Source organism: Parasteatoda tepidariorum, chromosome 9 (genome assembly GCF_982258835.1).
Source record: "Parasteatoda tepidariorum strain Cologne lab strain chromosome 9, Ptep-v5.0, whole genome shotgun sequence".
Classification (NCBI taxonomy): domain Eukaryota; kingdom Metazoa; phylum Arthropoda; class Arachnida; order Araneae; family Theridiidae; genus Parasteatoda; species Parasteatoda tepidariorum.
In genome coordinates, this window is record NC_141763.1 from 29,154,899 (window position 1) to 29,443,256 (window position 288,358).

The 288,358-nt window shown below is 31.0% G+C and overlaps 2 protein-coding genes, 1 non-coding gene and 1 pseudogene across 3 annotated transcripts; 2 read left to right on the top strand and 2 right to left on the bottom strand.

The window, feature by feature from the left end:
- Window positions 1-11,721: 11,721 nt before the first annotated feature.
- On the bottom strand, window positions 11,722-160,902 carry LOC107451475 (uncharacterized). The gene is made up of 3 exons (XM_043052396.3): window positions 160,427-160,902; window positions 22,544-22,639; window positions 11,722-20,099 (listed from the first exon to the last, which is right to left on the bottom strand). The coding sequence occupies exons 1-3, from the start codon at window positions 160,548-160,550 to the stop codon at window positions 12,778-12,780; spliced, it is 7,542 nt and encodes a 2,513-aa protein (XP_042908330.2). The 5' UTR covers window positions 160,551-160,902; the 3' UTR covers window positions 11,722-12,777.
- A 49,257-nt stretch (window positions 160,903-210,159) lies between these two features.
- LOC122271379 (U6 spliceosomal RNA) lies at window positions 210,160-210,266 on the bottom strand. The gene has a single exon (XR_006226343.1). It is a non-coding gene; the product is annotated as a U6 spliceosomal RNA (small nuclear RNA).
- Window positions 210,267-219,855: 9,589 nt separating this feature from the next.
- Window positions 219,856-219,944, top strand: LOC122271378 (small nucleolar RNA U3; annotated as a pseudogene).
- Window positions 219,945-221,839: 1,895 nt separating this feature from the next.
- On the top strand, window positions 221,840-223,168 carry LOC147803464 (uncharacterized). Its single transcript, XM_087151329.1, has one exon. The coding sequence runs from the start codon at window positions 221,840-221,842 to the stop codon at window positions 223,166-223,168; it is 1,329 nt and encodes a 442-aa protein (XP_087007455.1).
- The last annotated feature ends 65,190 nt before the right edge of the window (window positions 223,169-288,358 follow it).

The window sequence follows — 288,358 nt, forward strand, 5'->3', positions numbered from 1 at the left end:
TAAGACTGCAAACCATGTTTTATATAAAATATAGTGTTTAACCAACATTTTTGCTATTTGTGCTATTTTTTAAATATAGCCCTTAATCAACACAGTATTGAATAAATACACAAGTGGGCGACCTTTGTGCTAAAATACAAACTAAGGTAAACAACGATTAAGAGCACAAAAAATATTTATAAATGCAGACAGCTGTTTCGGATGCTCAAAGGGCAACCTTCATCAGTGCAACAGAAAGAAATGAGAGTAAACAGGGTAAATATGGAGAAAGGTGACGTCACAAGGGGGGTTAGAGCAATGGCCAATAGGAGGGAAGGGTGAATGGATGACAACGAATGGTAAGCAAGGAACAAAAGAAAAAAAAATTACCCTGTTTAATCTCATTTCTTTCTGTTGCACTGATGAAGGTTGCCCTTTGAGCATCCGAAACAGCTGTCTGAATTTATAAATATTTTTTGCGCTCTTAAACGTTGTTTACCTTAGTACAGTTTTGAATGTCATGAAACATACTTTGGTAACACAGTTCACATTTGAGAAAAACAAACCGTTTTTAAATTGATGAGGATAAGAAAAATTATTTAGAACATGTTGCAACAAGAGTGAAAATGACGAAACCTCGAAAAGAAAATTTTTGTTTTAAACCTAAACAAATTCTTCTCTCTCTCTCTCTCTCTCTCTCTTTTTTTTTTTTTTTTAATTTGCACTTAATCCACACGGGATTTTATGTGTAGCCTGACTGAGCAGATTATTTAAAAAATGAACCGGTGGTGCGCATGAACCCAATTTCTTTTTAAAAGTAATTGTCAAAAATGTATCATATATATATATATATATTTGAGAATTGAATCTATAGTGGTTGACAAGTAAATAAAACAAACCTCATAAGTTAAACAAATTTTTAGACATATATTTTTTACCACTTTCTAATTTTTTAAGGATTTTGTGTTAAATGGCTCTTTCGCGAACTGATTTACTTTCATGGTGGTTGAAAATAAACGTTAAATAAGAAGTTACACGAATTATTTCATTCAATTATTTTATTAATTCTTATTTTATTCAATATGTGATCTTCTAGCTGTCAATTTAATAATATTTATTTTAGGAGGCAGTAGTGATTTTAAAATTTTTTGAGTAGCTTTTTCCTGATGAATCGTAAAAATCTGTAAGTGAAGGATAAGGAATCTTGCAAACTATTCCTTACTTTATTCTATATGTGGTCTTCTAATAGTCAATTCAATAATATTTTATTCCATATGTAATTTTCTAGTAGATAATTTAGTAATATTTATTTTAAGAGGTAGTAGCGACATTACAATTTTTTGAACAGCTTTTTCTTGATGAATCGGAAAAAATCTGTAAGTGAACGATAAGGAGTCGTGCGATCAATTCTCTCTTTTTTTATTCTATATGTAGTCTTATTGTAGTCAATTTAATAATTTTTATTGTAAGGGTCAGTAGTGGCATTAAAAATTTCAGAACAGCTCTTTCCTGATGAATCGAAAAAATCTGTAAGTGAAGGTGTGTAGTAAATCTAGGAACAGCTTTTTTTCCTGATGAATCGAAAAAATGTGTAAGTGAAGGTGTGTAGTAAATCTAGGAACAGCTTTTTTTCCTGGTGATTCGAAAAAAGCTGCAAGAGAAGGATGAAGAGTCGTAAGAATCATTAATTCTTATTTTATTCTATATGTGGAATTCTGGTAATCAATTTAATAATAGTAAGGGGCAGTTGCGACATATATATTTAAGAACAGATTTTTATTATAAATAGAGAAAATATAAAAAGGCTGAGGGAAAATATAATATATGTTTATAAAAACAGTAACGTTTCGCAGTAACAAAATATGCCCACTGCATACTCAGCATACTTTATAATTAAATTAAAAAGTTACTTTAACCAGGACAAAAGTGACAGAGGACAAAAATGACATCAGTTATATTAAGTGGGAAGTCACAGTATTTAAGATATAATAAATTTAAAGCTTTTTAAAAATTATAATTGAAAAGCTACAATATATTTGTTTTAAAAAGTGAAAATAAAAAGGCATAAGGCACAATATAAGACTTCGTTACTGCAATGTTACTATTTTAACAACGTTAAATAGTAACAGCGACTTCATACATGCCAATTAGTTCTATTTCATCTATCATTGATAGCGCTATGATTTGTGACCATCAATATGAAGGGAGGGGGACTGGCCCCAGTCTGGGAAACAGTTGAGTCAAGAGAGAAGTGTAAAATTAAGGCTTCTTAATGTTAAATTCACTACTTGCATATTTAGCTTTTTCCCGGGAAAATTTAAGACGAAGTGAACTTTTTTTTGCAAAAAATTTCGTAATTCAAATATAATCCCATGAAAAAAATTTTTTTTAATATTTTTTTATTATATAATAAAACTAGGAACAGAAGAAAAAGACTTGTGAATAAAAATTTTTTTTTTCCGATTCACTTAAAAAATTTTCGAGACTGAAAAATACGCAAATTATCAATCTAACATTAAGAGGCTCAAAATTTTGACTAAATTCTTGTCCAAATTGAGGTCATATTTCTATATTGCAGCTGCCTCCCACCATTTGATTGTCGAATAAATCATCGAAAGGATGTATGATAATTCAGAAAAAGGTTATTGTGAACGTTCTGTAACATGATAGTAATCTTTAATATTTGACCTCGCTCTTTAGACCCATTATGATAGATTTTAAATCGTGCTGAAAGTGCTTTAACTTAAATTGTCTGGATATTAAGGTCAATTATCTGAGTATAAAATGCTTTTATTCTCTTCGGGAGCTCTTTATCTTAATTTTCAATAAATTTTATTCTAACATTAAATATGAAAAATCTTCACATACTTGAATTAGTTAGGAGTAGGCGTTACTTTTCAGCGTGAACCGGGTATTACGCAGTAGAAAGTAACGCCTACTTTTTATTAAAAGTTTTATTTGAAAGTGTGTACAACTTTAGTTAGCATTCAAATTTCACAATTGGACATAACTAAGTCAATAAAATTTACATTTTACTAAAATTAACGAAATCAATAATGCATGATTTTAAAATTTAAAAGTAGGATAATTTGAGAATCATGTGGAGCTGTGTGCCGTAAACTTTGGAAATTGTTAAAAGTGTGACGTGATAAAAAAAGGTTAAGAATCAATGTCTTTTTTTAAAAAAAAAAACATAAATTTTGTTAAAATTTTAAACAAATTCGTTTAAGTCGAAATTCTCACATCAACTGGATTAGTTAAAGCATTTAGTTAATAGATCAGGCAAAGTAATATAAATTGGTGACATCTATATGAGTTTCTTATAGCTTGCTTTTAGAAGATAAGAAGAGAATGGTCCACCTATATATGTGAACCAAGGCTATGAAGAGCTTACTTTATTGAATTATTTTTAATTTTTAGCATGCCCTACTTTTGCAGTGCTCTGGTTTCTATTTTGCGCAGCATAGTTAAGAAGCCTGTTTCAAACGTTGCTAAAGTAGCAATAACGTTAAATGAAACTTAATTAATTCAATATATAATTTTTTAAGCACTAATTAATTTCAATTAAATTTTAAATACTCGGAAAAAATAGAGAAAAATATTTTAAATAAGAAAATGAATTTATTTATGACCATTTTACATATAAAAATGATTGAAAAAGTTGAATTTTGTCTCATAGAAACCCTCAGCTCAGACTCTCTAACTAGATTTTCTTTTTTCCTTTACCAGCACATTTAAATGCTAGCAATTATTCGAGAATATGTTGTACCAAACAATGAACCAATATTAACTAATAAAATAAAAATATACAAAACGTTTTTCTTGTTTTATAAAGTGGTAGCTATTTGAATTTCAATTTCATCTAAACTGTTGATTAACATTGCACAAAGCTGTATGCATTTTTATAGTAACTACATGAATGCGTTTTCCTCAATTATTACGAAATAGATTTTACTTTCGGATACATTTTATTTCCCTTCATTCAAGAGAATCTATTCTTGAGCATATTTTCCAAATTTTAACTCATTTCAACCGATCATATTTTCAAAAGAGTGATTCTTTCTTTTTAAAGAAGAAAAAATATTGTTAACACAATTGTTTCATCACCAAAATTTATTTTGCTTTATAAAAGGAACATGAATAAAATAATTCACAAATTCAAATCTAGATGTATTTCATCGTATTCAATGAGGTGGTATACCATAAAAAGTAACGCCTACTTTCAACCAAGTGCATGCTAATCTAAAATCAATGAATGTTTGACGCCCTGTGTGAAACTCGAATGCAAAGTAAATAAAATTGCATTGTAAAAATAAGCACGAATTGATAAGGATATTAGATTAATTTTGAGTTTTTGGCTATAAAGATTTTAAATATTTGGTCAACCGAAAAGTTGTCTGCGAAAGCACTCGCTTCGCTCCTCTTATAGTAATAGAAAAGAAAGTGGTTGAGTGTTTGTCCTTAAATTCAACGGTTATGTTTTAGCTTAAAGAAACATAGCATATGAGACGAAAAAGAGTATGTGCATGTATATTAAAACTTGTAACAAAATTAACCGATCAAACTGACAGACATTAGATGCATGCATTTAAGGGTAATTGCCGGACTACTTTTTATTTTATATTTTATAAAGGCACCTTTTGTATCCTTGTATAATGAGGAGTGTTCTTCCTTGGACAGAATTTTCCGGTAACTTTATAGAAATATCTGCAATCATGACGAAGTAATACCACCAAATGGCAAAAACAGCAAGTTTTTTTCTTGAATGTAAAGTTAAGCCTATTTTTTAAAACACTAGTTCTTAATTGAATTCTGAAAATGGCGTAAAATGCCAATTTGAAGAAAAGCTACGTTTTTGTCTTTGCGTAAAAGAAAGAGTTTGTGGTCTATTTTTTAAATGATGAAAGAATTACTTTGATGCTGTATTATCTTAGCTCATAAAAATGTTGCAATAATTGCGAATTATTACAAATTTTTATACGCCCATATATACAAAATTTCGAAAATTTTCATATAGGTGTAAAAGTCTTGCTAAATTAATGATGTTTTTTTTAAAGTTACAATTTTTTAATAATTAAGCGATTTGTCCATTCTAAAGCCCAGCTAATTCTTTACTGCAAGAATTTATTAACTATGTATAGTTTTAAATTGTAGTTTTGCCTCAAAAGTTTACTTCAACAGTTTTTCTATTTTTCTTGGTGAAAGAGTTTCGAAAAATACCATGAATCTTCATTAAAGTAGAGCCTAAGTGAGATAAGACAGGCTCAACCTGAGACCGGAAAAAGCTGAAAGATTTTGAGATAAGTGTTCATGATAAAATTTTCCCATAACTTCTGAACAAACAAAACAAACCTTTTTAAACAAACAAAAAAAAGGTACATATGGTTTGATTAAGTAGGAATAATTGCACTGAGCAGTTAATATTTAGAAGCAGTCTTAATATTATATCTCAGTGGACCTATCTCTTTACAAAACTTGGCTTTGTATCTTCACGAGTTTTGGCATATAAAATCTTGGACTACGGCGGACAAAAGTATATCGTATTATTGGAATGGCTGTTCAACGAAGGTTTTAAAATAAAATGTATATCGTACAGATCTTTTGCCTTCTAATGGGGCGAACCGGGCTAGAATCCTAGAGATGGCTGTTCGATACAAATTCCACACCAGGCTCGCACCGACCACAGCGCTGAAGTAGAATATCCTCAGTGGTAGACGGATCATGGATTCAAGTTCCCTAGCTGTCAGGATAACCGTGGAAAATTTTCCAATCCGTGCAACGCAAATGCGGGTTAGTTCCATCAAAAAGTCTTACACGAAGTCGAATTTCTCCCAGTACGTGATCGAATTCCCTTGCCTTTTGGATTGGGTTCAAACTTACAAGGAGGAGTTGAACATTAGTAGTTGCAAAACCTAAATTGGGACGGTGGTTCAACGACGGTTATGTCCCGCAGTGATCGTTAAGACATGGTTCCCGGCAGATCACCGAAGTCAAGCATCACTGCCTGCGGTCAGTGTGCGGGTGGGTGACCACTTGGATCAGTCTGCGTAGGGACCGACGGTGTGCGGTATTGGTCCTCGTTAAACTCTTCTACCGTAAAGTGCTCCACTTCGCGTGCAGGTCGTTGGGCTACCGAAGCAGGGGTGCCATCCCCTCTACAGAGGATCAAAATTGTGATGGCTTGTCTTCGGATCATCCTCAGGGATGTTTCCCAGACCGTCGCCAATAGCCCATTGTGCAGCTCTAGTGCGACGTAAATTAACTACTACTACTCAACGACGGTTATAAAATAAGTATATCGTAACTGAGTCTCAGAGGATAGAACATTCGCCTCCTAATCAGGTTCGAATCTCAGCTATTGGGTTTAAAACTACAAGGCTACCTTAATTACGTGTTGAACATTGGTAGCCGTAATAAAATTGGGTCGACTGTTCAATGACTGTTATAAAATAAAAATTATAACCTATCGATCTAGAGTGGGCCCGAAATTAAGCTTTTGGGTTCAAGTCTTTATAAGTGATTCCGAGTTCATCTCTAATTTACAATTCCATGGTGTATGGAAAGTTATCAGTTACATCAAAGGTAACTATAGTATTCACTATGGGGGATCAATGTTGGAAAATTTTCAAATATAATAGTTTCACTTAAAAAAAAATACAATTCCGATGATTTCGCATCCAATTTACATTTACCCACTCTTAGAATTTTTACCTTTTAAGTAATTTTTCTAACTAACTCTATTTAACTAACAAGTGACTATGAAAAATGGAAATTTATAAGCGTTGTCCTAATAAAAAATGGACACTTATGATAGCGTAAGAAATACAGCAGCGATAGCATCGGCACCAGGAAGAGTTATGAAGGATAGGAGTGCACAGCAAACTGTGTAATTGATTAATCAATTCCCATGCATGCATTTGAAGTGAATGTAAAATCTAGCTTAGAAAGAATGCATCCAGAGCAGAACACCGCGAAGTAGTATGATTTTCAGAGGCAGATGATTGCACCATTGCTTTACTCATGCCAGACTAATCCATGCACAAATATTAAGAGTGGAAACACTTCGATTATCTCTTATCATAGCAATAATTAAATGGAAGATCATGGCGTTTGATCACCATGGGATAATTCGATGTTTATGCATAATTTTGTTGTTTAAATTTGATGTTTATCATGAAAAACGATACACTATTTTTTCAGATACAGTAGTGCTAAATAATGCCTGTAATAAAACAGCAAACATTTGACAATAAAAGCTCGAATTACGCTCACCGTATGCCACTAAAAATCACACTACTGCGTGCTCTGTTCTGGATGCTGGTTTTTAGAACTTTGCATTCACTTTAAATGCTCCGTGCGAACTGGTTGGTATGGTCACGAAAAGTTTCACATTCTATGATATTCGACGTAAAGATACAATTCTGAAATTGTTAAAAAAGAACCAGTTTTTAAAATGAAATGGTAATGAACAGAGCCACCAAGAGAAATTTTTAAGCTCTTAGTCAACGGTAAACATCTTTCAATACGGAACGTGCGCTATTATCTTAATATATAACCCTGAAGACTGGTACTGCTATTACTACTCGAGTATTTCAGACGCTAAAATAGAGGCATGTATTTTGATGTTTGCCGACAGATCATTCTAGTAGACAGTGCTTTACCCCTAGTTAAATGAAAAAAACTACTATAACTGAGTTTTGTCAATTCAATAAGAATAAAAAAAACTGGCACAATGAGATACACGAAATTTTTATTCAACAATTCACAGTTTACATCCTGGGCAACGTCCATCTGCATTGAAACGCGCCAACATGAAATCACAGTGCCCACAGAGCGTTGAAATACAAAAAGCAAAAATGGAAAGATAATATTGCTAAAAAAATGTGCATTCAAATAAAAAGTAAAAACTTACAGTCAGCATCACATACGCTTCTTTTTCGAGGAACTATATATAATTCATGTTCAAATCCTATTGTAAAAACTTCATTATGTACGTATTGTATGTACGTATTGTGTACGTACTGTGCAGAAAGTAATGAGCGAGAAAAGTACCAAAATTTGAAAGTAAACTAAAATTTCGAAAACTTTTAATGCTTTCACAGTTAAAAAAGTTTAAAATGAATTTCTTTAAATGTGTTGTAAGTCTGTATTTTTGGTATTTAAAACTAACTATTTTAAATACTGCGTAACTCTAGAATGTAGTAATTTTTACTACAAAGTACAGTTTAAAATTTAATTCTACAGTGTATGGCATTACTGTTAAAAACATTGAGAAACTTATGAATCTCAATTTGAAATTGATTCGTTTTTCAAGTTAAAAGTTAACACTGAGATAAGACAGCTAAAGTTAACAGTAGTTCAACAGTCCTAAAGTACGGAGGATGAGTTTTATGATAAGACTGTATGGAATGTCTTCTTGTGTCGATCCGAGTTAAAAGAGTGAAGCTAGAATTGCATTAAAAATCACTATATTTGAGAAATAAATTTTACTGTTGTACTTGAGGAGTCACTGACGAACCTGCAATTTAGTCAAGGATTCGTAATGCTTTGCACACTCGCAGTAGGGTTTATTACCAGTCTTTCGAAATATTCAAGGATCTGTACTAGAATTTATCTGCTTATTTTTTTTTAAACAAACTAATAAAGAATCTATGCATAAATTTCAATTTTAGTTGCACATGATCAAATGTTGGTACAACTCGCTCGTTTCTCAAAAGTGAAGCAGACAGCACATTAGTAGACTTTATAAAGCTAAACATATCTGCAAATGATGAAACATATTATAGCTCTGGGCAACATACAAACAACGAGATACCTTGCATCCAATTGCATATCTAGATATGGGCTACAGCACTTTGTATATATATATTTCGCATTTTAATAAATTGCTCAGAGGCAGCAAATTTCAAGCAGTCGTTATCTGACACACTATGCAGGACACTGCGGAAAAACATACTAACATTACTCACTACAAGGTTGTTTTTTATTATTTTTTTTTAAGTAAGAATTTTTCAATCTCGTCTTCAGTTCTAAAGCTCGAACATTCATTCTTTTAAAAGCATTTCTTTGTTAGCTTTACAAAACTTTCTAAATTAAATGGTAATTCTAAAGGTTTGACAGTGAATAGGGGTATTCCTTTACTTCAAACGGAGTTAAAGAATTTGAATAATTGTTCCTATCGTGGTATGTAATAAAGTAGTAGTAATATACTAGCTGTTGTTTTTTGTAAAAAGGTGTTTAAAATGTTGCACGTTATTTAAAAAAAGGCTAGCGAAATTGCATAAGTTTAATAGGGTGTATTACAAAATATTCGAAATTCAAAACTTCAAGCCGATTGAAAGTTGTCACATTATTTTCCAAAAATTGTTTTCTTCAAAAGATCTCCCGACGTCAAATTAAACTTTTTTAGAGGCATAAAATATAAAATCAAATTTTAGTAAACTCAAAAATGTTGAAATTTATGATGTAAATTTGAAATTTATAAGTAAGAGTAAAACAATTATATTCGGAAGGTAAATTTAGATCTCCCTAATTAAACTTCAAAACCTTAACTTTCAACACAATCTTTAAATTAGAATTTGTATTTCCTGTACATTCCGGGAGACTTAAATGTTACAGTTGATATATCATGTTGTAGGCAAATTAGAAAATTCGACTTTTTACAAACCGTTGACGTCATTTGTTAGCCTTATTGCAGTGAATCTCTTAGGCACATTGCAGTTTTCATCAAACAACTGAATTTCTCAATTTGCCATTAACATACATAGTTTACAGTTACGCTAGATTCAAAATTATATATTTTTTAATTTAAAAGCTAAACTTATTTTAAATGTATGCCTTTCCAAAAATTTACATTTTTATTTTTTAGTCAAAGAAAAAAAAATTAGGCGGTTCCGGGGGAACTGAATAATTTTCTAGTTGACAAAAAAAAGTTTTGGTAAACTAGTGTAACAACTTTTTAAAGACTTAAAATTCTGAAGAAAAAAATCGTGATACACTCTAGTAGTAAGGCATAGTGCCGTTATGGATGATTTTCAATATAACTAAGGGTTGTTTTATGTTAGCGCATATGATATATGAGAAGAGGGGGATACCGCTGAAGCTGTATTAAGTTCTAAAAAGGCGTAAATCGTAAAAACACATGCATGTATAGAAATCTAAACATTTTAAAACGATTTAGTGAAAAACACTAAATATACATCATACGGCGCTTCACTTAACAAAAGGGCCTTGAAGCGATTAACTAAATAGTTAACACGACCTGAACTAATTGCAATCGTACATTTAAAATGCAACAAAAAATTAAAAATATTTTTTTTGTTGTTGATAAATCAATATAAATATCATGAACATACGGCGCTTGGTTTATAAATTGCCCACAAAGCTATTTTGGTATTAAAAAAATTGGCATTTTCTGTTTAATTGTGGACATATTCTTGAACAGTTAATGTTTATCACCTTAAAATTAAATCCCTAAATATTTAGGTTATTAGTTATCACAGAAAAGTGGTGTAAAATAAAGTGGGTCGTTTGAAAGTGTTTATTATATATTGAAAAAGACGAATAAATAAAAGGAAATAATTACGAAACCAGATTTAGCATCAAAACATAAAATAATGAAGAAAGTTATATAAAAATGTGAATTAATTTCTCAAATAAAATGATTCTGTGAAATTTCGAAAATAAAATAAGCGAAAGTTCAATTCTAAGCTCTTAATGCTATTACTTCTATCCAGCCAATCACATTGCAGCGAAGCGTCAAATGGAGAGATGGGATTGGTTAACGCTAGTTTCCTCATCGCTCAAGAGCTTCAAGTTGGAATCTAACACCAATTAGTATTTACCCGAAAGTAAACGTTCTCATTGGCTGAAAAGACAATCTCACATGAAACGGAGAGCTGCCATTGGCTAGTACTTAAATTTAAACTTAACGGCAACCTTAAATTAAGATACCTTAAAGGAGTGACGGGTAAGGTATTGAATTTATTTAAGCCACTGCGGTCGTTGGATTCTTATGTTGGTGATAAAAAATATTTAATAACAAGCTCTAATTTCTTAGAAGTTGTTTTTGCAATTGCTGGGGATTTTTATTTAATCATTAATATGCATATTAAATTGATACAAGCCAACTAATATTAATGCTTGCATTTGTGCCACAAAGTCTAAAATAAATGCAAAATCTGAAAATACTTCAATTTTATATATATCTGTAAGTAAAAGAGAATTTTTTTTTGCTATGAAACTCGTATAACTATAATTCGTGAACATTGGTAGGATGAAGAAATTATTGAGTTTTGAAAATACTATTTAGATCGAAGAGTTTAATTACAACAGTATTACAACAGTATTCTAAACTACTTCAGTGATAAAAATTTACTGTAATCCTTTATAAAGTTATTCAACTAATTGATATTAAATTTGACTATTTTTAGAAACTAATGCTTCTTATAATAAAAAGGTCAAGAGACATGTACCACAAATATGCATATAATAAAATTCTTTAAATATAAAAACTTTTCAATGCTTTGGAAACTTAAAAAGGAAACAAAACCATGTGTAATCCAATTAAAAAAAATCTTTTTAAAAATATAATAAATGTGACTAGGTATACATATACAGTTACATAATACGTATAAAAATTATAAGTTTCTAGTGGTATAAGTTATTTCACATTTGTCCCAATGTTTCTGTTATTAAACATAAATGAGATGTTTTATCTGTAGCTTTAAAAAAAATACAATATTGGAAGTATAAAATTATTTAATTATAAAAAGTATGCAATAATAAAATTATTAAAATAAAAAGCATAAAAATTTTATATTTGCAAAACACCACAGTGAAAAAATTTGTGTAAAATCATCTCGTGGTAAAACATAGGCTGTTTGCTTATGATAATGATAAATACTTATGAATTTAATAAATGCCATTTTAGCCATAAATTACCACTTTAGATATTTTTAAAAATAAATTTTCATATATACATTCCTCATAAAAATTTCATACTAATTTATAAATAAATACTAATTATAAGAATTTTTGAAAGGAAAAAAAAAAGAGATTTGAAAATTTCAAACATATAATCACACATAAATTGCATCCATCAACTCGAGCTGAACACTAAAATTTATTAATTATTTACAATCACAAAACTTCTATGTTCGTATAAAAAAGATTTCTAATAAGAATTCAACACATATTTAATTATTTTATCAGTGTATATATGTCAAACAGCTTATGGATAAAATATTTTAGTACTAAATAAACTTCAACGCTGCCTAAAATAATGCAAGTCTTTTTTATAAAAAAAGATTAAGTTTTTTTTTAAAATAACATTTGATAATTTTTCCTAAATTCTTTTACATAGTGTTTTCTCACTTTGTTTTAATTAGGCACTGTTTGGAATTTTTCAAAGTGGAGTAGCCTGGAAGTATACAGCAATGCATTTAGGATGTGCATTGCTGCACGTAAGCATGCTACAACATGCAAGGACTGCTACATAAAATTCAATTAAAAACCGACGTTACTCCACTTTGAAGAAAACCGAAATGATACAAGCAAATTCATTTTTTGAGGAAAAAAAAAAGTCCAATTAGAACATATTAAATAAAGTGGAATTCCTTTTGGATGTTGATGAGTCGACCTATAAGATTAGGTTTGCTATCTTTTTTTTTTTCAATCTCCTCCCCAATTGATTAAAAACATTCATTCCTGAAATTGGAGTCTAACGAAGAAGCACCCATTCAAAAAACAGAAGCGATATTTTTTAAAACTTTTTTCAAATTCGAGTTTCTAAGTCTTTCAGAATTCCAGACGATAAGCTGCGCAACTTGTTTCGTGATCTTGTAGATTCACTGTACACCTGCTGGCTGAAGGGGCAACTTCAATAGAATAAGTAGCAAGATCGTCCTGGTTCTGGGCCATCCAATAACCCAGGGTATCTGTCTCGTAAGTAGGTATGATGGTCACCTCCATGTCTTCTTTCCAGGTTTTCTTTGCTTCCAGAAGAGCGTTAAGAACTTCTTTACTAGGATTGATGCCGCTGAAGACGTAGTAGCGAGCACGTATTTTCTTGAAGAATTCCACGTCACAGTAGTGAGGATCACCATGATGTGGAACATAGGCTAGATCGACGTAAACTGGATTGCCGCCGGATTCTTTGGTGGATTTTGGTTTGGGCTTTTTCAGTGGGGAAGACATTTTAGACGCCGCTGTTGGAAAGTAAGCTTTGCCGTTGCTATCAGCACTTTTTCCCAAAGGTTTAGTGGGAGGTTTTTTCGTCACAGCTTTAGTTGCATCTGGAGGAGTGGGAAGACCCATTGGTTTTTCCCACTCTTCTAATTTAAAATCATAATTAGTGCTTCCAGTGTATTCTCTTTCTTCGTAATCTTGAGAATAACCAACCTGTTGAGTTGTAAGGGTCTGTGGATTATTTGGATCCAATTCCATTTGTTTTAATATTTCAGATCTCTTTTCAAATGCCGATTCTTTGTAAATATGATTTCCATCAATATCTTCTTCCTCTTTGGCGTAAGCCTTATTGGTATAAGCATAAGGTGATACTGTGCCAGGAACGGATGAGCTGTCATCCTCTTCCGATGATTCATCGTAAGGATCATCACGATTGGCATTATGTGATTTGTTATTTGGGGAAACGGGTATATCACCTGACTGAGGAAAATTCATGTTGTTGTAGCCTTCTTTAGTTTGCATGAATTCTTGAGAATCGACAACCATGGAGGTTTTGGCGCCTATTGAGCTAGGTGGATAAGGAACGTCTGGGGAGGAGTCGCTCCTCATGACGTTATCTTCAGGAGAATCTGAATGGAATCTCGAACTGATAATGTAATTAGATTCTTGCTGCGAATATGCAGTATCTTGCAAATGCGATGCAGTTTGGGAAGTATATTGCTCGGAATGACTGTAGGAAGTTTGTTCTTTTCCATTCCCGTTGACTGAAGATCCTATGCCTGTACTAGAAAATTGTGAACTAGTAATTTCATTACTGCCATAAGCAACTTCTGAGGTGAAGTCATTTTTAGACTCATGCAGTTCTTGTTGCATATTTTCATAGTCAACTTTACCACCGTCAAACTCCGAGTTCAATGTATGATGTTCTCCTAAGTCTGAAAAAGCACGGAGTTTCACTTCATCTGATTCAGTTATCTCTTTTTCGTAATCAGTTCGTGTCATACTATGTGGTAGATTAGAATTTTCTGAAAATTCTTGATCAACATTGCTTTCATAAGTACTCTCCACTTTAGATACTGTTTCATAATTTTGAGACATTGTAAAGGAAGGTTCTTGTGACATATAGTTATAATTTGTGTCATCAAAGTGAGATGTTTCAGGCACCTGGGAATGGGTTTCGAACTCTTCTGAGACAGCTGAAGTTTGCGTCAGTTGTTTTGAGTGGAAATCGTAAGCATCTTCTTGAATATTTGAAGTTTCATAGTGATGAACTTCAGCAGTTTCTTGATAACTTATTCCTGAAGAAGGCGTATCTGTTAAGGGCTGGGGAATTTCACTTTCTTTGAGTAAACCAAACTGGTGCTCGTCCACCATCCTTTCCAAGTTTCCTTCATTGTATTCATAGTCATCTACGACATTTGATGATATCTCATGTTTATCAATACCATAGTCTTGAGAGGCAGATGTAAAATCTTTGATATCAGCATTATTTGAGGTTTCTGCATATCCGTAACTACTGAGTGGTACAGATGATTCAGTTTCCCTTTGTTCGTATAACGCATGTTTAGTTTCATAATGTTCAGATGATTCGTATGCATTTGAGCTTTCATCGGCGTGAAGTTCTTGAGAATAAGTATTTAGATCACGAATAGGAGGTTGAATTTCATCCTGAAAATCCAATGGAATATTGCATTTATTGTCTTCTTGTGCACCAAAAGATTCTTCTTGCTTTTGGTAGACTAAATCTTTTTCTCCAACAACATCAAAGTTGCCGTGATCATGGAAGCTCAACTCATCAGTTGTTTGAGAGCGCAGAACTTCATCTTGAATACCACCAGAAGCAAATTGGTCGGGTACAATGTGTGATTTGTTTTCAGCTTCAGTATTTTGATATCCACTATGGAATTCAGATTCTTCATACGAAATAGCTGATTTTTGAATTTCACTTCCGTGTGAGGCTTCATATGAATAACTATCGTGTTTATCAGATACTAGCATTTCATGATGACTTCCCGATTTGTTTTCATCATAATAGTCATCATGATGATAGTCATATCTATCATCTTCATGAATATCAGATTTTCTTTCGTCATCCATTACGTCAGATTTTGCATCGTACTGATTATCTGATCTATCGTCGTGCACATCAGATCTGTTATCATATTGGTTATCAGACCTGTCATCATGCACATCTGATTTTCCATCATATTGGTTATCAGATCTGTCATCATGCATATCCGATTTATCATCATGACGCTGACTCGATTTTTCATCGTCATCATCCGATTTTTCACTACGAGTTTCAGACTTTTCATTTTGGCTGTAAGATTCGTCATCAGATGGAGCATCACAAATTTTCCTAGCAGTAAGGGGACTAAGTTGTTTTTCTAAAGTTGGCGCTTCAACTTTTTTCATTTCATCTTGGTCAACAACATTACGCTCTTCATGCGTGTTGTCATCAACCACATGCGTGTTGTCATCAACCATATGCGTGTTGTCATCAACCATATGCGTGTTGTCATCAACCATATGCGTGTTGTCATCAACCATATGCGTGTTGTCATCAACCATATGCGTGTTGTCATCAACCATATGCGTGTTGTCTTCAACCATATGCGTGTTGTCTTCAACCATATGCGTGTTGTCTTCAACCATATGCGTGTTGTCATCAACCATATGCGTGTTGTCATCAACCATATGCGTGTTGTCATCAACCATATGTGAGTCTTCATATTTATCTGTTGCCACAGGTAAATCGAATGCTGTGTTATCTTGGAAATGAGGGCTATGTGTTGAGCTTTCAGACAAATCGTGCTCGCTCAGAGCCTCCATGAGTCCAGCATCCGAGCCGAATTTCTTTCCATCCAAGCCAGCTTTGGGAGACTGTGGCTCTGACGGAGTTGTGCCTCCAGACACGGTAACTAATTCTGGAAAATCGGCTCCGCCCACATTTCCAAAGACAGGTTGTTCAACCACAGGACTTGCAGACCTGTCTGATCCTTCATCTTCTGCTTCTTCATAAAGAGGTTGCTCAGTAATGTCAGTTCCTGCTTTCATACCAGGAGTAGTAATAAAGTGTGGACCAATCGGATCACGCATGTCATCTTCTGAGTATTTCATTTCAGGTGGCGTAGGATGGCGGATCATTTCTCCATCATCGATATCCTGGTCTTCAGTGGAATCGTGATCTTTTTCATCAAAATCATCTTTTTCGGATGGATAGAGTTCTTTTTCCACAATTTTGTCATGGGTTTCTTTTTCTTTTTGACCAGTTATTAAATTTTCCATGCTTTCTTCGTAATCGATTACGGCATGAGGAGTTGGGCTCTTGACCACATCTTCATTGTCAGAAGTTTGTTCATGTCGTGGATTTAGCTTGTCCTGCTCAAAATTATCTTTTTCTTTGTTCATCATGTATTGCTGAAGATCAACATCATCTTCAGATTCGGTGCCACTTTTTCTTCTCAATTCGTTTGCGTAGTTATCGTCTAATTCTTCATCGTTTAGCGTAATGGATACAGCGGATTCTTTTCGGTGAATTTCTTCGGGTTCGTCAACGGACGTTTCTTGCATTTCAGCATCGTTAATAATGTCGCGTGATAGCTCGTAATCTTCATTCGCAGATCGGCTGATTGATTCCTTTAGCGCTTCGAGTTCGGGTTGTTGATCGTACTGTTCATCCAAGGAATGTTCATCAACATCTTTATGTGGGGCACTACTACCATATTCCAAACCACTAGCTGGTTCAATATCTTTTTCCTGTTCCTCAATTAAATGTTTGGTTTCATGATCGTCAATGTAATGCTGATCTTCCTGCAAATCATCTTTGGCTAAAGTGCTTGAATATCCAGATACTATTGTTTTATTTTCTAGACATAAATCTGATTTACTCATTGCTTCAGAGGCATTTTCTGTAACATGCACTTCTGTGTTTTCAAACTTGCTATCTTCCTGTTCATAGCTTTGTCCATATTTCATGTCTTCGTCGCCTTGAATAGAATGCATTGTGTCTTTGTCGGATTCAAATTTCTCTTCAGAATCTCTTTCAATCTTTCCAGATTCATGGGTTTGTTCAAGTTTCTCATCGTCAGCAGTATAATCTCCGGCACAGTAACTGCCTTCCATTGACATCTGAGCTAGTTTATCGTCAGAGACTTCTTTTACTTCAGCGCAGTAACTTCCCTCCATTGACATTTGAGCTAGTTGATCGTCAACAGAAGCTTCTTTAGCATCTGCACAATAACTGCCTTCCATTGACATTTGAGCCAACTGATCATCAACAGAGGATTCTTTTACTTGTGTACAAAAACTTCCATCCATTGACATTTGAGCCAGCTGATCATCAACAGAGGATTCATGTGCCTCAATTATATAACCCTCCTCTTTTTGTAAAGGTTTTTCCTCGATGCCAAAAGCATCAGTAGGGGGTTCCTCTGATTTTAACTCTTGAGTCTCAAATGGTGCAGACTGCGTTGTGACTGTTTCCATTTTCTCGATTTCAGGAATTTCATCATTGCTTGCTGCCACAAATGAAGTAGACATAGCGTCACTCTTCTGTTGCAACTGAGTAAGTTGATCAGCAACGTCAAGAACTTCATCAGGTTCTTTCTCGAGTTCGAAGTCACTCGTTTCCTCTCTCACTGGTTCATCTTCAGCTATTTCATCAGTTATTTCAGTTTCGTACGGCATATCTTGCTCTATATCTTTAATTTCATTTACCTCTTTTTCTTCCGTAGAAATTGGCTCATTAGCTAGAGGTGGAGTAGGGGATACGGTTTCTAAAGGTGCAGATGAAAGAGTATCAGATGGTGTTAATGACACTGATTCGGATGGCGTTGGCGAAACAGCCTCAGGTGGCAAAGGAGATACCACAACGTCCTCTTCCGGTTTTTCAACTGTTTCAAACTCTTTGGGTTGGGTAGCAATTTCAGGCTCTTTTACTTCAGATGCCACAGGTTCAGTTTCATCAATGACTATCTCCTCTTTTTTCTCATTAAGCTCAAATGCTGCAGCAGTGACAGCAACAGCAGAAGCAATGACAGAAGAGGCTGCGACAGCTTTCGTCATTTTACCACCTGGTTTAGGAACAGCGACTGGTTTAGTTTTGGGCGTTGTTTTTGACGTCGGTGTTGCAGGTTTAGGTTTTGTCTTTGCCACGGACTTTGTTTCAGACACCTTCTTAGAAACTACGTCTTTAGCTGCCTTTGAATCAGCTGTTTTAGACGCGGAAGGTTTTTTAGTTTCAGCAGTTTTAGTTACCGCTGGTTTAACATCCTTTTTAGCCACTGGACTCTTCTTAACAGTTGTCGCAGTCATCTTCTTCACCTCTGCCACTGGTTTTGAAGCAGCTACAGTTTCTTTCTTAGTCACAGTTTTGGTTTCAGATTTCTTTTCCGTTGCTGATTTCAAATCTTTAACTTCCTTTTTAACAATTTTCTTGACTTCTTTTTTAACTTCTGCTTCTTTCTTGATTTCTTTTTTAACACCATCGCTTTTGATTTCCCTTTTCTCTTTAGAAATAACTTCCTTTTTGATTTCTTTCTTTACTTCTTTTTTAACAACATTATTAGCGATTTTCTTAATATCTTTAGAATCAGTTTTATGTACATCACCATTTCTTGAGGCAACGCTATTGACAGATAAAGCAGGTGAAGCCGTACTTTTACGATTTGGTATTGTCGTTTTACTTATCGATTTTTCAACCTTATTGCTTACAGTCTTGGTTACTGATAGCGAAGCTTTGGTAACTACAGGATGGCTCAAAACGTCGAGAGTTTTCAACTTCTCTAAACTTTCAAATATTTTGTTTTGAGGGGCACTTCCAGGAAATAGTATTCTTGTGATGGTATCTTTAGGGTCAGTGGGTCTCCATATTAAAACAGCGCAAATGGAGGTAGCGTGCGACAATGGAACAGCTGATTTCAATCCAGATTTAGTTGATGAAAAGGTTTCTTTAAATGATCTCCATTCAGATATGAATTCCTTCATTTCCTTACTGTCTTTAGGTGGGCTGAGCACATGCATTTCTAACGTACCATGACCAACTTTATGGTAAAGCACAAATGGATCAGCAGCGGAATCTCTCCAACACTGATGTGGTTCGAGTTTCAGTTCATTTAGAGTCCGAATGAAGTTGTTACCCTCGTTTACAACACTTACGATGAGGTTATCTTGGGGAGTTTCCTCTTTGGGAGATGGTGTTTTGTTTTCAGGAATATTGCAGAACACATAACCTATTTGGGGATAGGTGTTGTTCAAAGATTTGCGCTTCATTAAAGTCGACATTCCACATACATTATTTTCGCAAAGTCTGGTGACGAGCACGGCGTCGAGTCTGTCTAAATGTCGGATGAATTCCCACGAGCACGGCTTCCTGTTGAAGCCACCATCGATGAGCATGTTGAAACCGTTTATGCCGAATAATGCACAATCTCCCTGACCAGCGGGGAACATGTATAATGTTGGGCGGTTGAATCGGATGTTCCCAACCAATGAGGAAGATTCCATCATCTCTTCTAAATCTTGGGAAGTCAGCACTTTTCTAAGGCAGTTAATTAGGTGCTCCGAACCGGGTACCTGTTGCACTTTTTCTGGTGGATTGAAGGCAACGTTGGCAACACTTGTGAATATGTCTTTGGAAAAGCTTGTGCTATTCCATCTACCTACTTCTAAACAGTGAATGTTGATATTGCAGCGCTTCTGGCTCTGCACATCAGCTTGTTGGAATATTTCGAGAAAATCATCGAAGGCAAAAGTGCCATTCTGTAAAATCCAAGATCCAGAGCCAGCAAATGTGTAGCCAGCATGGATGAGGTGTTTGTGGCCAGTTGATGTGGACAGGAAATTCCTCACGCATTGTTTTAATGTGCTTACAGTTGGGTTGACGAGAACTTCAACTCCTAAACTTTCAGTTGAATGCTGAATTAAGACATCTGAAAAAAAAAGGATTAAATGAGATACTTAAATAAAAAGCTTATGTTATATAAAACTTCTCAGAATTGAAAAATTATTATATCACATCACTACAGAATTTTTGTATTTTTATTTCGTACAATTTACTGTTTCTTACAATTTATTTTGACTTTTACAAATATACAAATTTTCCAATTTATTTTTGCAACAAAGACACATATTACGAATTCGGTAAAACAGAAATTACGTTTTCTTCTGTGTTTTAGTTTTTTTTTTTAATTTTTGTTACAAATTTTTTCAAACAATCACAGCAAATTACTTTGCAAAAATTTACAGCACACGAAAAAAAAAAAAAAAACCTCGATATTTATTAGAGTTGGAAATCATTGATAAAAGTTAATTTTCTTATTGATGATTTCAGAGGGGTTTTTTTCGTGTAATACTTGCCTACATTTGAGACAGCCGCGAATTATATTTTTTAATGGTAGTGATTTTAAAGCACAAATTTCTAAACAAATAGTTTATCTATAGTACTTCTATCAGATTATGTAGACATAACCAATTGCTCGACCCATCTTACATACATCTGTATAAATTATTTATTTGTTGTTTTGGACAAAATTATTTTAATTCTAATTTATAAAAATATCAATCCATTATCTTCGCTATCACCAAGAAAAAATTATTCTAAAACTACAAAAATTCCGTAGTAGGAGGGATGTAGCAGTCATTTGTCATTTTGGTTATTCTAGAACAGGGACTCCTGTTGGTTACTCTAGTACGAAATAAATATACTTTAATCTTTAGTTTAATAGATAAATGATCTTCTCTTGAAAGAAGATAATTTATATGATAAATTAACATAATTTATTATAATTTTAGTAATTATATAATTTGAGGAAATTAACAATATATAGCTATATACATATAAATACAATATAGAGCTAATATAATTTTAGCAAATCAAAAAGAATTTTGTTTATAGGCTTGTATAACTCCAAATTAAAACTAATCTGGAAAGTAATTATCTTTTTTAGAGTTTAAAGTTAATAATTAATTTATTAACATTAAAATCTTCTTTCGACTTTAAGACACTTAAAATACAAGCTACATTTTACTTTCCTTGGAGCAAGGAGCTTGATCTTTTTGTTGTTGTCAGATTTTAAAAACTTCAGCGCATGATTATTAGATTTTATATATCCTTCTGAGACTAGAGCCAAATAATGGTAGGAAATGAGGTTTTTAGTTAGAAATACGTAACTTAGGATAAAGTTAACTTGTAAATGCAATAAAATATTTTTAGAAAAAATTATTAATTTTAATTATCTTTTTTAGTTTTATATAAAAATGATAAAATTCAATTTTCAGCTTTTTTTGGCATACAGTGGGAAATTTTTGTTTTGTATTTGTTAACATTACAATCATGCAACAAAATCCGCTAGACTAAAATAATAAGATATTTGTATGTCATGTTACAGTCAGAAAGGTAATAAGGATCGAATTCCTTACCTTTATTACGATTTTGTAATACTAATTAAAATTTCCTACCAACTACGGATTACATAAACTACCGTTTTGTAACGACTTACAAATATAAAAAAAAAAAATTTAAAATTTTAATTGATAAATTTGTGCCAAATGTTTTACCAAATTAAAAATATCCCCAGCGCCCAATAACCCCATTTTGGACGCTAGGGATGTCCTTTCAAACTGCTTGTATACAATAACTGTCAAAATCATTAGGGACCAAATGTAATATATCTAAAAACAAAAAGAAAAAAAAATTTTATTTTTTAAAAAATAAAGAAATAAAGAAAAAAAGAAATTACTTTCTCGTTTTATCAATGCCGCTAAAACTAAATTTTTTTTTTTTTTTTTTTTGGGAATGATATGTTTTTATGCACTGTAAACTAGAAATCGCATTCCTTACACAAAAAAAGTAAAGGATTTTTTTTTATGAGATCGCGTTACACAATCCCGTTCTTTACAAAGTAGCTGAAGATTTTTATGAGACTATAGATAACAGTGCTCTCTACAATGACGTAACATAGGATTTTTTATATCATTAAATTTAACTTTGCATGAGCTTTTTTTCCTCAAAAATTTTTAAGCTTATTAAAATTCAAACATTGAGTTGTAGCGAATGTAATTATTTATCTCATGTAAATGGCATTAGTACAGCGAGGTCGGTGGGGGGAAGAGGTTGAATGAAGTCGCGGGAAAAATTAATTGATGTTTTAAGATTCTTCTTTAATGTCTGTTAGTAGTTTTATATTTGTTGCAACTTACGGAAAGTTTAAGTTTTAAAAAATTTCTTCAACAATTTTTCATTATATGCAAGAGAAGTAAATTTTTTGAAAAACTCAGACAGCATTATTCTTAAAAATGAGACGTCCTAGGTTAAAGTTAAAAGTACGGTTAACAATTCAGCAGTATAATACACAGGAATAAGTGAGAAACTTACCTGTATCCTCAAGATGCTTAGGACTAATACCAGCGCACACAGATTCCAATCCATTTAAATCGCAACCAGTCAATTCGACATCCCAAGACAAAAGACCTATGGGTGAGAAAAGAACACAAGAAATTAGTGACACATAAAATACAGAAGTAATACTTTTAAACCTATGACTTAAAACTATGTAAAAGGTCTGCTTATAAATGATAGGTAACAGCTAGATAACTCTTAAATCACTAGTTTTAAAAATATATATTTTTGTTGTTCCTTTTTTGCAAAATGAATATTTTGTCTTAGTTCAAGAGTTGTCTAGTTTAAACAATACCGCTTGGTGTCACACAGGTTAGTTGTAGATTATTTTTAACATCTGCATAAAGTGCCTCGATCATTAGATTTCTGCAGGGCACATTTTGGATTGCTCAGGTCTTACACCAGAAGACATCTGCTCCAAGAGGTTTCTGTAGGGCATATTTCGAATCGCTTGGGCCTTACTCCAGTCTGCTCCGAGAGCTACGATCATTAGGTTTCTGAAGGGCACATTTTGAATTACTAGGGTCTTATTCCAGAAGACATCTGCTCCAAGAGCTACGATCATTTGGTTTCTGCAGGGCATATTTTGAATTGCTTGGGTCTTATTCCAGAAGACATCTGCTCCAAGAGCTACGACCATTAGGTTTCTGAAGGGCACATTTTGAATTACTAGGGTCTTATTCCAGAAGACATCTGCTGCAAGAGCTACGACCATTAGGTTACTGCAGGGCATATTTTGAATTACTAGTGTCTTATTCCAGAAGACATCTGCACTGATCCACTTATTGTTTCGACTTAAAGAGTTTCTTGAGAGTTAACAATCTTGTCAACTTCGACAGACTGCGGAGGAATAATTACAATATCAAGAAGAGCTGTAGATTATAGCATTTCAAAGCTCTTTGCCGATTTAAACATTTTTACATAACTTTAAAAATGGAAAAATATTGAGTTATTTAGTTTAAGTATTATACCCCCGAATTGTTTAAATGATTGCAGAGAGATTTATATCGCATTATATTGTGTAGACATTTATATTGTATAATATTGCTTGAATGTGGAGGAGCTTTAGCAAATTTATAGACGACTGGAGTTAAAGGTTTCGAGGTGTTGGCAATAATTTAAGGAAAATAGTTAAATTCTGAGTGAAAGCAATTATTTGTATTTTTGAATTAGCATATTTGCAGTCAAAATTAAAGTAATTCAGAATACTACTAACAATCTTTAAGAAAATAACACTGGGAAATGTTTTCCTTCTTTGCTTTCTTAGATTTTTTTAGGACTTTAGATACTTTTGTATCACTGATTTAGAGTCTGCAATCGATCTTTCTCTCCAAGCTTTTTTTGAATTTTTTTTTAAAAACAAAACTGACATTTTTAATATATTTTTTGTCGAAATGTACATGTTTAAAAACATATATAACAGGGGTCGCGTCAATGTTGCGACAAACTTCTAGGGGAGTTTGGGCACATCATCAGGATTAAAACTGCATAGGGACCATCCCCGGCCTATGTCGCGAGGGGTAAGCCTTATTATAAACAGTTTCATTGCGTGTTTCTGAACATGCCGTAATAAGGAAACTCCTTTAGCAACGTAAGACGAAATTTCCGGGCATGGGTTCCTACATTTTAATCCTGATGATTTGCCTTAATTCCCCCAGAAGTTTGTCGAAATATCCTAGCTCGATCTCCTGTTATATATATTTTTTCCGCTTGTACATTTAGACAAAAAAATAGACTAAATATGCCATTTAAAATATCAATTTGTAGTTTTAGAAGTAAAACTAATTTCATATTTTAAATCCCCACATCCGATACGGGCAAGATCAATTATTTGTATTAATGCAACAACAAAAATTTATCCCCAGTGTATAATAAACAGGAATATTAATTAATAAATTTCCCAACAAAATATACTATTTCAGTTGAATAAATAGTTTTACCCTAAAAAAAAAGAATATCTGATTTAATTTGCTCAATAGTCTTGTTCTTCCCTCCCAAAAAGGTCTTGTAGGTAAAGCAGGGATACCATTTCTATAAAATCAGATATGAAGCAGAGACCAGACCAACTGATCTTGTTAGTTTTGCATTCATGAATTTTTTATTTGGATTCGCAGAAGTATCGAACAGGCGGTACACTTTTGTTATTAAAGAAAGCAACATTGGTTGTTGCATCTTCCACCCACACTCAGGAGACAATAGAACTAGGTAAGGAGGCCGGGAAGATTTTATGCAGCGATAACGGAGAAACGGGAAGTGTTGTTAGGGGGGAGAAACTACCCCACTGGAAATGTATTGCAGCAATAAAGGGAGACACAAATGAGGGCAAAGGGGTCTTCCAAGTCAACAGATAAAACTTCGTTTGCATCTATCAACGTTCCTGTACTCCTTTTTTGGCATTGTAGCACGTTTGGCATAGTGGCAGCTGAATCTGTTACTTTTAAAGAATACCTCAAAATATGAAGATTCAATCTGCTTTAAAGTTGTAAAAATAGCTACAATTAATAAACAATAGAGAAAATTATTATTGAATTTTCTATTGAATAATTATTTGGTTTGAGTACAATCTATCGAATATCCAGTCTTGAATATTCTATGGAATAAGTATTTTGTTTAAAGATAAGATTTCACTCGAAAAAAAAAATCAGCTAAAAATACGGAGTAATATTTTGAATTCGAATTTGTAGCCAATAATATTTAGTTAGAGAAAAAAACTATTGAATGGTATGGATAAAATTCGAAAATTGGCGGAAGTGAAATTACTTGCTGTTTTGTTAAACAAAAATTTTGAAATATATAGTTTGAGTACGAAAAAATTTTTAAAATAATATTTTTCAAAAATTTAAAAGTAAGTAACATAAACCAGTAAAATTTAATGTATTTTTATACATCAACTTCTTTAATTAATAAAATTTAAAAAACTGATAGTTTATAATATTTATCTTGTCCCAAATTCAATTAAGCCTTTAAGTATTTTAATAAACAAATTAAATATTTGAAAAGTGCTGTACTTTAGTACAATACAATGAATAAAAAAGTTGAAGACTCACAGCACTAAGATAACTGCATAAACATGAAAAAAATATATTAACAGCACAACAGTTTTAATAGTATAGTTGTAAAAAATTAATTCTGTTTTGGAATTTGCTTTTTGTTAACAAATTTTTTAAAACAAAATAACAAAAATGACTTCATTCAATCAAACCATAAAATATTAAAAAATATTAAATTAGTTTTTAATAAAAGTCTCTTATTTGAAAAATATAAATTGAATCTGATTTGTCATGATATAATTAATAATTAAATTATACCAATTTATGTTTTAAAAGTTCTTTTTCTGATTATTTAATTATTTTTTAATTTTTTTTAAATTTCCAATGAGCTGCACAATCGGTCTCGCCGATGAGCAGACCTAGTACGTTCTCCAGAGGTGGTATCCACTCTTTCAGGACCAACACAATGGGTGAGATACCGTTGGTCATGTTAATTTGGACGTCTAGTTTCTGACACACTAGATGGCAGCACCGAGACTATTTGGATGCTAAAGTGCACTAGGAATTTAATTTTAACGGAAATGCCAAGAGCCAATAAGATACTCCAGGGATCTTTTACATGCCGCATAATCATACGACATGGCCGCTGAGGATTTTCTGCATCCCGAAAATCCGGTGTCTGGGCCGGGGATCGAACCCGCAGACTTGGGCTCAGAAGGCCGACGCCTAATTATAATTAACTTAATTATAATTTCAACAATAGTATTAACTGTAGGGGAACTTTAATGGCCAACACCTGCTGTCCAAATAAAACCAATGGCTATTAAAAATTTATCTTCCCGATCGTCACTTGTTTCGTTGAAAATTCTCACCGTGTGCATTTTATTATTTTCCCCCCACTCAAATATGGCAATATGAATATTTAAAAGTATGCAAAAAATAACTTTAAAAAAATGTTTAAATTATCTTTCCCCTGTTAAAAATACTACAATTTGCCCCCCTACGGCATGTAGCAAGTTTTCTTAATTTTGCCCTATAGTAGATTATACTATTAGCTTTTAAGACAAACATAGAACAGAAAGAAAAGACAGAATATGTTGAAAAGAAAGTACAAACAACCATTATTATATAACTGGATTGAGACTAGAGTTATTTTACGAATGTTAGTTCATTTCTAAAATCAAGAATAAGAATTTTGGAAAAGAAACAGAAGGAATGAGGCGACAAAAATTTCTCGCCAAAAATGTGGCAGTCCCTTTCCTCCCACCCGAATGCATTTAGAAGAGAGCATCACGTCTGCCTTCCGGAAACTCATCCTCACCCGAAATTACTTGACGTCCAGACAAGTCTCAGGCTTTGCTCTTGCTCTTCCTTTCACCGTAACCATGGCAACCAGCATCGGCCATCCCTTGGGAGAGGGGTTGCGGCTACGAATTCGTAGAAAAAGGGGGGTTTCCAATGGGCTAAAGATAGACTTTCGACTGTACGAATGGAATTTTCTTAGAGCTCGGTAAAGCCATAACTGTCAGAGTGCCATACAAATAGGCTGACAGAAACGTTACGGTCATAGTGAAGGCGTCAAAATGGAATTAGTTTTGCTATTTATTTTTTCAAAATTCTGCACTATAATGTAAGAATAGCGCTGTAGCAACCAGGTTAAACCATTAATTCAATTAAGAAAAACAAAAATATGCATTTCAGCATGCTTGCAAAGTGAGATAAGCACACAAAACATAATATATTGTTAAAAAAGCAATAGAAAATCGATATCATAATAAACGAAACTTTAATATGAAGAATCAAAATACAAGTACAGCTATTATATACAAAACTAATACACTTCAATCATCATACAATCTTACATTAGTTTAGAAAAATAAAAGATTAGAAAGATTTCGCAATTGCACAATGAGCAAAATATAAACGTACTACCCTGCATTAACTTCTGATCTTATGATTGGATAACTTTCTAGGACTCAATCTTAAAGTTTCAAAAGGGTGACTTTTAAATGCGCTAATTAATTAGAACAGAAGATATTTTAAGTTACGAAGCCAAACACTAAAACGTACCTTCTCTGAATAAACACTTTTTTCCCCGATGATTTCCGATTTTTAATCCAAAATATCGAAATCTGGGAAATATGTTCGCAATAGTTTGGCCCGGAGAATGGTTCAAAGGTTGGACCCCTTTATGTTAATTATAATTTTTGTATATTTCGAGAAAATTTTAAGCGAATTTAAAAAATTTGGCCCACATTTACGAAATTCGTTTACCCAAAGATAATTAATTCCTTACAAAATATAACTAAATAAATATTATTTTTCGTTATTTTATTTAATAAGTCAAAAAAATTTTGAATAGTACGGTCTTTTGTTGTTGATGTTTTGTCGTTACTTGTCTCTCATTTTTTTTCAATCAAAATGAAGTAAATAGTTTAATAATAAAGTCTTGTTTATCATTTAAGGCACTCAAATTTTGGCCTATTTTTTTTCTCTGAGCGAATGAGCTTAAATATTCTTGAAAAAGGATTAATAAGTAAGAATTAGATAAGTAATATTGCCTACAGATTTGTTTAAGTTATCAATCAGTAAGCATCTTATTCACATAGAAAAAAAAAAGGAACTTAGTGATATAATTTGCCGATGCGGCAGTCAGTGAGGCATATTATCTCACCAATCTATAATGGGAGCATCTTTTCCAACTATTTTAAGTGAAATAATATTTAAATTAAACCATTTTTTTTTTTTTGTTGCCGTTTTTCGCAGAATGGCTACCTGAAAGGGTAAAATCACTATTAGAGCTCAACAAAATGGTAAAAGAAGATGTCAAGCGGAAAGGGGAGTTGCGCGAGAAGGAAAGAAACAGGGGAACCCATAATGCGCAAACAATCTCCCCTTACTGAAAGGTAATGGTGCTAATGGACCAGATGCTGCGGGGGCCCTTAAATAGGAACAACTTATGCATCTGTTGTCTCACACAACTCAGACCTACTGATTTCATTTTAAGCCGCTTTCTACTTTCTCTTCCTTTATTGAATCATCTATTCGAGAGCTGCTTTTAGTTTCTGGAAGTTTCTATTGATTTTGAGCGACTTCTATTGTTTGTTATTTAACTGAAGTCTTAATTTCCGTTGTTTTAAAGCATTTTTGGAAATTGTTTCTTAACCATCTTGATTTTTAATTTCCGAAAGTTGAAATTCTATTCTAATTTACCACAATTGCTTATTTACCTAGATTAGAATTTCGGCAGGAAAATTTAAAAATATTGTTTGGAAGCATTTTCGAAAGTTTCAATGCTCTTCTATATGACTAAGTATGCTCATGGGCTGCAATAGCGGCACAACTCAAAAAATCTAGTGTGGTAGATGGATCATGGGTTCCCTTTATCATCAGACTAACCGTGAGAGGTTTTCGTGGTTTCTTCGCCAGGCAACGTAAATGAGGGTTAGTTCCATGAAAATCTCAACGAAGGCAAATTTTTCCCAATATTTGATCTAGAAGTTCCTTTGTCCTCTGGATTGGGTTCAAAATTACATGGCTACGGAGTTTATCATTAGTAGTCGTAAACTCAAAATTGAAACGTCTGTTTAGTCGTTAAACAGACGTTTCAATTTTGAGTTTACGACTACTAATGATAAACGGTTATAAAATATAAAATCCATTGCATTTTATTTTCGACAAATTAAAATTTTGTCAGGAAAATTTAAAATGAATGTTTGAAAGTTATTTCAAAAATAAAAATCTGAATAGATGAGAACGAGGTCAGCAAACTATTAATATTTTTAAAAAATTTCTATTGATATTATTCTATTTTTTATTTATACCACTAAAAAGCTTTTAGTAATCTGTAGTTCTGTTATTTTCAATTATCAAATTTTTAAACTATATTTCGCGGTAAAAATCATAAAATTTAAAGGTTATGATTTTTAAAATTCATTTAGTTATTCGTAAGTGTATTCAATGATTTAAAAGGTAGTAAAGATAGAAATTGTTTGAAAAATGCTAGTTGCATTAATATCAAATTATTTTTCAGGAAGCAAATATGCGAAGAAAGCAAAGCACCGATTTATTAACTATTAGTGTCTTGATAGTACGCTAAATAAATATTCCTGGTATATTTTGAACCAGCGCACTTTTCCCCGTAAAATAGTTATTTAAAATAAATTTTATGCCACGTAAATATGCTGATAGATATTAAATAATCTTAATATTGTACGGTAATTACAACAAAGGTATCAGGTTGTAAAACACATTAAATTCACATACTAGAAGGGACTTTAACAAGTCTACAATTGTTTTAAATAAAATCTGAAGTACTTAATCAGAATAATTACACTCATTTTATTTCAAATACAATCAAAATAACACACACATAGTGCAACACTATATCAATACGATGCAGCATTTGTTAAGTAAAACCACAACGTTTCCGAAAGGAATCAAAGATTTCGAAAACTGTTCAATTGCTACAACACCAATCAGATTGAAATAGTTGACCATTTATTAAAGATTTGGACTGAAAATAAAAAATATAAAAAAAGTTTACATATAGAACTTAAAACAATTTTTATTTGATGAAACAAATAAGTGTTAAATTATAATGAATAGAAGAAAAATATTTGTGAAAAATTACATGAACAAGTTTTACAATTTCCTGATTAACTATTTTATTTTTTGAGAATGCACTATTTAATTTCTTGAAATACTAGTTGTTTCAGAGCTTGGCGAAACGAATGACTCACTTGTGTGACGTCACACGATGACGTAATACTGATGACTTAAGCTTTGATTTTCGATTGTCACAATGGTTAAAAATGGTTACATATTGAACATTTTTTCTTTGGTATTTTCGTTTTCAGTCTGATTGAAAATCATTATAAATAATAAAGAGGCTATGATTTTTATTTTAGATTAAATAATTTGTTTGTATACATAATAAAGCGTTTAAAAACTTTATTTTATTCCATACTGTTTATATCTATATTTTTATCATCAACAAATAGTTAAATAGGGTAAAACAAATTTACGTCATAATCGCCTAAATGATAAATAAAGAAAAATCGCACAGAAACTTAGATCTACTTTGAACTATTTAAATTTATGATGGAACAAAATCTATTTTTAAATTCTTCTAATCGTTAAATAAGGTTAATCTCACTTTAAATAAATAAATAAATACAATGAAAATATATAATATATACACTGTTTATCATCTTAAATTGAAGTAGCACGGAAAACCTATTGCACGGAATGCTAAAAATAATTCAGGTAAAGCATACTTTTATCATTTATTAATTGTTTAATAAGAATATATCGCAAATAAAATTTATATGTAACTGGAAATAAATAAATTATTACAATAAGAGTATTGTATACATCTTTATCAGCTTATTGTTAAATAAAGTGAAACTGCACAGAAAACCTATATCTGACGATACGGAGTAAATAAATTAAAAATACGGTAAAGCATATTTTTTCATTCACTAATAATTTAATTAGGATATGTTGTATGTAAAATAAAGTTAACTCAGAAAATTTATATCCAACTTTAAGTAAATAGATACAATAAAAATGTAAAACTTTAATTAATTCAGTTAATGAAAAATAAAAATCAGTATTGAAAAAAAAAAAAAAAAAAACTCAATCACAAACAAGGGAAAAAAGTCAATCAATTGAGCTCGATATTTCACAAGTTAGCATTTAACATTTCGGAATAAATGATACCAAATATGAGATGACTCATAACAGAAACATGCGAGTTCAACTGAAAAAGTCGATACTTATTCATGCTTAGTCACTCACACGAAACAAAACGCTTTTTGACGCAGAAAAAGATTTTCAACTGAGAAGGTTTAAATAAAGTAATTTTTTTTATATTATTCTTTGCTAGTAGATTGTTAAAATAACTTTTGTTTTCAAAACTTTTGAAATGTTTCGTCAATAAAAATCGAAATTACAGAAAAAAAGTAATCTGAGCTGTTTATTTTTACTGGATGATTAGTAAATTTTTTTTTAAAACTATTTAAACATTGTACCAAAACAGAATGTGACTCATTAGAACGTACTTAAAATAATAGTTTCTAGTCGCAAAAAAAAATTAAATAAAATAAAAAACTCTGTACTCATTTTATTTTTTGAATCCAAGTTATGCAAAATGAAAACTTAATAAAGTACAAAACTAAACTTTTTTTCGCTGACTTTCTAATTTTACAAGTAAATATGCAAACAACTTTCAACATTAATGAGTTCATGCAGCGTCAGTGGAAATATTCAGTAAGACAAAAGTTTAATCAATTACAAGTAAAGAATACAAGTAATAATTTGCTTGTAATCTTTATTACAATTTACGAAAATTTTGATTACTACCGTAATCTTAATAAGTAATCACGATTGCTTGCAATCACAAGGACAGTTATAGGCAATCAAGATTACATGCAATCATAATATATGGTTACATGGATCATGATTACTTGAAATCAACTCTTATCGCAATTACAAGTAATCATGATAACATGCAATCGGTGATCAGGATTACAAGTATTTGATTACATATAGAATAAATAATCCCAAGAAACTGAAGAAATAAGATATAACCAGATTAAAAAGCTTCATTCGCTTCAAAAATACACAAATAGGAAATATTAGACACATTTTCAGCGCTCAAAAACAGGCGCCTATTTTCAAGGCTTGCCAGACGTGAAGGAGAAGAAACGAAAGTGATTTGAAGTATCAAATGAAGTTACCAACGAAAAGTGGAAAAAATAAAGCTGAGAAACAAAATTATATAAACCACACAAGAACTGTGAGAAATAAAAGATTAAAAACTGAACAAGAAAAACCACAGTAGCCAAGAAGTGCAAATCAGGGAAATATACATTTCAATGAGAGTCTGGTTTTGAGCGCCTGAAACAAGTCTACTTTTAATTTTCTGTTTATATGTATTTTTGAAGCGAATAAAGGTTTTTAATCAGGTAATTAATTACAGTCATGTGTCATCAACTGCAGCTGTAATCGATTATCAGTGTTTCCCAAAGTGTGGTACGCGTACCCCCAGGGGTACGGGAACAGTTTAGCGAATTTTTCTTAAATTAATAACAAAGCTAGCCAGGAAAATTTACAATAACGTATTTTTCTATTGGTTATTTTTTGCAGAGTTAACAGTTAATAATTAGTGTTGTCAACAGCCAGTTGTGAATTTTAAGTTTTGTGCAATTTTTTTATAGAAAAAAAATACATAAATTTTTTTATTAGTGGTACACAGCGTTGCGAAAAATTTAGAAATGGTACACAAAAGTCATAGGTTTGGGAAACACTGGATTATAGTAATCTATGCCCAATTTAAGATATTCAGACATAACACAGTGATCATAAAATAAACTTGCAGTTTTAACTGGCTTATAAAACAAATATTTATACATTATATAACCATAAATAAAGGACAATCTATAAAAAAAAAAATTTATTAAAAGAATAAAATAAAACCAAAAGGTAAATCGTAACATACACATTTGTTGAAATGACTCAACGAAATGTAATTCTGTAGCTGTAGCTTGTTTCTTATAAGGCTTCTTAACAAAATAGACAATACGAACAGAGGATTATCCTTACTGTTAACATTCTGTAAATGTGCTTTTACGGCAGTTAAAGCCCGATGGCAGAGAAGTTCACATTTTTATTTATATTTAACTGCGCTGGAGGAAAAAAATTACAAAACAAATTCATCGACAATGGATTCAATTTACTTTCAATTTATGACATGGTTTCTAAACCAATCTCTCTTTGAAAACTTTGGTAACGCGATTTGAGGATTAGAGGGACGACCCGATCTTGATCTAAAAATGTTACTAGCAAAATACTTTATTTTAAATTTAAAATTTTCTGTGTGTTACACGCGTAGTAAAATTGGGTTTAAATTTTTTTAATCTTATTATTATTTCATTTATTAATTCTTTTATCACTTAGTTTATCAATCACATTTGTATAGATAACCTATTATAATTCATTTTTTTTTAAATAAAGAACCCCTTTTTATTGCCTTTGCGCAATAAAATAAATAGAAAATGCTTATCAGGGGTCTGTCCAGACATTTTGTGAAAGGTCCTGTTTTTGTAAAATTGCGAAAAAATTACTCGTAATTTGCGAATATAAAATAAACGTTAAGTCACATTCTTTCAACCAGGGTCCTGCTTTTGTGAACTTCTGCAAATAGGGTCCTGTTATTGCAAAAAACTTATTCAAGGAGTTTTTTAAATTGTAAATAGATACAAGATTATGCTCAACACTGTAAAATTATAATTTAAAAAAAATTAACTTTTCAAAAATAAACAGCAATTGCTGCTGCTAAATTAGAGATGCAACATACAAATATACTGCTGAATGCAGAATATTCATTTCGGACGAATAAAGGAAGAAGCGTCTGCCGAAGACAAAACTTATAGTTCGTTTACATCTGTCTTTCTCCTCTCCTCCCCGGGAAGGGTTTATTAGATTAACAAAACAGTAATGAAGATAAACAAATTTGTGAAGGGTCCGATTAAAAGATAAAAACAGACCCTTCACAAAATAATTTAAGTTAAAGTATTTTGTGAAGGATCCGTTTTTATGAGAAGATATCTTGTGAAGGGTCCGTTAACGAAATCAAATTTCTTCTAAACAGGCCCCTGCTTATTTTAAAGTATATTTAGCTTTTCACCATCTGAAGGTGAAAGACTGGGGAGCAATTGTTCCACAAAGTATTAATTGTAAAAGGTTCATTATAAAAGATTTAAAGCCCTTATTTTACAACCTTATTTTCAAAAATGGTTCACTACAAAAACTGGGATATACTGTTTTATAATTAACTTACTGATCAGAAATGGTTCACTAAAAAGTTGGGAAATCCCAGTCTTAAGTCATAAAGGCTATTATAACAACTTATTAGTTAGAAATGGTTCGCTTAAAAAGATCGAGAAAGTTCGTTCCCTAGAATTTAGAACAAAGATGATTCTCTGAAAAAGATTGGGAAACATTGCTGGGTAACTTATAGGGTAAAAATTGCTCAATTTTATTAATTAATGCAAATTAGGAAGAATATCGAAATAACTAGTATTTTTTCGTACAGTCAAATTTAGTTTTTTCCTTAAATTGCTATTTTGCTTTACATTTTACTGGAAAATACCAAACTTACAATTGTAAAATTATTGAAATTGCGAATTTAGATTAAGGTGGGGAGCAAAAATATCAGTTTGTGAGAGTATTCTTATGATATTATTTAATAATTTTACTTATTAAAATCATGCAATTTAAAAGTTTCAAAAAAAAACAAAACATTTACATTATCGTATGAAGTGAGCAAATCAAATATTTCAAAATTCTAGCCAACAATTAAATATCTTCTAAACGTTCGATTATTATCGGATACAAATTGAAATGTGTGGTGCTGAGTTTTTTAATTCATATATGTATTATAGATTTAAGCATGATATCAATACAGGGCTGCCAACTGCTACGCTTTTAGCAACAAAAAAAATTGTAGAATGGTAGCCAATGAAAAAAACTAAAGTTTTCAGAATTGTGGTTGATTTTGTTAACATTTTATATGAATTTTTGAATCATGCAGATGGAAAATAACTTTACGTGCATGTGGAAAATAACTTTAAATCAAATTCACTCAGTTAAGAATCACGCATAAAAAAATAAAATTTGCTACCATTAGTAAAAATTTGCCCACAAAGCCTAGAAAGCTGGCAGTCCTGTTAATACATTGAAACTCAATTTTTATTTTCTGATAGCGAGGTGTGGTCAAAACTCGATAAAAATTACTTACTTTAAAAAAAAAATAATCTGACTTAGTTACAAATTATATTTTTTAAAATTATTTGCTTTAGAGTGTTAATAATGAACTTATGCATTTGACACATCAAATTTCAAATAATTTACAGTTAATATCGCAATGCAATTAGCAAAAACGGTAAACACATTTAAAAAAAAAACTGACTGTAAAGTACAAAATAACGGTTTGATCATTAAGGGCATAATTTATTCCTTATACAGATAAATACAGAGAACATTTATGCAAAGTCAAATAAATGGGCACCCACAAATTCAAGATATTACTTTTAAAAATAGGGAAGGTAAAGAGTATACATATTTTGCGTTATAAAATAAAATTGTCAGAGCGGTAAGGTTTGTCATACTAAGTTTTTTTTCTTTTTAATTATCACAACTTGTCTTAATGAGATTTTAATACATTCGAAGAAATAAAAATTTACCCTTTGGCGTAGAATTTTTATTAAACACATCTTTCACACTTTTTCCTTATTTTGTATTAATTCAGGTTGAAATAAGTGAAAAATATTATGCTTAGCGTCTTAATAATTTATGGTTGTGAAATACAGTATTTAACACACGTGACTTTTTCTGAGAAAAAAAGGTAAATTTAAAAACAAATAATCTACGGTAAAAAAAACAGGCTCACTTCTAAATTTTTTTTTTTAAATTTGCACTAATTTTCAGTTTTGATCAGTTTGAAATTTTTTTCAATTTACAAAATGAATCTGAATTTAATTTTTTTTCAAACTACTTTTTGGGGTTTTATAGTTCAGTACTAATATAATTCCGATAATCATTTGGCCTAAAAAGAGGAACTCGAAAGTATAGATGGTCATTTCGCGAAAATTCTTGATCCGAATTTTTAAGATTTACACTAATTATAGCGCAAATAATCTCTTCCTAACATGGCGCAGACTTCAAATTCATTTACGAGGAAGGAAGAAAGCTAATAAAAATGATGTTTGTAGCACGTGTGCGGGAAACATACAGACATAATTTTCTTCCGAATAACTTTGAATCACGACACGTATGCGCTTTACCACAATAGGTGCTTGCAAAGGTCTAATGGTCCACTAGAGTTTGAGCCATTCCAAACGTTATTTAGGCAGCGGACCGTGGCTAAAAATCGGCTAATGAGAAATACTTTTTCCCCCTTCACCTACTAAATTACTAGGTGCAGAAGTCGTTGAAACGAATCAAATCGCACCATCGTTTTTATTTCGCGGAAAATTATGCTTTTTGGTATACTAACACACGAAATCTTATTTATGAATTTCGGGTTCAGTACATTTTGCGAAAACAGTCGCAGTTATCATAAAATCGGAGCTTGAAATCAGATCATATCAAAGCTATAAGCAAAAACGAAAATTTGATATTACTGTGAACCTAATAGTTTTAAATATCATAGTGCGGAAAAATATGTGAATTATCAGAGCAGTACGCAAAATCTTACAACTTTAAATCTTCTGTCAGAATTGAATATTTTGGATGATTCATAATATTTTTAGGCATTCCTCAGAGTTAGATTAGTCAAGGGCAGTGGTTCGCAATTTTTCTCACTTATGGAACCTTAATCATATCATATCAAAAGCTTGAAAAAAGATCATATCAAAGTTCTAAAACAAAAACTAAAATTTGGTATTAAGGGGAATCGAAAAGTTTTGAATTTCCTAGTGAGAAAAGATTTCTCAATTATCAGTTAGAGATGTATGCGAAGTTTTACAACTCTGAAACTTCTGTCGGCATTGAATTTTGGATGATTCATAATATTTTTAGGAATTCTTCAGAGTTAGATCAGACGAAAGCAGTGGTTCCCAATTTTTTTCCATGGAATCCTAAATAATCAACCTTCTTTCAACGAAATTCCAACTTTATAAATTAAGTTGAAGGTAATACCTATAAACCTGTAAAACGTTATAACCTATAAAAGATTAAGTTTAAAATATTTACTTAGACTAAAGAATATTTTTTATCATTTTATCATTAATAATCTCAAATTAGGTTTTATGCCCGACCATTAAATTTGCAGTCCTTGGGCTATATCTGGTCTTGTTATTAACCTTTTTTTGGTATGTATACATAAGCTGAAAAATATATTAAAATAAACCGAATTAAGGTTTACTTCGAAATGAAAACTTAAAAGAACTGCTGTAAGTGTTCGAAATGGTTGCTATGGAAACATATTTCTTTATAAAAGAATTGAATTATTTTGATTTGAAACGCAAGATAGGACACACTAATGATATATTTTATAAATGCTAGTTTTTTTTAATAATTTGTTCAATATATTGTTATGAATATCCAGGGGTCTGTTTAGAAAAAATTTGGGTCCGTCAACGGACCCTTCACAAAATATCTTTTCATAAAAACGGACCCTTCACAAAATATTTTAACTTAAAAACGGACCCTTCACAAAATATTTTAACTTAAAAACGGACCCTTCACAAATTTGTTTATCTTCATTATTATTTTGTTAATCGAATAAACCCTTTTCAGGGCAGAAAACAAGAAATATGGATGTAAACGAATTAAGTTTTGTCTTCGGCAGACGATTCTTCCATTATTCGTCCGAAATGAATATTCTGCATTCAGCAGTATAGGCTAAATACCAAATATTTGTATGTTGCATCTCTAATTTAGAAACAGCAATTGTTGTTTATTTCTTAAAATTTAATTTTTTTAATTATAATTTTACAGTGTTGAGCATAATCTTGTATGTCTTTACAACTTAAAAACTCCTTGAAAAAGTTTTTTTTTTGCAATAACGGACCCTATTTGCACAAATTCATAAAAGCGGACCCTGGTTGAAAGAATGTGAGTAATATTGTCACAATTTCACGAAAAACGGACCTTTCACAAAATGTCTGGACAGACCCCTGATATCACATTTTCCTTCAAGAAATGCCATTTCTATTTCATTGAGATTTTACTTGAAATAATTTCATAAAGGCAACCGTAAGATAAAATAAATTATAGGTCGGATCTAAATTTAGTCAGAGGTTTCAACACTCATCATTGGTTATAAAAAGTGCTAACTCATGGAACCCCTTTAACTCTTCCACGGAACCTTAGGGTTCAATGGAACACCATTTGGGAAGCGCAGGTCTAGAAAATAGACACACCTTATATAAAACTCTTTGCATTTTAACTCTCCCATTAAAATTTGGCTTTTAATCTTAGGCTCTAGAATAGAGGTTTATTGTTACACTACTTTAAATTTTTTCGAGGCTTCATGTTCTTATGCAGGTATTATGAGGGGAAAAAAAACTTGAGCTCAAAGGGTTAACATTTATCTAGACTCAGAATAAAATAGTTTAAGTTTACAGACAAAAGTTCTTGTGACCATAAAATATTTAACTATACCCATGTATGGAGTTTGAGCGAAGTCTTAAGAGACATTACTTGGACGTGATCTATAGAAGAGTTGGAAACGTAAGAAAGGAGCAATAAATGTTCAATTCCCAACCCATAACCAGGAGTACAAGAAAATAATGCCCTTTAAATCGCTATTTTTGAGCGGTTACGATTTCCCTGCGGTTTTCAAAAGCTGGGTCGCTATAGCAACGCAGACTTTAATGCTGCCACCGTTAAAATGATAAATAACGCCGGTGTCGTCGGTTCAATTCATCATTATCGTACTTTGTGATACATGAAAAATGTTCCGAAGAGAAGTTAGGCGACAACTTCAAGAATTTCATTTCTAACGCATTTGGCTGCAATGCGGGAAAGCAAATTTTACAAGAATTCTAAATGAAAGAAAAAGTTTGAAGGAAACGTTTTGCTATTTGCCAGTTTTTTAGGAATTTCTTCCAACAATTTTAAAAGAGCATCTTTCAAAAAATTCTATTTCAGGCAGAAAAAAATAATTTTATTGGAGTTCCTGCAATAGCAATAAATAACAGCAAAGTTTAGAGAAAGCACGAATTTTCGCTCAAACATTTTATATATTGTTATAATATTACTATTAGAAACTATTTAGAGGATTTAATACTTAATATGTATCTACAAAAAATAATACAGTATTATAGATAAAAGTTAAGCTGATAAAATATTATTGTCCTATAAGCCATAAAGCGTAAGAATTGATATTATTAAGTTTAAAAATCTCTTTTTGAAACTTTTTGTTGTATTATTTTTAGTATTATAAGCAAGCAATGTTATTTTTTCTTTGCAAATGCGTAACGCTTATTTTATTTTATGACCGGCGCTGGACAACCGATCCAATCCAGAATTAAAGATTATCAATGCTCAACTCAGCAGCCAACTTGTCATAATAATATAGATTTTTTTGCGTTGTCTGCTATCAATGTTAAACTCCGCAAACTTTTAATTTTGAACCGAACTTTGAGAATAAGGGAACTCCTGGATCAAGTATTGGGACAAACTATCCTTCATGGAGGACTTCTTGACGGAACTAATCCGCATTTAAGTTACATGTACAGGAAAGTCACAAAAACCTCCCACGGTTAACCTGGTGACAAGGGGACACTAACCCATGATCCGATTACCACTGACAATATTTTACGTCGGCACTCTGGTTGGTGCAAGTCGGAAGTAGAATTCGAATCGACCAGCCTACGCTGGGATCGAACATGGGTCAATCAATAGGGAGGTGAGCGCTCTAAACCTTGAGCCACCACGACTCAAAATATGGAACACTTGAAAAAAATCGCCAGCATTTACCTCATTTGAGAACAGCGTTCATGTGTGTAAGATCGGTTTCTTTTATCCACCAATAAAAAAAAGTGGTATCACAAGAGTTTCATGATTAAAATTTGTTTTGCAGATACATGTTAGGTACAAGTTACTTCTGTTTACCACAATATTAGATAATATTAATCTTTATATTTCAATCTAAAGTCAAGGTACAGTGCTTCAGTTTATCCATTTCGCTGCGCTAGAGCAGGTGAAAAAGTCACCAATGAAAAAACAGTAAACTGTCCTCTTTTTCTCTGAATAAATAAAAGAGTTAAATTTACTAGCGCCGGTGAAAGTACCAGTGCTTCTGTAAAACCTAAGTGGTAGTTAACAGGAAAAACTATCCACTTGATATAAAAAAATATGTAATATAAATTATTCAACTAGCTGTTACCATATTGCTGAGGAATAGAACTAATACTGTTTACAGTATAAGCACAAATAATTGCTGCATCTTTTCATAGGTTAGAGAAGAATAAATCCAAGCGATATTTTTTCATTACATGAGAAGGGGGGGATAGATAAAATTAGCTTCCCTAATTTATAGCAGCTGTCATCGGGGCTAAACACGACACCACCCCTCACCCATTTGCCAAGCGTGCAGGACACGCAGAGGCGGTCAACCGCGGTCGGCTTACTGTCCATTGAAAAAGTGGCTATCGATCGTACATGAATAGCAAACATTCCCTAGAGAGAAAGAGGGATATGAGAAAGGATTGCAATTGGATATGCGATAGGAAAAAAGAAAAATTGAATGTCTGATATGTTTTCTTTCCCTTACCCACGCTTTTCTTTTTCCCTTACTCTTTATATTTCACAAAATGATCTTATGTATTGTTTTCATTTTATTTTCCAAGTGCAAATTTTTTTTTTTTGCAAGTCTTGTCGATATTTTGAACTCTTTTAAAAATCTCCATAGTTTTGAACTCTTTTAAGAATCTCCATAGTTTTGAAATCTTTTAAAAATCTCCATAGTTTTGAAATCTTTTAAAAATCTCCATAGTTTTGAAATCTTTTAAAAATCTCCATAGTTTTGAAATCTTTTAAAAATCTCCATAGTTTTGAAATCTTTTAAAAATCTCCATAGTTTTGAAATCTTTTAAAAATCTCCATAGTTTTGAAATCTTTTAAAAATCTCCATAGTTTTGAAATCTTTTAAAAATCTCCATAGTTTTGAAATCTTTTAAAAATCTCCATAGTTTTGAAATCTTTTAAAAATCTCCATAGTTTTGAAATCTTTTAAAAATCTCCATAGTTTTGAACTCTTTTAAAAATCTCCATAGTTTTGAACTCTTTTAAAAATCTCCATAGTTTTGAACTCTTTTAAAAATCTCCATAGTTTTGAACTCTTTTAAAAATCTCCATAGTTTTGAACTCTTTTAAAAATCTCCATAGTTTTGAACTCTTTTAAAAATCTCCATAGTTTTGAACTCTTTTAAAAATCTCCATAGTTTTGAACTCTTTTAAAAATCTCCATAGTTTTGAACTCTTTTAAAAATCTCCATAGTTTTGAACTCTTTTAAAAATCTCCATAGTTTTGAACTCTTTTAAAAATCTCCATAGTTTTGAACTCTTTTAAAAATCTCCATAGTTTTGAACTCTTTTAAAAATCTCCATAGTTTTGAACTCTTTTAAAAATCTCCATAGTTTTGAACTCTTTTAAAAATCTCCATAGTTTTGAACTCTTTTAAAAATCTCCATAGTTTTGAACTCTTTTAAAAATCTCCATAGTTTTGAAATCTTTTAAAAATCTCCATAGTTTTGAAATCTTTTAAAAATCTCCATAGTTTTGAAATCTTTTAAAAATCTCCATAGTTTTGAAATCTTTTAAAAATCTCCATAGTTTTGAAATCTTTTAAAAATCTCCATAGTTTTGAAATCTTTTAAAAATCTCCATAGTTTTGAAATCTTTTAAAAATCTCCATAGTTTTGAAATCTTTTAAAAATCTCCATAGTTTTGAACTCTTTTAAAAATCTCCATAGTTTTGAACTCTTTTAAAAATCTCCATAGTTTTGAACTCTTTTAAAAATCTCCATAGTTTTGAATCATTTTAAAAATCTCAATAATATGAACCATTTTAAACGTCTCAGGTTTTGTATCAGCGTCGGCGAGGAAATTCTCCATTGAATCATAAATTGTCTTCTAAACAATGCATTTCACATTAAAATTTGTCTTCAGTTAATTATACATACTTGCAAAATATGCAAAACTATTTACTTCTTCTAGTTATTTTCTAAGAATGTCATTTAATTGTTTTGGTTTAATTATTTAGCCTACAAATAACTATGAGTCGTTATTTTTGAAAAATGAATAAGTAATTTTTTCACACATTGAGGTGTTTAAAGGAACTTTAGGCAAAGGTTAATTGATTTGGGTGATGCTTTGAGAACTACAAGTTGATGAAACATCAAAATGCCATAATAATTACTAAATTCGAAAAAAATATATATATACTATTTTTTCCAGCTCCAAATAGACTTATTCAACTTTCAAAAATAAAGTGTTGTGATAATACTGTCGTTGAGATTAGTAATCTAAGGGGGGGGGAGGATTTCGTGAAATGCTGATTTTTACTTGTGTTCAATCTGCTTTTTTTATATATATCTATTGATGAGTAATAATTTTTGAAATCTATAGTTCAGAAATTTTAATATTGCTCCTCAAATATAGATTTAATAAGTCGCATAAAATTCGAAACAACTCATGGATTGATTTCAATGCATTTACTTTAGTCAAATATATTACTGTATATTGCAGAAAAGCTCCACATAATATGAAAGTTAACATTCATAATATTAAGATATATTAAGAAATATTCTAGATTTTTTTGCACATCTTTTTGTATTACGAAATTTCGTAACTTAAATCAAAATTGCTAGGAATTTTTGAGATGGTAATGATTAATATTACCCGTAAAATGTGGTGAATTCTGACAGATTACTCACATTAACCGACTTGGACTAATTAATAAAAATCGGTGATTTATAATACTAACCAATTAATTACATCGACAGTAACACGCATAGTTCTATAGAAAAACGCCTAGAATTACATTAAATTTCTAAGAAGAAATTAAGGAACTTTTGTATTTAGATTAAATATTTTTCTAACTTCGACATCCAAGTTCATGAGAAAGGCGACGGGTTTACCTTGGCTTCTTTCCAAAGAAAAGTCTGTTTCATTCGGCGGTCGAAAGAGCAACTGTTACTACTACGACATGAATAATATAGGATTAAAAAAAAAAAACATTTGATGAATGAAATTTATTCATTCATGCCGCATAAAGCCTCTTTCTCCAAAAATTTCAGACTGATTCATGGGTTGAAATGGAAGAAATAAAAAACGTGCAAGAAATATTTTATTAAAGGGCATCTATGCGTAAGTAAAAAAAAAGTCCATAAGTTCCTGTCAGCCACTCCTGATTAAAAAAAAGGTCAGAATCAAAAATTTTCCTCTTCAGATTTTAGCATACGGATTTTATACACGAAAAGGTAATAAATTCTATATTCTTGATTGAATGTATAGTTGGTATATATTTCCTCAACGTCTGGGTCACTTCTCAAATTTTGGTATGGTTGCCTAATCTTTTCCACGAATTAAAATGCATTTTTTAAAAAAAAAATAAAATATGGCAGAACTTTTTTTACAGATTTTTCTAAAAAGCGTGGTAAACAAATAGTAAAAACAAATTTAAATCGATAAAAAATATGCGAATTCCTATAATTATTTTAATTTATCTATTTTATTAATACAAATATGTATATCTATTTATAAGGATACAGTTCTGTATTGTACTCTCGATACAACGATGTACTATTATATAGGTACCTTGAATCAGCATAATGTACAAACTTGCACTTTAAATAAAGTATTAAATTTAGCAACGTCCCAATTAAAAATGAAGCACAGCATCGAGTAATCAAAAAATAAGATAACACAGATGCTCTTTACGCATTGTTGCAGTGAAATTGAACGATATTGTGGTGTAAAACTTTTAACAGAAAGGATAAATCTTTTACACAGCAATTCATTTACAGTTTCTCATTTCTAAAAACCTAACAGAGATTGCATTTTACTTAAAACAACTTCTTTTAAATAAAAAATGCTAAATTTAAAACAGATACTTGAACTTAGTCAATTCGGTTGCTAGTTTGTTGTCAGATAAAATTAGAAAAACTTTTTGAGGGCAAATTAGTTGGCAGCAACCAAACTGCGAGATTGTGTTCTAAAAAGTTGGAAAATTAAATAGTGTTATAAACTGAGATGAGGTGCAGAGTCGGAGTCTAAAGATTTTTTTAAAGAATCTGAAAAACTGAAAGTATGGTTTTGTAGATAAAATGATTTTATGAAAACTTAAATATTTACAATTGCGCAATTAAAAACTTCATTCAAATCAATATAACGAAAATTGTATAGATTATTATTAATCACAAATTTTATTGATCACATTTAAATGTTTCTGAGTCCATGTTTAACTGAACTATTGAAAAAAAATGAATAGAATTATTGCAAAATTTATATTAATAAATGATTTATTAATATGCTTTTTTTTTAATTTATAAAATTCCAAAACAAAGCTCATTGAGCAAAACAGCTAAGTATAAATTTTCGAATGAATTCGATAAATTTTCGACTTATAATCATTTGCTAGTTCACGAGTATTAACTACACAATTTCTTTGTCATAAAAGGTTTATAAATTATGCCTGGGGGTATACAGGAGATAAGTCTTTTTTCTTTTAAAGGTTTTGTACATTTTCAATAATTTGTACAAATATCTTTTTTAGAATTTATTTCTTCAACTGTTATGTTACAACATAAAACGCAATTTTCATTAAAGTATATTTTATTATAATTGTGCATGAAAAGTAGAGTTATTTCGTGTGAAATTAACATTTACTTAATATTAATACTTTCCTGGACTCAGTGGAAATTTTAATTGGGTATAGGTGGGAGTTAAGACTCAATTCTCAACTCCCGACTTCACAGTTCTGGTTATAACTTCTTTGGATAGCAGAAAAGATAACTTGATAGTTCTGGTTATGACTATATTGGATCGCAGAAAGGGGAAGAAAAACTGTCAACTCTACAGTTCTGGTTGTAACTACTTCGAATCGCAGAAAAGATAACTTGATAGTTCTGGTTATGACTATATTGGATCGCAGAAAGGGGAAGAAAAACTGCCAACTCTACAGTTCTGGTTGTAACTACTTTGAATCGCAGAAAAGGAGAAGAAAAAAAAAACTACTCCCGACTCTACAGTTCTGGTTATAACTACTTTCGATTGCAGTATAAAGAAAAACTCCAGACTCTACAGTTCTGAATGGCTGAAAATGAAAGAAACAAAAGTCATAGTTTAATGGCACAAGAGTTAGAAACAGCTTTAATGGCCCAAAAGAGGACGTTTAAAAAAAGCTAGAAAAATAAAATTTTATAATTCAAGTCTGCTTCTTGTTCTTAGTTTCCACTTCTGCATTAGAAAACTTTCCTTTGTAGCGTAACACTAGGGGTAATCGTTTCTCCAAAAATAACTACCATACAACTGGTAGAAATGAAACCCATATTAAAAAATATCCCCCTCATACAAAAAAAAAACGGGTTTATGAAACAAATACAAATTTCAATCCATCATAACAAGTCCTAGGATCAAAACCTTTAATCAAATGCTGGGACATCGGTTTTCATTTTAGTGCATAAAACAGTTTTTAATTTAAGAAAAATAGTAGCTGGTATAAGAGTACAATTCTACCGCTAATAAATCATATTTTATTTAACGCATAACAAGCTAATAACAGACAAGCGCTGATATTCTCATCTATCATCATTTCTGTGGAGCTATCCTCCCAGCGCCCTTCCATTAACTGTTATGACGCATTTTTTTGACACGGTTGGCGTCCCACACGCGCGGAACGTTTTAATGAGAAACATTCTTAATATTTATTCTGGCTTCTATCACCGAGCAAGGAGGGAAAAAAAATCACTGATACCATAACATTTTCGCAATTATGAAATAAAGTGGCAACGGATTAAAAAACTCGCGTTAATTGCTTGAGGTAATTAAAAATTTCTCACAAAATATGGACATGATTATCTTAAAGGTGTTAATTTTATTTATTTTTTATTTTAAAATAAATAAAGATTTAGAAAACGGGCAGATTTAATAGGAAGTTAATGCAGATTCTGTTGCGCATGCGCACTTCAATTACGCATGTTTCAGTTCGGGTGAAATGCGCAAGCACCCGTGATAAAATATCAAACTTAAGTGAATAAAAATAAAATAAAAACCAGCACGTCAAAAACGCTTACGTAGAACATTATTTTAACTTCAACCACAAAATTAAAACAAACATTTACAATGGACGTGGACATTATGGAAATTAAACTTCTTCCAACATAAATTGTATATTTTAAATATATTCTAAATTGTATATTTAAATATATATAATTTCAAAATAACGAAAAAATATCTAGTTCCATGTGGACAATTTGGCAATCAACGTGTAATTTATTAAATTAATCGTAAAATTACACGATTTATTTTAATATTTAATAATAACGAATCCTCCATCTTTTATTTTGTGTTGGAATTCTCGATCTGTAATATGTCTGTTGTTAATTTGAAGGTAGGGTTAAACAGAAAACAACATTCACCAGCTATGGACAGTGTGCTTGTAGCTCAGTAAAGCCACTCCCATAAAACGTAAAAATATGTAGAATAGAAAAAAAAGAAAAGAAACGAGAGCATGTTTTGAACGGGTTTTAAATTTCATGCACAGGTGCATATGAAATGTAAGGTAAATTCGCGAAAACTCCCTTGCCAAAAAGGAAGTAAAAGAAATATGTATGAGGGCAATCAAGTTAATATTTAACACGTTGAATGCCATGGGGGTCACCGGTGACTGGCACTGAGTTTGCTCGTAGCGTCATGGGGGTCACCGGTGACCGACGAAGCCAAGATTATTAGAAACACATAATTTGACTAAATTTTTAATGCTTTTAATTTTTTTATATTATCGTTACTAAAATGGTTTGAAGAAATTAATGCAATACATACTGAGAAAATCATTTTGGGCAGACGGGCAAGCCATGTAAAATAAGCGTGGCATACAACGTGTTAAATGGAGATGCATAATTCGAAGAACCACTATTACGGAAGTAGAGATGGACCTGTTAGATTAACGACTAGGTGATCAGAGACACATTATCATATTTACCCAGCAGTTAAACTGTTATAAACTATTACAGAACTTGGTGTTCTTATACCTGCCTTACTCAGTAATGATTTGTTAGATTTCAAGATTCATGTTTTTTTTTCTCCTTCTCTTAAATATTAATTCGACAAAAATCGAAATGTAAATTTTTTGACGTTATTTTTGACAAAGATTCCGAAAATATTCAAAAAGAACTTTAATTATAGAATATCCTACATAATAACTCAACAGTTTCAATCTTAGACATTGGTTGATCTAGCATTTCGCTACGAAATATGAGATAAAGAAGAGTACAAAGGCTTGGTCTTTAAAATATTTTTGAAGTTGAGTTATCGGTTAAATCATGATGAGAACATTTTTAGGGGGGGGGGTGTTACCGCTCAACTATAAAAACTAGTCTACATAAATAGTAATGCAAAAAATAAATTATACTAAGCTATAAGTTTAACGTTAATAATTTTTTTTATTTGTATGAAATGAATAGTTTAAATTTTTATTATAGTTATATGCAACCTTTTAACCCAAACACACAAAATCCAAAATTTGAAAGGAAAAAAAAAATAGTATAAGTAGTTCAAAAATACAATATTTATTGAAAAATAGTAAATTTCTCAAATAGTTTTAAAAAATATTTTTTTCCATTAAAGAATGCTTTAGTTCATTCAGTTTATATTTATTGATAAATTAACATCCTTTTTACAAAAATAATTCAATACCCAACTGATCGTTAAAAAAATTACTATATTTACAGTAATATAATTTCCTACAATCTACAAGTATTTTCTTCATTTCTTTAGCATAATATATTACTTTAATAGAGTTTCTTAATACAAATGTTAAACTTATTTATCCAAAGTGCACAAAAACCATTTTGTACAAAAAAAAAAAAAAAAAAAAAAAAAAAAAACAGAAATTACGAATTTGAGACATTAGTAATAAACCTTGATGGGTTATAAAAACATAACATTTTTAAGTTCTTAGCATTTCCATAAAAACAATTATAAATTAGAAACATTTAATATGATCAAATAAAATATTTGAACATTAAACTCACATGAAGAGAAACATCAAAAAAAAAAAAAAAAAAAACCTAAGCACGCGTAATTACTGGCAGTATCGTGACTAGTTCCATCTTTCTGTTAGAAACAACGAAGAAAATCTCATTATAAGAGAACGAAAAATGAATAAACGAAGGAAACTCGTTTTTATTGCCTCGTGGTTATAATTCACGATTAAATAAAAGATCTAATAAAACTTCTGAACTTCTACGGCCTGCGTACAAAAATCGTGAGAAATAAAACGACAATTTTATTAATGCTTACGACAACAAACTTACGGAAACAAAGGGTTAGCGAAAAATAAGATTTTTATTCCCAGACGAAATTCGGGCATTCGTGGTCAAGCAGTAGCCGGATAATTGCTGTTGGGGGGGGGGGGGGGGGCGAGGAACACATTTTATAAATTACTTTTCTGCTCTTTGAACTAAAATTGAAGATCCTAATATTCAAGCTAATTAATCTATTTAATTGATATAATAATGTTGCACTTTAATACGACAGCAAAAAAATCGTATTAAGTAAATACATAGTTGTCATACTGGTTGAAATTAATTTTTGTTGCTGGGTCAGGATGTTAATTTTATTCAAGATAATGAAGGGATGCTTATTTTTAAGGAAGAGAACAGACATTACACTGAAAAACAATTTGTAAAACATTTTGAATTTTATACATCCCAAAACCTAATGACTTAAGATAACAGTATTATTTAATACTATAAGATGAGTATGGTCCTTTGTGATGGGGACTGACATCAGCCACACTACTAGAATGATAAAAAAGGTTCGATGACTGGCATTAGGTATACGTCTGGAATGGTAAAAAGCTGTGGTGGCTGACAGTGTATACATATAACTCGAAGGGTTAGTAACAAAAAAATAAAACATTGTAAACGATTTTTTTTTTAAAAAAGTGTAAATAGGTTATGGCATTTTATATATATACGTATATATAAACTTTGTATGAGAATGCTGGAACAAAAAACTAGTTTTAAAGAAATTAAATAAATGGTTTTCCTAATTAAATTTTCGATTTTTCAGTCTTTCAATTTTAATAAAGTGATTTACAGCAGCTAGACCAGTTTTAAAGAAAAATATTTATACTTCATTAGAAGCGATTATCTCGATAGTAGTTCGCAAACTTCATAGAAAATTTATTTATTTTAGAAAAAGTATGTAAGAAATAAAAAGAGTATGACAAGCTGTATAGTTTGCTGAGAAAAACTGTTTGAAACACAGATATTACAATATATAAATGACAAATAAAACCAGGAAAATAAAGAAACGAAACGAAAATAACGAAAAAGAGCAAAACTGGTAACGAAAAAGAGCAAAACTGGTAACGAAAAAGAGCAAAACTGGTAACGAAAAAGAGCAAAACTGGTAACGAAAAAGAGCAAAACTGGTGACAATGGAGGAAAAAAAGCGTAGAAAAGACTGAATTAACAAATAAAGAAACAGACAAAATAAAAATATTAAGATGCCCAATAAGTTAAATAGGATAACAAATGTAAATAATAGAACATCTAAGAATAACAAGAGATAGGAAGAGTTAAGGAAGATAAAGAGAAAAAGAGGGGAATAAGAATATTATGAAAATAGAGATGAAAGCTCAGGAAAATAAGTAAAGAGAACAGTAATACCAATAGAAGAAATATGAGCATATGATGAAAGAGAAATACGAATAAGAATTGAAATAGACTTTAGAATTGAAAACAAAAATAAAGATCAGAAAAACAGACTCAAGAACAAAAGAAATGACTAGTACAATACAAAGAAATTAAGAAAAGTCCAACTAGAGAAACGAAGAAAATAAAAATTTGCAATTATACTTCGATTTCAGAACATTCCAAGTTAAATAAATTCGGAATTTTAGATGAAATTGATAAAATGAAAAATTGACGAACAACCATTAAATAATAGTTTCTTTATGGAAGTATTTACAACAGAAAATATACATAAAATGATTAAATATAAACATTAATGAAAAAGAGTGTCGATCAATCGGTCAACGCTGCTTAATAACCCAATAAAAATAAAACAGGAAGTTTATTATTAAAAAAAATAATAATAATAAAAGGAGTAACCTAGTTGCCATAACGACGTGAACACAATTTTATTAACACGCAAAACTAAAGAAAGTGCTTTCTCACAAAAGTTATAAAAAAAAGTAGCCAAAGAAAAATGAAAAAATTAGTAGTTCAATAATAAAAATAATCCTAAAGCTTGTATTTTCTCAATCCAGCTTGCACGAAATCATAAAAATATTGATGACAATGTGTGAAGATATAAATATATATATATATAAAAAAGAACAATTGTTCTCTCAAAAATAACAGTTATGTCCTGTAGATACTAGCTACTTTCCACTATCATCTTTGACGAAAGAAGTTCTTTGACTCTTCGGAATAAGTTTTTCATCGCGTGTTTTAACAAAGGATTACTCGCAGACTATCACAAAAAAATTGTTTGGATTGATGGGTAAGGCCTGCAAATAAAGGAACATTAAAGAAGAAAAAAACATAGAAAGTGAAAAGATAAGATAGAACAACAACATCCGGAAGCGGGAGCTATTTAAGTGACTGATGACGGGGTTATCTAGTGATCGACGCGCCCCCTCACAGATTGGGAGGACACTTACGTGAAGCACCCGAAAGTTGATGTTTTTATCGATTCCTGTGATAAATAGAATGGAAATGGCGGGGGGGGGGGGGTATTCCAGAACTAAGTTATCGGAGAACTGTCAAGAGACCCTCAAAGTGATGAAATAATAAGAATTTATTTTCATGAATTTGTGTAGGAGTGAATTAAGATTATTGTCATATGCAAAGTAAGATTGATCAAATTGTACAGTTGTCATCTTTATTAAAGCGCTATGGATCAAATTGTACAGTTGTCATCTTTATTAAAGCGCTATGAATAATATATCTGATAATATATTCGTGGATGATAAAAACTAAATGATTTAGCTTTTTCTGAATTTAAATGATAGTTTTTTCCGATGATTTGTTTTGCAAACTATACATTACTTTTTGAGCAGTTTCCTTAAATTAGACATAAATAGGCCATTGTTTTAACGTAAAGTTGATATAAAAAACTTCAGCGCTTGCAATAACATTTTATTGCTTTTATGTAAGGGTTAATCCATATTTAATGCGTTTTATGTAAAACTTTATTGTTTCTTATAATTTCTACGTACGTTCTAGTTCTTATTGTACGTATTGTTTGTAAAATTCTCAAAATCAAACTTTATAAATAGCATGAAAAAATATTACTAAAAGTAAAGCGGTCCCGTTACTGGTCATTTAGGATCAATGTGGTAGTGGAGGTTAGGGTTACACAAGTTCGTGAGGGTACAATGCAATAAGTATTGCGCACGGACCGGCTCTATATCTCAACTAAGGCTGTGTGAGCTTCATTTCGACACCGAGGATAAAACTCATCCAATCTTATAGTCTCTATGATACAAGGTCTTAAGCAATGTGCTATGGATGCTCGACCAATAGAACAGTGATACTTAGGAAATATTCATTGTTTTAAATTTTAAACACACTTATATTTTTAAAAGAAAAAAAATTAGCTAAGCGTTTTTTTTTTTTGAGATATGCTTTGAAAATAGTAAAGATTAGTTAGTATTTAAAACTTACTTGATAGCTAAAATATTATCTCCATATTTGAAGTGATTATGCCTAACCATATGATTTAATTCAGATTCAGTTGAATACCAGTAAGAAAAGTCACGTGTGTGTGTTGAACCTGATTGGTTTTTGAATCAGCAAATGATACGATGTTACCTGTGATGTCACTAGAGGTATCCAATAATAAAATTTCAAACTTTAATTTTTTTCCAACACGTGAAATTGTGAGTTACTTTGTTATTAAAACTCGTTACTCAAAACGATTGCTTTCTCTGCAAACTAAGCGAAACAGTCAAAGCGAAAACTATTTTATTTTGCAGAAAAAAAAATTTATGCAGCATCATTAATATAAAAATTTGAGCCCATTTATTTGATTTAAAATTAAACTGCTGTTAAGTTAATCAGAGAATATTTGTACTTTCTATTTAAATATTAAAATATATGGCTGCTTAGAGTGGTTTGTATGCATAATTCTACTAAATTTTAAAAAATATGAAAAAGAAATGCAAAATGCATCCACCATGTCTTATACGTGAAGAGAATGCATTCAAAATGTATCTACAGACTTCTAAAAAGAATGCAAATGAGAGCATCAGTTTTTGTTAAACTATAGCGTAGTTTTTTTTTTATTTAAAGAAAATTAACTTTTGATGCATGCTTTCCATTATAATTATACATTACGATCAAATTAAAACCACAACTAAAGGTTTTGTAATACTTATTTCAACTAAACAATAGTTTATTACCATTAAATAAAATTATATCGAACCTTATGAAAATTAAATTAAGATTGAAACGCTAAGAGATAAATGAAGGGGAAACAATTTGAAGATACTCTATGAGGGGAAAATTATACTTAGGTGCAAATTAAAGCAGAATAATTCATATGATCGGTAATTGTCGCATAAAAAATTATTGTACTGATAAAAATTATAAAATTTCATGCTGAAAAAACCATTTTTTGCTTTTAAGGTTTTGCGTTTTATCAAGATCAATTTTATCAAGATTATGAAACATCAATTTTTTTAAAATTTTCTTTTCAAATTAAGGTCAAAAATACTTCGGGAATTCATTAGTATCAATTATAAAACACACATCTGTTAAAATAACATTATGTATTTAACTTTAAGCAGTAACAAGCAGCAATTTTAAGAATATTAATCCCTTAGCATTCAAACTGGTGAAAAAAAGAACCATTAAAACAACACATTATCTGTCACAAATTTCTACATTCTGCAAATTAATGATTCAATGAGGACACAATCCCCTATACTTCACTTTCTATCTCTATGGGGACAACAACTGTTTCCAATTCGGAACAAGCCGGAAACTCGTAGTGAAGGTTGAGTGGGGCGCAAGTGGGGGCCGCCCCAGCAATCCATTTTCCAGATGAAAGATGGGAGGGAACATCATATCCTGGGACGCAGATTGAATGGAAGAAAAGTAGCTGTCTCCGCTATCTTTTGCCTTTTCTTAAAGCAAATCTTGAGTGTCGCAATTTTCAATTTAATGGAGGAGTCTCCCACAAGAATCAAGTCTCACTCGCTTTGTAAGCACAAAACGATGTTTTGCTGAATAAGTACTTACTTAAACAAAAGTAATACATTTTGTCTAAATTTAGTTTTAAAGAATTCTTATGGTATTTGTTAATTAATACTTAAACAGCCGTGCCATTGAGGGGAAAAAACCCAACAAACAACGTAAGTGCTTTTCGATTGATTTCTAAAAAAGAAGCTGGGCTACTATTTTCTTTCCCTTACGAATATTAAAAACACTTAACTAAAATTACAGTACACAGATAAAATAAATTTATTTTCGATTTTTTTCTCTCTCCAGTGTGGTAGCTTATTATACAAAGATTCCAAACAAATAAAAAATTTGACAAATAAAAAATTAGCAGAATTCATGCATGTAAGCTATTTGTGTAATGTGTTGGTAAAAGCTATCCATGTAATGTGCTTGAAAAGGCTATGTGTTTTATGTCATTGTAAAAGCTATCTTTGGAATGCCTTTGTAAAAGCTATCTTTGGAATGCCTTTGTAAAAGCTATCTTTGGAATGCCTTTGTAAAAGCTATCTTTGGAATGCCTTTGTAAAAGCTATCTTTGGAATGCCTTTGTAAAAGCTATCTTTGGAATGCCTTTGTAAAAGCTATCTTTGGAATGCCTTTGTAAAAGCTATCTTTGGAATGCCTTTGTAAAAGCTATCTTTGGAATGCCTTTGTAAAAGTTATCTTTGGAATGCCTTTGTAAAAGTTATCTTTGGAATGCCTTTGTAAAAGTTATCTTTGGAATGCCTTTGTAAAAGCTATCTTTGGAATGCCTTTGTCAAAGAAATCCCTGGAATGCCTTTGTCAAAGAAATCCCTGGAATGCCTTTGTCAAAGAAATCCCTGGAATGCCTTTGTCATAGAAATCCCTGGAATGCCTTTGTCATAGAAATCCCTGGAATGCCTTTGTCATAGAAATCCCTGGAATGCCTTTGTCATAGAAATCCCTGGAATGCCTTTGTCATAGAAATCCCTGGAATGCCTTTGTAAGAGAAATCCCTGGAATGCCTTTGTAAGAGAAATCCCTGGAATGCCTTTGTAAGAGAAATCCCTGGAATGCCTTTGTAAGAGAAATCCCTGGAATGCCTTTGTAAGAGAAATCCCTGGAATGCCTTTGTAAGAGAAATCCCTGGAATGCCTCTGTAAGAGAAATCCCTGGAATGCCTCTGTAAGAGAAATCCCTGGAATGCCTTTGTAAGAGAAATCCCTGGAATGCCTTTGTAAGAGAAATCCCTGGAATGCCTTTGTAAGAGAAATCCCTGGAATGCCTTTGTAAGAGAAATCCCTGGAATGCCTTTGTAAGAGAAATCCCTGGAATGCCTTTGTAAGAGAAATCCCTGGAATGCCTTTGTAAGAGAAATCCCTGGAATGCCTTTGTAAGAGAAATCCCTGGAATGCCTTTGTCAAAGAAATCCTTGGAATGCATTTGTCGTCAAGCCTTTGTCAAAGTCATTCTTGGAATGCCTTTGTCAAAGTCATCCTTGGAATGCCTTTGTCAAAGCCATCCTTGAAATGCCTGTGTAAAAACTATGCATGCAACGTGATTCGGAATAATAATTTTTTAATATAAGGTCTGTTCAACTATTTATTAAGCATATTTTTGCATATGTTAGACTCCACGTCTTGTCAGCAAAATTAAGCAAATTATAAACTTTCTCAATGCTCGCATAAGAAATGCTTATCCCTATTTTTTTCCGCCTTAACTATTACTTCTATAGCAGAGCTCTAATTTTAGGATTAAATTCAATAAAAGACCGATTTTGTTAAAACAAAATTTTTTTGATACTTTTAAATAAAATTTTGAGTAAAATAGTCTTTAGAAATCTTATGTGTTTTTCTTCCGAGGTTAAAACTCTTAGCCTCTGAAACTATTTCGTTTTTTTTTTCATTTCTTTCTTTCCGCAAATTCCAAATTTAAAGTTTCTAGTAGTTTTCTTGTTATTTATTATTTTGCAAAAAAAAAAAAAAAAAAGAGAAAATAAGGGGATTTCATTCTCTTATGTAAGCATTGTTCATACCCCTCCTCGCTGTTCATTAGCAAAAATAAGCAAATCACAAACCCTTCCCCTCGTTAGGTGCTTACGTAATATTTCAACAGTCCAATATTGTATAAAAAAAACTAAACAAATTAAAAATAGAAACATATGTAAACACTGCAAGTGCACTATCAAAAGTTAGAAACCATATACGGAAGAAAATAAAACATAAAAATAAATTTTAAAAAAATCATGCTTCATATAAACGCAATAATTGTAATATAAGCTTAAATGAAAATGCAAAATAATTTCCAATCGCTATAACAAGCAAAAAAATTCAAGGGGTTTAAAAAAAACTGTCACAGAAAGATCCCAACACGATCGACAAGACTAGAAAGAAAGGGGTGTGTGCCTCGTTCGGAAGTGAAAGTTAACAGTTTTTCCGAAATTTGAAGCCCGCAGGTGAATGCCCGAGCTGTGTCTATCGATCCCAGAAATCCCGTGACGTCACAGACATTCTTCCAGGCAGATCGATAGACAACACAGAAGCCTGCCGATCGAGTCTGGAAATCCTGGAAAGTGGGGCACAACAGGGAATGGGTCACGCGAAACCAGAGGGCTGAAGGCATGGGGCGGCGTGACCTGTGTATGGGGCGTAGCATATATGAGAACAGGTGTGTTGAAATTTGAGGCTTGTGCAATATGCGTGGGTGGAGGGGCTGTCATGAATGACCTCAAAACTTTTTAATTTGACGTTGAGTTGTACATAGTTTCAAGACATTTCGTCACATGCTTTTGCATGATAAAAAGGCTATTTACCTCGCTTTAACCTCAACTCTTTCAATTTAATAAAATTAAGCATAATTGAAGTAGTCAGTAAATGTAGGACAGGGCATGAAATTTTAGTTCTAAAGACACTAGCCGAAATAAAATATTTTCTAGCCAATATTTTGTAAATTCATAAAACGTATATGAACTTTTTTTTAATTTAACAGATGTAGTATAAAAACTTTTTAAGAACCAAAACCATGAGAGAATGATTAAACTTAAAAATCAAAACATATTTATTGCAATTACATTAAGCTAGTGACCCAATCAAGTGACTAAACTAGTGACTTAGTTTTGAACTTTTTAAATTGGATGAAATTAAACTCTTAAACGATTTGTTTTGCATTGAATCTGCAGAATTATTCATTAACTTATGAAGCTTTTGAGTTAATTTCATAAGAACTAAAAAAAAAGGTTTAAGATATTTTAAAAAAGACAGATGCTCATTAGATAAAGAGGAAGGACTAACGAACTCCTTTAATAAGATACAAAATTAAGAGATCAAAAGATTTCTCAAATTATCAAATTTTTTTTCTTCAAGTAAAAACGTATTTCTCAAGATAAAAATAATAATTTCAAATAAAATAATTTTTTTTAATTAAAAAAACTTAGCAATTAAAAAAAAAAGTAAACTGTATCAACTTAAATTCTTTTGAATGGCACTAACAGCCATAGTAGTGAAAAAACAAGTTTTTCCCTAAACATGCTCAACAACATTGAATGCATATCCCTCAGACCAAACAGCTTTAAATTCGTGGACAACGACACCTTAAGAAAACAATCAAAGAATCTTAGAATTTGCTTTTTTCTTCTTTTTTGGAGCAATTTGTCGAAGCAAAACTGATAGTAATGGGAAAATGAAAACGACAGAGTGGTTCGCAAGTACAGGATACACGCGCCATTTAGTAGAGACTGGATCACTGACATCCTTGGGCGAATTTCAGAGGGCAGTTTGGTGCATAAGGCAATCAACGTGTCTGATATGCTATATGTCTGACAGAGGTACGACTACGAATTTATTCCTAATGTAATAAGTTACACTAAAAAGTAAATTTTGCATTGTTCGATTCGATTGAGGTAAATTTTTCCACGCGTTAGTTCAAATTTTCTTTTATTAATTAATGTCTAACAGTAAGGTAACAGTTTTGTCTTAGCTAAAAATCTAAAGCAAGAAACTAGCTTCTTAATGTATTTTCTAGACGTATTATGAAATTGCAAACATCAAATTTGTTACAAATGTTATCGATTACAAATAAACAAAAATGTGTGAATTAATTAAAAAAATAAACCAACTCTGCTACATTTTAATCCATCATAAAAATGTCAGAAATTCTGTTCCTCCGTAACTATGATTAACCCTTTAATACAGAAGGAAAATCTGTTACTTTTATACATATTTTTTTCTGACGTTTTAAACAAAGCAAAAATATTTTTTTTAATTATAAGAAACAGTCTAATAGTTATTTAAAAAAATCTATTAGATTTTGGGAATTATACTTGTACTAAAATATAAAATTAAAAAAAAATTAGTTTGAATTTTTTTCATTTATATTAAAAAATGTATAATTGATTTTGTAAATTAAAGAAATTTCAATGATGAGTAACCGTTTTTCTTAGATCCAACTGCAACTTTTTGATCCAACTTTTAGAACCACAAATAAGCGCAAAGTTGAAATATTGTTTGGAAGTGTGCCATGCTTGAAACATTTTAACTTTAAAGCAAAAAAAAAAAAAAAAAGCAAAAAAAAGAAACCTGTGTTTCATGCTGTTTTTCATAACTATAAATTATTAAGATGTTAAATAAAATATTTTTCTAATAACCGAAATTAAGACAAAATAATGAAAAATATATTTAATAAAAATTCTATGTCAAAAGGTTAATGCAAAGTAGAACTAGTTTTCTGTAACATTTAGTGATTTAGATAATTAAAATTTATATGCTGAAATATAGGTATTTGCCTTGCATTTATTTCTTACCTGCTAACTTCCAGTTGCCGAACAATAAACAATCATGAGATACAAAAAGAAAATGAATACCTTTCTTGTAGCATTACAATACAAAATTTCAGCTTACCTAAAATAGATAAAAGAATTTTTATTAGTAACAGTTTTTATCCAATTTAGTAAAGATTGAAAAAGCGATAATAAAAATTATTTTAGTAATTAACAGTTAAAAACTTTTTGCATATCCATGAAAAATATTAAATATATAGATTAATCGATTTAAAAATAGAAGCCGCTAAATTTATAATTATAAAAATTTTTACTTTTTCCCTCCTCAATCCAAATAAATGTTTTTAAACTATAAACGTCCCCTTTTTTTTTCTTTTGTGTTGATAAAAAACATGAACATTTATAAAATTTTAAAAAAAATTCACGATAATGACAAAAAAATATTGAACTTTTTCAAAAAGCCGTGATGGCTCAGAGCACTCGCCTCCCAATGAGGTGGCCCAGGTTCAAATCCCAGCGATGGCTGGTCGATACGAATTTCGCATTGACCACAGTGCCGTTGTAAAAAATCCTGAGTGGTAGACAGATAATGGGTTAGAGTGCCCTTGCTATCAAGATAACCAAAAGTTTGATCCAGGAGTTCCCCTGTCTCCTTGGTTGGATTCAAAATTTCAAGGCTGCGGAGTTGAACATTGGCACAAAAATTAGGTCGGCTGTTCAACGACGGTTATATTTATATATAAAACTATTTTAAGAAATATTTATTATTGTAGTAGTAGAGCCATATTGGATAAAGATTCTAACTAGTATTAATGATTCTGAGTAAATATGCTTTAAAATGCGTGGACAAAAAGAAAAAAAATTATGCTTTGAATTCATTTCATAAAAGCAAGCCTACAATTAGTAAAACTTTAAGTCCTAATATTATTTTAAACTGCACGTTTCTTGATGTTTTAATTTTCAGCCAAAAGACAGGTTTTTCGTTGACTGTTCGTTACCAGATGCGCTTGGAACCTTTGTTCACTCTAAATACATTAAAAAAATCTCAACAATTAATTCCGATATTTAATAAATCAGCTAAATAAATCAATGCTGTACAGTTAAATAAAACTAAAATAAGATCTTCCAAAAACTTTTATTTTGTTACGAATTGTAGCTCAAAACTCTTATCTACTAAGCTCATCAATTATTCGTTAGTTCAATTAATTGAGAGTTTTAACTAACCTGAAATATACTTTTATCTAAATAAATAATCTTATCTTCATGTTTAACCACTCTTCACAACCAGGGCTAAAGAGAATAGAAGGGCTAGTTCACTCCGCTCTTAGAGCTGAAGCTACGATTTCCCTCCTCATGACGTCACTGTGTCCACAGATCTCGGAGATCGCAAGCAAAGATATAACTTTGCATCTTTCTCTTTGTAAAAATAAATTATACTTTTTCTGGTTATTAGCCTTCAAACTTTACGTAATTAACACATTATTTCCGTTCATAAACATAGTTAAAAAAAACTTTCTTGGTTATTATATTAAAAAAAATACCATTTTAAACTTATAAAAATGTTTTGCTAGTTGGTGAAAATGACACGATAAATACTTTATTTTAAAAAGTTCAGTTTTAACTTTAACTATTAAGAAAAATGAAGGCATATATCGACACTTTTTTTATCTACATATTCTTTTATAACGATAAGTTAAGTTAAATTTAGAATCCCTGATTTTAAAATATGTCGTTAATGGCAATTTGTTCTTACTTAATCATTAGGAAACATCGACCTTAAACGCTAATTACTGAAACAAAATAATAATTTAGGTTCATAATGACATTAGAAATTTTACAATTGTTTACAGACATTTAAATTTACGAATTTATAGATATTTAAATTGAAGAGAATATAATTTTTTTTAAAAAATCATAAATATTTAGAATAACTACATTAAAAAATATGTTATGAAATTAGGAGAATTTCAACTATATACTATATATTTTATTTATACTTTTTATTTCCATTTTAATTTTCTTCGACTTTATCCATTTTTTAATTCTTTTCACCCGCCTTTCTTTATGAAGTAACGAGGCGGTTTCTATTTAGATAATAAATTTTCATAAAAGTTCTTTACGACAGAATAAACGTATTGCTGTTTTATATTAACTGTGTCATTTCGGAATCCATTCTTTACATAGTTGTACATTTACTTTAGGGAACACGCGAAAAATTATACTTTTTCCTTTTGTTTTTGTATCAGAATTTTTGCAAGTTGCAATCGCGCAAACTGGCATTTCGATAATAGTTTTAAATTCTTGTAAATTCAATGCAAAAACTGAGGAAAGTCATTATAGAAAATAACAAATGTCTTAGAATATCTCGCAAAAAGAAATGATCCAATATTAGTTAGAGCTAGTAAGGCCAAACGCTCCGTTCTTGAAGTAAAAGTGCGAGCTTTGCGCCAAAGTGACGTCACTAGAGTGACGTCGGAGGATAGGCGCGGCGAGAGATACTTCAAAGGAGTGAACCAGCCCTTCTATACTCTTTAGCCCTGCTTCACAACTGTATTTATGCTTTATAAATTGAAATATTTTATTATTGCTTTATAAAATCCGAATTTTAATTGAGCTAAAATATTATTTTATCTAAAAAACCAAACCAATCTTGATATTCAATCACTATATACAATTGTATTTGTGGTGGCAATTTGATTTATTATTTATGATTTGGCACATATATTTTAGACATATAAGAGTTAGTTTTCGATACTTAAATTTTTTTTATTTAAAATGGTTCAGTTACTTTTCGTAGTTTAGGTGCATTTAATTTTATGGTTAACGTTTCGTACATTTTTGATTTGTTCAAAAATTTTACAAACATTAGACAAAAATTCAACTGAAATGCTATTTTGCTACCGACAACAAAATTCTCACTTGTTATTAACGGTTGTAAGTTTTTATATATCACACACAAACATCACGCGCTGATAAGATCATTGTAATACAAAAGTTCTTTCAAAATAAAGTCTGAGAAGTTTTTAAAGTTATTCTCATAAAAATATCGTAAATTTTTGAAGAACTTCCTGCGTCTATTGTGGGAGACAAGGAAATCACGTGAGACAATATGCGATGTCCATTTTCATGAAGATTTCAAGAGGGTGGAGAAGAAAAAAAAAGTTGCCATACATGATATGCTTAGTCCCTTTTGTTTCATAACAATGGGTCACTAGTATAGAAGTCAATAAAATATTTTTATTATTCGACCAACAAACACGAATGTCTCTTTCAAGCAGGAAAATAAAAACAATTAACTTTTTATATTTAAAATACTTTTCCATGTGTTGTATTCAATTTAAAGGCTGTTCTCAAATTAATAAAACGGTGGACAACCAACGGATACAACTAACCGGACAATGGCAGCTGTACATATACACCCAAGTAGAAAGTAGGTGGATTAAGGGGGAGCCACCCCTAATAAAGTTTCAACAATGATAGAGTAAGCGCTATATCAAATTAACAGGGTCACGGTGGCTCTGATAAAGAGCTGCTCGTCTCTCAATGAGGTGACCCAGGCTTAAATTACAGCTACGGCTGAACGATTTTAATTGCTCCCAGATCGCACTGACCACAGTGATAGACGATTCATAACGGAAAATTCCTTTGCCATCGAGCTACACGTAAAAGGTTTTAGTACATTTTCCCTCCATGTAACGTAATTAGGCTTCATCAAAATATGGTTTAACTTCATTGAATGAGAGATAGTCCAAACAAAATGCGATTTAGTTCCGACAAAGTGAGATTTAGTTCCGACAAAGTGAGATTTAGTTCCGACAAAGTGAGACTTAGTTCCGACAAAGTGAGACTTAGTTCCGACAAAGTGAGACTTAGTTCCGACAAAGTGAGACTTAGTTCCGACAAAGTGAGACTTAGTTCCGACAAAGTGAGACTTAGTTCCGACAAAGTGAGATTCAGTTCCGACAAAGTGAGATTCAGTTCCGACAAAGTGAGATTTAGTTCCGACAAAGTGAGATTTAGTTCCGACAAAATGAGATTTAGTTCCGACAAAGTGAGATTTAGTTCCGACAAAGTGAGATTTAGTTCCGACAAAGTGAGATTTAGTTCCGACAAAGTGAGATTTAGTTCCGAGAAAGCGAGATTTAGTTCCGACAAAGCGAGATTTAGTTCCGACAAAGTGAGATTTAGTTCCGACAAAGTGAGATTTAGTTCCGACAAAGTGAGATTTAGTTCCGACAAAGTGAGATTTAGTTCCGACAAAATGCGATTTAGTTCCGACAAAATGCGATTTAGTTCCGACAAATGTGGGTCAGTTCCATCAAAAAGTCTTTGACAAAGGCTAGTAGTTTGTGCCAATGCCTGATCCAGGATTTCCCTTGTTTTCTGAGTTGGTTTCAAAATACGAACCGAACATTATTAGCCGAGGCTGAACATAGGTAGTCGTAGACACAAAAGTGAGTCGATGGTTATAGCAAAAAAAGAAAATACATATCAAATTGACAAGGTGTCCCTAGAGTCCTTTAGAGAGTTACGAAGCAAGAGTAACAATATGGTTGGCTGAGTGCCAAAATTTATTGAAAAGTGAAATAAAATTTTCTTGTAAACACAACATGAAGTGACCAACAAGATATTTTTACCTGCGAAAATTGTCATCGCGTTATCAGTACCATCAACTTTCTAGATTTTAAAATTAATCTAAACTATTCAAAGTATCTGTAATAACGAAAATTTTGTTAAACAACCACATAATTGGAGAAATAAGTCAATTAAACCTATAACAGCTATATTTGGCAATTTTAACATAATATTTATGAATTATATTCTAAATAATTTGGTTATTTTTTGATGAAATGCTCGCAAATACAGACTTTTAAACTGTACGCTATGTTGTCCGAATCCATAATTCTTTAATTATACCCCAAATTCTTTAACTATATGTACAAAATTCTTAGACTTTATATGATGTTACCTAAACATATAATTCAGAAATTACAAGTATATTTAAAACAACTCATAAGAATTTTTTTTTTACCGAAAACACGCCATTTGGTGCTCTTGATATTAAAAAGAAAATGTTTAAAAAATGTTAGAGATAAATGACGACTTGGAAGTTATCCAAATAGGCTGTTGCTTTAATGATACATTGAAGACCTCTCATTTGCGGTTGGTTTATTTGCTATTTTACTTTTTTTATTTAATATAATGGGAAAATATGCCCATTAGAACTCAAAGTAAAAATACGCTATAATTATAGGTGGTTTTTAAAAGTCTCCTATAGAATTATAGGTAAAATTTAGACACAAGACAGTAAATAAATTAGGTATAAAACAACAGGCTGTAAAAAAAAAAAAAAAAAAAAAAAAAAAAAAAAAAAAAAAAAGCGAATTATTTAAAATTTAAATTGAACTTTTAAAATGTATTTTTCGAAGCTGAGTCGTTATTAAGTACTTGAAGTTTTTCTTTTTTTAAGTCACTAAATCTTTAACAAGAAAATTAAAAAAAAGTAAATACAAGCTTATTACCCATTAACAATTATATAATCTTTTTGCGGACATTTAGGAACTGGAACAGTTTATGTCTATTAAAATTTATTTAGAAAAAAAAGCTAATATACTAAATTATAGGGTTATTCACATAATTTAAACATAAATTGTCTGACACACTTTTTTTTATAGAAATTGTTTTCACCGCTACTAGATATAAAAGCAGGTATAGAAAAGTAGGGCCTGATCTAGGAATGCGAGGGTCCCTAGGCACAAAATTGTCAGGAACGTTACTTTAAACTAAATTTACATGAAGTGTTTTTGCATATTTGTAACACAAATAAATTATAATGTATTACTACAATTAAGCTTATATGTATTTCAATTTTTGTTAACTCCTAACTCTAATAGATAATTTAAGAAAAAACACAAAAAAGAATAATTTGAAACATTTAGAGGGCCCCCAGAAACCTAGGGACCCGAGGCCTGGGTCTCTCAAGCGTTAGGATAAATCAGGCGCTGTAAATAGGTTAATATCGAAGAACACTTAAGAATTAAGAGAGGTTTGATTTCTTTAACTTATTAATGTCTGGTGAAAAAAGTCGTGCAAAAAAAGTGATGCAAAAGCATAATGCAAAAAAGTGATTATATCCATATATAAACACCTGAATTAAAAAAAAAACAGTAGTACATATTTGCTTAGACAAATTGGATGCTTTTCAGTTACCTACCGCCTTTTTTAAAGGCACCATGCAATAGAATTCAGATCCAAATAAAAACATGTATATAATTAATATATTATAAGAGACAGAAATAACTTATTCCTTCAAAATGAATCCTAATAATGAAATATTGTGTATACACTTTATACCAAATATTTAAAAAAAAAAAATTATTTGCCCCATACTTCTATTTGTAATGATAGTTATTAAACAATCATCAAATCGAACTGCATCCTTTAGTTATTGTTTGTAACGACAGGGAAACTATCTTTGAAAAAAAAAAAAAAAAAGCGTATTACTTTAGCTTATTTAAGACTGTTTCTCGAAGACTCCGTCGTAAAATAAAGTGATGCTTCTTGTGAATATGCTATTTTTATAACTGCTGTGAGTTGGCAACTTTTACTCAAGATTGTTAGGTCAAGTTTAGCCTATCTAAAGCCAGCGCTGTCTACGTTTATTTTAAAAATGGCGCAAAACGTCAATATAAAGAAAAGCCACAGTTTTGTGAAAATGAAAAGCGTTTGTGGTCTCATTTTTTAATATTTAAGAACTTACTCCAATGCTGGCATTACTTGGGCTCATAAAAATTTGCAAAAACTGAGAATAAGGCAGAGATTTTGATAATTTTCATCTAGGTGGAAAATGTCACTGAACTGGCGGTTTATAAAAAAGTTTAATAACTTTTAAAATATTTAAGTTATTTATCTGTTTTAAAGTCCAAATAATTCTCCCCGGCTTGTATATACAGTAAGGAACCGATTATCCGGAACGATCGGGACCATCGCTATTCCGGATAACTGATTTTTCCGGTTTTCTGAATCGCTACAAAGAGCCGTTTTTTTATTGTTAAACCCAACTAAAAAAAAAAAAAAATATTTGGAAATAATCTTAAAAAGAAAAAACGATGAAGTAATACACTAATAATTATTTCCAAAATGATGGTAAGGTAAACATCTTTAAAAAAAGAAAGAAAAATCATAAAATCTTATGAGGAAAAAAACATTTTTTTAAAAAATGGCGGGAAAATTTATCGAATTTCGTTCCGGTTTTTTGGTTTTCCGGTTTTCTGATTTCCGGATAACGGGTTCTGTACTGTAGTTTAAAATCATCGCACTGCTTCAAGTGTAGTTAAGACACTTAAAACTATGACTTTTTTTTATTTTCCACGGCGAAAGAGCTTCGAAAAACAGCGGTAACACGTTGAATTCCATGCTAATTTAGCATGGCTTGCAAGTCTGGCCAAACGGTAAATAACTATAAACTAAATTCGCTAATATTATACAGATTTTGCTGGTTTTCTTAAAGGGTTTAGCATGACATATCTAAAAAAAAGTGGTGAATCATATAAGCATATGAATTGTTTAGAAATAGTGGTGGGTAAAAAGTCTACTAAATTGAATTTATTAAACCAAGAATCACAATAAACTACAAGTAAATAGAACTCATGAAATAAGTTTAAATTTTTTTTTTTTTTTACATGTTTACCTACAATTTGAAATTTACATTACATTACATTACATATTATATTATTTTATAATTTTGAAAATCTTTGCGCGTCAACTATATTTTACTGCATTTTCAAATAAAATGCGATGTGAGCAATATTTAAAATAAATAAAATTAAATAAATGTTTTGTTTATTATAAATCCAAAAATTAAAAACTGAATTGACGGGTCATGACACAAAACAGTCAGCCCTTCAATCGAGTTAGGAAACAAAAACTTCTGTTGCATACCATTCATAGAAATTTACAATAATAAGCGTTTTGCGCTATTTAGGTTCATTCACACTACAAGAGGAAGAAATAATAGTGTGGAAAAAAAAAAATAGCTCAGAGGGTTATGTTCAACTTCACCCCATTACGCCTGAGCGTTGAAAGAGTGATACAGGCATACAAAGGGGGGGGGGGTGGAGTTTCCGGAGACACAGTGGAGCCAGGTGGCAGACGGTGCTATTATCTCTTATGACTCACCTTACTCACCGAACTCAAAACATTTCTACGATTTCTCACTCGTGTGCTATCCCGAGAACTGCTCCTCCTTCGCCGCCACAAATCGCGGATATAGCCGCGGACAGCTGCTGGCTGTGGTGTGTTTCCAACAAATCTAAATTGCTGCCATAAGTAGTTTCAATTATAATGACATTCTTTAAAATAAAAATTTAAAAAGATGCGAAGGTAATACTGTAAAATCTCGATAATCCGTTACTTAAATATCCGATGCATTTAAGAATTCGGGAACTTCTCTGCATTCTAGGCAAATTTCGCCTGACTTTAATTTTATAAAAGCGTTGGTACCGACTTAATTTTGAGTCTACGTACACTTAAGTTCAACACTTGTAATTATGAACCCAATCCAGAAGACCTGGAAACTCTTGGATCCAGTATTGGAAGAAATTTGCCTTCGTGGAGAACCTTTTAATGAGTTACATGGAGAGGAAAACTGCGATACATCCAATGGTTTGCCTGACGGTAAAGGGACTAACCTATGACATGTCTACCACTGAGGATATTTTACGTCAGCACTGTGGTCGGTTCGAGCCGTGAGCAGAATTCGTACCGACCAGCCACAGCTGGTATTCGAACCTGGATCACCTCATTGAGTTGCGAACGCTTTCTCCCCAGAGCCCGCTCTATCTACAAATGCCACGCGGTTCTACAGTGAATTTAAAAAATTTAAACCTATTTTTTTTTTTTTTTAAAAAAGGAAAAAAAGACTGCCGAAATAGAGAAAAAAAATTGTCTTTTAGGGCCGCAATTAAAAATTTTTTTTTTTTAGCAATAAAAATTTGCTAATTTCAAAGTTATTTGCCTTGAAAATAAAGATTATATTTATGACATTTATTCTTTGAATTAAAGACTCTTGGTGTTAAGCACACATCTGTGGATTTTTTTTTTTTTTACTCTTTATGGATTTCTGACATTTATAAGTTTGCTATAAATTTCATGAGCTACAACATTTGCTTGGCAACTAAATCATTACAATAAAAAAATTTTGAAAGATTTAAATAGTTCGAATTAGGGCTCCTACATTTTTTTTATTTTAAAGTAACAATTCCGGTGTTTGTTCAATTTTATTAACATCAGTTTATGAAAAACATCGAAAAAATTTCTTTTGATGATGTCTTACAATTAAATTTCAGTTCTAAGACACGAGGCAGTATATTGACCATTCAAATTCGACATGGGTATTCATTCATGGCTTAACAATTTTACCCATGTGCCATAAAATGTGTTCCAAATCTATATCGTGATTCTTGATCCACAACTTCCCTTGTCTTCCGGGTTGCATTCAAAATGACTAGGCCAAATAGTTTAACATGGTTACAGCCGCGAATCTGTTATTCAATGCCGGAGATAAAATATGAAGTGCTGCAGAAGTCAACGGCAATAAAAATTATAGCCTTACAATATCAAAATTACAAACATGACTTCTTTAACCATAAGAAAAAGCGACAATTTTAAAACTTTTCTGGAAAACTCCTGTTCTTAGTAAGATAGTTATCGAATAAAACAATAGAACGAGTCTCCAAAGAAATTAATAACATCTCTATCAACGGATACAACTGCGATTTCATGACGTCATTCTTGGCTCTCAATTAATTGCTATCATCCGTAGTCTGCAACTGTATTGAGAACACGCAAATGCTCAATGAATGCGAATGACTCATACAACACATAAAATAGGTTCGAGCGCTTGTTTTGTTCATTTATTGCGGCTCCACAACTAATTTATTTACTTCTTGTGTTGTTGAACTCACAATAATTGCTGGAAAAAACTGGTTCTATAAATTATAAAATAGACACCAATTATATTAATCCTTATTCAAAGTTAAGAATGACTGTGTTAAAGTAGGAACAATATAAATGTGTGCAGGAAAGATAAATTATTTCCATATTTTAATCAAAACCGAATTTTAATTTCATATACAAGGAAACAATTTATTTAAATTAAAATTTCTTATAAAAGACATTAGACACTCGATTAACCGACCATTACAAATATGTGGCGGTATCTCAGCAAAACTAATATGGGAGTGGAAAAACCATATGCAGCAATTATATACGGCTCTAAAACCTGTATGTATCTACTAACTATATATGTGTTAAAATAGGAACAATATATTTATGTTTGCAGAAAAGATAAATTATTTCCATATTTTAATCAAAACCGAATTTTAATTTCGTATACAAGGAAACAATTTATTTAAATTAAAATTTCTTATAAACGACATTAGACTCTCGATTAACCGACCATTACAAATATGCGGCGGTATCTCAGCAAAACTAATATGCGAGTGGAAAAACCATATGCAGCAATTTTATACGGCTCTAAAACCTGTATGGATCTACTAATTGTATATGGCGCCAGAAGTTTATAATTCGATAAGACGTTCAAAATTCTAAAAATGTGGCAGTTGCTTAAGCTGGGGAGTAAATTATAAATAGCAACTATGTACGGCTCTGAAACCCTGCGCATAGCTCAATTAACTATATGTATATAGCATCAGAACCCTATAGTGAATACCATGTCCAACATTCCATTCAAAAAATGATTCCTTGCAAAACTAACGAGAAGGAAAAAAACTATACGTAGCTACTGTGAATGATTTCACTAACTACATAGGGCTTCATAGTTTCCATATATGACCTCAGAGCTCTAATAAACAAAGATAATATTCCATTAAGAAAATTTGACGTTCCTGCAAAATCAATAAAAGAGAGGAGAGAAAGTTATTTTTAGAATTCTACGGCTCCAGAGCTCTATATTTGGTTCTCCAAATGAAATATAACTCTATTAATGTATGGCTAAAATTGGACAATATATCCAATCATTCTAAAAATGTAGTGTTTTCTTTGCAAAACAAGTGGGAGTAAAAAAAAAAACTACTCAGCAAGTATCTATTGTTTTACTAACTATACATGGCTCCAGAGTATCCTTATATGACCCCAGAACTAATACATGGACTACAGAGACACGATATCCACCGATCCATTTTACAAATTATGGTAGTTTACTCTCAAAACTAGCGAGATATATTTAACTGTCAATAAGCAGATCCATATAATAAACACGATAGCGTTAACGCCATTGGCGGTAAATTTTTCAACTTCGCTTTATTTTCTCTATTCTAACTAAGAAAAAAAAAAAAAAAATAGAACTTCCTCCACCTCTTTAAGGAAAATTAGTCTTTATTGAATTCTTTATGGAAAAAAAAAACATTAATTTTAACGTTTTTTTCCAACCAACGCAAACGCGATTTAAAATCACATTCACATGATTTAAAATTACTTCGCGATTCCTATTTACGCGATTTAAGATCGTGCTTCGTATTCACGCGATTTAAATGCTACTGTTAATTGCTCATGTTCCAGGACTTTTATGGACTGGAAATTCGTATTCAGCGGTTTTAAAATCAAATATCGAGATTCGTATTCACGCGATTTTAAAATGAAACATCGAAATTAGTATTCGCGTGATTCAAAAATCACACCGAATTAAATAAATAAAATCTCTCATAGTTATTTTTATTAAAACGCACATAACATTCTGCAGGCAATTGCGACCGATATGCACTTTATTCTTGCTCAAATTTCAAGTATTTTTTAATTATTTAAAAAGTGTTTTTGCACATGAAATTTTTGGATATCTATTTTCCGGTTTTTTTACCTAAATCGTACCTGTAGAATGAATCAATATAGAGTTCTACAAAAATGAAAAATTTAAAAAAAAAATTTTTTTTTTAAACAAATTTCGCCGAGAGGTGGCGATGAAAAAGTTGAAATATATCCAATAGTCCTTTACAAATGTTTAACGCAAGACTAAACTTATGACAAACAAGGGAATTTAATAACAATTTCGAGATTACAATAGTGTGAAATATGTCAACTAACAAACATATTTATTCCGTTTTCCAGGAAAAAAAATGAATTACAAACAAGCATCAAGAACATTACATAAAAAGGTCATCTCTCTTATAAGAATATAGGAAAAAAATGATTATTTCACTTCGCTTCACTCGAACATCCCGCATAAGTAAACCAAAAACGGTTCAAAAAAATCACAACTTGCAAGTTGCTCCAGTTATTAAGATCTTGTATATGACCTTCAGCTAACCCTGACGAACAAAAGCCAATTCTAAAATTTGGTCAGCGAACTCTTTATCTAACTGCGATGTGCAAAATGGCTTGCAAGACCCCCTCCCACAATATTGTGGTTTTTATTTTTATACCGTTCCCTCACGCTATGGAATAAAAGAAAATTTGTTACGCTTCAGAATGCAAACATAATGCTTTATTTTCATTTTGCTAAATTGCCTGACACATTTATTTATCGTCAGCAATTTCTCGGGAAGAAATAAGTTATTCTTTCTCCTACATTGTTATTTAGACTTAAATTTTCAAAATTAATTACCAGGAAAAATAAATAGTTTTGAATAAAAAAAAAAATCATTTTGGTCAGTTGGTGATATATGACAGTGCATCTCGATGCCAATAAGCTTGATAACACATTCGAGTGCCAAAAAGATAAGATAATTGCATTGATTTTCATAACGGATATTTTCAATTTTCAACCCAAAATTTGGTTAGGTTACATACATAAATAAAAACACAAAGCATTCATTCAGAGGGTTCATGGTTAAGGCTCCACAATTTCGTGACCAACGGCTTGATTGTGACAATGTGATCAGATTGCCAACAGGCTTTCTTTACTTCCTAGACAAGCTGGTATCCATCTATCTGAAGCTGGGTGGGCTTCAAGACGCCACTTGGGTTCGAACCCCAGTTCTTCACAATGGCAGTTCAGTGCCTTAGCCACTGAGCCATCGCCGATGTATCATATATACATATACTCCTTTTTACCCTGAATAGGAATATAGGGCGTCAATCATAGCTCTCCCATCTCACTCTATTTGTAGCCAGATTTTTTGCCTTTTTCCTATTGTTTCCAATTAATTCATAATGGTCCTCCGCCAGGTATTTTTAAGCTCTCCCTCTTTTTCCATTAGACTGATGGTTCCAATCAAAAACTTCTTTTACCTTAAATTTCTCAGGTTTACGTAGAATATGACTAATCCATTTCTATTTACGTATTTTAATTTCTGCTTCAATTCGTATAGGTATTTATGACCACCCTCAGTGTCAACTGTGTGGTTCTGGAGCACCAATGAATAGAGAGCACCTCCATTGCTGTAGGAGGCTCCACGGACTTGACTCGGAGATTGCAAGATATTGGCGTGCGAGAGAGCTTTTGGGAAGATGACTTCGGTCTTTTGTTATGTTGTCTACTTTTGTTGTTCCTCTCTGTTATTGTTTGTATTCCCTGCCATTGGAAATAAAAAATAAAAAAAATATAAAAAAATTTCTACTTCAATTGGTTTCTATCAATTGGTATATACTCCACGTTAAATGAAGATTTTCATGTAGATTTCTGGAACCCTTAATTTCCCAATTCACACATAATTCTTTTTTTCACATTCTAAATTGTCTTTTTTGAACTTTAAATCTAAAATTTGTTTTATATTGCTTACAGGGGTCTGTCCAGACATTTTGTGAAAGGTCCGTTTTTGTAAAATTGTGAAAAAATTACTCGTAATTTGTGAATATGAAATAAAAGTTAAATCACATTCTTTCAACCAGGGTCCGCTTTTGTGAATTTGTGCAAATAGGGTCCGTTATTGCAAAAAACTTTTTCAATGAGTTTTTAAATTGTAAAGACATACAAGATTATGCTCAACACTGTAAAATTACGATTAAAAAAATTAAATTTTAAAAAATAAACAGCAATTGCAGCTACTAAATTAGCGATGCAACAGATAAATATTTGGTATTTAGCCTATACTGCTGAGAGCAGAATATTCATTTCGGACGAATAAAGGAAGAAGTGTCTACCGAAGACAAAATTTAGTTCGTTTACATCTGTCTTTCTTCCACCTCCCCTTCCTGAGAAGGGTTTATTCGATTAACAAAACAATAATGAAGATAAACAAATTTGTGAAGGGTCCGTTTTTATGAAAAGATATTTTGTGAAGGGTCCGTTAATGGACCCAAATTTCTTCTAAACAGACATTACATTATTGATAATAAAGAAAATTAAAACTTTAAGCATATTCCGGGAAACCTAAATATTTTTCAATATAACTGAAAGAAAAAAAAATGGTAAAGGTGACCAGTTTTTTTTTATTAGACTAGAAATTTTAAACTGAAAAAAAAAATTTTTTTTCTCCGTGATACACCCAAATATCCATTTCCTTAAATCCTTGTTTCAGTGTTCTTTCCCATTAAGATACGACCTTAACTGAAAAGTATCTTGAAATCCAGTGTCACTTAATCCATTTAAAAGGATGTTGGCGGGGAACATCGATCTTGAAACCAGTGACGGGATAAGAAAAGTTGAGACCTTTTCTCTTTTTACTCTGCCGCCGGATTTCCTTTTATGTGGAGGTGATGAAGTGGCTCAGAGAACTGAAGTATAAAGTTCAGGAAAGGCTGTGGCTGTTTCTTAAAAAAGTATACTTGCCATATGAAAAAAAAAAACTTTTTCAAAGTCTGGGAAGGGTGGGGACAAAGAATTTTGGTGTGAATTATGCTTGAAGATAAAATCTTTAAACTGGGAGTTCCTAACTAATGGCTCAAACTCAATCAGATTACCAAGAATCAATTTTCAAATTATAACTGTAAATTAACCAACTATTCGTTAATTTTAATGATATCTTCTTTGGCGTAAGATGCAATAAAAGTGCAATTTTTTTTTCTCCACAGAACAGGTGTTACGGAATACGTAATCGGCTAACCCTTTAAAGGGTAATTATTGCTGATATGTAAGGACTATAGACTTATATGGAAGGGACCATTAATGACGTGTTAAAATATTTTTGGAATTGAGATTGATTTAATCAATTAAATATAAATCAATTAAGCTTAAAACTAAATCGATTTATTATTAGACTTGTTTTTGATAGTAAGGTGGGTTTGATGTCGAAAATTTTACCTTCTGTAAAAAACTGGCAGTAAACTAGAATGTCTGTGTTTTTAAAAAAATCGAATCTTAAAATAAAGAATGCATAACACACAGGAGTAAGTAGCGTCCTGGTCTCTATTATGAAACCCCAAGCTAACCTTTACTTTTGCACATTTATATAAAGCTTTTTTTGTTGTTGTTGTATTTTTGGAAGTTATCAGCTGATAACCGCACAAATCATAGGTGGGAATATAAATTCCCATTAACATTTAAAAAAGTAGGAACTTGGTGGTAATTATAATTCCAACGGCTTTTTAAGCGTTAAAGTAAGAATGTTATCTATCTAATAGAACTGTGCGAACAATATAAAGAGTAATCAGTTAAAGAAATGATAAATTGAATAAATATAAGAACAATGAGAGACTTGCCTGTAGGCTTTAAACAACTCTTGCCTTAGGTAATCATTTGAATCACTTGACAATGAGGACTACTCCGTGCGTTCGACAAATAAATCACATGTTATGATCCATTTCTCACATGAAGATCAAGATTTCTTTGGTCATGAGTATAAATTTAATAAAAGTTAAAAAGGTATTGCTTAAATATAAAATATTTCTTTATATTTCACTTAAAGGTATTTACTTACAATTATGAACATTCCTTATTCTGTTATTATTGCACTTTTTATTTCGATTATAATACCAAACTATACGCTTAAAACTAAAAGAGATGTTTTAATTATGAAGTAATTCTACTAAACTGCCTTATTACGTAACATTTTATGATAAATATATTTAAATCGATATTTAAACTTAACCTTTTTGCAATAATAAACAGTAAAAAAAAAAACTTTAAAAAGAATAGGGTATACTTTGTTCTACGTAGATTAAAGCAAATACTCAATATGAAGAAAGCAGAAATGTAAGTACAAAAATGGATCTACTATAGTTTCAGTTCTGTAAACAAGAACCTTCCTTGGTGTCCAAATTCCCAAGTATAAAGAAGAAGCAAACAGGTGCTAAGTGATTTGAACAATATGGGCAGAGGAACAAGTTTAAGCTAGATTTAAAAATAAAAATTTAAAAAAAATACGGAGGGAGATAAGAAACAAATATGAGGCGGGAATCCGTGGCGCAAAAGATTAAATCCTGATTTATATCATTATATAAATCAGGATTTTTACAAATATAGAATGATTCCCTGAAATCAAGTTCGGTAGATGAAGAACAGTGTTGAATGATTTTAACAGGAGAAAATTCAAACCTGTGATTAGAATTCCAACTATGTAGGACCAAGGAAAGTCATGATTTTTTACATATCTTCCGTGTTCCTTAAATCTAGGTTTAAGGGTACGTTTAGTTTGTATGTTTACATAAGTACATATTAGGTTACGTTTTTCAAAATCCTTTTATTAGAAAAAAAAATGATTTAAATCAGACAAACATGATTTGCACTCAAGTACTATGCTCAACAAGAAAAAAAAATTGCTTTGATTTAAATAAATTTTAAAATTTGGAAAAATTAAGAGTGTAGGGGAAAAAGAGTAACATATGTAAAGCTTAGTCAAATGAAAATACTCTTATATGGCGAACTGAAGATAATATAATTTTAAGCTTTGTAATTTTAGTATTTGTACTAAGTTATGTCCATTTCATACGCTTTCCGTGAAAAAATTTGGAGTGTGATAAAGTTTCGTAAAATGTTTTAAACTTTTAATTTGAGAAAAAAATTTCAAGTTTTTCCTGATTAATCAGAGGAACAGTTTAAAAATAATATATATGCACATAACCATGCATTGCATCAGTTTAAAATGCATTAGAATAATACTTGTGGACCAAATATACTAATAAAATAGAGGAGGGAGCATAAAACATTTAGTAATAAGTTTCAAGAAATTACCATCATTTCTACATACTATATTACCGCATTACATAATATTATGGTATACTTCGTTCAGCTACAAATCCAACTCTTGGGTTTCAAAAATTCTTCATACGTTAAAAAATATCAAATAAAAGATTTCATTAATCACCTAAAAACCTTGAACAAATTAAAAACTTTAAACTGAAGTTCAAAATCCTCATCAAATTAACAATTGCATTAAAAAAAGTTATTAAAACTTCACAGTAAATAAATCTAGATAAAATTTTAATATTGCGATGGGAAATTAGCAATTTTGTAAGGAATAAAATTCATAAAAATTAAACCAGTAAAAAAGGTTAAAAAAATTTCATTTTCTCACTTTCCTAAATTCTTTTTTCTAGTTTTTAACAAAAAATCTATTTAAGAATTTACTAATTTTAATAATTATAATTAATTAACGACCTAATCTTTTAAGCTAATTTGAAATCCCCTGAGTGTCTGAGGTTTCTCTGAGGAACCCTGAATAAAAGGTATCACGTATACTCCTTTGAGGATTGGTGAAGAGAATTCTATAATTAACTCTTCCCGAGATCTTCTCAATAACAAAAGATTCTTTCAAAAATAAGAATATTTTTAAAGTGCAAGAGTTAAAATTATTAAACCTATCAAATGTCCAAGTTTTAATAACAATTATCTAATTAAAGTTCTCTTCAGCGATGTTAATTAGGTGTCAAGCGCCAAAACTAAATTCCGTTTTTTAGACAAAACAAGTCAATTTCTGAAAGAGGAGATAATTAAAATTTTAATAAATTGCCTAGGGAGCTTGTGATTTTAACTATAAACGATTTTGCTAAACATTGAGAGAAGAATTTAATCTATACACAAAGCAGAAATATGCCCCACCACTTTTTTCGAAAAGGTGAATTTTATTCTAAATATCATTGTAGCTGATCATTACTGCGTAAAAGGGAGGAAGTAAAGTATAGCATACATAGAAAGTATTTAAAATGATTTTAGAGTTGAAATTAAAGTTTTTTTTTGCCTCCCGTTACTATATTTTATTGATTCTAAGGAAGAAAGAGTTACGTTTGAGGCTTGCAAATAAATATTTAATCTAGGACCCAGGATTTTTTTACTTCATCGACCTCATTATTGAAAAGGATACTAAAACATACACCGAAGAGCCATTACACTATGACCACCCTCCATCTATAACAATGGGCTCGCCCAGGTTTTCATGGTTTTTCGCCCAGGAACAATGTTTTCATGGGGCACATTAGGACCCATAATCCTCATAGAACAATCCCTGACGTAAGTACTTGAACATAGTTGCAGACCAGGTTCACCCATTCATGGCAACAGTTTTTCCTGTGGGGTGTTTACCAACAGGATAATGCACCATGTCATAAGGGTCGAATCGTCATGGATTGGTTCGAGGAACATACCAGTGACTTTCAAGTCATGTCTTGGCCCCCAATTTCACCTGACCTAAATCCAACAGAACATTTGTGGTCCTACTTAGAAAACCAAATTCGTGCTGCCACGCTACCCCCTCGCAATGTGAGGGAATTGCAGGACCAGTTGGTGAGCGCTTGGTACCAGATACCTCAGACTACCTATCAGCACCTTGTGGAATCAATGCCACGGCGGGTGCTAGCAGTTTTGAGGGCTAAAGGGGGTCCTACATGTTATTAGCAGGGTGGTCATAATGTAATGGCTCTTCGGTGTATAAAGGTAGTAATTCAGTAGCTCCATGTATAAATGCTACAACTGTTTTTTTTTAAAAAGAGAATTACGTACTTAAATAATTGTAATTGATGTTAAGAGGAATGTATGTTTAAATAAACTTAATAATACGTACTTAAATAATTATAATTGATGTTTCTTATAATTGATTGAAAAAAAGATTACGTACTCAAATAACTCTATTATGTTAACATCATAGTCCTAATTTCAATTTGAATACATTCAATGCCTTTAATGAAAGCATTAAGGAATTGCACACGCAAATGATAAGCATCAACTCCGCTGGGAAATCAATCAGAATAAATAATTGCGAACAGTCTGCACGCAATCGGTATATATCTTAGATTATCTCAACGCTTGACACGATCCAATAACAATGTATCTCTAACTCTTTCTATAAAAATTGCTTTAACTAGAGAGAGTTATAGCGTAACCTTATCTACGAAACAGACAGAAATGAAACATTTCTGGTCGCTGACATAAAATAGTTAGAGGAGCGGAAAGATGGTTAACATTATTCCAGATGTTGCAATTTGTTTCTTTTTGTCTTTCATCTTGTTTCAGGTTGATTTCTTGGAACGTTTTCGTAGGTCATAAAATATTTTTTTATTGCTGACAAGGACAGATTAAAGCATTACATATGTTCCTGATATCTTCATTTATTTTATACAGATTAATCTGAATTTATTTAATTTAGAAAAGAAAAATTAAAAATTCAATTACTTTTAGAATGTTCCATTAGTTTAGTTTTAGCTTCATTTATTTGAACATTTCGTGAATCGGATAAAAAAAAAAGAGACAAATATTTGGAATTTATACCAATATATTAAGTTATCGAGCGGAAAATATCTTTAATACAAATTTCTTATTGGGCTTTACTCGCCGCTCCTTAAAGTTTGTACAAATATTCACGGGTGTCCCCCGTATACTACTTAGGCTCAGAAACGGACGTAAAGTTTGTACGTTTTGATTTCATATTTTGTAATCTTTCAACTGAGCTACGAAAATATTTTGACATTATTTTTGCAAAATATTAGCAGTGCATGAACGTTTGTTTTCACTTTGTATGTTTCTATTTGTATTTTTCTTTAGTTTTTTTTTTTTTTTTTTTTGCTTGATATGTTTTACTCTAGAGTCTGTTTTTCTTTTCTTTTTTTGATGCTCCTCACACTACTAATTTTTTAGTATTGCATTGATTGGCTATACTATAAATAATAGAAAGCACTATTTTGGCGGATATAATCGTGCGAGCTGACAAGATTACATCTTTTTTTTTTAAAAAAAAAAACTCTTATATTTTAATAAACTTTTCTAAATAATTTTTCTATAATTAAATCATAATTTGTATATATGTATACAAAAAATGCAGAACATGAAATATTAGAACACGGACAAAGGATTCTCAGATTTTCGAAAAGCTGTGTCTTTTATTCATATAGAATTTTCGCGACATATAGAATTTATTCATATAGAATTTTTTCATAATTAGCTTATATGGCGTTAGCTAAATATGAATATAACCTAACCTAACAGTCAAGATTAGTTATTACAAACACACGAGAATTACAAAAAAGCATTGCTAAATTTTTTTTTTTTATTTTGTTTGACAAAAGACCAAACCTAACAGTCATTAGTTGTTACAAACACACGACAATTACAAAAAAAAAAAAAAACAAAAAAAAACTCATACTTGCTAAATGTTTTTTTTTATATATTTAGTATGACAAAACTGCCTTTTAAAGTGCGTTATTGCTGGAACACGTCGATAATTTAAACGCCTAACACAGACCAATTAAATCGAAATGAAATCGTCAAATAAAAACTCAATCGGGGATATTAAACTAGGTGAAACTGATCACGCTCAACATGCAAGCGATTCGAACAGGAAGCGGAAAATCATCTGCTGAGATAAAATTGCGCATCACGCCTTGATGCTGAAGAGCATTTGTTGCGGGGGTGGCCGGAACACCCTTATCCAGAGGAGTGAAATGATGATTCAATGATAACGGATCTTTTTTTTTCCTTTGGGAATCATAATTTATCTCTCCTTAGTCATAGGGTGGATTACTTTTAGACGGCCAGGCACCCGCCAAGGAGACGCCATTCGTCAATTCATTCGAGAATTCAATCGCCAAACTTAGTTCAACTTAGATGACAACATGAAAGAGGAAAAAATCCAGTGGGTTTTACGAAATATAAATTTCAAATCAATAGTACACAATGTCTAAAATATTTCAGACGAAAGGGATTTTTACAGTTAACAAAATAAATGGAAAAAAAATTTCACTTATTTATGAATGACAATAAATGAACTTAAAACAAATTGTTTTCATAACGTTTGGTTTTGAGTTCATAAGAACTCATTTTAGAAATTTCAGAATGAAAATAAATTAAAATTTTAATGTCCATTTTTGTAATTAAAAAAAGCTTACTGATTAAGTCTTAATCTTAATCAGTCAATCATCATTAGTCAATCAGTAAATCATTACTGAGCAATAATAATTATTGAAATACTCGGGTAAACAATAAAGTGAGGGGAAAAAATATCGATAGCATTTTTTTCAGAGCCCTCTGACCAATGTCAAGAATTTTCTAAAATACACAAAAATTACGAGAAATTTTGCTTAAATCAGGAAAACTAGAAAAAAAAAACAGGCAAAATTTAGTAGTTAACTAATAATAGATTCAGTAAAGCTGGCAGCTATGTATAATTACTGATCTGAATTGACAACCTTTTATTCATGTGACAATTGAACTTTAATAATTCAATCTAACGAGTCAACAACTTATTCAGAAAGTTTGAAATCTAAGTGAACAGAGTTAAACTAATCCAAAAGTAGTTATGCTTGTAACATCAGAATATTTAAATATTATACAGTTTTAGGCATAATTTTGGAAACTAAGATAAAATAGTTCACAAGAAATTGAAATTAAGTACAAAACAAAGCATTTTTTCTTTTGAAACGATTTTTTTACCGTAAAAATTTTTCTACGCGTAAAAAGTCGAATTTTAAAATGCAGTCTTTTCTTCACAGCGAAACCGGTTTTTCCATGCTATTAAATAGGGAAATAGTGTATGGGGAGAAACACTCAATTTTACCCATTTGCTAAACCGCCAGTTAATTTCAGTTTTAAGTTATAAGAATCATTCCTATTTTGCTAATTACGCAAAAGTTATAAGTAAAATTTAGTAAAGCAGTTACAAATTGATGATAATGAAACAAATTTCGTTGGAATTCAGGAAGCTTATTTGGATGTAATTAATTTATTCCCAGCAGATGCGAAAAGGGCTTACCTTAAACTCCCACCCCCCTTACTAATCATAATTTTCTTAAAAACTTTCCTCGATTTTTGGCTTTTTAAAAGAAAAAAAAAATATATTGCACGTATATAAAGTTTGGAATGGGAGTTCTTTTTCTCAATTTTATTTTTGTTCTAAGTAACATAAATTTTATTGAATGAAACTCAATTTTTATAAAATATTTATATTTTACTATTTAATAAATTATTTATATTTCAATATTTAATAAATTATTTATATTTCAATATTTAATAAATTATTTATATTTCAATATTTAATAAATTATTTATATTTCAATATTTAATAAATTATTTATATTTCAATATTTAATAAATTATTTATATTTCAATATTTAATAAATTATTTATATTTCAATATTTAATAAATTATTTATATTTCAATATTTAATAAATTATTTATATTTCAATATTTAATAAATTATTTATATTTTAATATTCAATAAAATATTTATATTTTATGGAATGAGATAATCAAGAATTCCAAGGCGCATTGCTCGTTTTATATTTAATGACTGTTTTTTAAGCAATCAAAATTTAAAATATGACTTAACAGTTCGATGCGAAGTTTGTTCAAAACAAAAATAACAGTTTAAAACAAAAACAATCTCAAAGTAAAAAAATGGAAAGGAAAAAGTTTTATCTAGCATGTTTAATAGAAAAAGTACCCTTTTCTAAATTCGTTACGATAATTATCAATAAGTTGCCCTCTGATATTAAGCTTTCAAAGATATTCAAGATAAAAATTGTTGCACAGATAAATGCATAAAGATAATAAATATGTCTAAAATCTTTCATTTCACATATTTTTTGAGTATCGAATCAATGATCCATGAGATAGTCATTTTGTAAAGCAACTATCATACTTGCAATTTGTAATTCCTGCTCTAACATTTTTTGTACATGAAATCACGACTCCAGCCTCTCCTTTTTATTATGAACTTTATTTATCCTTATTTATTTTTTACGAAAACTCAGGAATGGTATGAATAGTATGGAAAACAGTAAGAAGAACAAATGATAATAATAAATTATCTAAATCAGCGGTTTCCATTTTTTTATTTTATTTATTTATTTGACTGCGGAGCCCTAAATAATCTTCTTTCGACGGAATCCCGACTTAATAAAGTTTATTAAAGTAATAGTAAATGTTATAACCAACAAAAAACAAGTTTAAAATTATTTAATTAGAGGAATAAAGATTTTTCATCGTTTTATCATTAGTAATCCCAAATCCTTTATATTACTAATTGCTATTGTTCTGAAAATATTGATTTTTGAGCCATTTTATCCTGAGTTACATTTGATGTGAGTGACACGACAACACATTAAAATTTTAGCACATGATTCGATAACTTTTATATATATTTTGTGCTTTAAAATATTGTGCATACATTGCATAAATACTTCATTTCAAAATTCAGATTCTAAAAACGTAAAACTTGGAAGGGTAGTTTTAACAACTAATATTAATGCATTATAAGTAAACTACCCAAACTTTAAAAATTAGCATAAACCTTGATCTATGGCCTTTTTATTTCACTGTATAGAAGGCCAAGTCTTCATCCTAATTTTGATAAAAGTTGTACTCAAAATATTTAACGCTTGCTTACCGCTCAGTATTTTGAGTTGCAACTAATTTAATGTCACTAACAGTACAAAGCAATAATTTTACCTTCCACAAACCTTTTAAAAGGCATAATTCAATGCCTTTATTAATAATCTAAAAAATTCAATAACAAAGAGCGGAATGAAAGTATTCAAATAAATATTTGCTTAATAGTCATAAATACCCATTCAAAAGCTGTTTATATAACCAATTTTATATAAATATTTATGTAGTATTTATATTCATATCAACATAAAAAATTTCTGAATGAATATCAGCAAAATCTCTGATCAATTATTTTGATTTTGAAGAACCTCTCTCTATTCATTCTAAACAATTTAAATAAAAATATAAAATTTAAAAAAAATCTAGCTTACGTCAATAACCATCAAGGTGAAATAAAAAGTTCAAGATAAATATAATTTTTTCATTATATTAGAGGATTTCTAATGAGGTGTTTCTTAAAGATTGTTAGATAGGAAAAAACGCATTAGAAAACGTTGCATCAGTTCAGTTCGTAAAGTTAAGGATCAGTTTTTATTTCACCAACAATAAAAACTGTCATTATAAGCTATTTTCACACCATAAAAACGTTTGTAATAGCCTTATAATGATAACAAATACGTTATAGAATGGGAAGATAATTCTCGATATATTATTTTATCTAGTCATGAACCATTTCATCCCAGCTACAGAAAAAACTCAATAATTTTTTATTTTACTATTATTTCTTTAACGAATTATAGTTTAATAGTTTTTACTTCTTTGCACTCATGTTATTATTCAAATTACCAATTAAATGATAGCAACATTTTTAAAAAAATCTTATTTATGTTTTTATTTTAATATTTACGACAGAGCAGTTATTCATCCTTCTGTAACAAGGTAATTTTCATTCATAGCTGTAGCTATTTATTTTTACTGAAAATTAGACATATTGCAGATTCTGCACATTAGTGCAGCGTAAATTTAAATCAGTTCTATGAAAGTTATTCCGTCAGATTTAAAGCGCTTTAATCAAATAATATCAATATGTCTTTTTATAAATTAATAATGCTCTAAAATATAAAGTTTATATTGTAGAGTAACTGTAAAAATAACTATATATAGACTCCCGAAATCCATAAAAAATACTTATTATTAAAAAATCGCGCTAACTTTCAATTTAGTTTTCAGGTTATGTAGACCATCCTCCTTTGAAAGAAGAACCTTAAGGACCATTCAGGGAAGCTTAAATATTTTTCAATTTGACTAAATTTTTGCATAATTGCGATGCACAATGGCAACTTTAAAAACTTACGATACACCCTATTAGATAGACTTGGATGGTATGCGATAAAAAATCGGAATTAAGTGTTACTTTAAAAAAACTTATTTTGCTACTTTATTCTGTTCTATAAAATAGAACTAACTACTCTGCCATCACTAACATGCACACAAATCATAAATAAATGTACGTATTTTTAGTCAAGAATAAAAACAATAGATTTTTATATTTTTATAAAAATAATTCAATTTAATACCTATATTTGAAGTAAACTAATACAAAAGGTTACAAATTGAAAGAAACATTTGAAAATAAATACCTTTCTTGTAGAATCGGAAAATAAAATTTCAGCTTACCTGAAATATAAAAAAAAAAAAATTATTAATAACAGTTTCATTCAGTTTAGTAAAGATTCAAAAATCAATGATAAAATTTATTTCAGTTTATTTATGAGATAGATCAATAATTTTTTAAAAAATATTAAAAATAAACATTAAATCTTAAGAGAAAAATTTCCCATTCCTCCCACCCCAAACCAAATGAACGTTATTTTGTTATAAATGTTTTTTTTTTTTTTTTTTTTTATTATTATAAAAAAAACTAATGTCACAAATTTTTACAATTGAATAGCTTAATGCAAAAACATCAATGTCTAAAATTATATGGCATTCTAAGAATTTATAATTACGTGTCATTTTAGAAAATTAGTTTTATGTTCTGACAATAGGAAATAAAATTAGTTTTGAAGGTGTCCGAAAGAGTTTTGAAGGTGTCCGAAAGAGTTTTGAAGGTGTCCGAAAGAGTTTTGAAGGTGTCCGAAAGAGTTTTGAAGGTGTCCGAAAGAGTTTTGAAGGTGTCCGAAAGAGTTTTGAAGGTGTCCGAAAGAGTTTTGAAGGTGTCCGAAAGAGTTTTGAAGGTGTCCGAAAGAGTTTTGAAGGTGTCCGAAAGAGTTTTGAAGGTGTCCGAAAGAGTTTTGAAGGTGTCCGAAAGAGTTTTGAAGGCGTCCGAAAGAGTTTTGAAGACGTCCGAAAGAGTTTTTGAATGACATTAACAAAAGGATTCAGGAGGTGTGTGCGTGAGAAGTTGAAGAGATGAAAAATAATTACGTTGAGGAAATATAAAATCTTGAAAATGGGGAGTGTAATTAACAGCAATCAAGAAAGAGATTTGAGTGTAAATGAAAGTAAAGTTAAATAAATATTAACGTATATAAAGAGGATTCTATAGGATGATCTTCAAAGATATTGTAATTAAACACTTTCCTAATAAATTTTGTTATATTTAAAAATTATAATTAATTTTGTGTATATGTAACTTCATGTTAATGCCTTCAGTTTCCTTTTAATTATTATAACATTTCAAAGCTGTTATTTTATAAATTTGTGAAGTTGAATTTTGAGCGTAGTTTTATTTTAACCACTATTTACGGCAGATAGGCAACATTCCACATAAAAATTGGCATAAATTATTATTTTGCATTCCCTTAAAAATAATTTTTAGTAATGTCAGGAAGTAGGTAAATCTAAATATTAATTTAGTTAATAACGTATAATTAAACAATTATATTTATTAGCAAAGCCTACACAATGTTATCAATTAGATTTTTAAAAAATTTTATCTAAAAAAAATTTGTTCTATCTTCTATGAAATGTAATTTTAATGACTTTCAAAATAGTTGTATGATTATAAAAAAAGAAATTCGAAACTTAATGCGTTTTTTTTAAACGAAATAATCAACATTTCGTGAGAAATAATTAAAACAAGCAAAATATGGAAAATTCTAAAAAAAAAATTTTTTTTTGAAAAAATTAAGTTTTGTGAACAATAGAAAGGTTATCTTTTTATTATTTATTCCAATAGTATTGGGCATAGTGTCAAAATTATCAGTTTGTGTTGAAAATTAATTTTTATTCGAATACAGCAAAGGAAGAAAAACAATTGTTCTCTCATCCATGAAATTTAATTTAGTTCAGTTTAAAAACATCTAATGACCTTCAAAATAACAAACTAATTTTAAAACACGAGTTTTTTTGCGAAACTAAACAATCAACAATCCAAGTGGAATAATTAAAGAGTGGCATAACGCGGAAAGTTGTTAAAAAATAGGCTTTTTTTTCTTTAACAAACGCGTTTAGTTAAACGTTCTAAGTGTCATTCAATTCAGTCTGGACATGGTGTAGCGAATCCGCGAAACAATAGGAGTGTTTGACACTTGAAAAATAATATCAGCGGAAGAAAGATAAGAAAAGAAAAAACGAAAAAGAGGGTTAAAGAAACTAAACAGTAGGATGATTCAGTGTTGTCTACGAAAAGCGGGAAAAAGTCACGCGATTAACCCAGACGGCATCCCAACACAAGTGAGAAAAAAAAGAAGCAAGAGTTGAAAGAAGATCAAGGTTTCAAAGCCTTGGTACAAAAAACGCAGACGATTTTTTATTTATTTTATACTTTATGTTGTTTATCTAGTTTCAAAAATTTTTTATGTATGATTCAATATTGTATGTTTGTTTGAAATTAATTAAAATTATTTGTTTTTCCTCTGATTTTGTTAGCGTATTGGAAATTGTAAAAAGTTTTTGGGAGTATTATAATCAATTATTTCCAGACGGATATAATGAGCATTTACAAGTGGAAGAAAAAAAAAAAGAATTGAAAGATTTAAGTTTCCTTGATTGCAAAAAAATCAAACGATTTTTCATTTATTTGATGTAGTTTATCCAGTTAAATTTTTATGTATGATTCAATGCTGTTTGCGTTTTGAGATTAATAAAAATTATGAGTTTTCCTTCTGATACTCTTCGAGTATCAAATGTAGAAAAGTTTTTGGGGTACTTAAATAAATTATTCCCAGACGTACACAGCGCGCATTGCAACAAAGGTGAGGGGGAAAAAAAGCAAAAGCTGAAAGAATATCAAGGTTTCAAAGCCTTGTTTACCAAAAGATGCAGATGATTTTATTTGATGTCAGATGTTATTTAATATCTGGGTTCGAAAATTTATGAATGATTTAACGCTGATTTCTTAAAGTAATAATGAGAAAAATAAATATTTATTGTATAATTGAATAATACAATAAAAATATCTATTGTAATAACTCAAAACTAATTGAAATTGTTTTTCCTCTGATATTGTTTAAGTAGCGGAAACTAATTTATTATGTATATGTTTTTGAAGCATTAAAATAGATCAACCCCAGGCTGATGCGGTACGTATTCCAAACGTGGGGGTGGGGAGCAAGAGTTAAAGGAAAATAAAAGTTCTAAAATTTTAGTTAGACAAAAACTCCGACGAATTTTATTCATTTATTTTGTGTCTGATATTGTTTTCTTGGTTCAAAAGTTCTAATGTATGATTAACAGCTGATTATTTCTTAAAATAATAGTAGGAAGAAAAAAAAACATTTATTGCATAAACTGAAAATTATAAATTCCTCTTTTTTTCCCTCTTTTAATATTTCAGTATCGGAAAGTAATTGTCGAGTGTTTTCAATGCCTAGCAAATCAATCATTTCAACACAAGTGGGGAGGCAAAAAAAAACTAATTGAAAGAAGATCGACGTTTACTTGGTTATCTGAAAAGAACGATTTTTATTTATTTCATGTTTAATATTGTTTATCTTTTGTTTCAAAATTTATTTAAGCATGATGAATTGCTGTTTATTATAAATAGCAAGAATAAAAACTATTGTATTATCAGAAGAAGAAATTTTTTTTCCTTTTATCGTTTTAATATTGGAAATTCATTGTGAACTATCGTGAAGTCTTAAAAAAAAAAGGCTTATTTAAAAAAACTCAAACGGAAAAAAAAATTCACAAAATAAAACCCATTTATTTCTCGATTATTCTTAATTCATTGGACTCTATAACCAAAGTGCATTACTCAATTTCGAAATTGTATTAATTCCCCAAGAAGTCTATATTAAGACAAAATTTAATTTTAAATTCGATTTCCCCCCCCCCCCTCGATTTTAGTAAATTCCGAGTCTTATTTAGTAGAAATGTGAAGTTTTTATTACTTTCTAAACTTGAAAAAACTTTTTTTCGTAAAATTTAAAATCGAAGACAAACTAAGCACATTTAAAAAGTTAATAAAGTTAAGCACATTTAAGTGGTTCCAAATAGCGTGTGTGCAAATAAAGTGCACAGATGAAAGACTGACGGCAATAATTGTGAAACGTTATACTTTATTATATTTAACTGTTCTTTAATATTGTTACCAGAATTTTCCCTTTATAGCAGTGAAAAACTTACTTTTCCTTACATGAAACCCTTAGGGTATTTCGGAAAAATGAAGTTTTGTAATATTAAAATTTGTGTCTAATCTTGAAATTTAAAAAATCAGGGGTGATTGTAAGCCCAAGTCAAAATTCCGGAAAATTTCTTGAGTTCAAAAAAAGGTTAAATTGAAAAAAAATTTCAAAAAGTTTTTTTTCTCCTTTTTCTCAATATTTATTAATTTACTTAAAATATATTTAAAATTTTACGCATACCGAAACCATTTACACATGCCTATGATGACCTGGAGAAGTAATTAAAATTTACAAATATGGCTTTCTTTTTTGAGTTTATGATTATAACAACTATTTACTGATAAAAAATGAATATTAATCATGAATATAAGCTTATAAAATATCTCTCTGGCTTTCCCTTACAAACAAATAAAATAAACAGTGTTTTTAAGTTCCACCTTTGAAAATTTGATTTCCGGAAACTTCTGTGATCAATGATTTTTTTAAACGTCTGGATCTTCGATCTCCGGAAACTTCCGGATCACTGTTAGCGAAAATTCCGGAAATCCGGATGTTTCCGGAACACAATCAGCCCTGGTAAATTCCTTTCTTTGTATAGTTTACGCTAGTTTTTACGTAGCAGGTACTAAGAAAGGCCGGCAGGTACTAAGAAAGGCCGGCAGGTACTAAGAAAGGCCAGCAGGTAGTAAGAAAGGCCAGCAGGTAGTAAGAAAGGCCAGCAGGTAGTAAGAAAGGCCAGCAGGTAGTAAGAAAGGCCAGCAGGTTGTAAGAAAGGCCAGCAAGAGGGAAAAAGGGCTATCTAGTAGTAAGAATTGGTACGTAGTAAAAAAAGCTAGCAGCAAGAAAGGCAGTATAAAGAAAGAACTTCTGAAAAATTAATTGCGTAAAATACGTAACTGATATGAAGAATTTAAATTACATCTAAGTGTTTTTTTTTCTAGTTAAATGCTGCTTTAAAAAATAAAAGCCGAACAGTCGCTCGAAATACAGTAGAAGTAAAGCGTGCAATGTATTCATGAATGAGCATTAGATGCGGTTGGCCAGTAACCAGAAAGAAAAGGCAAATTAAACGCTTCAATGTATGTCGGGTATTGTTCCAGTGATCACGTTCCAACAAATATGACTCATCTCTCTCTCTCTTTAGAAAATGTGTGGGATAGAGAGAAAGAGTTAATTTTCTACGACAATTAATTTTAATAAAGTCTTGTAACAAAGAAGCATTTTAATTACAAATTTTTTATTGTTATTTTTTTAGCCTTATCAATCCGGTAATATAATTGATATTCATTCAAATTTGTAACACATTTAAAAACTAAGGATCCGACGCCACAAAAATAAACAATAGAGTAAAAAAAAAAAAATACAAGGTTAGGTAAAGAAATGGTTTAATTCTAGCTTTAATTTCAATTTAAATAAATTAATTTCAGTTATAGAAGAAAGACTGCAAAGAATCGTTATCGAATTATAACTAATTAACATTAAACTATTAATCACACAACCAGGCAGGTAGATACCTCATTTACGTCGCACTAGTGCTGCACAATTGGCTATTTTATTTTTTATATTATAACAGTCTTAGACCAGCTGACCCAAATTTTTGGGTTTAGGACTACTACTGTTCAACTCCGTAGCTCTGTAATTTTGAACCAACCCAGAATGTAAGGAAACTCCTGGATAAATACCCCCAGAGGTGTGATTTGTTATGCCAACATGGAGGACTTTGTGTCTTGACAGATTTAACGTGCATCAGACACCATTTACTACACGGAGAGTCTTCGGCCGGCGGTGTTCGAAACTATGACCACAATAGGGTATTGGCCACGATCTGGGAAGTAGTCCTGAGGATGATCTTAAGACATGCCATCCCGATTTTGATCTTCTGCGGAGGGGATGGCTCCCCCGCTTAGGTAGTCCAACGACTTAAGTACGAAAAGTAGCACTTTACGATAGAACAGCTTAACGAGGACCGATACCGCGGACCCACGGCCCCTACGCAGGCTGACCAAAGCGGTCACCCACCCGCTTACTGACCGCAGTTAGTGATGCCAGACTTCGATGTTCTACTGGGAACCTTTGCTTTGCGATCAGTTTACTGCGGGACAAATCACACAAACAAAAATTATTATAAAATGTTTTAAATCTATTTTGTAACAAAATATAAATTTTATCAAATTATAAATGATTAGTAATATAATTTTAAAACATCTTCATACTTTTTTTTTTGCCATCGCGATGGAGGTCAACTTGTAAAATTGGAAATAAACAGATGTCAAACAATAATTTTGCGTTCATAAGCATACGATTTTAATAAATAAACGAAATTTCAAATAGAGGCTCCAGATGTTGAGTATTTTACTTTCGATAATAAACATGCACAAGAAATCTTTTAAAAGTAGCTGTACTAGTTTATTATACTAGTTAAACTTATTCTTGTAGTTATATACTAACCAAAGGTTTTGAAGTATTAAAAGGAAATGCAGGCTAAGGATTTAGTTTATTGTAAATAAAAATGCTTCCTCGTCAAATAAATTTGATCAGAAGAAAAGATGAAATGAAATAAAATTGTTGGCGAATCTGGCAACCATCCATTTTTCTCGTTAGGCTTCCCGACCATAAATAAATAACTTTGTTGACAACCGCAGGGTGGGAACAGAATTCCTTTTGGCTATAATTCCTTACTATGTCATTGTATAATGAGTTGTCTTACTAAGAGTCCAGACTTTCCCGTATATAAATCGAAAATTTATTTTATTTTTGCAGCTTTTAAGTCGCATTAAATAACCAGCTTTTCTATAGAATCTAAGATTTTATTTTTTATTTTTTTAGAGTTCACGAAGACAGTTGAGTGAAATATTTATTTTGGAGTCTGTTTAAAATGGACTACTGTTTTAAATTAATCATAAAAATTGAAATCTAAAGATATCTAATTGAGGGGAATAAGGATGGATGATTGGAGAGTTTGAACGGTAAGTCCGCAAAAAAGTTTAATAGAAAATATTGACCAGCTTCTTTTAAGAAAGTTCTAAGCGACATTTTTAAGAGAATTTTAAAATCTAAAGATATCTAATTTAAGAAAATACGGGTTTTTAAAGGAAAACCGATTTGAAATACAGATTATACGGATTATTAAAAATACGGAATTTCATTTCTATTAGTCTAGCAATAGAAATGGAAATAGTCTAATAGAAAGGATAGAAGAATTCAGTCAAAAAAGTTCGGTAATCATACATATTTTGGCGCAGAGGTAATTAAATCGAGAAGAGAAAAAGGAAATTAAACTGTTTTTTTTCTTGTAATTTATTTATTTGAATAAATTAAATAAAAAAGAATTCAAAAATACATAAGTAAAAAAGCTGAATATACTTGTGCAAACGAAATGGATAAATACCGAAAGTTCTAAATGACATTTAAAAAAAAATTTCTACAGAAAAGTTCTAAATGACATTTAAAAAAAATTTTCGACAGAAAAGATCTTATTATAGTTATATTTACCTGTACAACATATATATTTAATAAGTAAAGCAGGGTTTGCCCTTGAATCTTTCAATGTTTATACCTATTCTTCACGTTTTCTAGTTTCATTAGAGTTTTTGAAATCAATTACACCAACGACAACATCAAATAATATTTAAAATTTTCATCACCAAACGCCGTCTAGATTGTTTCCAAATATAGTCGTCAATTCAACCGAATTCCACAGACTGAGTTCTTATTCTTGCAAACAAATAGTTAACTGTGAAAAAAATCTTTAATAACAGCCAATACAAATTCTTGCAAGACAGAAAGGCACGGTCCTCTCTTGAACTTTTAACTGTTTTCGTATTATTGACGACCAATTTTACCACCAATAAAATGAGAAACCTAATTATTACTTTCAAAATATCAAATAAAATCGCAACATTTTAAACTGAAAACAACTTTTAGTACAATTTAGAAACTGTACGAAGTATACCAACCCCAAATCACTTCTGGATTTTGTTAAGGTATCAATCGTAGAACAGTTTTTAGCGCCACTGCAGTAGAGGACACGCCAAAACGCAATGAAATAATAGCTATTCTATACATATCATTGTACTTTCTTGCTGAAAACATTTATAATATCTATCCAGCTTTTTCACAAATAAACAAATAGAAAATTGAAAATCAAAGCAATCGGTAAATAACCTAAAATTATCACCAGACGCAGTCTAGATTGTTTCCAAAGATAATCTGCAGTTCAATCGAATTCAATCGACTGAACTCTTAATGTTGCCATTTAATAGTACACAAAAAAAATCTTTAATTACAGTCTTCGAAAATTCTTGCAAAATAGAAGGGAAAGCAATAATTTCTAATTTTTTTTAAAAAAAATGTTTTATTATCTTCCATTAACAACCGATTTTACCACCAATAAAAAATTGCCAAATAAATTAATTTCAAAACATCAAATGAAATCGGTACATCTTATAAAAAGAACAACTTTTGGTAAAATTCAGCACCCGTTCAAAGTACTCTAACCCCAATTAACTTGTGGATTTGTTACCGCACATGTTCATGTTACTGCTCCAGACGATGTTCCAAAGTGCAACGAAGCAATAGCCATACTATAAATCATTTAACTAAGATTTCTTGTTGAAAACAATTATAAAATATATCTAATTCCACAACAATTACTCAACAATTAGAAGATCTGAAACCAATTAACATCAAACAAATAAGTTTTAAAATTTCCATCACGGAACGCCGTCTAGATAACTTCCGAAGATAGTCGGCAATTCAATCGAATTCGATCGACTAAACCCCTATTGTTGCAAATAAATAGTTTACCGAAAAAAAAACATCTTTAATTACAGCCAATGCATTTTCTTGCTAGACAAAAAGAAAGGCAGGGTTTGCCACTGAATCTTATATACAAGGCTTTCGTATCATCCATTCCATCACCGAAATCCTCTTCATAAAGATTCCGCGAGCAAAAAGAAAAAGAAAAGTTGATGAATGGAAGATGTCTGGGGTAGAATGTGTTCGAACAATAGAATAAAGGTTACTTTCTCTATGTTAATCGATCAACCAGAAAGCGTCCCGAAGAGTATTAGTATTCCAGGACATTGAATGCGGCAGAGTGAAAATCCCGATGCAATTTTTCAAGATTTTTTTTCGCAGAGAGTTTTATATGATGATCTGAGAAAACCCTTGATGAAATTGAAAAAAGTTTTTTTAAATAAGATAATTTTTCACTATTCGCTTGCAAGATTTATTGGAGTGAATCTGACTCAAATGATTTGAATCGATGAGAGCCCCGGTAGCAGAATTTACGGAGGAAATCTGCAGTACTTTCTTCAAAAATTCAATTTCGTCTGAGACTTCAACAATGTCAGGCAGAGCTTAATCGATGGGGTTAAAATATATATTTAGAACAATTTGCAAAAATTGAATATAATTGAGTTTCACACAAAAACTTACTGTTCTTTAAATTTAATTTGAATTTCATGCAATCATACTTTGAATTTGAGAAATAAAAAAACAGATGACTACACTAAGCCTAATAAAGAAATCAGAAAGAAAAATTTAACTTTTAGATTATAAAAATTTATTTTAAAGGAAGAAATTACCAGAATTGTTAATTGTGATGTTCTGATTTGAGCCTGTTCAAAGCGTCTTCAAAAGAAATTCATTATCATACCATCACGGATACTTTGCAAACAAATAAAACCAGAAAAATGAACACGAAGTTCTTTTTTTCGATATTAAAATTAGAAAGGAAAAAAAAGGTAACTATTTTTTATTTTTCATAACTGAAGAAAAAATCTTTCCATTCCCATTTTATCTCAAATTTTTACTTGTTCTCTTTTTTTTTCTGATAGCAATGCTTCCTCCATTTGTTATTACTAAAAAAGAAAAAAATTGAGGTGGAAATTAATCTGCAGAGATGCTATGGTAATCTGCAGGCGACCGCTGCCGTGCTGCACTGTTTCTGCTACCTGGTGTGCAGCTAGGAAATATTCAAGCTTTCTTAAAACTTGTATAATTGAAATTCAAAATCTACTTATAAATATTGTACTCAAATGTTAAAATCTTTTCGCACATTCAAATTATGAAAGGGTTAATTTTGTGTTGTGTATGGGTTAAACTGAAAGTGAAAATAGCTCAGATAATATCACGTTAACAGCATATAATCATCTCGATTTTTTACTGACTTCTACTTTAATTACATACAAGTTACAACAAAGGGATTGAACGATAGGGTAGAACATGAACGGATACGATTATCATCCTTTCTACATTTGATTATTTCGTTCGATCTTATCCTATCCTATTGTTAAATTCTTCTGTTACATTTTGTTTTAATTTATTCAGTTCCCTATTACATTGTGTGTTTTGACACAGAAGACTTGTGCATTATAGAATCCAAACGATCGTCAATTATAGGCACAGGTGTAATTTGATAATAGATTTAATAAATAGATTTAAAATTAAAAAGTAATCTCTTTACGTATAAATGTTTCACTAAATTTTTTGTAAATAGTCATTGTTTCCAAATAAATTCTACAATTGCATCAATGATATCATATTCAAGCTCAATAATTTAAAAAAAAAAATAAAACTCAATAGTTTAAAAGAAATCAAATATTAAAAAAAATTCATTCAATCATTTTTAAAAAAATTAAATTCAATCATTTTTAAAAAAATTAAATTCAATCATTTTTAAAAAAATTAAATTCAATCATTTAAAAAAAATTAAATTCAATCATTTAAAAAAAATTAAATTCAATCATTTAAAAAAAATTAAATTCAATCATTTTTAAAAAAATTAAATTCAATCATTTTTAAAAAATTAAATTCAATCATTTTACAAAAATTAAATTCAATCATTTTTAAAAAAATTAAATTCAATCATTTTTAAAAAATTAAATTCAATCATTTTAAAAAAATTAAATTCAATCATTTTAAAAAAATTAAATTCAATCATTTTACAAAAATTAAATTCAATCATTTTACAAAAATTAAATTCAATCATTTAAAAAAAAATTAAAATTTAATAATTTAAAAAAATATTTATTTAAAAAAAAATTAAGAAAAAATTAAAATTCAATAATTTAAAAAAAATTATATTCAATTATTTAAAAAAATTCAATTTAATAATTTAAAAACTAAAGTTAATAATTTTAAAAGTCAAATTTAATAATTTAAAAAATCTAATTCAATAATTTAAAAAATCAAATTTAGTATTTATAAAAATTAAATTCAGTAATTAAAGAAAGTTCAATAATTCAAACATTTAAAATTAAGAAACGAAAAAAAATCTAACTCACAATTTTTCTTACCTAAGTTCAAAGTTCATTTACCGGTTGGTAATAGTCTACAATAAATAAAATCAATACACTTAAAAAACTAAGGACTGCTACTATGTTTGATTCAGATACTGAGTCACAGGTATCAGAAACTAGTCATGCACGTGGAAAACCGTGATCGATAACAGTTCCATCTGATGAGTCATACGAAAAGAATGCATAGTCATAATGGCAAAATAAAAGTTAGCGTGATAAACGGAATCTATTTTAAACACGCAACAAGTTTCACAACTTTCATTTTCTTACTTAACAAAACGGTTTAAGCAAGTAGTAAGATTCTTCCTTGTATTGAAATTAAATTATGATTTCTGATCACAATCTTTTATTAATTTTCTTTTACGTTCGCTAAAGAAAACTATATACTCAAATGGAATTTTTTAAATAGAATTTTGGATATAATTTATATAGATAAAAAGCCTTCCTCAAGGGCTCATCAGTAATTCTCTCAGTTTCCAGGAAGTTAGAAAGCTAAAATTTGAAGCCTGCGTTCTTTAATATAAATAGAAAAATAAGTTTCTTTTTAATATTTAATAATTATCAAAGATAGAAGTTTCGAATTTCAACCAAGTACTTATTAGATACAACTTCAATCCTAAAATTTTTCTTTCATTTTGATATTTTTAATTATCAGGGTACTATGGAACCGATTATCCGGAACAGTCGGGACCATCGCTATTCCGGATAACTGATTTTTCCGGTTTTCTGAATTGCTACAAAAAGCCGTTTTTTTTATTGTTAAACCCAACAAAAAAAAAAAAAAAAATTGGAAATTATCTTAAAAATAAGAAAAAACGATGAAGTAATACACTAATGATTATTTCCAAAATAATGGTAAGGTAAACATCTTTAAAAAAAGAAAGAAAAATCGTAAAATCTTATGAGGAAAAAAATTTTTTTTTATAAAAATGGCGAGAAAATTTATCGAATTTCGCTCCGGTTTTTTGGTTTTCCGGTTTTCTGATTTCCGGATAACGGGTTCTGTACTGTAATTAGGGTTAATCCAATTGAATCACTAATTGAACGAGACAGTAATGAACTTTCAATTACAGCCAAGTGTTTGGAGCAGCAAAACTGATTCCGGCTACTTATTGAGCCTGAGTTATTGTTGGTGAAAGACTGACTACGTGCAACCGCGAAGCAGTAAGTTTGTGTAGGCGAACTAGCCGGTAGCCGTGGCTAGTTAATACATGAATTTAAAGTACCTGCTTGAAGTACAGCAAATTAATTCTTCGAAACATAGTTGTAGTTTAACAATAGATTACCTAAGGAAGTCATTTTGACTGCTTTTTAATTTCAATTAGAAAAGCAATGATAACACAATTTCTTAGAATTTTGTGACTTTTGTACAATATATAATTTTTTTTATTGTTAATATTCACTAATAGCTTTTTATATAACATTAAAAAAAATTAAAGATTAATTTTAAACAAAGTTCTTCACACATTAGTTTCTCTTTCACAATGCAGTCATTTTGACTGCTTTTCGGGAATATAGATATTTGTCTTTCTAGTGTTAAATAAGGAGAAAATACTTAATCTTACATTTAATAATTCGTATTAACATAAGCAAAAGCACCTTTAATAAAACTAGTGGTAATATATATAATTCAAATAACTACAAAATTAACAGCATTATTTACGTACACTTGATCATTAAAATATATTATTCTAAATACTACTTATTTTACTAAAAAAATGTAAGACTAAGTAGAATGAGATGGGCCGGGCATGTAGTGAGAATGAGCCCAGAACGAACAGCATTAAGAGTCTTTAATGCAACCCCCTCCAAAAAAAAAAGGCCAAGAGGAAGGCCCAAAAAGAGATGGAAAGACTGTGTGGATGAGGATTTTTCCATTCTAAAGGTAAAAAACTGGAAAACAATTGCTGGGAGAAGAGCAGAATGGGAAAAGCTTCTGAGGAAGACCCAGGCTCACGAAGGGCTGTCGTGCCAATGCTGTTAATGATGATATTAAAAAATGTAAAGTCGGTAGAAACAAATCAAATCAAACTGAGACATTCAATGGAACTTTAAGTACTACTAAATTGTTATAGGCGTTTTCTTACTCCATAACATTACAAAGAGAAAACATTTATGGTAGCAAATTTAACTACCTAATATGAATATTCATAGCAGAAAATTTAATAATTCTACATAAACATTCATAGCTTCAAATTTTATATAAACACTTAAAGAAGCAAATTTAACTATTTTATATATAAACATTCATAATAAAAAATTTAACTAATCTATGATGATATTTACAAATTTGACTCCATACGAACATTCATAACAGAAATCTTAACAACTCTTTATGAAAATTCATCAAATTTAACTACTTTTGATAAATAATGATATCAGAAAATTTAACTACGCTATATGACCATTGATGGATGTAAATCCAAAGAGGATAGGCTGTTCAACGTCAATGAAGAAAAAAAAGCACCTCTCGGGCGATATGAAACGCATTAACGGTAATATAAATTGGCACCCATGCAAATTATCTCGATGGATTACGATAAAGCGTCGCATTCCCAATCGATGATTAAAATCAGAGATTGTATTCCATTTATTCATATTTTATGTAACTGGGATGTGACTTTAAAGTCCCACGCATCGCGGCAGAAAGATTTGTGACGCTCGACTGAAGGATTATTTTTGAAACTAAAAGAATGGAATTGGTACCAGTTCGCAAGAGATTAGGTTATCTGCAAGCAAAATTTGAATAATATTTCGTTAACTGTTCAAATCAAAACGTTCAGCTACGATAGAACTCCATAGTCTGATTCCTGGAAGAACTGGCACGCGCAAACTGAAATGTTTTTCAAAAAATAATAAATTATAATATGAAGTCCAAATAATTTTATATGGTTCCCCTGCAATTGTAGAAATAAATTGCTTATCTTCAGGTTTTCCAGCAAAATTCAAAAGAACTTTTTATTATACACTAAAAAATCGAAACCAAAAGTAGTTTGTTGGCACTTAGGTGAATTTTATAACGCAATTAACGCCAACAGTCTAAAAATCATATGTGGAAGTTGCGTGAAGACGACAGTAAGAAAACAGAAGCCTTCCATTAGACGACAGTGAGAAAACAGAAGCCTTCCATTAGACGACAGTGAGAAAACAGAAGCCTTCCATTAGACGACAGTGAGAAAACAGAAGCCTTCCATTAGACGACAGTGAGAAAACAGAAGCCTTCCGTTAGACGACAGTGAGAAAACAGAAGCCTTCCATTAGACGACAGTGAGAAAACAGACTTTAGACAAAAGCCAGACGCTAGGAATACTTTGATATAATTCATAAACACACTTTTGTCAATAAATAGCCAAGAACACGAGAGAACTATAGCTTTCGTATTTAATATGTTTTTGTACTATCATATATTAGGACACATTTTTCTAGATTTTTCAAATTTGTTAACGTTTTTATTTTTTAAGAACACTACGGTGCTTTTGAGTTATGTACGATATCTAATGACTTATACGGATTACCTAAACAGCTTACAAAATGAAAAAAAAGGAAAAAAAAACAGAGCACTCTGAATAACTTTTAGGTTTTAGGACTATCTTAAAGATTCCAGAGGGTGACATCAAATATTCTAATTAATTAGTGCAGATGATATTCTAGGTTACAAAATCATACACAAGATTTCTCAACCCTAAAATATGGGGGATAGCAGCAATCTGGGAAATATAGTCCCAATAGTTAAGAATTTTTTTAAAAAAAGGTCGTATTTTTAAAAATTTGGTTTCGCTCAAATTTTGTATTTTGCTACGTAAAATTAAAATTTTCAAAAGAGTGTAAAAAATTGTACACTTTACAAATCAAACATTTTCCGACCAGTTTTAAATGAAATAATAAATAATATTTACTGAAAGTTATTTTGTGCATGGAAATATCTTTGAATACACAAATCTTATAATTGTGAGCAAAAATTTTTCCAATTCGTTTAAAAATCTATTCAGAGTAGTTCATTTATTTTTCTGCACACTGTAAATTGAATATGAATAATGAAGTTCATAGTAATTTTTTTCTTGTATTTTTAACTTTTTAAAAGTTTCATTTATCTTTCCCAAAGTGGTAGCAAAACTAATCATAAAATCTAGAATTTATAAGTTGAATTTAAAATAATTTTGGCCTCTATATAATACATGCAACTCTGCAAGAGATCCATACGATGGAGTGCAAACTGACTTTTAGATGGTAATTGTTAAATCAAAACATTATACTAAATTGATATAAAATTTATTTAGGATCAATAAATAAATAAAAATCGAAAAAAAAGCATCATTAATGATATAATTTAAAAGTGGGGGAGAGGCAATAATTTATCTTTCAAAGTTACCAAATGATCTCTCGTTTCCCCTTGCAATAAACATAAACCTTAATTTATATTCCACGATTTCCTTTTCACATTTTTCAAAAGCAGCTCCCCCTATCGCTTTACTTGAAAAGGGAAATGTAAGTATGGGGGGAATATTAACTGTATCCGTTTTCAACAGCTGCGTTAAATGGTAGGAAAGGGAATCGCATAACAACAAGGAATTAATGGATTAAAAGATTTTTATAGAAATATTAGAGCATGCATTTCAGATGTGGAATGGATAAGTTTGAAATTTTAAAGTCGAAACTATTTCGTATATTCTAAACTCTGTTCAAAGTTATTTAAAGCTGGATTTAGTAACGGTAGACAAAGCAATTTAATACAAACTTAGTATAATATTTAAGAAAATTTTTATTTAAAAACAACAATTATTTCTTTGAAGTACTAATAAATATTACCAAAGCAATAGCATGCTTTTTTCTGGCTTCATGCCATTTAAAGAATTGTTAATGCAGCATTCCATTTTTGCTTAGAGACAAGGAGATAATACGTAAAAAAAAGAGATAATACGTAAATAAGGAGATGATAGTAAGCGGTAATTTGGCTTTAAAATTTTGCTAAAAGAATTTATTTTAAAATGTAGAGTTTAATTTTTAAAATTAAAAGTTTTGGAAAATGCTAGTTTCATGAAGCGCATCATTATGTCAACGTGTTAGAAATTAGAATTAAATTCAGAGTTGCCACTGAATAAGAACTTTTAATGGATAAACGTAGCCACTGATTATATGATATCTCGACATACTCCGTAACGTTTTCGGTCAATTTATGGGCACAGAAATCTGCTTTAAAATTATGTGACTGGAATACAATTTTTAACACTGTACAGATTAATTTATATAAAAATTATTTCATTAATTAATTATACTAAGAATCAAACAAATTTTAATATTATTTAAAATATTAACGACAGATTTTTAAATTATTTATCTGCTATTTTTTAACAAACTTTAAAAGGAATAAGTACAATTTTTAATTAAAAAAATACTAATATTTTATTTTTAATTTGAAGTTAAATTTCTGGAATGAGTATTATTTTTTTAATCTTCGTTTAAATTTGACTACATAGTTTAAATGTTATGACTTTTTCAACATATTTGGCTATAGATAGCCAAGCATGTTGTGAAATCAGGCGGACAATGAAATTCATGATTTTCGAAGTATTTAAAAATATAGTTTGTTTTAAAAAAATTAAACAGCTATTCTTTTTCTAAAAAAAAAGGGTTTTCGTAAAAATATTCTATACCTTTTTTTTTTCTTTTTTTTTAGAATACAGTCGCATACGGAATTATTTTTTTTTACAATCTAGTAAATGGATTTTCTTAGCGAAAGCACAGAATTGCTATATGTAAAGGGTGGGCCTTCGTTTAAAGAGTAAGTATGTCAACAACAAGTCTTCGTTTAAAAAAACAATATCTAACATCTATCAATAAAAGAACAAATAATGGTTTTATCTTTTCGGTCATTTTCATCGGGAAACAAAATAGCATCAAATCGTAATTAATGGCCTTATTTAACGGCATTTACAAGCTATATTTTTTCCATCTTAATGTTATTTTCTATTATTTCATTTTTGATTTTGATTAGTTATTTGTTTCACAGTATTAAACGTTACATTTAAGTTACATTTACCTTTGCAATAAATCCATGCAAAACTGAGTTAAGTCAACGTATATAGCTATATGGATAATACAAAATAACTATGATTTCCTAAAGCGATACTTTAAGAATAAATATTTTTTGCACCATTGAAAAAAATTCTAAAACTATTTGAAAATAAAAATAATTAATCTTTATAATAACCAAAATCAAATAAGAATTTTTAAAAAAAATCGTTTAAAGTTGGTAGGTAAAGTTGCCATGTTGCCGAAACTAAATGCGTAAAATGAAATCAGCGTTAATGCACATCACCCAACCATTGCCTAACTCCTTGCTCCGTTTTTCAATGCTCTATATTTTGAAAACCATGATATTGCTACATTATTTTGACCCCAATCAAATGATTCTAAACCTTCACACAACAACAAACGAAGGGTCTTTCAGCCACGACAAATTTAAATTGTACCTTTCTGCGCATACAAACAGTCGGGTTCCAGAATGGAACTCATGACCCACATAAAAATTCTTGGGATCTTAATTAAATAGTTCTAAGCTTCGATGTAACAATCTATTTCTGTCTTTGCAGTTGGTGAGCAAATCGAGCAGGCAGGCCCAATTAAACATAATTCTCTTGAAGAAATAATATCCTTCTGCTGGCATGGTGCAGATAATGACGAACCTCAAAAGATCTTGGATATTAAATTATTAAACTATGAAATTGATCTTTCGGCAGTAAAAAAAAAAAGCATATTACATTTAGTAGCTCCAAAGGCATTAAGCATTAGCGAAAATTGCTCTCCCCTCATCTTTCAAACTCTCTTGGACCTAATGAGGCACTTTATCAACCGCAAAAGATCTATATTTTACCCGATCCCTCCCTTAATAATACTCCCTGATCGACAGCACCAAAAATGAATTTTAATGTCTTTATTATTCTACGAATGAACAGAACAAACTACGGAGAACATTTATCATCTCACCACAGCCGCCCTTTTTTATAAATTGGAAATTTTGAAATCTCCCCCCACACCGTATTTAGTTGAAATACAAAATTTTTGGCCCAGCAACAAAATTTTGAGAATTAGTTTAATTGCTGAAGTTTAATTTATTGCTGAAGTTTCATTTAGTAATTTACAAGAAATTATGTGTTAAGATATAAGGGCTTTTCTCAAAAAGGTAGGGAAAATGTTAACAGCCAATTTTGAGCTCGACTAATACCTATGCACTAAATATAATTATGTAAGATCATTCTATTAAAAATAATAATTTTTGAGATATTTATGAAAAAAACTTTTGCAAATACATAAGTTACTAGAGAGAATAATAAATTTACTATAAAAATTTAACTGGGATTTACATTTAAACTAAATTATTGTCAAAACTTTAAGGTTCATATCAATGCAATGCCTTCAATCTTTTTGAAACTGTCCATAAAGTAGTGTAAAACAAGTGTATTATTGTACATTATTATGCTTTTTCTTTCATTGTAATTAAGTACACTGTAGAAAACAAATACTCGAATATCACGAAACATTCTTCGTTTTCGACGGAATAGTTTCCGGGTATAAGCTTAGTCAAAGTGACGAAATAACTATCGTTACCTTTTCAAGGAAAAGAATTACGTCAGAAATAAAAATATATATATAAATTTTTTCTTTCAAAATAATAATAAACTTGAATCGGCAAATGTACTAACTTCTCTCACTATTGTGGATTCTATATAGCTGGATCAATATCGCCCCAAGAACACAAGGACAAATAGAACAAAGGGATAAATTACACCCATACCCGAAGCGGGATTTGTACCCGGAATCTTTCTGGTACGAGGTCAACTACTTGACCTCCATACAGCCCGATCGGGTTTTTTAGTCACTATTTTTAATCACCTAGTCATCATTCTAATTAACTATCTCCCACAATGCACTGCGATCAGGTTTCGAGCAGACGAAAAAATTTTGACACATATTCGATCACAAATCACGTGATTCTGTGACGAAATAGAGCTCAAGGAGTGGTGTATCATCAAAACAGTTTTACTTCTGAGTGCATATATTCATTATCATACTCTCAAATGTCTTTAAAATACATAGTTGAAGTATGATCTTATAGCGTATCGCTTTATTTCTGAAAGTCAAGTATATGTTCATGTAACATAACGTGACCTGTGACATAGTCAATGGTTGGAAGTATGAAGTGTGACATCTTGCAATGGCGTACAGACGCGTATAGAGCAAACTCCTCAATTAGATCCCCATGAAAAAAGACGCGTAATTACTGGTGGGGGAAAACAATACATAAACCAGGATCACCGGATTAAGCCAGGTCAAAAACAAAGTGTTTATGTCAGCGTAGCATAAATTTTATTTTGAAAAAAGTTTCCAAGAATATATTTATAGACTTTAAAAAAATTATCCAATTCGACCGGTAAAAAGAGAAAATAGCGCTTATACAGGCCTGCACGCTCTGAGAGTATGTACTAAAGAGTACTTACACGAGTTTTATTACAAGAGTAACGAATCGAGATCACATCTGTGTGATCTTGGGCCACTGGAGTCAGAAAGGCTCGTTTTAGTTAGATAATAGCCTTGAAGAGCGAATCGCGTGATCACGTTCCTGAAGAGGTCAAATTTTAATGACCTAAACTACACTATCAAATTCGTTTAAAATAATTTTATTCTTTATGGAATATTTTTCTCTGCCAATTACTTATCCACCCAAAAGTTTAATTTCAATATCGAAATAGTAATACAGTTTTAATGACCTCAATTGGATTCTCCTTTCAGAGACAGCTACCCTTCTTTGCACGTTTGGCAAACATTTATAAACAACCCCAAACACAGATTTGAATTTCCGATTTCTGCAAGGAAGGAGTATCTATTAAATTAGACACCGAGCCCCCCCTAGCAGTATCGACCTCCAACATCGATATTTCCAATAGTGCCATCACGTTTGGAGAAACTTCAGACTCGAAATAATTGCGACTGCGCAAAAATTCGCAAAAAAAAAAAAAAAAAAAAAAAAAAAAAAAAAAAAAAAAAACAAGCTCCGACTAATGAGCCCTGGCCATCTTGAAGGAGAAAGTCTCCGGAGACATGACAGTAACCTCCAGATTTAATATCGCTATCATGGCATAACATCGAACACACCAAGTTACTATGGTAACGGGAGGATTATGTCACCTACCATGGCTGGAACCCCAGCGAACTAAATATTAAGACCTCTTAGTTGGCAGCGACGAAATGGCTTATGAACGGGAAATAAAAATAATAGCTATTTGCTCGGGAGAATTAAAACAGCCCGGACAGTCACTCAATTTAATGCCTGCTTAACTATTTTTAGGAGAGTAATTAAGTTTCCGTGAAGCACAATAAATGAAATTGAACAACAAAAAAGGAAGGGAAAATCATATATTGAATGCATTCACTTACGTAATGGTATGACATAAAACATGTATAATTAGCAATGGTAGGTTGAGTTTCCTGACTAAATTAATACGGGAATGCAGATTAATTAACTATATTGAATAGAATTCAATTCAAAATTTTAAATTCGTTTAAGAATTTTTGACAGGTATTACTAAAAACGAATTAATAAAATCTTACTGAATTAGAATTTTAACTGTTAAGTGTTTTTTAATATAGACATAATTGCTGATTCCAACGATTTTCCTAATCAAAGTTTAATACGTATAGTGAGCAAAAACGAAAAAAAGAGATTACCCTAAATAACTTTTATTCTGATCAGATTTTCACAAACTAGATCTCAATCATAAGGGTTCAAAAGGTTGATCGCACATATACTAATTAGAGCTAACTATTACATGTTACGAAATTAAGACATAAAAACGTACTTTCTTTAAATAAACATGCCATTTTTTTGCAGATTTGGATTTTTGACTAGCAAAATAAGGAGAGGAACAGCCGCAATCTGAAAAATATGGTTCCAATAATTTAGCCAATGGAGTCGGTCTAAGTTAGAGCACTTTAATATTTGCAACATCTCACGAATTTTTGATGAAAATTGAAAACTTTACACATAACTATAATAAAACTCATCTATCCAAAGATAATTCAAAGCAAACGATAATTTAAAATTTTTTTAATGTATTTATCTATTTAATAATTGTAAAAAACTTCGAAATTTAAATGATAAAAACGATATCGAAAGTTAACGGTATTTGCATGCAATATTTATGATCCATTCTTATTATTCTCTTCTATTACATTTTTGATTTTGATTATTCAAATGAAAAGACTCAAAATTAAGTGTACGAAGTTTCGATAAATAAAGTAATTATATATTACTTCATTATGCCATATTTTATGATAAAGATTAAAATATCACTTTACAATTATTAAACTATAAATAATTTATGTTTACTTTTAAAATAAATTTCTTGTCGAACTGTGCGCAATTCATGTAGGTAGTTAAACTAATAATTTAAAATTATAAAGCAATACTAAGAATTAGATTTTTGCACTGTTGCTAATTATTCCCATCTGACGAAAAAATATTTTACGAGTTTTTATAGCAACCATTAATAGTAAAGATAATAGTATTAATATAATAAATAATTGAGATTTTTTTAAATTGAATTCATAACTTTAACAAAACATTGTAAACATGGCCAAATAAAAGACGATTGCGAAAAAATCGCGGGGGTCTGTGAGCTTATCGTACAAGGGCCTTTATGTATAACATATACCTCCCTAAATTTTATTCTATTTAATAGAAGATATTTAGCATTTTAATATAGCATCAGTTTGACCTTGGTAATTTCGGGGAATTTCAATATGAGACGACGCCCAAAAGAGCAACTGGCCGAAGATGGTAGAGTCTATTCAAAAAAGCTGTTTCGGACATTCAACTTGATGTGTTGCCAAGCGTCAAGAACAAATTCCTATACAGAATCTCACTTTTGAAATCGTCCTCGTGTGACGTCACGCTCCGCTTCCCAAAAATCTAGTCATGTAACTTGAAAAGCAGACGCCATGTTCCGATTAGCAATGGTGTAATGAAGATATGAAATACGTAATTGACTGAAAGTTTGCATAATTAGTTTTAATTTTTTCTTTCAAAATAATGAATTGCTGATGTGAAGCAGTCCCAAAATTATTGAAAACAGACATGATAACCTGAAGCTTGATGTATGTTTACTTTTTTTTCCATATTATAATGAAAGTTTTACGCTAAATTGTTGCTTAAAATACATTGATATTCTTAAGAACTAATTTGTTATTGAGACTATGTATGGAGAATAATAAATAGTTAACGGACCACTTAGCCCCAAAATAGTCTTTTAAAAAATTAGAAAACACTACAAAAAGAGGTAAATTCGAAGGATGCACAGAACGAAAAAAATACACTGATTATCCAGGATAACTTTTGATCTAATGATCGGATCTTCACGTTCTTGGACTTATTTTTAATGGTTCGAGAAGGTGACCTCAAATATGGTAATTTGTGAATACGATATTTTAAGTTACAAAACCAGACCCAAAAACGTACTTTCTCTGAATAAACATATCCTTTTTGACGGATCCGGATTTCTGACCCCCTAAATATGGGAAGCAGTCGCAATCTGTAAAAAATGGTCACCATAGTTCGGTCAGGAGAGCTGTCCAAAGCTTGTACCCCTTAATGTTAATTTTACTTTTTGAGTATTTCACCATGTCTCGAGAAACTTTGAAGCGAATTGAAGAATTTTTGCACGCAATTATAAAATTAGTTTATCTAAAAATAATTTTCACGCAGAAAATTTTAGAAAATGTTTATTTTCTTAATTTTATTTAATAATAGTCTGGAAAAAATTGAATTGTAAAGTATGCAATTTTTTACATCATTTTAAAGAATGTAATTTTTCATGACAAAATATAAAATTCAAACAAAATCGATCGAATAATTTCTGAGAAATCGAATTTTAAGTATGACTTTTTTAAAAAATAAGTTTCAAATTCTAAATAGCTTACAATTTCAGCACTGTTTCGTTTCTATATTTTTCACAGAACTAATTTCATGTACAACCTCGCATTAACCTCACTTTGTAGCTCTTTTCTAAATTTGAAAATATTTCAGCACAGAGTGCTTCCATTGAAAAAGCAAAAAGTGATTCATCAACTACTTAAATATAGATCTCATGAATCAGTTATAAACTATTACTTTGCTGAGACACGCATGATGATATTTTCTATACATACCAAAACGTGCATAAATGGGTGTCTTCAAGTGACGTCACGTGTAAGTGTCAAACTTGATTAGCTGATCCGAATTTCATCCGAAAATTGATTAATCGTGATAGAAAACCGAGCCTAATAGTAAGGTTAGCACATCTTGCACACAACTAGATATTTTCAGCTCTATTCTCCAGTTTGTAGGTACCCAATTGCTTACTAAGTTTTTTTTAAAATTGCTTAATTATGTTGGTTGTTTAATTATGTTATTATTATTAAAAATTAGTGATTTCAAAGTCAATAGATTTTATAAACAATTAATAAAGTTGCATGTTAAATTTAATAGGATAGAAATGAATCCTATCAACAGCGAAAAATATTAAAGGAAGACGATGAAAGCATTTAATTTTTTGTATTTTCTGAAACACAAAATATAAACATAAAATTTTATATCAAATTAATGTATAATAATGAACTATTATTGAGACATTCAATATAAATTAAAACAAACTCACCCTTAACGGTGTAAAATACAAAGTTCCTTACCTAAAAAATAAAATTTTATCGTAAAATACAAATGGAATTTCTATAAATAAACAATCAAAGGAAGTTTAATAAAAAAAAATTTAGTTAACTTTGTAGCTGAAAAAGTAACTAATACATTCTATTACGAAAAAATTAAAACAAATTGAAATAAAAACCCATCAAATAATTGATTTAAAATTGTGAATAAGTCTTGAGTTTTCCGTATTCTTTCTTTCTTTTTCTCTACAAAAAATTATCTACGTTTTTAAATAAAAATTTTTTTGAAAAATTAAGAATTACTTAAAAATTGGGGGGGGGGATTTAAATTCACCTAATGTAAGAGGAGGTCCTTCGTCACTAATATATGTTATTCTGCTTTACCTAGACAGGCACTTGAATGAATTTATGTCTTTCCATTTTCAAAAAACGGAAAGCATGGCTTTACGCCTTTTCATTCTCCTTCCCTTAAACAGAACATGTGAATTTAAGTCTTCCCATTCTCCTTTCCTAAAACAGAACGCATGAATTTACGTCTTCCCATTCTGCTTTTTAAAAACAGAACACATGAATTTACGTCTTTCCATTCTGATTTCCTAAAACGGAACACATGAATTTACGTCTTCCCATTCTGCTTTTCTAAAACGGAACACGTGAATTTACGCCTTCCCCTTTTGCTTTCCAAAGGAAGGATCCATGAATTATGTCTTTTTCAACTGCTTTGCAAAGACGATCGGCACTAATTTATGTCTTCACATTCTGCGCTCCCAAAACAGGACATGAATTTTACCTTTTTCCATTCTGACTTCCTAAAATGGAAAGAACAATTTTCAGTCTCTCCCTTCAGCAGATTTCATATGGATCACTTGAAATAGCGTCTTGTTGTCCTTTGTTGAATAAAATTCGAACAACAGCTTAGCAGTCAACCTCAAGAATTCAACGTCCCCGAGTCGCACCGACGGTCCTTTTCTTCACTCTGATCAGACTTAGTTTATATCAATGTTCGTTTACCGATGTAACATACCCCGTATTAGTTGATCCAGACACTAGAACAATTACTATCAACTACAAGCTCTACTATCAACTACAAGTTTTGAAGAAAAAACATAAATTTTTCATAAATGGGAAGAAAATTCTACCTTTAGAAATCAGAATTGAAAGACGTTAAATTAGCGTAAAAGATGAAAAACACTGTTTTCACTAAACACTAATGTTGTCTAGGGAACACAGAATGAAAAGGCATGAATTCAGGCTTTTCTTTCCTAGTGTTCACACGTTTAACGCTAATTTCATGTTATCTTTTCAATTTAGAAGCCAGTCAGAGAACAAGAAATGTACACGAATATTAAGATGCATTATTTTCATGAAAAAACGAGATTCTTTGGATGAAAGATGCTATTCATATCATTCATTCGTAACAAAGGAACAGCCTCATGTAGATTTACATATTTCAAGTCTTGTTCTGTAATCACATTACCAGAAGGTCAACGCCGAGTCATGCAAGCTTTTATTAAATTTCAATAACAATTTTTTTTAAAAAATAATTTGCTTTTAAAATGAAGTAAACGCATTAATAAAAATAAAGAAATCATAAAAATTGAGGTGGAATTCAGAAGTCTAAAACAGAGAAGAAAATATTTAAACTTGTTTTATGATATTTTTTGAATTAATAGAATGTAGATTAAAACATCAATAAAAAAATAAAGTAACATAAAAGCATCATTTCAAGTATTATAAAAGAATTATGTTACTTATATTACAATAAATTACATTTTTCTTAGAGTATTACAAGCCCTAGTAAAGAACTAACTGCCTTTGGTGACCAGCCTGTTCGCCTTTTAAAATTATCCTGTACAACATAAATTTTAGAGGTAATCCAACTAAATGCACAGCACAACTGCATTTAAATATACTGCTTGTGACGCGAAGACTCAGGGTATAGAGCGTTCGCCTTCCAATAAGGGGAACCGGGTTCGAATCCCGGCGATGGCTGGTCGATACGAATTCGCATCCAGCTTGCACCGACCACAGTGTTGACGTGAAATATCCTCAGTGGTAGATAGATCACTGGTTAGAGTCCCCTTGCCGTCAAGCTAACCGTGGGAGGTCATCGTGGTCTTCTCCATGTAACGCAAATGCTGGTTAGATCTATAAAAATCTCCTCCACGAAGACAAATTTCTCCCAATACTCTCGATCTAGGACAGAGGTGGCGAACCTTTATACACCAACGTGCCCTTTTTTCTAAAGAATTGTTTGATGAGGTCATAAGACGTGCCGTCAAATAATTTTGACTTCGTGATTATTGGGAAAATAATAATACTAAATACTATCAACTCAAAACTCTTTATTTACATTGAAAAAAAAAAGAAAAACTTTTGCAATGTCTCAGTTATACGCGTAATTCAACTTAAAGTAACATCAGTGCGACTTCTGTTGTTGCAGATTAAATGACAAATAACATATATTAGGTTGTAAGACGTTAGTTTAAGCAGGACTTAATTTTTTTGCTAGTTATTTATTGTTAGTTTGTTTTTTATGGTTATTGTTTGTTTAGCATTAATTGTTAATTTTTTTATCAATAATTGTTTATTATTTTGTGTATTTTTTGTGAATTTTAATTTGTTACACATGCTTCATAGTGTAATACCATTTGTGTGATAACAAATGTGATCGGTGGCGTGCCCGAAATATTGTGTCGGGGCCATAAATGGCAAGCGTGCCATTGGTTCGCCATCCCTGATCTAGGAGTTCCCTTGTCTTCTGGATTGGGTTCAAACTTACAAGGCTACGGAGTTGAACATTAGTAGTCATAAACCCAAAAATTGGGTCGGTTGTTCATCGACGGTTAAAAAAAAATACTTCTTCAATCCCTCCCACAATCCTAACAACTTTTTTTTTTAATAATTTTAAACAATATATTGACAAAATTTTTCCACCATCTAGCTGTTGCTGGCGGCTTTTAATTTCAATTTTAAATATTTTCATGAGATGTCTGCTATATTGTCCAGATCTTTTTGTTTTGAATTTTAATGATTATGAAAAATTTTTCCGTCAGCCTCTAAATCACATGAATCACCGTAAGTATGAGTTCGGGACATTTCAAAACAGTAGGTTTTCATAAATATTAAAATTATTTCCATTTCTGTCGTGAAATAAGAAGGGAAATTCATCACAATGCTCCATTATGTGCTGTATTAATTACTCACGCACCTCTGGAGCTACAACTTTAGTACGTACCGTATATTGTGTGCCCTTTGAAGGGTGACAATGGGTACATGTCTCCCTCAATAATTAAAAATATTTGAAAGTTCCTGGTAATACTTCCAGGTGTCTGTCCAGACATTTTGTGAAAGGTCCTGTTTTTGTAAAATTGTGAAAAATTACTCGTAATTTGTGAATATAAAATAAGCGTTGAGTCACATTCTTTCAACCAAGGTCCTGTTTTTCTGAATTAGTGCAAATAGGGTCCTGTTATTGCATAAAACTTTTTCAAGGAGTTTTTAAATTGTAAATAGATAATTATGCTCGACACTGTAAAATTATAATAAAAAAATTACATTTTCAAAAATAAACAGCAATTGCTGCTTCTAAGTTAGAGATGGAACATACAAATATTTGGTATTTAGCCTACACTGCTGAACGCAGAATTTTAATTTCGGACGAATAATGGAAGAAGCGCCTGCCGAACACACAACTTAATTCGTTTACATCCGTCTTTCTTTTTTTCCCTGGGAAGAGTTTATTCGATTAACCAGGGGTCTATCTAGGTTTTTTTGAGAGGTACCTATGTTGTGAAAATTTAGACATAATTTGTGAAAAATTAAAAATTATATTAAAAAATCAACACAAAAACATGGTAAAAATATAGATTTATCGTTTCTTAAGGGATACAAAAATAAAATTTTAAGAAAAAGTATTTTGTGAAACTACCGTTTTTTCTAAAGGTGAATTTGTGAAACTACCGTTTTTCCTAAAATTGAATTTGTGAAGATACCGCTAAACGGTAGTAAATTCTGCTTGGACAGACCCCTGTTAACATAACAATAATGAAGATAAACAAATTTGTGAAGGGTCCGATTAAAAGATAAATTTTGTGAAGAGTCAGTTTTTATGAAAAGATATTTTGTGAAGGGTTCATTAACGGACACAAATTTCCTCTAAACCAGAGGTCGCCAAAGTGGTCTATATAGACCCCCAGGGGTCTATTTAACAAAAGCGGGGGTCGATCTGAGACAGGGGGGCGAATGGGGGTCGATCCGAATCGGAAGGGTCGGAAAAAAAACAGTTCTCAATACGCAAATCACACGTACCTAATGTAAAATTTGTATGTAAAATTTGTGAATTTTTTTTATAATTGACTCAATATCAGTTTCTTTATAAAACATAAATTAATAAACGTATATTTATTCAGGTGAAACAAGTATTTACGTACCACCGAGCAGTGGCACGAACTCAGCTCAGTTTATAAGTAATATGCATATGTGCGCTTGTCCAAATGTCACGTGTGACGAGCATTAACGTTACAAATGCAAATATCATACGCAGTTTCAGCTATCTTTGCAAACTGTGTTGAATATTTGTAGTGTCATTATTAAAACTTTTATAGTTTTGGATAATTAGTTATTGTTTCGATAAAACCATTCGTTTAGTTTAGATATCAATTTTAATTATCAAAGCACAAAAAAGAAGGTAAGCATTAATAATATGGATTAGTACAGCCCGCGACAAAACTATAGCACACTTTGTATTTTTTTACAAAAATTACAAAATTGACCAATTTTGACGAAAATTAAAATTGACCAATTTTGAATCCAATATAGCGAACCTTGCAAAAAAGCACCAGGCACACCCATCTCATTGATCAAGAAGCAGTAAATCTTTAGTTACTTTACTTAGTATATCTTCTTATGCATAATTACTTATTATTTAATAATAAGGCATTTAAATTTCAATGTTAATATATTTTTCATAAAACTATTGTTACACAATGTACTATTACTTTAATAAATGTTTAAAATCATAAAATAAATGTACAAACACAATATCTAATAGAGTTTTATTTTAATTAACAGAAAATTACTTTTGTGGGGGTCGATGGAGATTTCGAAAAATTCTATAGGGGTCGATGATCAAAAAAGTTTGGCGACCCCTGCTCTAAACAGACCCCTGACTTCAGTCTAATAAACAAAATTTTCATGAATCATTGATTTAAATTCATGTAAGTTAAAAACAAAAGAGTTAAAAAAAAAATGTATCTTTTCGCAGATATTTTGGAAATGTAAGATTTTTTTTTTCAAAGTAGAACCCACAAAAACGCTCACAATCACCATAAAAAAAAATATATATTTTTTAAAAAAAACGTAAAATAGCCTTAAATTTCTCTTAACAGAAGCTACTCAAAACAATACAAAATTAAGCACAGTGATCTATTTCTCAAGAGAACAAGAAAAAAAATTCGCATAAAAATAACGCCCAATAGGGCGTGCGATATGATGGCACTTTTTTTTCTTTTTTTCAAGGACTGTCGGTGTCGACGACCCTTTCACATGAAAACCCATCAAAAAAGAACCATTTCGGAGAAAAGCATTTCTTTGTGAGAAGTCCACCCCCGAGAAACACATTTGCCGCTTTCAAATCACGATTTGCTTATTTTTAGTTACCTGAAGCATTATAATGAATACCTTCATAAAGCCCATACTTTATCTAGATTTAATAACAGACATTTTCTCTCCTCTTAATGCAAGTATAAAAATAATTTACAAAAAAATTATAAACCGCTTCTATTTTAAAAAATACTTTAAGTGCAGAAAGGATGTAATACAAAAATGCCGATTGCTCCAGATTCGACAAAAGATTTTTTTTAAAAACGATAGAGAACTACAAGATAAAATTTGCAAATTTTCGGTTTGCCAATTTTTTAGAAATAAAGCGGAGTTTCACATGAGCCTTTGAATTAATTAGAAGTAGTGATGAGCAAAAACCTTATGAATTTAATATACTAAAAGTTCCTACATTAAAAGTTTACCACACCGCTGACCAGAGCAAAGTTAGCATCTTTTAATATTTTGTCGTTTCTAATGACACTTGGTCAAGCGAATTAAGACAGGAAGGAAAGCCTTTTGTTTGACAAGAGAGCACCGCTAGGGCAATAGAGCGACTTAGCTCAGAACCCCCGATAGAGGGCAGTACTATTCATTCACGAGATCATCTCACAATTTAGATAGAATCGCCAGAGAAGGAAATGTTCTTCAGTTTTCTGTTTTCCTGGTGCTGATCAATGTTCGAAATCAATACCACATATTTTAAGAGCACGTATATCGCATGTACATAGTGTGTCTTTAGCGGTTCCGAGGATCAAAACCCAGTCCCGATCCGGGCAAATACCTTTTTAAAAAGTAAATAGAAAGTGGACATGATAGTAAAGATGTCATATACCCCGTGGCAGAAACACGGCGACACAGCGACATTGTCGCAGAAAGCGACTGAGTTCTTGCAGAAAGATTTTTTTTATTTGGGAAATAAAAATTTTGGTTTGCCTCAAACAAAAGTTCTCAAAATAAATTCTGCAGAAACAGAAGCTGTTTTACCAACAAAAAAAAACATTTTCTTCAGAAACAAAAAATTTCTGCAGAAGCAATAATGGTTCTGCAAAATTTTTTTTCTTACAGAATTCTTTTAAAATTTTTTTTTTCTAGCGTACCGCGGAAGGAGAAAGTGCTCGTAATTCTCCGTTAATCTCCAACACAAACAGTTACTGGATAAAAAGGGGATAATTTTTTTCCCCTTTAAGCTATTTTTGGAAATTTGCCAACTTCGGCCTCTATCGCTGGCGCAGTAATTTGCTTTGTGTTTTTTTATGAGAACAGAGCATTTTATATTTTTTGCATTTATGTGGAAAATTTCATGCGTAAAAAGATTCTTTTTTAAAAAAAATCATTTTTAGCGAAAAGGTTATTTGTTGCAATTGTGAAGCCACAATAGTTAAAACAAATTTGAAAACTGATTTTTCAAGGCGGCATTCCGAAAAAGAAATAAGATGGAAGTCGACAACATCTAGCGATGTCAGAGATTTTTTTCCTGGAAAGAGACAGGAAAAGAAGCTTCCCACGCTACTAATTTTGAAAAGAAAAAAAAAACGTTCTAGATTCGAATCAAATATTCTTATTAGTAGCGATATCGATAGATAGTAAGGATGAGACAGCATTTCCAACAAATCAAGAAATTTTAGAAGCAGTCAAAGGTAAAAAGTAAAAAATAACTATATATATGCATGCGAAAAAAATCGCATCCAATGAGTATGGCTCTAATACCGATGTTTCTGTACTGATAAAGACTATTTCGTTTCGAGATGTTGAATAGACTTGAGCATATTGAGTCGGAAACCGCTTCTGCATACTTCGTGTGGAATCAGTGCTATATATTTACACAATACAGTGCGAAATCACAAGCGCTGTGTATTTTTTTCGTTCTGAACTTAATCTGATCACGAAAAAAGTTTTATTTACCTCCTTTTTCTTAAAAAAAAATCTTTCAATAAGTCAGTACAATATTAATCGAATCTAATTAATTAGATAAAATTAATTAGATGTAGAAAAAATTGAAACAAACATTGCTTTAATTTTTTTGCTTTTAGAATTCAGTTATAGTCAATACTATTTTATTATTTTGATTACTCAACTTCAATATTAATTTTTTCACCTGATTTGTTTCTGTACCTGATATAACTACTATAGTGAAACATTAAATCATACTGTTTTAAACTGATACTTCAAATTCAGTTATCTTGTTTTATAAATTTAATCTTTTTGTCCATTCTTAGCTATTTCTATAAGTTCTATCTTATTACAGGTTCTGGGTAATCTTTATTTATGCTCTAGTAAGCATTTTTGTCTGTAGATCTATATATTTATAACTTTTCGTTATTATCGAAGATTATGCAAATTTATACTTAAACAATTTAAACTTATTAAGAAATGTAAACTTATATTATGAAATTAAGAAAAAAAATCTACACAGTTTTATTCTATGCATGTAGACTTATGTTATAAACACGAATTTCATCTATTATTATAAATTCATTACACATACATTTATAACGATAAAAATATCTTGCAGAAAGATATTGGTTCTAATTAGGTTTGTCGCAGAAAGTCAGAAAAAATTCTGCCCCAGGGGTCATATATGTATTTTTTTAATATCTAAATTAACAATTTGAATATATTTCTTAAATTGTAAGATTATTCTATAGTAAAAAAAAATATTTTTTCCTTAAATCTTGATTTTTATCACCCAAAATTTCCTTATATTTGTTTGAATAAAATATTTTTCTTGAGCTAATGCTCATCTGTTAAAAAATTTAATGTCAGAATAAAAATCACAACACTAGATTTAAAGTTTTAGTAGCATTAAATGTCAACAAGGATTAGCCTTTCTCCTTGCACTGAGAAAAACATCTTTTTTTTCTTCTATTTTTTACCACTTGTCTCTCAACAGAGAAAGTTGATAGAAAAAAATTCTCCATATTTATGAAATATTGTCACTTCAGATTTTTATGAATTCCGATTTTGAACGAAAAAAGAATTTTACAAAGGAAAAAAAAATTCCCTTAGTGTAAGAAATCGAAACCCTTTTTTATGGCTTTCTTGGAACAAAAACATGCCGATGTAAAAAGGAATTCAAAGTTATGATAAACGGAAAAAACAAATAAAGAAAATAACCGAAAACACACTATAGATAAATACTTTATGAAAATTTATTATATTTCACTTGAAGCTTAGGTAATGCATTTTTTTTTTAATGTATCTGAAATGCTAGTACACCACGCATTTCAATTTTATAAAAATACTGCGAACTGAAATGTTCAAACTATTTCAATAACAACTATCCGCGAGTAAAAGAAAAACTTCTAATCCTAAAATTTCTATTTAATTTCCACGAGTTTCGCATGTTTCACTTAAAGGGGATGCTTCTTGGCCTTCAGAATCAATTAAAACAGCGAACATTATCATAGTACCAACAAAAAAAAATAACCATTTTGAACCATTAAACTAAATTTATAGCCCACTTTCTAAGATAGTACATAGCACTTACTAACAAAAGACATTTAAGCAGAATACATATTTTTATTTTTTACAATGACTTCTACAAGATAAACTTGCGAAACTGTCCAATTTATACAACATTATTTAAATAAGAAATAAAAATATTTCTTGGTAAAATGCTAGTAACTATTTCAAGGCTAGTTCTAATCTTAGAATAGCAAAGAGAAAAGAAAAAAAAAGAGTAAGAATATTAATCTTATTGTTTAATATTATCAGCCGTCCTAGTCTTTCAACTCAATTAAAATTTGCGAAACTTCAGCAGTTAGCAATAAAGCCGTGTTAATGAAGGCGTTAACAAAACAGGGGCGGATTTTTCATGCCTGAATTACAAAACACGGATTTTACATGATTGTTCAGCGGTCCGGGAAAAATTCTTTTTGTACTTTTAGTAGTTATTCAGTAGTAATTATTCACCGCGATGAAATAAGGGAGCGGAAAGTTATTTATAGAAAAGATGAAAGGCTATTTTTTTTGGCCAGTGCTAAGAGTTGAGCGTTCGTTAATCTTCTAGCAAAGCTTAAATAATAGTTCTTTTCTGCGGTTCTTAAAAAAATATTTTCGACGATGTGAATTGACTGCTTGAGATTAACTATTCAGGGAATAATAAAAAAGCGAGAAAATGCAAGCTAGAACGTAAACGCTTTTATAAAATAAGAAGTTCGTAAACGGTGTTTATCTCATTATAAATAGACTTATGCTTTCTAAAATCCAATAAAAAATTATAGTTACGCACAAAAGACAGATTACATATTGCGTGAACTCATCTCAAATTTTAATGAAAAATTTAAAAAGGCAAAAACAATTTTTGGCATAAAGTAGTTTTAGAAAATTGACAGTTTAATTTTTTTTACTTATTCATTTTCAATTATTCAGTTATCGTTTACAAACAATTTCTGGGTTTTTAACATTCAAATGGTTTTTCTGGGTTTAAAATTTACAAATAAAGCTATCGAACACAAGGCGAATAGAAAATAAACAATAAAAGTCAAGCATGTTATAGTCTTTGCGATGTTTTCTTAACTCCCCCTTGAAATATTTTGATTCGAAACAAGTTTAGAGGTGTTTCAAAAAGTCTCAAATTTTTTTTCCATTATTTAAAAAAAAATTTTTTTTAAAGAAAAATAACTTGCAGGGCTCGCTGCGGGATATTTATGCTACAGAGTAAGTTAAAAATTTACAATTTATAGCTTGCTCAAAAATATGTAATTTCAATTATAATGGAGGGTAAGTATAATTTTTTTTTTTTTTTTTTTTTTTACATTTCGGAAGATAAAGATTAGTATAAAACACTACAGACTATCAGTATTAAATACAAAATTTACAAGTAAAACTATTTTTTTCTATTAGCAAAATGAGGACAAATTTACAACTTTACATTTACTACAATTACTTACGGACTTAAACTACAATTGTTCATAAACTTCCACCCCTTTCCCGAATTAAGTCGAAAAATTCTATCGAAATATGCAATGTACTCTAGAATATTATTTTTTCAAATTTAAAAAAAAATTAATACTTTTCCATAAATGCAATAAAATAAAAAAAAGCTGATTTTAATGTCCGTATTACTGACCTAATGTATGTATATTTAAAAATACAAATTCACATTACGTGATTATATTTCATTATGTAAAATAAAGACGAAGCCATTAAATCTTTTTCCATTGTCTACACATCCTTATTGCAGAAAAAAAATCAAATCACTTTAGTATGTTTCCTTATTTAAGAAGTATTTAGTTCTTAGGTTATCAGTATGAAATTAAAGTTTAAGTTACTGTTTACCAGTAAAATATTTCTTTGTCTCTAATTTTAAGGAATTAACTATGTGAGGTTTTGGTTTTCGATTATTCTAAAATAAAGACTAAAACCAAAATATGTGCTTCGTTATAAAAATGTATTCCTATATTACCTTCTTAAGCAACATTTCACGATGAACATCTTTAAAAATCGGTATTTAAACTTATTAATGATTTTACAATTACTAAACAGTAAGTTATCTTTGCTTCTATCATACGCTTTGCGTAAAATTGCACTCGGTCCACAGATCCAATTAGGCATTTGCACTTCAGGATCACGGATACCCACACATGCGGCCTATGACGCCAGCGTCAGCTGATCGTTTCTAAGCAAAATGGCGTGTTAAAGTTGAGCGAAGTTTTTCCACATAAATTAGAATGTTAATTAATGTACAGTTGACTAGAATTGACTCATGCGCAATAACTTCAAATCTTTCGAATAGAAGCGCACGGAATGTGAGGTAAAAAAAAAAGCGAAATCTCCCAAATAAAACATTTTGGGATTTTTCAATGGAATACTTTTTAATTTAGATTCAATTAACCGGTAATCGTCAAGGAAAAAAAAGGCAATTGTGAAGGTTCGATATCAAAGCGGTAAATTGAAGATAATGAACAAATAACATGAAACAAATAAATTTTCGCTTACAACCCTTATTTTTAAAGAAATTATCCCATTATTTAAAATTAAATCGTACCATTAGAAAATAATGTATGAAAAAATCGACTGAATATGTAAACTTTCACACAGCATAAATTCCAAAAAAATAAATAAATCGTATAGTTGAATTAAAACAAGCCTTAGTACCATGAAGCTCTTGGGGGGGAAGACACTGATTTTATCTGTATTTTGTCGAATACGTATTTTTAAAGATTTAAAAACGCTGATAAGCAAATTTTTTTTTCTAAAGTAATATTATATTAGAAACCGAAATTGCCGTAAGAAAAATTTAGAAAAGTGAATTTATCTTTAAAAGGAATCTCACGTCGAAAATTCCAAATAGACGAATATCTGAAAGATCCCCAAGCGTGAAATGCCGCCCCTTTCGATCGAGATTCAAGATCAAAAGTTTAATGACATTAAGATTTCGATCGGAGACTAAACTCTTAAAAATTACCATTGTTTTTTTGGCAATGGATCTGAAAGCGGTAAACACGGCTACCTGTGAAACACTTTCCCAACACTATAAATTACGTTAACCAGGAAGTGTTTCGTTTACTATTTTGACGTCGTCAATCTTGCGTGTTTTCAAGAACTCAGACGTTAAAAACAAAAGAACAGCGAGATCTGTAATCTATTCCAAAAGTTGTAGATGCGTGTTCAGTGTTGCAACTCTAGTTGTGCTGTATTTATGTGATGTGTGGTCACTGAAAGTTGGTTTTATCTACTTAAAAAAACTGAAAAACGATTCCTCAAATGATTACTTAAATCACTTATCTTAAAGAAAACAACAGTCACTAACCAAGGAAAATGAAATTTAAAATTCACTGTTCATTTTTTTTTGTTGTTGCTTCTTTAAGAGCTACGTCTATTTTCTGTAATGGGAGTCTAATATTTTATTCTACTACATACAAAATGGTTAACTTTTAATAATTTTTTTTTTTGGTAAAAATATTGAATTTTGATAAAATATTTTATATTTTTGATAAAATGTTGAATTGTCTATCGTTTTTCGGACAATTTCGAAGCAGCATGTCATAATTATCTAAGTTAGGTACGCGGATTCTAATACTATTTAAACCATAATTATGAATGTTAAGAGGATGCAATACTAGGGAAGAAATGCTTCATGACTAATTCTGTTTTCCCTACACATGTATAGAAAAGTATAGATAAAATATTTTTAAAAAAATTAACTCTGGTAAACAAAAAAAAAAAAAAAAAAAAAAGTATGAAAATCGAAATAAGCTTTATAAATGTCAAAGTGTAAACAAATTATTGCATGGTTACTCATGGTTACGCAGTATAGAAGTAATTCTGCCGTGATTTGTTTGTATTTTTATATTTTCAAGCAACTTATTCAAGATTTCAAACTTCTTAGTTGACACTAGGTTTATCTGAATCACGGATTACAAGTTTCCTCCAGGATGTAAAAAATCTGGAAAAGACTGTTTTTTCTTCTTCAGAAAACAAATGGTAATTAGATGGTAATTCTCAAATGGTAATTAAAAAAAAAAAAAAAAAAAAAAAAAAAACAGAAATGCTGAATTAAAATTTTAAATATTTTATTACTTGCAATCTTGATCAAGTAATAATAGTATTACTAATAATACAACAAAATCATTAAATAAATCACTTTCAAATAAGTTGCAATAAAAAAGCAGAACTTCAAAAGGAAAGTGTAATGAATTTAAGAAATTAAAATTGCAGTTTATCATAAGGTAATATAGTAGAACTTTATTTATAACTAAAGAACTTTTAAAATATTGCAATTAAATTATAGATTATTATATAATACTACAAGTCGCACATAGTATTTTTAACTTTAAACTGCATACTAATTTTCATAACCGAATGCTGTAAACAGTTCTTAGATAGTATGCTAATGTTATGTATCAATGCAAATTTTTCCATTTAAATTGTATTTTTGCACTCCTATCCAAAAATAATTAATTATAATTTATAAAATAAACTTAACTTTTAACAGTTTGTTATTTACAAATTACTGAATTTTTATTTTCAAATCAAAAATTTTATAACATTTGGGAATTTGATTGAGTGTTAAACAATTTGGAAGTGATTTTTTAATGTTTTAAACTGAAAATCTTATTTTATTTTAAAAAATAAAACTTATGTTTTCAAGTATAAATATTATAGCTGTTTTTTTTCTATCCAGTTACGAGTAGATAGCAACCCAGCTATTTTCTTTGAATTTACTAGTTCCTATTAAATTGTTAAATAAACCAGAAGAACTAGTTCTTTTTTAGACTAACAAAAAAACTAGTTCTTATTTAATTGTTAAATAGTTAAATAAACCAGAAAAGCTAGTACCCATTTAATTGTTAAATAAATGGGAAAAACTCATTCGTATTTAGACTAACGAAAAACTAGTTCTTATTTAATTGTTAAATAAACCAGAAAAAGTAAATTAGAGAAAACTCTTAAAAATAAATTAATAAAATTAATTAAAAATAGACTGACGTTAAAATTTGCAAAACAATTGAAAAAAATTGTAATAAAGAAATAATTTTTGAATTAATATTTTTAGCAATATAATAATTTTTGAATATATATTTTACAACACCATTTTTTAAATAATTCCATCTAAAAATTGAACAATCAGTAAAGTGAAAATTATTAAGTATACATAATTCATCTAGATTTAAATGCACAGATTTTAGGAAAATAGGGATATCATTATTTAAAATCAATCATAATAAATCAGATTTTAAAAATAAACAAATATGAAAAGTTTTTTTTTTTAAAGAAAATTATGTTACTTGTATGTGTATCATTAAATTTTATTCGTTTTAAATTGCTACTATTATTTTTTATTAGTATCAATATACAATTATATTGGTCAATTTTATTTTCTTCTATTTTATCCAGTTTACTGTTTTTCCGATTTTTTCCATGTGTCCTGGAAAAATTCCTTCCGGACAAAATACCAACCCTGGCCTGAATTCAAATTTCTCTAAACTTAAAAATACCGATAAAGTTGTCATGAAAAATTAAACGCCCTCATAAGGTTAGGATGTCTAATCTCACAACTGCTTTCAAACAAATTACGAACGAAACTAATTATAAACTGAAATAATTATGAAACTAACAATACCAACAGACGAAAAAAAAAAAAACCACATTCTAAGTACATTTATTCTTGATAAATTAGCTATGAACATGTTCTTCAACCTTAAAGAAAAAGGGCATTGAACATTAAATGAACAGTATTAGGAGAGGGGAAAAAATAAAGCTAATATTCTTTTTGTCCTTCTCATCTTCCGGTTCAAATCTTAAGCTAATACTTCAATTGAGACGAAGAAGTCTCCGTTTGGCATGATTCATTTTCATTAACCTTGAACCTTTCATTCAAACTTAAAAAGGCTGTGCGAAGAAAAGTTAAGATCCAACAGATGTTCGTGAATGATTTTTCTTCCTGTTTTACCCAACTGGTGGAACTTCTGAAAACGTTTAATAGGTTCAGAAAGTTTGGATTGGGTCGTAATATGTAAAGCATTCGTTCTTTAACTAGATGCTGTCTATGTGATACCAAACTCAACCCCTTAACGTCACCCCTCTAATGTGAAGCAGGGAGAGGGGACAACTTCAAAAATATTAAGATCTTAATTTTTTTATTGCAGACTAGGATTTTCCGGAAAAACAGTATTAATTACATTATAACAGTTATTGTAATTTTGGTTCACAGATGGAGCAGTAATAGCTAGTAAAAATGTGGTAATAAATTGTTTAATATGGTATTGATACCTCTAGGAACGTATGTTAACACTAATAAAGGGCGTGTTTAAATTTTGAAAAAAATCAAAGGCGCCATCTACAAATAAAGTAATACTCAAAAAGGAAAAAAGGAGGTTCTTGAAATCTTGACAGTTTGTGACAGAGGGGATAACGATATGGGACAAACATTCTGTATAAAATAAAAACAATTAAAATTAGCTAACAGGAGGGTAGTCAAAAGAATTGAATAAAGTGTGATAAGTGTGAAAAAAAATTAATATAAAAGTGTATAAAGTGCTGATGCTGAAGCGCCTCCAACGGATCAAGACTTGTCATTATATAGGTTTTTTTATTAATATCAAAAACGTCTATTTTTAATTTTTTTTCTTCCTAATTTATATTTCACGAAATATCCCCATTTTAAGCATTTTGTTACCTATTTATAATTATTAAAGATTTTAAATTAATATTTCAATTTAAATTAATATTTCCTTTTAAATTAATATTTCAATTTAAATTAATATTTCAATTTGAATTAATATTTCAATTTAATTTATATTTCACGAAACATCCCCATTTTAAACATTTTGTTACCTATTTATAATTAATAAAGATTTTAAATAAATATATTTCCATTTAAATTAATATTTCCATTCAAATTAATATTTCCATTCAAATTAATATTTCCATTCAAATTAATATTTCCATTTAAATTAATATTTTCATTTAAATTAATATTTTCATTTAAATTAATATTTCCATTTAAATTAAAATTTCCATTTAAATTTCCATTTAAATTAATATTTCCATTTAAATTAATATTTCCATTTAAATTAATACTCCATTTAAATTAATACTCCATTTAAATTAATACTCCATTTAAATTAATACTCCATTTAAATTAATACTCCATTTAAATTAATACTTCAATTTAAATTAATACTTCAATTTAAATTAATACTTCAATTTAAATTAATACTTCAATTTAAATTAATACTTCAATTTAAATTAATACTTCAATTTAAATTAAAACTTCAATCTAAATTAATATCTCAATTTAAATTAATATTTCAATTTAAATTAATGTTTCAATTCAAATTAATATTTCAATTTTAAATTAATATTTCAATTTAAATTAATATTTCAATTTAAATTAATATTTCAATTTAAATTAATATTTCAATTTAAATTAATATTTCAATTTAAATTAATATTTCAATTTAAATTAATATTTCAATTTAAATTAATATTTCACGAAACATCCCCATTTTAAACAATTTATTACCTATTTCAAATTATTAAAAATTTAAAATTTACTCAAAATTTTAAAAAAATACCAGAAAAATTGATCGTAATAATAAAAGGAAACGTACTGTCTTATAATTTTCTTCTGGGTAAATATTTTCATAATTAATTTTGTTCTCCAAAAACTGTATTTCTTATACGTCAAAAAATACAACTGAAAAACTTTTTTTGCGGTTATCGACTAAAAAAGCTTTTTACTCTAAGAAAACGCAGTTACTGTAGAATGAAAAAGATTATTTTTCTCAGAGAAGCAATTTAATTTGCAATCATGTCAAAGCTAACTGGGAGCAGAAGACAGTTTCTATCAAAAAGTGTCAAAACCCATTAGCTTATCAATTCCTCAACTTACTTCAGCTTATCTTCTTGTTTTGTTTATTGTCTAGAATCAGTGACGCAAAATGCGCTCTCAAAGGAAAAAAAAAACTTTTCTTTTTAACCTCAACTGAAAATTGCACCAGTAAACAGTGCCAAATAAAGAAATGATATAGGAGCTCAGATATACCATATATTTGGGCAACATGTCAACGTTTACAACAGAAACAGTAAAGCTAATGTTTTACTTCTCAATTGTAATCACTCGAAACAAAACTGAAAAGGGTTTATAATGAATATAGATAATCGTCGAGTCATATAAAATATAGGGTAGTAAACACTAATATACTCTTATAATTACGAAAAATTGAAGGCTCATATAATACTCACTAAAATAACTCAAAATTGAAAAGATTAATTCATTGCTAAAACGTGAGGTGTTCTTGTTTACGTCGCACTCAAACTGCATAACGGGCTTCCGACCAAATTCTGACTTTACAACTATCAATAACTCCGTAACCTTGTAATTTTGAATCCAACTCGTAAAACAAGGGAACTCCTGATTTAAGAACTGGGACAAATTTACCTAAGCGGAGAATTAAATGAAACTAGCCTGCATTTGCGTTACATAGAGGGGAAAACCACGAAAACCTCCCACGGTTAGCCCGAAGGCAATGGGTTTCTAACCCCTGATTCGTGAACTATGTCAGCACTGTGGTCAGTGCGAGCCGGGAGTAAAATTCGTAACAACCAGTCAATCGCGCTTGTGTCACTTCATTGGAAAGCGAACACTATCCCCTGAGCCACTACGACTGCACAATGGGCTCTATTTGAGAAGGTCTGGAAAACTACCCTCTGCGGATGATCGAAAGATATGCAATCACAATTTTGATCCTCTGCAGATAGGATGGATTACCCGATTTGGTAGTCAGACGATTTGTGCGTGAAGTCGAGCACTTCACGGTAGAACAATTTAATAAAAACTAATACCGCACGCCCTTGGTTCCTTTGCATGCTGGTCAAAGTGGTCATTCACCTGCTCACTGACCACTACCAGTTATATTTGATGTAAGTCGTTCATGATCTTACGTCTTACCGTGTCTTATGATCGATCAGTCCACTATGGAACTGTTACAATATAAAATTGTTAAGTATCGTTAACAATTTTATATTGTTAACGATACTTAACAATATAAAATTGTTAAGTATTTACATAGGTATTCTGTGAGGTATACTCAACAATATTGTTAGGTATTTACATAGGTATTCTGTGAGAAATAACAAGTACATTATTCGATAATGCATCTCAGGTAAGAAAGGGGAGAACATGAACATCGGTCAATAAAAAACTCGAGGTAAAAGGAGAAATAGCACTTACAACTCCCAATAAAGAATTTAAAAGTAAATTAAGAAATAGCAAATTCATCATTCGTAAGTGAACTAAGGAAAAAAGAATGAGTTCATCATATGAATTTCGCAATAAAATGAGAAATTACAATTACAAGTATAATCGTTGAGGTTGTTTGAGGTAAAAAGGGGGTAAAAAAAAGTATGCATTATTCAATAAGGAACTAGAAGTTTAAAAAAATAGCAAATACATCGTTCGATAAGGAATTTCAGGTAAAAGAGAAAAAAACGAGGACTTTATTTGACTGGAAAATCATGGAAAAGTGAGAATAAACGAGTAGATCATTTAATAATGAATTCATAGTAAAGAGAAATAACGAATACATAATTTGATAAGGCTGCATAGTAAATAATAAGGCTCATAGGCTCATAGTAAAGAGAAATAAGGCAGCTGCTGTTAAATTAGTCGCTTTTTGTGGAAAATTTGTTGCAATGTTGAGCATGATTTGCTTTAATATTTAATTAATGGTTTAAAGAACCTGGATTTAAAATTCTTTGACTACCAAGACATGCGCAGAAAAAAAATCAAATAAGCTATCGAAGCTTATTTCTTATGACATTATTGAGCCAGTTTGTATCCAGTAACGTTATAAAAATTGACTGTAATTAACTTGCAGTGTAATTATACTTGCTGTTTTACTATATAAATTACAATTTAAACAAGCAAGACTTTTTCTTTGAGAAATTCATCTTACTTATATTTCATGGGAAAAGTAATCTCCTGATAATTTACATGCTCTACAACATTTTTTAAAGCGTAATTCAAATACAATAACTTAAAAAAAAAAACAGCAATGATTATTAAGATCGAGTTCAAATGGGAATTCATTTCTAATTATTTCGATAGCAGCATTAAAATATTTTTCGATGCATCTCTAAAAAAAAAACATTGAGGGCACGTGTTTTCCTTCAGGTGATAGAATTCATTTAAATAAGCCAATAGTTAAGAAACCTACAGTTAGCCTAATTTACATTTCAAATTTACACGATCCCTTAAAATAACCATATAAAGTAAGGATGCTTATCAGAGCATCACACGATGTTGTAATAAATTTATTTTTTTTATTCCGATATTCAAATAAGAATTGAGAGGAAATTTATTTCGATCCTTGACGTGCGATTTCATTAAAAATCTAGGTGGATCGTATATTTCGCAAATTAGGTTACACATACTCTTTTCACTTTCTGATGCAATCCTAGGTTCTTTCCATTAATTTTTCTTTTAAATACAAAAATTTAAATGTGGGGTAAAATTATCTCGCATTTGAATTCGAATGTGTTTTTTAATTCATAACTCATAAGCAAGTTTAATTTTAATATGAAAACACAATAATTTACGTTGAAAGAATTATAATTCAAAAAGTTAAAACCAAAACTATTACTTTGTTTTGAATACTCATTTTGAATTTACATCGAAATTTACTTGTTTTGAGCTTGGAATCCTTAAAAAGTGAACTTAGGTTGAAATTTTTAAACAGCTCACTAATTGATTCTGAGAATTACTTAAAACTTATTTCGAAATTCAAAATTTAAAGTTAATAAAAAGCTGTCACCTTGTTCACATATTTACTGAATTCTCTTTAATTATTTTATTGTCAAGTTGAAAATACTTGATTCTCCCAAAACGAGTATATAGTTTTTGTGTGTTCAAAAACATACCTCAGTTTTTTATTTTTCAAATAAAACCCATTTTACTTTTATACTTCAAAAATATGAATGTAAAAACAGAGCAAAGCTATAGAAGTTAAATGAAACATTTAAGCATCTGAGAAGGACAAAAATTCATTAACAAAAGTGCATACTTTCAATTTTAAACCCAATTGATAGGTGATAGTGTAAATTCAGGATTAGATAAAGATTTTCATGTAGATTTCAGGAGACCAAAATTTGCATTTAATGTGTAACTTTTTAGTGTTACTATATTTTCTAAGCTTTATACAATTTTAAACTTAATTTAAAAATTGTATTATATTATCACAATTTTAAAAAAAATTCAAAGTTACTTTTGAGCGAAAGAAAATTTTAACTTTAGTTCAATACCGGACATGTAATTATTTTTAAGTTTGGCTAAAAAAATTTTTTTGGATAATTATGTGCTCCCAATGGTAACTTTTCATTGATTTAAAATTTTGAATTCCAAAGAAGTTTGTTGTAATTGACGGTGACGATTATTGAACATTAAATTTCAAAAATAAAATTTCAAAAACCAAAATATTTTATTCAAATTTTAAAAGTAACTAATATTCGGATTTAATTTGTGACAGGTTCGATATGCTTGCCAGCAATGGCTATGATTTGAGACAGACAAATAAATTTTTGCAAAAATCGCCAATTGTTTGATTAGGATGCAATATATTTTTTAGTTCTTGTCTTCTTACAAAAAAATTTTTAGCAAAAATTCTCCCTTTATTTTTTATTCGAGCTTACTCACCCCTCACGGCGAGCCCAACATCGCCCAGTTACTTGCAAGTTCTTTTAAATAAATAAAAGATCAAACCAAGTTCATTTTGAATCCGGTTCAAAACAAAGAAATAAAACTTGGTTCAACATTGTAGCACAAAATATTTCTAGAGCTAAATTATTTCAGTTTTTTTCGTAATAATTAAAAATTAAATCAGCATAGTAATTTTCTTTATATCTTCCCCCAGAATTTATGTCCTCCGTGGCAAAAGGCTACACTTTTCCGGTAAGTTTCAAGTGGTATTTCATTTGTTGTAAGTTCAGAAAATATCGAACTCAATGTGTCAGGTTCAAGTAAGAAAAAAAACTAAATCAGCTTAATTTTGTTTTGCATAATATTCCAGCGAAACTGTCGTTTTTGATAATTAAAATCAGCAAATCAATCTCGCTAATATTTGTTCAAAAACTAATGCGATAGTTAATTGCCGCATTTATGCCATTCGTTATTTCATCCAGTTGCAGTTTCAGAAAACATCAACTCAAAATGACAAATTCTGGGGGGGGGGAAAGCAAAAATTAAAAAAAAGTTGTAACTAGTTTAGTTTTTGTATTGCATAATATAGATGCGTAGTACTTTCATATTATAGGCAAGTGTAGTAATAGTGATGCTTTTCTTACATGTTAAAATTAAACCAATGTGGAATTTATATCCTTCATGCCTAAATGCTTCACTTATCCCATAAGTTGTTGCAAGTTGTATTTCATTTGTCCCAACTTCAGAAAACATCCCTGATTGCCAAGAGAAAGTGAATATCCAAGATAAATCATCTCTCAACGTGTGCAACAAATCGACTCAACACCATTGCATCTTGTTCGTAGCATACGATTTGGCTAACGCCCAAGCTCGTTAGCAGCAGACGATTTTGATGTTGCCATTCCACAGCACAAAAAAAAAGAACGAACAAATGCAGCCACGGCCACTTTCACTGGAAGAAGGAAACTTCCCAAGTGACTCATGTTCCCGTCATGCTCCAGCGCAATTTTACTCCCACTACTTTTAGTTATTTTTATTTATATATTATTTTATCTCCATTCCTGAATTCGGATGACGTGGAATTGTCTAGGTTATGTAGACCAAGGAGCATCTGAACTGAAACGAATTGAATAAGCAGACGAGTAGAAAGATCTCGAAGCAAGCGATTTCATTTTCTTGAAATCTCTCCCTTACCAGACCATTTTTTTTCTTCTTCCAAAGGCAACATCAAAGGACTAAGTCAAGCAACGCAAATGATTCATACAGGCTGTGAAGGTGTGTTTTTTGTCTCGGTACAAATGTAACCGCGACTGTAACCCGTGGGGCGTGCAGTGCCGATTTTAGAAAAGGTTCATCTCTTTATTTTTTTAAAAAAAAGCTTCGATGTTTGGGTAAATTACTTGACTGATGATACCACTGAATCCTGATGAGAAAAAATTATCAGTCACGTACATCTGAATGTGATTTTGCACTTGAAAAATGGAATATTGATTAGTAGCTATTTGACGAGTTGAGAAAGGATTGTTATCCACTATCGGTTAAATTGTTTGACTTCTTACAGAAGAGATAATGACAATAGTTTACAGGAAGAAAAATGTCATATGTCATAGATAAGCATCCTAAATAAAATTTAAAACTTTGTTTTTAGAATATATAAAAATATTTTTTTCATTAAAATATACTTTAAAAAAATTGCATTCCAACTATCAACATTAAAAAGTTATTTCAAATTGCTTCTTAATATAAATATTAAACTAAGCTCATCGCATTTAAAAAAAGTAAAAAATATAAATATATATACTATTTGAAAATGCTAAAATTCGAAACCACCATCTGTAAAATAACGTAATTTAAACAGAATTGTGAGTTATAAAAGAACATTAAGAAAGCAAATTAAAATCAAAACTTATTTAGATATTGTTACTAGTTTCTATACATGTTCGAACATCTTTAAAACATTTTCGACTTCAAAATAGACATTTACATTTTTTAGTTTTTCGAGAAATAACTTTAACTAAAATATGATTGCTTTATTTTCCAAAATTAACGTTTAATATTGTTTGATTATATAGTACACCAGCATGAGCGGGAAATTTAAATTTTGAATGCAGTTAGTTTTAAATGCAATAAAAGCTGTAAAGCATTCTTGTAACAGCCAATAATTGTATAAGAATCACGGAGGCTTCGGGCCCCACAATTTTGAGTGATAATGTGGTCAAGATGCGCACCAGCCGCTGCTACTTTCCAGGCTGGCTAGTACCATCGATATGTATCTGTGTGAACTTCAAGCCATCGAGGATTGAACCCGAATTCTGCACAATGTCAGCCTAACGTTTTAACTATCACTGTGCCACTTCTGAAATAGAGACGTCACATTTATGCAAGGAAGGACATCTTTAGTAAATGGCCTATGACTTCGATCGTACATTTAAGTTAGTTTGACCATGCTCTGGCAAAATTGGATGCAATTTATCAACACCCACCTTTTTAAGGTTTAGATGGAGTTTTTGTTGACATAAACCTTTTGCTTTAAAATAACCCCCAAAAAGATGTTAAATAGAGTTAAATCACATTGTATAGATAACCAACTCTTGTCTTAGATAATATTAAAAAAATTAAAAATAACATGGACTAATGATGCTTTCAGACCGAAACCCGCAAGGAACGGTACAATCACAGATTTGTTGAACCACCTTTATTTCAACCTGCTAATTCTGATTACATATGAAATAAAATTTTAGAAAAAAAAAAACAGCAAAATATAAAATATGGAGTTGAAAATTTCTTGTTCAGGAAAACCTACATTCCATAGTTTAAAATTATAGAAGCTTACTTAAGATAAGGATTTAAGAAAACGTAGTCTCGAGGCGTTAGATTGATGGATCTGAGAGGTCAATTCTTGTCATCCAAATGAGATGCAACCAAGTAATCAAAGAGAATTTGCCTTGATGCATCTTTACAATAAAAATAGCAATTTCCAAACATGTCATTTGTAATTGTAACCTTTGTATTAGATCAATACTTTGGAATTAAGTGAAAAATTTATTTTGGGATTTAAATTCTTTTTATTAATATCGCATTTAAACTTAACTAAGTGGCGCGACAGCCCATATAGGGACAAGGCCTACTGTGCCCATCTCAGTTTTCTTGATCTTGGGCTCTGGGGTGCAGGAGCAGATGCTCCGGTCAGGAGGTCAGCCAAACACAGAACCCCCAGTGTTTAGTTCCCAAGCATGCTTGGTACTCATTAATCGACCCACTGATTGTTGTTGTTGTTAATTTACGTCGCACTAGAGCTGCACAATGGGCTATTGGCGGCGGTCTGGGAAACATCCCGGAGGATGATCCGAAGACATGTCATCACAATTTTGATCCTCTGCGGAGGGGATGGCACCCCCGCTTCGGTAGCCCGACGACCGGCGGGCGAAGTCGAGCACTTTACGGTAGCACAGTTTAACGAGAACCAATACCGTACACCCTTGGTCCCTATGCAGACTGATCCAAGTGGTCACCCACCCGCACTCTGACCGTAGCCAGTGATGCTTGACTTCGGTGATCTGCTGGGAACCGTGTCTTATCGATCAGTCCACTGCGGGACTATCGACCCACTGAAGGGATGAAAGGCCGAGTCAACCTTACCCGGCCCGAGGGTGGAACCCAGGAACTGTGACACAGCGAAGCGCGCTACCACTGTGGAGAGCGAAGCGCTACCACTGTGGAGAGCGAAGCGCTACCACTGTGGAGAGCGAAGCGCTACCACTCAGCCACCGGGCGTCAACATCGCATTTTCAAATAGTTATTCCCACTGATGGAACTTCCTGTATGTATGAGCAATTAGAACACACAACGCACAAGCGGAAAAAACGAGTAATATAAAACGAACGGCATAAACGCTGAGCTGCCAACCACTACGCTTTTTGTAAAATATTTTTTAGAGGAGTAGACAATAAAAAACTAAAGCTTTCAGAATTTTAGGTAATTTCGTCAACATTTTAAACGACTCACCTGGAGAACGCCGGAACAAAGTAGCTTTTCAGATAAACTTTTGAACCATTTACATGTATTTAAACAAAAATGAAGGAATCAAAAATTACTTTTATGCAGTTAAAATTGTGTTTAAAATAGATGCAGGCTTAAACAAAAACATAACGCAATAAATAAACTGTTAAATGGCATATTTAGTTCATTCTTATATGTGTAAATGGTTTGTTTTTTTCATTGTGTTTCAGCAATATTACTTGGTTAATTCCGAATACTTTGAATGCTTTTTATTTCATTTTTTTCCTCGAACAATTCACATAATAGGTGTGAGTCATCGAGAAAAAAATTGTTTACATCAGAACAAAAAAAAGAGTGGAACAATGTAGCCAAAGGAAATGCAAGTGCAAAATAAGTTTTGATAGTTGCAAAAACTCACGCGTGCGGAAAATTTAAACCAGGCTAATATACTTTTACCGATGGTACACATTTTTTAATTATTTTTATCCATGGTATTTACGTTTTTCTTTGTATTTTTTTTTTAAAGTTTTATATTACTGTTATTAGAATGTTTTTCGTAATTATTCATTAATATGTGATAAATTAAATTTATTCTAATTCATTTTTGGGAATATTTTGAAAATAAGAGTGGCTTTTATTTTCTTTGCTTTAAATTTTTTAATCTAGAGATTAATTAGGATGAGGAATAGATGATAAAGAATAAGTAATGATTTTAATATGAATTCTTATTTTAAAAAATATTGACAATTTAATAGTTTTGGAACAACTAGTTTTTTAGAGAAAAAGGAATGCTTGATGAATAACTATTAGTTGTACCTAAGTTAAAAAAAGTCTATGAAGATAATGTAAAGCTGATGTTTACGATAATACTACCTGGATTCTGTGTCACTGCACAATTCGTCTCAGACTTATCACCAGAAATTACACCTGAACGAAAAGATACGGTGCGCAAACTTAAGTGAAAACCTTGAATAACTTTTGGTCCAAATATTGGATTTTTACATGATTCGACTCCATCTTAAGTCTTTGACGCAAATGGGACGTGTGTGTCCCTTTTTTTTTCTGAAAGTTTACTTAAGTAAAAATATGTTTTGGTATTTTTTAATTATAAAAAACAGTCTGATACTAAAACAAATCTGAATATCGGGAATTATACATGCTTTGAAATATAAATTCAAAAAAGGTGGTTAGAAATTTTTTTCATTCATATTCAGAAATTTATCAATAATTGATTTTGTATATTAAGGAAATTTCAATGATGAATAACTTATTCTTAGATCTAAATAACTAACTTCAAATAAGTGGAAATTTGTAAAATTATCGTTTGTAATCGAGCTGTGTTTGGAAGGTTTTGCCTTTAACACAGAGAGACATGGGTGTTTCATACTGTATTTCACAACCACAAATTATTATAATTCTAAATACAATATTTCTCCCCTTATTTTAACCTAAATTAATAATTAATGAAAAGAATAATAAAAAATATGTTTAATAAAAATTCTAAGAGCCTAAATATGCTAATTAATTATTAAAAAAGATTTTAAACTACGAAATCAGACACAAAAACGTACTTTCTATGAATAAATAAACCATTTTCGATTTATTCTAAATCTTCAAAATATGGATGGTAAACGGAATCTAAATCTCGAGAACTTTTTAAGCGAATCGAACAATGTTTGGACACAATTATAAAATTCGTTTAGTAAAAAAAAAATTCTACGAAAAAATAAATTAAAATTATTTTTATTTATTTGATAATCATCGAATAAATAAAACTACGGAAATAGCTGTGCAACCGTGAGAAAATATTGCAAAAGGAATTTCAGATATTCATTGCAAATGAAAAATTCCCATATTGCTTTCTAAAGCTGCTGGCTGTTTTATATGATTGAGAAATTTAGTTTCCTTTTTGACAGTTTAATTAAGAGCTTTTCCACAATCCGTTGCAACCGCTGGACTAGAACGATCCCTATTCAATTTACTTCTTCAAAACTAATAATTATTTCCAGCATCGCTGACACTGAGCACATATTTCTTTTAAAAATCTTCATAATAATAATAAACTAATTTATTTTTTTATTCTTTGAAAAACGGATAATGGCAGTTTTTTCAGTTATTTGCGAACTTATTGTCGGCACCAGGAAATGCAAGCTTAAAAAGCTAATCGATTTCAAGGATAAATCATGACTCATTCTGTGAGAAAAAAAGTTTTTTCAAATAGTTTACCACTATCATTAGCTTTTATTGTGTTATTTCTTCAGGCTATTGAATTCAAGAGTCGTATTGAGTTCAAAAGTATGATTTATTTTCGAAATATTAAAAAGGTGACGTAACTGAAACTGGTTATTGAAAAAATAATGTTTTGAATATCTTGAAAAAAAATTTTATTTTCTTAAAAATAATGATTTTAATGAATAGCAAAAATTTTTTTAAATGGCACTTCTAGTTTCATTTTAAAACAAAAACTTGTTTATTTTTAAATATTTGATTTTTAAACAATTTTTAAATAAACATCTTCAAAAATAATTCTTACAAATTATATTCTAATGAAAAACAAAAATTTTTTTAAACGACACTTCTGGGATTTTTATTTTCAAATAAAAAAATTATTTCCTAAAATTTAGTTTTTAAATGTTTTTTAAATAAATGTCTTGAAAACACAATTTCTTAAAAATTATGATTCTAACGAATAGCAAAATTTTTTTTAAAAGACACTTCTATGAGTTATATTTTAAATTGAAAATATTTAATTTTCAAATATTTGTACGCATCTTATATATATTTCACAATTTCTCGAAAACCGGACCTTTCACAAAATGTCTGGACAGACCCCTGATATTATTGTGTTACACTAAACGAAGCTGGCTGCAGTAATACGCTTGGCACATAGGTGACAAAATTATGTAAGGTATTCTAAAATTTTCTGAGTACATATGCTTTTATAAACAAAATTAATGCGCCGAATATTATCTATAAACATCGAATAAAATCGTAAAATTTTGTTTTCGTTGATGACTAGTAATAAAATGGTACCAATAAATTAGAACATTACAAAAAGATTATTTTATTTTTTATTTCTTAGTTGAAATACCCAAGAATGTAATATGTGTAAACAAATTTCTCTTAAAATAAGTTTTTTCTTAATTAAAATAGATGAAAAAAATTAAACACAAAGATTATTACCTGATTAAAAATTTCCTTCGCTTCAAATATATAAAAATAGGAAATAACAATCGACACAATTCAAGCCCTCAGAAATAGACGCCTATTTTCAGGATTTCCTTAGACGTGAGAAGAACTTTTTGAAATAAGAAAAGACGAGAATGAATAAAAAAAAAAAAAAAATTCAGCTCATTCACGCCAGGCAAGTCTTGAAAACTGGCTCCTATTTTTGAGCGCTTGAAGCATGTCGACTGTTAATTCCTATTCATATATAATTGAAGCGAAAGAAGTTTTTAATTAAGTAATATCTTACCGCTTCAGTTTTCTTAAATTATTTAACACAAAGGTTAATTGATCCAGGAAACCAAACTTTTTTTGAAAAAAAAGAAAAAGAGAAAGAACTGCAACAAGAACTTTAAAAAGTAACAGATGATTTGAAAAGACATCCGAAAAAGTAAAAGCGTTGTAAATTTTAAAACACGTAATTCAAAAATCTTTGTAGAAAAGTAGTAATTTTTTTCTGATACAATCCCTCTATCAGTAACTAAGATTATATAACAAAAACTTGCGCACTATGAATAACTCGTTTTAAGAGAAGTTCCGAGAAGAAACTAAAGAATTGTGCTTTTCTTATCAGCTCCTATATAAAACGAGAAAATGTTTTTCGCTGATCTAGATTTTTAGCATGCAAAGAGAGGATGAAACAATCGATTACCCAACACCAAATCTTCGTTTGATGAGGAGGAAATTTAAATTTTTTGCTTAAAAATAAAAATATAAATTCTAAAGCGGCAAGCTATAACACAAAGGTGGGAAAAAGAAGGAAAAAAAATCGATATTGCAAGCTTTTTTTTCTTCTCGAGATTAGTAGGGGCGTTGAAACAAACTTTTGCCCCAGTTTTAATATAAAAACTAAGAATACAAAAAAAAAAATTTTTTTTTAAAAATAATCCAACAAAAAGTGGTGAATATATAGATTTCTAATCTTAAGAGAAAAGTTAACCTCACAATTTTAAAATTAAACATTACTTTAATTCAAGATCTTGCAGAACAAATATGTGTCCAATAAAGTTATTGTTCCGAAGTTGAAATGTCCCGGAGTTTTTGTGCCTAATTTCGTAACTTTAAATATCTTATACGCTAATTAATTAGCTTATGTAAGGTTATCCCCATGAACCCTTAAGATTGGGTTTAAGTTCATGAAAACCCAATAATATGATTAAAAGTAGATCAGAGTGTTTTATTAATCTATTTTTTTCACTGCACACATTTTATAAGCGCCACATTTATAGAATATTTTTTTAATATCAGTGGTATCAAAATTCTTTCACAGTTTCATTATTATAAAAAAAATGTGTTTCGCGTATGTCACAATTATTGATTAAAATGTGTAACTGGATTTATTACCATAATAGTTAGCGGTTTTTTTAGAGTTAAACTATAATCTTACAGGAGAAAATACTTAATTTAAAAGAGTAATTGTATTTACACTGTTTAATTTTTAATCACAATGAAATAAGAAAGGCAAGAAATTAGAATAAAATTAACCCCTTTTCACAGTTTTATGATACATAAATATCTAATTGTTAAAGACTAGTGGAAATTATTTTACGACCAAAAGGTAAAGAAATACACTACAAATAAATCCTATATTTTCTGCAATTTCTTTTTATTGTGCGAAAAAATTTGTATACAAATTTATCATTTTTTGAATAATTAAAGGTAACGAAAAAAAGTAGGTTCATAGAAATTTTTCAAAAAAAAAAAATAATAAATTTATTTCATACTCGTGTTTACTTTCTTCTAAACCATACATTTCTAAATAAAAATCTGATTTTCTGCAATTATTTAAATCTTTGGTCTAAAGAATTTAAAGAAGTGTTCTATTTTTATTTAGAAACTAAGTATACATCTTTTTATGATGAAACCCATAATACAAATTTAAAAAGCCATCTTCTGATCAATAAAATAAGTCGGTAATACAAAAAAAGAATTTTATTGCATTTACGAGTTTACTTTTTCCGAAACTAAACATTTCTAAATAAAAATCGCTTTTTCTGCCATCATTAAAATCTTGGGTCTAAAGAGTTTAAAGAAGTACTCTATTTTTATTTAGAAACTAAGTATACATCTTTTTATGATGAAACCCTTAATACAAATTTAAAAAGCCATCTTCTGATCAATAAAATAAGTCGGTAATACAAAAAAAGAATTTTATTGCATTTACGAGTTTACTTTTTCCGAAACTAAACATTTCTAAATAAAAATCGCTTTTTCTGCCATCATTAAAATCTTGGGTCTAAAGAGTTTAAAGAAGTACTCTATTTTTATTTAGAAACTAAGTATACATCTTTTTATGATGAAACCCTTAATACAAATTTAAAAAGCCATCTTCTGATCAATAAAATAAGTCGGTAATACAAAAAAAGAATTTTATTGCATTTACGAGTTTACTTTTTCCGAAACTACACATTTCTAAATAAAAATCGCTTTTTCTGCCATCATTAAAATCTTGGGTCTAAAGAGTTTAAAGAAGTACTCTATTTTTATTTAGAAACTAAGTATACATCTTGTCATTATGAAACCTCTCATACTACAAATTTGGAAAGCCATCTTCTGAATAACAAAATACGTTGGTAACAAAAAATACAAACACATAATGGCTCTCTGTTTTGGTCAAAAACTTTCAATCCATTATCTCTTGATAAGATTTTTCGAAAAACCTTTCAAAGGTAAAAGAAAATTTGATTACATGAAAGAAAAAGAAAAAACAAAATAAAAAAAAGACCAGAGGGGTACATTCTTTGTTTAATTGAAGTGTCAAAGAAGATAAAAAATCTGAAAGGTGATGTAGAAACCTTTTTCAGTTAACTAATTTTTATCTGTCAAGGCAAAATATACCAGTAAGGGACAAACTTATTAAGTTTTAATCAATGTACTTTTTACTAAAAAGTTTAAAAAAGCGTTTTTTATACAAAAATTAACGATAATTTAATAATTATTTTATTATACGCATGAGCTTGAAAGCACATTGATAAGCCAATGTTCCAAGAGCACTTTATGTGAAAAATAACACGCTTTCCATACACTCAATAAGATATTTGTTTATATACTATTGGTAAATAATGGAAATACCAGAACCTTTTCAGGAAACAAAAAGCAGTTTGATGAAAAGATGTCACCTTTCGAAAAAAAATATTACATACGACTTATAATTGCTTTTAACCCTTCAAAAACATATCAGTATGCAATTACTTAAAAAGAACTAGATTAAAAACGGAATTATATTTGTATTAAAAATAAAACAAAAACTACTTTTAAATCATATTCAAAATTTTTCAACAATTGATTACGTAAATTAAAGAAATTTGTTTGAGGAATAATTGTTTATCTTAAGATATAAACAACTGCAAATAAATTCTAACTTTAAAAATAATTGTGTGGAAATGAACCGAGTTAGAAGATTTTTCCTTCAACGCAGAAAAAGACACCGGTGTTCCATCCTGTATTTTATAACCATGAATTATTGAAAAGCTTAAAATATTTTTTTTTGTGCTTATTTTGTCCTTACTACAAAATAACGAAAAAAAATATGAAAGATATGTCAAGTAAAAATTCTACGTCAAAGGGTTAAGGAATAAATAAAATTTTAAAAACCTCGTTCTTAAAGTAGATTAAAAGTGAGCATTTTTTCCGCACCTAAAATAAAAAGTGTAGAACACATTTTTGAACAGCAATTTTGGTGGTGATAAAAGCATGTGAAGACTGATGATGAAAAAAAATTTTACATTTTTTTATTTTTAGTTTATTAAAAAAAAACTTTTTTTTGTCATAGTTTGGTTTTGCGCCAGTAGTTTGGTAATTCGTCCAATATTCGATTGACAGAAAAAAAAATTTCACAATAAAATGACAAACTGTTTGAAACACTCATGAAACAAGCTAGCGCATGATCAAAAGGCACAGTGTGCCAGATGAAATTTGAAAACTCTAGTTAGCTTAAAAGTGGTCAAAATTTATTTTGATCAGTTGTGTCTGTCTATAAAATAACTATAAATTACACTTGTAACGCAATCAAGAAACGATTGAAACTTATATTATTATAATTAAACGATCCCCAATCGAGATTTGAATACCTAGTTAGTCAGAAAGTGGTCTAAATTTCGATTGTAATATTCCAATCATCACGCTGCACACTAAAGCAAGTTAATAAAAACTTGGTAATAAAGCAGAAAATAATATCATCATTCAAAAAACTGTCCTGAAAGTAAAACAGAACACAAAATTTTTGGTAATAAAATCTATCGAAACGTGAAGAATGGTTGATTTGTAAAAAAAAATTAGAACAAGGCGTACATCCAGCTGTTTTTGGAACAAAAGAAAGGAAGCTCGAGGTCTTTTTTTCCACTGAATTATCGGTTATGAAATTTAGTTACGCTACATAGTTTTTTGAACCTCCATGTCAACACGGAAATGTGAAAAGAAAAACAATGTTTGGCAACATGTAACACCGCGTAATGACAAACAATTGACATACAAGCTTTGAAGGTTGGCAGCATTCCCACTTTCTATTAATTTAAACTGGCGAGATTCCTCGCTCTTTGACAACGTAAACAAATCATTTTATGCTCTCTAAAGAGTGTTGCCCCTACTGATAAAGCATGGTAAAGCTACACTTTCTTGTAAGATATTACAATTTGCTTTTAAATTTTTCTGAAATTGCTGTTGTAATATGAAATTAAAATTTGCTTTCAAATTTTGTCTGTGACACTTTTTTTAAGACATTAAAATATGGTTTCAAATTTTGCATAAATTTCTAACTATTCTTTTAACACAAAAAAAAAACTTAAATTTTTCACAATTTACTGTAACTAGAGAAAAAAACTATTGGTCCAACAAAAAATCCTTATGTTTAATATTTTATTCACAATTACAAGTTTAAAATTGAAAACCAGAAAATGATTCAAAATTTTTGCTATGGGCATAGATTTTATTTTATTTTGTAACCGGCGTTGAAAAGCCGATTCAATTCTGAGTTTACGACCATCAAATTTTTAACTCCGTGACTTTGTAATTTTGAATCCAACCCAGAAGACACGGGCCGCTACTTCATGAGCCGCTATGGCTTAAGGGATAGAGCGATCCTCCTTCAAATGAGGCGAACCGGGTTCGAATCCCAGTCGATACTAACTCCGCATCCGGCTTGCACAGACGACAGTGTTGACCTGAAATTTCCCCAGTGGTAGACGGATCATGGGTTTAAAGTCCCCCTGTCGTCAGGCTGACTGTGGGAGATTCTCGTGGTCTTCCGCTCCATGTAACGCAAATGCTGGCTAGCTCCATCAAAAAGTCCTCCACGAAGATAAACTTCTCCCAATACTCGATCCAGGAGTTCCCTTGTCTTCTGGATTGGGTTCAAAATTACAAGGCTACGGAGTTGAACATTAGTAGTCGTAAACCCATGAAATTGGGTCGACTGTTCAACGACTGTTATAAAATTATAAAATAAAAGGGATAAAAGGGTACTCCTTGCTCAAGCAATGGGATAAGCTAGCGTGGATGGAACTAATCCGCATTTGCGTCACATGGAGAGGGAAACCACGCAAATCTCCCACTGCTAGCCCGACAGCAACAGATCATGGATTCCAATCCTTGATCAGACGGATCATTGATTCTAATCCATGATCCGTCAACCACTGAGGGTATTTTTTACGTCAGTACTGTGGTCGGTGCGAGTTGGGAGCAGAATTCGTATCAAGTAACCTACAGTCAATCGAACTTATGTCACTTAATTGAAGGGCGAACACTACCTTCTGAGCCACCACGGCTAAGCCGTTTGTTGAAGATTCCAACCAGGAGTGGAATTCGTATCGAACAGCCATCATTGGGATTTGAACTAGGGTCATCTCATTGGGAGGCAAACGTTCTATGCTCTGATAGCCCCCACGTCTCTATAGCCATACATTAATCGAATTAACAATATGAGACAAAATGTCATTTTAATTTCAGCGTAGCATGGTTTAAAGCGGCTCTATCGCGCTAAATACAAACACTTTTGGGTAATCAGCAATGGAATCAAGGTATTATGAAATAAGTCTACAGCGAAATTAAAATTAGAGAGAACCAGGTGCCTCGGTGTCATACAACCTATATTTACTATTAGATCAAAACAAAATAAATTTATAAAACTAAACAAAAAAAATTCTTTTTTTTTGTAAAACTTATCATAAATTTTTTTAGTCAGATAACACTTTTAAAAATAAGTTAAAAATGCAATCACCACAATTACAATTTCTAGAAAAGATAAACAAAATAACTAAAAAAAAAATTCCTGACAACAATTCCAAAAGCATCCAAAACGGCAATAACAGTTCCATATCAAAAAATGCAGCCAAACTACCATTTCCCAAAACATCACAACACCCCTCACACCTACACCATTTCTATCAAGTTCTGGAATCTGGGAACACCCCTTATCAGGTCACCTTTCTAAAAGAAAAAAAACGAGAGAAAAAAAACCGAAAAATTCGAATTACGCTTCCCCCGCCTTCATAAAAAAATTTTCGTAAGCACTTTCTTACCTTCAGCTAGGAGTGATCCTGATGTATATATTTTTTTTTCTTCGACGAGGCTAGGTTAATGTGACTGCATCCCCCATCCCTTGATAAAATCCATTGTGTTCTGGAACATTTTGCGACTGGACGATATGAAAAGAAACCTGTTCTAAAGGAATAATAGTCGAATCTTTTGGAGAACTCAAGATACTGTATTGATTCGAAGGAGGACAGGGAAAGATTTTTTTTTTTTTCTTAAATTTTTTTTTCGCTATTTAAAGACCAGTAGGTGGGAAAATTGACGCAATGTTTGTTAAAGATAACTCGCAAAAGAAAATTCTTGGATTTAAAATAAGTGTTATTTGCATGGTAGAAAATATTCGAAAATTGTATAGCAATTCATTTAGAACTTTTTTTTTTCTGTGGCTACATAAAATATCGCTTTTTAGTAAATATTCTATTTATGATTTTTGTGATTTTTTTATAGTATAACAGTCAGGTAAAATTTCGTTCTTCTTTTGCCGCTTTCTTAATGTTAAATATGAAATAATGCAAACACTTAATATTAAGAAAAGCCATAATGTTGCGAAATAAAAAACAGCTAAATTTATTTGATATTTTAAAAAGCTACTTCAATGTTGTTCTGTTTGAGCATATGAAAATATGAAAAAATTGTAAATTATTCAATGATTTTCAATTGTAAGGGAAAATCTCGCCAAATCGATCCAATTTTAAGTTGTTTTTTTTTTTTAATACTCAAAACTGCAATTTTATTTTTCTTAGCGGAATAGTTTATCGAAAATCAATAGCTATTTTTTTCTTGAACTTCCCATAGTATTGGCAAAATAATGAGTGAAGTTTTTGTAATGAATGCTATATTTCTTTTAATAAATTAATTCTCAGCATGTGTTATTATATGCTGATTAAGACTCCGAATTTATAAAGGGATATAAACTTTTGCTGCTAATTTAGCTATGGAACAAATACATTAAACTTCATGCTTTTCACTAACTGAAGAAAAAAAAGCTAAAAATAAGGAGCAATCAAAAATTAAAAGGTACTTTAAAATTTACGTGAAATTTAAAAATTCACGATTAAGTAAACAGATTTCAAAAAAATTCCGAAGGCAACTCAGGTAATTAATATGATTTTTTTTATTAAAGAATTTCCATAATTTCCATCCCTCTGATGCTTGAGTATGTAAAAGGTGAAATTTGAGTATTTAAAAAGGTGACTGGGGCAAGACGCATCAATATGGCAACACTTCTCAACCTACTGTGTACAGCGCCCCTTTGCGGTAATAGGCTTAACAACTCTTAGGACAATTGAACAGTTTTGAATGCATATATGCAATTGATTTTACTTAATATACATTTACTCAACTATATTTTGGTTCGATAATTTTTAATATAACACTAAAAAAATTTATGAAGTTAGAAATACAAGAATATTGGAACATTGATAGAAATTAATTAAAAATAAACTAAAATGTGACAGACATTAAATAAAGTGTGTACTTTTCAAATCCACAGTACTTACAGTTTCCATTTAGTGTTGCCAGAGAATAATAAGGCGTAAAGAGTGTTTAAAATTAGGCGTTGTGATGACGTCACAATGTGACGTCAAAGTAATACTCCATGTGTTACTATAAGATAATAAAAGTCACAGTCCATTTAGTTCTTCTTTACTGAGAGCCGCAAATAATGGAATTTCTTTGCTTATTTCTATTAAATATTTTCCGAAATGAAATCAGAGCCCCATAAAGCTGCGGTCTTAAAACACTTGTAAATTTATACACATATGTTCTTTCTCTAGAAGCGTTTCAAGTTGATCATTAGCGTAATTTGAAAGTTAAATTTCGAAATCCTCATGAGAATATTGAATTCCTCGCGCGATCGATTGTTCTAGATGCGACCAAGTGAGATGCTTATTGAGACAATCTCATTATAAAAGTCCCTTAAGGACATTCTGAACTTGATGTTAAATAGAATCAATACACGAAACAAGGAAAATATAATCAATATGCGTAAAACAAGCTTAAGAAGAATGATAAATGCATTTGAGATATTAAATTCCATAAAAAATTTTCATTATTTTTTGTTTTAACTTTGTAGAAACAATTAACAGAATGGTATATTCAAGTTAGAAGACAACATAACACAAATGAATTTTTTTTTATTAAATAATAAAGAGCCGCAAAAAAATTTAAAGAAACTGAGCTTTAAAGATTTGTAAGGCATCTGCAAATTGCAAAGTAATTTTTCAGTTTTATTTTTCTGCTACTTTGCTGTTGTGTTAGCGAATATAAAATAGGAAAGGAGAAAAAACAGCCAATAGACAGGAAAAAATCTTCACGCTATTTCAAAATGTAGCTTATAGTTTTATGGCGGCCTCAACTGATAATTTATACTAAGTACAGCTTACAACAGCTAATGAAGCTGGCATGAAATATGGAATGTCGGAAAATAGGCGAAAATAGTTTCTTGGTCGAGGAAGACATTAAAACTCCTGCAGAATTATTGCAAAGCTAAGACGTTGTTAAAAGAAAGTTAATTCCGATTAACAGGCACAAAATAAAGACTTACTTATTTTGTGCCTATTAGATTAGAATCTTACAATCGAAATTTCAACTACTTCCCGACTAGTTAGAGTGCTCAAATCTCAGTCGATGCTGTGTGACAACATTAGTTTCAATCGTTTCCTCACCGCCATGAGAGTAATTTATCGTAATGTTATCGGCAAAAGGAATTTATTGCCAATCAAAACTCAGAGCTTTCTGATTAGCTAGGGCACTATGCTGAATGACATCTCAAGCTCCAATAGTTTTTTGATCACTACAGAGACGCGATCAGGAACAATAAAGTACATTTAAAAAAATGCAAGAATATTTTATTGAAAATAATAAACTTTCCAGGCAAACATATCCATAAAAGTAAACTTAAAATATGGATTTAGATTTTTATAAATATATGCATACGCTTAATTATTTATCTTTAAATTGTATTTTTTAGAACTCTCTCAAGTGATTATGATTTTAGGAGCAAGCACCTTAATCAAAGTTGGTCCCACGCATCTTCCAGCCACTGAACCCACACAAACATAATTTTATTTATTGTCCTGTTATTGAAAATGATTTATTTTTAATTGTTATTGACCACTTTGTTACTATCTAGAAAACACTTATTTTAAATACACATTTCAATCCTTTCCTTAACGCTTGAAAAACTTTTTTCTTCGAGTAACTAAAAAGAAAACAATTCTATTTTTATCGCACCTAAAATGAAGGGCAAATCATTTTCGTCACAAACAGAAAATTCCCCTCACGTCATTCGAAAGTGATGCACCCAACATTTTTCCTTTTAGATGTGACAAAAATAAAATTATTTCCTCCTTTTAAGATAATATATAAAATGTAGTTTTTAAAGTTTTCATTTCATTAAATCATTGATGCCTACAAGTTTTTTTATGTTTATTTTATAACATAGTAGTTGTGGTTTTAGTGACTACTTAAACTCAACGACTCATTTACTAATTCGTCGCATTATGGGATCAGTAATTAAAGTAACTCATTTACAAAGAAAAAGTAACCGCGTATATCTTATTTTTTCCTGTTTAAAAAAAAAATAAGTTAAGCATGCGTTTGACATAGTTTTGGTTAGCCGCTTATAAAAATTAGTCATCAATTAACTCAGAGGTTAATTACAAAGCTGCCGCCCGTAATTCTGGTTAAAAACTTAATGAGTAGCATACGTATATGTTCCGTTGATTTCACAGAAAGTAGTTTCCAGAAATAAAATTATTTTCTAGAACGTGCGTTTAAGAACATTTCGTTCGTGCATCTAGAATGTTTGCAGAGTTATGTGTGATGAGTAATTTCTATAATATCATAGATGAGAAAAAGTGAGTAATAATAAGCGTGAAAAAAAATTCTCTTCTTGGCTCCTCTAATGGCTCACTGACATTTATTTTCGCTAAAAAATTTTTTTTTCAAAATGATGATTTCTGATATGGCGAACAATAGCTAGCAAAAAGTGAATTAATTATTGTGAAGTTTTAGTTGTAACAATATTTGCTTCAGCGATAACTTTATTTTATAACCGGAATTGAACAACTGTTTATAACTGTTGTTGAACAGCCGACCCAATTTCATGGGTTTACGACTACTAATGTTCAACTCCGTAGCCATGTAATTTTGAACCAATCCAGAAGACAAGGAAACTCCTGGATCAGTACCCCCAGAGGTATTGATTTGTTATGGGAACATGGAGGACTTTGTGACTCGACAGATTTAACGTGCATCAGTCACCATTTACTACACGGGGAGTCTTCGGACGGCGAGGATCGAACCCATGACCTCTTGGACATGGGCCCAGCACCCTACCGACCAGACTATCCCGGCCCTTGGATAAAGTATTGGGGAAAAAACAGCCAATTGTGCTGAACTTCTTGTTGGAACTAATCTACAATTGCGTTACATGGAAAAGAAAGCCACGGTTAGCCAGACGGAAAGGGTGTTCTAACCCATGATCCGTCTACCAGAGGATATTTCACGTCAGCACTGTGATCGGTGCGAACCTTGAGCAGAATTCCTCTCACCAGAAACCGCTCGAAACTGAGTTACGTCATTAGGTGGCGAGCACTCTATCCCCTGAGCAAACACGACTCTAAAAAAAGTACCAACAACATTTTATTTTACAATCATCGTTGAACAGCAGACCAAATTTTGGGTTTACGACTATTAATGTTCAACTCCGTAGCTACATTCCAACTCCGTAATTCCATTCTACGATTTTGAACCCAATCCAGAAGACAAGGGAACTCTTGGATCAAGTATTAGGAGATTTAGTAAGGCAAGCTATCTACAATGCAACTCCGTCGCTACAATCCAACTCCGTAGTTCCATTCTACGATTTTGAACCCAATCCAGAAGAAAAGAGAACTCCTGGATCAAGTATTGGGAGATTTAGTAAGGCAAGCTATCTACAATGCAACTCCGCAGCTACAATCCAACTCCGTAGTTCTATTCTACGATTTTGAACCCAATCCAGAAGACAAGAGAACTCCTGGATCAAGTATTGGGAGATTTAGTAAGACAGCAGGCAAGATATCTAGCTAATAACAGTATATACCCCTACGACTTTTTCGAAGCTATTATAATAACTTCAAATAAATTTCGAAATTTTTTACAACTTTAAAAGATTCAAACGTGTGTCAGTTAGTTGCTCAATGAAGAAGTTACGTTAATGTAATTTTCCGTATGTCAACATGCTAGAAGTAGTATTCCATTTAGGCTTAGGTACAAGGCCATTAATACTATGCCAGAATTTTAGCAATTCAGTATTGATTGCCATCGAAATAAATTTAGGTAGTAAAACTATCCAAAAGCTATTGACCTAATACTATTTTTGGAATATTGTAAAAACCTAAAATATCACTAGGAATGAAAATAAGCGAAAACAATAAGTGACATTCCATCACGAATTGGGCTGTTTCCAACTATCAGAACTTCACCACGTCACCATGGAGATCACAAAACAACTAATCAATGGCAAAGATTAACAATGAATAAGAATGTAACATTCCGGAATTACGATTCAAGAGCTTGAAAGCCAGCCAAATTCTTGCATAATAAAGACTGACCACAGAAAGGCTTAATAATAATTAAAAAAAATCAACTTTTACAAAACTTATGTTTATGTTGTATCATTGTTTTTACAGTAAAACTAATAGATGTAAGCCAAAAAACCATTACAAATTTAGATAAAACGAATAGCTACGCTTTTATGACGTCTATTCAATGATGAAAAGAACTGAATTTGATAGCTTCATAATTTAGGTTAAATCTCAAAGTCGTGATTCAAATCAATTATTCAACCATCTTGAATCAGCTAAATTTGATTTAAAAAAATCACTAGAGCAATTATTTGTCTTACTGATTCGTACCAACCAAAAAGATTCCTTTTGGATATCTTAAATTAGAATATTTAATGAAGATGGATCACGTATTTCCAAACAATGCGTGTCATTTTTAATAAAATTTGATTTATCTAAACACATTTCAGCAGGGTTAAATCAATTAAAAATTTGTTAACTCAAAGAAATATTAGTTTTTTGCGTATGAAGTGTCACTTTATTTACGCTTGATAAACAATAAAGATTGCTACTTATGTTGAATTGCCAATTTGCACTGTTTTCTGGAGAAATATTTTATGGTATAACTACAAAGTAATTATTAAAGGCAAATTTATTTTAATTATCTTGCAGTGAGATCATTAGTTTTCAAAATTGATCAAAATATTCTGGTTTTTAAATCTAGTCTACTTTTTCAAATTATCTGCGAAAAACGGAGCAGTAAATATTCCATTTAGGAAATCAAAATCATATACGATACAAAAAATATATATTACAAGAAAAAAACTATTTTGCACGGTTTATGACAGACAATTCGCGGCCCCAGCAATTTTGTTAAAGAAACTTTCTGGAATTTCACCAAATTTCACTTTCATTTCGCCACATGTAGTCAAGGAGCAGGATAAAGAGGAATATTGATAGATATTTCGAACTTTCATCACCGATAAGAAATTTTTTTTTTAAAAAAAGCTTATTTTACTAACTTTTAACAAATATATTGCAACACATTTTATAAATAAAGTAAATTTTCTCAGTAGAAAATACATAGCCAATATTCTTTTAAATTTCTTATTTCCTTTACTAAAGTAATTCTGGATTTAATCTTTTCGGATTATAGACATAAGACTTATTTTATACCAATAAGTATATAAAGTACTTTCTATACAATAACATAAAACATAAAGCGTGTATACGTAACAAGGTGCTCGTTAAATCTGACGTGGCTTAAAGTCCTATCGTTAGTTGCGGTGTGGAAGTTTGGAAGAGAGGGATACCAGCTAAGGCGCTGTCCGCGTCGTCTTTTCAGGGTCAAAATTACGAGACATTCCTAGCATGGGCGTTAAAAGATAGAGCGCTATTAACCGAGCTAGATACTTGACCATGATCGGATGATGATAAATGGTATAAAAAGTACGAAATATTCCAATCTAATGCAAATTCTTTTAACATAGTAAAAGAAAAAATTTAATACGTAATATACCTTTCTCATAAAAATAATAAAATACGCGTTATTATTTCTGCAACAGCCATCCAACGAATGCCTAAAATGCCACGGAACGATTCGTTTCGATTCAAATTTGCTCATTCAATTTAAACAGATTTAAATAAATTTAAATTAATCCTTGCAGAAACAACTCAATTTAGCAAGTCACTTTCAATTACCTTCTAATTCAGGTAAACATAACTCAAAACGTTAAAAAAAATAAAGAAATAATAAATCATTCGATGTTTCCGGGAACTAATATTAATGGTTCCCCGATATTCTCAAAAAACGTCTGCCTTATCTTCGATTCGGATCCATCGCTCACTAAGATGCTCAAGAGGAAGTCCAAGTCATCCGGAGAACGTGACTGTCACTAAGTGATGCGGGGGAGAAGACATTCCACAGCCTAAAACTATTTTGAGCAGATGCTTTTATTCCCTCACCCCTCTCCCCCCTACATGACTGGGGAAAGCCCCCCCCCCCCAGAGATGTAAGGGGAACGATCACTAATTGCTGAGCTACATCAATCATAAGAGTTACACCAATACTTCTTAAAAACAATTGAGCAACAAACTTTACAATTGATCGTTTTTACAGGTTGTTCGATTGCTGATTAATCATGTGTTAGTTTGGTTTAAGAGCATGCGCAAGAATAATGAAATGAAAATTTTTATAAATTAAGTTTTATAAATAAGACTAAAAAAGAATATTTTTGCCAAACCTCCATTTTCTTAAAATGATAAACCAGCATCGTTCACGGTTACAGGTTATTCTATTGTTAATTAAATTGCGTGCTTTCGTGGTTTTAAACACGTTGAATGCAACGCTAATTTTACATGGCTTGCCGTCTGGCCAAACTGTTAATAACTACAACCTAAATTTTCAAATATTAGACAGATTTTGCTAGTTTTTAAAAGGTTTAGCAACACATAGCTGAGAAAACTGGTGAATTATGTAAGCCAACGAATTGTTTAGAAATAGGGGTGGATAAAAATCTACTAAATTGAATTTATTAAACCAAGAATCACAATTAATAAACTACCACTTAAAAATATTTATTCGCTGCCCGGGGCAAGTTGGCACCTCTGTGTATATAAATAAAACTATTTTTGTGTGTTCTATATTGCATTAATTTCTTCAAACCATTTTAGCAACGATAATATAAAAAAAATTAAAACTATCAAAAATTTACTCGAATTATGTGTTTCTAATAATGTTGGCTTCGCCGGTCGCCGGTGACCCCCGTGGCGTTACAAACTCAGTGCCGGTCACCCCCATGGCATTCAACGTCTTAATAAAATATGCAGGAAAGCGTAGTTTATTAAAATTTACATTTTTCAAGAAGACTCAAAAAGAAGATATTCTTCACAGTTACAGGTTTTTGCAGTTTATTCTATAGCTGATAAAATCAAACACTATTATCATCTTTTTTTGTTTCCTTCCTCCAAGCACTGAGCATGTACCTAGGTTATGAAAAACTCTTAACCATATTGCCCAGCTCCACTCCAGCCTAGGAACGGGTTCAGTCAGCGGTATTAATTTTTAAAATATTCTACTTAAAAAAAAAATTTATTTTAAATATCATGTTAACTGAAAGTGTAGAATTCAAGAATTAAAAAAAAAGAAAAAAAAATTTTTGTTACATGTGAAATAGGAGATTATTAAAATTTTAATAAATAGTCATTATCTGCTAGTAAAATATGCAATGAAATAAAAATTTTAAAAAATATGTTTTTAAGAAGACTAAATAGAAGAAATTTGTTTTTTTGCCAGACTTGCCACTTTCATAAAATGATTAAGCAACATCCTTCACAGTTACAGCTTTTTGCATGTTATTCTACTACTAAAAAAATTTAAATAAAAACTATGTTAAAATTAATAGTTAAGATTAAATTTTAAAAGCTACGTAGATTTAAATAGAAAAGGTAATTTTATTTTCACTAGACCTAAAAAAAGATGCAAAAGGGATGTAAGGTGCATCACTTTCATAAGACGTGTGGTGAGTTTTCGGTGGCGTAGAAACTTAGAAGGTAGTAGAAGTTTCTGTTAGAAGTTACGGCAATAGAAGTTACGCCTTACGGTTTTCGCTTTAGATGTTACAAAAATAAGATGATTTTATCCTTTTTAGACCATGAGAAAGATTCAATTTTCAATGAGGTCAAGAAACGAATAATTGAGTTAAATTGATATAGACATTCTTGTTTTAATTCTTTGCTGAATAATGGAATTAATAGCATTTTTTTTTCTAATTATAAAATATTCATTTTTCGTGTGCATCCTTAAGTAGAAATTTGTATTATTTTGAATAGGGACCCGCTTTTAGTAACGTTCTCAGAGTTCAAAGAATCCGTACTTTCCAAAGTCGATCCGAATCACTGTAGTAACAATTGTTCCAAAGTAACAAAAATTTTAAAAATTAATCTAAGCATTAAAATGTGAAGAAAAAAAAAAGTGAATCGATGTATCGATTCATGTACACTAGATGGATTCTAAATTAAAAACAAAACTTGATGAAAACCTAGTGTCGGCGCTTTTAAGTGGTCGTATGGGTCCCAAAGTGTTCCAAGGAGAAAATCCATAAAGCAATTTTTAGGCTTCACTGCAAAACCACGGAAGTGACCGAACTGCTTTGGAGGCTGCCTTGCGACATAAAAAGCATTCTCCCCACCCCCACGGGCAGTTCTGGAATGTTTGAACGTTTTTGATCTCCTTTAAGGGAGCGTTCGGAGGGAAGAGGAAGAGTTTAGAGGGAATCCCCATTTCTAAATTGTTCTTCCTCACTTTCACTGTTCCCTGCCTCCATCCTCATCAATTGACGATGCAATCTAAGTAGGTTCGGGATACCAAACTCAACAAAAACAGAAAGGGTTTCATATTTGTCCACAGTCAACAAAAAGAAAACCTTTATTTAAAAATTGCCCCGAAATTTTATCAGAACACTTTATATTAGTCAACAAAACAGACATCTGTAAGAAATAACCAAGTTTCTTGGAGTAAAAAATAAGAAAGATATCTTTAAAGAAAAACAAAGATGTGGTAAAGATCTAAGTTTTCTTAATGATCGAAAATGGTACTTGCAATAATGAATCTAGTATTCCTCAGAGGTAACGAAGATATTCGTAGTAAAGAAAAACAAAATCATTTCTAAGGAAAAACAAAGAAGCTGTTCAGAAGAAGAATAAAAGGTATTCCTGAAGAAAAGATAACCGTAAAAAAGAATAAGGATATTCCTAAAGAATAACAAAGATACTTGAGATAAAGAATCTAATCAGAAAATGAATCTAATTTAAAAATACAGAAAAAGACAATAAGGTAAATTAACAACTAAAACATCAAATCAAAATGGAAAAGCGCCTAAAGCAGCTAAAACCACATTTGCTTTGTTTCAATTTAGATTTTCAAAAAAAAACAATTATAGCGGGAAAAAGTAATAAAAATTAAAAGATTCGTGTTGGCAAGACAGCACTTCATCAGGGGACAAACTGCCTGCCAACATACAGGAGCCTTTCTATTGTCAGTGGAAAAACTAACACTGACAGTGTCCCTAGTTCTTTTGTTGTTTTCTGCTCCTGTGTGTTGGCAGGCAGTGTGTCCCCTGATGAAGTGCTGTCTTGCCAACACACATCTTTTATTTTTATTGCTTTTTCCTGCTATAATTGTTTAAATTGTGAAAAAGAATCTATGATTCCGAAGGAATAACAAAAATACTTGCGGTAAAGAATAACAAAGCCTTCCTAAGGAATAACAGTGTAAAATGTCATGGGAACATACATGAATCAAAGAAAAAAACTTCAGAAAATAATACAATTTTAATGGGATGGATAAGCGATCGTACTTTTGAGTAACAAATCTCATTTATTCAAGGAATGAAACGAACAAATAACAAACATTATACAAATCCTGATATTTATCTATTCAAAATGTTATTTTAAAATAGTAATAAGACAATCGCGGAATAGCATAAGTAGTATTGATAGAACTGTTTAAATTTCGAAAAAGATTTTCACTCATTAATTCTACTTTTATTTGACAAAAAAAAAATGCAACAAAAATATTTTAATGGTATCGAACCCGGGGCTCGAAAAATAAGAGAAATGATAAATATTTCATAGTTCGTACAGATCATTAACATAGATCCTACTTTACGCACTACTTCCCGTTTTAAAAAAAAATTTAACAATGATGGGCCATACGAATAAATACCTCAAAAATCAGAGTTTATTTATTTTTTGAATGAAAAATATACATTCAGATAAAAAAAATTCTTCGAGGAAACGAAAAATGCCTTCGTTATAAATAAATATTGCTAATCATAAATTTTTAAATAAATCAAATGAAAATTGTAGAAGTTCTGACTGCAAGCCGGACAACCCAGGTTTTGAGAAGAAAATATTTAGACATTCGCGAGCATTCAAGATAAGAGCCAAAATAAAAGTTGTTACTTGAGAGGCGAAATTCCTAGAAATAATGGAGATACAACTCAAATTTCAAAACCTTTCTAATGCAACAAATTTTAATTGAAAATTTTAGACGGATAGCTTAAAAGCAACTCCAAGTAACTATATATCGAGAACTCTAAGTAAAGAGATAAGCATTGCGCTCTGTCTTGTTTAAAAGAATGGTTACTGAAAACCGGAGAGCGTTTAGGAGCATATAGTTCTACATTTTTAATGGTTTGCAATATTTTTTGATAAGTGCTGCTAGGCTGAACACACTGCACACACTGGATAAGACAATGCACTAAAATATGCGTGATTTTTTAAGAATTTGTTTGAAAAATTTCCGTCGGGTTCCCTTTAAGTTTAATCATGGAAAACTAAGTTCCCTTTAAGCATGGAAAACTAAGATACAAAATATTATAAACAGCCAAGGGCCTTCTCTTCAAGATTCCAGCAAGACTGCTTTTTGTTTTACCTGGACTGCCAGTCTTTTACACCAATCACAAAAATTTGATTCCACACAATCCAGCCACCGTTTTTTTGGTCTTCCTTTTTCTCTTTTGCGACTAGTAAAGAACTTTGACATGAAAATTTTCACTGCCTGAATATTTTTTCCCATTCTGGCAGTATAAGCAACTCAGCTCATTCTTTCAATTCCAATACTTCTGATAACATGCTTTTTTTGAAAATTCTATACATTTCTGTCTTAAAACGTCTTAGTTCTAATACTTTTGATGATATCTGGTTCTTTAAAAATTCGTTAAATTTCTAAGTTAAAACGCCCTCACCAAAGCAATTTTTTTTGACACAACCAAAGATGTTTCTGAATTATTTTCGTTCAAAGACTACCATTTGCATGGAAAACTACCAAAAATAAAATTCCATAAACCTTATAAATGCAACTGTATTAAAAAAAACGTTGAGGAAGAAGTGCCGATTGAAATATGGGAAATGTTTAGCGTATCACAGACCAAAAATGGCTACTTGGTGCCATATACCATTCTAAAACTCAAATTCCAATTCATCTCGTAAAAATACGAACCCCACAGTGCAGCCCCAATGTCGTATCTCCCCATCACACTGTAATGGTTGTTTTCGGGCTCGACAAACCACTCACACGATCGGAAATGACAAGGACCCGGGGCTGGGATTCGAACAAGAGGGGGCGTCCCCACCACAACAGCCCCCTTTTTCTCGCTGCTATTTTAGCCAGCCCCTTAGTGACCCAATAGGAATGACAATGGGTACATATAAAGGACCCTGCCATTGTGAGAATGACTTTTTATGCGATTCGATCGAACAGGAGGGGCTGGGGGGGTCCCCATAGCAGAAGTAATGAGATATTATTCTAGAGGCTTCTGCTGTAGCAGAATAATGGCCACGGGATAAAGTAATTGAGTGTGGAAACTCCTCTAAAGCCATGACACTCATTCTTCAATGTCAACTCTTGTGCAACGGGAGTGGGTGGCCGTTTTGCAGATTGCGCCGTATGCAAATCAGTCACCAGGGCACAATAGAAGATTCGAATTAATGGGGAAAGAATGGGTTAAACAGATGCTTCATTTAAAAGATATTTTCGTTGGCTGCTGCTAAGAGTATGGATTTAAAATGTGCAAACTAAGAAGTCATTTAGATCTACTACTCAGCAGATAGATGAAATGGAAAAATCTTCTAAAGATTCTAAAAGCGAAGCACCCTATTGCAGAATTTGCAAAGTGAATCTGCAGCACTATCTCTATAGCAAATTTGTCTGCCACCTCAAAGCAGCCAGAACATTATTATTAATATTTTGCTAGCTTAATCTAACATACACATAAGCCACCAGCCATGACCTGGACAACCTAGCACTGCTCTTCAAAGCTATCTTACAACGGCCATAGTAGGATGCAACGTAATTATGATCCTAGTATAACGACTTGGACAGCGCCTGAGCGTGCTTCCCTCTCTCTAATCGTCCACACCAAAACTAACGAGAGGACTTAATCATGACAAAATCAACGTGCTTTTTGTTGTCTATACACGCCGATCGTTCTGTCGACTGCCAGGATCGAACTCACTACCTCTAGCTCTTCAACCAATGGGGTGAGTAACGCCTTAAACTAATTTAACATCTACGAAATCAAACTCACCAGAACTTGTTTGATTGCCATCAAATAATCAACATGTTTGACAAATTAAAATAATTGAAAAAGGATTATTAGAAACGTCTAGTATTTTTGCAATCAAATTTGTTTCAATTTCTTCATGGTAATTTGTGACACTGATAAATCTTTTTATACCTCGCTAAAATAGTGATACGATTATATATATTTTTTTATTTCATCTTTAAAATGAAATTCAAAAATATAAATAAAAAGCGGCGATTACAAAACACCCTGTTTAATTTTCTTTTAATTTTTTGATAATCACATAATTGTTTATGACATATCTTAATTATTGGTTCCGTTTAGTTAATACTAAGCACTGCGATTCGTTTATATTTGGTTAGTTAGAGGCAATCGAAAATCACTTCTTAATTACTTGCATTGTGTTTCTAAAATTACAGTAAAATAATTGTGTAATAGACTTGTGGTGAATACAAATAATTTTTAACTGAGGGAATATGGTCTAAAATGATATGCTAATTACATAAATATTCTTGATTTAGAACAAATTTAGTGTAGCTTTGCGTGTTAGCTTGCATTTTACAATATTTTAACGATTTAAAAATAACTTCGTAAAAATACTTATTACACGTCGTTCAAAATTCTTATTTCTTAGAAAGAAAAAAAAACACTTACACGGCAATTTCTTGATAAAAAAAAATTTATCTTACATATCTTAGTTAGGGCCGTTCCTCGAAAGCTCTGACGTCCGTTGAAATAAAACTTTTAGAGTTTAGTTTATCTGAATGAAAAATAGCGCAAAATGCCTATAAGATTAAGAGTTTTGATTTTCAATATTTGAAAAGTTTTTCCTACTCCGTATTGCTTGAACTCATAAAATTGTAAAAGTAGAAAATTAGTCAATTTAAGTAAATCTATGCAGAAAATTCTCGCCGAATTAGCATTTTTTTTATAACTTTTTAAATAATTAAGTTTTTTTTTCCTCTTTAAAAAGTTTAGATAACTCCAACGGCATCAAGATAATACATATTATATAAAATTACAGATTTGATTCGCGTTTCAGATGCTGAATCTACGGGGGTTTTTTTCATTACGAAAGAACTTCTAAAAGCATCTGTTAGTTTAAACTTATCTATTGGAAGACATTCAAATTATGCAAAATATATGAAGCTCTAATGATGTTCTCCCTCTGACTCAAAAGTTTCAAGAAAATAAACTATTAAACTTGCATATTTTTTCATAACTTTTTTGTAAATAATTGACATAGCAGTCCAAAAAAAAAATTATCAAAACTATTAAATTTTAAATTAGCATAGTAAATAGAAAACTGATGGCATAATAAGCCTTGCAAAAAAAAAAAAATCTTTAAACTAAATAACTATTGTTATGCAAATAACTAGTTTTCTTCTGAGCGTGAAATTGTTAAAACTTTTCAGTTAATAATTTACATAGAATGAAAACTCATTGTGTTTCGCTGAATTTCTAACGAGTTGAAAAAAGATACAAGTTTGTTCAAGGTGTTAAATTCAAATTCTGAATAATTCATGAACTAGACGAAGAAAAGCTTCCAAGTGTTAATATGTATTTGAAAGAAAAACTTGTTATCTTTCAAAGGATTATCTTTTTCCACTTTACATAATTGGCATGCAATAATCTTCCGAGTATGAACTAAAATTTATTTAAGTTTCAGCTTTCGAATAATTGAATTTAATTTTAACAATGAAATTCGCAATTTAAAGTACTTTTAAACGCGGCACCGAAACGTATGAGAGAGCCAAAATCTCATTATGATTTGTTTCGTTTTCACATCTAACTGCAATTTCAGAATTTCTTAACGTACTATGGCGTAACTACCACTACAATTATTAAACATTTATTCTCTAATATATAAAACATGCGAATCGATTCTTTCAATAGTTGAAGGTTGACATTATTTAATGGACTATAAGAATTAGTTTTTAAAAAAATGATGTTCACACTATCAAGCGTAAGAGGCAATATAAATTAGTTATAATTCAGCTGTCAAGTGATTAAATTTAATTTCAATAGTGAAATATGAAATTTAAAGAAAATTTTAATCCAACACAAAAGTGTGAGAGCTAAGATTTCATTGTTCCAATATTGCTCACATAATTTCAAATTTTATCTCACTGCAATTTCAGATTTTATATGCAACGTAATACGGACATTTGTTAAAAGAAAAAAAAAATTCACACGTGCAAGTCAGTGTGATTTAAATTAGGTTTAACTTTCAAGAAAATCAGATTTAATTTTAATAATGAAATTAAAGTCTTAAAAAATGCCGCACTACAACATGAGAATTGGGATCTCATTGTTCCATTATTACACGCATAATTTATTTCAAATTTTATCAAACTGTAATTTTAGATTTTGTATGCAACGTAACACCGGGAATTAGTTAAAAGAAATTTAAAAAATGATTTCCTACTGTAAAGACGATTCAATTTAAATTAGATTCAGCTATTAAGTAATCACATTTTTAATGCCACACCACAATATGAGAACTGGTAGCTCATTTTCCTATTATCCTCGTATAACTTAATTCATTTTTATTAAACTGCAAAATAAAACTTAGTACGCAACATGAAAAATTGTTAAAAGAAATAAAATTTTGTTTTCACACTGCAAAACATGGTAGATTATGTAATTTAAATTTAGGTTTAACTTTCAAGAAATCTGATTTATTTTAATAATGAAATTAAAGACTTAAAAAAAAAATGCCACACTTTAACATATGAGGCGAGATCTCATTTTTTCATTATTACACGTATAATTTATTTCAAATTTTATCAAACTGCAATTTCTGATTTTGTATGCAACGAAATATAGGAATTTGTTAAAAGACATTAAAAATTGTTCACACAGTAAAAGGAGCCAGAAAATGTAATATAAACTAGATTCAGTTTAAGAAATCAGATTTAATTTCAATAGTGAAATTCAAGATTTAAAAATCTTTTTAATAACGCATTATACATATGATAACTGATAGTTCATTATTAGATTATTGCACGCATAGCTTGATTCACTTTTATCAAACTACAAATATCCAACAATAAAATTTTGAATGCAACGCAATATGGGAATTTGTTAAAAGAAATAAGAATATATTTTCACACTGTAAAACATGCTACACAATGTAATTTAAATTTAGGTTTAACATTCAAGAAATCAGATTTAATTTTAATAATGAAATTCAAGATATAAATAACTTTTTAATGCTGCACTGTAACATTACATTATTAAAAGCATAATTCTATTCATTTTTATCAGACTGCAATTTTCCAAACACGCATTTTGAACAATGTCCATTTTTCCAAACACGCATTTTGAACAATGTCTCCAAATTGAAATATTCACTAACAGTGAGTGAGTATCTATACATTATAAGAAAACTTTCGCATCAATAAAAGGTATATAATGCCACACCAATTAATAAAATATATTGAAAGTTCCTTTCCCTAAGTTAAACTACTGTTAGATAATAAATTAACATAAAAAGTATATTTAATAAATATTCTTTCGATTAACAATAAAAAAAAACTTTACTTTCTGTTAAAATTAACGGCACGCGGAGCACAAAAGAAATTCATCTATTAAGTAAGAGCAATAATCTTAAAATCCATAATTAAATCAAAAATAGAGCAAAACTGCACTGTAAGGCTCAGAATGTACATTACCTTATAAATAAATCTGGAAATGATTTTATCTAGAATAGATTTCGGGATTTAATTAAAATTACTAATACCAAATATAGTAGCAAACTAAATAACCAATAAATACAAAGTTAATATAATCAATGCTCATGAAAAGCCAGATAGCGAATTTAGTGTCACAAATTCATCTTCCGTCTGAGATAGAAAGATCAAGATATATTGGAAGTTTGACCTTGACTTGGAAGATGCAAAAAATCTCTGAATGCTCATTTCACTTTCTAAGACTTCCAGAGATCGCATGGATTTGGCAGTCTCGTACTTGCAATAACATAAAAGTAATATCAGTTAAAATTCTTTCAAGAAATATTGCAGGTTTTGAAGAAACTGCTAAAAATAACTTGCGGTTGATGATAATGGATAAAAACTCTCTTCAACCGCAAAATGACAACTCCTTTTTGTTAGGGAAAAAAAAAGTAGATTAAAATCTTTTTCTCCCTCCTCTTCTACCTCGATTTCTTTTTCAAAATAAATCTTTTTTAAACTAATGCATGTACTAAATCTTATTTAAAAACTGTATATTCATGCACTGTTAAAAAAAAATGTTTCAACGAAAAAATTTACTTGTATGTCTGCTCTAGTCGAACTCTTATTTTCCTATTGAACAGAAATAAAATGGCTCAAAAGGGTTTAAACCTTCTAAAATTTATTTTTACAAAAAAGTATTGTTTTAAAGTTTTGAAAACAAAAGTTTTGCACATGCATTTCCAAATTCATATTTTTTTGTTGTGCTTTGTCTTTAAACTTTTGAAACAAGTGATACTGTTCTTATTACACTAAGGAATAATTTATTACCATATAAAAACTAAATTCAATGCGAAGCACAAAACGATATAAAAAAAAAAAAAATCCAGCTCTTTTTCTTTTAAAAAAAGGTTGCGTGCACTCCTTTAAAAGATACGCTTTTAGAACACAAACATACTTACAAATTGGTTAAAAGAAATTTAAAAACATAAGAGGAAAAACGCACATTTCTAAAATTTCAATTAACAATTTAAACAACTCGTTTTTTCAAATAAGGCAGATTTCTAAAATTTAAATTTGTCGTTAAATGAATGTAAAAAAATGTTTTAAAAAACACTGACCTCTATTTAGTCGGTCCAATATATTGTCCTTGTCGGCTTCTGACACAGGTTGACTCACTATTACAAGAATATAAGAACTAGTAGGAGCCATATCACTGGAAAAAGGCGCACTACCGCCTTCCATTTTACAAAAAAACACCGCTTATAGTCCACTAACCGACGGGTTTTTTCAGCACTTTATTTAACAAATGAATATCGCAATAAAAATTATTAAATCAGACGATTTGCAAGAAGACTTTCCACTTAGATGCTGCTCCACAATAGATGCAGACGAAAATTAACTTTGAACAGTTCACTTTCCTACAGTCACAGAGAATGAGGGATTTCGGGACTATTCGGTTCGCCGGCTAGGATGAGGAGGAAAGGCTACGGCGCATGCGCGGGTGTCAGCGCCGGCTCTATTCGTTCACTGCGGTAGAGGAACCACGTGACCTGTGGCAGACTCGGACGATCGCTCCTTTTTTTTTTCTTCACTTTTTTTTCCCTTCAGTTTTCGAGTTTTAGTTTTGAAATTGCCCTCGCGCACATACTGCAAAAAGATGCGTCTAAAAATAGAACGAGGGTGTGAGAACGAATTTAAAAGTCTAATTTTGGATGGCAATAATCACTTTTAAGGTGATGGGATTCTTAGGAATTTGTATTTAAATATTGCTTTTGTATTAATTGGAAATACAAGAAAAATGTTTGAACTTTTACGAAACTTCTAATGATTCACGAAGTAAAAAAAATATATTTTTGTTTTAGTGCATGCACAGTGTGCAAAATAATTTTTGACGTACTAAAATTTTGACAAGAATTTTTCTAATCTAAATGGTTTAAATGTTTAACATTAAATATGCTAATTAATTAGAGTCTCAAAATATGACAGATAATTTTTTATATAAATATATATGTATATACTGACCATTTTCTCTGAGTTTACGACAATCAAAGCTCAATTCTGTAGCTTCGTAGTTTTGAACCCAACCCTGAAGACTAGGGAACTCTTAGATACAGAACTCCTGCAAGACATTGGGAGACACTATCCTCCATGGAGGATTACTTGATGGAAATACCGCGCGCTTGCATTCATGGACAGGAGAACCACGGAAACCTTCCATGGTTAGCCCAATGGCAAGGAGACTCTAATCCGTAATCCATCTACCACGGAGGATATTTTACTTCGGAAGTGTAGTTAGCACGAGCTGGGTACAGAATTCATATCGACAAACTATCACTGGGATTCGAACTTGGGTCTTTTCACTCGAAGGTTCAAGCGATCTATCCCCTGAGCTACCGTGACTCAAAAATATGGAAGATACCGCAATTCTGAAAAATATGGTCTCAATAGTAGTATGTTCGGGAAGAGAGGTTAAAAATTTGAATTCTTAACGTTAATTTTACTTTACTCTATATCTCAAGCACTTTTTGGGCGAATCGAAAAACTCTTAGATTCAATTATAAAATTCGTTTATCCAAAGATAATTCCATTCGAACGAACATTATTAATTGCCTATTTTTTATTATTTAATAGTAGTCGATAAAATATTGATTTGTAAAGTATATAAATGTTTATATTAACGAGAGTGATTTTTAATGGCAAAGTAAAAAATATGAACGAAAATTGGTTCAATAGTTACTGAGAGAAAACAAATTTTAAAAAAAAATGCACGATTTTCTTAAAATTTGATAACCTTTTTCAATTCAACTTTTTTTTTTTATTATTTGGCGCACTGTACGTAATTTTTGTTTTTGTTTTTTTAGTGCATAATTTACAAAAATTGATTTTTACTATAAATTTATTTATTTTTTAAAATCTTGCCCCACAGAAATAAAGCTAAAAATTATAATTTTAAAATGTAAATGTGGTTCAATAAGCATTTTTGGACGAACATAACAAGTCTCTCCCCCCCCCCTCCCACACACACAATGAAAAGAAGTAAAAAATAAGTTTTGATATTGTAAAAAGAAAGCAGTAATTAAAATTAACATTGTCTGAGCTTAACTTCTGACCTTTGATCAAACCAAACTATTGGTGACATATATTTTCCACACTGTGGCCTAAGTTCTAATTCTGAAATCCAAGCAATAACGGTAAAATGCTTATGGAACAGCTTGAAAAACTCCTGATTCAAAATTTCAAGTCAATAAAAAGTTGTTTTTTTCTCATGAAAATGAATGAAAATGAACTTTTAAAATAAATGAATGAAAAGCTCCAAAACGATGCGTTCTCACCTTAAAAGAAAATCGTTTTTAGTAAGGGGTAGAGTTTCCTCAGGCGGCCAGTAACGTTGAACATCTTTGAGGCATCGAGTCAAGGTTATTATTGAGGGGCTGGGTATTATGCCCCACTCCCCCAGAAGAGCTCTTTTCAATTCTTGGAGAGTTTGTGGGGGTGGTAGGCGTCCGACAATTCGTCTGTCTAGAATGTCCCAAACATACTCTAACGGGTTCATGTCCGGAGAACACGCTGGCCAATCCATTCAAATGATTCCTTCCTCCGAAAGAAAATTATTCAAAAGTTAGCATGATATGGCCTGCAATTGCTGTCCCTTCACATGAAGTCATTTCCAATTGCTGCAGCGTAAGATCTCAGGATCTCATCCCTAGATCGGCGACCAGTCAGAGCTCCATTTCGAATGATACGAGATCGGCGCGCCCATCTATGGAGATTCCAGCATAAACCATCCCTTCCCCAAAGTCAAATCTTACAATTCCATGCACGAACACAGGATTGTTTCTGGTGCCACGTTCCCTCCAGATGAAAATACGCCTATTATCAGGATGAACAGAAAAGCGAGACTCGCCAGAGAAAAGAATATTGTGCCATTCATTTCTCCTCAAGTTCGCATACTCGACTGTCCACTCCTTGCTGTTAACGTGTCACACACACCATTGGTCGGCGAGCATACAGACCTACAGCTTGAATGTGGTGCCGAACAGTTTGTATCAAAACTGTGGTGCCAGTAGCCCAGTGAAGGTGTTGTGGTAGAAGAGTGGCATTCATATTTCGGTGTCTCCTAGATGTTAGCGTTAAATTATGGTCTTCATTGGACGTTGGTTGCGCCCTTGTCCTGATCTTCGGCCGGCATTTCCAGTCTCCAAAAAACGCGGTTCCAAATCCCGGAAATCACACATCGTGAAACTCCAATGACTTCTGATAGTTCGGCTTGTGTTTGGCTCCCCTCTAGTCGGCCAACAACTCCCCAAGCGTCTGATTCGGTTAAATCGTTGAGACACCGCACTTATCGAAACAACGCGCTTACTGAATGCCGATCATTCTTTTCTGCTTTGTCTTACATTAAGTTGAAAGCCAAATTAAATTAGCTGCTGCTGAAGTGTCGTCTACGACGTTAAACTCAAAATTTGTATATTGCAAAGTTTGAAAATAAGAAAAATTTGCAACAAAAAAAATTGCTTATAACGTTATTTAATACAAGATTTACTATATCCTTTAATTGTTTTGAGCAGTTTATTTTTACATACCCACTACTGGATGAAGGCATTCTGCAATAATTTCAAAATAAATTCGATTTACTGTTCTTTCCTTCAACTTATTAAGTACGGTTTCCATTTTTTTTTTTAATTTAGTTTAATTTGACTCGCCATGGATCCGAGGTGGCTCAAGGAATAGAGAGTTCGTTTCCCAATGAGATGATCAAATTCCCAGCAATAGTTGGGCTATATGAATTCTGCTCCCGACACGCACTGACCACAGTGCTGACGTGAAGCATACTCAGCGGTAGAAGAATCATGGGTTAGAGTCCCCTTACCGTCAGGCTAATTGTGAAAAGGTTTCGTGTTTTTCCTCTTCATGTAAGACAAATGCGGGTTAGTTCCATCGAAAGTCTTCCACGAAGGCTTGTTTGCCAAAATGATTAATCCAAGAGTTCTCTTGTCTTCTGGATATGGTTCTAAATTACAAGGCTACAGAGTTGAACATTGATAGTTGTAAACTCAGAATTGGATTGGCTGTCCTACACCGGTTATAAAATTATATAAAGCCTGACCACCGATTGTCTGCTGTGCAATAGAAAAATCAACGCAAGTGACGAAAAAATTCAAATGTGGGATTTTTATATAATTGGCATCTTTGTATGCAACGTTACGTATTGAAAAAGAATTTTTTTCAAAAATAATTTTTTTTTTCAGTACTTTTGATGTTGTTGTTGTTGTTGTTAATTTACGTCGCACTAGAGCTGCTGTTGTTGTTGTTGTTGTTGTTAATTTACGTCGCACTAGAGCTGCACAATGGGCTATTGGCGACGGTCTGGGAAACATCCCGGAGGATGATCCGAAGACATGCCATCACAATTTTGATCCTCTGCGGAGGGGATGGCACCCCTGCTTCGGTAGCCCGACGACCTGCGCGCGAAGTCGAGCACTTTACGGTAGCACAGTTTAACGAGGACCAATACCGCACACCCTCGGTCCCTACGCAGACTGATCCAAGTGGTCACCCACCCGCACACTGACCGTAGCCAGTGATGCTTGACTTCGGTGATCTGCTGAGAACCGTGTCTTAACGATCAGTCCACTGCGGGACCCACTAGAGCTGCACAAAGGGCTATTCGCGACGGTCTGGGAAACATCCCGGAGGATGATCCGAAGACATGCCATCACAATTTTGATCCTCTGCAGAGGAGATGGCACCCCCGCTTCGGTAGCCCGACGGCCTGCGCGCGAAGTCGAGCACTTTACGGTAGCACAGTTTAACGAGGACCAATACCGCACACCCTCGGTCCCTACGCAGACTGATCCAAGTGGTCACCTACCCACACACTGACCGTAGCCAGTGATGCTTGACTTCGGTGATCTGCTGGGAACCGTGTCTTAACGATCAGTCCACTGCGGGACTTCAGTGCTTTGAAATTTTATTTTAGCGTTCGTAGCGTTAACAATGGAAGGAAAGTTGTTAAGCCACTTTTCTCAGAATCAATCGTGAAGCACTTCCGTTGTTTCTTGAATTGTACGGCAGTTTAGAGCAATTCAAGAAACATGTGACTGCCGTACATTGTTGTTGTTGTTAATTTACGTCGCACTAGAGCTGCACAATGGGCTATTGGCGACGGTCTGGGAAACATCCCGGAGTATGATCCGAAGACATGCCATCACAATTTTGATCCTCTGCGGAGGGAATGGCACCCACGCTTCGGTAGCCCGACGACCTGCGCACGGAGTCGAGCACTTTACGGCAGCACAGTTTAACGAGGACTAATACCGCACACCCTCGGTCCCTACGCAGACTGATCCAAGTGGTCACCCACCCGCACACTGACCACAGCCAGTGATGCGTGACTTCGGTGATCTGCTGGGATCAGTTCACTGTGGGACGTGTCCGCCGTACAATTGAATTGTACGGCGGTCACATGTTTGGTCGTTTCGATGGCACAAATGGTACTAATGTTCACTGTAACAAACATCAACTCTGAGAGATCATATAAATCATATTTTAAAACAAATTACATGTTACAAAAGTTAATTATACACATGTAAAGCAATTTCAATTTTTGCATTTAATTTTATTCGTTTATTTATTTTCATTTTTATTATTTAATAAGAAATAAAAGAAATTTATTTATTCTCCCTTGATTCCTATATTATCATAAAATTGATTTTGAGTTTAAAGCTAATAACTATAATTTAAATAATTTTTAGAATTTATCGAAAACTTCTGAACTTACGAAACAAAATGTGATGCTTTGAAATAATTTTAAATAGGCAATATTCTGAATAGCAAGAGGAAAGCTATAACTGCAATTATAACTTTGCATGCCCTTTTAGGATTGAAATCCAACTTTGTTGAGAAAACAAGGCATGTTTCATTAAAAAAGCCATGTTTCGTTACCGTTACAGTTCACTATTATACAGATTTCATAAACTGTCAAAATACAGAGATGCCAACTGCCCGGTATTCAGCAATATTTCTAAAACAAAAACGGTATTACAAACTAAAACTCTCAAAATTCGGGATGATTTAGTTACTTTTTATATTAGTCCTAGTAGTGCGTTATTATTAGTTTGTTATAGTTAGTAGTTTGTTATTATTAGTCCTAGTAATGCGATCTGGGCACCAATCCCATTTCTCATGAATTTGGATTCCGTTTGTATTGAGTTAGTGGTTCGCAGGCAGTGGAGTTTCTTTATACTCACTTCAAGCACTTAGCTTGAGTAACTAAAGATAAATGAAAATAATAAAAGCAGCTTGCTCTAAACTATGTTTGCTTCTAAATTTTAGTTGTTGTAGGTGAGTAAAAATTTGTCAGCATGATGAAACGCCTTAAATATTTAATTTTCAGATAAGATTTAAAATTGCGAACGTTATTTGTTTTGATAGTTGTGATATGTCCCGCAGTGGACTGATCGATAAGACACGGTTCCCAGCAGATCACCGAAGTCAAGCATCACTGGCTGCGGTCAGTGTGCGGGTGGGTGACCACTTGAATCAGTCTGCGTAGGGACCGAGGGTGTGCGGTGTTGGTCCTCGTTGAACTGTGCTACCGTAAAGTGCTCGACTTCGCGCGCAGGTCGTCGGGCTACCGAAGCGGGGGTGCCATCCCCTCCGCAGAGGATCAAAATTGTGATGACATGTCTTCGGATCATCCTCCGGGATGTTTCCCAGACCGTCGTTAATAGCCCACTGTGCAGCTCTAGTGCGACGTAAATTAACAACAACAACAACATAGTTGTGATATGAGACGTCAGAGGTGAAATATGCAGCTATTGGTCTACATTTCGTTAAAATTGACTGTACTGCATTTCGTGGCTTTGTCGAAAAATACTGCATTAAGTTTATACATGTGCTGCGATAGAGTTGAGATTTTTAGATCTTTATTGTATTTCGGGTGAACCATCTGGCACAGGTGATTTTTCTTTGGATCTTGATCTGACATTGATTTAGTTTTTTCATGAGATACTGTGGTATTGTTGACCAGGGAGGTGAGGCATAGGAAAGTATCGGGCGGATAATTGTTGTTTAGTTGTATGACTATTAATGCTGCGTTTGCTTTGTCTATAATGCTTTTGACGTGATCATTCCAAATAAGTTAGCTGTCTATGATTAGGCCATGGTAATTTGCTTTTTTAACTATTGGTATTTGAATATTAAGCATTTTTGGTTGGCAATGTGGAAATATTTTAAATCTTCTATTTTTACTATTAGAGGTTGTGATTTTCCGGCGTTAACTGCTGTTTTTCACTTAAGGCACTAGTCCTCTATTCCATATATTTGTTCCCGTAATTTTTGAAGGGTAAGGTTTTGATTTCTGGATTTTATGAGGAATCCGGTGTCATCTACGTAGAAAGCTGTAATGCGGTTTTATTTATTGAAAAATCATATGTGTATAAGATGTATAGTATTGGCCCAAAAATGCTGACCTGAGATACCGCTGCTGTGATATTGCGTTTTGTAAATTTGCTGTTTTTAATCGTAACTTGAAATGTTCTGTTTGTGAGATAGCAGGATGGAAGTTTGATTATCCCAGGAAGAAAGTTTAGCCGCCTGAGTTTAAAAATTGTTCCGTTTTGCTATATTTTGTCAAAGACTTTTGATTGATTGAATGTAGGGTTGTCGCACAATCAGAGGCTTTGGATCATGAATACTATTAATTCTTTGTTTATAAGTGATCTGCCGGTATAGTCTATTATTCCGAGTAGTTGTTTAGTAGTGTCCATTTTTTGACTGAATCCCAACTGCTCGTCGGGGAGGGTTGTAAGAACTGGTTTTATTCTATTGTAAATGATTTTTTCATAGATTTTTCCAAACATATTTAAGAGACTAATTGGTCAATAACTCTCAGGGTAGCTTAGGTTCTTGTTTTTCATTAGAAATAGAATGACTTATGCGTGTTTCCAGTTACGAGGGTCATAGTTGAGAGCAAGGCAGGTATTGAAAATATGAGTGATTCCATAGATATAATTGCTTGGTAGTAGTTTTATCATTTTTTTATTCCATCTTCGCCTGGTGATTTATTATTTTTTGGATAATGTTGATTTCTTCATTATTTGTTGGATCTATTGCTTCTAGGGTAGGATGTTCGTGATGGAAAGTATTGACTTAGTCAGTAATGAAATTATGATGATTTTGGTCGGGGTTAGGATTTGGTGAGAATGATCTTTAATGATCAGAGAGTCGGAAAATATTTAATTTTTTTCTTCTATTGCGTACACTGTGCCAGATGGTTCATTTATTGGTTGGTCTATTTGTGGAGTTTCTTGGCCATTTTCCAGATTGAGAAAGCATAATTAACTTAGACTTAGACTGAAGTTGTTTATGAAGTACCTATCACTTTCACTTCTTCATCGGAGATAGTGCCCGTAGGCGCCTGGAATAATGTCTATAGAAAAAGGTGATGGTGGCATGGCTGTAGTTGGTGGCTTGATCTGGAGAGATAAAGTCCCTATGGCTTGTTTTCAGGCAGGAGAGAACGGAGAAGCTGAACTAGCTCCTCATTTTGTAGAAGCTCCTGCATTTCTCGGAAGATGTGCAAGATTCTGGTTGCAGTAACGGTAGCACTTCCGTGCTCCCTTTTCTTTTGTAGTGGCTTTCTTCTTGGTCTCGTAGCACAGCCTTGAAAACAGGCAGGATGCTCTCCATTGAAATTAATGCAAGCGGCAGAAAGGCTTCTTGGTTTGGTGCATTTGAATGTGAAGTGATCACCAGCACACTTCATGCAGGCTGGATCGGCTGAACAGTTCTTTCGAGTATGTCCACATTTTTGGCATCTATAGCACTGTATGTCAAAGCGACCTCCTCTGAATCGCTCTGTTTGAACTTTTGTTGAGAGAATCTCTTTGATGTTGTAGAAATCCCTGTTCTCTGGGCTATCTGGCAGTATGATCAGAAAGAGGGGGAGGAGCTTGTATCCTTTGCCCCACCTCTTCTTCAGTTGATCACGACCAATAGCTATGAGTTCCTCCTCCAAAGTCTCTGTTTTGGAATCATCTGATAATCCTTTAATGAGAAATTTAAGTTTTCTGCTGATCTTTTGCAGTTTCTCAGTCTGTTTATGATCTGCGGTCTCTTCTGCTGAATGGGCTGCAGGTGTGACTACAGGTTCTGGGATGTTATTAGCAGATGGAATGTCCATGCTCTCTGCAGTTTTTTAAGGAGGATTTTTCTTCTTCCTTTTCTTCTTCTTTTTTGGAGGTTCGGTATCGTCCTCTTTCTGTGGTTCTTTTTCCTGAATTGATGGCTCAGGCTCTTCATGTTGTTCAGTGGGAATACTAGCAGCGATCTCAGTTGAAGGTGTTGAAACTGGCTGCTCTGGCTTTGTTGACTCTATTGGATCAGATGTCGTTTCAGATTCCATTGACTCTGGGGGTTATATTTCTGCCTCGGCAGCTGGCTCTTTCTCCTTTGTCTGGTCATCTGTAGTGGTGGAAGTTTGTGAGTCTCTCTCAGGTGGTGGCTCTATTGTCTTAGTGGAAGAGAGCTTCTTTGGTTTGGCATTAAGGGCTTGAAAGGCTCCACCGGCGAGACCCATAGTAGGTATCATTCGTTGCGAAGAAAATCTTTACGTAGGCATCGTTCACTCGGTTAATTTCATCAACATCAGATGTAATCGATAGTAGATGATCTCTAATCTGCATGGTGTCATAGTTTCTAGGCAGTAAATACCGTTTATCTAACATAGATGCAACATCAATAGATGAGGTTTGTGGGCGGCCGGAAGGGCTACCCTATCCGCCGCGGGCAGATCGATGAGACACGTCCGCACTCTGAAAAGGCTTGGTCTGTGTGTGATGTCAACATAATTGACACTAAGTGACATATGACTTAAGCATTTGAATTATTTGAAAAGAATGGTGAGTAAAAACTTCATGATTCGAATTTAATAAGCCAAGAATCATACATTAACCCTTTCGCGCCGACTGTCACAAATACGTGCCAGCATAAAAATGTATCAACCAGGGTAAAAAGATGAAACTGGTAATCAAAGTATTTCTTTAGCAGTTTATTTGTGGGCGGAGTTATAATTGTTTGATTTATTTAATTCACCATTACTTTGTTCGAAATAAAACTATTCAGTTATACTTTGAATTAACATTGATTATATATATATGATTAAACTAACAATAATTAAAGTAAAAGCAAAGTAAGTCTGTCAAATTAGCAACGACTACATTTAAGTTACCGTTTTTTATTTAATTACAACTTGCTTCTGATTTTGTACGAATGCTTTTCTGAATCACCCGTCCCCAAGGGATTAAAAGACTACCACTCGTAAATATTTATCCGCCGTCCAAACAAGCTGGTATCTCTAACTATAGTGAATTTCCGTAGCTTCAGATATTTTTAACTCTAATGGTAGCAAATTAAATTAAATGCAATTGAAACAATTTTGTCCGCCATTGCATTGAAACAGATTTAAAGGTACAGTAAAACTTGTGTAAGTTGACCACTTGTGGTGCATTGTTTTAGTGGTCAACTTAGACAAGTGGCCAACTTATAGAGGGGGTGGGTCATTGTTTACTTTTTCGCTGCTATAAATTTAATTTTTTTTTTTACTTGACTTAAAAAATTTATTCAGAAAATATGCAAATGAATATCTTAAGAAATGCGTTTAAACCTGAATGAACTTCAATTTGATACATATAATTCTAATATTTAACTAATTTTTAAAAAAAAAAATTATTTCGTTAGTTATGCATGTGAAGCGTTTAATAAATATAATTTCTTAAAATATCAGAGCACGAGAACATGTAATTTGAAAACTTTAACAAAATAAAATTATTTGAACACTTTAAAATTTATTTACTACCCTTAAAGATCAAAGACCATAAATGAAGGATCAAGGCATATTTCAGAGCCTTCATTTATTCAAATGCTCACTATTGCGACTGGAAGAGCAACTTTTCAACTAACATACCTGTTTTCAATGAACGGATGAAAGAAATGGTCAAAAGCTGACCCCTTACAGTTTCCCTTGTTGGCAACTCACAAAAGGGTTTAGATTAGCTTTTTACACTATTTCACCAAACAAGTGAAATTTTAACACACATTGCCAAAATGACAGAAAATTTTCTGAATTTTTTTTTCTGGTCAATTTATGAGGGTTTTAGAATAGAATTCCATAATACTTTTAGACAAAATTGACTTATTTCAGTGGTCAACATACAAGATAGACAGGTGGTCAAGTTACAAAGGTTTTGCTTCTTTATATTATATAGGAAAAATTCCGTTCTTGATAATTAAGGTCAACTTATGCAGGTGCCCTACTTACAAGGGTGGTCAACTTGGCAGGTTTCACTGTAGTATTTTTAGTTCTAATAAATTAAATAAAAATTCTATTTATTGCAAAAAATTTTGCATTAATTCACAACCACAGGAAGAAATATATTAGCAAAAATCTCAAATGTTGAAGGATGAAAAATGTTCCGTTCATTGCGAAAGATTTTACAGAATGTTAATAAATTTATGGTCAAAGTAGCTATCTACTTTTCAAATTTTCTTAAAATTGAGATATTTTGATAACACTTAAAACCATTAATACCTAACTAATAAATATAATTTATGCTTAAATGAATTATTAATTTTAAAAACAAACATTCATACAATAAAACAAAATTGAAGTAACCCCTGAGAAATAATTTTTTCAAGTGCTATACAAATTGATGTATGCAAAGCTGATATATGACATAGCTATATTCAATTTTATAACTACGGCAGAAATCGAAATCTGGTTATTGTGCTTTGCATGGCTTTGTATCTTTTCAGACTAAATTTTCGCACCATATTTCACTAAATTTGGTGCTAATTTCTTAAATTCCAGACTAAATTTAGCAAAATTTTTAGAAGTTTCTAAGAAAGACCTCTTGCTTTTGAAAATAAAATGTAAAAATTTTATTTTCAAGGAATGATCTTATTTATTTAGTTGCATACCTGCCAACTTTTAATCCTTTCGAGGATGTTTTTCCCCAATGGTAGTAAATTCGAATTTAAATTGCAATTCTAGGCAGAAACATATGCTGTTTTTGGATAAAGCATATCTGGACAAAAACGATAGTGGTAGAATGGTAGAAATCATATAAATCTCGGTGCGCTGCCGCGAAGCGGCATTAACCGATTCATCTGTAGTAGTAATTCGATGATGAGGAGTAGTGAGGTGGAATGGAGATGGGGGGAAGAGGTGGTGCTTAGCACCAAAAATCGAGAGTGTATTTCGTGTTTTAGTACTACGTCATATCCCTAAGGAAAAAGGCAGTGATTGGGCTAAATTTAGTGTTGTCGTCAATTAATTCAATATCTAGGAGTGAGTTAAAATTGCTGGTGGTACAGGTTTTTGCTTCATCGTAGAAATTTTGGTTTAAATTTTTTATATAGACGTTGATGTCATCAATTTTAAGATCCCTTTTTATACTATTATTGCTAATGCATTTAGGGGCGCCGACGAGTCTTCTTATAATCTTCCCTTCTGCCATAGAGAGTTTATTTTTTAAGTGATCACTTAGAGTGTTAATGGCGGGGCAGGCATAAGTTAGAATTGGCCTAATTGCCATTAGGTAGACAGTGCGCTTGCATTTTAAGTCTAAAGATGACTTCGAGTTTAATATGGAGTTGAGGGCCCAATAGGCACCATTCGCTTTTTTAATAATTTTATTTATGTGTTGTTTCCAACTTAAATTAGAGGTGATGGTGACTCCTAGATATTTTGCACTCTTTGTGGGTTTAATGATCTGCTTGTATAGGACTATATCAGGAATAGTTCTACCTTTCTTTTTACTATTGAAAATAATCATTTGGCACTTAACCGGGTGTAGTTTTATCTTCCATTGTGAACACCATTTTTCGATATTGTAGATCTTCTTTTACATGTATTTGAAGGCTTGTAAATGGCTCATAGATTTCGTGATAATTGCTGTATCGTCGGCATATAGGGCTGTGAATTCGTTTGGATTTTCGTTATTAATAGGGAAGTCAGCTGTGTATAAGATGTATAGTAGTGGCCCGAGGATACTTCCTTGGGGCACACCGGCTTGAATGTTTTTATAAGCTGAGAACGAGCTATCAGTAAGGAAAGAGTTAATTAAAGTAATAAGGTCTAATGAAATATTCATTTTATGTAGTTTTACGATAAGTCCCTTATGCCATACTCGGTCGAAGGCCTTGGCAACGTCGAGCATAAGCATAAGGGCGGTTTCGTGTTTAAATTTAGCATTACTGATGTATTCGAGGATGTTTACAAGCTGCTTGGTAGTTGATAGGTGCTTCCTAAAGCCATATTGTTGGTTTGGGAGTAGGTGAATATAAGTCTTCGTTGAATAATTTTTTCAAAGATTTTTGATAACATAGGGAGTAGACTAATAGGCCTGTAGTTTTCAGGATTAGAGGCTGTTTTACCGGGCTTGGCGAATAGAATGATGTCTGATTTCTTCCATTCCTCGGGAAAATATAGGTTTTTAATGGAGGCATTATAAATATTAACAATTTGGAATACTTTATTTCGAGGGAGATTTTTTATCATGATGTTCGTAATATTATCGTGCCCAGGAGCTTTCTTATTTGCGAGGGTTTTAATGATGCAGGTGACCTCGTCTTCTGATGTCTGTTCGATGTTGTTCTCAATATGGTTGTCTTGATTTATAATATTATTGTAGTGGTCATTTACAATTTAATCGTTTATGGGGCAGGTATTTTCAGTATTGTTGCTGAATTGGGTCTCCATAGTGTTGGCGAAAATGCTAACTTTATCATCAGAGGTATATACTGGGCCGTTTGACCCTTTTAAAGGCATTTTGTTCAGAGGTGATCTCTTCAGAGACTTCGTCATTTTCCAAATTGAATTATCACTATTGTTCAGACTTTCGAGTTTCTCATTCCATAGGCTGTTTCTATGTTGATTACATTTTTCTTTTATAATTTTGTTTAATTTAATAAGTTGACGTTTAAGTTCCGGATTGAAGTTTCTCTGGAATCTTTTTCTCAGTTTATTTTTATCCTTAATAAGTTTTTTGATGTTATGAGGTAGTTAATAGTTGTTCAGGTTGATGGGTTTGAGTTCTGTAGCTTCATTATATGCATAGGTAATAGCGTTAAAGATATTATTAATGGAGGAGTTTATATCATCATTGGAAATGAGGGCTGAGTCTTCGTTAGAATCGGTAAGATGAAGGATGTTGTGGTATAGAGTCCAGTCAGTTTTTTGTCTAAATTGGTTGTTATCCTGCATTTCGAAGGTAGTAGTGATCCAGACAGGGAAATGATCGCTGCTGAGTTCATCTAGGGTTTCAATAGCAAAAGGTGAACTTGTATTTGTAATCATGAAATATAAAATGTCTGGAGGGTGCATTCCACTATGATGGAGATAGGTGGGTTTTTCAGGAGCGTAAACTGTGAGTCCGAATTCTTTAATGAGCTGGTGCAGTTGTCTTCCAAGTTTGTTAACTTTTCTACAGCCCCATATGTCGTTTTTAGCATTAAAATCACCAAGAGCGATCGTTGGAAGATTGGGAGGGAATAGTTTTTTCATAAAATCTGTTGAGAATTCATTACACGGTGGGTTGTAGATGCAAGAAATTTTAATATTATTGTTGCTTATTTGTAGTAAAATGGAGGTTTCTTCTCTATTATTTTCGCTGCTCAGGTTGTATATTGATGCTTTGTACTTCTTATGGATAAATATCGCGCACCCGCCGCCTGTGCGAATAATACGGTCACATTTAAAGGTGTTGTAGTTCGGTACTTTCAGTCTATGGCTGGGCTTTGTGTGCGTTTCAGTAACTGCTATTATGTCAGGGTTGAAATTTGCAATGAAATCGAGAAATTCGGCAAATTTTGTTAGGATGTTGTTTGCATTCCATAGAGCTATGGTTATTGGAGTGAAGGAGAATTTTCTACACATGATCACTGCTAGAGGTTCCTTGGTTTGGGATAGCTTGCGAATTATTTAGAAGTTGCTGTTGGAAAATGGATATACATTTTGCGAGGTTGTTGCTGGCTTCCACAGCTTGTTGTAGTAATAATGCCGGGTTTAGATTTATTGGTTGTTGGGTGCTATTGTTTTGGACAACATTAGCATAGCTAAATCTTGAGCTGGTGGTATTACTATTGAAATTGTTTCTATTTTCTCTGTTACTGAAGGATCTTCTATTATTTGTTCTATTGTACATTTTTTCAACAATGCTTTCGTATTTAGGGCATTTACTGTAATTTGCTGGGTGATCTCCACCACAGTTGCAGCATTTTGGAGGTTCGTCGTTTGTTTTTGTACATTCATTGGTAGCATGGTTCCCTGCACATTTTACACAGCGGTGAGGATGGTTGCACAGTCTTTGACCGTGGAAGAAATCCTGGCATCGGTGGCATTGTGAGGGGCGGTCGGATTTTCTGTATTCTTCTATGTTGATACAAATATTGAACAGGTATTTAATATTGTAAATGTCTTTACAGCTGGGGATTTCCTTGTTTAGGGTTGCGACAAAAGTGGGCATAGGAATTTTGTTACCATGGTTTCGTCTATACATTTGAGTAACGTTAATAACAGAAGAGTTTACTTTTGCTAGTTCGTATTGTACATCTTCTGCACTGTATTCTTTTGGTACTTTTTTGACGACGACTCTAAAGGTACGTTCTTCTGGTAAGCTGTATGTGTGATGAGCAATATTTGCTTCTTTTAAAATTGTTATTATGCGACATCTGTCTTCTGTTTTCTTGGTTTTTATAGTGAAGTAATCACCATTATTTCTTGCGTTATAGTCTTTTATATCCTTATCTTGGAGTTGTTTATTAAAATCCTTCCAGTTGAAATTGTTGTCCTTGATTACGATGGGGGGAATTTTGGATATTTTCTTTTGAAGAGTGAAGTCGTCTTCTGGATTGGGGTCATTAATAGTGTGATTTATCCTAGTTGGGGATGGTGGTGTTGTCTTGAACCTTTTTGTTTTTGAAAAAGAAATATTATTTCCTCTGCAATTCTGGTTTAAGGTATCAGGAAAGTTTATGTCCATATTGTTATCCCGTGAGTCATTTTGATCAAAAAATGGGATAGAAGGAAATTGATTTTTATTATCTTGGGCAAAAGTATCAATTTTTTCCGTGGTGGTTTCTGAGAGGACACTAAATAGGGTATTTTCGTTGGATATTTTGCTTTTGAGTTGGAGATATTTATTTTTGAACTGGTTATGGTGGTCATTAATTTTATTCAGGGTCTGTGCGACCTTATGACCTAGATTTTTAAAATTAGCGGAATTTCTCAATAACTCAAGGGTTTCGATTAACATATTTTCAAAAGGTATAGCGATATCATTGATAAAGTTCAAATCTAATTCTTCCTTATCGATTAAGTTGTCAGTGGGGGTGTCGGATTCTAAGTCCGTACAATCTTCGTCCGTTGATTGAACTGTATTTTTGAGGCGATTTTTCCGCTTTTTCTTTTTATACGCTTTGCCGGTGTTAGGATAACTTATATCCAAAATATTTTTGGAAGGGGTACATCCCTCTTTAACAGCGCCGTTTAGATTGGCATTTGAATCCTCAATAGTAACTACCGCGTCCATAGGACTCTCGGAGATAAGAGGTGAAATCGTATTTTGCTGGTCCTGTACAGGACCATTTTGTGATAAATCAGTAGGTGAGGCCATGAAACCCTGGTCCCACCCAGAATCAACCGTCTCTAAACTATCTTCCACAATAAACACATAAAGAACAAAACTTACTTAGGTAAATTTCAACTAACTAGCACAATCAGCGTGCTACCTTCACATCAGAGTCCTGGACAAAAACGGCAGTATTTTATATCAATATATATGCTTAAATTTTTTAAAAATAGTGGTGGTCAAAAAGATTTTAAATTAAGTTTATAAATGGAAGGAATATATACATACCTGCCAACTTTTAATCCCTTCCATTATGATTTTTCCCAGTGGTATTAAAATGGAATAAAAATTTATTTTTAAGCAAAAAAATACGTTGTATTTGAAAAAGCTTAATCTGCCTACCATGATAGTAACACATATTAATATATATGCTTAATTTTTTCAAGAATAGTGGTGATAAAAGTCATCTAAAAATTTAATTTGTAAAAGAAAAAATAGTATATATTTACTACCACTTTAAATATAAAAATAAAATTTTACGCCAAATGCGTAAAAGTTGGCAGGTATGTAGTTGTCTTAAGAACTTACTTGAAAAGACCGGTTGTTTTTTTCTTACATATGCAACTCAACATAAAACAATTATTGCAAAATTTAGATACCAGTTTTTATTTAAATATTTTAGTTTAATTATTTTACATAACTGTGTTGTGTCATTAGTTCTGCAATTTTTAAGCAATTAAAATTTAGTAGCTGATTTGAAAATTCGGCTGCTGAAGTTTATTTCTAAGATTATGTGTTCATCTTTGTTTCGTTAGCGCTCACAGATTTCTTACAAATATTTAAAGTGGCTGTAACTTTATTTCCATTTAATTTACCACATTTTTGATTATCTCCACAAATTATTCAAGACTGATAACTACTGCGCATTTTGCAAAATATATTTTACAGTGGTAAACAATCAAAAACACAATTTAGTAAAAAAATTTTTAGTATTGAAGTTAATTTCACCAACATTTTAAAAACCTCACCACGAAAGTGATGACACTTCTAGATGTAGCTAAGTTGATGTTTAAATGTATGATTCTTGCAAATTTGATTTAAACTTATTTTCCACGCCACTACAAGTAAATGATTCAAAAGTTCGTATAAGATGCCACTTCGGTTGATGCTTTTAAAATGTTGGCGAAATCACCATATAGTCTGGAAGCTTTAATTTTTATATGTTTACTACTCTATAAAATATTTTTCAAAAAACGTAGTAGTTGACAGCCCTAGGTATATAACGGGGAAAACTAGTTTATTTATTTATTTTCCTTTGTTTTGTAATTTATTTAATAATTATAATGATTAATGATTAACAAAATAATTAAATTCTCTGAAATATAACTATATTCATATGTCCATTTAGGATCGACATACACTGAAAAAACTAAGTAATTCCTACATAAATTTGGAGTTAAAAAACTCAAGAAATTGTGCGAATGATTAGCATTTCAAGTTGGCATCGAATCGAGCCTATAGACACACTTTAAAGGGTAACACCATCGTCCCATAACCAACAAAATCGTAACACCATCAATTGATAAAGCTTACACCAAATTCAAAATTTTTTTTACTCCATTTAGTGTTGGAAAGAGGTGCAGAGGATGTGTTGTTGTCCTTTTTGAGTGCTCTGTAAATTTTTGAAAGTAAAAGATAAATTGTGGTATTGTTAGTTTTAAAAGTGACATAATTGAAGACAGAAGACTCCAGCTACATATAATTAGTAAGTTCAACATTACTTTTGTATATATGAAGTTTTTTAATTTTCGATCTATGATGACGGACAGTGATCATAGATTCCAAGACGGAAAAGAGCAAAAGCTGGTAAGAAAAATTTTTCATTCTAGCATTTTTTTCGAAAAACAATAGATTTCTGTAACTACCAAGACTTTTTTACAATTATTGCATATATATAAAACTGCAGTGTATCAGAGAAATTGTGATATTGCTAAACAGTTTAAAAAAAGAATAGGTATTCCGCCCGAAAACAAATTAAAACTGAAATGGTTTTACTCAATCTTTTATTATGTTTTCCGGATTAACCATTCTTCCATAATTTTCCGGATAATCTTTAAGGGGGTCCAGAGCGTGGCACATCTTCAACATTTGTACGACCACGTTTAAAATCAGCAAACCAGTCAATAATGGTCGATTTTCCTGGTGAAGAACCCGGATAACACTTACCCAGTCAAGTTTTAGTTTCTACCGTGTTTTTTCCCATTAAATAACAATGTTTAGTCCTAGCCCTAGTGTTTTGATTTTATTGGGCACCTGGGCCGCGAAGCGGCCCCTATCCCATTCATCTGGAATTTTAGAACAGTTTTGGTTGAGCAATGAGGTAAGCAGGCAATGGAGTTGCTTTTATGAATGTTTCAAGTTCTTTGCTTGAATAACTAAAAAGGAATCAAAAATAAATTGAGCAGCTTGCTCTAAACTGTGTTTGTTTGATTTTGGAGTTGTTCAGAATTGTATCAGCATGAGTAAACGTTATTTTCAGAAAGGTTGATGAAATTATTTGTTTTGATAGTTATGACATGAGGCGTCGGAGGTGAAATGTGCAGGACAATGTTTAATAAGAACACGAAATTCTTTTTTATCCATTGTTTCAATAATATAAATTGGTGTTCGATTAAAATCACTGTAACTTTAAAATGATTCGGCAGATCGTTATAAAATTTTGACACCTTTTATTTGAAGGTTAGGACTTGCTAAACAAAATAATAATTCTGCATTTAGGGAGCCATCTGTATGTCAGACCGGAAACTTATCAGCCGATGTGTTATATGCTTGATATATGTGGAAGTTGCCGATAATCAAAAATTTCTAGATATCAATTTGTTGCTATTTGTAAAGAAAATCAGTGGCACAAGTCGGATTTTACAGCAGGACAATGGTTCCCTTTATGTTGAAAAATATTGATGGTTGTGGTTTTGGGAAAACAAGATGCAATGTTTTTTTCCCTTAGCTTCAAGCACAAAGAAATGGGGGGGGGGGATTACTGACCTCAGTATAAATGTATATACCAAAAAGAAACAGTTTTAGTTTGTGTCCAAATTGAAGAATGCCATCATTGAAACCTGGGGTAATAATGATGCTGAAGTCCTCCATGGTTTAGTAAATGGTACTCCATATATACTCCAGGTTACATATAAATATGAAAGATTGCTGGCAATGAGACATAAAACTTTAATGTTAACGTATTTGTTTAGGTGTCTGCCTTTCGGCACTTGCCTATTCATCGCAGTTAAATTGCCAGCAGGCAACGCAAGAATTATACAATTTTAAAAAGAATAACTATCTACAGAAATAAAAAAGGAAAAAGAGGTTTAACTCCTTGGGGACGGGTGATTCAGAAAAGTATTCGTACAAAATCAGAATCAGGATGTAATTAAATAAAAAACGGTAACTTAAATGTACTCGTTGCTAATTTGACAGCCTTACTTTGCTTTTACTTTAATTCTTGTTAGTTTAATCATATATATATATAATCAATGTTAATTCAAAGTATAACTAAATAGTTTTATTTTGAACAAAGTAATGGTGAATTAAATACATAAATCAAACAATTATAACTCCGCCCACAAATAAACTGCTAAAGAATTACTTTGATTACCAGTTTTATCTTCTTACCCCGGTTGATACGATTTTATGCTGGCACGTATTTGTGACAATCGGCGCGAAAGGGTTAATAGCAAAATTGAAATACTGGATTAAATGGCACTCTGTATGTACAAAACATCGCAGATAAGACTAAAACTTTCTAGTCCTAGTTGTTTGATTCATCATGAAATTTTAGTGCTATTTCAAATTAGACATGGAAGTAAGTAGGCAGAGGGGTTGCATAAATAATGTTTACAACTAAGTGAAAATTTATAATTGTTTGAATTACTTAAATATAGTGGTAGAATTTTTTTTTAATTGTTCTTTTTTCAAAAATCGGAATTATATATATTATTATAAAAAAATTTCTAACACTATAATATATTTTCTCACGAAGCGCAGCAACTTGGCACCTTTGAATTAAGTAAACTGAGAAACAAATCATTTTACAGAATGAAATAAACAATTCCTAATACCTAGGGGAAAAGTCATCTTTATGCTTAAGTCCTGAGTTTCAAACTCGTGGTATGCTGAAAAGTTTCTCATCAACCGCTAGGATCGCTGCTGAGAATTGTTTCTAGCTGGCTTAGAGACTGGTTGGTTAGAGCTTATTTAGCTTGAAACTCACATAAATTATTACAAAAAAAAGCCAACAAATGTCATGATTTGGGCATGTATGTCTGCAGATGGTGTGGGTCGAATTCAAGGGATTGATGGCATCCTGAATGCCAAAAAATGCATCAAAACTGTCCTGAAATCAATATTGATATCTTCCATCAGGTATCTCTTCCCCAGCAACGCACCATTTATTTTTCAGCAGGATTCAGCTCCATGCCACACAGCAAAAGTACGCAAAGCATGGTTTCAAAATAAAGGCATAGATAGATTACCATGGTCAGGAAACAGCCCTGATCTCAATCCAATTGAAAAGTTGTGGCGACGTTTGAAAATTCTTGTACGAAAAAAACGTCCATCCAATAAAAAACAACTTATTGAAGCTATATTTCACTCTTGGCACCATGTGATTACGAAACATGAACTCCAAACACTCGTTCACTCGATGAAAAGACGCTGTGAAGCTGTCTTAAGAAATAAGGGTTATCCTACTAAGTATTGATTGTGTAAGTATCACTTTAAAAAAATGCAAATCTAAGATAGATCTTACTATTAGTTGCACAACTTTTTTTGTATTACAGATATTATAATACTGTATTTATTATTAAATTTTGGATTAAATTACCTTCAATTTGATATATAAACGTTTGTATTTAAGTGTAAATTAATATATTCTACAAGTACTCAAAGTTGAAAAACATGAAACTTTCAAAAAATGTCCACCTACATCCCTGTTATCATTGTTGTATTCATCTTTAATAATGCAGTCATAAGCCATGATATGTTATAAAAAGGTTTATTTAAAGTTAGGCTGGTGGTTATAACAGTTCACATCCCCACTCCACAAGGGAGGGGTGTGGACAAAACTGTGGATGGTTCCGGCAGATGTTTATTGGAACACGTTATTCAGCAAGAGACATGCGAAAATCATCGGTCTCGCATTAAATACTCACAGATTTTGATGTAATTAGGTTCCAGTCGTACATACCTTTGTAACTCTACGCATTATGGAAAATCATTTAATACTTCCTAATATGGAAGTGAAAGAGGAACAAGATTCTAAAAGTAACTCCTCCTTTGAAATATAAATCTAATTATGATTCAATGGTATGTTTTCAGCCTTGTAGTTCCAAAATAGAATTTCTACACCTATTCTTTACCAAAGACATTTTATGAAAACGAAAGAGTTTTAATGGTTTTATTAATGCAAAAGTATTTACAATATATATATATATATATATATATATATATATATATATATATATATATATATATATATATATATATATATATATATATATATATATATATATATATATATATATATATATATATATATATATATATATATATATATATATATATATACACGAAAAACGGCTCTATAAGTATGTTTATATTCAGAAAATGTATGATTATTCATACGTAATAAATAGAATTGCCTCTCTTAATAAAACCTTGCTTTAAAGCTTTTCAAAATAATATGTGAAAAAGTAACTTAAACTAATAAACTTATTCTTATATTTTTAGAAGATACTTTTTTGTTGCGATTTCTAACGACTTAATGTAAGAAACATAGAGTTCAAAAAAAGGTCATTATTTCACACGACGTAACTTCGCGTCTGGCTAAATTACAGTCGCCAAATTTCTGTTAGAAATTCAGCCCTTTACTTTTTCAACAGGAGACGATGGAATAGCATGTTTCTATGGCAACAGAAAATGGCTTTCTTGTCTAGTTCGCCTACCTTGGCTTCCACAACAGCTGTCCCATCATCATCGTCTGCCAGAAAAAGATTCTTCCCTACCGTCATTAAGCCCTTTTTGGAATGTTTTTGCTCGTTTTTTGGAGATGAGATTTTTCTTACGTCTTGCATTATGAACAAGTATCTTTACGAAAAATGATTTTGCTTACATAAGGATGCATTTGTGAGTTGCATCATTTTAAAAATGCAATGACTATCGGACGCTTTACGAATATTGTTTCGGTGATTTCGGGCTGATTTTTCTTTTATTTCTCTAGCTCTACGCAGATTTTTTTTTAAAATGTAAGAATGAAACATTTTTAGTTAATTAGATAAGTTAATTAAGGATTATTGACGCAAAAGTTATTTGTGGCTATACTTACAACTTGGTTTGTAAAAAGCTTTTTGCTATGAGTTAACACGTTGGGCGCCGCGTCAGCCATCGGTGGCTGACACTGGACTTTCCATTTAGGCCGCGTCAGCCAACGGTGACTGACACTGAAATTACATTTAGGCTGCGTCTGCCACCGCTTGCTGACACTGACCTTTCACATAGGCCGCAAAAAACAGCTGACTGACATCGTATAACATGATATAGAACTATAAAATTTACACTCTTTTATGGAATTGCAAAAAATGTATTCAAAATTTACTTAATTACTGTGATTCTCGGTTTAATAAATTCAATTTAGTAGATTTTTATCCACCACTATTTTTAAACAATTCGTAGGCTTATATAATTCACCGCTTTTGTCAGATTCGTCATGATAAACTATCTAAAACAATAGCTAAATCCGTCTAATATTTTCAAATTTAGTTGTAATTATTAACCTTTTGTCAGATGGGCAAGTTATGTAAAACTAACACGTTGTAAAATTGACACGTTGAGCGTGGCGCTCAACGTGTTAAAGCTAACTTGATTTGTAAAAACTAATGCCCCTGAGGTAATTCAATTTAAATTTCTTGTCAAGTTTATCCCCAATTAATAAAGCCAATATTGGATTAAAGCTACCAAAATGGCGTTGTCTATGAGTTTTAAATTTGTTACACTTATTCAAAATATGTTTAATAGTAGCAGTTCCCTACACTCGGGGGCAGGTTCGTTTAACAGGAGGTGTTTATGGGTTATTCGAGAGTGATCAATTCGCAATTTTAGTTAATGTTAGTAAAACATTTTTAAAACCATTATTATTGTTAAAGCATTATTTAATTCGCGGGTTTGTTCGTCAATTCGCATATTCAAATGTCTAATTAATCAATTTTATTTATTTTATTCATCATTTCAGTTAATCGAATTATTCAGTAAGTAGAAGTCAATTTTATGAGCAACTTGATAACGTGGTTTTATACGTTTAGCAAAAACACATTTTCACTGTAGATAGTAAAGAACAGCTGAAATGAATCTAATTACTATTTCAACTGTGGCCGGAATAGCCTGATTTGCAATGACGCTGGATTCTCGTTCGTAAGAACGGAAGTTCGAATCCAGCTGACCGAAGACTCACCGTGAAGTAAATGATGACTGGTGCACGTTAAATCTGTTGGGTCACAAAGTCCTCAATGTTCCCATAACAAATTATGCCTCTGGGGGTACTGAATTGGAGATTGATGGTTCTCTGGTTCAGGTCAAAATTACTATCAGTGGATGAATGAATGAGTTCGACCTATATTACAATTATAACCGTCGTTGAACAGCCGACCCAAATTTGGGTTTACGACTACTGATGTTCAACTCCGTCGCCCTGCAATTTTGAACCCTATCCAAAAGACAAGGGAACTCCTGGATCAAGTATTGGGAAAAATTTGTCTTTGCGGAGGACTTTTTGATGGAACTAACCTGCATTTGCTTTACACGGAGAGCATACCTGCCAACATTCACTCTTTTCGAGAATGGATTTTCCACGTGGAAGTAAAACAATTACCGAAAAACTATCTTCCTCAAAAATATATTTATATTTTAATCAGGTTGAAATTTGCTATCGTAAGGAATAATATGCTTCTATATATTTGTTGTAATTATTTATATGTAGTGGTGATCAAACTGATTTAAAATTATTATTATAATTCAAAAAGTTAACATGAATTTCGCTAGCACTTAAAATATGAAAACAAAATCTTCCGGGAAAACCGGAAGAGTTGGCAGCTATGGGAGAGAAAGACCACGAAAACTTTCCACGGTTAGCCTGAGGGCAAGGGCACTCTAATCCATGATCCGTCTACCACTGAGGATATTTTACGTCAGTACTGTGGTCGGTACAAGTCGGATGCGGAATTCGTATCGACCTATCATTGCTGGGATTCGAACCCGGTTCACCTCATTGGAAGGCGAACGCTTTATCCCCTGAGCTTCATTGCTCAGTCCGACCTATAAATGGGTGTGACGTATGGGAGAGGCAGAAATCGAATTCTTGATCATAGATGACGCCACTGGAAAACCAGAACAATCGCATCCATCGCCTTAATGATCTACGACAACAGCAACAACAACATTATTTTCACTATTTTAAGGATTTGTACCGCAACTGTAAGAGTGTGGTAGCAGAGCTGCCAACTCGAATTACTTACTCTTCATAAAATATAATATTGAGTTAGATAAATATTAAATAAATTTTAAGCTAGCAAATGCTTTTGAAATTTCCCCTGTCACTTAAAAAATAGGAATATGCTTTTCAAAACTTTTATATATCATATATCGGATTTAGATTAGATAAATGTCATACAATCAAGATAATTTTTTATTGCATATTATAGCATAGTTTTTGCTAACACTTTAAATAATTTAGAAAATTCTCCGTTCATAAGCCCAAAATGGTCTACCAAAATATTTTGTTGTTTTGTTAAATATGGCATTTTTAAATTTAACAGTTGTGTTAGACAGAAAGAACGATAACGATTGTTAGAAATTTCTGCCTGACCAGAAGAGGGCGTTGTAATCACTCACTCATTATAATTCTGTAAACACTTATGTGGCAGGCAATGGATTGATTTGGATGGCTCATTGGAGAGCCCCTTTTCGTATCATATATTTTTATTGTTACTATTATTAAATTTGTTTGTTATTAAATATGGTTTCTTTAATTAATGCACCCATTCACCACTGAATCATTCTGTAACAACGATTACATATACGTTCTAAAATGTTTAAAAAAAAACTCATATTGAACAGTGAGATGATAATTTTGGTTCAACAGACGTTTGAGTCAAGTTGATATTTTAGTTGACGTAGAAGGTGAAATAGTTCTGGTACAGGATATCAAACTTTTAAATGGCAATTGTTTTAAAATAATAATAAAGAATTAATATGTTACAAAAGAATAATTTTGTTAACTTTTAACGTTTTTATTAAATATTTTCTAAAATTACAGTGAATTTAGATTTATTTTTTCTAGCACAAAAGTGTTAATGTCTCACTAATTTTGAAACTTGAAAACAAAAACTGGTTTCGTTAACAGAACGCAGCAAACAGCACATTTCTGTGTCTTCTGATTCAAATTATTCCCCACTTTCATCTCACCTGGTACAAGGAGGAGAAACATTTTACTTAAAATAAAATGCAGAGGTCTGACTGGCATAGAGTAGTAAAAAAATTAAACTAACGTCGATATTTTGACGCATTTGTTGCTACCATTTCATATTATTCTTTAAAGGAAATACATCTCTTTATAAGAATTTAAGGCTGTCTGATCTCTAAACGTTAAAGCTGTTATTTAAAAAAAAAAAAATAAAGAAAGAAAGAGAACTCCAACTAGTATCTAAATTACTACCATTGTAATTAACGTCATTTTCAACGTTTTAAGATTAGAGAGAAAAAAAACACAGAAAAAATAGAAATTGATGATGCCAAGGAAATTACCAACCATAATTATAAGTATCGCGTCAAGTTAACTAGCTCCCAACTTCGATATCGATTTGGGCAGTGAAATTGCTTCTTGTCTCTTGTGGTTAATTACCCTTAATGCCCCAAGCGAATTGAAACGGGCCAACTGAGAGTGTCAAATTTAGATGAGGGGCATTTTCGGTGGGGGTTGGAATCGTTTTCTGATGCAACAGCTAACATTATTGGGATTGTCAATCAGGTTCCCTTGTACATTAACTCGTAGAGTCTTGTTTCAGAACTACTCTAAGTTTTCTCAGAATAGCTATCGTGAAGTATTTTCTTGTTTAATTTTAAAATAAATAATATTAAGTTTACCGGATTATTCTGTCCTAGTATATTAAGTGGTTGGATATTTGCCTTTAACTCATTCTTTGCTGTGGAATCGTACAAGCAAGATTTTGAAGACATCAAAATTGCATTGAAAAAAAAAAGTAGAAGGCATATCAGCTTAAACAAAGTGGGTAATTCAGATTAATTGATTAAAAACTTCACTCGCTTCTAAAATTTACATACTGCAAATTAACAGTCGACATGTTTCAAGCGCTCAAAAAATAAGTGCCCATTTTCAAGACCTGTCTGACATGAATGGTAAGAAACAAAAGAGATTTTATATAAAAAATTAAAGTTGGCAACAGAAAATTGAAAAATAAAAGTGAAAAAAAAACTACAAAACATCAGAGTAACCGAGAGAGAAAAAAAAGATGAAAAGCAGAACAAGAAAAACCACAGTTGCAGAGAGGGGCAAATCGGGGTAAAATGCATTTCCACGTGATTTGGAGAGTTGGTGAGGAACGAATGTCATTAACAAGAAAAGCATCATTCGTACGAATGAAACAATATTTCACAGCATCAGGATGAGCTGAATGTAAATTGGATAATTTCTATTTTTATTAACAACATTTTGTTTAACCCTTTCCGGCTTAATGTAGCCAGTCTGGTAAAACTAATTCAACAAATGCTACAAACCTCTGGTTATGAATATAATGGTGATGGTAACGAATTGCTTTTAAACGTTTTGCAACCATGCAACTATTATTCTTTAAGCAACAATGCGTACTTGCTAATGTCCAACTCAACTAAACTCAGCTGCGCGACAGCCCATAGAGGGCCAAGGCCTACTGTACCCATCTCAGTTTTCTTGACCTTGGACTCTGGGGTGCAGGAGCAGGTGTTCCGGTCAGCCGAACGCGGAACCCCCAGTGTTTAGTTCCCAAGCATGCTTGGTACTCATTTATCGACCCACTGAAGGGATGAAAGGCTGAGTCAACCTTGGCCGGCCCGAGGATCGAACCAGGGACCTGTGGCACGACAGCGCGAAGCGCTACCGCTCAGCCACCAGGCGTCCTTGCTAATGTCCTGCCTGACTAAAATTTTCACTGGAAATTTGCGGATCCGGAAACTGTTAAGCGAGCCAAAATACGAATAATGTACCGTTTACAAAAAAAAAAACCGGACCACCCTGAATGACTTTTGATCTAATGATCAGATCTTCACATTTTGGACTCAATCTTAATGGCTCTAGTAGGTGACCTCAAATATGTTAATCAGTGCAGATTAATTTAACTTAGGAAAATCAGATGCAAAAACGAACTTTCTCTGAATAAACATACCTTTTTTTGACGGATTCAGATTTCTGACCCCGAAATATAGGGGGTCGCCGCAATCTGGGAAATGTAACAATAGTTTGATCAGGAGAGCGCTCCAAAGCTTGGACCTCTTAATGTTAATTAACTTTTTGTGTATTTCGCTGTATCTCGAGAAATTAACATTAAGGGTCCAAACTTTGGAGCGTTTACACCAGGGATGTGCAAACTTTTTTGGTCGAGGGCCAAAAATCAAGGAAAAAAAATGCTTGGTGGGCCAAGTAAAAACCTTCAAAATTTAAAAATAAATAAAAAAGCGATTTACAAGTTTTAATTTAAATATTTAGTGAGATGAAGGAAATTGCAATTTCATTTTTAAAAGTTCCTTATATTAAGGTTCGAAGTGCTTATTTTAAAGAACAAGACTAAATGCTTTTCTGTTAGTCTACTTCTGAAATGATTTTTTCTAAGGTTCATAATTGAAAACTCTTGTTCACATATATAAGATTAAGCGAACATAGTACTGATTTTCTGGGCATGAAATACTAGGCATGGGAACTAGCACATTTGGCATGGAAACTAGCTTTTGGTAATGATTTGTAAGACTTTGGCATATTTAGAAACAACTGCTTCAGATGATTGTTAGATTGTTCGCTCTTTGGAGCGTAAAATGCGCAGTCTGCCAAATGTGAAGTACAATTTACTTATATTAGATTCTATAAGTCAGCTCCTCGAGAAAGACAAACGCTAGTTGGAGCCAATCTACGGCCATTCCATAAAGAACTTCTGCCTTCAACATTTTACCAATTGAAGCTGTCTGTGCTAACTATTTCCATCAATTTATGTTTTGTAGAACAAAAATAGAGAAAGTAAAAATGTCTTCAGTACTTTGTTAAAAAAGGAAAAACAGAAATAATTTTAAACATAGTCGACAAGAAAATGGATGTATATTGTTTATAATTGCCACTGATCGACAAATAAAAATTCTATCCGTGGGCCGGACAAAATCTTCCGGCAGGCCACAGTTGGCCCGCGGGCCGTAATTTGCCCATCCCTGGTTTACACTATTGGAATCATATTTGCGGTCCATTCCCTTGAAACATTAAAATAGAATCCCAGAACGTAAAAATCCGATCATAACACACACACACACACACACACACACACACACACACACACACATATATATATATATATATATATATATATATATATATATATATATATATATATATATATATATATATATATATACATTGTACATGGATACCAAATTATCTTAGTTTCGCGAGAGATTTTATTTTTATTTTTAAAGTGGTAGCAAATGTATACGTTAATACCCTTAACTCTATTTAAAAAAAAGTATTTATAATAATTTTGGCTGTCATTACGCATAAGTACTTTGAACCAATTAATTAAATTCCTAAATTTATTCGTTTTACAGTATTGAGTACTATATATTTGAGGCCATTACCGAAAATCTTAATCAGAAAGTATTTAAATCTGCAGCTATGAATATACAACACGTTTTAATTTTCATAAAATTGAAACAATTGAGTTGTCACGCTTTATTTCATTTATTTATTTAAAAAAAGTATGTCCTCAAATTAGGATCCTTTCTAATATCCAGATATCATTTTTTAAAAGAGAAATCTAGGACTATTACAATTCCTTTGAATGAAATATGGAAGTATAACAAAAAGGAAAAATTATCGATTCTGTTAAAATAATTGAAATGCCTACCCTTTTTTTCATTCACGCCTTCTAACTAGGAAATATGTAAGTGCAAATATCCTACGACTAATTTTTTTATATGAGGGTTTTTTCTTAATTTCAAAATGGCTCATGCGTTCACTTGAGCAGAATTTTTCAATAAACATAATTAGAGCCATGGTAGTTGAAGGTATAGGTTCGAATCCCAACTAAGGCTGGTCGATATGAGTTCCGCGCCCGACTCGTACTAACCACAGTGCTAACGTAAAATATCCTCAGAGGTAGACGGATCATCGGTTTGAGTCCCCTTGCCGTTGGACTAACCATGGGATATTTTCCGTGGTTTTCCTCTCCAAGTAACACAAATTCTGGTTTGTTCCATGAAAACGTCCTCCACGAAGGTAAGTTTCTCCCAACACTTGATAAAATAATTTCCTTGTCTTCTGAATAGGGCTAATTAAAAGCTAATGGAGTTGAATATTGGTAGTCGTAAACTCAGAATTGGTTCTGATGTTTCAACGCCGATTATGAAATAAATAAGCTTAATTAGCTTGTTTTAATAACTTATTTATATTTTTTATTAATAATTTGATATTATAATGCAGTTATATGAGCAGCACTGAAGCTTTGTTCTCCCACATTTAACACGTTCACGCCGGGTAAAGTGAAAATACTGGTAGAAGAACTATTTCAATATTAGATAATATTCGGGAGGAGTTAATCTATTCTCAGCAATAACAATTCACCGTAAGGAAATTTATCACGGCGAAGAAGCAATTCAATATGAAAATTGCATCCGTTAAAAACAATTAGTAATTATGGATTTTTATTATTCTTGGAAAAAAACTAAAAATTGAAATTTATTGTTACCAGTTTTTACTCCTGTGCGCTGCCAAGATGAGACAATCTAGCCTGACCCACCGGTGGGTCACCCCGGCGTGAACGTGTTAATCCAAATACAAGCCGTTCCCGAATCTCTAAAATATCACGTGTCACAAACCATAACGTACTCCGCGTAGGTTCAGTATAAATTAAGAAAAAAATATCTACCAATTAATTAAAGTGGTTGCTACGCTATAGCATAGCTGTAATTTCTCTTTTGTTTTTATCTATTTTTCTTTTAAATACTAGTTCATGCGGAAAATCTATGCCCATGGGTGAAAGCCCTTATATAGCAAGACGGAAAAGAGAAAAACCTGGTACGTAAAACATTTCATTCCAGCATTTTTTTCGAAAAAAATGAAATATCTGTAACTATCAAGATTTCTTTTATAATTCTGGCATATATATAAAACTGCTTCTTTTCCAAGATAAAGTAGATATTGTTGAAAAATTTATAAAAAGAATAAGTAAACTCCTCCCCAAAACTAGCTATTACTGAAATGGTTTTACTACCAGCCTTTCCTCTTTTCCGTCTCGCTTTCACCCCTGTCTATGCCAACAATATTTACAAAATGTTTTAGTTTAATAGGAAGACCGTTTACTCTTATTCCAAATTAATTTTTTAAAAGAAGTAAAGATGTTTTTAAGTTTAAAATCATTGTCTGAAATGATAGCAAAAAACATATTTATTTACATCAATTAAAATCTACTTCTTTACTCTTTTTTTTTATTTAAAAAAATAAATAAATAGCGGGTTAAAAAGAGGCGATAGAACTCTACGCCATTAAGGCGCCGTCTATCTCAAAATTGATTGATTTTAGAACAGAAATGTAAATTAAATTTTGAAAGTAGTATAGGCCTTAGAATCATATCAAACGATTGGTTCTATTCAGTTAAATTTCGCGAGATTGAATCAGTCCTATAATATTCAGAGAATGCAATGAATAAAACATTAAAATTCAGAAACCTATAGAAAAAAAATTTATTTGAGGGGGATACTATTAACAAAAGCCAAAACGTTTTGAAAAGATTAATCAATCATAGATATAGTTGGCATCCGTCTTTTTTTTTCTTTTTAAAAAAAATCAATGTTTGTTTACGCACAACAAATAGGCTATTTTTTTTCTCATTGTTTTCGTGATTTTTTTATCATTTTAAATTCATATTTAAGCCACTATCAGGAATAATTTTGTCATATTCTTTTTAATACTCAACATTAGCTAAAGCTAAAATGTATTCTCAGTGTTTCGAGAATATAGTTGGTCGATTCTATAGTTTTTGATCTGCATATGACGCTGAAAATTAAATAATACATTCGTCAAAAAATATTTTGCATGCATGAGGCTGTGCCTGAAATATCTTAATACCAAAGGTTAGCACATAAAAATAACGTTGTTTAGATTCATAAAAAAAACCTGAGTAAAAGTAAAATTTTTGATTGTTTCCTGTCTTGTAATAACCTACCTATTACGAAGTACATTAAGTAATAAAATTTTCACGACATTTTAACCACTCTAACAATTATCAAAACTAAATAACTAAAAAGTCCATAAATGAAAATATCGTTTCGCCTCAGGATGTTAAAGAACATCCCCGAAGCAGAAACCAAATTTTAACGCTACGCTAAATTTTGATAAGGTTTGTCAACGTTCTTAGTTACAACGATTTGATGTTAAATTCTTTTTCGTAAAATATTATTTTTTTTTTATTTATTTAAAAACTTTATTCCGTAATGGATGCAAATCTAGTGAAGAATTCTGAAAGCGTATTCATAAAGACTTTTCTTAACAAAAAAAAAAAAAAAAAAAAAAAATTCTTACTTTTTTTAATTTTCAGAGATTCTGCAATTTGCAGCACTTCATTATTGTGGTAAACTGAAGGGCGAAAACAGCTTTATAAATGTAAACGAGAAATCCGAGAAAGCATTTTTTTCCCCCTTGCCTCATTTTATATTCTAACTAAAGCAAAAGTAAAGTAAACTCATTTGATATTCTATCTACTCAACGATGAAAAAAAAAAAATTTTTTTTCCTGCTTTATGGAGCATAAATTTCTTGAAATTCTTAAGAATCACATTGAATCATATCAAACAATGGTAACTAGAACTATTTTGTTTCTGTAAAATAAATGCTAAAAAATGAAGCGTTTATGTTACCATTTTTTACGTTTTAAAAATAATATATTTATTCAAAGGGTCGCATGTTTAATCAGTAAGATTTCTGTAAAACATGAGCTTTGCTGACAACAATTTTACACACAATATTTTTATCATAATAAACTATAACAAGACGCCCAGTGACTGAGCGTAGCACTACGCGCTGTCGTGCCACAGGTCCCTGGTTCGATCCTCGGGCCGGGCAAGGTTGACTCAGCCTTTCATCCCTTCAGTGAGTCAATAAATGAGTACCAAGCATGCTTGGGAACAGGGGTGAAAGCGAGACGGAAAAGAGGAAAGGCTGGTAGTAAAACCATTTCAGTTATAGTTAGCTTTGGGGAGGAGTTTACTTATTCTTTTTATAAATTTTTCAACAATATCTACTTTATCTTGGAAAAGAAGCAGTTTTATATGTATGCCAGAATTATAAAAGAAATCTTGATAGTCACAGATATTTCATTTTTTTCGAAAAAAATGCTGGAATGAAATGTTTTAAGTACCAGGTTTTTCTCTTTTCCGTCTTGCTATATAAGGGCTTTCACCCATGCTTGGGAACTAGGTACTGGGGGTTCCGCGTTCGGCTGACCACCTGACCGGAACATCTGCTCCTGCACCCCAGAGCCCAAGGTCAAGAAAACTGAAAAGGGCACAGTAGCAGGGATGCCAACTTGCTCCGGACAGCAAATATATATTTTAAAGTGGTAGTTTATCAATTATGATTCTTGGTTTAATAAATTCAATTTAGTAGATTTTTATCCACCACTATTTCTAAACAATTCGTAGACTTATATATTTCACCACTTTATGTACTTATGTTATGCTATACCTTTTAAAAAGCAAGTAAAAATAGTCAAATATTTACAAAATTTACTGTAGTTATTTACAGCTTTTTTAACTATTTTGGCGCGTCCGGAGCAGTTGGCATCTCTGCAGTAGGCTTTGGCCCTTTATGGGCTGTCGCGCCGCTGAGTTTAGTTTAAATTATAACAAAGGGGAACAATTTTTCCCAGTGGTAGTAAAATGGAGTTTAAAACGTAATTTTAGGCAGAAAATTTTAAAATAGTTCATTAATAGTTTAGTTTAAATTATAACAAAGGGGAACAATTTTTCCCAGTGGTAGTAAAATGGAGTTTAAAACGTAATTTTAGGCAGAAAATTTTAAAATAGTTCAAGCTGACAACAAAATCTGTATTGCATAACTGCATATGCTTAATTTTTTTAAAAATAGTGGTGGTCAAAAAGATTTTAAATTAAGTTTATAAATGCAAGAAAAATATAAAAAGCATACATTTTACTACCACTTTAAACATAAAAATAAAATTTTACGCCAAATGAGTATAAGAAGGCAGGTATGCATTAGTATAAATACTTAATCATACCTAATTCGGAAAGGGATTTTAAATCTAAGTATTATTCCTATAGTAAAAAAAAAATTTTTTTTTTTTGAAATTAGAGTTTCGGTCTTTTTTTGGTTTTTGATTTGTTAAAATGAGCAATTTTATAAACGCTCCAACAGGAAATTGTAAAGATGTTGCGACAAACATCTTAGGGAGTTAGGGCACATCATCAGGATTAAAATTACAAAGGAAACCATACCTGGACGTGTCATCGTAAGTGGCTACGGGTGTTTATATAATGACATGATCAGAAGCACATGAAGAAACAATTTATAGTACAATAGTCGTCTAGAATATTATTAGACCTCGTTAAAAAAAAATGTGTTAAAATGTGCTTGTTTTCCTCCACATAAGTGTTCTAGGCCCTTAAGATATTTTGTTAAATCGAGATCGCAAGATATAAATTGTATCATTTATTTTAATACAAAATTCGTACAGGCTATAATATGCAACTACATATTTTAAAAGTCTCATTAAAAATATGTCACAATAAGTTTATTTTTTCATCAAAGTGGCCTGGGTCATTAACTCCTTGATGCAGATGGGGCACCGATGATCCTTTTATATAAATATTTTTTTTCTGACTCTCTAATTACAAGCAAGAATATATTTTGCTATCTCTTTTAATTATTAAAAAAATTAGACTAAGAGTTATTGAAAAAAATCTGTTAGCTTATCGGAGTAATATTTGTACTAAAATATAAATTTAAAAAAGTAGCTGGATAAAAATTATTTTTTCATTCATATTACAAAAATTTATCAATAATTGATTTAGTAAATTAAAGAAGTTTCAATGATGAATGACTGCTTGTCTAACATCTAAATAACTACAAACAAGTGCAAATTTGAAAAATTATTGTTTGGAAGTGAACCGTGTCTTTAAGATTTTATATTTAACCCAGAAAAAGACACTGGTATTTCATGCTGTATTTAATAACCATAAATTATAAATATGCTAAATATTACATTTTTCACTTATTTTGACCTAAATTAATACAAAATAATTACAAAATAATTACAAAAGGATTAAAAGCATGTTTAATAAAATTCTGCGTCAAAGGGTTAAGATATTTTGTAAAATCGAGATCAAAGCATTAAATTTTATTATTTATTTTAACGCAAAAATTGTACACGAAATTATAAGCTGTCACGTATAATGAAAAACTCTAAATAACATCAATTTAAAAAAAAAAAATTTCTAATACGTTATTCAAATATGATTATTTTTACGCAAAACAGAAATCAAAGATCACGCAATACCAAATACAAGTTTTGACCTTATTTGAAATTACGGAATTTTAAATAAATAATTTAGCGGAAGACAAATAATATAAAATTTAGCGGAATTGATCAAACAGTTGCTGAGAAATGAAAATTGAAAAATAAGACTTTTTTTGCTTGATTCTTAGAAAGATTACTTAGTTCATCGTTCCTTAATTTTTTTTCAGATAATAAATATAAATTCGTTCCTTACATAATAAGGGATACAGAAACCATAAGCTTTTATTTCCGAAACAAATATGCAAGAACAATTCTCTTTTAAATTTAAAAATATCATCATAACATGAAATTCGAATTTTTATGTTTAAAGTAAGATTTTTAACCGTTTTAATCTTGCAGTTCTTCGCGTAGTAATAAAACTCAGTTAAAGCTTTTTATTATTGTTTTACGTTATTGCCGCTGTATACTTGTTTTCTCGCAGTACAAAGCCGTTCGTAATGTCCGCTGAACGTAGCGTGATTTGAGGCATTTCGTTTTAACGGTTGAAAATATTCCTAGTAAAGAGGAAACAACTCATAAAGCACAGTTAGTAATAGTTCAAGGAAATTTAAATAAATATCACCTGGCAATGAAAAATTTTGCATAAGATTAAATCACGCTAGAAATACATCATGCTCTGAGTCTCACACCTTCTGCCATTTAAAATATCTGTATGCAAATACACTCATACACTCTATAACAAAAAAAATCGATGCACCAAGAAGAAGTTGTCCGATTGAAACGAAAATTGGTGGATAGGAAGACAATGTACAGAATAGTAAATGATTAAAATTTCAGAACAATTGAATAATTTATTGCAGAGTTACAGTAACAAGTTCAATAAGGTGTTGACCCGCCTTTAGCCTGGATACAAACTGCCACACGGCGTGGCATAGACCGATAAAGCTCCCGGATGGTCTCTTGCGGTATTTCCTGCCGAATTCGATCCAATTGTCGAACGAGGTCATCAACATTCCGTGCCAGATGCAATCGCCTTCCCATCATATCCCAGACCTGCTCGATGGGAGAGAAATCTGGTGATCTGGCAGGCCAAGGAAGAGTTTGACAAGCTTGCAGACAGTTCATAGCAACACGTGCCGTATGTGCCCTGCTGAAAAACGTATTGCCCTGCTGAAAAACCTGCCCAGGGCGCTGCAAAAGGAACGGTAGCAAAACAGGTCTTAGGATGTCGTCGACGTACCGCTGTGCAGTAAGTGTACCTCTAACGTATCTCTCCAAAGGGGTCCGGTTGTCAAAGAACATGGCACCCCACACCATAATGCCTTGTTGAGGGCCGGTGTGGCATGCAATAGTGAAGGCAGGATCCTCCCTCTGCCCTGTGCGTCTCCAAACACGTCTTCGATGATCGTCAGGACACAGTTGGAAGCGGGATTTGTCGCAAAAGACTATACGTCCCCAGTCGGCATCATTCCAGCCATATCTGTTCAAAACATTCATGCATACGAAATTTCAAAGCAATCGGATGATTGCTTCTTGGTGCGTCGATTTGTTTTGTTATAGAGTGTCTATTTTCTCCTTAAAACTACCTATCGAAGCAACAATAAAAACTGAAATGAGAATTTAAGTTAACGCAATTTATTATATATTTAATACTCGAAGTTTAACCCAGCAATGCTCAGATACAAAAAGTGGTCCATGTATATGTTACTGGTGAAGAAATTGATTATTGTGAGCGGCCTGTGATCCTTGCAGGAGATTTTAATGTGAATTTCTCGTTACCTGAATCTGAAACATTATTAACCTTCCTTGAAGACAAATTTGGATTGGAAATGATAAATAGTAGGAATGATCCAACAACCAAGAGGGGAACTACCATTGATGCAGTTTTTGCAAGAAATATTCAAAAAAAATGAACTCAAACATTTCGTATCTTACTTTAGTTATCATAATCCCATTGTAAATGTTATAGATTTGGATATTTCTCCACTCGAAAATGATAATTAAAAGATGCGATCAATTGTGAATTGTAAGCATTGTTAATAAAGTTTGTCTTAAAGAAACAATATGATTTCACTAAAAATCAATTTCTACCTCTTCCTGTTTCATTTCCACATTACGAAGTTTCACTTCTTCCGCGCGGAGGGACTCCACGCACTATTTTTCTTTCTTTCTTTTTTTTTTTTTTTTTTTTTCTTTGAGATTTTCTTCATGGCTGTAGTTGGTCACAATTATAATGCAAGCTTTTAATTCTTTCGAAATTTGTTACCTAAACTAAAAAAAAGTGGTCACGAATTATGTTTTTCTTTATTTAAAAAAGCGGGCAGATAAGAGACGCTGGATTAGAAAATCGCTACAGAGACTAATCAAATGTAATTAATTTTTAAAAATTACGTTTCAAAACTGATCAGGATAGTTTATTTGGGGAGGGATAAAAAGGTGAATAGAGAAGATAATTATTTTAACTAAAAATAAGTTACAATAGAACGATTTTTTAACCCTAAATTAAATATTTAAAAGTTCAATATGTGGTAAATAAGCAAGTATGTTTTATCTTTAAAGTAATTTAAAAATGAAATAAATTTATATAAACTATTCTGGAACTAATATGAAAATTTAACGGGAAATTTTTTTTTCTTTTTATAAATGAATAGTAAAGCCATCTGAACCGGATGAACGGATAACGGAACCGGATGAATAAATTAAAATTTTATGTAATTTTTTTTATAAATCAGACAAATGACCGTTCGTAAATAACATCAGGTCATAAAGAGATATAACATAATTTTTTTATTATTATTATTTATATATCACAAGTTTAATCTAATTTTTGATTACTTCGGTCAAACCGATTTAGAAGAATCGTTCGAATTAATGGATCTTTGTATTGGCATTCTTTACGGAGATCCCACCGCCATTTTTTCCTCAGACAATAAAATAAATGTGTTGTGTAGAAAAAGAACTCGTTTCTTAGCTATTATGTTTGTTAGAAAGAATTAAGAAAACATCGTTAGGATTACTTTTTGTGGTGTGATTTCATTCGCATGGCTACGAAACTTTTCTCACGTTTTTTATTTTAAGAAATCAATAAAAAAGGAATTAAAAATAAACATTAGAATGAATTTTAAAATTACATCATGACGATGCGAACAATACGCTTGGATAAATTTGATATACATTTGTTGAAGCATTGAATACTTTAGCTTTTATAATGATTCTAAACTAAAAACAGCTTTATAAAGTATTGACTCCTTTGTTAATACTTCACAATACTCCTATGTCAATGCTTCACAATAATCTTATGTCAATAATTCACAATACTCTTATGTCAATAATTCATAATACTCTTATGTTAATAATTCACAATACTTCTATGTCATTATTTCACACTTCTCCAGTGTTAATACTTAACAATATTGATTTATTGAATGTAGGGTTTAGTGGCACAAGGTCCAAATGAGGACATGCTGCGCCAAACAATATGGTGAAACAGTTCAAACGTCCAAGTGCATGTAAAATGTTAATTGCAGCACAATTAAAACTGATAAAACAGTACAAAGTGAATAAAACAAGATAAAAAGTATGAATACAGTATAAAACGCGCTAAGTACTAAGTAAAATGAGCAAAGGTGATAAGATATTAAGAATGTATAAAATAGAAGATGTGTTAAAACTTTTATATGCAGTTAAAAATACCAACGGCACGTAAAAATGCAAATACTTAACAATACGTATTGATTCCTAATGAAGTATTGACAAATGAGTATTGTGAAGTATTGACACAAGAGTCAATACTTCACAATATTCTTATGTCAATACTTCATAATTCTATTATGACAATAATTCACAATACTCTTATGTCAATAATTCACAATACTCTTATGCCAATAATTCACAATACTCTTATTTCAATAATTCACAATACTCTTAGGTCAATATTTCATGTATATTTACTGGTGATTCATCACAGCGGTTACAAATTTGTGTGAAAGTTAGTGTACGCACGTCATTAAAATTGAGAATTGCAGAGCAATTCATGTTAGAAACGTCAATATATAGCGCTAGGGGCTCTTTCCTATTATGGACTAGCTGTTCGCGCCCTTTAGAAATGGTACTTCTTTTCATCTAAGCTATCTTAATTTTATTTCTTTTCTAATAAATATTTTATTTTATATTTTATATCCGTTGTTGAACTGCCGACCCGATTCTAGGTTTATGACTACTAATGTTTAACTCTGTGGATTTGTAATTTTGAATCAATTCAGAAGACAAGGATACTCCTGGATCAGTATACCCAGAGATATTGATTTGTTATGGGCCCTAAGCCACAGCGGCTCGTTTACACACATTAGGCCGAAAATGTTCCAAAATATCGTTTGCAGAAGAAAACATACTGAAAGTTAGCTCCTTGGACCATTAAATGTACAACTTGTAATAATAACGATTAAAAGTTTTTAACCCCTCAAAACAGGAATTTTTTTTCGGAAAAACTGCCGTTTTTAGAAAAAAAACAAACAGATAATGAATATATAAGTATAGTTTAAGTTATTTTTTGCAATTTCAGTCGTGGGGGGTAAATAGGGCCTGGGGGTTGATGTAAAAGTTATGAAAAAATTGCTGTACAAATAAAATTTAAACAATTTGATTACAGGTTTATTTTGAATTTCAAAATATTAGAATCAAATTAAATCAATATATCAATTAATGATCAATAAATTAAATTAATACATCAAATTGCTAATCATCAAAATGCCCCACGTGGTTTACACCAGAAAAATGCTGCTTAGTGGTGGGTGTCATCTATGGTATATACATTTAATTATAATTATGGACTATCCATTTTTACTAGAACGCGTCTTACACGAGTATTAGAAATAAAATAAGATACAAGATTGCCCGTGTGTGACACGGGCAAGTGCAAATTTGCCGGTAACTTTCGCCCGTGTCAGACACGGGCAAATGCGTTAAGGAGTTAATGCTCTCCTTTTCTTTATTTCGTTTAATTGCATTATACATTGCATATATAGTAAATTGTACTTAATTAAATAGTTTACCTAGTACTTGTCAAAAATCTTAGAATAAAAAATGTATGTGGTTCAATGATTTCAATTGAAGCAGGTAGCGAATGATTTCAAGTCATGATTAACTAACAGAAATTATTTTATGGGATTGAACAATCTTATTTTTGTGTATTCACAAATAGATATTTAAGGCATAGATACATGTTTATAAAATATTTTTTGGCAAATATATAAATTCAAACCATAAGCAAGAAAAATCCGTGGAATCGCCCTTAATCTTTCGAACTAATTGAATCCTGTCAATACAATGCTCTACTAAAGTTTTTTTTTATTACTTTGAAAGCGAAATAGATAAATAAGCTCCAAAAGTCCTTGTCTAGAATGTAAATTTCAAAAATTCATGAATAGTGATTTTTTTTAAAAATCAAAATCAAAGATTAAAATGAAGAAAGGTGCAGCGTAAAGGATTTTAAACTGAAGTCAGACAGATAAGTGCTGTGCAAACTAGAGATTAAGTGGTCTAATAGCTTGTAAACTTGGAATCTTTATATTCGTCTGGTTTGTAAAAATCGTGGTATTAAGATAAAGGAATTTTCAATAAATTTTCTTAGATGATATGCATGATTTATTTCATCCTTGATTTTTATCAAAATTCATCCCCTCTGAACATGAACCTTATTTGAATAATAAAAAAGGGAAAAGTACTCTAACAATAAATCGTTTGAAATCGCCTAAAGTTGTAACTATTGATATTTAGAATAGTTACAGATTGTTGTTTCCATTTAGTTACGTTTAGTTATTTCCAGATGACTAAATTTTACATAATTTTTTTCCAGAATTGGTTTTAAATTCGAAGTAAAGCTTTAAAATTATACTAATACTAAAATAAATTTTAAAAAAATCATCGCCGCAACAGCATGTTGTGGGCCAGAAAGATCATAGATAACAATGCTTCACAATTTCGTGACCAACAGCATGTTTCTGGTAATGTGTTTAGCATTGCACACAAGCCGCCTTTATGGCCTAGAAAAGCTGATATTATCGACTACTCGAACGGTAAACTCGAACCCCAGACCATCGCAATAGAAGTTCGCTGTCAAATTAGTCATCCATCATCGAAATTTATTTAATTTGCAAATTAAATTATTAATACATTTTAGAATGTGAATAAAAAAAAATCGAACTATTTTTTAATTTGATATTTTAGTACATATATAGTTCCGATAATCTAAAAAATTTTTTAATAACTATTCAACTGTTTTTTTTTATTATTAAAAAATACCAAAATTTTTTTAGCAATTAATTGGAACGTCAGGAAAAAAATGTATGAAAAGGACACCGGTAACAGAGATGCCAACTTGCTCCGGACAGCAAATATATATTTTAAAGTGGTAGTTTATCAATTGTGATTCTTGGTTTAATAAATTCAATTTAGTAAATTTTTATCCACCAATATTTCTAAATAATTCTTAGGCTTACATAGTTCACCACATCATAGTTCTTATGTCATGCTATACCTTTTTAAAAACAAACAAAAGTGGTCAAATATCTGCAAAATTTACTTCGTAGTTATTTACCGTTATTTTAATTATTTTGGCGTGTCCGGAGCAGTTGGCATCTCTGCGGTAACTCATCTGCCTTAACATGTTCACGCCGGGGTGACCCACCGGTGGGTCACGCTAGATTGTCTCATCTTGGCAAAGAGCCGGAGTAAAAACTGGTAACAAATTAATTTCATTTTTTAGTTTTTTTCCGGGAATAATAAAAATCCATGACACCAATTGTTTTTAACGGATGCAATTTTTATATTGAAATGCCGTGATAAATTTACTTACAGTGAATTGTTATTGTTGAGAATAGATTAACTCCTCCCGAATATTATCTAATATTGAAATAGTTCTTCTACCAGTATTTTCTTTTTTCCCGTACCAGTATTTTCACTTTTCCCGGCGTGAACGAGTTAAAGGGTTAACGTTAACTTCAGCTTTTGTGTATTTTGTCTATATCTGCAACTATTGAAGAGAGTTTATAAGTCAATGCAAAAAATATTTTTCAGAATTCATTTATTTTTTTATTATTATTTAATTTAATCATGGTCAGACATTTTTGGAATTTTAAGGCACACAAATATTTATTTTATTTCAACTAATAAAATTTAAAATCTGAACTGCATTGGTTGAATAGTTCTGTGAAATGTTAAGTTTAAGATACGACTTTTATTAAAATATTATTTCTCACAAACTATTCCGGCAATTTCACTCACATTTACCATTTTATCATTTAAAATGGTAGTTATAAATAAAATAAAAAATTCGTACACATTATAATGTATCAAATATTACTTTCAATATTTAATTATAGAATTTTGATTTTTATAATTTAAGTCAAAATGAGTGTAAAATATTATATTTAGCATTTTAATAATTTATGGTTATGAAATACAGTATGAAACACAAGTGCCTTTTCTACGTTAAACGCAAAATCTTCCAAATACGATTCACTTCCAAACAATAATTTTTTAAATTTACTTAATTGCTGTTATTTAGATCTAAGACAAGTAGTTATTCCTCGATTGAAATTTCTTTCATTTATAAAATCAATAATTATTATTTCTTTATTTTACAAAATCGATAACTTTTAGTAAACTTTTCAGTGTGAATAAAAAAAAATTTTCAAGCTACTTTATTTTAAGGATTTGATATTTTAGAACAAATATAATTCCGATAATCTAACAGATTTTTTAGTAACTATTAAACTGCTTTTTATAATCAAAAAATAGCAAATATACTTTTACAAGTTATGGGGACGTCAGAAAAAAATATGTAAGAAGGGACACCGATGTCCCATCAAAGGGTCGCGTCAAAGGGTTAACTGTAATATCAGTTTTTGTGTTTTTTGCTATATATCAGCATCTATTGAAGATACTTTAGAATACAATTCAATGTAAAAAAAAGAAGTTTTTAGACTCATTTATTATTTTTATTACTTCATTTAATAATGTTCAGACATTTTTGAAATGTCAAGCTACACAAATATTAATTTAATTTTAAACTGTAATTTTAACGGATAAAAATTTAAAATTTGAACGGAATCGCTTGAATAATTCTTGAGGAATGCAACTTGAAAATACGACTTTTGTTAAAAATTTTATTTCTCACAAACTATTCCAGCAATTTCATCATTTGAAATAATAGTTTTAAATAAAATAAAAATTTGTAAATTTTATTATAAATCAAATATTATTTTCAATTCTTATATAATTATGAGATTTCGACATTTTAAAAATAAAATAATAAAGAAGTGCTTCAAATAATAATTTTTGCTGATCTATTTTTTTTAATTAAGCGAGTTTTACAACTGTCTACAGTTCCTTCTATGTCTACAGATCCATTTAAACAGATCCAGATATATGGCGAAATAAGCAAAAATTTAAATAAACATTAAAGGGTAAAAGAAAAAGAAAAAGATTTTTAAACAAACTAATTAAGTCATCAACCTCCGACCAACCCTTAAAAGGGCACACTGAAAAGTCACTAGCAGTCACTATCGGTCCCTCAGGAGACATGGCGCAGGTACCGCCCGAATTGGTACTGCCCCGCAGAGAGACCACTAAAGTCCCTCCCGAGGAATTTATTAAAATCACAAAATTTGCAATCACAGAAAGCCTTTCAACGGTTTACAGTTACATAGCTTTGCAATAATTGAATATTTTTTTGCAAAGTAATTATATGAACGTTACGTGGTGTTTGCATGTTTGACCTTAGAGTTTACATATCTACATTACAACACTCTGATAACAAGGAATTTGGAACACAAGGGCGAATCAAAGAATATATATATATATATATAGGGACCGAAATTTCGGTTCACTATATCCGTTACGCAGGCAATTTAACAAATGGTTCCTAAACTCCTCCCTTTTATTACACATTATTCAAATAAATGACTGAAAAATATTATGTAGTAGCAAAAAATGTGTTACTTTCGATTACTCTTCGTTGTGCGTACAAAAAAATTTTTTTTTAATATTTAGCTGATGAGCAATCCTCAACATCAGATATGAAAACACTTCCCGACTTTCAGATAATTTTTCCTAAATTTCTGTTATTCGGCTTTTTAAACCTGACCAACCTGCCATTCGAGCAAATAAAAGTAGTCTCATAAAATCGCTTAGCAAATTCATCGACATTTGTCCAGGTACTGGAAGCTCGCGGCTTCTTCGATTACTGAACCTCTTCAGTAATGCTTCTTCAACATCCTTGTGATCTGCTTTTCTCAACTTTTTTAAGTTCATTATATCCAACTCCCTCACTTTTTTGGTTCACTATGTCCACAAAAAATAACATTATACAACAAGGTATAACAAGGCACGTATGTATAACAAGTATAAGTGTATAACAAGACACGGGACCGAACATTTCGTTCACTATATACGGGAGTTCACTATAGCGGGGCTTGACTGTATATATATATATATATATATATATATATATATATATATATATATATATATATATATATATATATATATATATATATATATATATATATATATATACAGACCTGCCAACTTTTAATCCCTTCCATTATCATTTTTCTCAGTGGTATTAAGATAGCATACCTGCCAACTTTTAATTCCATCCATTATCATTTTTCCCAGTGGTATTAAAATGGAATTAGAACTTCAATTTTAAGCAAACAAATACGTTGCATTTGAGAAGACTTAAGTTGACTACCATGATAGTAACGCATATTAATATATGTGCTTAATTTTTGTAAGAATAGTTGGAGATCAATATCATTTAAAAATTAAGATTATAAAAGAAAAAATAGTATATAATTACTACCACTTTAAATATGAAAATAAAATCTTTTGGAAAATCCGGAAGAGTTAGCAGGTATGAGATAGTAACGCATATTAATATATAAGCTTAATTTTTGTAAGAATAGTGGTGATCAAAATCATTTAAAAATTAAATTTATAAAAGAAAGAATAGTATATATTTACTATCATTTTAAATATGAAAATAAAATCTCCCGCAAAATCCGGGAGAGTTGGCAGGTATGTGTATATATATATATCACACGCATATTGATTAACACCATTAACAGGAGAAAATCATTTCCTTAATCAATTTGTTTTTAAAGTTTAAAATGACGTAATGCAACAAGCTTCCAGACAGCGGCGGTAACCTTAAAAAGTTTTTTCTTTCTTCCCTAATGATCCAACTTTAAAACAAATCGCTATTTTTACAAATTTATTTATATTTTTATTGAAGAAAAAAAAAAGACAGTTCCACACCACTTGCATACTCATCCATAAATCGCATTAACCGACTTTTTATCAGTTATTCCGAACTAACTCTCAGTACGCTTCTTCAGAAGGGCATTCTTCGCGTGTTTTTGTCGGAGCTATATCTGCTGACGAATTGATATTCCGATGGTGTTCGGATGGTCCTTCCCTTTTTTTCTGGATCACTGTTTCTGTGTTATTTTTTCCTGCGTGTGTGTAGCATTAAAATCCTGTCTGGCGTTCCGAAGCTTGAGTCAGAGGGTTTACAAAGATGTAAAAGATTTCATAATTTTTTTTTAATCACATGAGGTCGATTTGCACTTTAAATTAGATTCCCTTTTGATTACAACAGAAATATTTTTATTTTTTTATTTTACTGTTACATCCATATGCAGTTTTGGGTTATGTGTCCATGGCGGTTTTTACGTCCTTGTCACCATATCGTGTTGAAGAAGGGATAGCTGAAGTTAGGGAAAGGCAACCATAGTCTCTAATCAACCACAGTCATAGCGTGCGACCAAAGAGGCTCACATCAGTTAAAACAAGGGCTCGATTTCGTCGACTAGCAAGTAGCAAATCGCTGATAAAACCGTGTGCTAGTTACAGAAAAGCGCAGTAACAAAAATTGCTAGCAATCTCTAATAGTCTGGATTTTCGATAGCTTATTCTTTTTTCTTTCTCCAGGAGATTTTTTAAATTCAGATATTTTTATTACTGCGTGTTATTACGACTCGCAAACTTCGACTTAAAGTCATAATTTCTTGACGTCTCGATTAACGACCATTCCACCGTTAATCCTCATCTTCTATCATTTTTTTCGATTGTAATTTATCGTTTTTGGGGCGATCTCCGTATAATTATCAAATTTTGTATTTTTAATACAATAATAATGCGATTCTTGAAGTTCTAATTTGAGCAATCACTTTTTGATAGGAACAATTCACAGCTATTCCGCCGTTAATAAAAGTCGTTTTCCCAGCAGTGTTTTTAGCTATTTGTCTTTTTACGGCATTTCTACATGGTCATCTAAATTATGATAATTTTTATATAATGTTATCACGACGCGTGAATTTCAAATTTAAGTAATGATTTTTTGACCTACTCAATTTGTCGTAAATATGCTTAATTTATTTATTGATTTTTCAGCCGTTGCAACATAGTTTATTAAATTCCGATTTTTTTAATTTGATATTTCAACACACGAATTTCGAATATAAGTTATCACTAACTGACGTACTTAATTCGCTACTATTCTATCGTTCACCTTTTACCGACTATTTTTCCTTTCTACGATCTTTCTCATAGTGTTTTTTAAATATTTATGTCTTTAATATATTAGTACGAAACGCGTATTTCAAAATTGACTAATCACTTTTTAACGCGCTCAATTAGTGACAATGCCGTCGTAAATCGGCATCATTTTTTAATCATTTTTGCGGCAGTTATTATAGTTAGTTATCTTACTTCCAGGTCGGTCAATTTCAGAACCGTTTTAAAATCTCTATAATTTAAATACAATATTATTACTACCGATGAATTCGGAATCACGCAATGTATTTAATCTTTACCATTCAGTGATGGTTTTATTGCCATTATTTATTTTTATTTTATTGCTATTTTATTTAAGTCAAACAGCAATGATTATGTTTAATTTTCTGAATTTCAAAATATATTGCTCTACCGCTCTGAAAAATGCTTGTATGAACCCTGATTTTTCTTATAGTATTTTTCAGAACTATTAAATTTAAACATTTTTAGATTTTTGACGCAACACGTATTTCTTGTGATATTTGATATTTTCAATTCTTTAAGGACATCCCGTACATGATATCAAAATATAGAGACAACCATAAAATAAATAAAAAAATTCAATATAAAGTCCTGTTTTTTTTTTGATAAAAAAATGCATTTATAAATTATGATTTTTGAAAGAAAACAGTATAATAAGATCGAATTAGTACTTTTTTACTTCAGTTTATAAACATTTTATTTCAAAAATTAATGCACAAGTCTTCTATAAATGCAAACGACCACACCCTAAAGGAACCTTCGAAACGTTTTTACCAATATTTATTTTAACCTTCACCCTGCATCCATAATGGGCCAAATTTCAAATTTCTTCTCTGTTCTTGAAAATTTACAAATCTTTAAACACAACTTTTTTCAATAGTTGCCTTTTCTAACATGCGTTAGCAATCGAATTTTTTATTGCTCGCTTTACTTTTGCGCATACACTTCGCTATGCATCTGCAGAAAAAAAAAATAATTTTTTTCTTCATTTATTTATTTGTGTCAAAATATTTTATTACTTACTATGCATTGCACATATTATGGAGTAATAAAACATTTACCCCCTTACACATATTAAAAAGATCAATTCTAAAAAGAAAAGAAAAAATTAAAATTAATTAATTTAATAAATAAAAGAAAATTATTAATAAAATAATAATGTGAAAGATAATTAGAAAATTGAAGAGGTCCATAACGGATCGTACATCGATCTGTTTCTACAATACCGATAATGCTAACTTATAGTTATTTTTAATGAAAAAATATGTTTTAATTAATGTTGATTTATGAAACTTTTTTATCATCATATAGTTAAAAACATCTATACATAATAATAAAAGCGGCTGTGTGTGTGTGTGTGTGTGTGTGTGTGTGTGTGTGTGTGTGTGTGTGTGTGTGTGTGTGTGTGTGTGTGTGTGTCTGTAATCACAATATATCGCCCCAGAAGCCTCGCCCAGGCACGAAACTCGGCACATAATTGTGTTTTGACATAATGAAGAAGTATTTTTTTTCTTTTTTAAAAATTTGGATTAGTTATTTAGTTATCAGTCATTTTGTAAGTCTATGCTTTTCGTCTGCTTTTTCGTCTTCAAAGAGCCATATTCAAAAAACTATTAAAAAATGCATATACTTTTCCCCACTCTTATAAATGTATGCTAATGCGAACCTTACAATTGAAATATTAATTTTCGACAACTTAAACCAATAATATACGAAGGAATTAATAATTTAATTGTAAAGTTCGCATTAGTTTACATTTATTAAAGTGGAGAAAAGTTTAACTTTTGTATTAAAAATGTGGCAACATATTCGATACGTAAATAGAACGCTTCGCTTTGATATATTTGTCGCTGTTCATAATTGTTATAATAAGTTTTTCTTCTTCTTTCCACGCTCTATTTTTTTTTTCTTAAGCGAAGACGATAATTTTTGTAGCGATATTGTAGTACTTTGTACAACTAAAAATTCTTTTCACAACACTTTAAAAATATTTACTTTATTTTCTTTATATATACAGAGAACAGTCGGCAAAGAATTCGATTAGGTTGAAAAACATTTTGCTAAAAAGGAACGAATTCCAAAAGAAAAAATAAGCAACTTAAAGAATAAAAATGCTGATGCCAGCCAATTTTTTGAAAGTTAACTTAGAAATAACAAACCAAACGATGTTAAATAACAAACCAAACGATGTTAACAAAATGACGTAGAAAGCGCAACTAGATCAAAATTATACAAGCACAACTAGATCAAATTATAATACCTGAGTGCTTGACGTAACAGATATAGAAATAGAATTTGATACCATAAAAAATTATATAGAAATAGAAATTGATACCATAAAACATTTATTCGTTTTCGTGTTCTTTTCACGTATTTAGCATTTTAGTTTTTTTTTTCTTAAGCGTTGTAGCTATATAATTTCAAACATCCTCAAGAGCTATAACGCATCTGCAGCAGAACTGGATATGAAGACAAAATTGCAGGACAGGAACACTTTAATTGTCCACTAATCTTCAGATTTCCTGCTACGTTTTAAAAAACTTAATTTGTGAAAACCTTCAGCGTGGCGGACAGCTGGCCGCCTTAGGCGGCTAGTCATATAATAAAAATTCCATGATACCTAATTATTGGAACCCACTGTTTATCTTCAAATTACTGCGAAATTTCTATAGCAGTTACAAAACAAATTACTATTCTGTAATGAAAGAAAATACATCATTAATAAATTTATGACATTTAAAAACTGTTCGAATTATGCCAAATTTTACACGTATTGTTCCAAAATTCAGCAAAAAATGTGGAACGCTTCACGATTTTGCGTGTCATCCTTGCGCAGGGGCCATGCTAATCTTCTCTGTATCGTTCCAATTTTAGTATATGTACTGCCGAAGCAAGTACATCAAGACATGTTAGAGGAATAATATATATATCAGCATTCTAATAAAAATATGTAAAAGTGGTAGTAATGTATTTTAATAATTTATGTTTTAAAGTACTTATATTCTTTTATAATGCATTCATGATTATGTCAAATCCGCATTCATGTTCATTTTTTTTTAACCTGTCTGCTCAACATAACAATACCGAATCTTAAGCATTCGAAAATATTGGAAGTATTTCAAGATTTCATTTCTTCTGATTGTATAATATAGACATTGAGGTAGATGAGGCAGTTCTCAGGAACTAAATTAATGGGAACGCCTGCAAAGAGTGAGGTTCCGCCCACCAAAGGTAATTTCTGGTTGTTTAGTTGCATGGCGTAAATATGTTTAAAAAATATATTAGATAAAATATATTTTAACAAAGTTTCATGAAATTATTTGATCACGCGATTTATTTATCAACGTGCGTCAAAAAAGAGAATTGAGAGCAGAGATTAAATGATTTTACAATGACCAAAATAAGAAATATTTAGTTAAAAGTCGACCTTAAATAATTTCAGTTGGTCTGTACAAAAACATAAAAAAAATATTTTATTCCATACATTAAAATAGAATTTTTAAAAAAAGCTCAATTTATGGATTTCAAAATCTTTGTCTTGCATTTTTTTTACTTAATTATTAACTTTACATATGGAATCTATCCATAATTTACAATATAAGCATTTCATATAATATGTAAAAATGTATTATACCTGCCAACTCTTCCGGATTTTCCCGAAGATTTTATTTTCATATTTAAAGTGGTAGTAAATGTACACTATTTTTTCTTTTATAAACTTAATTTTTAAATGATTTTGATCACCACTATTCTTACAAAAATTAAGCACATATATTAATATGCGTTACTATCATGGTTGTGAACTTAAGTTTTCTCAAATGCAACGTATTTGTTTGCTTAAAATTGAAGTTTTAATTCCATTTTAATACCACTGGGAAAAATGATAATGGAAGGGATTGAAAGTTGGCAGGTATGTATTATGGAATGTATTAATAATTTTATGGAATTTTTTGTACTTATGGAATATATACATAATTTTACAATGGTATCAATAAGTAATAATTGACCTTACATAATAAAAATTAAAGTTTAGGATCAAATCAAATGTGTTCATCGTCCTTTTTCCCTTTAATCTAAATGCTGGACTATTTCATAAATCTTTGTTTTATAAATATGTTCTTTTCAATTTACTCAAACACACGAAGAAAAAAACATTTTTCCCTTATAGAATAGGGCTTGAAGAATCAGAATAAATGAATATAGGTTTAAAAGAATGAATAAAACCAAAAACATTAAATTCTTTATTAATATTTTTTGTTGTTAATCATCGCGTAGAGTTTTCTGGAATCAGAACAGTTTAAAGAAATGAACGAAACCAAGAACATTCAACTCAGATTACACGAAAACGTCGAGGCGGTATTGTTCAACTAATAATAATAACAAAAAAAGTTCATTAGAGGGCGGAACAAAACAACGATGAGCCAATAAAAACTTATTCTGTTCCTTTGTTTAAAATCCATTTGAATCGAGAAAAAAAACTGGAATGATTTGAAGGTGACACTCAGATCTTTTTTTTAAACACTTTTAGATAAATTAAGAGGAAAGAAAAACAATTCTTTCCATGCCACAGTAATTTACCAACAAATCAAAAATTTTAAAAGTGACTTTAAAAAAAAAAAAATCAGTTTTAAAATTTGTCTGGGAATTACCGATGCAGAAAAGTTCTGTCTAGTGGAGGGCAACAACGGAACGAATAAAACTAATTTTAAAAAAGGGTTTTTTTTATCACTTACCAATTTAAAAATGTATAATTTTAATTCTCATGAAAAGTTGTTTGAACAAAACGCTGAATTGGATAAATAAAAAAATTTAAAAAATAAAAATTGACAAGCGAATTGTAAAAAAAGGCTTACTTATTAAATTTAATTGTATGTAACGCCAATGATAAGGCTGTTTTTCGAAGACACTGTCGTTTGATAAAATAATTTTTTTTCTTCCTTCAAATAACAATGGGCAATTTTTATAACTATTGCAGCAGCTACTCATTACTATTGCGTCACGTGTAGACTATTTTTAACGCGATTTTCCAATTCGGCTGTAAACTCTGCGATGAACTAACTCATTCTCAATTCTTGGAATTTTTTAAAAACCTTAATATTTAGATAAAATATTAGATTAGATTGAATTTTTAGATAATGCAACTTTCGAGTAGTTCTTTAAATGTTCAAAACACTTTTAATCTTTGTAAGACTAGAGCTTTTATTTTATTGACGTTTTACGTCATTTTCAGAATAAGGGTAGAGGGCGCTGGGTGAAGATGCTACGGATCTTTGGAGCCCGCTCCAATCTGTTCTGGTAGTGTCGTTCGAAAACAAATCGAAAAGTTTAATCGGTTTCATCTTAAGAGAGAAGACTAGATATATTTTGTCCTTGTATTTTTGTTATAAATGAACGATTTTGTGTAGAATTCAAATGTTTTGAAAACAAACTTTTCATTTTAATAAAAAATATTCCTCAACGCTGCACTATGGTTTTGTTCCATTGTCATCAAAATAAATTATTTATACCAATATAGATTTAGAAATTGAAATGCACCAACCAATTTTTGAATTGATTGGCGCATTTAAAGTAGAACGGTCAAACCACGCTCAGTTGGAATGTTCCAAAGTTTACGATTTTAACTTTTTACTGTAGTTTAATTTTCTGAAAGAAATATTTAAAATACTGATAAAAAATATTATTAATTGAAGGATAATGATGTCACATGAAAATTATAAATTGAATCCTGCGAAGGGACCGATGGTGTGCGGTATCGGTCCTTGTTAAACTGTGCTACCATAATATGCTCGGCTGGCATGTCATCGGTTCCTCCTCATGGATGTTCCCCAGACCGTTGCAAGTAGCCCATTGTGCAGCTCTCTCTATTTCTCCATCTATCTATCTATCTATCTATCTATCCACTACTATGAATTGAATCAATTGAAAATTCAAGCTTTAAACGCTTAACAACCGTTCACCGTAGACGATAAACTTCTCAAAAATTAGCAAAATTTGCTGCTGATTCCAAAAGCTCCATGCCATGAAACAGACCGAATTACTCATTGATTCTTTTGGTAATTTTCAAGTTGGAAATATATTACGGAATTGACAATTTTTGAGAAAGTTTATTAACTTAAAATATTTAAATTGTTTGCCCGCTCAGATTATTCTTTATGGCAAAATTTTAAGTTATTGTAAAAGTTATAGCTTTGCCTGAAATATAAGGCACTTAAATCTGTTGCTTCTTTATTTTCCTAAGCGAGAGATTTTCAGAAAATTCTGTCAATTTATTGTGTGTAAGCATCTTTTCCAAAAGCTTTAATTCGGCTCTTATAGACTTTAATCAAAAGAAATGGTAGAAGCCGTGACGGCTCAGAGTATAGAATGTTCATCCTCCAATGAGGTGAACCGGGTTCGAATCCCAGCGATGGCTGGTTGATAAGAATTCCGCATCCAGCTTGCACCGACCACAGTGGTGACGTAAAACATCGTCAGTGGTAGACGGCTCGGGTTACAGTCCCCTTGCCATCAGGCTAACCATGGGAGGTTTTCGTGGTTTTCCTCTCCATATAACTCAAATGTGGGTTAGTTCCCTCAAAAAGTCCTTCTCGAAGACAAATTTTTCCCAATACTTGATCCAGGAGTTCCATTGTCTTCTGGATTGGGACCAAAATTACAAGGGGTGCGGAGTTGAGCATGAGAAGTCGTTGACCCAAAAAATTGGGTCGGCTGTTCAACGATATTATAAAAGAAGTTGTAGGTAAAATTTTGAAACACAGACGGAAACTTGTCACTATTACAACCACTTCAATTTAAATAATTTTTACGGCACGCCACCAGCCATGCACTCTTACCAATACTATTTTATTTCTATGTATGTCCCATCCAAATACTAGATTATATATACCTAGCAAAGTCATTATTTTATCTCTTTGAGTCATGTCAGATTGGATGTGATGTCAAATCACATGTGAGAGCCCAGCAGGGGCAACCATTCTTTATTTATTTATAGAAAATTGGGCACCTGGGCCGCGCAGAAGGCCCATATCCCATACATCATGAAATAGAATAAAAAGTTAAAATAAAAGACAGTTTGAGTTCAGCAGTCTATGGGGTGGCTGTTGCAGGGGCAACCAAAACAAATCTACGTGAATATCTACAAAATCATTTATATTTGCAATGGTAACGAATAGCTTATTTCCTTGCCAATATTTTTTACCCTTCTGCACAATGAGTTCTGTAATATGCTGATCTAATGTTAACACTGAAACATATTAACTTCTTAGTACAATATTTTTATTATAAAATTTCTAACATTTAGAAAATAGTGTGGTTGCTAATTATTAAAGTAACATCGAAGGTTAAAAAGTTAAGTTAAAAAAAATAAGTATTAATAATTCTTGTAGATATTTCAAAAATTTTGTATCTAAACTCGATTTCAAGAGTGTTTATGTGCTAAAATAATGTTTCAGTCGATTTTGTGGCGATAATTTTTGGAGACCCAAAGTTTCCCCATCCATTTTTTAATTTAAAACTGCTTAACTAAAAATTAGTTAAATTAGTTAATTGAAAAATAATTATTATTTGCACTGTATGGGAGTTATGAAACACAGCCAATCAGAACACTCATTGGATCACCCTTAAAAATCGTATTTATTAATAAATTGTTTCAGCTTCTTATTTTTCCCCAGTAATTTTGGCATATAAATTAATATTTCAGTTTTAAAATTACACGATTAATCTAGTTTTGGATCATTAATTTTACTGTTTTTTCCTGCTCAAAAGCGCAAAATGTTGTTCACAAGAAGTTTATTTATTTACTTCAGGCTTAACAACTCATGCGCAGAGAAGTGTAGATATAATAATTTGTTCAGATATACTAAGTTTTTTTTTTCGTAAAAATCAACACCCCAAATTTTCAAGGAAAGCTTTGTTATTTTATTTCAAATTATACATGAAAATTCCCCTACTTTTACCCGCACGCTCCCCATCCCCTTTAAAAAAAAGAAAAGGAATGAGGGGGATAATTGAATTCTTCTAGCCAGGCAAGTCAGGCATGTTTTATAATTATTGCTCTATCTTGACAAATTACAAGAGAAATTGCTATCTAGACAAGTGATGCATGCATTGTTTCCAATATTTTTTTACACACTGGGATGAATGAGATAAGTCAATAGAGCAAGTAGGTCAAAGTTTTTTTGTGTAAAAAGCATAAATTGCAAAACTGGAATCAATAAAATATATTGTTAGTGGGTTTTTGTTCAAAATGTGCAATTTTATATTTGCATTTATTTGCGTATCTTACACTGCTATACAGAGAAATTAGATATTGTTTCCTAAGCATTTTTTCCTGACTCAAACCATTTGGATCCAACAAGAATCAAAACAAAATCAAATGCATTTATTTAATATAAAAAGTACTATTTTCGAATTGCACGTTTTTTGTAGAGGTGATAAAACTTTATATAATGCTTATTCAGAGTTTCCACAGTCCTCTAAAATTTTAAAAAAGGGGGATTAACAAGAAGAATTTCTATCATTAAATTATCAAATGATCGAAGCCCTACAGTGTCAGGGTCTGAAGGGTTTCAAGATTTAGGATTTTTATTTAACCAGTTATCAGTTGCAAAACCTGTAAATAAATTTATAGCCAATTAATACTTATTTATTTAATATTTTCGGTACTTTTACGTAATTACGATGCTTTTTCTAATTACAATATAATGAATGAATTATGAAAAGGATATATACATTTATGAAAAATTCCATTAGTATTTCACAACGAATAAAAATAACCTACTTCAACAATGAAGAAGTATGTTTCTTTAAAAACCATTCTCAATGTTTATTTTACATTTTTATTTAAACAGAAACTATATATTAATTTTTAAATTTATCAATCAATTCTTAATTATATGTCCTTTAGGTAATGTACCTTAAACTCCAGCTGTTTTCCAGTCACCTCATTACAACCAGGGCTGAAAGCCTATATATAGCGAGTCGGAAAAGAGCAAAAACTGGAACGAAAGGCTTTTTATTGTAGCATTTTTTTCAAGAAACATTAAATTTCTGTAACTACCGTAATTTTTTACAATTTTAGCATGTATAAAAAACAACTTCTTTCTTTATAGAAAAGTTTTCCCTGGTTTGTCAGAAATAACACCCTCTATAATGACCTCAAAATAGACGAGTACCTTTTTAAACTCAATGCATCCTTTTTTAAAGGTGCCAAAAATTGTTCAACATGTAAATTCAATAAGTTATTAGACATTGATTTCATAGATGACAGTAAAAATTTCAGCCCGATAACCGCTTTTTTCTTAAGCGACTGTGTTCTCTCTAAGCATTTCGGATAATCATGACTATCCCCACTGCCCTAGACAAACTGTGTTCTCTGCACCAATGAAGCCCGGTTATACCGGTGGGAGGCGAGAGAGTGCACAGGGAGTCTTCCCCCTTTTGTAAATAGTGTAAATATTCTTTCTTTATCTTCAATTTGTTCCCTTTATTATGTATCAACTTGCGACTTATTTTTATGTATGACTCAGACTTGATTTTATCAATTATTGTTCATTCTGAGATTTAACTTAATGTTAACGCAGCACCTCCCTTCCCTTCCACCACATATTATCCAATTTAGATGAAAGAGCAGATATCCATACATGGACTCTGAAAAAAGTTGATTAGTTAGTTAGTTATAGAAAAGTAGATATAGCTGAATAATTAAAAAAGAGAATAGTTTAACTCCTCCCGAAAACATGTTCAAGTTGAAATGGGTTTACTACCAGCTTTTCCTCTCTTCCGTCTCGCTTTCACCAATGATTACAACAAATTAAGTATAGAGTAGGAGGTAGGCGTTACTCTCTACATTATAGCGTATAATAACCCATTACAAGCATTGCTTTAAATATAAAGTAGGCGTTACTTAACTATGCGAAAGTGGAACAATTTCAAGCCATGTTTTGTTTTTAGTTTAAATTAGGCGTTACTTTTCATCAAATACCCAATATTTTTTAGGGATAGAAATAATTAGAGATAAGAGCACTAACTTTGTAAAATAAACAGAAATCAAACTACAGAGAAATGCCACCGGTGACTAAAACTAAAAAATAGTAACTAATGAATACCAAAAATCTCTTAAAAGCAATTAGATTTAGCAAATTTTTCTAGTATATTTCTTTCTATTTATATTTGAAAATGAATGCTAAGAATGTTGTCGCTTCAAATATGAATAATTTGTAATATAAGTCATGGTGCTAGTTCTGGTTGAAAAATCATTTAGGTTAAATCAATTAGGTTAAATACAAATGAATTGATTGTCTCTAGCATTCTTAGTCACACGTGACAGCCCTACCTACATTCAATCAATCCACAAAAGAATAGCTGCCATATTTAAGTTTCGTTATCTGTTCAATCAAGGACACTTACAATTGAAACTTAAAATTTTAAATCAATTTCCATTCAGAACGGTTCTTTTTTGTCTTTGGACACCTTATAGTGAGCAAAATAAAAAATGGACCCAGAATAACTTTTGATCTAACTTTACTTTCAGCGTATTTCCTTAAATCTGTGTGCAACGATTTAAGCGAGTCAAAAAATTTTTACACACAATAATACAATTAACTTCTTTAACGATTACCTTATATAAAAATTAATATTTTAAGAAACATTAAGCACCTTTTTTATTATTTAATTTAGTGATGATCAAAATATATTTTTTAAAAAGAACATATAAATATTTTTACATTATGTAATTTCATATAATTTTAAATATATAATTTTAAATAACGAAATTCAAAATATTAAATATAGATTGTTTTGAAAGATGAAAGTTTATATGGGTCATTCTCACAAAAACAGTCATTTTCATGTCCCCAGTATATTTTATGTTTGTTTTACAGCTTACGAAAAAAAAAATTCAGGGAAAGTGTCCTTCAGAATGCAAGCTAACAAAAGAATAAAAATAAAATTATCAATTTTCATTTTTTATTTATTTTAGGTAATTAAAATATACCAATATGTCATTCCCTCACTTGTCCCCACTGCTGATTTAAGAAAAGAAAAAAATTGTTTCTGAAAAAAATTTTTTTTTTTTACAAATTCGTGTTTTTTATTTCAGAATACTGAAATATAGAATTCAGAAAATCAATTTTAAATTTAATTTCTGATAAAAATATTAACACAGCACTATTTTAAACTTTGTCCCCAGTGTTTCGCGTCATTCCCTCATAATAATGTTCTTATCACCTGCAATCTTCTTAGAATAAAAATATTTTAATAAAAACTTCAGAAGTTAACAACTGGCATCATAGAACAAAATTGCAGTATGTTTCCATCTTCCACTTAAAGAAGCTTTGCTGTGAAATAAATTTGAATGAATCAAACCAGGTAAAATTTTTTACATTTGTCATTCCCTCATGCCATTTTTTAGAGTAAAATAAAATACAACTTCATCAAGAAAGTGGATAATTATATGTTGCTTTCTTGTATGAATATAATTGTATGTGATTGACTTCAGAAATTAATTAGGCCTAACTGTTATTTTCAAATTTTATTGAATTCGTCATTCCCTCACTAGTGTACAAAGTGAGGGAATGACGCTGAAGTCAGGGAATGATTCAAGATGAGTATATTAATAAATTTTTTTTGCCAGCCAATTTTATTTCCCAAACCTGTAAAAACTATTTAATATATAAGACTAAATTATTATAAATACTAGATATACTTAGTATGTTATCATTTTCAAACTTTAAGTAGATGTAACTTAGATAAAAACACGTATGAAAATAAAATATCATTCCCTCACTATTAGTGTCATTCCCTCACTTTTTAAATAATGAAAATAATTAATTTACTTATTAATTAATTTGAAAAATAAATTGAAAAATTAATAAATAAATTTATTAAATTAATTAATTAATTATTATAAATTAATTAATTATAAGTTAATTATTTAAAAAATTAATTAATTTAAATATTAAGTATAATTTATAGGATAATGCCATTACATATTTCTATTCATATAAAAAGTTTCAGAGCTTTTTATTCACTTTACTTTTTTGGGATTTTATGAACTGAAAAATGACAGTTTTCGTGAGAATGACCCATATACACGATATTTCTGAAGTTTTACTACCCAGAAACTATTCAACCAATTTCGTACAAAATTTGTATTTTGCCATTTTAAAAATAGATAAGTGAAAATAAAGTTGAAATTTGTGTACCCAATTACTCAAAAAGGTTTCGATCCTTATTTCCAAAATTTAAAAAAAAATGAATGATTGCCTTTGGTTCAGTATTTAATCTATAATTTAGGAAGGTTGCCACCGCGTCTAAAAAACTGCCATTAATCTGCTTAAATACATTTTCTCGAAATTTAGAAACGCCTACTATAACTGATGCCATACAATCTATCAAGCCAAAGAAATCATAATAAAGAATTAAATATATCTACCACTATTTATAAAATATTATTTTTAACATATTTTCCTAAAACTGTCAACCAATTAAGATCATACTTCATAGGATCATTTCTATAGTATGATTAGCGAGTTCGCTCACCGAACTTCGCAGAAAACCCAACCACGATGATGTGGAATGGGATTAACATAATGTACTAGCCCTTGATTCCCACATTGACTCTGATTGAGACTGGATCATTCCATTTATTTCAAAGGTGGGAAAAGTAGAAATTGCTGCGCATGCGCCGGATTTACTCTCACCAGGGTTGCCATAAGTAGTATTTTCAATAATACGTATGGTAAGTATTGTTTCACTAAAAATTAAAGATAAATAATTTTAATAATAAAATATAAAATAACATTTCTATATAGTATTTTTTTTAAAAAGTGTTGTACAAATGTTTTTTTTTTTTAATTAATTTTTATATCAAAGAGAAGTGCCACTCTAGTTTTTTGAAGTAAAAAGCGATTTTTGAAATAAGACTACTGGATACATCTCGATTTTTACAGTGACCATGATAAACTGTTAGATATGGAAGCCACAAACTAAATGCAAATTATTCAAGCCTGGCGATGTTTTAAATAGCAGTCGCCGTGGAAATCAAGCTGTACCACTAACCGTTCGTTTTGTACTAGTCACTTTATCTAGTGATGATTGTAAGAAATAAAAGTTGATTTATTCCTAGTTTGTAGATTATAATGTAATATAACTTGCTTTTTGTGCAACCAAAACAGACTTTACGCTTTTTCTTCCTATGTAGAATATGTTATGAAAATGGGATTTTTTTTTAATGTTTGATTTTCTATAAATTTGTTATAAATCATTTACAATGCACAAGAGACATTTATGATACACACAATTATTTTTAGACAAAATTGTTGATTTGAATCTTTGTTACTACGCGTTCACCTGAAGTTAAAGTGCACAAAAGGGAAAATATAATTGTTTTTCTATTTTAAAATTATTTTATTCTTAGTAATATATCCTTTTATTTTATCTTTCTAATAGTATTATTATCCATTTAATAGCATTTTATCCTTTTAATATTATTTATACTTCCAAATTACTGCAGCAGATGGCGTTCAAAAATATGTAGTATTTTATGGTATTTTTTCAGATAAAGTTGTAGTACTTTTTAATTTCAAAGTCTGGCAACCCTGACTCTCATGTTCTCATCCTTGGCTATCAAGTTTATACATAACGCGTTGGTTTGATTGCTAACATTGTGCTATGTCCAATGATTTTAAAACAAAAAGGCTCTTTTTAGGGCCACCTTCGGAAAACTATGTTGACGACACGGAACAGAACTTAGGTAATGAATTTATGGATACGGATAAAGTATTGATTTTGGAAAATAATGTTGACGACTCGGAACAGAACTTGGTTAATGATAACATGGATAAGGATAAAGTATTGATTTTGGAAAATAATGTTGACGACTCGGAACAGAACTTGGTTAATGATCACATGGATAAAGATAAAATATTGCCTTCCGAAAATAATATTGACAACATGAACTCGCAAAAAGTGAATAAATTTTCCTGTGCACATTGTGTTCAAACTTTTTCCAAAAACAGTAATCTACGCCGGCATGAAAGAAATGTTCACTCTATAAGCAATGCAACTTGCAACCAAGTTTGCGGTCTATGCAGTTTAAAAACCCGAACAATTATAGATCTCCATAATCATATAAAAACGGAACATCCTGAAATTAAATTAACTTTTCATGATAAGGTATTTTTTTGTCAATCTGATTTTGAACAGTGGAAAAGTGACATCGAGCAGCAAACTGTCTCTTCTTTTATCTTAAAAAACTCATTACTAAAGGAAAATTCAGAAACTCGGTATTACAGATGTCACAGAAGTGGTATTTACAAACCTTGTGAAATAGAAAGGAAAAGACGTTCGAAATATACAGGATCTATAAAAACTAGCATCACTTGTCCAGCAATGATCACTGCTACTAAAGAAACTGTTCACGAAGCTACTCAAATTACTGTGCAATATCAATCAACTCATGCAGGTCATAAATGCGAAGAAGAAAACTTCCCTTGCAAAAAGAAGACCGTGCAACGTTGGCTAATATGCTTGGTGTTGGGATACCAATAAGTGTTGTGATGGACAAAATTCAAGCCAAGTTCTCGCCAACGAAGCGATTAGGACTTACTACACGTCAGGATATTTACAATGTTGCTCAAGGTTTTAATGTTAGCAATATTATGCATAACGATGATGCTATGGCAGTTGATATAACTGTGAAGAAAATGATGCAGGAAGAAAGTAATCCTGTTCTAATATACAAGCCGATCGGTGAAAAACTAAATCAATATCCAGGAATTGAAGAAGAAGAATTTTTGCTAGGAATAGCCACTGAATCTCAAATTGAGTTAATGGATTTTTATGGAAAAGAGTGCATCATGTTAGATGACACCCATGGCACTAACCAGTATGGGTTTCACCTAACTACAATTTTAGTCCATGATGAAAACCACGAGGGTTTGCCAGTAGCAATTTTCTTCTCTAAGAGAATTGCTTCTGAGAGTTTAGAACCATTTTTTGATGCTATTAAACAAAGATTGTCAAGTTTTGTAACCCGTGTCATGATGACCGATGACACAACAACATTTTTGAATGCCTGGGTGAAATCTTTCAAAGATGAACCGCGACATTTGCTATGTTCCTGGCATGTTATGAAAAGTTTAAATAAAAACCTCAACTCCAAAGTAAAAAATGAAGTGGTTCGAGAAAACATGAAAAAAGACATGAAGCTGATAATACATGAATTGGATGAAATTACTTTTTCAAAGTTAGCTGAAAACTTCTTTGTACAATACAAAGAGGAAGAATCTTTTCTCAGCTATTTTCAGGAGTATTACATGTCCAGAGCAGAAAAATGGGCATATTGCTTCAGAAAGGGTTTAAAAATAAATACGAATATGAAGTTAGAACGGTGGCACCGCCAAATCAAATATGAGGAATCTGGCGGTGTAGTTATGAAAAGACTGGACAAATCCTTACAGACAGTAATGAAGGCAATGGCAAAAAAACTTATCAATAGGGTTATCGCCATTGAACGCGGTAAGCTGACGAATCGCGTCAAACTTATAATGAAACGCCATTTGGAAAGCACTAAAATGGATGCCAGTATGTATTCAGCTATGCAGATGAATGAGGGACAATATATCGTATCAAAAGAGGAAGATGGAAAAATTTTTACATATGAAGTCGAAATAGAGAGCAGTAGCTGTAGTTGCACTACTGCATGCATAGATTGCAATATATGCATTCACACCATGTCGTGCAGCTGTGTAGACTTTAGTATAAGATACGTAATCTGCAAGCATATTCACTTTGTATGACAAAAATTTAAAAACGTGTGTAAAAAAGTCGAAGAGGATATTTGCCCTACTACATCCGAGGAGAATATGCTGGTTATTGACGATGACGAAATTTCTAAGAATACTGAAAAGAACATTATTTTAAAGCAGATGAATAAAAAACCTCGGAAAGACATGAATGAGAAAAAATTAGCTATAGAACAATATTGCAAGGATATATCTAGTGATGCCCAATCCATTCAGTCATTTGAAAATTTACAGCAAATTGAAGATGGTTTAAAAAATATTCGTGCTCTAATGCAAGCGTTTAACAATTCAGAATTGCCCACTTCTGAAGAATGGAAAGCTATTCCTTCCAATAAAAAAATATATCCTCAAAGGAAATTCAAAATTCCCAAAAGAAAACAACAACAAAAAAAATAGATAAAAGGATAAATGAACTCAGAATTCAATATTTTTAACGCAATTCCTTTCTACTATATGCTTAATTTTATTTGCATACATTTAAACTACTTTTATAATACTCATCATTAAACAATTGTATGACCTTAATCTTAAACCTTAATTTCTTCAAGCTTGTATCCTGATGAAACTCTCCCCGAATTTTCTGCAAATAGGCTATTTTCTTATGATAGTAAAAAGAAATGAAATCATTACACAAATTTCTCAATTTTTGAAGTAAATATTTTGGTTCGAAATTTTTTATGCAAATTTAAAGTAGCATTCATGCTTAATCTTTTTTATTCTTGGCTTATTTCTTGCAATAAATTTTTTTTTTCATTTAGCACAGAGCCTATTACTTTCATCTTTCAAACAAAAGATGAGAATATTTTCATTTCGGTATTTATGATTTTCATTCATATAATATGAAATATATAATTTCAGTATCTATTTCAGTAAGTCAGTGAAATTGGCCAATAACCAAGCGAAACTGCACGGTTTTTGTACTGGCAATTAATTTAAAAATAAAAAATAGCTGTTTCCTCCTTGTAGGCTTTAAGTTAACCAATTTTTGTGATTATTTTTTTAGTTTCTAACATGACACGGTTCAGCTGTTGACAATAGGAAACAGCCAGCCATTTTAGTATCAGTGCTATTGGGGGAATTCTGTCAAAAAAAGATACTTATTCGCCATTATTTCGTTAAGTTATTTGGTATCTTTCAAATTTATTTTTCATAGTAATTGATCATAAAGAAAATACAAATATAACTTATTCATACAAAAAATGAGAAAATATTTAAATTTGAACGACAGACAAAATTATTTTTTTAAATTGGCGAAAATCGTAGGCGGATAATGCATAAAAGTAATTATGGCTCTTTTTTGCTGCTGGTGAAATAATTTTAATAGGTTTTAAAACTCGGATATTCCATGAATGGTGATGATTTTTTTTCCTGATCTTTTTTTTCAAAACTTGGTGCATTAGAATAATTAAGTGAAAACTTCAAATTTTAAAACTTAGATAAGAAAGGTATATGTTATGTATTTTAGTTACAAGTAAAAATATTTATTTTACTTACGCTTCAAATTCATAATTTAATGTGATAGTGCCATCTTTAATCTGTGTGTCAAACAAATTACTTATTGTTTCTATTGGAAAATTATAATATTCTTCATATTTACTATATCATTTCAGATTGTTGGTGAAAATTATCCATTTATAAACTTTTGTGGCGTTATTTTCATTTTCTTGAGGTAATCTCACTAAATAAATGTATTTGAACTCTTTTGATATTTTTCTTTCATAAAATAAAATTATAATATAAAAGTATAATTTCTTTCATAAGATAAAATTATTATTTTATAAAGGTACTTATCAATTAAAGGGACCATGTAGCCATGTTCGCCATCACGGTGTGTGTGGTTTTATTTCCCTCTAAATAGAAATTGGGATATTTAATAGCTAACTAAAAGGTGTTTTTAAAAAATAATATTTTAGCAGATATTTAATAGAAGGTGGGAAAAATAATTTTTTTATTCTTAAAATTAAAGAACAAGAACTATTCTGCATTTTTAAATTTTTGTTTCCTCACAAACTGAACAGCTGTGATGTTTTCCATATATATATATATATATATATATATATATATATATATATATATATATATATATATATATATATATATATATATATATATATATATATATATATATATATATATATATATATATATATATATATATGTAATTAAATATGTGAAAAAAAAGTCGCCAACACATAGTTCCTAAAATCAATTAGTACCAAAATCACTTTTGGGCTTTACACTTTGTATGCGCATAAGGATAATGGGATTTCATGTTTTATTCATCTTATTCCTGTTGGTGGTTCTCTACATTATTAGCACATGGCAATGCAATAATATGTATTTAAAACTTCTTCTGAACAAAATGAAGATAGAAATAACGTTTAATTTAGCATTTTTATGTAATTAAATATATCTGTTAATTGCATAAGAAATTAAATTTTAAAGAATAAATTTTGATTATTTATTTATTTTTTGTAGAATAGTCACGATTATCCATTCATAGAGATTGGAATATATATAAAAAAATAAAATACATCTTTTGCAAACAGAGAAATATACAAATATGCTTATAAAATAAAATAATTTCCGCCCATGCGTTTTTATCATCTTTATTTTTAAAAAATTCTATATTATGATGAATCTTTAATTTCATTAAGCTCTTTCTATATTTTACTTAGATTTTCTTACCTCAACTTCATAAAAATACAAGAAGATATATAAAATAATATTTCAGACACTATATAAAATTAGTTACGATTTTAAAAAATGTAATCAGAGTGTAAAAAATATGATATTTAAAAACATCAGATTAATTTAAAACTTATCAGAAATGTATAAGTTAATATATATTTAAGTCCGAAATTGGTAAATGGCGCCGTCATTTTAATTTTAAAAATCTGCTTACAGAAAGAATAGGAGCCTATGTGTCTTCAAAGAAGATATTGCAATCGGATTTACTGTATAGCACGTGCGCCGAAATGATGCGCAGCAATTTCTACTTTTCCCACCTTTGAAATAAATGGAATGATCCAGTCTCAATCAGAGTCAATGTGGGAATCAAGGGCTAGTACATAATGTTAACTTTAGCATTGATGATCGCACTGTTTGGCATTGCGCCAAATAGATGGAGAGAATTCGTTCTGAGTGGTTAATTTTTTTAAGAAAAGTTACTACAATACAAATTTCATTGCTGATATCGTGTTGGAAGATCAGTATTTTCTGTTTATTAATCACACTTGGATAATCGTTTGTTTTAAAGTGGAAAGTAGGCCTTACTATTCATCAGGTAGCGCGATTGTTTATAAATCTTTCCAATTTTAGTTGAAAAGAGGATCTTAAAATATTCTTTCCTTTTGCTACAGAAATATATATTTAACTGTTCTCTTTAACCCTTTCGAAGGCCGTGGAAAGCATACTTACCACCACTTTTAATTTAAGTTTCCATTAGTTAACAACTTCAGCTTTTTTGAAGTGCGTTTGGATAAAATTGGTAGCCATTTGTTAGTTTAAAAAAATGTATAGAAGTCATAAAATACATAATTCCTTTTGAAGTTAGTATCATTTATAAAATTTATTTTATAAATAGACAAAAATAAAACTCAATAAGTTCCTAATAGGTCGTGTTAAATATATTTGACATGACCTATTAGGAACAAAATGGCATTTTTATAAACTAAATCAGTTTTATTTTTAAGGTATCAATTACTATTCTTAAAATAATTTCAATTCCAAAAATACTTTACCTTCACTAGAAATAAATGGCCCATTAATCCCATAAAAATATCAATGCTGAATAACTCATGCGATGTTTTTAAACAGTTGTTTCTTAATACTATTTAATATCCTTGCTATTCAAAATATTAGTAAATTGTTTTCGGTATTTTTAAATTAACTTATCTAGTCTCTCTTGTACCCATCAATGTTTCATATGTTATAATGTTTTTTTCTTCTCTTGAACGTGAAGTGACTAATTTCGGCCTTAGATAAGATTCTTTACGGTCTAATATTACTTAGATAATATGAGCCAACGGTAATATCCTTTATTAGTTTCCAATTTTTTCTCTTGTTTCTCTATCTCCTAATTATTGCAGTTTTTCAATGGACTAAATTTTTAAGGCGAAATTGTATTTTTGATAATGAAGCATTATTTAAAAAATTTCAACTTTTCGTGAGACATATAAAAAAATTTTTTCACAGAAAGAATGATTTTATAATTATCCGGCTCGTGACTATCTGGCCTGGTAAAAAATTAGAAAAATATCGAAACGGCCCGTTTGCTATTCTCATATTTATATTGTCTTGATATTCAATTGTCATCAAATATTTTCTGTTTTACTTGATGGCGAATATGAAGAGTTTTTGCATTCATCGCAAATATAAAGTGTGTTCTATAATGTGCATTAAGTGTGATATTTCCAAAATTGAACTAAGTGCGAATTCAAGAGTGCATATGATTCCATCTGGAAAGTGAGATTTTTGCAGAAATTGCTGAATTTCGGTATTACATCCAATATGTTAAATTGGCTTCGATATTTTCTTAGCCAAAGAACATGTAGAGTCAAATACGAAAATAATCTTTCGAAGTATTTCAACTTGCAAACTGGCCTCCCACAGGGAGCCGTGAGTAGCTTCACTCCCTTTAATGTCTATATCAATGACTTTATTGAGTCTCTGAAGTGAATAAGTGGCATTAGTTGTCTTTTATTTGTGGATGACTTGATGATCTGGGCCCAGAAAAGTGCGAAGACCTTTGTTGAGGAGGTACTCAACAAGGCACTAAATGCACTTTCAGAATGGTGTAATGCCAATAATATGACCGTTAACTTTAAAAAAACGGCTGTGACATTTTTTTTCTTTAACACTCCTGAGATTTTTGCCTACCATATTCAGATGTGTTTACTTATCTGAGTTTCTGGTTCCATCTATTATTTTAATTGCATATTTCGATACCTTTTCTTATACAAAATGCTTGATTGAAACCATTTTGCCTGGAAATTAATAGATATAGTAGTTGAAAAACGCGATCGTTGAACCAGTCCATGGGTGAAAGCCCTTATATAGCAAGACGGAAAAGAGAAAAACCTGGTACGTAAAACATTTCATTCTAGCATTTTTTTCGAAAAAAATGAAATATCTGTAACTATCAAGATTTCTTTTATAATTCTGGCATATATATAAAACTGCTTCTTTTCCAAGATTAAGTAGATATTGTTGAAAAATTTAAAAAAAGAATAAGTAAACTCCTCCCCAAAACTAGCTATAACTGAAATGGTTGTACTACCAGCCTTTCCTCTTTTCCGTCTCGCTTTCATCCCTGAACCAGTCATTCTATTTTATTTTATAACCGTCGTTGAACAGCCGACCCAATTTCATGGGTTTACGACTACTTACGTTCAACTCCGTAGCCTTGTAATTTTGAACCAATCCAGAAGACAAGGAAACTCCTGGATCAGTACCCCCAGAGGTATTGATTTGTTGTGAGAACATGGAGGACTTTGAGACTCGACAGAATTAACGTGCATCAGTCACCATTTACTACACGGGGAGTCTTCGGCCGGCGAGGATCGAACCCACGACCTCTTGGATATGGGCTCAGCGCCCTACCGACCAGGCTATCCCGGCCCTTGAACCAGTCATTCAAAATTTTCGGGAGCTCAGATACGGCTAATAAGGCAATCAGGTCAGTAAAATAAGATCTGACAAATTACAATTAAATAATAACACGCGTTGGCGCGAAACCCAGAGCAATAACCATTATCTATATGCATTTATTTGAATATTTTCTCCATAACCCAATTATTTGGCGATGTTCTTCAACAACTGCATACCTGCCAACTTTTTTGGATTTTCCGGAAGATTTTATTTTCATATTTAAAATGGTAGTAATTATATACTATTTTTTCTTTTATAAACTCAAATTTTAAATGATTTTGATCACCACTATTCTTACAAAAATTAAGCATATATATCAATATACGTTACTATCATGGTTGTCAACTTAAGTTTTCTCAAATAGAGCGTATTTGTTTGCTTAAAATTGAAGTTTTAATTCCATTTTAGTACCACTGGGAAAAATGATAATGGAAGAGATTAAAAGTTGGCAGGTATGCAACTGTGTTGAAGCGTTAGCAGAGCAACCACAGTTAGTGAGTGAAAATGTTAACTCATATGAAAAACTTGAAGATTTAAACTTTTCTTTATTACATACCGTACCATGTCGATACAGCATACAACTGAAAATATTAACTATAAATACAGCTTAACAAAATATGGTGCATCATCTCTAGAAACAACAGCACAGGGAAGTGAAACAGTGAAGAGAAACATGCTCATCGTCATCATCAATATTTATCTGGGCACCTGGGGCCGTGCAACATGCTTACAGCAGTGCTTACAACAGTGCATGTCTTATATACAGATTCTATAATCTAAAATATCCAAGGGCGCCGGCAGCGGGGTGCACTTGCACCCCCCTGGCTTTTTTTTAAAAACAAAGAGACACAGGAAAACAATTTTGTTACAAATTTTTTTTATTAAAAATATTTTAATTCAAAAACAAATAATTAAGTAATTATTGATACATAACAATTAAAAAATTGTTTAATCAAACAAGAATTGTAATCGTCTTGTTTGCTGTTCAAATCTGTTTATAACTTTTTCAATGAATTCTGAGCCATCGTTGATTCTTTTCTTATGCACACTGAGCATGCACAAACTTGGCAGATATCTAAGCTATGTTTTTAAATTTCATTTAATAAAATATAAATAATATTATATTTTCTATTAGTTATTTAGTTTAACAAAGGTGTATAACACAAACTGACTTCTCACAACTGTAAAACTTCATCAACACAATAAATACCAATGATAAGTGTAAGCGTGCACAAACACTTTAGTATACAAAACTACGGTTTGTATTTAGTATTTGTGTTTCAAAGTAAGCAGCTAAGCCAGCGCCATCAATACAGTTCCCCGTGGCAAAATTTGCAAGTATAAGAAATTCACACTTTTTTAGAAAAAATATCTTGTTAACAATGCAGAAATGTATCTTGAAAAAAATTAACAGATGAAAGTATATGCAATAAAAAATAAAATGTAATAACAGAATGTATTAAAAAAAAAATTTTTTTTGGGGGGGGGGTAGTTTGCTAGAGGGTTGCACCCCCTTTCATATTATTCTGCCGGCGCCCTTGAAAATATCTGTTGCCAACACACGGCCGAAACTTAATTCCGTTAATTTAATGTATTCAGAGGAGTAACAAACCATACCAACGAACTGTTTCACGGAATTGCTACTATGATGTATGACATGGGTATTCAAATTGGCAATACAACATTCGGGTTTAGCAAAATTGCTAACGAAAGCCTGTATGGTTCACGCATCACCGATTGATTAAAAGTCCTTAATAGATCAACGAAAAACGGTTACATTAGATTACCCGAAATTCGTATTCTTTTGGTATTTTTATATCTACCAGTATTTAAGTATTTTAAATTTCATGAATTTTTCAAAAATTCTAATTGTAACTTCACTTTAATTTTATTCCATTCAGAATTTACAAATTCTATTCTAAAAGCTCTCTGCGCAACTTACTGCGCGCGGAAGGCATGACAGTTATCGAAGAATGTTAAGAAATGAGATTTTCTCCTGAGCGTGAAGCGGCTAATATCGACTAAGTGGAGATTTTAACATTGTTGTTGATTGCACTGTTTCGGATTGCGCCAAATAGATTACGAGAATTCGTTCTGAGTGGTTATGTTTTTCTAAAAAAAATTAGAATAATTATACTCAAGAGTGTTTGCGAATATCGTGTTATTAAAGAAATTTATTCTATTTATTTATCTCAATTTAATGATGTCTTGCTAACAATGGAAAGTAGGCGTTACTTTTTGCTGGCAGAGTTTAGTGCGTTGTGGAAAATGCTTAGCAAGCATAATGAAAAAGTCTAACTTTGAACTAACAAGAAATTTTATTAAGCAGGAAAAATCATAATTAAACATAATAATTTAAAACAATCCTCTCCATAACATGAGGTAACGAATTCAATACATACAGTCATGAAAATCAAAAGAAAACTCCAAATCCAATCTTGATTTGTCATATATATACAAAATAACAGTTGCATAATGAGGGTACTTACACACTAAAAATTAATACTATGCAAATTCTGTTTTTAAATTATTTTTAAATGTTCGAACTCCCTCTTTCAGAGGTTTTTCGAACTCGTGATCTCTGACTCTTACTCGAACCTTGTTCATTGAAATTCATAGTCTGACACTTTTCATCAGGTACCCTATAGCGCAATTGTTTATATATCTTCCTAATTTTGATTGAAAAAATGATCTTTCATTATTTTCCCCATTTTTTTTGTCTATTTCTTTTTCTTATAGAAAAAAATATTTAACTGTTCTCTTTAGATACTTGAAAAAGTATCAATGCTGAATAATTCATGCGATGATTTTAAACAGATGATTCTTATTGCTATAATATATCATTGCTATTCAAAATATTTGTAAATTGTTTTCGTTATTTTTAAATTATCTCATCCAGTCTTTCTTGTACTCATCAGTGTTTCAGATGTAATAATGTTTTATTCCTCTGCTGAGCGTGAAGCGACTAATTTTGGCCTTAGATACGATCCATTATGGCCTAATATTACTTAGATAACATGAGCCAATAGTAATATCCTTTATTGTTTCCAATTTTGTCTCTTGTTTCTCTATCTCCTAAATATTATAATTTTTCAATTGACTAAAATTTTAAGGCAAAACTGTATTTTTGATAATGATGGATTATTTAAGAAATTTCATTTTCAACCTTTTGTGAGACATATAAAAAAATTTTTTTTTCACTGTGAGAATGATGTATAGTTGGCATATAATTATCCGGCTTGTGATTATCTGGCCTGGTAAAAAATCAGAAAAATATTGAAACCATCCGTTTGCTATCCTCATATTTCTATTGTCTTGATATTCAATAGTCATCAGATGTTTTCTGCTTTGCATCATGGCGAATATAAAGAGTTTTTTCATTGATCGCAAATGTAAAGTGTGTTGCATAATGTGCATTAAGTGTGATATTTCCAAAATTAAACTAAGTGCGAATTCAAGAGTGCATATGATTCCATCTGGAAAGAGAGACCTATATTAATATACTCTCTTATTCAAACGCTATACCTTTTAAAAAGCAAGCAAAAATAGTCAAATGTTTGCAAAATTTACTTTGTAGTTATTTACCGTTTTTTAAATTATTTTGGCTTGTCCGGAGCAGTTGGCATCTATGCGTAAGTAAAAGTCTGCAATGAAAAGTTCGGTGAATTTAACTTTAGAGTCTTGAAAATAAAAATGGAACTCACTGGGATTGAGATGTTTCCCCGCTGATACCCCGCAGAAGGCGGAGCACTTCTTCATTTTTGAGCAATTCCTGTATTTCTTTGATTAATGACACTAATCGGTGAGCAAGTTTAGGCGTCGAATTTGATGTTGCTCGAGGGATCCATCTGCTGGGGCGGGTCTCGCAACCAGTATAGTTGACTGTGTGACCAGTATAGTTGACCAGTTTAACAATTACAGCATTTTGGATGTGTTGTTTTGTCTTTGTTGCATTCATGTGACCTGTGGTTTTCAGCACATTTGACAAACTTGCAGTGGCTTTGCGTATGTCCATAATTTTGGCAGTTGTAACATTGTACAGGTCCTAGACCTCCTCGAAATCGTCGATTTTGATCAGGATCTGCTGTATGTTGTTGACTTCGAATACTCTACGGTGATTCGCCGTTGATGTTACGATTATGAGAAAAAGTGGAAGGAGCCGATAGGCCTCTCCCATTCTCTTCTTAAACTGCACTATTTTAAAGGTTTCAATATTGTTTTTCTGTAATTCTGTATTGATGGCATCTGTATCAAAGTCCACAGGCAGGCCCCGGACCAAAACCTTAATAAATCTGGCTTGCAGTGTTATTTCAGGTTTGCTGGGCGGATCCCGTACTTTGTCGGTATCATCCTTGGGTTTTGTTGTCAGCAAGATAGTGACGTCATCGGTTGAGTTATGGTCGCTAGAAGAAGGACAGCTGTTTGTAGACATGAGTGTAGAATTATCTTCAATTATTTTGACTGCATTTTGCTTTTTCTTCTTCGTTTTTCTTTTCTTTGCTGGTGGTTCTGTATTATTGTTAATATTGATGTCCGTGTCAGTTTCTGTATTCGGTGTTGTATTCAGGTTTTCAGCTTTATTTTCCATGATTATTTCTTCAGTGTTTGGATTAGTTTCAGTCATTATTGATTCGACTTCAACGGATTTTTTATTCATCTCCTTGTTTTCTTCCGCTTGAAAGTTTTTCCTCTTCCATCTGACGTGATAAGCTGCATTTGTCAGTTTCAGGAAGTATGAGTATTCATAGTCTCCAGGGTAACTTGATCTTATTTGAATGAGCAGTTTGCTATGTAATTTATCTAAACGAATCAACTCCTCTGTATAAAACTGAGTGTATAACTCTACAAGATCGTCAATATGTTCACGTTCAACTGATGGAAAATATCTTTTTGAAATCCAACAAGTAGCAATGATTTCTTCTAATGACGTGGATTCTTTGCAATGCGATGGTGAATTACGACCAGAGAGTGAGACTTTTCCACCACGAGCTGCTTTATGACACGGCATGACTTGAAAAAAACAAAATGGCGGACTCAGAATCCGGACATCAAAATGGTCAGTTGTCAGTATGTCTATCCCGACGAGATCAAAATCAGTAACACTCACCTTGTAACGTTCAGGATAATCGGCATCAATTCAGCATGATCGGCATTGCAAGGGAGAAGAGGACTTCAGTAGAGCATGACCAGCCTTGATTTCAGCATCATTTAATCAGCAATGGTGACCGAGCATCGCCGAAAATTAATGCTTCTAATGAATTTTGAATTATTGAAGAAATGGATATTGAAAATAATATTTTCAAATACTGGTAAATACATTAAATTCTCTATTACAATTTTTTTAAGTTGCAGGTCATCATTAATAGTAGGCAACTCTTTACTTTGAGGCCAAAGCCCCTCAACTGCCAGGATCCCCTTTTCACACGTGATTGGTCTCTTCCCATCTGGGTCAGATACAACAGGGTGGTAATCGAAAACAGACAAAAAGCCCTTGCCAGTTGATTTGGAAACCATGACAAGGAGGAATTAGAAAGGAGAAAAGGGAGAGGAAACGGTAGAGAGGACAGATCACTGGGTACCCTGGGGCGTAGCTCCCAGTTTTTACTTACCAGTTATTACGTAAACCCTCTGAGGCCCTTTAGCGCCGACTGTCACAAATACGTGCCAGCATAAAAATGTATCAATCAGGGTAAAAAGATAAAACTGGTAAACAAAGTATTTCTTTAGCAGTTTATTTGTGGGTGAAGTTATAATTGTTTGATTTATTTAATTCACCATTACTTTGTTCAAAATAAAACTATTTAGTTATACTTTGAATTAACATTGATTATAGATATGAATAAACTAACAGTAATTAAAGTAAAAGCAAAGTAAGTCTGTCAAATTAGCAACGACTACATTTAAGTTACCGTTTTTTATTTAATTACAACTTGATTCTGATTTTGTACGAATGCTTTTCTGAATCACCCGTCCCCAAGGGATTAAATGAGACTAGATGTTTCGTTATAAATGTAGACTATCTACCACTACAAAATTACAATTCTCTAGTACATAAAAGATGTCAACTCGGTTACTCTTACCACAATAAATATGTAAATTATACAGTATAAATGCAAAATTTAAAAAAATTAATATTTTTGCTTGTTTGTTAAACTTGAAATATGATCGAGGCAAAAGATATTATTCTTGATCTATCTTGAGATCTATCTCCCGCCTCCCTAATTTGGCAAGTTATTGCTTTTGTGAAATGAAAGTGACAAAAAGAAAAAAAAACGAGACAAAAAGAAAAAAAAAGAGATAGTAAGAAATCAGAAAAAATGAACACATCAACAATAATTTATGTATGAAAATTTTAAGAAATATGCTCAAATATTTTAAGTTTTTCTTTACTTATAATTTTAACTATAATTTGTCGTGCGTGAGAGAAAATGTGTAGTGGTTACATGCGCTCAGAAGTTCCCGATTACGAATCCTGTAGGTTACATATCTATAGTTAATTTTTTTATTTATAAATTTATATCTGTCAAAAATTTTGCATAGCATTATTGTTAAATAAGTGCCACAAATTTTAAAACCATTATTGAAGAAATAATATAGAGAGTAAAATATTCGATAATCAAAAAATTCATTTGAAATTTTACAATAACTAAATTAAAAGTTTTTTAAAAAAATAAATTCAATTTCCAAGTTCTATATTATATTTAATATCAAATTAATTGATAGGATTTATTTAACTAGACACCTTTTGAAACATAAAATAATTTCTTTTGAGAACAATGCAATTCCCCCCCCCCTTGAAATGCAAAATATAGTAACGTGAAAAGTCTAAAATATGAATTCAATGAAATTTGTGGATCTCACAGAATGTGATAATTCGTTTTGAACACTAGGACATTCATCTATAATACTCTAGGGTTCAATCTGTGCACCGTCTTAATTACTTATAGACTCTTAATCACACATCTATGCATACCTAACAAAAATATTGATTAATTGTAAATTACTGAAGTAAACAAGAATTAAAATCGCATAAAGCAGTTAAATTTTTTATATCCATCAATAAAACTAAAACAGAGTGGGGTTTTTTTTCCCTTTCGAACAGCAAAATTTGAAGAAGAAAAAAAATTTTAGTGTATACTTTACTGACGGTCTCGTTGATGCCTAGGTGTACAAAATTAATGCTTTTACCTGACCAGGATAAAATAAATGCATAATTATGGAAATATCGAAATTCCTCATCATAACAACAAAAAAATTAAATAAACTTTTATTTTCATACCATATATTCTTTTCTTTTATAAAAGAAGGAGAAAAAAAATTCATAAAATGTAGAAAAGCTATGAAGAATTTCATCAATACGGTGATATTTTTTGTATGACAACATTACTAAAAATTTACTTATGATTAAGTTTGCACTTAATTATCATTTAATTAAGAAATCAATATTCTGTAAAACAAAACATCGAATTAAAGTCATCATTCATCGCTTTTAATACTAATAAAAACTACCTAAAATAAGAGATTAATTTTTTACTGTAATAACATTACGAAAATATTAGTAGCGCGAAGAATTATCAGTTATAATTTAATATTTTATCTGAGATAAAATCTGTTCTTCTGTTTTTTTAACATATTGCAAGAATAAAAAAAGTCCCATATTGATTGTTAAAAATCATTACTTAACATAAAAATGACCACTACGTATAACAATTAATTATTTTAATTGATTACATGAAATATTGCTGATATCTATTAATTTTACTAAAAACTAATTATATCAATTATTTATTCAAAATATTGAATCGATTAATTATAACTAAAGCCCGGAATTTCAGGCAATAAAAAAATGCAAAAATAGGCAGGCAAAAAAGCATTTAAAAAGCTTTAAATAGGCACTTAAAAAAGGCACTTAACATTGGAGCAAAATGTTATTTGGTAATGCCTAAAAGCCCATATAGGTATCCAAGGTATAAAAAAAGTTGCTAGAAGTATCCGGTATACCTACATATTCATTTTACTCGACTGTCGCAGCAATAGTACAAAAGAAGTGGACATAATTGCCCAAAAAAAACCCTTCAACTGCGTAAGTGTGAAATAAAAATTGAAAACTCATACTTACAATAATATTGTATGCAAATTTATTCTGATGATTGGTTGTTGTTGCACATCACAACTAGATGCTTTTTCGAATTTTCAAAAGAGAAATTTTGTCTCCTGTCAGTCAATATAGTTTTAAGCAAAGAGAAGGATCTTTCTACTTCGACAGAGGTTATGGGCGCGTACCTAAAACAACTTGCCATGGTAGGAGATATGGTAAGTTCAACTGTAGTATCACCAGAAAGTACTTTTGCAATGTTCTTGCTGCATTCAAAGTCTGCATTTGCAGAGATAACGTTTTCACATTTCTTCCTTATTCTGTCACCAGCTGGTTCAGGCACAGACATTAAATCTTCAGTAGTATTGTCGAAAATCTTTAGTGACTCGGACAAAGACATATTTCTTTTTTCCATGTGTTCAATAGCTCCAGGGAGCTTTCCAAAATAAATTGAAATAAAAGTCGGTTCATTTTTTATTTTAGAACTGCTATGCAGACTTTTACTTTTTCTTATGGATATTGCCTCTTCATCCGAAAAGCTGGTAAGGACTCGAGTAACTTCCTCAAAATTTGTGCAGTAGTATGAGACTGCTGAAATCCATGTTCCCCATCTAGTAAGGATCGGTTTAGGAGGTAATTGAATGTCTGGTGCAATTTCTTCGAACATTTGAACTCTTGAAGGGGCTTTCACAAATACTTTTTTCACACTAGAAACAAGCGAGTGTACCTCAGGATAGAGACCTTTTACTTCCTCTGCTATCCTGTGCGATGCATGAACAAGGCACGTTAGATGGATCATATTAGGAAATAAAACTTTTATGGCATTTCCAGCTTTAAGTGTATTCTATTCTCTATTCAAACAACACTGTCAATCTCATGGACAGAAAAATGTCTCTCACCTGCCTTGCTCACTCAAGCACGAGTACACTATCAGCTCAGATGAATAGCCATTGTACAGTGCGAGGGGTGACCACTGCCTCAGAGGGAGGGAGTTGTCCCAAAAGGAATAAAGTCCTAATCTCTATAAATGCATTACAATACGTCGGATGACAGTCAACCATTTCTGTACTTCAAAATTTATGCTCGGTCAAAAGTACAAAAAGCTTTGCAGAAAAATTTTAAATTAGACAGAAATAGGCATTTATGAACAAAAGGAAAGAAAAAGGCATTTTCAGAAGAAAACGTTTAAAAAAGGCAGAAAAGGGCATTTATGGCATTTTGCCTGAACTTCCGGGCTTTAATTATAACTAACGTAATAAATTATAACGATTCAACGAATTTATTAATGGAAAATATCGTTTAATTTTATATCAAATATCAGTCAATTTACATTTTACTCAAACCGTCAACCTTGTCGACAGGTGTACAATTTATTATTAACTTTTATAATCTATTCTACAACATGGACTAATTCTTTTAATACATATTGAAAATAATATTTTATAAATAGTGGTAGATGTTTTAAATTCTCGATTTTAATTTATTGTAATAGAGAGTTTAATACATAGACATTTAAAGTACATTATAAAACTAATTATTTACAATTTAAAAAATATACGACTTATGTGAAATAATATATACGAGAACGATGACGAAAAATTCCTAGTAATATATAAAATAATATTTACAAATTCGAATAAGAGGTATTTACAGATAGAGCATCGATTATATACAAGTGTCGATCCATACGAGCTAATCGAAGCGATATGAAATTATGGAGTAGATTACATCATCCCTCTGCCTCGCCTCCCCCCAAAATTGGGCCCCACAAGTGCACAGAGGGGCGTCTCGTCTAAATAAGAATTTAAAAACGCGAATGATAGAGTTAACATAGCGAAATGTACTATTTACAGAACTATTTTGAAAGAGTGCCGTCAGATAGTAGGAAGTTTGTGGAGGGGCTGTGACTGATGTTATCTACGATGAGTTATGAGTTCGATTTCAAAGATGTTATTGAAATTTGCAGAATTGCAACTTAACAATGCGTTTTTGCCTTCTAAAAATTTAGTAATGGATTTAACATTCAAATAGTTTTGAAGATTTTTATTCCTGACAAACCATGGGGCTCCAGTCATTTTTCTAAAGCATTTGTTTTCAAACTTTTGTAATTTTTTGATATAAGTTTCATGTGACATTCCCCAGGTAGCTGAACCATAGGTAATGATGGGTCGAAAGCACATCAGGTATAATAGTTTATAATTAAAAGGTTTGAATTTTGAAAAATTAAGTATTTAAGAGCATAATGTTTTTTTTTTGATGGTTATATTAATATACTCTTGCCTATACTACTTAGTTCTATAAGGTATTGCTTGCTTTTTAAAAGGTATAGCGTTGAAAGTGGAGAATTTTATAAGCCTACGAATTAATTAGAAATAGTGGTGGATAAAAATCTACTAAATTGAATTTATTAAACCAAGAATCACAATTGATAAACTACCACTTTAGAATATATATTTGCTGTCCGGAGCAAGTTGGCATCTCTGCTTGCATTAAATTAAATTACATTAAGATTTATTTTCTGATAATATAGCCAATTTATGCATACATATTTATTAACTTATGCACGTTAAATTCTTTTGCAAATTCTATTGTATTTAAGGAGCAATATTTCTCTGATAAAATATATTTACTGCATTTTCTCCAAATATGTTATTTTATCATGTATCAAGGTATGATTTATCTATATTCATCAATTATGTCTTTCATTTTTCAAAAATCAATTATTGTACATATCAAATCATGTTTTATCTTTATTTTTAATTTAAGTCTACCATCAATATTTCTAGTGCCATTTGTCTAAAAACGTCAATTTGTCATATTGAATTTTTGCATTGTTTTATTATTTCACAAACAAACGGCTTGATTTTTTTTTATGGATACCACAATGTTTGCCAAATCAATGTTTTTTACCTTACTGTATGTAATTTAATGATGAATGGGATAGGGACCGCTTCGCGGCCCAGGAGCCCAGTTTATTCAAATAAAGAAGAAGAAGAAAATTCATTACTTAGTTGATTGTTGATGGATAGCTTAAATTTCAGAGCTTTTCGCGCAACTTCTGAGCGTGGAAGGCATGACATTTACTGAACAATGATGTGTAAAGGAATTTTCCCCTGAGCATGAAGCGGCTAAAATCGACTTTATGAAGATTTTAGCATTGATGATCGCATTGTTTGGCATTTGGAAAGTAGGCGTTACTTTTCATCAGGTACCCTATAGAGCAATTGTTTATATATCTTCTCAATTTTGATTGAAAATAGGATCTTTAATTATTTTTTCTTTTTTTGTTTGTTTATTTTTAATTCTAAAATTTATTGTGTGCGACCTATTTGATGAACCAATTACAATTACTATGAATTCCCTAATTCCCAAAAATGAAAAATTTTACAGATTCACTTTGCAAGATTTTCCCTAACTTATATTGAGGAACACAACAATGTCGTGTCCACTTTGATAAACGTTCTGCCTTATAATTATTAAATAATCATTCAAAAAGTTACTGTAATTTACAATTGTGTAATAAATAATACAATTCTTAATATTAACTTTAAAAATAAATGATAACTAATTAGAAAATTTCCAGGAAACTGGGGTTCCATTTTTTATTTAGCTGATAATTTATTTAATATTTATTAAGTAATAATAAATATTATAATTATATATATTATATTATAATTGTATTAATACATATAATTTGTTTAATATTTATTTAGCAATAATAAATAATTTATATTAATTATATAATATTTATATAGCTTTATAAACTGCTTGAAAACGAATGGTATCCTAGTTTCCTAGAAATTTCTTTGATTTTTGTATTTCATATATTTTTCTGTTGTGTATAAAATTACTGAGAATAAAATAATTTATCTTTATTGTTTTTTTTTATTAATTTTCTGTTCTGTAAAATTAAAAAGTATTTTAATCAACGATAAAATTTATTAATTTATGATTGTAGTATATGATTGATGTATTATGATTATTATGAAACTTTTATGTTTAAAGTCTATATTTATTCTTCAAATATTCGCATATCTTTCTTGATTTCAAAATGCGTAATACGAAAAAAATCTCTCTACATTATAGTCTTTATTAAATAATAAATTATATCTATAAAATATTAATTGGGATACATAAAATCTTTAATTTGCATAACTTTATAATCATTTTCAACATATAACGCTCGACCACAGCTACAAAGTAACACTTAAATTTTTACCAATAGAAGATTAATAAAAAATATGCTCTTTAACAATAATTCCAGAAAAAATATGAATTGATGCAAATCTATCCTTTTAAACAATAGAGAAGCAACAGCAATTAACCGCACTTCGGTCCCCAATGGTAGGACGAAAACTAGATAGCCTTGCCCGATACAATCGCGCTTCTTAACCACTTGGGACCGGGTGATTCAGAAAAGCATTCGTACAAAATCAGAATCAAGTTGTAATTAAATAAAAAACGGTAACTTAAATGTAGTCGTTTCTAATTTGACAGACTTACTTTGCTTTTACTTTAATTATTGTTAGTTTAATCACATATATAATCAATGTTAATTCAAAGTATAACTAAATAGTTTTATTTTGAACAAAGTAATGGTGAATTAAATAAATCAAACAATTATAACTCCGCCCACAAATAAACTGCTAAAGAAATACTTTGATTACCAGTTTTATCTTCTTACCCTGATTGATTCGGTTTTATGCTGTCACGTATTTGTGACAGTCGGCGCGAAAGGGTTAAGTAAATCGTTAGAAGAAACGTAGGCGTTACCTTTCATCGTATAGCAGGATCATGCCCAATTCCAAGTAATAAAAGTTAGTACAAAATCAAACTACCACTCAAAAGCAAATATAAATCATTTAATCATTTCCGTAACTCAGTATATAATTCATATATATATCCTGATTTTCCAGGTTTGAATATATCCTATCGGTGAAGGCTGCCCCGGGGAGGCCGTCACCTGTGTTTAATCGATCAGATTTTCTTTCCACTTCTTTCTTAATAATGTTGATGATACGCTTACACATTACACGTTAGATAAACATTTGCATACCTTCCTAACTACCTACCTACTTTTTAGTAGTTTATCCCAGAATAAGTTATTCCTTATTTAACAGGTCACGATGTGAGGTGGGCAAAAGTGCTTTTTTTTCCCCTCTCTTACTTCTCCATGTCAGCTTTTACGCATTTGCGTTAAACTTTTATTTCTATATTTAAAGTGGTAGTAAAATTTATATTTTCAATTTATTCCTTGCATTTACAATCTTTTTGACCACCACTACTTTCAACAAAAATTTAGCAAATATTTTAATACGTAATACTTTCGTGATAGATCGCATAAGCTTTCTCAAAACACAGCGTATGTTTCTGCCAAAAATTGTGATTTAAATTCCATTTTACTACCACTGGAGAAAACCATACTCGAAAGGATTAAAAGTTGGCAGGTATGCTCCTAACTCAAAAGTTTCAGTGACTGCCTTCAAAAATCGATTGCATCGAAGAAAATTTAATTTGTAGATATTAATCAATATAATTAATTTCTTTTAAATTAATCGATATGAATAGCGTAAAATTAGTGATCACAAAATTAATCAGTATAATACATTTTTATTGCAATTAATCGATATTAATTTTCAAAATTACAAGAAATCTTATTTCACACGCAAAATTAAATCGCATCTCAGGATTTTTTTGCGCAACTAAAACTGTTACAATGTAACGTATTTTAGTAACGATCTTATAGTTAAAATCTTATCTCAAAATTTTGGTGAGTGAGTTATTAGCATTTAAAAACGGCCGTGGTAAGTATACTTACCACCACGTTTTACCACTTTTAATTTAGGTTTCCATTTTTCAATAACTTCAGCTTTCTTGAAATGAGTTTCAATAAAATTGGTAACCATTTGTCACTTATAAAAAACGTATAAAAGTTATAAAATACATAATTCCTTTTGAAGTTTGTAGCATTTAAGGAATTTATTTTATAAATAAAGAAAAATAAAAGTCAGTAAGTTCCTAATAGGTCATATTAAATATATTTACCACCAAAAAAATGGCATTTTTATAAACTAAATGAGTTGTTTCTTTTTTATATCAATTACTGTTCTTAAAACAATTTCAATTCCAAAAATACTTTAATTTACCTTTACTAAAATAAAGGGCCCGTTAAAGGGTTGTTGTAGTTTATTTTTTGCATTTCTTGGATTCTTCACTTACGAACCTCCATATTCATAACATTCACGTCAAATCTGTAATTCATGAAGTTGTAATTTATTGAAAACTGCCTTATTGTGATATTAAAAATTTCTAGCAGTGAAGAAAATCCTTATTCTTTAAATTTTTAAGTATTTTAATCAAAAATAAAAATTTCCCTATTTTGTAAATGTGATGTTTTAAATGCTATTTTTTTTAAATTGATGTTTTTTACAGACATATGCCAATGTTTTAATGAATTGAACGTGAAGCTTCAAGGCACAAATGAAACAATTATCGACGATAGATCTTATTCACGCTTTTGACGCTTAACTGCATGCCTTCAGGAACGAGATTATTACAAGAAACTACAAGAATTTTCCAAAGTTGAATAAAAATATCAACGATTTAAATATACACGAGAAACAAACAAGGCGAAGAAACTGTCACTGAAAAATTTATTTCTGTAATTGATTGCTCAATCAATGAAATTTCAGCGAGATTTTCTCAGTTCAAAAAATATCGGAAACACTTAACTTTAGTATGTACCCTGATGTGACTTCATTTGATAAATTGAACTTTTCCCAACTCAACTCGTTGGAAATTGAAGAATTTGAAATGCTACTAATTGATTTTTATTTCAGTTCAATATGAATTTAAAAATTTATTGAAGCAAGGAAGGAGTTGGAATAAATTGAAACAGAAGGATTTTTTTTCTGTCGTATGCCTGTTTAGGCAGTGGGGGTGCGATTGTTCCTGTTTTTCAGTGGCGCCATCTATGGCCTGGAATTCGACTTCTGTCACGTCATTCACACAACCACAACCCGTTTATAGGGCGGATCACATTCACACACAAAGGAGAAAGGACATAGAACACACACAGAGAGGAAGAAACATCCATGCCTTGCCCGGGATTCGAACCCAGGACCTTTCTGATGCAAGGACAGTTCCCTGCCCCCTACACAAGCCGCTCGGCAACAGAAAGATTGACAAGCAAGTAAAAATGCCAAAAACAAAATTTTGGAAATATGAAATTCGTTACCAGAGATATTTAACTGTTTGGAGAAGTTGCTCATGCTACTTTAACCATATTTACATCTACCTATGTCTGAGAGTCATTATTTTCAGAGATGAATAACATTAAAGACTCGTTTAGAATCTGCAACAGCAGAAGTCAGACTCCCCGTAGCAGAATCGCGGCGACATGGCGACATTGTCGCAGAACTTTACAGAGTTCTTGCAGAAAGATTTTTCTTTTGAGAAGTAAAAAATTTTGGTTTGTTTTTCATAAGAAATTTCCACGCAAAATTCGAATCGCGCATTTAAATAATCACTGTTTGAAGCCCTCAATTAATGCCGTTATCGTTAATCCATTTTGATTGTATTTTCACAGTTATTGACATTGATTTTCACGTGGCGTTTAGATGTCCGGATGTATTTCAGGTAGGTGATATGGGAAATTCGAATTGCGCGTTTGATCATTTACTTTTTAAGGCAATCATTTTATCAATTTTTTGGGCATTTATTGCTTTTGATTTCCACATTGTTCTTAAAACCCGATATTTTTCATACGGTGTTATTTTCTACAACAATCAAATCTGAAAAAGAAACATTGCATTTGATTAACACCTTTCTGAAAAGTCCGATTCGCGTGATTTCATCGTCGATCTGTTTTTCGTTTATTACTGCTACAGATTTCATTATGTTGAATTATTTTTTTAATGTGATGATGATTTGCAAAATGCGATAAAGGAAATAATTAGTGCGCCCCCCAACAATATGCGAGAATATTGCCCATAATACTAGAATATTGCCCATATATTGTTTTTTTGTTTTTGTAAACACAGCGTTTTAATTACCTTTAATTATTAACATTCATCTTTGGTATTATTGAATGTACATTGCAGAAAGATATTAGTGCTAGAGAGTTTTGTCGCAGAAAGCCCGAAAAAATTCTGCCACTGGGGTCAGACTAATATTACTTTAATTTGAACTAAGCGTATAACTGAGACATTACAAGTTTTTTTTTTTGAAGTAAATAAAGAGTTTTGACTTGATAGTACTTAGTAGCCTTATTTTCCCAATAATCACGAAGCCAAAATTATTTGATAGTAAATCTATAACCTCATTAAAGTTTTTTTTTTTAATTTTTTTTTTGAGAAAAAATGGTAATAAAGGTTCGCAACCCCTGATCTAATATTACTTAGATAACTTGAGCCAAACTTCTTTGTGTGCAAACAAAATTGCTTTATGGAAGTTATTGAATTGTTTTATTATTAGTTTCCATTTTTGTCTGTTATTTCTCTATCCCCTAATTAAATTATTTCAATTTTAATGCGGGATTGTATTCTTTATAATGATGCATTATTTAAGAAATTTCATTTTCAAACTTTTGTAAGACATGTAAAAAATTTTCACCGTAAGAATGATATATAGTTGCCATATAATTATCCAGTTCGTGACTATATAGCCTGGTAAAAAATTAGATAAATATCGAAACCGTCCGTCTGCTATCCTCATACTTATATTGTCTTGATATTTAATTTTCAGAAGATATTTTCTGTTTCACTTGATGATGAATTTTTAATGCAAATAAAAATTCATATAATAACGCAAATATAAAGTGTGTTGCATAATGTGTACTAAATGTGGTATTTCCACACTTGAACTAAGTGAGAAGTTTATTTCAGTTTTTCTAAGTATATCTTTTATGGTTCTAGGAAAAAAAGGTCCCGGAAAAAAAGGTCCCCGTAAAAAAGGTACCTGTGTAGGGAAAATTTTGAAATGAGAAGATTAGATTGAAGCGCTTTTTGGTGTTCCGTGCATGGTTTTTTAACTTTTGTTTCTTATTTATTCTAAAGAAATAAAAAAAGAATTTAAAATAGAAAATAACACATTTTTCACTTAAAAAAATTACAAAAAAAAGTAAAACATTATTGAAAAATTTAAATAATAATCAAAGAAGAATAAATAAATGAAATAAAATTGAAAAAAAAGAAGCGTAATACAACCAGCCCATAAGTTCCCCCCCCTTACCCTTCTCCTTACCTCAATGATCTAATCTGAATTATTACAGATAAAAAGAATATTAATTGAAACAGCGAGAAGCATTCATGCTGCCCAGAAAGCGAGATGGGAAATATCCCTACAGATTTTCCCTATGGAGATACCTTTTTTACCGAGACCTTTTTTTCCGGGACCCTTTTTTCCGTACCTTTTTTTCCGTCTACCATCTTTTATACATAAAATGGAATCAAGAAAAATGATTCTTTTATATGCTTTAAGTGAAAATTTTGTACATCATAAGTATTGTAATAATCTAAAGTAACGTCTATACATTTAAAAAATAAAATAAAAAAGAATTTGTGTATGTATATAGCCGTACACCGTTTTGCTGGTATAGTGTAGGCGTTAAAAATTCAACACTCAACATAAAATGACATGAGTTAACTGTAAAAGGAGGAAGACCGATTGTTGATTGCATTTTTAATTACAAATTTCTTCAGGTGTATTTCAAATGCATATTTTGTAAATTTTTTCTCTCGATATTTCAAGCCCATCACGTTCAAACGGAATTTCCTAGAGTTATAGTTTTTTTTTTTATTTTTTAATCGCAAACTTTAGAATGAACCATTTCATGTTTTCGTAAGATTTTTGTTTTATTATTCGAAAAGAATAATTAGAGAAATTTTTATATCGCAACATTTGTAAGCCTATAGCAGATATTAATTTCGAATTCAGTTAAACATATGCAGTGCACTTTTCATTTAAGATTCAAAGAAATAGTTAAAAAATGAATTAAAAACCGTCTAAATAACAGGGGAAAAAAACAGAGAAAATAACAAATTTCTGATTAATGATGAAATAATATCCGTTGAAGTGATATTATTTCATCACTAGGGTGACAAATACTTAGGGTAAAGGAAACGAGAGAGCCCTAGTGCTGAGCGATATTGGATTTATTACTATCGCGATATATCGTCACAAAATATCAATATATCGTAATAATTTTCATTAATTTTACGTTTTTCATTTTAAATCATTTTTAAAGCACTTGAAACAAGTTCCGACAGTTGACAAGTTTCCTATTTGTATATTTTTTGAAGAGAAATACAGTTTTCAATCAGAAAAAAACTTAATTATATCCGTTATTTGAAATTATAAAAATGATGGTACACTACCATTGCTATCGTTAGGAAAACTATTGCTTCAAACTACGGAAATTCCGCAGTCGGAAGGTATGAGATAATAAATAACTTTCTTCAACGTAGTGCAATATGAAAAAAGTAGGCGTTACTACTTACCTACATGTTAATCACAACCAAAAATAATTTCGTAAGTTTCTGGAGAAAGAAAAATAAATGATTTTGTTGATTCCTATGAATCGCAATATCTTTGTAGATCTACAGAAATATGTTAAATTTCGAAACTTGAAATTTTCCCCGGTTTTGATAAGGATTGTATACCAAGACAGTAGTTCCCAACCAAAGGGGGGGGGGGGGGGATCACTCCTATTCAAGACTTTAGGAAAGTTTCAGGAGAGGTAAGAAATCCAGGTGTTTATCCTAGTTAAACACCGCTGCCTTCTTTATAAAATACAGATATAGTCCTACATTTTTGAATTTTCTAATGAGGCGTTAAATCTAGAATAAAATGCTCCAAAATCTTAGCAATTTCTAGAGGTTATGAAAAATGGATATTAAATGCTCAGACAAGTTTAATGATAAATCAGTATTTTAACTTAAAAAACTATATTTCGGCTAAAAACTGTATTTTATTTTTTTTTAAATACAAAAAAACACCTTTTTTGTAGTTCTTTATGTTTAAAAGTGTATATTTTAACATTATGGTGAGAAAGTTCAGGAGGTGGAAGTTGTAATTTCCGTGAAAAAAAAAAACTAATGAAACTCCGAAAAAGTGTTTTTCAATAAAATACATTTAATAATTATTTGTATATTTATCACTTATTGGTAGTTTTATTCCATAGTTTTTTTTTTTATTATTACATTCAGACCGATATTATGAAATTGGTATTATAAAACAATCTAGCTATTATTAACATGTAAAAAAAAAATAGTTAAAATTTAGTCATTTTTCAAACAGAACTTTTTCACGATTAATGTCATAAAAATGTTCTTTGTCTATTGTGTAAAAATGTCTAAATACAAAAAACTATAAAATTGAAAGGACTTGTTTAAAAAATAAACCGATTTATAAAATAAAGAAGAAAAAAATTATCACCAGTAATTTTTTTATAAAACATTTTACTAGATTTATATACTTTAGGATGTGATAATTTAAGTTTCCATTAAAGAATCAAATATATGAAATTGTTAAAAAAAAACTCCTGCCGAGCTGATAGCCGGTGGTTGAGTTAAATTTGTAAGTTGCACTTAGATTTGTCGACTTTATTTGTTAAGTAATTGTGGGGTATCATTAATTTTCTATGAAATTTTCAAACTAGGTTGTAACAGAAGTTTAGTCCACCAGTAATTTTTTATAAAACATATTACAGCTTATTAATTGTTGTACAGCTCACTAATCCCATCATCCAGGACTTAGTTATGGACAAACACCAAGGCCACAGAATTCCTTCTGTGGAATTTCCATTTTACATCGCCATTATCCCACTTGCCCTAGGGGCACAATCTCATATGAAGAAGTCAATTGTCCGCTTCGCGGACAGGCACTTTGTATCTCGCCTTAGTTCAAGTTTACTAATAATGAAACCAAAAATTAAGTCAACAATTTAAGATCACCTAATAAAGACAAAAATTTATTCAAATATACATAATTATTTTACATAAATCTTATACAGTCCGCAAAAAAAAAACGAATCACCCTGAATAACTTTTGTTCTAATGATCGGATTTTCACGAACTAAGTGTCAATCTTAATGGTTCCTGGGGGTGACCTCAAATATGTTAATTAATTAGTGCTAACTATTAATTAATTACACAAAAAACGTACTTTCTCTGAATAAACATATAATTTTTTTTACATATTTGGAATCTAGACACTTAAATTAGGGGGGGGGGGTAGACAAAATTTTAAAAAAATTGGGTGGTAAATTGGGCCGCAGTAAAGGTTTGTATATTTGGCGATAGTCCAGAAAACCGCCAAAAAAAGTCACCTGCGCAAATAAATATTTTAAGATAACCCATTGACTAATTGAAAAGAGGAGTGCTTAATTTTACTAGGTTGCTACGCAACCAAGCTCTGATAGTAAAAAAATTGAAATAATGTTCAGTGATTGCTCGGAGAGGTTTAATTTATTGTTAATAGAAAATATCTCGAAGTTTCTAGGCAATAAACAATTTTTTTAGGGGATTTCTGTCCAAAAAGCAAAAAAAAAAAATTATTTTAATCTCCTTTGAAAAGTAAATTTGAATCGATTTATAAATTATTTATGATAGTTTTTAGAATTTAAATACATGAACTTTTTATCTGATATTATTTAGATTTCACTGTTTTTACTATATTTATTCGAGGATTTTATACTAAAATCAACAATGAACATAACTTATTATAGCTATATACAAAATTTTAGGGATAATAATTTTTACAGCTTTAATCAAGTCTCCTAGGCAAGAATTTTGAAGAAAAAAAAAAGTGCTTGAAAAATAAAATGTAGATTGTATAATAATTCTAATGCACATTCACAAGGTTTTCTATAATTTACGATATTTCTTTTTTCTATAACTCAAGGAATTGCTGAATGTTTAGTGGCATTTTAAAAAGATTGAAATATGTTATGTTTAAGAATAAGATATTGAAATAATATGTTGCATATTGTAGGATTCATTGTTTAAAAAATCGCTTCATTCTACTAGATATTTAGGTTACATCGTTTTCTTTGGATAAAGATGATTAGCAAATAGCATCCTCATGTTTCGATACATTCTGAAACTTATGCGTTCGCAATTTCACCATAAAATGTCGCACAGTATATTCTTCTATTATGATAAGCTACATTTACCACCAAATACTGCTACTATGGTTATTTTTGTTTTCTTATATATATCTGATGCTCTCTTTTTAAAAAGAGCTCGTAAGATCCTTAAGATACTGAAATGGGGGCACAAAAACTTAAGAGATAAAATATTTAATTTCATTAACTCAAAATATCTGGTGTCAAAATGTTAATTTTTAAGTTAAATATAACTTTTACAATATTGATGTTCTAACGTTTTTAAAGACCACATGAATCCTGATAAAAAATAAGTGACGAGTGTAAAATCCTTATCAAAATAATGATCAAGAGCCAAATGTAAAACAGTATAATTGACGATAAAAATTCAACTGGCTACAAAACATATGAAGAGGGAAGTAAAAGTCGACATGTTTCGAGATTTCAAATATAATCGCCCATTCTCAAAACTTGTCAGGTTTGGATAACTTGTGACTTTTATTATTGGACGCTCGAAACATGTCTATTTTTATTATCATCTATTATTTTTTTAAATCAATGAAGTTTTTATATTTTCGATTCAGTTTCTTGGGATTCTCCATTTAGTTACACAACATATTAAATTATTTCACTCGATATTAAAATAAGTTTTACATATGATATAGGCACAGGTTCTTAGATTGAAAAAATAATAATTCACTACTTTGTAAAAAAATCAATGCAGTAAAAAAAAAAATTTTTTTTTTTTTGCTGCAAGCCTTAACATTTTAATTTAAGGTCATAAAAAATTCCGTTTACAATTGAAATTTCAAAAGTCGAATGTGAAAATGGAATGTCCCCTAGTACCAGGAATCGAAATTAAATAGTTACAAGGACAACTTTTTTAAACAAGTTAGCGTTTCCGTCCTACTCGAAGTTGTTTGAAAAGGTATTTTTTATATATCGATTCCAAAGTTTATTCTACATATATTTCAGGGTATACTTTCGGAGTCTTTCGATCGAGTTTATTTTTACACCCTTATTTGCTTAAAATTATTAAATAATTTACCTAAAATAAACCATTCAAGCTACATGATTTAATGCATTTATAGTATAATAATAAACGGAGCTTCCAACGCATATCCTTAACCTTGATACCGGTATCATTAAATAAATGGAATAAGCTTAGATAAATAAAAGTTAATTTTTCCCTCGTTTTAATTTTCAAGGAATAATATGTTTCGATCAAACAGACTTCATTCTGGAAATAGCGAAATTATTGAGTAGGTCCCTTGGAGCAATATCATTCTTATCCTCTTTTGACGAAATATAGGAAAAATTAGTTTTCACAGTTTCTGTAAAAAGTATGTTAGCCTACTTGCCACGTTTTTTTTTAATTAAAATAAGTTTGGAAATTGTGTATTTTTTATAGAATTTTTTTAAAAATCAGATGACTCTAAAATTGGCACAGCTTCGGAATCCTTACAAATTTCAATTTTTAGTATTTCCTGCTTAACAAAATAAGGCATTTTCCTGATAACAAATTATACTACAATAATATCTTGGAAATCATGCTAAAGTAAAAAATTAAACAAAATAGCTTAGTATATTATTAGAAAAAAAAATCTAATTGGTATCATAAAGAGTAAAAGATATAATGAAATAATTAGTGAATCACACGGGGTCAGATAATTAAAAATTTAATTTCACATCTAAGATAGTAGGACGACATTTAAGATACTGAGATATTTAAAGACACTAAAAAAATTGGCTACGTATTTCACAGCTTTTTATGTTCGGTATCTTTATCCTCTTTGTAGTGACTTATAAAACATCAACACTATTTTAAATAATCTAAGTTCAAGTCACAAGAAACAAAAAAAAAAAAAAAAAAAAAAAGACAATCAATAATTTACATTCTTTTTTCAAAAAATATAGTATGCTAAGTAAATAATCAGCTGTTTTGCATTAAGGGGACACGGGACCTTGAAATCATAAAATTTTCAAAAAAAATTTTTTTTGTTAAAAATATAAAGATAGTCAGCCTGAATCACGTGTTGTTCAAATTTTTACGATACGATGATTTTTTATGATTTTATAGCTATTTTTCTGAAAAGTGGGCGTGGCACTTTTGACGTTCCATAAGCTGTCTGTTTGTTTACATTGTAGTTATCAAGCTTATTTTGATTTTTTTTTATGTTCAAATCAATATTTCTGTAAAATATTTTTTAATTAGTATAGCATATAAATTAATAAATTAATATAGCATTAATAAATTAATTAATTAATATAGTATTAGTATATAAATTTTCTAGCATGTTATCGAAATTCTGCAATATGCTTTTCCTATGTCAATGTCAATATTTTTTTTATTTATCTGGTATCAAATATATTATTTGTTTTATTAAAATTATAGAGAATAATGTTTTTAGTGTAATTTTTATGCACACAGAAATAATCTTTTTTCTTTGTTTCAAGGTTACATATGACATATTGATATGATGCATAACGAACAATATTTTTATGTAAAAATCGTTTGTATTGGTAAAAATTTAGCACTTATTATATTAAGAATACATCGGAAGTTCTTTTTATATTTTAAGCATGATATTATAGCTATTACAGTGAGTTTTAGATAATTTACACAAAAAAAGTAGTTTTTCTCCGTTAACTTTTTTTGCATAATTTACATCTATAATTTGTCCCTTGTGTCTGAATAATTGAAAATTTTGCCTGAAAATTTTTCGTATGCTTCATATGACTGTTATAAAGACAATGTAGCATTGTTTTCACAAAATATTAATTATAAAGTTTTTTATACAACTTTAACTGTAGGAGGAAATGAAAATTTTCGAAAAAAAAGCGTCGGAACTAAAAAAATTTTTTTTCTCAAAACCTGTTGAAGTGAAACAATAATTGATGCTAGAGAGTCTTTATATCATCATTATCATCTATAGAAAAAATTTTAAATTATTTGGATGAAATTTCAGACACAAGGGACAATTTTTGTATTTTTTAAAATTTACATATTTTATTAAATTTTTAAAAAAATTTTGACCAAAATTGTTTTTACTTGGCCTATTTCCTAAAATATGCTAAAAAATAAATAAATAATGTTCATAATAGTAAAATTAAATTAAAAAACAAGTTTTCATAAATTTTCATTTGAAAGGTCCCGTGTCCCCTTAAATAATTTTAAACAGCTGAATGTTTTTAATTTCTTAACAAGGTTTTATTCTTAGCTTGCAGGATTTTGTGCCAATAATTAGCTAAATTATTATCTTATTGCCGTCTTTAATGTCCTAACGGGAACTGGTAGGAAAAATCCATTTAAAGACAATTATCTAGGTAAAAAATGGGTGAAGTTTTTTTAAGGCGACATCCACCGATAACTCAGTGCAATGCGAAGATAATTTGAAAAGGCAAAACTTCCCTTAGAGAATAATATTCGAAATACTGGTTTTAAGAACTTCAGAAGAATCTTTAGGAGGGAAGAAGCCCTGGCATCCTTTTATAAAGTGATTGCATTTACAATGCGAATGAAACAAGAGTTGAATACTGCCCTTGAACGGGAAAAATCTTCGGCCTTAAAAATTATAAGGATTTATATTCTTAAGTACCTAGGAAAGAAAAAGTACCTCCATTGGTAGTTTTTCCTTACAGAAGAATTCGTTGAGATATTACAGAATCAGTCCCTACTACATATTTCATTGGAAAAAGCTATTCATGAAATGAAACGATGACCGCAGTAAAATTTTACAAATATATTGCAAATGTTTCTACCCATGGCTAATTAAAGATGCAATCAAATTGCTTTTGCAAATAGATTTTGCTTCTTCTGGATAGGTATAAATCTCATATCAATTTGAAACTGAGCAAGTTTTGTTCCTCAAAACAAATTTTCTGGTTTAGTTTTCTACCTAATTCATGGAAATCTCTCGTTAGATCTTGAAAACAAAAGAATTGTAAAACAATATGTCTAGAAAATTTTAAATCCATTTTTAAACAAGATTTGATTGATTGATTGTAGAGTTTAATGGCACAAGATCCAATTGTCAGGTGTTCGGACAAGCCGTGTATCTTCCCTTTCTACTAATTAAAGGCATACTTTAGAGATAAGTGGATAGTTTTACATTCTATAAATTTATATTTTAGTTTACAATTTTGAAATGACACAAATGTAATATTAACTCTGAAGTCCCCATGTTTATAAAAAAAAAAGTAGTTAACAATCTTTAATCGATATAACCTAGTTTTAAGTGGCATGAACTCATGGGTTAAAGTCCCTTTGCAGGTCAGGGTAACTTTCGTGGTTTTCCTCTCCATGTAACTCAAATGTGGGTTAGTAACCTCAAAAAGTCCTTTACCAAAGCGAGTTTCTCCCAATACTTGATACAGCAGTTCCCTTGTCTTCTGGATTGGGTTCAAAATTACACGGCTACAGAGTTGAACATTAATAGTCATAATTCCAAACGACGGCGGTCATAAAATAATCTAGATGTATCTCTTTTAAATAGTTATTACTTCATTTTCATGTGATAACAGCGCCATCTGCAAACTAAAAGCCCATGCGTCGAATTGGGATAGTTGTTTTGCAGCAAAATTCAAATACGCAATAAAAAAAATGGCGATTCCTAGCTGAGAGTTCAATCTCACCATCTTCAGAGGGTTTAGTGATTTTCAAGCCTGGTATCATTGAATGTATCTTTTGATAATAATTCACACGTGTATTTTATGATTTTGGATTCAGTGTGTATTTCTTGAGATATTAAGTCATTTTTATACTTTCTGTATGTTAAGAAAGTTAAACGAAAAGTTCAGAAAAAATTAAAACACAAATGTTTGATTAAAAAAAATTGAGCAGTACTATTTTTATCCGAATTGTTATATTAAGAATTCAAAAATAAAATTGTTTTTGTAACCTAACATTAAGAGAAGAAAAAAAATTTAAGAATTCAGAAATCGGCGTTTTTAGCTCAGGTATCTTTGAAATGGCACGTCATTTCAGAGTGGAATCACCAAGGAAAAATCTCTGATGTCAAATTATTAATTCCCAAATACATTTCATTTCTTTTTCGCAGTTTACGGTAGAAATACACTTAATGCACCTCTCTTATATTCGATAAATATATTTTGAAGATACGCTTAAGGTATCTCACAAAATCAAAGAACGCCTTTGTTCTGGGTGTTCAACTTTATATTACATTTTGTTGTACTGCGCAAAAACTATAACAATGAAAAATTTCAAATTAAGATTAAATCGCTCATTTGGTGAAACAATGATGTAACTGCAAAATGAACTTAAACAGAGTAATTATCAGTTACATCATTGTTACACCAGATGAGAGATATATACTTACATTGTAACCTATAGGACCACATTGTAAACCCCCTAAGATGCCTATATTATTTCTTCTATTGAGGACAATGACGCAACTGCAAAATAAATCTAAATAGAGTAATTATCAGTTGCGTCATTGTTTCATCAAATGAGCGAAATGTAGAAAAATGTGTCGTACGGTTCCATAAAAAAAATTAATATTCGATAATTGGTTCGAGAATTATTAATTAACTGATAGACCTATATTAAATACCATGCGCAAAAATGTAACTACATGAAATAATTGATGTTCGACATGATGAAAGGATTATATTGATTTATATGAGTTAACATGAGTTTTTTTTGTCATCAATTCGAAAGATATTGCAATTTTTTAAATTTTATAACCGTAATTAACAACTAACCCAGATTTTGGGTTTACGATTACTAATGTTCAACGCCGTAGCTTTGAAATGTTGAACACAATATAGAAGACAAGGGAACTCCTGGATCTAGTATTGGGATAAATTTACCTTCTTGGAAGACATTTTGATGGAACTAACCTGCATTTGCGTTATATGGAGTCGCTGGGGAAATCATTTTTCCTCTTTGTTACTTTCTACATCAACTAATGCTCGTGCTTGAGTTAATGTAGAAAGTAACAAAATAAAAAGACAAAAATTAATCTTCATGTATGTATTTTCCTATTAGGTAACACATTGTTTTGCTAAGCTTATTTTTTTCGAGTACAGTTGACTGTTTCACAAATCCGGGTAATCATACAATTCATTTATAACTTACTTATTAACTTTTTGAAGTAGACGGGACGATAGTGTTCCTTTTATATACATTTTTTCTGACGTTTTAATTACAACAAAAATATATTTTGGTATATTTTAACTATCAAAAAACAATCTAAAAGCTACTAAAAAAAATCTTTAGATTTTCGAATTATATTTGTATTAAAATATGAATCCAAGAGTTTGAAATTTTTTTTTCATTCATATTCAAAATTTATCAATGATGTATTACTGCTTCTCATAGATATAAATAACTGCAAATCTATATATATATTTCTCTTACACGGCGACAAAAAAGAGCCTCATTACAACTCCCCGAATGGCAAGGCTAGAAAATCGACCAATGATTGCCGCTAAAAATGTCACATGCCAAATCTAGCTGAGATGGCTCAACATATAGCGCTTTTAAAAACGGAAACTGAAATAACCAGAGAGAGCATGAGCTAGGCAGAAGTGAGTAGCCTTTGTCGATAGATCTCTGTTTTAGTATTTTGTCGAAAGCACTTTTTTTCACGAATTTATTTGTTTTAATGGAATTTATTTGTTTATGCAGGTTTTTCCATTGCAATTCACTTATTTCAATTTTTAATAGACATAATTATAGCCAAAATTTTAACCTTTTTAAAGAGATATCAGTTTTAGAAATTTTGTCTTAGGATTTTATACTATAGCACATTTTTAATAGGTTTAACGAATTACATAACATTTATTTGAATTCAAATTTATTTTAATGACTTAGTACAGTGGGTGATCGGTTAACGAACGTAATCCGTTCTAAGATTATGTTCGCTATCCGAATTGTTCGTTAACCGATCATCGATTCACCATAAACTTCTATGTGAAATCGATTAATTCGTTCTGGAGACCCAAAAAATTAAATTTTAAAAATTGTCTAATTTCTTAGTAAGTTTTTTAAAAAATAATATATGCATATAGTCTTGCATATAATCAGTCTTTTTCATAACATGTCCAATGTCAATTGCTTTTCTCTCTTTTTCAAGATTTTCGGGAAGTAATTAATAGCATTGTCGTTGTAAAGATCCCCAACCCAACTGACATCAGCTTGGTTTGGTTGCCATTCTAAAGATCTTTGGTTGCCATTTAAAGATTTTTTTTCAAAAGATCTTCAATGGCAGATGTCGGCATTGGTCCTCTTTCGTCTTCGTTCAGAACCTCGTTCAGAAAGAGACACGTTTCGCTGTGTTTCTTGGTGTTCTTCATTCAATATTTCTTGGAGTTCTTCTGTCGTCATTTCATCTTCATGTCCCTTTATGAGCTCTTCTATGTCATCCTCGTTCACCTTCAATTCCAGATCTCTAGCAGATGTCCAAATTTCAGAGATGTCTCCCTGATCACCTCCGTCTCTTTGAACGAAGGAAGGACACAGCTTCCGCCAAGCAGAAATAAACTGTCGCTGTGTGACTTCTGACCACGCCTTTTGAATGATACGAATAACTCCAAGAATGTCAAATTTTTCTTTCCGAAACTTTTTTAAAGTCATTGTTGAGGAGAATAGGCTTGCTTCAAAACACCGACGAAACAGCGAGCGAGTGTACAATTTCTCGAAAGCCGCAATAACCTCCTGATCCATCGGCTGAATCAGCGAAGTCATATTCGGAGGTAAAAACTGAATTGTCAGCCAGGGAAAGTCTGTCAACAAATTATCTTCAAGATCCGTTGGGTGTCCTGGTGCATTGCCCAATAGCAGCAGTGCTTTCAACGGCAAGTCATTGGTATCTAGGTAGTCCTTGATGCTCAGGACGCAAACTAGCCATTCTTTTAAAAGATACTGCGTGAGCCATGCCCTCTGATTCGATCTCCACATTACTGGCAGTTTGCTCTTAATTATGGAATTTTTTTTAATGCTCTGGGATTCTCAGAGTGGTAAACGAGAAGTGGTTTAAGCTTCATATCACCACTAGCGTTAGCTCCCAAAAAGAACGTCAATCGGTCTTTCATAGGTTTATGCCCGGGGGGAACACTTTCTCATCTTTCGTGATGTAGGTACAATTCGGCATGCGCTTCCAAAACAAACCAGTTTCATCACAATTAAATATTTGTTGTGGACGATTTCCTTCTGTTTCAATGAATTCTTGAAATTTCAGACAGTACTTCTCAGCTGCTTCTTTATCTGCACTAGCAGACTCACCATGCATTAATACATGCTTAATTCCAGACCTTCTTTTAAACTTTGTAAACCAGCCAGTGGTAGCCTTGAATTCTAACTCCTCGGATGACGAACCTGGAGTTTGTTCTTTCAATTTCTCAAAAATTTTTCTAGAATGATAGGCATACTAGTTACATCTCGTTTCATTTCCCGTTCATTTATCCAAACTAAAAGCAGCCTTTCCATTTTATCATGGATGGCATTTCTTTGCTTCGCAGATGTGATTTTCGTTACTCCTTCATTCTCCATAATTCAAGTTTCATTTAGTAATTATCAATACTAAGCATGCCTTAAACATTTCTCCTTTCAGTGATCTTAGTTTGTATGTAAAATGATAACAAATGTTTAATATAATTTTTTTTTTCAGGCCGAGAAGTGTTCGTTAGAATTCGTTTTGTTCATTATCCGAATATGTGTTCGTTGTCCGAACACAAAAAATCTTCCTTGAAAGTGTTCATTATCCGAATATGTGTTCGTTATCCGAACACAAAAATCTTTCGTGAAAGTGTTCGTTAACCGATTTGTTCGTTAACCGATCACCCACTGTATTTACTAAAAAGATGTAATTTAAAAAAAAAAAAAAAAAAAAAAAATTGTTAAATGGATTTGAATGATTGTTTTGAATTCTTAGAATTTTGTGCATTTGCAATGTACCTAAGTTAGTAGCGAGCGAAGCGAGCTTGGTTTGCGAAGCAATCCATATAAGATTGCGTAGCAATTTTCGGGGGTTGGCGAGAGTTAGCGATTAAAGTATTTAATTAAAGTATTTAAATTTTAGTGAGTGATTGTATTTTTGATAATGATGCATTATTTAAGAAATTTCATTTTCAAACTTTTGTAAGACATGTAAAAAATTTTCACAGTAAGAATGATACATAATTGCCATATAATTATCCGGTTCGTGACTATATAGCCTGGTAAAAAATTAGATAAATATCGAAACCGTCCGTCTGCTATCCTCATACTTATATAGTCTTGATATTTAATTTTCAGCAGATATTTTCTGTTTTACTTCATGATGAATTTTTAATGCAAATAAAAATTCATATAATAACGCAAATATAAAGCGTGTTGCATAATGTGTACTAAATGTGGTATTTCCACACTTGTACTAAGTGGGAAGTTTATTTCAGTTTTTCTAAATATATCTTTTATGGTTCTAGGAAAAAAAGGTACGCAAAAAAGGTCCCGGAAAAAAGGTAGCTGGAAAAAAAGGTACGGAAAAAAAGGTACCTGTGTAGGGAAAATTCTGTAGGGGAAAATATTTGAAATGAGAAGATTAGATTGAAGCGTTTTTTGCTGTTCCGTGCATGGTTTTTTAACTTTTGTTTCTTATTTATTCTAAAGAAATAAAAAAAAAAGAATTTAAAATAGAAAATAACACATTTTTCACTTAAAAAAATTACAAAAAAAGTAAAACATTATTGAAAAATTTAAATAATAATCAAAGAAGAATAAGTAAATGAAATAAAATTGAAAAAAAAAAAAAGAAGCGTAATACAACCAGCCCATAAGTCCCCCGCCCTTACCCTTCTCCTTACCTTAATGATCTAATCTGAATTATTACAGATAAAAAGAATATTCATTGAAACAGCGAGAAGCATTCATGCTGCCCAGAAAGCGAGAGGGGAAATATCCCTACAGATTTTCCCTATGGAGGTACCTTCTTTTCCGGGACCCTTTTTTCCGTCTACCATCTTTTATACATAAAATGGAATCAAGAAAAATGATTCTTTTATATGCTTTAAGTGAAAATTTTGTACATCATAAGTATTGTAATAATCTAAAGTAACGTCTATACATTTAAAAAATAAAATAAAAAAGAATTTGTGTATGTATATAGCCGTACACCGTTTTGCTGGTATAATGTAGGCCTTAAAAATTCAACACATGGGTGAAAGCCCTTATATAGCAAGACGGAAAAGAGAAAAACCTGGTACGTAAAACATTTCATTCCAGCATTTTTTTCGAAAAAAATGAAATATCAGTAACTATCAAGATTTCTTTTATAATTCTGGCATATATATAAAACTGCTTCTATTCTAAGATAAAGTAGATGTTGAAAAATTTAAAAAAAGAATAAGTAAACTCCTCCCCAAAACTAGCTATAACTGAAATGGTTTTACTTCCAGCCTTTCCTCTTTTCCGTCTCGCTTTCACCCCTGATCCAATACTCAACATAAAATATGAGTTAACTGTAAAAGAAGGAGGACCGATTGTTGATCGCATTTTCAATTACAAATTTCTTCAGGTGTATTTCAAATGCATATTTTGTAAATTTTTTTTCTCGATATTTCAAGTCCATCACGTTCAAACGGAATTTCCTAGAGTTATATATATATATATTATTAATCGCAACCTTTAGAATGAACCATTTCATGTTTTCTTAAGACTTTTGTTCTATTATTCGAAAAGAATAATTTGAGAAATTTTCATATCACAACATTTGTAAGCCTATAGCAGATATTAATTTCGAATTCAGTTAAACATATGCAGTGCACTTTTCATTTAAGATTCAAAGAAATAGTTAAAAAATGAATTAAAAACCGTCTAAATAACAGGAAAAAAAACAGAGAAAATAACAAATTTCTGATTAATGATGAAATAATATCCGTTGAAGTGATATTATTTCATCACTAGGGTGACAAATACTTAGGGTAAAGGAAACGAGAGAGCCCTAGTGCTGAGCGATATTGGATTTATTACTATCGTGATATATCGTCACAAAATATCGATATATCGCAATAATTTTCATTAATTTTACGTTTTTCATTTTAAATCATTTTTAAAGCACTTGAAACAAGTTCCGACAAATGACAAGTTTCCTATTTGTATATTTTTTGAAGAGAAATACAGTTTTCAATCAGAAAAAAAAACTTAATTATATCCGTTATTTGAAATTATAAAAATGATAGTACACTACCATTGCTATCGTTAGGAAAACTATTGCAAACTATTGAGTATTGCAATATGAAAAAAGTAGGCGTTACTACGTATCTACAGGTTAATCACAACCAACAATAATTTCGTAAGTTTCTGGAGAAAGCAAAAATAAATGATTTTGTTGATTCCTATGAATCGCAATATCTTTGTAGATCTACAGAAATATGTTAAATTTAGAAACTTGAAATTTTCCCCGGTTTTGATAAGGATTGTATACCAAGACAGTAGTTCCCAACCAAAAGGGGGGGGGGATCACCCCTATTCAAGACTTTAGGAAAGTTTCAGGAGAGGTAAGAAATCCAGGTGTTTATCCTAATTAAACACAGCTGCCTTCTTTATAAAATACAGATATAGTCGTACATTTTTGAATTTTCTAATGAGGCGTTAAATCTAGGATGAAATGCTCCAAAAACTTTGCAATTTCTAGAGGTTATGAAAAATGGATATTAAATGCTCAGACAAGTTTGATGATAAATCAGTATTTTAACTTAAAAAACTATATTTTGGCTAAAAACTGTGTTTTATTTTTTTTTAAATACAAAAAAACACCTTTTTTGTTGTTCTTTATGTTTAAAAGTGTATATTTTAACATTATGGTGAAAAAGTTCAGGAGGTGGAAGTTGTAATTTCCGTGGAAAGAAAAAACTAATGAAATTCCGAAAAAGTGCTTTTCAATAAAATACATTTAATAATTATTTGTATATTTATCACTTATTGGTAGTTTTATTCCATAGTTTTTTGTTTTTATTATTACATTCAGACTGATATTATGAAATTGGTATTATAAAACAATCTAGATATTATTAACATGTAAAAAAAATAGTTAAAATTTAGTCATTTTTCAAACAGAACTTTTTCACGATTAATGTCATAAAAATGTTCTTTGTCTATTGTGTAAAAATGTCTAAATACAAAAAACTATAAAATTGAGAGGACTTGTTTAAAAAATAAACCGATTTATAGAATAAAGAAAAAAATTATCACCAGTAATTTTTTTATAAAACATTTTACTAGATTTATATATTTTACGATTTGATATGCAAATTTTAAAGCAGTCGGAGAATCAGTTTAAAAAAACTCCTGTCGAGCTTATAGCCGGTGGTTGAGTAAAATTTGCGAGTAAAGTTACACTTCAAGATTTATCGACTTAATTAGTTGAGTAATTGTAGGGTATTAATTTTCTATGAAATGTTCAAACTAGGTTGTTACAGAAGATTAGTCCACCAGTAATTTTTTATAAAACATTGTAGAGCTCATTAATTGTTGTACAGCTTACTAATCCCATCTTCCAGGACTTAGTTATGGAGAAACACCAAGGCCACAGAATTCCTTCTGTGGAATTTTCATTTTACATCGTCTTTATTCCAGTCTAGGGCATGGGTCGACAAACTTTTTTCCTCATCGACCCCTATATAATTTTTCGAAATCTCATCATCATCGACCCCCATAAATGTAATTTTCCGTTAATTAAGATAAAACTCCATTAGATACTGTGTTTGTACATTTACTTTATGATTTAAAAATTTATTAAAGTAATAGTACATTGTGTAACAATAGTTTTATGAAAAATATATTAATGTTGAAATTTAAATACCTTAATATTTATTAAATAATAAGTAATTATAAATAAGTAGAAATAATAAGTAAAGTAACTACAGATTTATTGCTTCTTAACCAATGAGATGAGTGTGCCTGGTGTTTTTTTGCAAGGTTCGCTATATTGGGTTCAAAATTGGTCATTTTAATTTTAAATCCCCTCTTAACTCCACATTTAATTTATTTCTGTACTTAGTTAAGATTGAATTTACGTTACTGAAACCGGCTTCAACCATATAGGAACTGGGAAAAGCTAGCATAAAAAGGCTGAGATACAATTTCATAAAGTTCTACATATTTTTGCAATATATTTATTATTATTCAAAATTTACTTATTGTTAAATTTTTAAAAAGCGTCTTTGCTTCAAGATCCGATAATAATTCAGCAAACTCATCTTGCAGGTTGATGTCCACGTTTTTGATGATGCGTTTATTAATTTATGTTCTGTAAAGAAACTGATATTAAGTCAAATATTAAAAAAAAATCACAAATTTTACATACTCAATTAGATATTTGGGCTTTACGTATTAAGAACTGTTTTTTCTTCGACCCCCACTTTTGTTAAATAGACCCCTGAGGGTCTATATAGACCACTTTGGTGACCTCTAACCTAGGGGCACCATCTCATATGAAGAAGTCAATTGTTATCTCACCTTAGTTCAAGCTTACTAATAATGAGACCAAAAATTAAGTCAACAATTTAAGATCACCTAATAAAGACGAAAATTTATTCAAATATACATAATTATTTTACATTAATCTTGTACATCAACAAAAGCTTCACTTAGAATACATACAAGCATAGCTGCCAACTCTTCCAGTTTTCCCGGAAAATTTTATTTTCATATTTAAAGTGCTAGCGAAATTCATGTCATTTCACTAAACTTTTTGAATTATAATAATAATTTTAAATCAGTTTGACCACCACTACATATAAATAATTATAACAAATATATAAAAGCATATTAGTCCTTACGATAGCGAATTTTCACCTTATAAAAATGTAAATATATTTTTGAGGAAGATAGTTTTTCGGTAATTGTTTTACTACCACTTGGAAAATCCATTCTCGAAAAGAGTGAATGTTGGCAAGTATGTACAATGCTCTTTTTAATTTTTGTAATAAATACAGAAAATAAATGAAGAATAAAAATTCATCACATAAAATACGGTTGGTTGGGTTTTATTGGCACAAGAGCCAAAAATGGCTATGCCGCGCCAGGCACTAGGTTAAAAGTCGGTATCTAAGTTAAATTACTGTATTATTTTAAAGCTGAGGATATAGTCTTATAGTTTTAATAAACTTTAAAAGGTTGTGATGTATAGGTTCACCAAGTAAAAATTGAAGATTATGATAAAAGCTGCCAAAAAGTTTGTTCCTCAAATGTTTGAATCGTTCGCAGTCTGTCAAAATATGTTTAATAGTATTGTTTACACGACATAAAGAACAACTAGGTGCAGGTTCATATTTTAGTAAATGCATGCGAGTAAAACGGGAATGACCAATGCGCAGTCTATTAATAATAACCTGGGTTTTGCGATCAATATCTATTGTTGTGAGGTTGTCAAGATTAGGATAAATTTCGTGCAGTTTATTATTAATTTGTTTATTCCAATGTTCTTTTCAAACCTTGTGTACTGTAGCTTTACATATTCGTTTAAAATCAAGAGATGTTATAAGGTTATTGCTTACATTTTTGGTGGTTTTAGCCGTAATATCTGCAAGATCGTTTCCGCGTATGCCAACATGTGATGGTATCCAACAAAAGTAGATGTGGAACCCTCCATCACACAATTTTATAAAGCAATTTTGAATTTTAGAAATCATGGGGTTTCCCCCGATGTGAGGAATACTTGATATAAAACTGCGAGAGTCAGTATAAATTATCCACTTGCGATGAGTTTGGTCAGAGATAAAATTAAGAGCTAGCAAAATAGCATAGCATTCTGCAGTAAAAATTGATGAGTCTTGGTGCAATTGTTCAGATATAGTACAATGTTCAATAACCACACCACAGCCAACATGGCTATCATGTTTTGAACCATCAGTAAAAATTGGTTTAAAATCATTATAATAATTACGATGATCATAAAATTTTTGGATAAAAACGCTAGAGCAGGTGTCAGATTTTTTGAAATTATTATAGATATCTAGGACACACATCGAGACATCGACCCAAGAAGGTGCGATAGTCTCTATATTAGTAAAAGCTGCGAAATTGAAAATGTTAAAATCATCTAAAATATTAATGATTCTTATCCCAAATGAAGGAATGCCGGATGGACGTGAAGAGAAATGGGTGGTAAATTGCGGATTGATGACACTTGAATATAACGGATGATGTGGATTTGATTTGATTTTAAAATAATAATCCAAGGAAAGTTGAGAGCTACGAAAATGAAGAGTTGGTTCTGAACATAACGCATACAGACTCTCAATTGGCGAAGTTCGAAATGCGCCCGACGATATTCTAAGACCTTGATGATGGATTGTGTCGAGATATTTTAGAACAGATGGACGCGCTGAAGAATATACGGGAATACCATAGTCTAGTTTTGAACGGATAACAGCACGGTAAATTTTAAGCAGTGGAGTCATATCGGCCCCCCACGAACAGTTAGTGAGGATCTTGAGTATGTTCATGGAGTGGGAACATTTTTTCTTAATATAAAATATGTGTGGTTTGAATGTAAGCTTTTCATCGAAAATCATGCCTAGATACTTGGTTTCTGCTAAAACAGGAATCACGTTATTATTAAGAGTTATTTCAGGATGAAGATGCATACCACGTTTACGACAGAAATGAACACAATGAGTTTTTTGTGAAGAAAATGTAAAACCGTTTTCATTTGCCCATTTTAGAATTTTATTTACAGACATTTGCAATTGACGTTCAATTAGTGACATATTGAGAGATCGGCATGATATTCTAAAATCATCTACAAATAACTCGTCATAGACAGTTGTAGGAACTTGATGCAGCATGTCATTAATTTTCAAGAAGAAGAGTGTCACGCTTAAAACACTTCCCTGAGGAACACCCTGCTCATGAGGGAAAACATCTGATAAAATGGAATTAATTTTAACTCTAAAAGTTCTGTTAGATAAAAAGTTTTTAATAAAATAAAACAAGTTGCCTCCAATGTCACATTTGATTAAATCCCGCAGTATTCCATACCGCCAAGTCCTGTCATAGGCTTTTTCCATATCAAAGAATATTGAGACTAGGTGCTGTTTTTTCAGAAAGGCATGACGAATATCGGTTTCCAGTTTTAATAGATTATCATTAGTGCTGCGTCCTCTGAAGAATCCGCTTTGAAATGGAGATAGTTGATTTCGAGATTCAAGTAAAAATATTAAGCGTTTACTAACCATCTTCTCAAAAAGTTTACAAAGGCAGCTGGTTAAAGCAATTGGTCATAAAATACAGATAAAAACATGCATAGTAATATAGTAGAGTTAATATCTATACACTAATATTAGTCATAAAATTAATGTAGATAAAATATACACAAAATTAGCAAAAAAGAAAATATAACCATTATACATACATGAGTATAGCAAAAAGGAAAATAAATTATAGCTGCAAGAAATATTAAGGACATATTGCCTCTTATTTTCAAATATCTGTAATTTGAATACAGGTAACTTGTTGTATAATAAGATCTGAAAATATTTTTTCATATCCAATTAATTCTGTTTTAAGTATTAAAAAAATTATCTACTATGAAAAAATTAAGAATTGAGTAACAAAAAAATTATTTTTATTTGTAAAAAATAAATAAAAAAAATAACAAATAGTTTCAGCAATCAATAGTTTTCTTTTTATTAGAAAACTAGGATTATACTTTCTATGAACGTTTTCAAGCAACAAAATATCACTCCTTAGGGTACGTTTGAAATATAAAAAATATCTGTAGCTGTAATTTTCAATCTACATTGCGTTCCTTTTGATTCTTGGACTATAAATAAAAGATACAAAGCAATTACTCAAAACAAAGTGGAAAAAAATTACAGAAACTGCAGCAAAACAAGTATATACAAAAACCTTTTACTACTTTGATATGAACTATTATGCATAGATTAAAACCCAAAATGTTTACACATAAAATATATATAATGTTAATCGGTACAATACTTTAACTATATGACAAATAATAGATATAGAATAATTATCAAAAATACAAATCAAACAATACATAGAAAATACAAGAAAATAAATACAGAATAATACACAACACAAACACAGCGATATTTGCCACCTTATAATGGGAAGTTTTGAAATTATTAAAGGCAATTTTATATAATTATAATAGCGATATATTTAATGTAATACCAGAATTGATAAAATTTTTTGAATACTATATATGCCGTATGATTATGCGGCATGTAAAAGATCCCTGTAGTGCCTTATTGGCTCTTGGCATTTCCGGCAAAATTAAATTCCTAGTGCACTTTAGCATCCAAATAAAGTCTCAGTGTTGTCATCTAGTATGGCAGAAACTAGACGCCCAAATTAACATGGCCAACGGCATCTCATCCATTCAGGTGGTCCTAAAAGAGTGCATACCACTTCTGGAGAACGCACTAGGTCTGCTCATCGGGAAGGCTGATTGTGCAGCTCATAGGAAATAAAAATATTAAAAGTAAAATTTTTTCTCAACTAATTAATTCTACTTCACGTATATAACAAAACTTAATAAAATTGAGCTAGTGCATGAAAAATTTGTAAAGTTTGAGAGATAAAAAATTATGATGCACCGTAACATTTGAATTTATCTATAATTTGACAATTTCTTTTTTGACTTTTTAATATTTTTCATATCTTTATTAAGAAATCTAAGTTTATATTTAATCATTAACTCAGCATAATAATTTTTACAAGAACTACCCACAATTCTCTGTTGTGAGTATAACAATTGAGCCAGTCATGCTCTACTAAAAGATTATTAACTAACTCAATTTTTAGATCAGGAAGGTGCAAATATCTGGAAATAAACAGGAAAAATTTCTTCCCAACTGACAAATGGTGTCAATTAAATCTTCACACGGGTACGTTAAACCATACTTTAAATCATTAAATAACTTAAAATGTAACAATAAGGAACTTTCAGTTATGTTTTTTTCAGCCAAAGACACGCCTCACCTTGGAATTGAGCACACGTGTTCTTTGCGAGAAAACCAGCAACATAAGCTCCTGAAATCCGTTCACTTAGGTCAGTGTTTCCCAAACTGACTATTGTGTACCCTTTCTAAATTTTTCGTAACACGCAGAGAATCACTAATGAAAAAATGAATGAATTTTTTACTATAAAAAAATTGCACAAAAGTTATAAATCAGAATTATCTTCTGACAAAACTAATTATTAACTGTTAACTCTGCAAAAAATAGCCAATAGAAAAATACGAAATCGTATTTTTCTATTGAGTTGGGGCACATCAACAAAGGTTAAGATCTCATGCCCCTCTACTAAAAAAAAGAGCCGTTGAACTGTTACGCCTAGCTTTCTGGCATATAACTTTTGGTTGTTGACCACCTGATCGCACGCAACCACACTGAAATAACTTAAGATTTTTAGAGTGGCTGATGGAGCTGTAAGTGACAAAAATATGTAACCAGCCTGTTTCCACTTCTTGCAAAGACCACATACTATAAAACCAAATACACGAGTTGCAAATTTGGAAGTTTTTTCTGTATAGGAACCATATTCTACAAAACCTGTGACTTTACCCTTGTGTTTTTCATAGGTAAGCCCAGGTTTTAAAAACATCTCATCAAAAGAAACAACACATATTCTTTCACGGGGTTTTAACTTACTGGCTATGAGCTTCATAGAGTTGAACACAGCAGTTGAAAATCCAGGTTCTAATTTAATACTAGAGACAGCTTTTAACAATGTAGCTTTGCTAGGCAGTAGGCGATACGATTTAGGACTTGCAAGGTACAACTGTAAACAAAGATTTTTATCATTCACAGACCACCTTCGTCCATACTTAGATACATTACATGACAATAATTGGCATTTGATAAATTGATATATACTGGGAGTTACTAGAGGCTGTATCAAACTTTAAATACTCTTTATATCGAGGGCAGTGCACTTTTTTATACTTTTCAGTTTCTTCTTCAAGAAGTTCAACTTGCTGGACAGCTTTCTTATCTTTCTTGTTTTTGAGGTTATAACCCTCTTTGGTGTCTGGCAAATCACTGAAGAGGTAGAATAATAATAATAAGAAAATAAATATAATTTATTATTTTAGCTTAGTCAAACATTTTTTGCTTTAAATTAATTATTATAATACATGATTAATAAAATAATTGCGCTCTTTTGCTTACAGCAACTGAATTTTGTGTTAGTTTGCATCAGAGTATTTTTCCTGTAAATCAAATACTAAAAAAAATCAATCTAAGGGGGGGGAAATAATAATTCTTCAATTTTTAAGTACAAATAAAAATATATTTCTTTTAGATAAATGATGATATAATGTGACATTTTAAAATAATGAGACAAAAAATTAAGACAACAATTTAAGATCCAGTAAAAACAAAAATTTATTCAAATATACATAATAAATACACATAATAATACATAATAAATACACATTTTACATTAAACTTGTACATCAACAACATAGGCTTGAATTTGAAAACATACAATGTTCTTTTTTAATTTTTGTAATAAATACATGAATTAAATGGCAAAGAAATATCACTCAGTAGGGTACATTTGAAATATAAAAAATATCTAACTGTAATTTACAATCTACACTGCATTCCTTTTGATTCTTGGATTATAACTTAAATAAAAGATATAAAGCAACTAATACAAGATAGACACAAATTAAAATACAAAAAATCTGGGTCGTGTATCAATATTTATTCGAAACAACTTAATAATAATTTGCGATATAACATTAGCAAAAATGTATGGGAGACAGCATTTTTTTTCTAACCAAAATGCAAAATACTGCTACATTTTAGACTCTCAAATCCATGACTAATTCCAAGAATTTTTCATGACTTACCGAAGTTACTATTTTCTCTGACAAAAAAGCAATAGCAAATTTAAAAAAGAATTATAATAACATTAATTGAAATTATAGGTTTAACCTAAACTGTTAATACTCTGCATCCTCACATTTATAGATTTTAAATTTAAAAAATAGAGTGAAGAAAGAGTTGAAGCAATAAAATACTAGAAAAAAATCACAAAAGCAAATAATTTTTTTTTCTTTCTTTTTTCTGGAGAATTGTTTTCTTACGATAATTTTCTTGCTCATCAGAAAGGAAAGAAATATTCCTGATTTTTCCGTTCTCATTTCGGAATAAAAAAAATTGCCAAACACTGTCTTGCTTCAGCTAGAATTTAAAAATAATAAAATAAAAATAATAAATCAATACCAAAAATTATGTTTTTTCTTTCATTTTTTGAAAGAACACCATAATTTTTAAAGTATATGATAAAAAAAATTTATATTTGATTATTGTGAGTGGGGATTTTGTTAGAAATTCAGACCACCATGAAATTAGGGGGAACAATTAGAATAATCATGACTTCCCAGGTGCGCGGATACCCTGTAAATACAAATACAGCCAACTAGTAACTGCCAGTTCAATAATAAGACATAAATAATAGAATATAACATAAATAATAGACTAAGACAGGTAGAGCGAACCAATGGTACGCGTACCATTTATGGCACCCGACACAATATTTTGGGCACGCCACCGATCACATTTGTTATTACACAAATGTTACACTATGAAGCATATGTAACAATTAAATTAAAATTCACAAAATAATAAACAATTATTAACAAAAAAATTAACAATTAATGCTAAAAAAGCAATTAATAACCATAAATAACTAGCAAAAAAAATTAACAGTCCTGCTTAAGGGGACACGGGACCTTGAAATCATAAAATTTTCAAAAAAAATTTTTTTTTTGTTAAAAATGTAAAGATAGTCGGCCTGAATCACGTGTTGTTCAAATTTTTTCGATACGATGATTTTTTATGATTTTATAGCTATTTTTCTGAAAAGTGGGCGTGGCACTTTTGACGTTCCATAAGCTGTCTGTTTGTTTACATTGTAGTTATCAAGCTTATTTTGATTTTTTTTTATGTTCAAATCAATATTTCTATAAAATATTTTTTAATTAGTATAATGTGACACGGTTTGGCAACGCCAAATTAATTGTTTTATTTTCATTAATTTTTCGTTATCTTTTTGTTTTTGTTAGCTTTTTTTTGTTGTAGCTTTGTTAGTTTTTTTGTTATTTTGTTGCTCCTGTTTTTCTTTGAGCAATGGATCAAATAAGTTCGAGATGGCGTAAATCAACATCTCGCTCATCTAAAAAGAAGCAACTTGCTATTGAAAGAGCAAGAAAGAGATGGAACAAGTCTGATACTTCTTGTTCAGTTGATGCTAGTGACAACAATCTAAATGAGTCTAGAACTCAAAAGAAACTGAAACTTTTTTCTGAGGAAATGCCATTGTCAGATGATGCACCTTCATGTTCCACCACAACTCTTGTATCAGATGTAGTGTGGCCAGATCTACTGAAAGAACTCAAATGTACTCACTGTGAGAAACATTGTCTGAATGTACATAAAACAACAGGTAAAGATGATGTTGTGGAAAGTATAATAAATGTTGGTGTATCTTTCGACGGTACGTGGCAGAAACGTGGTTATAGCTCGTTGTACGGCATTGGCTGCGTTATTGATATATTGACTGGACTGGTGATTGACTTTGAAATAATGTCGAAATATTGCCATTTGTGCGAAGTTTCGAAAAGTGAACTTAAATTCTCTTCACCTGAGTATCAGATATGGTATGAAGGACACAAAAGTTCGGGTCTTTGTGAAAAAAAACTTTGAAGGTTCTTCAAATGCCATGGAAATGTCTGCGGCGGAAATTTTGTGGGGCCGTTCTGTTACAGAATGCAAAATGCGGTACACAACTCTTCTTTCTGATGGGGACTCCAAAAAATTTTTGCATCTAAAAAAAATGGATGTGTATGATGGTATTGATATTGAGAAGGAAGAGTGCGTGAATCACGTGGCAAAAAGACTAGGTACAGCGCTTCGTAATAAAGTTAAAGAATTTAAAGTGAATGGTGAAACATTGGGGGGGGGAGCGAAAAGGGCACTTGACAGATGCTCTTATATCAAGGCTCACTAATTATTACAGGCGAGCTATCACAACTAATGCTCCGAATGTCGACGCAATGAAATCATCGATATTTGCTTCTCTATATCATTGCTCGTCAACAGACGCGAAACCAAAACATTTCAAGTGCCCCCAAGGAGCAAGCTCTTGGTGTTTTTATAATCGTGCAAAAGCCCTTGGGCAAAAAGTACCAAGTCATTCAACGATGAAAGCTTTCCTAAACAGTAATATACTAGTCAAAATCATGCCAATATATCAACGATTGGCATGTGATGATTTGTTGAAGCGCTGTACCAGCTCTGGGCAAACTCAGAATGCAAACGAAAGTTTGCACAGCGTAATATGGCAGCTTTGCTCAAAAGATGTGTTTGTCAGCAAGCGCCGCCTTGAGATTGCAGTGACAGATGCAATCAGCAGATTTAATATGGGAAGTGTTGTTGCTATAACTGTGAAAGGGAATCTCACTTCATTAAAAGTTGCTGAAAAAATTGACTCAAGGCGTGTAAAGCAAAGTGTCAGAAAGCAAACCAGCGCTTTCAAAAAAGCTGCGAAAGAAAAAAAATATTGCAAAAAAAATGCTGACAAAAAAATTGAAAAAAGCGAAGGGCAAACATATGGTGCTGTGGTGAATTTTAAAGCCAATTGTGGGCACTTTGAATTCAAATGTATGAAATTTTCTAGCATGTTATCGAAATTCTGCAATATGCTTTTCCTATGTCAATGTCAATAATTTTTTTATTTATCTGGTATCAAATATATTATTTGTTTTATTAAAATTATAGAGAATAATGTTTTTAGTGTAATTTTTATGCACACAAAAATAATCTTTTTCCTTTGTTTCAAGGTTACATATGACATATTGATATGATGCATAACGAACAATATTTTATGTAAAAATCGTTTGTATTGGTAAAAATTTAGCATTTATTATATATTAAGAATGCATCGGAAGTTCTTTTTATATTTTAAGCATGATATTATAGCTATTACAGTGAGTTTTAGTTAATTTACACAAAAAAAGTAGTTTTTCTCCGTTAACTTTTTTTGCATAATTTACTTCTATAATTTGTCCCTTGCGTCTGAATATTTGAAAATTTTGCCTGAAAATTTTTCATATGCTTCATATGACTGTTATAAAGACAATGAAGCATTGTTTTCACGAAATATTAATTATAAAGTTTTTTATACAACTTTAATAGTAGAAGGAAATGAAAATTTTCGAAAAAAAGCGTCGGAATTAAAAAACATTTTTTTTTTTCAAAACCTGTTGAAGCGAAACAATAACTGATGCTAGAGAGTCTTTATATCATCATTATCTATCTATAGAAAAAATTTTAAATTATTTGGATGAAATTTCAGACGCAAGGGACAATTTTTGTATTTTTTAAAATTTTCATATTTTATTAAATTTTTAAAAAAATTTTGACCAAAATTGTTTTTACTTGGCCTATTTCCTAAAATATGCTAAAAAATAAATAAATTATGTTCATAATAGTAAAATTAAATTAAAAAACAAGTTTTCATAAATTTTCATTTGAAAGGTCCCGTGTATAAGAAAACTATAAAAATTAAGATAGTTAATCTTTGGGTAAAACATGAAAACTTTTTAAGATTTGAGGGGGAAAAAGTAACATTTAATTAATATAGCAAATGAAATCAAAAAATTAAGAATTGTAAAAATAACATTAAAGGATATGATTGATTGAATGTAGGGTTTAATAGCACAAAGTCCAAAGAAGGACATGCTGCGCCAAACAAACGGTTTTAAAATGAGGTAAATGTATAATACAAATTTTCTTCATTAAAAGTCACACGGAATTTATAAAACTAGGTACAACGTGACAGAGGTATTCAAAAGTGAGTAAAAGTAGATAAAAAGGATAAAACATTTATATACAGTATAAAAGACCAATCGCGCGTAGAAACGCAAAAATGTTAGGATGATGGGAGTCACCTAACAAATCCTGCAGAGTTAAAATAGAACCACCAAAAAAGGTTAGACGATGACGGTTAAAACATGGGCAGATGATTAAAATATGATGAATAGTTAGTAAAACTTTACAGGTGTTACATTGGGGTGGAGGTTCCCCAAATAACAAATGTAAGTGTGTCAGCCGAGTGTGGCCGATTCGGAGACGATTTAACTTTACATCTGCATGCCGCAGACTCAATACAGGATAAGGGTTAAAATCTGTTTTTATTGAGTGCAACTTGTTATAAATTTTTAGATCCCATTGTTGTTGCCAAACAGATGTGATGAACTGTCGAATATAAGTTTTTGTGTCCGAGAAAGGTATAGATAGAGTTAAAACAGAGGTAGCAGATCGTGCAGCCGAATCAGCCAAGTCGTTCCCTGGAATACCGACGTGACTCGGTATCCAACAGAATAAAATATGAAATCTATTTTTGTGAAGGGTTATCAACAAGTGATTAATAAAACATAAAATCGGGTGAGTGTCACTGTTAAAATTTTCCAACTGCCTCAAAACACTCATACTGTCGGAGTGTATGCAATATTTCCTTGCAGAGCGAGTGGAAATCAGCCGCAGTGCCAAGAGAATGGCAGCAGCTTCAGCAGTAAAGACGGAGCAAATACTTGGGATTCTGTAGCTATAGGTATCATCAGCTATAATGACGCCACAGCCCACATATCCCGCAGATTTTGATCCGTCAGTAAACACAGGTACATACTCTGAATATTGGTGACGATGAGAAATAAATAGTTGCTAGAAGATAATGGGTGCAACATTAGATTTATTATACATCATAAAAGGGGAATAAAATTTATATGGTATAATGTTCCATGGAGGTATGAGAAGATGATCCACTGATTGCGATGGTGATTTGCAAATGTCAAAAGTTTGAATGAGTAAACGCATGCGAGCATGAAATGGACGGACGTGAGAAGATCTAGCTGCATATAATCTCTCCAAGCTTGATGAAATTACATAATGCTTTAGTGGATGATATCTAGAGGACATGATACGAAAGTAATAACTAAGAGATAATTAAAGGATATGAAAATTATGACAAGGTTTTTTTTTTAATGAAAAATATGACAAGATTTTTTTTTTTAATAAAAAATATTAAAAAGTCGAGGAAGTTGTCAAAATTATAGATATTTTACTTAAAGAATCACAACTTTTACATTATTTATCTATAATTTTGACAACTTCTTTTTTGACTTTTTAATATTTTTCATATCTCTATTAATATATCTAATCATCAGTTCAGAATAGTAATTAACTAGAAATACCCACAAGTCTCTGCTGTGGGCATTGCAGTTGAGCCAGTCATGCTCCACCCGAAGAAGATTATTAACTAGCTCAATTTTTAGATTAGAAAGGTGGCAAATATTTGGAAATAAACTAGAAAATTTTTAACCAATTCACAAATGGTGAGAATTGAATTTTCAGATGGGTATGCTAAACCATCCTTTACATCATTAAATTCCTTAAAATGTAACAATAAGGAACTTTCAGTTATGTTTTTGTCAGCCAGTAACAATAAATGACACGCCTAACATTGGAATTGTGCACATGTATTCTTGACGACAAAAGCAGCAACATAAGCTTCTGAATTCCGTTCACTTAGGTCATAAGTAGTTTTTGTCCCATCAGGCATATCAACCATAGTATTTATACCATCAGGAACGTCAACTACTTCATTGTGTGATTCGGAATCATCATCGTTGGAGTTCAAGTCAGATATTTCAGAAGCTGTAAGCACTTCAGTTGGAATCAGAACTGTGTCATTGTCTGGCTCACAATTCGACATTCCACATGTGCTAATTATATTTTGGGCAATTATCATGCGAGCTCTCTGTTGAAAGTCATGTGCACTTGGGTGATCATTGTTACCACCCCTGCGTCTAACAATAGAGAAAAAATTCTCAATTGCATCTTGGTTAAACCTGGACATCAGTATGAAAGATACCCCATGGTCATTTAATAACCGAGGTACCAATTTCATAGCTGCATCCAGGGTAATTTGCCATCCCAACTGTGAAGGAAACATAATTTTCCCCCCTCAGTTAAAAACTCAAGGGATTTTATGATTTCCAAAGATTCAGTCCAGGTACTGATGTGGGATGAAGATTGTGTACCAGCCGAAAGCAAAGGCTTTGAAGACCGGCGGCAACAGATTTACTAAAAATCTGCAAGTCTAACATTCATTGAACTTAGTCCATCAACCTCAATATGCTTTTGAGTTAATTTTGGAGTAACTCTGTGGGGAAAAAAGGATCTAGTTCCCACGCTTGATGCAACAACTCTTTGGAGCTCTCTTAATATTCTTTTAAAACCATCATATAATTCTTTTACTCAGCTAAAAATACATAAAAACAACATGTAATTACCAAAGGCATCTCCGGTGAGTCCTTTCCAGCCTCAGGGAGGTCTATTTATACATTTTTAATATTCAGATTTTGATGTTCCATTGATCTAGGCTTAGAGTACCAGACCGCCATATTAACATGTCTTTCAATGCTAACTGATTTCATTGGTAATTTTGAAATCAATTATTTTTACTAACACTTTTGCATTTTTAACTTATAACACATAATTTCATTCGCCCATGCGATTATCTTTCAGTTTTTATAACTTACATATCTTCCGGCGGTCTGGTACTCTTTATATCAATATCATTTCAAAAAGTGTCGTAATTATGAATAGGCTATCGCCGTGTTAAATTTTACCATTTGTAAACTCTGACTTTGGTCATTGTAATTAATGTCTTATTGTTCTCGTTTCAATCTATTTTTTATATTTGTTGTTCCCCTAAATGTCCTTTATTGCCCGAAACCCTGTTTTTTAATTTTTCTCCCATCCCTTGATTTTTTATAGAGACTTCACTTTTCAATGTTAACTGTGTTCTATTCTCCATAGCAATTTGAAAACAAACTTTATGATTTCAGATACAGTTAAATGCGTCTAATCACGCGCCATCCAAGTTTTTTTATTAATTTTCTGTAAAATAGAACTTATGCTCCTCAGTAGCTTTTCCAATTCCATGTTGTATTCAGTTAATATTAAAGTCAGAGTTTACAATTCTTTAATATTTTTTTCCCTTTCTTTCTTTATTATTGTACATACGTTATTCCAATGCATTTTTTTATCATTTTACATATGTTAGGGCTATTCATATTTTCTAATAGTAGTTTAATCACATTTTTTTTTTTTTTAAATTTCTTTTTATTTAGTATTGTAATGTACATTTTATTACGACCTAAGTCTTTCATGTATTTCTTTACATAACTTATGGTCAATTAGTTTTCTTTTTTCCAATCAAATGATTGAAATATAGACTCAACTCAATGATGCTCAGCTTCAGGCCAACTATTCAAGACTGGTACTAATTAATAAATTGCCATATCTACTCTCATCACTTTTATTTATATCATTAAGTTTGATTTTGTTTCATTAGCACAGCGATGGCCTATCACCTTAAAGTATTATTTACATTGCTGTAACACTCCATGGCCCATTGTAATTCCTCTTTATCTTTTCTTCTTCTTATCTATCTTCAATATAGTTATTGCTCTGTCTTTTATGTTATTTTTAACTGATACATATTTTGCTTTTCATTAATTCTCATGTTTTGTGTGCTGTTGCCAGTGGCTCAATACTAGTTACCATAGTATGTATCAAACAACTAGGATTGTCTAGCACTGTCTAGCTTCGCCTTCAAATATTTTAGTATTTTGTTCAGTGTATTTCTAATAATGCTTTAGTTTTTGCAATTATCATATTAATTAACATTGATTAAAGTAATGATCTTAATAATTTTGTCTCTGCCTAGCGCCGCAAAAACGTTTTCTTTATTTATTGCGTTTACAGTTTCATTGCTGTAATTCTCTTGGTCAATTATAAATTTACAATTTAATGTCACGATGGTAGCATTCTTAAACTTGACTGATAGGTTTTTTAGCCTAGAGAATATATCTTAATTCACATAAGCAATACTTTAATGTTTTCGCTCATGTTTTCATTCAGCCTAGCGCTGCCATTAAGCGTGTATACCCCACGATTTCCTCATAACTTGTTTCTATACACCTAATGTAGTGTTATCATAATTTTCGACTGTTTCACTAATCTTTGAATCACTGGCATCGGCGCACACTAGCATCAATGGAGCATCACATCAAATCAATTTTTAAATAAAAATTTTTACAACTTTCTTGGATTGATTTTTTCTGGGTAACGGGTTGGGACTCACCCTCGCCATTTAAGGGGGTCACAGTACCCAAAAAATGACAAAAATACCAATTTTTTTTTTATTGCTTATAATAAAACTTCAAACTATTTCAAATGCACTGAAAAAAATCATGCCTCTATCTACATTTTTGAAAAAGTTATGAATGATTTTAGATTGTCCTAAGACAGAATCTTGCACAGCAGACAAACTTTAAAGGGCTTTTTCTCATAAATGATAATTTTGTGTTTTGATCTTGATTAAATACCTAAGGAATTTTTTCTATTTAAGATAAAGCTTTGAAGTAAACTTTTTTTATCTTTAGTATAATACACTTATTTAAACTGTGCATGGAATAAGCATTTTATAAGCTATTACAATTTTTACAGCATGTTATATATACCTAACAGGAATTTTTACCCTTTTTTTCTACTTTTTTATAAAATATTTTATAAAAAAATACTCTAATTGATATATCAATAAATGAATGCACAAAATTGTTAAGAAGAATATTGTAAGCAATAAGAAAAAAAATTGTTTGAAAATAAGTTAGAATAAAAAAGCCTTGGGGATTTAAAAATTTTAAATTTTTTCAATTTTTTTTTAAATTTAAAGAAAATTTAAACAGTCTAATTGTTTTTTGAAGAAAAATTGATTATAAGTTATATAAGCATGTAAAGCATCCTCAAAATGATTGATTATACCTTTATTTAAAAAAATTGTTGCAAAGGTACTGTAACCCCTTAAAATAAAAACTTGGTAACTAATACTTTGGTTTCTCGAAATGTCAATTTCTTCTGACGTATTGACTTTACACATTGACTGACAAAAATCTCTGCTTACATATTGACTACCTTCTTTCATGGCTAATTCACAAGTTACAGACAATTTTCAAAATCCTGCAAAATCGACAAGATCCCAACGCAGAGTTACACAAACCTTTCAAAGAATTGACTATAATATCTCACTCACAGAAACTCCTCCCAGATCAAAAAATTCTCATCGAAAAGATAATAAAACCATACAATGTCCTGATACTAAGACATCACCTTCAGTAATCGTTGATCTCACTTCTGTCTATGAACATACTTCTCCGGTAACCAACGACTACATCATCAGTGATACTCCAACTTCTACCAACAAAAATACCTCCATCATGTCACAGACTAAAACGGATATCGAGCGCCTTCTGCAAATAATAGAGAAAAACGTCAACTACAGCTATCATAAGAAAATATTTCTTCCGCAGGAACCACGATCTGCTTGTATCAACGCAATTCAACAAATAAGGAAGATAACTTCGGAACAAGAAACTCATGACTTGATAAACTCTAGAAACTTCCAAACATCTTTGGACAAGAAAATTGACGACATACGAATAAAACTTGCTGACTTTTCATTAAATGTTCACTCCTCAAACTCACTAAATCAAATTGAAGAGAATCTAAAGACCATCAACGCAAGACTCGAAAAATTAGAAAATACCACCTCTATCAATATTGATGTTCCATGAGTAATAATACCACCAAAACCAATAATAGTAAGACCACAAGAAGACTGCTCCACAACTGATATCGTGGAAAGGCTGATTCAGGAAGAACCTAAACTGCCTGTGAAAAAAGTCTATAGAAACAGCAAGATGCTAGAACTAAAGTTTCATAACAATCAACATAAAGAAACGGTCCTCTCAACCTTACAAAAGACAGGCATCCAATATCACGATAACGTTGTTCTCTCTAATTCTTCTTAACACACCTATCACATTCACAGAAACTGAGATTATTGACTTGATAAAAATCAATGGCGATTTCGACCCTGCCTACGATATCATCAAACTGACCAAAGAAATCCCACATAAAAGAGATAATTCTAAGAGACACATCATTATAAGAGTCAACAAAAAACTCTCCATCAAGCTTTTGAATCTTAATTATTTCTACGCTGGTCTACAAAGTTGCACAATTAAAAAAAGACTGGTCTTATTAAGGTGCAGAAAATGCCAGACAATAGGCCATCACCAAACACATGTACTGAGTCACACTGTTATTGTGAGAAGTGCGGATACCAAGGTCATACTATAGAACGTTGCACAGAAAAAGAAGAATACTGTATAAACTGTCACTCATCCAACCAAGACTCCAATTTAAATCTGGACTGTAATCACAGAGCCTCCTCACCTTCCTGCCCAACTTACCTGCAGAACTAAAAGAGCTACGTCAATCCAATCAAGTCTATACACATCCCTACTAAAAAGACATATATATTTGTTTGTTAACATTTCTCTATATCTAGTAATACTTTTACCTCTATTAGTTTTTTTTTCAGCGTCATATTTTTTTATTAATTTATTTCTTTTTACATTCCATATTTTTTTTTCCATTTCTTACTTTTCCTCATTTTATTTATTTTAAATTTTTAAAGCAACTTTCATTCTTGTTTAAACTTTAGTTTCTAAGCATTTCAACTTAATTTCATTTAGTCATGGTTAACCAATTTAATAATGATATAAAACAGTATACTATTTCAACAAATCTTGACGGACTTAACATTCTACAAATTAATTTTCAAAGGTGCAAAGCAGCAATCTTTTTATTGCAAAAAACGGTTGTTGAGCACGGGATCGATATAGTTTGTTTTCAAGAACCATATTCTTCTAAAGGAAGAATAATAGGATACCCAAGCTTTTGGAAACTTTTCCTGTCGGCAGATGGTAAAAGTGGTATATTCATACCAAATAAAACAATAACTCCTCTACAGTTAGATATCCTACAAAATTCAGTTTCGATCTCGATAAATTCATCAAATAATTCTCCATTATTTTTAATCTCTTTTTATAACTCTCCAAGTGATAACGAAATAAATTTAATGAAGGATTTAATCTATTACAGCAACAAAATTTTTTATAATTCACCTACTCTAATTTGTGGGGATTTTAATGCTCATCATGACTTCTGGGGATATAACAACAGTGATGCCAGGGACGATGCTTTACTAGATTTCATAACATCTAATGATTTACATTCAATATAATTGAATGTTACTGTTGTCAATTCAACTTATACAATGTTTTATTATTATTAATGAACATTATCTCACTAGTTGTTCCTACACTGTCTCCTGGCATAGTCGTCAACCTAGCCCAACAAATTTAGAAATTTGGCAGAAAACTTTTATTACAAACAATACTTTAAACAAAAGATTAATAACAGTAATGAACTCCTTAGCGGATAATGACTATCTGTTAATATTTTAATAACTTCCCATTTCACATGTAAAATATTTTTTTTTGTCTTATTTCTTCTTAAATTCCACACTTTCAGTAATTTTTTTTTTAAATATTATGTTATTTAGGCTGAAGTGGAGCTGGACCAGTGGCCAAGTCCTGGGCTATATGGTTAAGGGTTTTCATAACCTAGGTACATGCTCAGGGCTTGGAGGAAAGAAAAAAAAAGTAACTCTGAGGGTCTGTTCGGAATTAAAATCCCATAAAGAGGCCATATGACTTCACTTGGCAACCTTAAATCCACAGAAGCGGACGTTAGATTTTTTAAGGTTATTGCACAAATTTTTTAGTAGATGGGGCACATCAAAAAAGGTGAAAATCTCGTGCTCCTCTACTAAAAAAAATGGCCGTTCAACTGTAACCTCCTAACTCTTTGAAATAAAACTTTTGGTTGTTGGCTCCCTGATCACACACAACAGCAACGGGTATCAAACCACACTGAAATAACTTACTTAATGAATCATTAAGTAAGATTTTCAGAGTGGCTGATGGAGCTGTTTGGGTTAAAAAAAAATAACCAACAACCTGTTTCTACTTCTTGCAAAGACCACGTACCATAAAACCAAGTACATGAGTTGAGTTGCAAGTTTGGAAGTTTTTTCTGTATAGGAACCATAGTCTTCAAAACCTGTGATTTACCCTTGTGTTTTTCATAGGTAAGTCCAGGTTTCAAAGACATCTCATCAAAAGAAACAATACATATTCTTTCACGGGGTTTTAACTTACTGGCTATGAGCATCATAGAGTTGAGCACAGCAGTTAAAAACCCTGGTTCCCATTTAATACCTGAGACAGCTTTTAACAATGTAGATTTGTTAGGCAAGTTTAAAAACTTTCTCAATAGGCGATATGATTTAGGACTTGCAAGGTACAACTGTAAGCAAAGATTTTTATCACTCACAGACCACCTTCGTCCATATTTAGACACATTACAAGATAACAATTGGCATTTTATAAAATGATAAATACTGGGAGTTACTAGAGGCTGTATTACACTCAAAATACCTTTTACATCCAGTGAAGAGCACTTTGGTTGGTTTTCCAGTTTTCTTTTCTAGTATAGTTTGCTGGAAAGCCTTTTAATTTTTCTTGTTTTGGGAGTAATCACTCTCTGATCAACAGGCCTCTTTGGGGTCTGGCACATCACTGAAGAGGTAGAAGAAGCTGGCTCACTGTGAGGATGAACAAGATCCTAAAAATAATGTAAAAAGAAATTAGATAGTCTAATAAAAAGATAATACTGTAACTGTACATTCATAGAACATTGATAATACTAAAATTTATTTAGAAAAATATTAAATTTCCTACGAATTCACCTACAGACATTAAAAATGTGAGCTTGGAATAATTATATTACAGAAATTACACGAAAACAAAATAAGAGTTAATAAGTTTAACTTAATTTGCAAATTTAACATAAATTGTTTACCTAAAATGAATAAAAAAATAAAGAATTAAAGCAAAAAATCAACAGTATGAGATGTTTTTCCATATTTAAGCTGTGGACACCCCCATTACATTAAACGCAAGATGAGAGATATTTTTAGACCAGAAAATATTCAATTGTTTTTAATTACTCTCGGCAGACTAAATTGATCATAACAGGCAAATTTGTAATTTCCTATACTAATAAGAATGAATAGATTTGAACTATTTGAAGTAAATATAGTTCAAAAAGTGAATCCAGGGCACTCCAGGGATCTTTTACATGCCGCATAATCATACGACATGGGCGCTAAGGATTTTCTGCATCCCGAAAATCAGGTGTCTGAGCCGGGGATCGAACCCGCAGACTTGGGCTCAGAAGGCCGACGCTAAACCAACTACGCCACCCAGCCACGTTGAGGGGGAAAAAAACTAATTTACTATATATTTACATCACACATTTCATTTTTATTCCAAGCCTTAAACAAGAGTAAATCCTGAAATTGAGCACATTCTGCATAAAATCTAAATTGAGAAACTAAATAATAATAAGAATTCTAATGTCGGATTTCCAAACACAATGTAAAAGTTAAATATTTTGCTCTTCAGTTAATACCAAACATATTATATTACCAAAATATAAATATAATCAAAACACATCAAAATAAAATCTTTAACAAAGGCTAGAACGCTTATGAAATCAAACAGAAAATCTACAATAATTTTTTTAAAACAAAAAATAAATATAACAATAATAAAAAAAATAATGAACATACCTTTCAGGATCTTTTGGAAATCCAAAAATTTCCTATAAAGAAGATAACATCACAAATACAACACCGAGCCCAAGGCTTCTTAACTTTCATCCTGGAAATTTAAAAATTAGAAAATATTAAAAAAGTATTATAGCCAATAAAACTAACTCCCTTGAGCATTTGAGTCAAATGTCCTAAAAAGAATGATTTTCTTTTTTGCATGAAAGTAAAAAGTGGTAGCACAAATGCTTCATTATCAATTAAAAAAAATTCATTAAAGCAAAATTAGATTTTGAAGTAAACGCAATTTTTATTTATAATTATGGGCAGGAAAAAAACCTCCCACTTCAAAATGAAACAATAATTTAACACGAAAGTATAAAAACAAGCAAGCTCAACAAGTAAATAAAGTATATTAACAATTTTCTGTGATTATACAGAGCATTTTTTTCCCATAATTCATTAAAAAGAAATAAGTATGTAACAACATTTCATAGCTTTTTTTTAAATTATTAGACTACGTTTTTAATTGTTTATAATTTATTTATGATTATAACAGAAGCTCTTTCACTAATCAATTAATAGTATTTAAGAAAAAAAGTTTATTGCTACACAAATATCTATATTTAAATTTTTTATTTTATTTTAACACAGCTAATTTTCTTAACATCCATGCTTATATTTACTATGCTACATTATGCTTTCATATTATTAGGCTATTTTCGTTATTATATAACTTTAACATAAGGTGTACATACATTTATTTTAGAACCAAAATGCTCAAATAACAAACACAGCTGAATAAAACAGTAAACGTAAATTTAATTTCAATAACCAAAACAAATTGAGTTTTAACCTATAATTATTACAATATAACAAAATATATCCACAATTTAATGATCATCTATTCTTTTTTTTTCCTTAAGGAGTAGAATTTTTAGGAATAGATTCAGTAATCTAAACATGGGATATGTGATGTGCCTCGGCAACCATCCAGTTCCCTAGTATGCGCCTCGGCAACCATCCAGTCCACTCCAAAACGAACTGAAGTGAGGAAAATCCAGCCGGCTCAACCGGTTGAAAACCCCCCTCATGCTCTCTTGATTTGACTTCTCGGAGTCGGGAGTGTCGGACGTTTTCTCGTCAGCGAAAAATTTTGTTTGAAATTCTTAGTGCCATCATCTGTTTTCATCCATCTCGGGTATACTTCACCCACTGGAATACTGAAACTTAGATTATTTATATCAGTAAATTTATTTTCTTATTTTGTGTACCGTCCACTAGTGCGGGCTGAAGTAACTGTTGGCGACATCAAGGTAAGCGAATTTCAAATTTTCTTAAGTATAATTATTACCCCTTCTTTCCTCAACATGAGGGAGGAAGAGATTGAGACAAATCTTCACTACTCTCGAAAGATTAAAGTGTCCACTGAAACAAATTTGGAATTTAATGATACGGTCACTGAACAACTTGAATATGCTACTGCCGGTGGAGTGTCTACATACGCAATAAAGTTTACCCCAACAGGACACAATTCTTTCCCGAAAAAACCTATCATACTGAAAAATGATCTAACTAAAGCTGTCTCAGAACATAGAAATATAATATCTTGTATGCACACTAGAAATGGAAAACTTCTTATTAAACCAGCAAACTTGAACACGGCAGTCGAAATCTCTAAACTAACTAAAATTATGGGAGTTCAAACCTAATCTAGCATCTTAACAGAAAACATCACCTCAAAATTCCTACTACAAGGAAATCCCCCTTGATCATTCACTCGCCGAACTGGCAGTTGAATTATCATATAACGACATAACCGTGCATAGCATTCGCAGATTTACAAAAAGAGGTTCTTCAACACTATCTGAGACATGCCTTATCACAATCTACGGCATTTCAATACCAACGGAAGTAAAATTTTGGTACAACCCTTTAAGCCAACCCTTTTCTATGACCGACCTAAACAGTGCACTAAATGTAAGTTCAACCATGCAACAAAAAACTGCTCCGCCAAACATCAAAGCTGCTCTTACTGCAATGGCACACATGCCTTCTCAGAATGCGCCAGTACTGAACCAACCTGTATCAACTGTGCAGGGAATCACCCTGTGGATTCCCCGACATGCCCGTCTCGGTAGGAAGAAGCGAAATTCTTAGAATTTAAAAGTAAAAACCACCTATCATTCTCAGAAGCTAGACGCCTGTTCAAGCCCATACAACACACCTCTACCTACGCGACTATATGTAAATCTGAGCACGTAACGACAGTGGAAAATATCCATAGTCAAGAGCGTATTGTCAGAAGTAGTTACATCACTCGATTCCAAATTGCAAGCACTCTTTCAACGGTAAGACATTCTTTTTGAAAAGCTGTTTACAGTTATTGATAACTTAACTTCTCGATTAACAAGCCAGCTATATAAATAAGTGAAAGTTACATTCCCCAGAAACATTAACCCATGCATTATAATAGGCTGGTGCATCATCTGACATAAAAACAGTAGGAAGATTAAGATCTGGCACACGCTTATTTATTGCTTCAAAAAAATATTTCACTACGTCAGCTGTTTCTCTAGAAGAGTAAAATACAGCAGCTGGAAAACCTTCACGATTAGTACATACCTGCCAACTTTTACGCATTTGGCGTAAAATTTTATTTCTATATTTAAAGTGGTAGTAAAATGTTTGCTTCCTTGCATTTATAAACTTAATTAATATTCTGTTTGACCACCACTGTTTTTTAAAAAATTAAAAACATATATTAATATGTAATGCAAATCAATCCTCCTCAAAATATTGCTTATGTTTCTGTCTAAAATTGCAATTTAAATTTCATTTTACTACCACTGGGGAAAATCATCCTCGAAAGGATTAAAAGTTGGCAGGTATATTAGTATCATTAACCATCAGTGTGGTGAATTTAAGCTGATACTGATTAAGACCATGAGTAGAGTCTATCATAATGATACCATCATTTAATTCTAGCAGTTTTTGTTGAGCATTGCTTATAATACCAAGCAAAAAATCATTTTCGTAAATTCCTGGCATTTCACAGGCCTCTCCAACTGGCTTGTACAGCAAAACATGGTTGCCAGGCTCCTTCAGCATTTTTTGAACTTAAAGATGCACAGAAAGAGCATCATTTTTATCCAAACATACCTCACTATCTAACTTAAATTCTGTACAAATATTGTGCAAATCTTTTTTGTCAATTAATGATAGTTGCGTAGAGGGTGTATAGTTTGATCTAACATTGGCTAAAACCCCAGATTTTGGTATTCCCTGCTCCATCTGAATAGCTAAAAGCTCAACATGTACAGATTGAAGCTCAACAGAAATATTTCCACTATCAGAATGCTTCGTAACATTTATTAGCTCCCAATGGTTTTAACGTGACGTTTTCTTTCCCCGTCGCTGACTTCAATGCGGCTCTTTCCACTACGATGACACACATAATACTTAACTACTGATTAATCAGACAATTTTTTAATAGATCGCTGTATAAAATGAGATACTGTCTCTATTTCAAAACTCCCCTTCTAAATGTCAAACGAATTTTGATCATCAAAAGATTTAATTTCAAATGACAGGTTTACTTCAGAATGTTCGCTCTGGTAATGTTTTTGCAACAAACATCTGATTGCACAAAGCGCACGCTAACTTGCTGGACACATCAATGGGCTTATCGTCGTGCAAGTTCCTCAAGTGAGCGTATAAATTTCTCCTTGTAAATTCTCGTCCACATTCTTTGCACTTCACGTTTTCAGGCCCTATTTTTTTGTTGTCAGGCATTTCTTATTAAAAGAAAGTTAAAACCGAAAGCGCAAAATAAGTAATGCTACTAAGCCTAAGTCACGTGAAAATCTTAAACTACCTTAAATCAATTAATTAGCATAAAAAATTTAGTACAAGTTTAAAAACACGTTGATACAATATTACAAACAAAAAAAAATTATTCAAACCATTAAACTTACCTTATTTACTGAAAAGTAAATGAAGAGCTTAAAATGACAACATTCCACCTACCAACACATGTTTATACCCTATAGCTGCAAACTAGGTATTCATACACTAGAACTACAAAGTATAAGGTATTCCTCCACGCCATTTCTTCAACAGGGTTACTTTTCGAAATTATTTGGTGAAAATAAAATTCTAGCCAAGCATTTCAAACGCATGCGTTGTTGCTCAGCCAGTTGTACGTACAGACAGAAGTAAGCCACAAATAAACAAACGAAGTGTTTGATCTTTTAAATAGCTGCTCACCAGATTATATTGTATTACAAAGAAAAGTTATAGATAATCGATTTTTGATTAATCCTTGATTTTGTTGTTCCATCTAAGTAAGTCAACATATTTAAAACTCAGTTTATTAATTAAATTTTAAAAAAAATTTCTCTTCTGACAACGTGAGAAACTCGAGTGTTTTGTGGTTTACTTATCACTATTTTAATGAAAATTATTTCATTGTTTTGTTAATAAAGTGCGACAGGAATTGTCACTTATCTTATAAATGTGAATTACTCATTGTTTTACTAATTATACGCCCATTCAAGTTGCTGTTCTAGTGTTTGATGAGTTGGTATGAACATAAACGACATTATCGAAATTCTTTCTCAGTAAAAGTTCGTGTATTTAGCAAATAAATTTGAAACTAATTGCCTTTATTTTAAAATATATTTTTTTAAATG

Excerpts from the sequence above, each read along its gene's own strand:
- LOC107451475 (XM_043052396.3), bottom strand. The coding sequence starts at position 160,550 with ATGGAAGGCGGTAGTGCGCCTTTTTCCAGTGATATGGCTCCTACTAGT. Across the intron at positions 22,640-160,426 it reads ATTGGACCGACTAAATAGAG|GTCTTTTGTCTTGGGATGTC; the intron begins GTCAGTGTTTTT and ends TCTCACCCATAG. Across the intron at positions 20,100-22,543 it reads TAAGCATCTTGAGGATACAG|ATGTCTTAATTCAGCATTCA; the intron begins GTAAGTTTCTCA and ends TTTTTTTTTCAG.
- LOC147803464 (XM_087151329.1), top strand. The coding sequence starts at position 221,840 with ATGCGAAGAAGAAAACTTCCCTTGCAAAAAGAAGACCGTGCAACGTTG.